This window comes from Hemibagrus wyckioides, linkage group LG02 (assembly GCF_019097595.1).
Source record: "Hemibagrus wyckioides isolate EC202008001 linkage group LG02, SWU_Hwy_1.0, whole genome shotgun sequence".
In the NCBI taxonomy this organism is placed as follows: Eukaryota; Metazoa; Chordata; class Actinopteri; order Siluriformes; family Bagridae; genus Hemibagrus; species Hemibagrus wyckioides.
Genome location: NC_080711.1, coordinates 9,075,855 through 9,310,628, shown reverse-complemented (window position 1 = coordinate 9,310,628; position 234,774 = coordinate 9,075,855). Strand labels below are relative to the sequence as shown.

The window sequence follows — 234,774 nt, the reverse complement described above, 5'->3', positions numbered from 1 at the left end:
ACATTGTAGAACGAGAGGAGCGAACGTTGTTATCTAAATTAAATTGCACCCGGATTGTTACCATCGCAATTAATTAAGCCTCATTAGGTCCAATAAGGGTGATTCTCATCATTACAACACTGGCAGTCTCAGAAAGCCTGATCATTGTCAATAAGAAAGAGATTTACGGTGTGTGGATGAAAAAAGTGATAGGCAGGAGGTAGAGTTGGGGAAATAAAGAGATAAATGGAGAAGGATAGAAACAGCAGGTGAGCAGGTGAAAGAGCATTTGGAAGTAAATGGCATGATATGGTGAGGATAATGAACCAGAAAAGGGGGGGAGGGCGGGGTACAAAAAAGAGAAAAGAAACATTAGCATTGAATGCAGTGCTATATTAGGAGAACACCTAAGGAGTCCACCTATGGCCAAAATATATGTAAGATGTTCCCATTGCTCTAATTACGTTCTCTGCTCAGAGAAGCAGACTAACTGCACATACCTTTTTATATAATTTTTAGATTAGCAGCTGCAGTATGACTATCAGGATTTAAAAGGTTTATCCTCCTAAACATTGAGATCTAACCTTCATTTATCTTACTTAGTTTACTAATTTTAACTGATCAATCTCAAACCCTACTGGAAAAAAACACTTCTCTCTGATATGAAACCATCCTTCGTACCTTGAAATGTTCCCTCAGATGTACAAACAGGACAACATTTTGGAGTAATCTGTCAGAACCTGCTGCCTGAATGATGTATAAATCTTTAGTGTTTGGTCTGTTTGCAATTCCAATTTGTTACTCTGAGGCCACAGCCACAGTGGTTAAATTGGGTGATTTCTTACAGGTCTGTGATATATGACTTGACTCAATCCACTGCATCCCAGGGGGCACATAAGGTGACACACTATGGTTGTGTCTGGTTGTTAATCCACTGATGGGTGGTTGACGAGCTTCAGCATTTTCCCCTTGGCCAACTCATTTCCAGGCTCCATGATGAGGACATGGGGTGGACTTCTGGAGCCCCCTGTGACATACAAAACACTATATGAGCAAAGGTTTATGGACCAAACTGTTGCTATAAAGTTGGAAGTTCACAATTGTATAGAATGTCTTTGCATGCCTTAGCTTTACATTTTCTCATCACTGGACCTAAGAGGGTGAAAGCTGTTCCAGCATGACAGTGGCTCTAGTACACAATGCGACATCCAAGAAGACATGGTTTATCAAGATGGGGGTGGAAAAAATTGTGTGTCCTTCACAGATCCATGACTTTTTGTTGTTATTGTGGTTGCTGTTAGTGGCATGATGATGGAGGCTGGTTTGAAATTATACGTTTCCTAAGCTAAACCTTAATAAGCTCAAACACACGTACAAATAATGTCTGTTAATGAATCTGTAAGAATAAATTGAAAATTATTTGGGTTCTCTGGGCAAAAATGAGCAATAAAAACTTCACAGCTCAAACATTTGATTGTACATACTTGTGTGATGTTAATAATATTTTGAATATATGAATAGGATTATGTTTAAAAAACTGAAAGCAGTTCCTGGTAAAAGTTTGGGAACTCCAAGCTTACAGGATCGCATTTGTTCACTAGGATTTCGATTAATTTTTTTGTCAGATCAATTTTCGGTCACACTCATGTTGCATATGCTCTCTCTCTCTCTCTCTCTCTCTCTCTCTGTCACATACACACACACACACACACCAGCTGTTAATTGCTTTGTTTACTTATTACTATGCTTTGTCTCTGGCAGATGTTTCCACAAAATGAAATGATAGACATTTTCTTTTCACATGAAGATAATGTCTTTTGCTTTCTTTCACATAGACACCTGCTCACCTGCACAACCTGGTCAGAGGAAGGAGGCTTGTGGATTTTTAGACTCACCTTGGCCACATGCATGCCACAAAGAATGGTCTGTGCTCTCCATGGGCTCTTTTGGAATTTCCAAAGGCCAGTTGCTAGGCAACAGGCGGTGTTTCTCCAACCACCAGTGGAGAGAAGAGGAAAAAGAGAGATGGGCAAAAGGGGGAGGGGGCAAGAACATGGGGAACCAAACCGTACCGGGGTGCACATGTGTTCAGACTTGCTTTTGGTTTCTTCCTCTCTTTTCTCTCTGTTTAGCTATCTGGGGTCTAAACTCAAGCTCATGTAGTTATCCATTCAGACAGTGCATTAACTTTAATCCTGAATTTAAAATATAAAAGCCCTTCATACTGGCAGGTTCACATACTGTGACCTATTGTGAAATTGGAACTGGGGCACTTTGGATAGTTCAGTAATAATGCAATGCAATGGAATGCAGTGAAATACCAGAGCTGTTCATTATTCCTCAAAATGGAATATGAATGGAATTAGGTTTCGAGTGGATCACAGACATTATCTGAAGCGTATAGTCATGCTTCCATCAGCAGACAAGAAAGCATCCGTAATTTTATTTTTTTTTGCGTCCTACATGCACTTATGCTTAAATGTCTATGTTTTTGGAGTGGCATTTGACCAGAGTAAAATAACACTGAAACATGACCTTTTTTTGTTATGAATACAGAGGTTTTACAGAATAAAGCATGAATAACGTATTGAAGTAATGTATGAAATACAGTGGTAAATATTATTTTGATATATATTATTAATATCAGCACATCATCATGTGAGTGTAGAAAATGTTTCACATTTTTACTGGATCTTATATCAGGCTAAAAATGTCTGATTTATTGATTAATTTCACTTGTTGGTTAATTCAACCATTCATTTGTTACTTTCAGGAAATGAAATGAAATTTGCTCGCTTTAACACATTTTTTCCTGTCATGATTGTTTTCAGTGAAACCCTTGCTGTGAACATGACATTGTCTTCACATTTTGCAAATTATGAAGCGTAAAACCTTACTACATGCTAATAAGTTGCTGATTGAATGCTTGCACATGCTAATGAAATGCTGCTAGTTATTTTCACAGTTTTCCTTTCACTGATCAGTGGTTTATAATCAAACAAAACCATCAGTGCTTGTCGGAATTTATGTGCTTCTGTACTCTATGGAATTCTTTTTCTCTGGCACTTTATGTAAGAGATAGCAGCAACATTCACAGCATGTGTTTAAAGAGAAACTAAGGTCAGATCGAAAGATGGAGATGGATGGGGTTCAAACTCTCACATTTTCAGTTTATACTCAAAAGCCCTAGGCTGTTAAAAGAAGTCAGATGTTTAAACATTTATTTCACTGTTTTAAAGATACTCCATCTGTTGTTAAGCCACTGAGGCTGTTTCTCAACACTAATAATGTGAAGAACGTTCTCGCTAACCTACCTTTTCAGAATGAGGTTGCGAAGTCAGACGTTGGTCTTCTGATCAGAAGCTTGTGAGTTCAGATCCCAGCATGGCCAGTCTACCTCTGCACTAGATCTTTAACCCTCCTCTGTTCAGATGTATATGCAAATGAAATAAATGCAAGTTGCTTTGAAAAAGCCTAGTATCTGATAAATGCCATAAATGTAAATGCTAGCTCGCTTGTTAACTAAACCCTCCTCCTGTTAATAGTCTATAATTCAGTAGTTGTTCCATATACCACCTTTTTCAGGGGTTGGGCCCTTAGTTCCAGTGAAAGGAACTCTTAATGCTTCATCATACCAAGACATTTTGGACAATTTCATGCTCCCAACTTTGTGGGAACAGTTTGGGGATGACCCCTTCCTGTTCCAACATGACTGTACACCAGTGCACAAAGCAAGGTCCATAAAGACATGGATGAGTGAGTTTGGTGTGGAGGAACTTGACTGGCCTGCACAGAGAGATTTAACCCAATAGAACACCTTTGGGATGAATTAGAGAGGAGACTGCGAGCCAGGCCTTCTTATCCAATATCAGTGCCTGACCTCACAAATGTGTTTCTAGAGGAATGGTCAAAAATTCCCATAAACATACTCTTAAACCTTGTGGAAAGCCTTTCCAGAAGAATTGAAGCTGTTATTGCTGCAAAGGGCGGGCCAGCTCCATATTACATTCATGTACATGTAAAGGCAGACATCACAGTTTTGACCTGGCTGAAGCATTACGAGTTCCTTTCTCTTGAACTAAGGGGCCGAGCCCAACCCCTGAAAAACAACACCTGAATTCAATGATTTGGATGGGTGTCCCAAAACTTTTGGCAATATAGTGTATCATTTGGCTAGTACCTTCATTCTTTAGTACTGGAATCAGTGGCAGATCCAGAATATGTTGGGAGTACAAGTTAGGAAAGAGTGCTAGTGTGGAATCTCAATGTGGGTCTCAATGCTAGATAATATAAAGGTGAAAATGCTATAGTCTCACCTATACATGTTCCCGCCTCAGCTCATTACAATGTTTCAGTTATAATGAACTAATATTTTGAAGTATCGACTTTTCTATTTCTGTATGAATGAGTAGAGCTCTAGCTACACTAATTCCTAATGCTGGAGGAAAAACTTAAGCAATTTACATTTTAGATGCTGGTACAATATGAAATACGTTTTGAACCTACAGCGGAAAAATCATCACTGTATAATAAAAGAAAATCCTGCGTATGTATCAATCACTAGAAGTGTACATACACTATAAATTGGCTTTTATAACATTCATAATGTTACCACTTTCTCAGGAAAGTACTGAAGATATTATAGCTGATCAATTAAGACTATTAAAGCACAATGTAAAGAAAAATACACATACACTGAATTTTGTATTATAATGTGTTTTTGTGTTATTTTTGGACTGCATTATTAAGTAACAGAGCATTTTTCTGGAAAAAAAAAAAGATAATAATAAAAGACATCATTGAGGCTGTTTGGGATTTTACTTTTGCAGGCTGAAAAGAACTGTAGCAAGTTCTCCATGAAGCCTTGAACAAGATAGAAGCCAATTTCCTTAGAACACTGCACACTGGTGTACCTCAAGGAATACATGCACACAGAGGTTACATGTGCATGCAAACATGTGCTTTAAAGTACAAAGGCAAATTGTGATATTTTATAAGTTTTATAAGTTGTGTTTCTGCTCAATATAATAAATATTTGAAAACTTATAAAGGATTACCTTCAAAACATTTGAAGCCATCTTCATTTTGCAGTATTTGTCTTATAATAAGAGAAATAATGCGACTACAGCAGATTCTCAGACTTCCCAGTGGCTTATAGCTGAGAACGCTGCCACTTTTATATGTTTCAGTAATCTAATTTGTTAAAACGAAAAAGTCTATAATACAAACCCTTGGGGGACAGTGTAGCTGACACCCATATAAACTGAGTTAAAGAATGCAATAGTGAAACAACACTAATAATAATTTTAATGACTCCCAAAACCTTTCACTGGTTATAATAAACAGATCAAATTTGAAACCCTTAGAGGGTTCCCAAGACCAGTGGCTGGATGCCAAAGCTGTAAAACCTGGCATGCTGTCAGTGTGGGAGGGATGCTATACCCTTGACACAAGATAATCACAGGCATCTGCAAGCTCATGTATGTGAAAGAAGGCATATAGAGCTTTCCTATGATGCAGCATGAACAGCAGTTTGAAGAAAAAGATGAATGGTTGTGTGTATCAGCGGAGAAGAACAACCTCATGAGTGGTGGCTGTTTAATGATAGGAAAGAGCTGGCTGGTGAGTAGGAATTGACTAAATTGGGGAGAAAATTGTGAAAAGAAAAATCTTGCATGATTGCCTGTCTGGGGGAATCCTGATTCCATTCTTTGGTTCTGTGTAGAAGCAAAGACAACAAGCTACAAAATGCTTCATACCAGAAGCTTTTAGGGACCTTGACTAAACTGAAGAACTGAAGGGACATCTTACACAAAACTTCTTCATGATTTCTTTACCGTTCTTGAAACTGTGCTGCACTGTTACACATGCCTAATGAAAAGTGCACATTTCTTCCAGGGTTGGTAGGGGGGAATCTTTTCTTTTAATTAGGCTAGACTTGAGACTTCAGATGGTTTGGCCAAGTTTTAACGCACCATTGAACAATCAAGCAGCTCTGCATTCGACATGTCCATAACAGCCCAGCAATGTGGTGTGTTACTCTCAAATACTCTCACTGAATTACTATAGATTTAGTCAACCAGGAGGATGCTATCGATTTCTATTCCGTCTCAACTTGGGCCATGTTCAGAAATAATGTTAAGCACATGTTTCTCAAAAACATTCAAACCTATCTATCCTGGTGTGGTGATGGTTGATGGTTGATGACTGTAGCTTAGGCAGGGTAAGATGACAGTGAGAGAATGGACTAGAATATAAACATATCGTATCAGGAAAGACTTTGGCTGATGGTTCATATGTTACAGACATGATGCTTTACTCTGGTAATGATTGTATGAGTTCTCGTTTTTTTCCATGTCAGGACATAAACACAAAGTCTGGCACTCTTAACGATCTCAGTCTTATTGAAGTTGACTTTGCCAGCTATGAAAGTGAATGCCGTTATTCTCTTTCTGTATTCGTTGTATATTTATCTTTTAGTGCTGGAATACAATTCCTGGTTAATGTTTTTTTTTTTTTTTACCCAAGCTACACTGTTCATTTTATATGCTTCATCCATATGAATCACTTTTGTATTGCTTTGGAGAAAAAACTATGGGACCCCATTTGGTATTAAGCTGCCAAGTACTTTTCCCCCCAAATACTCCAAATGAAATGCAGAAGCACTTTAGATAATCCTCTGAGACGCTCATTTCCATATTGCGGCTTAATGCCTGGACATGTTTGTCCTACTTCACTCAAATTAGCCTACTGCCACCTATTGGTCACTGGCATCTGGAGAATATAGACTACAAGTGTGAGGACCTTTTAAAAGAAGCACACAGCAGTTTTATTGAGGAATTTTAAAGGTGTTTTGACACTTGGTTCATTTCAGTGCTCCAAAGGGTCACTCAGATCGATGATTCACGATGCATGTGTGAGCACAACAAATGAACTCACACCCCCTAAAGTGACCCACATGTGAATTGTACTCGCACCACACTGAGAGTAGGTTTGTTTGTGATTCATTTTGTGGTCCACTTGATTTGTGCACTGTGAAAACAAAGTGGTCTCAGTCTGCCTCATATTGCTTTATAGACAAAGAACTTGAGAGTTGCGGTACATACATAGCTCCAGTTTTCTATCACTTCATGACTTTCGGTGGGGGGCATGTAGTCACACTGTAAGGTCAACAGTGTTAGATGGCAACATGACAGATAGGCTAATAGAGGCAATGTAGCACTAGCAGTTATTCCATAGAGCTTAAGCTGTAAGGCAGCAGTAATAATAGTATTGTGTGTATAGTTACTGTATAATACTATATGTATGGAGATGTGTAATATAGGTAGTGTGTGCATGTATTTTGTCTACGCTAACCACTCACATCAGCCCTTACTGCATAAAGCATGAGTGTATTTTGATGACTCAGCATTAAAAGAGCTTTTTCTGTTTAAAGACAAATCTCTTTAGCCTGCTTTGGTTTTCATCAATATTATAGCATCATGTAGGCATCCAATTTCAGTGACACTATTTAATGTTACACATATATTTGTTAAACTATTGTAAAAGAGTTGTGGTGTGAGCAACCGGTGGTCTGAGATCTCGTCAATGCAAAACATTGCAAAACAATGCAAAAAAAAAAAAAGATCTAAAAAGTGCATCAAGTCTGTAAAATAAAAAAATGCCTGAAAGATCTTTCTGTCTAAACCCATGTTAAGAAAAACAGCACAAACAAAAAAAGCATCTTTGTGAACATTTGATGAAATTGAAGACAGAAACGGTGTAATGTGAAAACATTTCTTTATTTCTCATCAACTTTAGTAATATAAAAAAACCGTTTGTTCAAAAACACCAAGACAAAAAGCACCATTGACCATCAAGCACGCGCTGGTCGATGCAATCTGCGTCCACCTGCTCAGGTGTGCGGCGCACGCGCACGTCCATATCCCGAACAATACCAAACCGGCCACCGAGGGTCGTTTCAGAACAGCCACCCTTCACTAGAACCGGAGGGCACTTCTATCATCTTCTGCCTTTCGAAATCCGACGCCAAGGCGCCAAAGGTCGGTTTCCAGGTCAAGCCGTCCGAACAAATCTGAAAGCAGAGGAGAAACTGTTCATAAGTGTTTTTTAAATACTAAAGCACACATCCATGCGGCACGCGCGCTGCTTAGTTACCAAATAAATGGTCAATTAACTGATAGGGGTTTGTTAATTTACCTGTTGCTTCACTCTTTGGCCTTTTTCTCGGCGTTCTGAAGCTTCTCGACGATTTTGCGCTCGTGGCCGGCGGGGTTGTGGCGGTTGGTGTTGCTGCTGGCCTCCTTCTTCGTCCTGCCTTTGCGGCTCGTGCACTCTAGCGGTCACAAAGAACAGCGCGTGCACATTAGACCAAGAGCAATCCTGCCACAGTTAAAGCTACATCCTAAACACAATCAACTATACTAAAAACAGGGGTTTTTTTTTAAGTATAGTCCGTTATTTATAAACCACATTTGCGTAGAGTATATTTCTGGCATAACATTAAATACGGAAAGCGTGCGATTTTTTATTACGTGGCGTTACTCGAAGGCACATTTCAAAACGCCCAGATTTATGCTACCTTCACGTGCTACTTGGATTGTTTTTGTTTTTCAATTGTAGTTAGGAAGCGTTACGTGTTTACGTGCACGGTTACATTTAGCCAGTTAAATTTACTTTATTCCGGTATATTTTAGAAGCACTTTAAAAAAAAAAAAAGGTGTTAGCTAGTTTAATATGTACTTAAATTAATGTTAGACCAGTAACTATAAAGTTATAACAGCAAAGTGCCGCGATTAAACAGTAAAGGCTATTTAACTTGCGATCATAATGATTTCCGAGCTTTACTTGTAATTACGACTTGAAGAGATGCTTCCAGAGTTGTTTAAGTATTATTCGCGGAGCTCCTATTCACTGTCATTCCCACAGCTCCTGAACGCTGCAATTTGGGTTTCTCTTTAATGTTTCTCTACTAATCTAGACACGAGTGTGTGTTTACATGAGAGAAGTGTAAGTCCAAGGAGAAAGTCGGAGAAACAACATCAACCTGGAATACAAATGATGATAATAATAATAAAAAAGTTTTTTTGTAAAAGTTTGTTCAAGTCTTGTTTAATAACTTACCCGTGTATCTGTCTGTCAGATTGTAATAATCATATTCGTCGTAGTAGCGATCCTCAAAGGTGGTGGGCTTCAGGTTCTTAACGTCGACGTGACTCATTTTGCTGAGCTAGACTTAGAAGATACCTTAGAAAAAGGAAAAATGTTACCCAAGGAAAAAGTTGAAGATCGGCAGGGATGTGTCTCTTCAGGCTCCACGCTGTGCTGTTTATGTAGGGCTTTGGATCCCAGGCTTTATATAAGAAGACGCGGCTCCTCCTCTGCTCCTGGAGTCTCAAAGTTGCATCAGGTCGGAGTTAATGTTTCATTAAAGAGCCCTTCCCCACATTCAGAAAGATACCATTATCAGATGACCTTGTTCGTTTTATTTTTTATTTTTTTTAATGGACTTTATAGTGACTTTATGAATAACATTTTAGTTACAGATCATTTAACTTCAAAAGTGTAAGAAAGGTATGAATAAGACGTTTCTGTTCCACTCAGGGATATAGAGGGTGTTTCTGTTCCCTTTTTTATTTTATTTATTTTTTTATTCTGCTTTGAGCGATTCCTCCTCAGTCCCACATTCATGGTTTTTAATGTTTGTCTCTCTTGACCACACCTGTGTGTGTTCAGCCATTTCCCACATGATCTTTCTATTGACACTGTTTTGTTTTGTTTTACCCAGCTTACCCAGTATATTCATTCTAAAGATCAATTCAAAACATATTTTTTTTATGGTTTTATGAAGTCTCAAGTTGCACATGTCCGGTCTACAACACGTCATAAAGTTCTTGTTGTGTGTGTATTCTCCCACAACACTAGATACAAAGTTTCATTATCCATGTAATAATAATTGCAGTGGTAAAGACACGCTTCAGCACCAGACTGGAGAGTGGCCCAGTATAACAGTATAAGATAACTGTACACTTCCAAAGTCCAGATTATATTCGGGTGTTGGGTGATTGTAGTGGAATAAGTGCTTTAAAGCGGTGAGTGTGGACAGAATTACAGCAATTAATGCTAAGAATGAAAAGTGATATTGAGTTATACACTGACAAGCCATAACATTATGATCACCTGCCTAATATTGTGTTGGTTCCCCTTTTCTTGTACTGTGTATTCTGACATCTTTCTATCAGAACCAGCTTTAACTTCTTCAGAAATTTGAGCAACAGTGGATCAGACCACACGGGCCAGCCTTCGCTCCCCACGTGCATCAATGAGCTTTGGCCGCCCATGACCCTGTCACCGGGTCACCACTGTTCCTTCCTTGGACCACTTTTGATAGATACTGACCACTGCAGACTGGGAACACCCCACAAGAGCTGCAGTTTTGGAGATGCTCTGATCCAGTGGTCTAGTCATCACAATTTGGCCCTTGTCAATCTCGCTCAAATCCTTATGCTTGTCCATTTTTCCTGCTTCTAACAGATCAACTTTGAGGACAAAATGTTCACTTGCTGCCTAATATATCCCACCCACTAACAGGTGCCATGATGAGGAGGGTGTTATTCACTTCACCTCTCACTGGTCATATTGTTATGCCTGATCCGAGTATATACAATATATATGTACAGTATATACAATTGGAAAGTATTTACAGTGTACACAGTATAAATAATAAGTATATATTATAATTATTTTTTTTATAATGTTATAGGATAGTATCATGTACTCAATATGCATATATTCAATATTATATGTGACAGGGTTGAAGTGTGACGGTGTCAATAGCATTACCAGGGTGTGACAGTTGCAAAAATAATGCAACAAGCTATTGTTCAAGTCAGATTAAAATTACATTTGTAAAATTATTTATAATAGTTCACCTTTTCAGCAAGATTTGTAACTGTGGTCCCTTTCAGCTGGTGCACAGGTGGAGTGGAACTGATTAAATGTGCACAGCAGCATGCAGAGAGAGTGTGTGTGTGTTTTCTTTGGGTTCTTTGATTTCCTGCCACCTCCTAAAAGCATTGCAGTATAGGTGATTTACCCCATAGATGTGAAAGAGTGTGTGAATGATTGTGTGCCTGGTACACTGGGGTCTCACCTGGGGTATGTTCCTGCCTCAAGCCCAGTGTGTGTTCCTGAGATTGGCTTTAGATCCATGAGGACCAGGAGAAAATGTTTACTAAATATGAATGAATAGTTTCCCCTCCAGCATCACTGCAAATCATTTCAAAGCTATTTGAACTTAGTGCCTCGTTTGATTGTAGTTTCTTCCTGTTTTATAGCTTCAGAAATGAGACTCATGTTGAACCAAAACCTGGGAAAGTAAAAATGAGGCTTAAAACCGCAGATACACAGCTAAGATTTCAGATCTGTTTACTGAACACAGCAGTAAATCATCTTTTCTCTTTAGATATATTCTATACCAAGGTCCAAGGATGTGTATTTAGTCTACGACTGTCTCGCTGCCTTCTACAAGACATAATTTTATATAACACCACATGACAGTGTCCTCATTGCACCTGCACTTTGCTTAATAATCTCACGTAAAGGTTTACAGTGTTCTCAAACTCTCTAACAGTGTTTGTCTTATGGCATTTCCTGGTAAGCGTGGTCTCTTCCAGGATAATAACACCTGAAACCACAGGACACAACTGAAGGGTCACTGAATGGTTTGAAGAGGACCAAAACTTGTAAATTAAGGCCAGCAGTCAACTCACTTAAATGTCTATGGAGGATTTTTTAGACAGAATTCTCCTTAAAACATCTTTTAGAATAATGGAATGTTCATTACAACGGTAGAGCTGAGAAACTTGATCTGATGGAATATATGTTGGCCATATATTGTTTTTTTCATCATCAGTCAGTATAAGCATGTTAAAAACTGACCAAAAATTAAATTGTGGTACCAGATTTTATACCTTTTCTTTACATATAATTGTCAGGGTTTTTTTGTTTTAGTATACATAACTGAATAAAACATGTTCTACTTTCCTGCGGTAACCTTGAACAAAAAAAAAAACACTATGTTTTCAAAGTTATCTCTACAGCACCGCGAGTCACTCTGCCCTACATCCAGTCCTGTGTGTTTACACGGCGCGCGTGCAGAGCATGGAAAACGTGACACATTTATATTACACATGCTTTCTGTGGTGTTTCAAAAGGCTTTCTGATTCACATTCAGTGAGTGTTCAACTGCACTGTTTTTTTTTGTTGTTTTCTATTTTTAGAGGAATGATGTGTCTTCCTGTAAATGCCCTGTGTTTTTGGTGTGACCACAGTGATGTTGAGAAATACCAAGTGAGTGAGTTTTAGTGCTGAAGTCTGGAATATTCCACAGCCCAAGCTGCACCATGTGTTTATGAGTACAGTCACAGAGTGAGTACACAGCAGACACTCCTCTGCATATTTCTGCTTCATGTCCTAAGCACAGCTCAACGTCAGAAGGACAAACTGTACAACTCCTCCTGCTGCATGCCTGCCTCGGGCTGTCCGGCTCTCATGCACACCACCACTTAGTGCTGACTCTTATACTTTTTTTTATCACATTATTTCTGTTTGCTGTTATTTCTAGATGTTCTGAAAAACATCTGGGCATGATCTTCTAGGTACAATTAAACCCAGTCCTCTGTAAAAACACCATATCATCGTGTCAATTCTTTTTGCGTTTCCTTTCTCTGACTTATTATTCTCAGCGCTTGTATTTTCTCTTTGTTTTCCTTTTGGTTTTCACATGATCAGGTTCCTGGCTGTAAGTCTAACTGATATCATGTGAGAGTGAAGGACTTGGTACAGTAAATATTTGCATTATTAGCTCAGCTAAGCAGTCCTCAGCTAGCAGCTTGTGCTCTAAAAACATCCCTGTCTCACTCTTTCTGAGTAAGTATGAGGTCAGAAACACCCTGTTTTGATTCAAGCCAGTTTAAAATTAACATTGCATTATCATGCCATCATACTTTGGACTCTCACGATGACCTATTTATTCTTGTTGATTAGATATCTATATCTCTATTGGCTTCTGGGAGTTCGGTGCTTTTTCTTCCTTATATTCAATGCTTCAATTCAGTTCAATTTTATTTGTATAGTGATTTTAACAATGAACATTGTCTTAAAGCAGCTTCACAGAACATAAGAAACAAAAACATAGTGCAAAAAGAGCTAGATAGACAAAATCATCCATAGTCAAATGTTTAAGTTCTTCAATCTGTTGCTACTTTAATGGTTGGAGTTGTTTGCATCTACATTCATAAGCAAACAGGAGATTATGTGTAAAATGAATATTAAGAATTTAGATTGAGCCTAATATAGATAGAGGCATATTAAACAATAAAACTGTCCAAGATCAAGAGATGTTCTGCATAATGCGGAGCATGTTAGAATCAGTCTCCGCCTTAATATGACTCCAGGTCTGTTGACCTTAGGTACCCTCAATTGACTTCCTCTAACAGAAAGTTAAATAGAGAAACGTAGTAATGCAGTTAAATGATCTGAGACACCTCAGAAAGTAAAGATCACTTTGATCCTTGACTTGTACAGTAGATCATGGTTCTGATAAACAAATCCTTTATAAGTTTTTGAAATGAGAAAGGCGATTACAATGATGATGAGGAGGAAGAGGATAAGAGATGGATGGAGAGGATGAAGCATAATGTGAATATATATTTATAGCTTTAATATTCAGTTCATTTGCCCTAAAATGAAAAAAAAAATTCTTTAATTGAATTGTTTAATATAGGAAACTGCATTTTATTTTTATGAAACCAATTTGAATTGATTACAAATGGTACATATTATGTATTGTTGTTTGAGTCAAATTTCTTAAAACAAGTCACATTTTTCATTTCTTCCTGTACTTTCTTAAGCTATTCCGGGGATCATTACATACATTACTTGCTCACTAAATAAATTAAACAAATTTGGACCATTATCACTAGAATTAGGGGACAATATAGCATCTGTAAATGTTTATGGACCGGTTTCGTACCTGTCTGTTGCTACAATGTCAGGAAAAATAGTATTAAACTGAACCATTGTTGCATAGGGGTGGTACCCACCTGGGTGCTTTTGTACCTTGAATATACAAGTTTCAGACAGAAATGTGGATATCCTGTATCTATAAATGTAAATATATTTGAAATATCATAATAATTACTTTTTAGAGTAAAGCATATAAGTTTATACTCTATGCAACACTAAGTAAAAGATACCTAAAAAGGTATAAATTGGTGTGAGATTAACACCCCAGAGACACGGGAAAATACAAGAAAATCTTATAATGAAAACTCACTATTTTACTTAATGGAGGAGGGTTTTCAATTGGTATGTTATAGATCTGTTTAAAAATACTATCAATTAATCATGATCTTTTAATGAAGGCGAATTTATAGATATTTTCTATTACTTTTTGGATCATTACAACGATCAAGTGTGTTATATAAATCAGTGTAATGGTGTAAGATCGCATAGTTAGGGGAATAGTTAATAGTAATACCTAACAATGTCCTCGTGTGTATTTTAATTGTGCCTTGTGGGACGCGTTTTCAAAACAAGCCCTGAACAGCTTTGTCCCTTCCAGGTTCCCGTACAAGGCCTGCTCCATTATCCAGCCAACCCGATTCAAAACCGAAAAATTAAGCATCTAAACACAGGTACAGATGTTTATATTAAATTAAACTTTTGGCGCACTGCCAAATGCATAGAAATGTTCATACTGCGTTATCAAACCAGTGATGCTAGATTTAGAAAGCTACAATTATTTATAAAACTGCGCACCCGTACGACTAATGCTAAAGCTAATGCTAGCGGTGTTGCGTCCCTTTAGTGAGGCTGCGCGTGAACGTTTATACTCGTTTAGTGACAGTGTGAAAGAGTTGTTGATGTTTTTGTCGAATGCATATTGCAGATGCTGTATCATGCGATGCGTATTTTCAGTATTCTGTACACAGTGCATGAACTTAGTTAATGCAAATCTAGAAATTAGGGCTGAAGCTCGCGCTTAAGTGAAATGAGCATTAGTGTAGAGCAATGCACTTATTTGTGTATTGTACAGTAATGCAATGAGAATGAAAGAGTGCCAGTTGTCTCACATCTACACCCAAATTGATTTACTTTACTTAGGAGTTTTTTGTGGATAACAGTTCTAATAGTATAAATGAAACTGTTTTTTTTTGCAGGCTCAATGGCTTTAGTTTCTGCAGACACCAAAATTGCTGAGCTGCTGACTGAGCTCCATCAACTAATCAAACAAACTCAGGTGAATGTTTACCTTGTGTTAAGTTCACCCCAGTTATAACACGGAGAGTCCATCATTCATCCAATATGACACAAAGCGATATGACACAATTTGATAGATACACCTGCTTATTTATGCAGTTACCCAATCAGCCAATCATGTGGCAGCAGCACAATGACTACAGCCATGCAGATACAGGTCAAGAACTTCAGTTAATGTAACATCAAACATCCGAATGAAGAAAAACATGATCTCTGTGACTATTACAGAAACTGCTGATCTGTATGGTTTTATACATTGTGCCGGTGATTTGTGCATTGTCAAGTCAAGAAGTTGTATTGTCATTTCAACCACATATAGCTGACGCAGTACTTAGTGAAGTGAAATGTTTCTCCAGGACCCTGGTGCTACATAGACAACATATAATATATAACTACAGAACAGAAACTACAACAATACAAAGCTAGGGCCAGAAAGTAGTTGTCCTAGCTACATAAAGTGCAACATGTGCAAACAGTGTAAGACAGAAGGCAGTGCAGAAATAGAAAATACAAAAAAACAATAACACAAGATCGTGCAGGACACTTAGCGCTGAAAAAAATGCGCAACAAAATAAAATGTGCAGTAGGTAACAGTTTGAAGTGTGCAAAAATGGCAGTAGCAGTAATTGAATTAGTGTGCAGATGTGCTACATGATTGGTTGATTGAATAATTGGATAAATGTACACATCTTCCTAATAAAGTGAATGAAGTGTGTATATTTACTCGTGCCATTGACTAATAAAAAGTAAAAGTTTTATTTCTCAAACTCCGTGTCACTGGAAACCCATGAAAGAAACAGTTATGACGAAAGGCAAAATAAATATGTGAAAATAAAGATGATATGAAATCCATGAATCAGAATGAATACGTATATTAGACGAAAGACAAATACATATGAGCATAATGGTGTACGCCAACCAGGCATAACATTATGACCACCTGCCTAATATTATGTTGGTCCCCATTTTGCTGCCACGCACTGTGTATTCTGACACCTTTCTATCAGAACCAGCATTAACTTCTTCAGCAATTTGAGCAACAGTAGCTCGTCTGATGGATCGGATCACTAGATACTGACCACTGCAGACCGGGAACACCCCACAAGAGCTGCAGTTATAGAGATCCAGGCATCTAGCCATCACAGTTTGGCCCTTGTCAATCTTGCTCAAATCCTTACGCTTGCCCATTTTTCCTGTTTCTAACACATCAACTTTGAGGACAAAATGTTCACTTGCTGCCTAATATATCCCACCCACTAACAGGTGCCATGATGAGGAGAGCATCAGTGTTATTCACTTTACCTGTCAGTAGTCATAATGTTATGCCTGATCGGTGTATGATGGGCAGTATACCAGACAAAATTCAAAGCACACAGGAAACATAAGCAGGGTTAACTATTTATTAAGCAGTATAACAAACACAGACCCATTTGCCCAAAAAAAACCAATTTTATAAAACCATGTTATAAAAACTTGTGCAATTGTTGTTCAGTGTATTTTTTTCCCCCTCTCTGTAATTTTCAGGAGGAGCGCTCACGCAGCGAACACAACCTACTCAATATCCAGAAGACACATGAAAGGATGCAGACAGAAAACAAAAGTGAGTCTACGTTGTCATATATTATCAGCATTTCCCATTTTATTTACTTAAGTAAACACTATTCTGTGCTAACTAGCAATACACAAGGAAATAGAACTTTTTCTCTCCCCAGCTTCCCCATACTATCGGACAAAGCTGCGTGGACTGTACACAACGGCTAAAGCAGATGCAGAAGCTGAATGCAGGTAGATATAACGTAGTACACATGCACCATTCACCAGCCAAATATGTGGAAGCACAAAACCTGTCTCTGGGTCAGTGTCAGTATTACTAATGAAATAACTAAACACTGTAGCACTATGTACAGCACTACATCTCTCTATTATTTGGATTTTACTTCATGAGACTGTAAACAGAGAGCACCATCTTGTGGTATTGAAAACACGGCTCTATTTCGCTTGTGCCTTTTTAACGTGTAACACAGTTTTCCATGTTTTCTTCTGCAGTATATTGCGCCACGCTCTTGACAAGATCGCAGAAATTAAATCACTACTGGAAGAGAGACGTATCGGTGAGTGTGTTACAGTTTAGCTGTCAATGTTTAGGTGTTTATGTACGTCATATTTATCACGACTTAGGCAAAGCAAGAACCAATAGAATTTGACGTCCTTAGTGGTGTTATTGTTATTTCTATTAGTGGGGAAAGTAGTAATTTCAGATTTTTGGTGCCTGAAGTTTCAGTATTTTTGCGACTGACACACGCTTCTTTCTCGTCTCTCAGCTGCAAGGATGGCAGGGGTGTACAACGACAGTGACCCACCCAGGAAGACCATGCGTAGAGGTGTACTAATGACCCTGTTACAGCAATCTGCAATGACGCTTCCTCTATGGATCGGCAAACCGGGTGAAAGGTAACCGCTCGTATACTTCGTTTGTCCATTCTTTGATTATCCTAACAGTGGAGTGTTTAAGTATAACTATTCTGTTGCTGTTGTCTCTCTGCTTTAGTCCACCCCCTCTGTGTGGAGCGATACCCGCGAGCAGTGACTACGTGGCTAAGCAGGGTGATAAGGTGGCAGCTCGGGTGAAGGCTGTGGATGGAGATGAACAGTGGATCCTAGCAGAAGTGGTCAGCTACAACCACTCCACCAACAAGTACCTGTCTACTACTACTACTACTACTACTACTAATAATAATAATAAAAATAATAATAATACTCCTACCACTTCAACGTCTGTAGAACCAGGATTTGCTGTGACCAGATTCTAACCACTAAGAAATGGTCAAAGCTAAGCAGAAATGTATCTGTTACTTAAATCTGGGTTCTTAATCTAACTTCATTCTTTTCTTAGGTATGAAGTGGATGATATTGATGAGGAAGGAAAGGAGTAAGTGGCATCTCTGATATTTACATGTATACCACAGTATAAATGTGCACAGTGTTTGTTCAGAAGATCAACAGCAGCTCTGACAGTAAGGGCTGTAATTCACAATCATTGCAGGAACCTAGTCACATGGACTCGTAAAGGGGATGTTCCATTTTTTTTATCTAAGACTAATACTAAACAGATTAAAAACTGATAAATGCTGTTATTTATCAGAGAACAATATGCATTAGCCAAAGGTTTTTTGAAACATCATACATATATCGTGTATGAGAACAACATATCATACAGATATGTTGTTCTTCCCCAAACTGTTCCCATACAGTTGGAAGCACACAATTGTATAGGATGTCATTGTTTGCGATAGGTTAAAGTTTTCATTTACTGGAACTCAGAAGCCCAAACTTGATCCACCATGACATTGTTTGCTGAGGGTAGAGTGGAAGAGCTTAAGTAGCTTGAGACGTTTTGGGATGAACTGAAATGCTGACTGCACCTTACTAAAGCTCTTGTGTCTGAAAGAGCACAAAGCCCCACAGCCACACCGTAATATCTAATGCAAAGCCTTCCCAGAAGAGTGGAGCTTATTATAACAGCAAAGTGGGTCCAAATGAAGGTTTTGTGAAGGTCAGGTGTCCACAACACTTTGGCCTTATAGTGTAAAAGCATGCGTCTCCATTGTCTCAGTTACCAACTCCCAGTGTCACACGCTGTGTTAAACCTCAATAAGATTTCCCTCACCAGAGTGTTTTCATGTCGGAGGACACGAGTAACATGACAACCTGCATTTTCTTTACTAATAAGCTTATAGAGAGAGAGAAATTGAGGCTGGTGAGAGAACGACTGTTTCTAGCTTCAAGAACTTGTGTGATAACGGGAACTAACATGTTTCACAGATTTTCCACAACATTAAATGTTGTTAAAATTGTTTTTTTATATATAAATTGTTGTGTAAAAAAAAAAAAAACAAGTTGTGGAAAATAATCAGCTTCAACAGTAACTCATCTTTTCATCTGGGTGCATTACACCAACCTGTCATGGATTATTCTCCTGTAATTTTCTTCACTACCATTTTATACTTTGCAGATTTATTCTTTCATTATTTATTGTTGTGTGCTCTCTCCGCTGAACATACTCTCCTCTGTTGCTCTAGGAGACACACACTAAGTCGAAGAAGAATCATCCCTCTGCCACAGTGGAAGGCTAACCCAGAGACAGACCCCGAGGCACTGTTCAGCAAAGATCAGCTGGTGCTGGCCCTTTACCCACAAACCACCTGCTTCTACAGAGCCCTGATTCATAACCCTCCACACCGGGTGAGCGCTGGAGCAACAGTCTGGGAAAAGTGGCGATACACAGCATACAAACATAGTTAGTTGCAGAGGTTATTACAGGGTGTTTTTCTGGCTTTGAGAACATATATTAGCTTCCAAAATGAAATCATTAAGGTTCCCAAAATTCCTAGAAAAGTCAAATAAAATGAAATGAAATTTTTTGAAAAATGATCAGGCTTCAGAAACGTCATGGATTATGTCATTGGCCCCATTATTCTCATTACTATTTAAAGGTTTGGGTTTAAAATAATAGAAAATGGTTTAGATCACCGTACAGGACAGGAGCCAGGAAATGAATCTGACACCCAAGCTTTAAATTGTGAAAATGTCAGTGTTGTGGCAAATTGGGGAAGAGATATTCACCTAAAAGTAAACATAAGGTCAAAAAGTATAAGTCAAATTCTAACCACCTAGTTATCATGAAAGTTAAGATAACAATATATAATAATAATTCAACATAATCATATAATGTAAAAATGTGTGAATTCTAGATGGCACAAATCACAGTGATGCTTAAAATGTTTTTACGTAGGTGCAAGTGTGTAACTGCTTGAATTACGTTTTGTCAGCATCAACATTTTCAAAGTAGCTCCATTCAGTTGCTAGAAAAATGTTGTTTTTTTCCTTGTGTTATTGAGATTAGTTCTGATTTTTGTCAACATTAAGGTTTGAAACTCGCTGTACTCTTCAGATCTTACTGTATTTCCAGTTGTGGAAATGAATGGTGATAAAATGCTGCCTGTCCCAAGCCTGTAACATCACCAGATCCTGATCCTACACCAGCAGCATTTTGTTCTTGAAACTGATTTTGGCTCAATTTACATCGAATATTATAATGCTTTATATCTTCTGACAAGAATAAAGACCAAAAAAGTGTCTGCAAATGAATCTATCAAGTAAGTCTTAATATTTTAACCTTATTGTTTAAATTGCAGCCCCAAGACGACTACTCTGTGCTGTTTGAAGACACGTCCTACGCAGATGGCTACTCGCCTCCTCTCAACGTAGCCCAAAGATATGTAGTGGCCTGTAAGGAGAACAAGAAAAAGTGAGGAAAAGGATTGCGTGGATCTGGACCTGATTAAGTGGCGTTTAATTAGGAGGACTGGCGCGGAATCAGACTCCTGATGCATAGAGTCACCAAATGGATCTGAGACCAGGACTGAAACAGCTGAATACCAGCTCTGATGAAAACGAACCTGGGATGGGCTAAATGTGCGTTTATATTTGTACATGACTCTTGGATTAATCATCGCTATGAACTGTGAATTAGCATAATTTGGGATATTTCTAGGTCATGTGTGTTTTTGTACAACATTCCTGTCAGTGAGGGGGCTAAAGAAAGCGACTGCAGTCATACAGCGTAACAAAATAAAGAAGCTTTTTCAAGATTTGTGTAGTTTCTGCTTACTGATTATTGCATGGGTGTGAGGAAAGTTTTGATTGTTCATGCATGAATGATATGAATTACATTAATTATGTATGTTATTTGGACTTTACGGTGGCTTAGTGGTTAGCACTGTTGCCTCACAGCAAGAAGGTCCTGGGTTCGGGTTCCAACAGGCAGGGGCCTTTCTGTGTGGAGTTTGCATGTTCTCCCCATGCCTGTGTGGGTTTACTCCGGTTTCTTCCCACAGTCCAAAAACATGTACAATAGGTGGATTGATAATTCTAAATTGCCTATACAAGTGAGTGTGAGTGTGTGTGGTTGTCTGTCTATACACTACCAGTCAAAAGTTTGGACACACCTTCTAATTCCATGGTCTTTCCTGATGTTTATTTCTTTCTACATTGTAAAACAATGCTGAAGGCGGCCGAAATACACAATAATGTCCTTTGAACAGTTGATATTGAGATATGTCTGCTACTGATGCTCTGTAAAGCCTTCATAACGCCTCTAATCTGAGGTGCTGTTAATTGGTGATTTCTGAGGCTGGTCACTCTAAATGAACTTCTCCTCTGCAGCAGAGGTCAGTTTTGGTCTTGCTTTACTGGGATGGTCTTCATGTGAGCCAGTTTCATCATGGTGCTTGATGGGTTTTGCAAATGCACTTGACAATACTGTTCTTGCAAGAACTATTCCAGAACTCCTGACCTTCGTGTCTTAAAATAACAACTGACTGTTTTTTGTTGTCATTACATATGGATTACTTAAGTCCATGTGTGTTATTTCAGAGTTTTGAAATCACCAGTATTGTTCTAGAATGTAGAAAATAAATCCCTAAACAAAAAACATTGAATTAAAAGGTGTGTCCAAACTTTTGACTGGTAGTGTATGTGTGGCCTTCTGATGGACTGGTGATCTGTCCAGGGTGTACCCCTGACTTTCACCCAATGTGTGCTGGGATAGGGTCCAGCAGATCCCTGTGAGCCTAATTAGGAATAAACCGGGTATAGACAATGGATGGATGTGTATTATGCATTTAAGGAAACACAAGCAAATATCAGTATGAAATATTTTTTCTTTTGGTTTCTGTAGGTGTGAAGATAAATGAGGGAACATATTTGCTTTAATGTCAGATTAATCATTTACAGTAAAATCCTGAAAGAAATGTTAATAATATCCTTAGTTATTTTAGTGGTATTTGTGGTGGGAATATATAAAGGAATATTTTAACGCCCAACTTCACTACCAGTAAATTAAGCATCGGGTCGCGCGCGCGCGCCGCTTCCGGGTCCGTTCTGAACTGCTATTGGCTGAGATTTAATTTCTCCCTTCACACCTCGGCGCGGGGAAATTAAACATGGCTGAAGCGGTAAGACATTGGGAGTACTCTTTATACAATGCAACGATTATTGTTTTTGTTATCCCTCCATGCTGTGATCGGAAGTCTTTCTGTGTTTCCTCTCCTACAGAGATCTGCATTTAGCTTGGTAGGACCATAAAAACGCCATGAGGCTAGATAACATCTAACTCAGTCTCAGAAGACAAGATGAAGCATGGCTCAGTCTCAGGCTGTTGTGTTTGAGTCCATGATACAGATGTGTTAGGCAGTACTGTTAACGCCAAGTCTTATTTTATCTTTTCCTCTTTTTCCTCTGGCCTGATCCAGGAATTTGACAGTGACAGTGATGTTGAGATTATTGGACTGAGCCCCCCAAATCCACCCTCCAAACGAAGGCGTGTCCTCGAACCTTCAGCCATCACATCAGGACCTATTTACTCCAATAAGGTAAAGTTCTAACATCAAGAAAATGTCAGTTATCCACCTCTTTTATCTTTTATTTTTTTTTACCTGCCACATTTTCTCAGCAAGGGTTTTTCTCTTTTTTCTAATCTATTTTATTCTCTTTTTTTAAATTGTTTATATTTCATACTTTTATCACACAGACAATTGAAAAGCATATCAGTATACGTCCTATTGGCCATGATTGTGTATGTAACAATAAATTAAAAAATAAAAACCATTAAAAAATTCATGTTTAATTTGATTTCCTTCTTGCCACTTCTCTTTTAGAATTCTTTCACTAAGCAGTCTACATGTTTGCCTGTTAAAGAATGTCATACTCAGCGATAGACATTATATTGATCAGACATAAAGGTTGCTGAAAATCTGATGGTCATTATCATTTGATTTCAGGTCACCCGGAGCCTTCGAATGAAGCCATCTGTCTTCAGAAAAACAAACTGCACAGGTAGCCCTTCTTTACCAGGATACAAACTCACTCTTGAAATGTGTGCTTTTTTTTTTCAACAAATAATGGTTTAGGCCTTTCAGGATGTGTCGCATAATCCCAGTGCTACATATGCCGTGTAGTGTCATGTAGATGGTGCACTTTATCTATATAATTGTGTATGGATGAAGAATCCAATTCTACTGTTTTTTGGTTGAATAGAGGTCAATGGAGAAGCATTCAGCATAAACCTGAGTGACTCTGAGGAGGAGCTAGGACCAGATAAACCTCGGTGAGTTTCACTCGTGACTTTAATATTACTTATACAAGCACAAGAATGATAGCTGAGTAAATTATTGAGTGGGTTATTTACTAAATGTGGGTAATTCATTACATTTAATATGTTTTAATGCTCTAATATAACAGGGTGAGTTTGTTTTTAATGAGAATTATTATATTTGCCTTTCCATGCTTCATGGGTTTCCTACCACAGTCCATGGACCTGAACTGAGGCTGATTGGTATCTCTAAATTGTCCAAAGTGTGTGAATGACTGTGTGTGCGCTTTTATTAATAAATAATGTATTAATAAATTTTTTAATAGAAAATAAACCTAGAATGCCCAAAGTATGGAAGTTGTAACTCATAGCAGTTGTGTGATTTTTAAAATTCATGTTTAGTTCCTGACTTTGAATTTTATAAAAAATTCAATGATTTAAAAAACGAAATGAAAAATGTATTAGTTGAAGAAGTAATTGAAAGATTTTTCATTGTTATAGAGAACACAACCAGAAACTGGATGCCCTGAGCTCGCTCCTGTGTTTAACATCAAAAACACCTGAAGATATTCTAGACGTCAGTGACATCAACTGCTATGATAGGAACAATGACATTATAATTGTTTCCTCTGAGGATAAACCGAAAAGACGCACAGCCAAACCTAAGCGCAGAAAACGTGCCCAGGAAATCTCACTGAAATTCCGCTGCCAACTGGACGTGCACAAAATTCCTGTGCTTTCGGTAAGATGGAGTGTTTTCACACAGTGATAGCAAGACAGTGTCCTGTATAATGTCTTTGTTGCTAAGGGAAAGCAGAACTATATTTGATGTTACCCCAGCAGTAAGATATAATAATCTGATTTTCATTTGCAGACAGATCCTCTGAGCAAGGCTGTAGCTCAGTTATCTGTCAAACTTAATGTCCCGCCTTCTAAAATACTGCTAATGAGGAATGATGCTGAGCTTCCTGTGCGCTCCACAATCACGCAGTTGGATCTGGGCATTGCAGACATCATAGGTGAGTGAAATGAATCTGATTAATTCATTATAGTCATTAGTCATCTATTATTATGGCTGAGAGTTTTTCCTCTACATCTTGCCTTTTGTGCCTGTGCCCAGACTGTCTCGTGATAACAGACGACAAAGAAGATGAAAGCAGCTGTGATGTCATCACTGTGCGACTGCAGGGCAAAGAAAAAGGATCTGCAAAGGAATATTCCGTACAAAAGGTCTGTGAAGTTCCAGACCTTCTTTTTATTTCTTTATTTCTTTTGTTTTTATTTTACGTGTTTGTTGTCCTACAGTGATGTACATCTGTATTGATTTTCTACTCTCTCCACCACTCAGAATGCTCCTCTGGGGTCCGTCCTGTCACAGTACACCTCAGGTCTGTCTGCCGCTGCTAAGCGCAAAGTCAGATTTCTGTTTGATGGGTTAAAGGTGACGCGCAATCAGACACCTTTACAGCTGGATATGGAGGACGGTGATGTCATTGATGTCTGGGCCTAAATTTTTAAAGCAGTGTTTCATTTGCCTTTTTTTTTTTACTTTCTGCGGTTTGAATTTGAGTTTGTGTGTAATATATATTATATATAATAATAAAAGACTTCCTGTAATCCGTTGTTGAGTTGGGTCTTCATTAAAAGTTAAACACTGTCATTGATCATTTTTTTATTGTTATCTTATTGATGACTGATTTGATTTACTGACTAGACAGTGCATGACTGAATGCTTTGTTTAAAAGTTATTCTCACTCATCAGTAAGAGAAAACATTACATATTAGGCTTAAATAATTAAAGCTTCATAATTTTTTTTTTAAATATTAAACAAAAAAATTATTGTTGTTGTTTTTATTATTATTATTATTATTGTTGTTGTTGTTGTTGTTGTTGTTGTTATCATACTGTTTGTCCAGTCCCAAGCTTATACACATCAGGGCTTCCCAAAACTTTTGCCAATATTTAAATGTTAAAAATATATTATTTAAGTGTGAAACAATTTATTGGAGATCTAGTTTATTTTAATTTTCAGAACAAATCAGGCCTCGTGTAATTGTGTCAAAATGTGTCCTGCTCTGTTTATCATGTGATTCTATTTGCTTCATTAGAGGCATGTCGTGTGGAAAAGGGGGCGGGACCTAAACAGATGTCGTCGTCTCTGGCCAATCCGAAGTGAGTGACGTAAAAAAAAAAGAGGACGTAACGAAAATTCGGAGCTAATTCAAGATGGCGGCGCCGTAGTGCTGTTTCAGAGCAACAACAACCGGGACAAACAAAGCAAAAAATATATATATGGTTATATTATCGGGTTGCTTGGGTCTTTCGCCTGCAAAATGTTAGCGTTTCGGTCAAGCTAACATTTATACGTGTAAACTAATAGAGCTGCTTGAAGAGACAGTGTGAAAGTCCCGTAAACGGATTGACTTCAAGCCGCAACTGCAGGTAAACAACTGGAGTAATGATGCTTCTTATAATCATCACTAACTAACCATCACACGGCTTTATTCATTCCGTTTACATATCACTTTTGGGATAATTAACAAGCATGTCATGTGTCTCTCTTTTGTCATACTTTCTGATCAATATAAGTAGTGTCCCTTTGCTAAGACAGTGACGGTTTGCTTCCTAGTGTAATGTGATCTGAATGCGGCTTGATGTTACACACAAGGATTTTTTCCCCCTCCCCTTCGTCATGTAGACTGTGTACACTTTAGAAATATTTCTAATATTAAGACTTTTTAAAAAATATGACATGACGTCTTTTATCTCCAGAGTGTCATCTGCCGTGCACGCGCTGCTGGACTAACCTAGTTTTTTTCCTCCTAGATGTTGGTCAATATTCAGGATATGAAGCCGTTTAGTCAGCAGAAATAAATGCACCTCTGACAAAACTGTGATTATACAGCGCAGATGTCTGCATTTCATGTGTTGTATAGGTGGCAAGTATGCTTACAAAAAAAAAAAACAGTTTAGAAATTGTGGCTGGAGTTAGTTGTACGAAACATCAGGCAAGGTTATGAGGATAAATAGGCTTGTCATGACCCTTTCTATCTCTCGACCTTATATGTATAGGGTCATGAGATATCTGGTACAGTTGCAGATAAGTCAAGAAGAAAGAGGGGCGGACATTACTGAGAGGATCTACAAGATGTTTACACAATATGTAGTGACTGTAATTGTTATAAGGGAAAACTGTTGGCATGCAATTTTATAGAGAATATTTATATCACTGGAGATACACTATATTGCCAAAAGTTTTGGGACACCCCTCCAAATCATTGAATTCGGGGGTTGGGCTTGACCCCTTAGTTCCAGTTCCTGACCTTAACCTCCATGCACATGGATATAATATGGAGTTGGCCCGTCCTTTGCGGCTATAACAGCTTCAACTCTTCTGGGAGGGATTTCGTTGAACGAGAAGGCCTGACTCGCTTTAATTCATCCCAGAGGTGTTCTATCAGGTTGAGGTCAGGACTCTGTACAGGTCAGTCAAGTTCCTCCACACCAAACTCACTCATCCATGTCTTTATAGACCTTGCTTTGTGCACTGGTGTGCGGTCATGTTGGAACAGGAAGGGGTCATCCCCAAACTGTACACCCCACGAAGTTGGTTGGGAGCATGAAATTATTCAAAATGTTTTGGTATGCTAAAGCATTGAGAGTTCCTGTCACTGGAATTAAGGGGATAAACAACACCTGAATTCAATGATTTATCGGGGTGTCCCAAAACTTTTGGTAATAGCGTATCTTTGGAACAGGAGATATAATATCATTTTTAATAATCCACTATTTGTGTTTACATTAACAAGATGACTGTTACTTTTTACTTGAAAATCTAAGGCATCTAAAGCTGACACGCTAAATGACCTGTTTGTTTGCAGTCTCTCCAAAGAGTTTGCAATCTTTCACACTCAAACATATACTTTAAAACTGGTCATAATTCTGTGCGTATTTATTGAATTATTAACAATTCATGGTTCATTATTTGTTCGGAACCCTTGCCTCATACATCACTTAACAAATACAAAATACGCTGACATGCCAGATGTTTCGTTAAATCAGCCATTCAGACATTTTTGTAATGAGAAAAGTACAGGACCATATACAGGTGCTTTCAAATAAATTAATTTGTCCTGACATTTGGGTGAATGTGGCTGCACATTCATGCACACATTTTAATGGATTTCTCTAGATTGAATAGTTTAAGAAGGTGTAAGTAGTTCAGCGTTTGTTTTAAAGTCTGCTTAAACATTTGAACTTCACCTACACAAGCTAAAGACTCTCAGGTTTCATTTCTACACTGTATGCTGAGGCATTCCTGGTGAGCACTCTCGTGTATATATATATATGTTCAGCTTCACTGAAGCATTGCGTTTCATGTGTACTTGGTTTGACTATGTGAAGCCACAGACCACCTCTCCTGTACACTTCTGCTTTCTGAAAAGGATCAGTGCACACAAGTTTAACTGTTTTTATTCATGCTTTAGTCTCTTTTTGGTGTTTCATGGGTAAATCTCTTACATTAATTCTCTCTCTCTTTCTCTCTCTATGTGTGTGTTTATGTGTGCAGCAGCGATGTCATTTGGCGAGCCGACCGCAGATACCACACCCTTCTTGTCCGATGAAGAAGGGGAGGGGACAGATATAAAGGGGGAGGGGCATTCAAATCAGCCGGAGGCAGAGAGTGTGAGTGGAGTGTCCAGTAAGAGAGCAGTGGTTACCGTTGCAGTCCTTTGCTACATCAACTTGCTGAACTATATGGACAGATTCACTGTAGCAGGTATATACCTATACAACAAAGTGCACACACATTGTACCTTTCAGCTATATTGTACAAGATGGACTTAAATCGTTTTAAAGAAAACAAAAGCAAGGCTCTAAAATATCAAACGAATCTTCTCCTTTCTGAAATACCATGTCAGGTTATTTGCTTAGTCTCCAGAATTTTATAGAAGTGAAGATGAATAGACTGGAAATTGGCAGCACTGGAATCACATGGCATTCATTTTCAGGCAGCATTCAGCATTACTGTATCTGAGCAAGAAAGTTTCCAAAGTCTATTGATGTACCACATGTGAGGCTCACGTTATCTCCCTTTCAAGTGTTGTATTGCACAGTCAATATCACTGAACCATTGAATGTCTGGTCTCAGTCAGCTAAAGCTGTAATGTGGAACAGGGAGCTCTATATAGGGTACGCAGCGGACATTAGGACCCACAATCTTCTATATTTAATCAAGAAATCACATTTCAATAAATAACCTTTGGTATTGTAATCTTTATGTACAAGTATAGCATATGTTCATTGTTCAAAGCAGTGTACAAATATAATGAATGAAATTTTAATCTAAAAATGGCCAAACCAAAAGCTTTCTAATGTATTTGTTTGTTCGTGGAAATATGAAGGAAGCTGACCAGTACATACTTTCTAATTTGCATCAAATTTCTAAATATGGTGTCCTTTCCTGTAGGTGTGCTTACTGATATTGAGAAGTTCTTCGTCATCAGTGATGGCAAATCTGGGCTGCTCCAGACTGGTGAGAGGATGATGAGGATGATGAGGATGATGATGATGATGATGATGATGCTTATTATTATCATTATTAGGGTCATGAAAGTATGTGCCATGAGTACGAAAACTAACTGTATCCCTGTTTTCTCAGTCTTTATCTGCAGCTACATGTTTCTTGCTCCTGTCTTTGGTTATCTGGGTGACAGGTACAACAGGAAGTTGATCATGTGTGGGGGCATCACCTTCTGGTCCTTAGTGACATTAGCCAGTTCCTATGTCACCAAAGATGTTAGTAGCATAATTAAACCTGTTCCTTAAAAGTAACTCATGTGTTTTTCATACATTTGCATACATTACTAAACAACGCCAGAGAATAATGTCTGAGTGTGATTAAGTGACTGAACAATTGCTGCCTGTCTTTTTGTGTGCCAGCATTTTTGGGCGTTGTTGCTGACACGGGGGTTAGTGGGGGTCGGCGAGGCCAGTTACTCCACCATCGCTCCCACCATCATTGCAGACCTCTTCATCAAGGAGAAGAGAACAGCCATGCTGTCTGTCTTTTACTTTGCTATCCCTGTGGGCAGGTGAGAAATATACTGAAGTCTTTCCTCCTGGAACTGTTTTTAAACACTGCAACAAGTGACTTAACCGTAGCTGATGAAGAGCTGTAAACAAGCCTGATGAATTACTGTGAATCGTACAAATTGTATGTGAATGTTTCAGAGTGTTCATGGTATATTGAAGAATAGCATAAAATGATCTACTTTCCTCCTCTAGAACCTATGGGAATATCCCATTCGAAACACTAGTTAAAGCCTTAAAAATCACAGACATGCTAGCACCATGAGTCAGAAATCTTTTGAGGAACTAAAGGTTTCCTCAGTTACGAGAGTTACATAGTTCATGGATGACTTCCTGTTTTTCATTTCCACTGTAAATTAGAGAACGTAACCATTATGTTGAATCAAAGACGTGATGTAAGCAGCATGACACTGGCATCATTTGAGCTTGTGGTAAGCTTGCAAAGCAAAGATGATGATGTTTGTTCACAGTTCATGTGCGTGTCTGGAAAGTCTGTAACAGTGCTATTTGAACATAAGGAATTTCTGAACATAGAGACATTTTGGAGGAAAGGATATCCATGATGTAAAATTCTCAAGACATTAAGGTTCTAAACCTATTGTCATACATTTACGAGTTAGTGCAGCCTCATCACATTTCTTCTTTTCGCGGTGACATAGTTACCAGGACCTCCCACAGAAATCTTGTAGTTAAGTTTAATTCCTTAAAAGGATGCAGAAACATCATGCTAGTTTTGAAAAAGGATCACTGTTGAGTTTACCTGCATTTACTGTCTCGATATTGTTCAGGTTCCTTGTCTGAAAAATTTTGGAGTTGAGGGTTTGGGCGGTCTTTACCATATGATATCATTCATTTATTTTCTCTCCCTCTCTCTTTGCCAGTGGCCTGGGGTATATAGTGGGATCAGTAGTGAATAAAAGTGTGGGAGACTGGCACTGGGCTCTGAGGGTAGGTCTTCTTACACATCATGTTCCATTTGCAAACTTGCAGTTTCACTCTGATGCAGTATTCACACTTGTAATGACACCCCCATGCCTGTCTCTCTCTGTCAGGTGACACCAGCGTTGGGACTTTTAGCAGTGTTCTTGCTGGTTTTTGTGGTGAAGGAGCCCAAACGTGGTGCTATAGAGGCTCGGTCCGAGCACACCCTGCACAGGACCGGCTGGCTTGCAGACATGAACGCTCTCTTCAAGAAGTCAGTAGTGTTCTGATTTTTCTTGTTATTCTGTAATCCTTGGTTCACTGTTTAGTCAATAGACTTCGCTTGACTGAGAGCAAACCTCGACATCTTCAATTGTCAATTTATTATAGCGTAGACAACCTTTGAAACTTGACAATTTAAAAAAAAATTGATGGAAAAACTTTAAAGTAGTATATAATAAAAAGCTATAGTATATCTTTTTCACGTCGTATTTTCCTCATTTGATCAATCACAAATTTATACCCACTAGCTATCTCTCTCTGTCACATGTCTGGGAACGGTAAAAAAAACACCGTCTTCCTCTGGGACATGTGAAGCTAAACTCCTTATCTATTTAAACTGCTGCTCAGGATGCATCACAGCACAGAGTAACAGAGAGCTATCTGCCCTCTTCCACATACATGAACTAACAGATCAACATACAGTAGGTAGTGTCACTGTGATTGACAGAGGAGAGCGAGAGAGTATGCCACTGCTACCACCTAGAAAGTGTCTAGGTCATGGGTGGTTGTGTCACTGATGGTATTCTCGAATGTTTTTCTCTTATATTTTAACAATACCCCATCTATTTTTTTCTGCAGTAAGAGTTTTGTTCTGTCGACGTTTGGTTTCACGGCAGTGGCATTCGTCACAGGATCGCTTGCACTTTGGGCTCCCGCCTTCCTCTACAGAGCAGCAGTCTTTACTGGAGAGAGGCAGCCATGTGTCCAGCAAGGCTGTGGCACCTCTGACAGGTTATACACACACACACATCCTGGCACCTTAATGCATGCCTCGAACACAGTGGTATCTCTGGAGCGTTTAATGGACACAACGGCCTTTTCCCATTTCTGATCATATGGCGCACAGATGTTACAGATGTTTTTAGTACATTGCAGTTTACTGTTAAGTGTCTGTTCAGCCTCATTTTCTGCAGCATAACGCTGACACACTGCTCTTACTGTTGTCATGGTGACAGTTCCAGTTTAGTGAAAACTTTTTTTTGTTTGTTTCTCTCAGGGCCACTTCTTGTATTTTGATTGAACAGAGAAAAAAAATCCTTACACACACACACACACACACTATGGCACCTGTTTATTGTGGCACAGTGTCTGATTATTCTAATACCCTGCCTCTATTCTCTTTAGTGTGGTTTTCGGCATCATCACTTGTGTGACAGGAGTGTTGGGTGTAGGGATGGGTGGCGCAGTCAGTCAGCATCTGAGGAAGAGAACGCCACGTGCTGACCCACTCGTGTGTGCTGCTGGCCTCCTCCTCGCTGCTCCCTTCCTCTATCTGTCAATCGTCTTCGCCCAGGGCAGCACCATAGCTACCTACGTGAGTATGCCTCACACTGCTACCATCTTTTTCTTCCTCATTCTCACCCTTGCTGTTCTTTCTCACGTTTCATTTCTCACACTTTACACCCATTTTACACCTTTTCTTTCATTTATGTCACTACTCTTTTTTTTTTTTTTTTTTTTTTAATGCCCTGGATTATATTTTAGTAAAGAGATTTCTATTCAAATATGCATTGGAAGACTTACACATTTATATCATCACGTTTATTTTGTCTCAATATCTTAAGCCCCTTGTTTCAGGCATATTCTTGTTTAGTTGTCATTGTACCCAGGAAATTTTTTACCCTGGGGTAGGTCAGATCTCAATTTTATTCACAATGTACGTTTACTGCTTACTACAGTGATATCACTGTAGACTGTAGTCAATAGTTTGCATCTAATTTGTTTATTTCTGACAGGTGTTGCTGGAAGTTACATTACAAATGACACTCACTGACCAGTTTATTAGAAACGCGTGTACACCAGAAAATTCATACAGTTACCTAATCAGCCAATCATGTTGCAGAGTACAATGCATAAAATCGTGCAAGAGTACAGTACATCGTGTAGCTTCTGCCCACAAATGACTATACTCGTGCACTGAGTGTGAAAATCCCCACCAAAATCTGAAACCAACCCGACTGATGCCACAGACAAATACTTTTTTTTTTGATGAGAAGCATAACCCAAAACCTTAAGTAAAGCAAAGTTTATTTATTTATTTTAAAAATATATATATATATATATATTATATAATATAAAAATTATAGTCCTGTCCATACAGAGTGTGTGTGTGTGTGTGTGTGTGTGTAGCTGTGTTATAGATTGACTCCTGCACCTTTGCCTCCTTAGATGTGGCATTGTCTTGGCATGACCTTTGTGTATATTTCTTGTTTGACTCAGGTCTTCATCTTTTTTGGTGAGATGTTCCTCTCTATGAACTGGGCCATCGTGGCTGACATCCTCCTGGTGAGCGTCCTCCTCTGCTTTCCTCTATTTATTAATAGTTTGAGACGTGCATTAAAGATTTATCACACATCTATTTCTGTCTCCCTCACCCCCAGTATGTTGTCGTCCCCACACGGCGTTCCACCGCAGAGGCTTTCCAGATCGTTTTGTCTCACCTGCTGGGAGATGCTGGGAGTCCCTACCTCATAGGAGTGGTGTGTGGCACTGTGATATCTGCAGTTTATTCCGTTGTATCGCTCAATTAATAATTCACTCGTCTCCTTTTTCCGTGTTAGGTGTCAGATTCACTGAAACGGGCGGACTCTTACATGTGGCAGTTCCGCTCTTTGCAGACCTCCCTCCTGCTCTGTTCTTTTGTGGCCGTGGTGGGCGGAGGCTTCTTCCTGGCTACAGCCCTTTTTATTGAAAAAGACAGACACCTTGCTGAGAACTATGTTCCCTCAGGTGAGTGGATTACTTGCTAGGACCACTAAAATGACCTGTGCTACTTTTGGCTTCTGTATCTATTCAGCTCATTAATCAAGTACAGACAATGAAGTCAAAAAATCTCCCCTCTCCGCTTCCTGTCAAATCAACACTAGGCTCATGCATGCAATAAGGAAAGATGTAGCTCTTTTCTAAATAAGTGTGTTATGGTACTCACAGTTTGAAAAGATGTGTGCTTGTCTGGCTTTACATGTCTTGAAGGAAGTATAGAATAGCCTTTGCTCAGCTAGATGGGAAGACTTAACTGGTGTGAATGGGAATTGTCCATGAATAAATTAGAGTGAACATTTACACTCCTGACATTTACACAATAAATATCTAAGGAAGAGATGTATATGGTACACAGGTCTTAGTAAAGATGTTGTAGTGTCATATTTACTTTGCAGAGGTAATTACACTTGCCTAAATGTTATGTAATGCCCAAGTAAAGTCCCCTCAGAAAGTAATGAAACAGCAAGGCCAAGTATTTTGTTTTTACAAATGAAGAGATCTGGGTTTGAAATCAGAAGATAAATATGAGATAATGGAACAGAATTTCCCGATACTTTTGAAGGGGGTTGCACCTAAAAAAAAAAAAAAAAAAATCCTCACAAATCACTTGATAACCGCAAATTATTAACCGTGAGTAAAGAATGAAGGGAGTTTTACGAAAACTTTCCTTAAACATTTATTATAACAGGTTATCTGTTCACTTCTTAGTACAGAGAAATGTGCTAATTCTTGTTAACCACAGATGTCTGAGGTAAAGATTATTCCTCTAATGTGCCAAGTATTACAGCGAAGTGTGAAACGTCATATCTGTTTTCTCTAGATGATGCACCGATTATTGTCCCCAAGAGAGGAAGATCCACCAAGGTGTCAGTGTCGAGTGTTTTAATTTGAGCCGACGTGGAAGAATCGAGAGAGATGTTCATCTCCCTGGAGGAAGTAGATGGATGTCCCTGATCTTAACACCACTTCTGGAGTAGTATGGGATGAATAGAGTCACTGATTGAAATTTCACCCCCTCTCTGCAGGGATTTTTAGGATAATTTATTCTGTTATGTTTATAATATTAACACCTTTATCATTTTTGGGAACATGACTAACAGTCAGGAAGTGTGACGTGGCACTTCTGGAGGACTTTGTGTATCCTGGAGTCAATGTGCTGTCCGGCATTTATCATTCCAGCACTGAGAGAAGAGCCGCGTCTCTTACCGAGGAATGCCGTGGAATTATAGGAAATGGTCTGGAAGAACACGTGATCTAGGAAGACGTTAAAAAGCACAAACTGTGTTTGACACCTCAAGCCAAAAGGAGAAGATTTTAATCTTTTGTTTGTTTTTAACTAATATAATTTCAGGTTTATTAATTAATGAAGCTGATGTACAGAGTAAAGTAAATTAACAGATGTCATTTTACTGCACTTTCTTTAATCACACTATATAATCATAATGACACGACTATGCATTGACTCGTAATGTTACGTTACCTGGACCTGGAACACGTCACACAATACTGGTCCAGATCTGGCTGATTTATTATTATTTTTTGTTGTTCAGATTCAAAGCCAAGCACCTACTTCTACCCAAATGTGTCATTTCTCCGATTCTGCTTCAACTCTAAATCTTTCCCTGATTATTAACTGAAATCGATGGTAGAAAACAGATCTTTAGGATGTGCCACTTAAATGAAAGTCATTCCTTTTTTTATTTTTATTTTTTAAGGACACTGTAGTGTTTGTACAAAGAGTTTTACTGAGTTGGAGAATTTTGGAATGACGATGGTCGGCAAAAGCGTGTTTCCTTTTTTTAAAGCATTAAATAAGCTGCAGCTCATGTGTGTTTGTGGTCTTTGTCACGGAATCTGAATGCCGTACCTCATTTAAAAAACTCCCAGCAAAACTGTTCCACTAGTGTATAAACTCTTTAACTTTGGCTCTATACATGTTACTTTCTGCTCTGTCCAAAGCAATCACCTTTCCAGCAGTGTTACTCATCCTGCCCCCCCCTCCCTCTTTCTCTCGCTCTCTCTCTCTCTCTCTCTCTCTCTGATGGGGAGCGTAATGTTGTCTTCAGTTGCTGTGGTTTCCTGTTTGTAGGTGGGAAAGACAGGTTCGGTAAATTTCTCACTACATTGCAAATTAGCCGAGCAAATGCAACATGAAAACAGTTCTCGACTACTCTGTAGCGGTGTAGTGATGATTTATGCAACTGCTTTATAGCGCGTGCGTCTTCGTGGAAGCTAAATGTCATGAGACAAAAAACGAAACTCTGAAAAGAAGCATGTTTTGGATATTTCTGTTCATTTTGTTTTCTCAAATCAACCCATTTTGTGACAGGTGGCTGTCACTGAGTTTAAGAGAAACAACATTACCTTTCACAGATCTAGTTCAATGTAAGAAACTCTCAGAAAAGTGAACTGGTTGGATAGAGGTTATGATCTCTGTGTAATAAGACATGATTATATGATAAAAGCTTGCGGCCCTTCAGTCACTAAAGATTTTCAGTATGCTGTATGCTTTATGGTTATATGACAAAGGATATCTCCGGAGTGTTAATTTTGCTCGTGTGTATTGTTCGCCGTAAACTGAAGTGTCTATACGTCTAGAAGAAGGATATGAATGTAGAAAAAGGGGAAAATAATACGACGAAGCACAAGCAAAAAAAAAAGAAGAAAAAAAAAAGAGTAGTTGTTAGGCAAAGGGGCAGAACTGAAGCCAGGCAGATGAATGAGCAAGAAACGACTCGGAGAGATCAGCTTAGAAACTGGAGGTGGAGGCTACGACGACATTCAGAAAGAGCCTATGAGGAGGGAGAGAATGAGCGAGAGACAGAGCGGGCACAGGAAAGATAAAGAAAGAAAAAGTTAAGGGATGGCCTATTTCTCTACAACACTCATCTGTGCCTGATGTGCTTGCTTTAATAGATTATGAGCTGTTTGGACTGATGAGAGAAGTGTTGAAATTCAGGTAAAACAAAACAACAGTACAAGGTGTAGATAAAAAGTAGGAGAACCGAGATGGTGAAACTCCGAGTTTGAACCGGTGTGGGTGAATTTGCTCTGGTGTGTGAAGCGTGAGATCTGGCCTCTGGCTCGGTGCAGCACCCTGACAGGCAGATCCGTTCACCTGCTGCGACAGTGTCGGTAAGTCTTTTTCACTTTTGGTCATATTGTAATCCTTGTAAAAGCACACGTTTCGCTTTGTGCACTGTTTGGGGTCAGAGAAGCAACTTTGAAGACATGGTTTTAGCCGCATAGACACCGACTTCTTTCGTTTAACATCACAGGCAGCTGTGATATCTTTGGGGTCCAAAGGTCCTTTGGTGGGCAACTGGTCTAGTAATGGTAGACCACAATATTGTCTGCTAAGGAAACCTCACTGAACAGTGTTTCCTTCTCCTTTTTGACACCTCTGAGAGTAAAATATAAGACATATAACACACAATATAACAGTACATGTGATTTCTTAACAAGCAATGATGTATTTCCTTTTTTTTATATTCTTGATTTCTATCATTTCATGAAATGAATGTTACAAAAGTGTCCACAGTGACAGTCCACAGTGTAGGAGGCATTGATTCAGATTCACCTTGGCATTTAGACGGGCTCAGGTTGGCACAAAATGGAGGTGGCCCTGGTTTTTGGGGTTTGGGTGAAAAGAGGCCCTGCAGATGTAGGTGTAACAGAGAGGCCTAGACCGAGTCAATTTCTTGTGAGATGCTCTTTTTTTTTTTTTTTTTTCATCTAACTGCAAAATACAGGAAATCCGTTTCCTGGCAATGAAAGCACTCGCATACGTACAGACACGGCAACATAGGCTGAGAGTACACACAAGTGCAATGATGCCACCAGATTAATTAGATTGTGAAAGTGTTAAAGTTTAGCTGCAATCGTTTTTTTTTTGTCTTCAGATACTTGTCACTTCATTACATGTTTTTGTTTCCATGAAGTTTCAATGTAAATCCCCCAAATCTTTTTTTTTTTTTTTTTTTTTTTTTTTTTTTTTTTAAAGTTCATCAAAAAGAAATATGAGTAATAACTAAGAAAGAAAATGTAATTAAGATGTAACTTATAAACACTAACTCAGAGAGAGAGAGAGAGAGAGAGAGAGAGAGAGAAGAAAATCGACTGGCAAGAAGCTGGCAGAAAAAAATGAATAATTTATATAATTAGATTATCAACAAGCCGGATGAAAGACAATTAATAATCATCTAGCTAATAACAAAAATAAATCTAGAATTAATAACCATCTAGATGGCAAAAGAAAAGCTAACCGTTTTAATTGGGGGGGGGGGATTTGTATAACGAATGTTGCTAGGTTGTTTTCTGATCATTTACATGAACCAAACCGGCTAGTTATCAATAATGCTTGCAATTAACACAAACTAGCCAGCCAGCTAGCTAAAAATGGTAATGTTAATATTAATAATTTAATAGTTTTAGAGCTTGGTCGTTTTCCGGCTATTTTAGTACTTTAATACCAATTTTCGAAAACATTCTAGTTACCAAGAAAAATGTTTGCGGTTAATCACTGACAAGCCATCTAGCTCATTAATAATCTAAACAAAAGACTGTGGGAATCTGAGTTAAAAAACTTAGTTAATAATTCTCACAAACTACAAACATTTTTTTAATGACACCATAAAAACGGTGACTATTTTAAAGTGCGTCAAGAAGTAAAAAGTACTTTTCACTTTTCTAATTAATAAATAAATAAATAAATAAAAAAGGGGGAAAGAAATACGCAGAACGTTTACCTGCAAACAGCACTTCCTACATGACGTTCAAAAAGCAAAACTATGATTTTCCTCCGGCCTGCAAGGAGATTATCGGTTTTGCACGCGAGCAGAAACTAAGCCTGACTCTCGCTCGTGTGAGCGTTGAACATCATCCACATAGCCGGAATACTCATTTTAAACATCTAAAACCTATACTTGTTTATTCATTTATCTTAAAGCATTCATTCAATAACTTCAGTGAAACTGAGAAGGTTTCTGTGCCTTCAGGTTGTTCCGCATGCGTATCCGTAAATTACCGCTTAGCTTGAACAAGCTGTGAACAAATTCAATTCAGTTGTATTTGTATAGCGCTGTTAACAATAGACATTGTCTCAGAGCAGCTTTACAGAACATGAGAAACAAAAAACAGTGCAAAAAGTCCTAGATGTTAGACAAAATCATCCCTAGTGATAAAAGCCGTGAGAAAATCTCTTCGCTGCAACCTAGAGAAAAGCCACCAGTGATCAGACATGCTACTTTTATAGGCAGAAGCCTGCTTTCTAAAACTGAATACAAACAGAAACACACACCAGAGCAGCTTCACAGCGAAGTGAATGTGAAATGTGGTTATAATTGAGATACCAGCACACATGCCAGTACCATGTACCTCCAATAACCATGTACCTCCGAGGGCAGGGAGTAAAAGTGTTTTTGTCTCACATCTCACAGCAGTTAAGATTGTTTAGTATTGTATAATAAAATGCTGATTAATTTTCCCAGGTATGGATTCCACTGCTCTTTTGACTGTAGTAGGTGTGGCCGTTGTCGTGCTGCTCATCTTCCTGACCGGTCTTTGCGTGAACTGCAAAGGAAGCAGCCAACCAAGTAAGATAAGAAATAAAGGATGTGCACAAATCAGATATATCACTTGAAGCATATGTATTAAATTTTTAACTCAAACCAAGCACTGTGTAATAATATTTCCCTCTCTTCTCTTGTAGTATACATAAGACAGAATCCTCGCAACAGTGAATCGTAAGAGATGATCTATTCAATCTTGTTCTGCTTCACCTTTTCCACTCTGCTTTGCTCTTACGTGTTTATGGCTTCTTCTGCGTTTCCATTTTGAGAAGGATTTAACAGGTTTAAGGATCTTACAACAGAGGCCTGTCTTCCTTTTCTTAAGACAACTAAAAGCATTAATCCAACCAAACCCCTTGTGTCTATTCATCATTCTATATAATCTTCTACTAAGATTCACCTTAAACATTTTTAAGCTTTTGTTTTTAACGATAATAATAAAGACAATGATTGAATAAATGAATGAATTTTCTTTGTGTGTACCAGGTCTCATAACACTCTCCCCTCTAACAGGAACCCAGGATTTACAGTCCTTCGCTCCTGTAAGTAAAAAAGAAAAAAAATGTATTCACATAAAAACGAGGTTCATCATAATGAGAAGATAAACTGACCAGGCTGACCAAAGGGTTAAGACAGAGACATGTGTGGCAAGAAAAAGAACCTTGAATCCTTGAATGAAACTTTCAGAAGAACATGAATTATATAGGATAGCAGATGATGAATTACATTACTACCTCATTAGTGCATCAGTACCTCTAACTTTATCTCTAATCATGTTATATCTTTCATGTTATACACACGGAGAAAGGGGTTATGTTGCAAATACATTTTGGAATTGAACATTTTTATGAGGAAGAGCTTCAACATGAACAAAGATCATGGAGGAAAATAATACTTGAACATGAACATAAACATACAGTAATATAACAAAAATATAATTCTAATAATTAGAATAAAAAAATATATATATATATATATATATATATATATATATATATATATATATATATATATATATATATATATATATATATTAAATATTAGTTTAATATTTTTTTTACATCACAATAGCATCATTTTAGCAGGGGTATGTAGACTTTTTTCCTTTTTTCCATTCTAAACCTGTATACACATGTTATTGAGCTATTGAACATTAACAATATGATTTATTTAGGCAGAATCTTTTTGAATTAGCCAGTCCCTATTATCTTGATTTCTGGGTTTCACAATGATTGTGTAATATATGTTATTACTTAGCTTGTTAGCAGCCTTAGATACAGGTTTATACACAGTATTCGATTAACATCAGCTCCTTAGTGCTTAGTTTTATTTACATGGTTACAAGAGAAGCAAAATTAGCAACAGTTCTGTGCTCATGGCTGTCTAGCTAAGATAGTTAAAAAGAAATGTATCCTTTGTTAACTTGATGTTTTTTGGGGTAGTGTGCAACCATTCCTATGTTAACAGTCAACACTGCATTTCTAACTTACTAACAAGAGGTTTTTGATGATTGATAAGAGCCAGTGATTTCCTGCATTTCATCTCTTAGATGTAGACCCTCCTAATTTCAATGTCGCACCAGCTCAGCATTCTCAACACCAGCTCGCGTGAGTCTGCAGATCATCTGTGAACACACATTCCCGCTTGTAAATCATGCACACAAGCCTCACGCTGTCTCTGCTTTTCAGTTCACCGTCGATGCCCGATACGAGACGGATCTCTGCCTGTCCATCCTCTGATGGTGAGACAATTGATTCCTGTCCATTACACACTGGAAATATTGACGTTATAGGTTTAAAAGTTAAAATGGAATGCAAATGAAACTGTTATGAGTTTCATTTGTTTGGATCTCAGTCAGCCATTTCTTTTTCTTGAATAAGGTGGAAGCCAGAGTGACTACATCAACCAGAATGGTGAGGGGGAAAATAATGACTTATCGCTCATGTCTAATAAGGTTTGAACAAGAGATTGTGTGTGTGTGTGTGTGTGTGTGTGTGGGTCGAATGTACTGATCATATGTTGTGTCTCTAGTGGACAACGATGCCGTAAGCTATGAGCAGCCTCCTGAAAAGGTCGTGGACTATCCAGACTATCTGTAAGAAGCATGTTTATTTCTTGCATGCATGATTTAACGGTTTAGTCCAGAGATGGCTTGAACATTTCAAGTTCAAGACCAAACTTAGGATCATGGAATTTGAAAGCAAAGTCCTCCCGTATATCAAATTCTGACTGAATAGATAAATAAATACATGCATATCTTCCACATGACTGGATTTCTTCCACACTCCTCCACTTTCTGCTCGTTTTAGGGACGTGTTACCAGATGACCACAACATGTCTCAGCAGAATCTGGCCTCCTCATTGAATTCAGGTTAGTTTTCTTCGTTTTCCAATTATTAAGGCTTCAAACTAATATTTAAATCATAGCATGTTTTGGAAGAGAAAATTGATACAAGAAAAAACCATCAAAGTTTTATACCAGAATGAGAAAGATCTGTTCCTTTACATCATAAATACTGATGCTGATAAATGTGTATTGTTCCTTTTAAAGAAAGAAAGAAAGAAAGAAAGAAAGAAAGAAAGAAAGAAAGAAAGAAAGAAAGAAAGAAAGAAAGAAAGAAAGAAAGAAAAGACAATGTGTTAGGTTTATCAGATATTCCTTTATAACAAAATTGGTTGAATTAAAATTGAAAAGTTTGTGTGTCCGTTCTGAATGTGACAGAAATATTTTTATACCGCATCTTTGCTGACTTTTCAGATCCAATCAGAAGAGTTCATTCATTTTCAATAACATCAGTTCTGACGACAATAGAGAGCCCCCACCGTTCTTTGATAATACAGATCTCAGTCCTGTTCCACAATTTCCCGATAAAAAGAAATCAAGACAAAAAAAAAAAACGATGAGGAGTAAATCTGAAAGACCTGAATTTTGTTCAGGTCTTTAAGATTTGGTTTCGAAAATGTGTGTTAAGAGATACAAGGGAATGTGTGCTGAGAAAAATGAGTATGTGTATTAATTCACACATCGATTAATAAAAAAGATAATGTGTGCTGAGAAAGATAAGAGTATGTGCTGTGAGAGATGAGAATGTGTGTTCTTGGTTCGAACAGTTTGTTTTCGTGGACTAGATGATATCTTTCGGTTCTTTTCAAACGATTATCCTGTTTTTATAGTTTTGGATTGCTGTCATAACTCCAGCATGCACCAAGCTGTCATTTTTGGAGATTTTTATATCCATGTGATATCTATAAGTCATGGGAAGGTCTTGTAAACTTTTGCACTTTCATTTTTTTTTTAAATAACAGAAATATTGCATACATTTCACTTGTGCACATGTTTTCTGATCACACAGTAAAAGGTGTGAAGATGCATGTGATAACGTGAAAAAGAAAAAAAAAGAAAAAAAGGTTACCCCCAATGCTCCATGTGTGTGAAAGAGATTGTGAAATATAAGGCTTTAAGCACATAAGGAAATATAACGAATGAGCTTTTCTGAAGAAATGAATGCAGTTCTCTGTACTGTGGTGAACTCTAAAGGTCCTTGTGGTTTCTTTGCTGATTTTCTAGGGCAGAGTTACCAGAACATTGAAAATGACAACGATGATGATTCAGGTAGGATATCTGCTGGAGCTGAAACCGGCCCGAACCCGGTGACTCATCACACCCTGCACCCTGCAACACGAACCTCATCTAATCTGTTCACATGATTGTGTTCGCAGATAGTCAGCATTATATAAATGTCAACGAGGACAGAGTGCCTGCAGCTGATACTCCCAGTAAGTTTGAGGATGTCTGCTTCACACTATCCTTTCTTTACATACCTGACGTCCTGGATCTGTGCTCTGGATCTGGGTTAGGGTGCTGTCTAATACTCTTTCTCCCTTCAGCATCACAAGCCAATAAAAGCTGTCTTTGAGCATACATATGAATAAGTACATTGAACTAATCCTCCCATTCTATTAATTTCTCTTCAAAAACTCACATAAACCAATCTCCATGGTAACTATCTAGACCAAGGACATTAATGTTGACAAGATCTCCTTGAATTATCCTGGAAACATCAAACCAATCCACTGGAAATTTCCGCACAAGATTTATTAACCCCACTAAAACATTATTATACATGTTTGCCACCTGCTCGAAATTTTTGGCAAGCTCTTGGCACGTATTTACATTTTTTTTCTTCTGAGAATGTCCTGCACTCTTTCCCTGTGTGTCCCAGCTTGCTCAGGAAATATCATTCTTGTTAAGTTTTTGACTCTTCTCGGCTTTGTTTGACAATTTATTATAACTAAATAATTCTAATATCAGAGGTGAACTGATTATATAATAAAGTAAATGGAAAAATGAGCATGTGCGTTTCCTTCCAGTTGGATCATTTGGGAGCTGCAGCAGTGACGGCCAGGGCAGCTCTGACTACGTCAATGCTCCTAAACACAGTAAGTTTCAGATTCTTCGATGACACTTCCTGTCATTATTGAGCGTTAGTCCGTTTTGAGGCTCTACAATGCGCTTTCGTAGCACATGCTCTGAAATACAGACTCATTTTTACTCCATCTCTCTCTTCTTTCCTTCTTTAGTTAACTTCCACTTGGGCTGATTAAACACACCAAGACTTGATTCACCATCAGATTCTACAGGAGGATTTTATACCATAAAAGAGGGGGCAGTGGTTGCTCAATGGTTCAAGCTCCAGCACCGCCAATCTGCCATTGTTACTCCCTTTCACCCCCTCTGCTCCTGGGGCACTGTAACACCAACCCTGTGCTCTTTCCCCAATATCCTAACAAGCTGGGCTATGCGAAGAACAGAATTTCACTTTGCTGTAATATTGTAACAAATAAGGCGGGGTTTTTTGTTGTTGTTTTTGCATCTAGACAAATATTTCAGTGTGGACAAAATGCTGAACAGATGGACAGAACAATGATTCTGTCAAAAAATATTAAGGAATAAAAATTAGACATTAGATTTCACTGTACTTTTTTTGATGTCCTGTTGGACAGGATTTGCTGACAGTTCCTGAGAATATTATCTTTTACTCGTTTATTTTCCGACTTAATACATGACAGTTTGTTTTTATTTTTATTAGAATTGCGATGAAATCAGTTGTTTTGGGGTTGTTTTTTTTTTTTTGGCTGTCGTATGTAACTTTGTTGCCTGATAACTGAAATAAATTATGCACCAAATACGTTCCACGTGCTGATGGCAAGACAAAGGCAAAATGTTTAACGCAGTAGTTTCCACCCCTGATCCTAGACCTGTACCGCCAGCATCACGGTGTGTTGGGAGAAACACTGGGAAAACAAAAATCCAGGGAAAGTGGCTGAGGTGTGCTCACACAGGGCTTGATGTGAATTCAGCATTATTTTTCTATCTGTTTATTTGAGATGATCAAGTCGATTGTTTTGTTTGTTGGGGTCTGGAGAGCTATCATTCACAGGGAAACCAAACATTACAGCATACTGATGCTGCTTAAATGATATCTGGATAGAGACGTCTCTCTTGCACCCCCTGTTTGGAAAGTGTCATATCACACGTGCTGAGTACATTCAAATGGCAATGATTTTAAATATGGTCTTGCTTTCTAAAGCTAAGGAATTATGGACACTTTAAGAGAATATTGCATATTATTGAAATTAAAAGTGTTTTTCAGCTTTTCTCTATTTTTCTGATAGACCTATTTGTAATAATGAATTACAAACACATGCCAATTTCCAACCACAGGACTGACACATGCAGGTGCGTCACCACATCTCAAACCACGGTTCCAATAGCACCACAGCTTAACACACCCTATAACCTTTTTCACATAGATCTGATGCACCACATTGACTTTCATCTATACTTGGTGTCTAAATTTTACCTTGCTTGTTTTTTTCATTAAAAAACCAACAAATTTTTTACATAAAAATGCTTGGGGAAAAAAAAGAAAGACATTAAAGCCAACACCACTGTTTAGAGTTTGAAATTTTGTTTATTTTTTGTTTTATTTTATTTTTTTTTTTCCTTTTTTTAGTCATTTTTATTATTTATTTAATCAGGGGTTGAGGAGGAAGGGAGAAATCTTGCTATTTTTTTTTTTTTTTTATAAAACATCTCATTCTCTCATCTCATTTGTTTCATTCCATCATGCTCACTTGGTCATTCTCACTCATTCACTCATTCCCTCTGTTTTTAGGCACGCATTGTGTGCCCATCCTTTCTGCTTAAACAAAAAAAGGAAAGTCCTTCCAATGGTTAAGAATAAAAACAAAAAGTCTGTTTCTGGAGCAAAGGGAAAGAAGTTTGTTTGTGTGTGTGTGTGTGTGTGTGTGTGTGCGTGCGTGTCTGAGTGTTTGTGACTGGGTGTTTGTGTTAGTGTGGTCCAGAATCAGCAAGAGGAACTCTCACTCCAATCATCAGGGGCAGGTGAAGCATGAATTCTGACTCAGTTTCCAGGAGGGTGGAAGGGCAGCTGTTGGGGAGGGTGGGGCTGCACCTGCACAGCTGGAAAAAAACAAACAAAATAAACTTCCTATCAACAAGGTTTCGTACCTTTATAAATTATGTGCCTTTATTAACAAAGCATGTACTAGACCACTTTTCCAATAAACTACAACAGAGAAATGAAATGATGCTGTATTGTTCTATTTGTAGAACAAATGACTTGACTGTCTGCATTTACACTATTGGAAACAGATTTAGATTATGCCCCAGTGTTGAAGCTTCACCTGGAGGGTGCCCGATGTAGGTGTAGTGCTGATGAGTTCCTTGTTGGGGTGGTGGGGGTGCATGTGTGGGGTGCTGGGGGCCAGGCCCGGAACCGGGACCCTGCTGCGGGGGAGGAGGAGCAGCATGAAGCAGCATCATCGGAGGATGCCCATGACCCCCAGAGTGATGAGGACCCGAGAGTGCTCCTTGGACATGAGCCTGAGAGAAAGCACAAAACATACAGAACATTACTTAGAGAGTCACAGTAACAACAGACTTTCTCTAGATGAGAAAAGTATTACAATGAGTTTCAACTGCTTTGCTCTGACTTGTTTCACATAATCATAAACATGACTGTAAAAAACAAAAAAAAACAAAAAAACAAAAAAAAAAACACTATGAAGTGGAGGCTACTACTTCTAAGACCTCTGACAGAGAGTGCAAAGCCTCTATCCTTAAGACTTCCTCTATAACACAACAAGCAGTATTTTGTATTTTGGGTCTGGTGAGGAAACGACATGTGAGAACAGAAACAAACTTGCTTCATGGAGATTCTCACAATATAAACTGCAAATATAAACAGACAAATGCAGTGCTCAAAAAAAATAAGGGAACACACAATCATCACAGTAGAACACTCGGGCAACTTGGTGTCTGTCCAATTAGGAAGCAGACGAGATTTGTATTTTTGGTGCAAAGGAAACTGACAGCATGTGCACTGGAGAGGCAACAACAAGACAAAGCCCCTAAAAAAAATGGTTTTGCAGATGGTGGCCACAGACAATTGCTCTCTTATTATCCTTCCTAACTGATTTGTCTTGTGTAACCCAATCAGGCTACACAGGTAGTCCAGCTCCTCCAGGATGGGGTGTCTCCCATCACAATTTCAAGAGCATGGAAGATCATCTCGAGAATCTAGCTCCTCATTACATGGGGAAGCTGCACAGCGCTGAGGAACGGCAACAACCTAGCAGCAGGAGCGGTATCTGCATGTAACACGTTGGGGGCACGAAGAGGAAGTTTTTCAATTCAATTTCAATTCTTTACTTTGATTTTCAGCATGATTTAAGTGTGATTTAAGTCCCTTAATTTTTTAGCAGTGTAGCACGTCGTTCTTTAATAAATTGTTACTCTTGGCAAACTGCTGTTAGTATAAGAGAAAGAACACAACTATGGTAATGGCATCACGCCTTCCTGTCATGTTTTTTTCCTTACATATTGCACACATTCTCTGAGCAGCTGAACCAACATGCGCAGCATCTAAACGAGCTGCAAGCCCCAGCTACCCTTTTATAGATACAGTGCTGGTGCTTTTGGAAATAATAATGAAATTAAGAAATTCCAGTTTGAGAGCCTTAAACATTTTCCAACTTGCTTTGTTTAGGATTCTTCTATTTCTAAATGCTGTTTTTTTACTGTTGAAATCTGTTAGCAGTTTCATACCATTTTATCTACTTCACCATCTCTGAGAAGTCATTAATTTCTGTTTGAACCTGATGCCTTATGTCCTAAAGCTAAAACTGAAGATATGCTAACATTAAAGTCATAAGAGACTCTTAATGTGACCCATCTCAATAAATATATTGCTTCCTAATATACTTAAATTAGACCCAATGATTTGATATATTTAGGACACAAATGTAACGGGTGTTTAATAGGAAAACAATAATAAACATGAAAATGTAAAATAGTAGAATTGTTAGTATTGATTAAAATTTTTTCAGGCAAAACTGATGCTTAAATCATGCAATATTTATTTCCCCAATTTTAACATTAACTTTCAGTGATGCTGTGCCAAAGCTGCTGACACCACTAATACTTGGTTCCAGGTAGCATTTCGGTCCTGGAACCAATCCAATCTTATTTTTCTGCTTAAACAGTGAAATCATGCAAAATGACCCCGGCCCACTGTTAACACTTTTCCAGTTCCAAATGCTTGAGATAGAGTGTAAGCATGCAGTACCTGTGTGAGCTGGCCAATGGACGAGTAGGGGTGGGGTAGGGGCTGGTGTCCTGTCAGGCTGTAGCCCGGGAGAGGGTATGAGGCCTGGGGAGAGCTGTGGCCTGGAGGCAGGTTAGGGGGAGTGGGAGCAGACAGGGGGGCTGAATGATACAAAGTCTGTGGCTGTGGACCTGATTGACCAGACTAGAGAGAGAGAGAGAGAGACAGGGGTGGGATTAATATAAAAACAGTATTCAGACCAATTTAATAACCTCAATTTAAGTCTTTATTAATAACAACCCCATTTGTGTAAGATGCTGTGCTAAGTGGTGGGTTAATACCTGTCCTGGGCTGGGAGCAGGGTGTTGAGGGGGCGGCTGGCTGCCGGTGGGAGTGGTGGAGGGCTGCGGAGGATGCATGGAGCCTGAGTGATGAGAGAATGACTGGGGGGCTGGAAACAAAATATCAAGATATTTTGTCAGCAATTTTACAAATCCAGTTAATCCACAAATCAGTGCATTCAAAGCTCAAGCAAAATAGCATATTTTAGCATTCATTCCACAGAATGTAAAGCTTTTGGATGGATGTACAAAAAGCAGGTTGTATCAGTCATGGGCATTTTCCTATACGTTTTAAAACATGAAATGCATAACTAGTGGAAATTGATATTTTGATAGATTAAATGAAATGGATGTTTTTACCATAGCCATCCATTTGGGGTGATCTGTTATGTAAATGTGTTGCACAAATGTTGCACAAGCTGATCAATGCACAAATGTGAGGGATATTATTATACTGTTCATTGTATACAGCTGTGCATATATGTGTTTGATACTGATATTTCAGTACATACACACAGACATTGTGCAGAGATTTCGACAGTGTTCTGTACACTCCGTTATGCAAGGTGCATCGCATTTGTATGAGACGTACCGTACATGCCCTGCTGGGCTCCTGGGGGTCCCTCAGTCTGGCCGGGGTACTGAGGACCAGGAGGTCCAAGAGTCTGAGGGTGTCCCCCTGAACTCAACATACGGGCTCCACCTTGTAGCATGGAATATACCGGCTAACAAAGACAAGATATAGAGATGTTTTATTAGTTTGAAGGTTCGGGACAATTTTATTCCATATGACAGTATGTGCAACATCAATAACGTACTAGTCATGCTGTGTGTGAGAGTTATCTAGACATGTTGATAAATTTTAAACTGTTGGTATACCTGTCCAGCATAGTGTGGCATGGCAGGGATGACCTGGCCATACTGCAGGTAAGACTGAGCATAAGGAGAAGCTACAAGTGGAGGACCTGCTGCTGATGCTGCTGCCTGGAGCATAGGAGGCGCAGAGGAGTTGTGGTCTGGACGAGGGGCAACCACTGATCCTGTTCGAGAAAAGGAGGCACCATTAGCATGGGCTTCTTGTGTGCATATGCAAGTAGATCTGAACATTTGGTTTGTATCCATAGTACTGGCCACTACAATCAGTTTGTTTGTACAATCAGTGTATGTGGAATTAACGTAGTCAAGATGTTTACTGACACCATTTTCAAAATGCCCTTACACTTATTAAATGGGTAAGCAGTATAAAGGAAAAGAAAATCAGTTTACAGAAAAATCTGTTGAAGACAAGACAATCTGTATAGACTGGGTGGTAAATTGTTATAACAGAAAAATACCTTTAGCTCTGGGGTACTTCCCCTGGCTCACTGTAGACACGGCATACTGGTACATTTGAGGTGCCTAGCAAAGACGCAGCAAAACAAAGCATTACTTCCAAAGTCTAGGGTTACCTGATAACGATTTGCGCTGTAATTACAAAAAACAAGGATAGAACAGCGTGTGTGTGTACCTGCACAGAGTGGCCCTGTAAGGGTACTGCTGAGATATAGCTCAGGTACTGAGGGCTGTAGATGGTTCCTTGTCCTGCAGGAGGCTGGAGCACCACTGAGGGGCTTGGAGGCGTGGGCCGTGTGGTTGTGGGGGCCGCAGAAGGCTTCACCTGAACACCAAACACAACATAAGCTGGTGTGTACTCTACAGCATGTATATTACATACACTCTACAGCATGAAACACTGCCTGAGGGCATGTGTGTGTGTGGGGAGGAAAGGAAGCTGAAGGCCAGAGCACTCACCATAGTGAGAGGTGCCTTGGCAGGATTGAACTCTTTGGCATTGGGATTTAGTGTAGACTTCTTCACTTGACTGTATGGGAGAAAGAATTAGTTAAATTAGTTTTTACTACTATAATGAGCATTGCTGGAGATAAGACACTTATAAGAAAGAAACGTCACAAGGCTTCATCCACACATCTGCTTAGTGCAAACAAAACAGCTGTTAAAGCAGCTGGTAATTTCATGTTTTAGAATCAAGCTTTCATGCCATAATTACCAAATCCACCCACATTTGATGGTGGCTGTTAAACAGGGTTAGGAGTTTGACAACAGACACATGAGCAGTGCTGGAAATATAAAACGCGTTATTTCACAACCTCTACACTCTGTACTCACTCAGCTACACCCTCCACTCTGTCCGCGGCCTCCGGTCTGCCGTCCTCCCTGCCTGGTGTCCTCGCAGGCTGGGGTGGAACCACTGTTTGTCCGTCTGTACCAGAGGACTGGGAAACACCACCAGGTGTGGCAGAGGGTGTGACTGTGGGTGTGGCAGATGGAGGGGTGGCTGCAGTTGGACATTCAGCACTTGTTTCTTTGCCTGCTTCATCTGACGGATGCTCCTGTGTTGGTGTTGCAGGCGATACCGTTTTAGGCTCTGCGGAGGGGGTTGAGTCTGTCTGTGTGCTTTGGGTAGGGCTTGGCTGAGCAGGATCACCAGGTGTGGCTGAAGTGCTAGGGTTGGATGGCGAGGAGCTAGAGTGAAGCTGAGACGGAGAGACAAGCAAAGTGTTATGATTTTTTTAAACCATCCTTCAGTGCTCAAGAAATCACCAAAAAGACTTACAATGACAAAGTAAACAGACTCATTATATTATACTCACTCTGAACTCTTTCCCAAACTTGCGAAGTTCCTCTATCTGTGACCTTTGCTGAAGTGAGGCAGCTGGAAAACACAGATCATTCAGTTAGTTAAAAAAAACAAACAAAAAAAAAAACATTTGCATGCTGTAACATAGATAATAATAATAATAATAATAATAAAAAAAATACCTTTACTGCCCTTGCCTTCCTGAGGACTGGCAGGGCTCTCTGTCCTCTCCTTGGATAAGATCTCATTCACTGACACAAAAAGTTGAACAAAAAGAAAAAATGAAAATAAATGAACGGAACACAGAAACGGAGAGACAACTTGACATACAATCAGGAAAAATTACTTTTTGCTATGAATTATTATAATGACATAACATTATGGAGGATTAATGTTGCTCACCATCTACAGGGAAGATTGGGGTGGCGGTAGAGGACTTTGGGCTGTCCAGGTAGGTAGAGGCAGTCAGAGGGGAATCCTGGTTGGGTGCATCAGGTTTGGGGGAATGTGAGACTGGACAATGAAAGAGAAAGAAGGTAAAAGGGAGAGGTTAATAATGAAGATTACTTTGTTAGCACACACACTGCTTATCACTAAACATTACTTCGTTTAAAAGTGCAACAGAGGGGCTCACCTGTAGGTGAAGAATGAGAGTTGGACGTGCGCAAGGTTCTGGGTTGTGCAGGCCTTTGAGATTTGGGAGATGTTCTAGAGGACACTATATTACAAACGAAAAACAAAAAGGCATATTGTAAGAATAATAATAACAACAACAGGTATTATAATAGTCACAATATAACCATAGACACCTTACCTCCATTAACAGGTCGTGCAGACTCAGAGAGAGACTGAGGGTGTGAAAGAGAATGAGGAAGCATGTGTGGGGCAGGATTGGCATGGCCCACTTCTAAGGGCCGAGGCTGAGCAGGTGGGCTGCACTGTGCTTGGTGCGGGGAATATCCACCTCTAATTGACAATGGACTGTTCCTATCAGAAGGCGGTGTGGGTTGACCACTGCCAGAGGGGAGAGGTGGTCTGGGGGACGAACTTGAGGGGGCAGGTCTGTTTGTTCGATTAGGAAGAGAGGAAGAGGGTCCTCCTCTTTCTCTATCACTTCTGGATGCACCAATTTCTCGTTCTCTTGCTCTTTGGGGTAAGGGAATGTATTTGCCCTCCCTAAGAAAAATCAACAATGAAGAAAGAAAAAGGTATGTATACACACACAGAGAACATGATGCACATCCATATGGAAGCTGAGCAATATGGCATACTGACCGGCTCCCAGAGCTGGAGAAGCCCGGACTATCTCTACCCCTCTCTCGCTCGCCTCCATCCCGCACCACAGCGCTGTACTTATCCTCTTCAGTCCTCCCTTCATCGTTTTCCAGTGCCACTCTGTGGCGGTACTGTGCGCTGGCCTCAATCTCACTGGCCAGTCTAGCTGCTCGCGCCTCTCGCTGCCGGAAACCCTCAGAGCTACCACGCTCTAGGGGAACCCTAAAAGAGAGACAGAAAGACACAGAGAGAGCGAGAGATCAATCTTTCAGGTACAAAGATTTTTTTGTGGGGAAATGACTTTAGACATTACCTGCCTCTTTGATTCTTGTCTGGCTTAAAATACAATGTCAGCAGACACATTCTACATTCCCATACTTTCAACATTCAAAATCCAATCCAACAATCGAAACGATCTGTCTATTAAGCTTAATCTGTGTTTGAAAGCTCAGACTATGAGATAAGACAGGGAAACAAAACAAACATCGTCTTTCGGCTGTGCATGTTAGCGAAACTCACGTGTACATTGAGAGGCTTGAGTCATAGGTGGACTTCACCCCATATGTTTCTTCATTGAAGCGGAACATCTCACTGGCATCCCAACCATTAGACTATGGAAAAAAGAGGAAGAAGACAATGAAAGTAAAAAACATGCACGTAAACCTAAATCGGAAATTCTTTTCACATGCTCTGAAATGTCAATCTAGATGGCTCTATATACTATACAACCAAAGTTCCTTCATTGACAGAAGCATAGCCTGTTATTGTATGGATGGCTGTGCTTTTCTTTAAGGGTGTGGGTGATATTTCAGTATGTACGTTGTGTTTCAACTCACTGCGTCTGTATCTAGATCGTAGTTCTCTCCATTGCTGTCTCCACCATCCCACCTCTGCAGCACCTTCTCTCTGTGATCACCGTTTACTCTGGATGAGCTGATTGCCGAGTCTGTAAAGGTGTCTAGAAACACACAAACAGGAGTATAATCAAGCTATATCAGACCAGGTTGGATCAATATTACATATTACTTGCAACACTCCAGAGGCACGCTCACACACACACACCTCGTGTAGCATAGTTGAGGTCAACATCTCTGCAGGTCATGGTGATCAAGTCACTTGGGCTAAAGATCATTGTGTCTGTGATCTCCTCTCTCCTGGGGTGTACAGACGTACCACCTCCACAGCCATCCCCGTCCTCAGTCCTCAGTTTATGCACGGCGTCCACCGCCAGCTCACACTGCGAAAAATCAATTCAATTATTTGTAAATCAATAATAATAAAGAACATAGAGCTTAAAAGTAAATATAGGTTCTTATCAGAACACCTTGTCTAGGGTTATAATGTATTATAACGCAGTATTAATGGATTTTTTTTTTTTTTTTAACTTTTACAATCCCATGTTTTTCTGCTGAACTTTTTCTAGGGCCTAAAGAAAAAGTTGTTGTTTTTTTTTTTTTGGCCATTTATTTTTACTTTTTTTGACACACCTACACCCTATCATGTATTCCTATGCAATGAGTGTGTATAGTATAAAAATTTATATGAAGAGTGGATCTAGATATGACAGACTCTTCTTATAATGACTGTATTGTTCTTTATTGATTATTTCATTTAATTGGTTATTACAGCAAACGTCCACTGGTAGGTGTGTTTAATGCACAGAAGCATCTTACTTACTCTTGAACTTAGTGTCTTAAAGATTCCCTCATAAACACTGCCATTCTTCACCCGCACATCACACCTAGAGCCCTGGGAAGAGAAGAATTAGAGAAAATGAATTTTATAAAAGTAAAAGACAAATGAAGAGAATAAATTCGAATTCAAAAAGAGCAGAAATCGATATGTTTTAACAGACAAATAGAGGACACCAAAACAAAAACTGATGAGCTTCACTCAGGTGAAGCCTGAATACTCAAACTAGTTTCTGTGATGCAAACAGCAAGAAACTCACCACTACAGCTGTGAGGAAATGGAGCATCCGGGAGTTATTGTAGACTCCCTCAAACACCTGAAAGAAAAAGAAACATGAAACTTTCTGTTTTCTAAATAAAGAAGGACATGCCTAACACAATCTTAAAAAAATACTGACATTGCAGTACACCTCTTACACAAATGTGATTTTTATACACAAATGTAATGGCAATTAAACAGAATGGAGACAAGTGTGAAAATAAGATGGTTGTCAATTGTTAGGGACACCAAATCGACTGAAACTAAAATGTGCATCCTGGTACGGCAAGGTTAAAATTAGAATATCATAATAAAAAGCCGGCACACTATCTGTAATCGTATGCCGATAATATTGTGTGAAAGAGGAAGACGCGTACAAGCAAAACACTGGGCAAGTGACGTAACTGGTATGATAAGAATGAGAGAAAATTGGAGGTTTACGTACAGGAGGAGACTGTGAGGGAGGCTTTACAGAGTTTCTGTTCCTGAAAATAAAAAGATATTCATATGGTCAGGACAAAATTGTGCGATGGGCTTTCAAATAGCAGAACTGCACTAAACAGACAGAAAATATGCACCGTGGGACAGAAAATATAAAACACAAGGATTCAGTTGCCTACTTGCGTAAGGTGACAAAATATTAGGTAACAAAATGGGACCATCACCAATTGGTTAGTAAGGATTTTGTGCATTTATTAACAAAGACATAGGTACCTATATGTGTGTCCTCGTCTAAAGCGTTATAATAACATTTTAAAAAGTTTATTTCTCATTTTAATGTTGTTATTATTCTTCATATTCGGACTGGTTTGCTGAATGTGTACATTCATATTGTTCTTATTCGGACCTTCAGCTCCAAAACATGGCCACGATGGTACTGTGTAATGAGAGCGTTAACAAACCACCAGCTACAGCTTTAAAATCCTATTATATCCTGACATTTATTCACACTGCATAAACGACGACGATAACTAGACACCGGGCGAGTAATATTTATCAGCCTAACATTAGCGGAAACCAATGCGTCAGCTAACAGGCTAGCTTTAGCCAGGATGCGCAAACAACATCGTGACAATAAAGGATAAACAAAACGCCGCAGCGATCACACGAAGATTTTCAACACCTACTGCGGCCATGACGTCTAAAAAAAACCCCCATATATATTAATACGTTTTTGTCACGTGCATTCCAGGTTTCCGGTCAGTCGGTCGGTCCGTCTAAAATTGCTGGAATGGAGAAGCCAAACACTGTTCACTATCATATGGGTTACAAAAACAACAACAAAACACTACCGAGCTCTCGTTGGTGTCTGCCCCAAAACAGTTATTGGTCAGTAATAGCGTCGATCAGTGAGTTTCCCTATTCTATTGGTGCAAACGTCCTATAAAGGCGGGTGTTGACGATTCCGATAGGGATTAATTAATTGGTCGGACTGAATGTCGATCATGGCTTCTCGTCTGTAATTGGCCAGTAGGTCTGCTAGTTCTGTAAGATATTGTCCAATTGGTCTTTTCTGAACCGTACATCATTAAGTCGTCATGTACACGCCCCCTTTAACCGGTAGGCCTCATGATGAAATACCAATCCTCGGCTTTTCTCTGAAGAGTAAGCCGGATTCAGGTTACCTTCCAGGGGTTTGTCTGGTAGTGTTACTCCCAGGAACTGTCGGTGACATGCCGGCCGATCCCGAAGGTCCGTTAGACGTTTTGCGGCCACTTGGTCCAGACTGTTGCTGAAAAGATATTATTTTAATTGTATTTTATGCATAAGGATTGTCCACACGTGATATTTCGCTTTTGCGATGTCCATGCTGGATGACCGGCGACTGGAAACTAGCTACAACATGCTAGCTACCCAATTAGCTAACCTAGCCAGTTTGGTAGCCGACACAATGCAGTTGAATCGACCTTTGTGTAAATGTTATGTCTAGAAAAATGCAGTTAGAATCAGGTGGGGACTAAATACTCACATTCTGGCGGCGGAAAGACATCGCTAGCCGCTAATTAGGCTGGTCAGCTAACGTTGTGGCGCGTCTCAGTATTCTCTGGCGTATGCTAGCAACCTTGATAGCTAGCTAGCTAAATCTCGGAATACGCGTCAGAAATATCCTGCACCCGTCGATAGCTTCCTTTCCAAGTGCCCAGAATCTTCTTCTGTCTTTATTCTGAAAACATGTCATGAGCACTATTAAGAAAAATGTCAAACAGTATTTCTTAATTTTGTTTAAAAAAGCCGGTACCACGTCTTAAGATTTGCCTTAAACATAATGGCAACCCGCTTTCAGCAAATCTCTTTTGATTGGTCCAAACTGGATTAATGACGCAATGACGCACTACGTGCTCTGTACAGGGAGCTTGTGGACGCGAGCCATGTTTGCGTGGTGCATCTGAACCTCCCCGAAATCTCAATGTAACTTTCCACAAGGTTATTTTTTTAAAAAAGGAAGAAATATTATGCATGCTTTGATTAAAGCTGATAAACTCCCCTGCGGGTTAAAATAGAGGAACCGCTGTCTTAGTGTAAAGAAATGCCCCAGTGTAGCAAAACACTGACAAGCCTGGTTATATTGATTAAATGTTAAAATAGGACATGAGCCTCACTGACCTTATCACTGCCATGATTTTTAAACACAGTTTGTTTACATTGCGGTTTCATTACACATTCATCCAGTTCGGTATCATAATCTGACCCCAATCTGCACCCTTAGAAATATGGGGAAATGTTTCAGATGGGTTATTATTAATATTTTAGAGGCAATTTCTTTAGACTAGCCATGTCAATAAGGCATCAAGTGTCATCTTTATGATCTTTAAAAATTCTCGATCTACCAGATCATTTCCACTCCATGCAACATGATCCCACCACATAGCATTTAGTATAGTTTCATCTTTTCACAGCTTCAGTGGAGCTCCCCAAGGGGTCAGTTCTTAGTCTACTTTGGGCTTATTTGTATACTAACACCACTGGGCTCTAATAAGATCACTACACTGGTGACACAACTTCTCTCTTTCTCTTATCGCCCACTCGTACAAGTTACTGCACTGTAACTTTTCTAACATCTCTTCCTGGATGAAGACCCTCCATCTAAGTTAAAACTCCCTTTACACCGGACATCTCAAACACAATCAAACAAGAATGGCGTGGCTGTGAAGGTCACAGTAACCAAAAGAACCTATCCTGATTACAGAAATAGGTCAATCTCTCCTGCACTCTATAGTCAACCCTTCATGTGCTATACACCCTCTTTACATTTTTGAATGCTCTTGCTCATAATCTCCTGAAGTTCTTGCATGACTCTCTTACTAAGGCCACTCTACTTTCTTCCTGTTGTACGAAAAAATCCATCTATTTTCTGCACAGGGTCGTGGGGAACATGAGGCCTGTCCCACGGGACTCAGGACACGAAGAGGGGGGACACCCTGGATGGGTTGCTAACTCAGGGTACAACTGCAAGAGCAGGTGCAAACAAAAATATACTAACTGTGGGTTCCCAGTGACTGGGATTAGTTAAACTTTCTGCAGGTCTGATTGAGATTGTTCAAATTTTATTTGAAAGTGGGTGAGAGTAAGATTAAAACTGTCTCACAAACACTTCCACTCTACATGTTTACCTAAAGTAAAGCTGTACTGAAATGAAAATAAGGGTTAAGATGATACTGTTAGCTCTATGAGTCTTTACAGTAGAGTATTAGAACTGTATTCATATTCAGAACTTGCCAATGATGATATTTCTACTGTAATTGTGGTATAATTTTATGGTTTTTTTTCAAGACAAACCTCCTTTTCCCTAAAGCCATGGGTTCTCTAATGATGGAAAAACAATTACTGCCACATCAGTTAGACCAGGGCTTCTCGAACCTTTTTGCAACCAGGGACCACCTCGGTAGTAATTACTTTCATTAAAACTTGACAGAATATTCAGTCCAATTTCTAGCTTTATTACTGGTTTATAGTTATAGGGTTTTGAGGCTTACAGCCATTCAAATTAAAGGATCAGTCAAACTGGCTAAGAACCATAAGAACTCGATATAAATCTAAGATATTTGGGGTGTAATTAAAAAAATAAAAGCAACACAGACTCCACTTCGAGAACCACTGACACTAGACGAAAACTGTTCCGCCTACACCAGAGAGAAAATAACAATACCTTTCATTTAACACGTGGAAAGAAAAGCAACAGACCACTTCTTTAGGCAAGAAATGTTCAGACGAGTTACAACGTAAATAGGCTTATGTCAGGTTTATAGGAAAGCCATGATTCATCACACCAAAGCTGATGAAATAACTGATGACTTAAATCAGGTAACTGAAGCAGGGAACCAGTTGAAATCTATAATGCATAATTGTGATATCCTATGATTCAAAATGCCAGTGTCAAATACTCTCCTTGTAAACGAATAACCAATCTGTCAAATAGTTCTTATGATATTCTAAAGGCTTTTTATGTAAAAAGCCCAGTAGTTTATCAGACTAGTGACATTACAAACATACAACAATATGCTTGCTTAAGCTGCACTGGCCCTTTTCATATGGATTTTCACTGCAGTTACACACAGACACACAACTCCAAAATGTTTCAGTATATTTATATCACCATTGTCATGTATTATTATTATTTATTATTTATTATTATTATTATTATTATTATTATTAAATTCAATGTAGTACCTGAAACTAATTACACAGAGTGGACAACACAGTCCACCTCAACACACGGTCCCAGCACAGAGAGAGAGAGAGAGAGAGAGAGAGAGAGAGAAAAGGCACAAATAGAAGTTCAAAAGTCAAGGAAAGGGAAAAGAGAATAAAACAATCAGTGTAAGAGCAATATACAGTTTAAAAAAAAAAGAAGGTCACTACATAGAGACGTGATGTGGTTAAAAGGAGTAAAATGCGCTTGGAGATAAAGCCAAAGATGACTGGCACAGAATGAATGATGACAAAACAACATGGGAAGGCACAGGGAGTTAAGTGCCATTTGTCCTGGTCTTTTTTTTTTTTGTTTTCCTTTAAAAGAAAATAAACTTTCTTGAAATATGAGGAAACTGTAACAAGGCAAAGGAGAAACTAGTGTGGGACAGGCTGAGGGAGATCACAAGCTATACAAAAAAAGGCACAAAAATGTGAAACTCAGTCTGGAGAACAATATTATGCATACACAGAATATACGACATACAACAGAGGCATTTTTAAAACAACATAAAAAATAAAATTAATACTATTATTTAGACAATTATTACTATCGATTATCACGGTCTTCCTCATCATCATATTCAATAAGAAACTAATTCTTGTGTAAATGAGCAACATTCTCCCTCCTCTGGACTCTTGAAATAAACAAAACTAAAACAGTGTGCAGAGGTGTGTGTGTGTGTGTGTGTGTGTGTATATATAAGAATGCTGAGACTGAGCAGAGAGATGATAGACTGAGGGGAGATCTTAAAAGACATATAGCAAAGATGAATCAAATGCAGCTACTGGATATAGACAAAGAATGAGAAATATATAGAGAGAAAGAGAGAGACTGTCTCCTGACATAAGAGGCAGGTTCAGGATTTGTGAACCAAATCACCTTTCACATGTGTGCTTTGACTTTTAGCCAGCAGCCAATCATTTCATTGTATAAAATACATCATTTACACAATGGAAATTGACATGCACACAAATCCCAGTCGACTCGGATAGTGTTTGAATGAATTTGTCTTCAGTCTTTTACGCAAATCTATCAAACCAAGATCATATTAAATGACTCAAAAACAGCTATCAAAGTGAGTTTCTGGTAAGAACATCAGCATGTTGCAGATGTCAAACTGATTTGGTTGCTTCCAGCCCTGTGCACATTTCAGCAAAGCAGTGGATGAGACATCAGGGCTCAAGCATCTCACTGCAAGACTGCTGATCTGGGAGCAGCCAATTTAAATTCATTTAATTATTAAGGATTCCAAGGTCTCAGATCAGCAGTCATACCCATACAGCCCGAGGGCACTGAGGTAACGATGTCCGTGGAGATGTTTTATATCTTGTCTGACTCGCAGATGAGTTTGGGTTATTTTGGCAAGCAGCAGTCTTGTGTGAAGTCTAGCACTGAAATAAACTGCAATAATCATGGTTCTTCGGTGACGGCTGATCCAACGATAAAACAACAAACACGAAAGGAAAACAAAGCAAATGTACCGGGAAAATATGACAGAGTGCTGCTGTGTACATAATCTGAAACATCTGTGTATAAATGATAGCACCACGTGGTGGTCGAGTACCATCCAGTGTGATTGCACAAAGCTGAAGGACCGTACCGTCCTATGCAACAGAACAAGAGACATTTAATACTGAAATACAATGAAAAATAAATGTAGTGTAACATTAACAAATGTTTCCTCAGCCAATCTTCACTTAGTGTACTGTTACTTAGTGTTTTATGTTGTATATTTACTGAACAGTGTGTGTGCATGTGTGTGGGGGTGTGTGTGTGTGTGTGTATCTCCCTCCATATCTCTCTCATTCTTTGAAAGCTTTTTTTTTTTTTTTTTTTTAATAGTGTTAGTAACGCTTCCCCCAACCCCTTGAGTTCTTCCTATGAAGTGAAAAATACTGATTGTGACTGGCTCTCCTCCTCTGCTCCTCAGAAGAAGGAGTACTGGTTGTCGATGGCTCTGGCCCGGCCTCCCTCTCTCTCTTCGGCCTCTGTTCCTTCTAGCTGTCTTAGAGGTGTGTCCCTTTCGCGCTCTTCACATTCCTCAGGCCCGCTGGCCACTGCTCCTCCTACGGCCTCCACATCGGTTACACGCTCCTGCGGTGGTGTGGGTGGTGGAGGGCGCCCTGGTGGGAGGGGGGGAGGCGGGGGCTGAGGGGGGCTACGGGGTCTGCTGGTCAAGTCTGGAACAAGGACAGTGAGGCCAAGAGAAAAAGACAGAAAGAGGTAGAAAGGAAGTAGGCAAAACAGGAAAGAAAGTCGAAAGGGAAAAATCAGGTAAATACAAAACGTGGTAAGTTCCACAGAGTGAGAACAAAGTGAAAGAAGAAGAAAGGGGTGAAAAGGGGAAAAAAGAGAAGACGAAAGGCGAGAGAGAGAGAACAAGAGAAAGAAATGGCAAAGTATGTGAGAGATCCAGGAAGCAAACACATGCATGTGTCCCAGTAATGGAATCAGTCAACACACAGTACACAGACTTCCTATACCCTGTCTCCACAGTGTCTGTAAATAGGGATGAATGCAACCTACCTTATAAAGCTGTATCAAGACATAACTCATTCTACACAATAGAATAGTATTTGAAGAAGGTGTGGAGAAAGAGCTTGTTGTCTGTCAAATGTGTGATGTGAGATCAATTACTAAATGGAAAGCTGAACTGCTGATGTGATAATCACAAGCTATAGTGAGCAATGTTCCATGTGACGACAAATCTACAATGGATCTATGCAACTGAAATTCAAACGTGAATGGAAAGTTAGGCAGACAAAATGTGCATCTGAGGTGAACGGATGACCTGCTGCTCCACTCCCAACCATCTCTATCACCTTCACCTTTCATATGCTACAGGTTTTGTGGTGTTATGTTTAGTCTTCTCCTCGCCATATAACATTTTAATTGAGTAGCTGATTAAATTGCTATCTCTGTTGTCCACATATTTAGAGATTTCCAGGCTTCAAATGGCCGGAGTTTCCCCTTTCGCTGCCTTGTAACCTTTCAGTGTCTACCCTTTATGTCAGATACTGTCTTCATCATGTCATAGTTTTCTTACATTCTCTCTGTCTTGCTCTCTCTCTATTAAATCTGGTCTCACTTACACACAGTCAGAGATGGGGGTTGATGGAGAGTCAGGGTGGCGCGTGGTGATGACATCACAGACTGTGGGCCGGCTGCCTGCCCTGTCCCGGCCTGCGAAGATGACCCAACGACAAACAACAACAAAGACAGCCAATCAGAGCTTTGGTACGCACTAGCAGGAGGGAGGCCTGAGGAATAGGGGTGGGACAGAGGTTTGGGCAAAAGGCAGATGTGCACATACAGAGAAAGATGGATGATATAGGAGAATAAATAAAAGGAGGGATAGATGGGACTGAAGAGAAAGTGAATGCTAGATTCAACATGTGGAAAAGCATCAGAAAAGCACTCTCTTTCATGAGTTTGACACTACGTTGCCCATCAAACATGTTGAAGAGGGCTAAAAGTCACTATTCACTCATGGAAATAGATTTCTTTTCTGCAATTAAACGCTCTCAAGCAGCTTCGTCACGGCCAGAATCCGCAAGTTTTCTCTGTCACTTTAGACAGTTTAGACAGAATGTACTCTTTACTACGCTCTTGTTGGCACTAAATTCTAAAGGTGTTATTTTCTGGTTTTAGTATTACATTACGGATAGTATAAAAAGAATATTATAACAGTATATTCTAAAGTAACTTGTACGCATATTATAGCTTCTGCAGTAACCTCTTTTATCCTGGACAAGGTCACAGTGTTATGGAGCCTATCCCAGGAGTTAAGTGGGAAAGGAACCGGGATTGGACATCAGACACCAGAGTACTCAGTGAAAACTTACTTAGACACATGGAGAATTCTTGTAAATCTACACAGACTGTATCCCAAACACAGGTTGGATCCACAGACCCTGGAGCTGTGAGGCAGCCACACTACCAGCTATGTGATTATGCCAAGCCATGTATTTTAAATTTTTTTATGAAAGGTTTTATGTTCTTAAAATCAATAAAGTGGCACAACAGTTTTCATACTAGCTAGGCCTTAGTATAGTTATGATGGAAGATATTTTCATACAGGTGTAGCACAGAAAAAGAGCTTGAGACTGAAGCAAAAGAATGAATGAAGCAAAAAGGTTGAAAAGTTAGAGGAGAGCAGACAATAGGTACAATCATAAGATAGATAGGTTGAGGATGAAAGTGTTGATGTGGGTTTAGAGTGGTAAGGGTACTGCAGGAAAGGGACAAGTAAACATATCAGGCCATGCACACTAAGCAAATACAAATACAAAACCAGAAAAATGTCAAAAGCGAAGTCATGCACAGCCAGCAAATGGCAAACTTCACTCACGCATGCTATGCTGCCAACGGGAGATGGCTAGATATGTGAATAAAATTCTATTTTAGCACTACTACAATGTCACAAAGCTCATGCGGCGGCCTGCAGAAGTGTATTCACATTATCATACAGGCCTATGCATACCATGAAAAATGCAATCTGGAATTTTTGGGTACACTGAATGTTTTTCAAACCCTATTAACATAACCCAAATGCTACTCCAGTCTGACATCACAGTCAAGCCTTCCTCCATTCCTCCAGTTTTTAGCCTTGGCCCTGGGTGTCAATACCTGGTTGCCGGGCAGCCGTGGCACCGACAAAGCTGATGAGGGTGACGTCCGAAGCACCCCCAGACTCCAGGGGAATGGGGTGCACCCGGAAGTGCTCCAGCATATCAAAAATAGACTGGAACCAGAGATGCTGCACACGACACTGGCCATCCTCGTTCAGAGAAAGGCGCAGGTGCTGTACAGAGAGGCAAGAAAGAGAAATATAACATCACAATGAGAGAAAGAGAAAAATAAATAAAGATATGAGAAAATAAATAAATAAAGAGATGAGAAATGTAGAAATGTGAAAATAATAAGAGAGTAGTATCTCATTCAGACTATTACCAAAAAAAGGTGGAAGAGAATGAACTGTGAACTCACCTTCGCTTTGCCCTGGAAGTTGAAGGTGAGTACATACTCCCCACGCCGTGTCTCACTCTGGCGCACAAGGAAGACGCCATGACTTGCCATGCCGCCTGCCAGCACTAGCTGGGCCGCCTTGAGCCGTGACAAGGTACCGTGGAACCACTGACACTCACTTAATGGGTGTTCAACTGGCTCTGCTGCTGAGCCCTCCGAGAACAGGAAGGACCCTGAGAAAAGGCAAAGAAACACTGAGGACTTCTGTGGTATGAAAAAAGCGTATGGCAGAGGCTGTATGAATGTAAGATTTACAGACTTCACAATGGACAGCTGTCTGATCGTCTGTTTGTTAGCCTGTTACATGTAACGTCTGTAAGGCATACCTGTGGCATCAGGCGTCTCTGGGAATGGCATGCCAAGACTAGCTCCGCCTCCGCCAAGCAGCCGACCATCGGGTTCATCTAGTGGGGCGCGGGGTGGCAACTCGGGAGGAAGTTGCTCAAGCAGTGGAGAACCACCCACCCCACCATAACAAACTGTACATTCAAAACACACATAATATTTAACTGTCCTTATGTAATATAAAGCTGTGAAGCAGCTGTACTTCAGTAATACTCATTGTGAATTCACATCATTTATGTCGGAATTTGTCTTTGCATTTGTACTCAATCATATATAACATATGAAGATTAATCAGATATTTAAAAAAAATAAATAATAATAATAATAATAAGACTATTATATTACAACAACTGAAATGTACAAACTGTACATAGTTGGTCCCAACCATGATACTAAATACTTTTACAGTGATGTCTTCACAACTAAACTGTGGCTAATATCGTTTCAGCTGACGACTTCTCACTACATGCAAAACACTGACCTTGAGACAGACGGTCACTGAATTCTGGTGTGCTGCTGAGGTCTGTCTGTGCTCCACCACACACTCCCTCGATATCCTCTTGCTCACTAAGGTCAAAAGCCAAAGAGTACGTGATTCTACAAGCACACTAAGTATCAGATTACAGTGGTTATTAGATTATTCAAGTAGCCATGTATCAGCATACTATATCTTATACTGTATGAAAACAGTACAATTAAATCAGTATAAAACAGCTCATATATACAATTAAAACGACAATTTTCCCCAACATCCATTTATGCTCAAATGTAACATAAGAAGAAAAAAAAAGAAGCTTGGTTCCATCCCTGGATTAGAACAGAGAAGACATGGAGGAGGGCAACATCATATGAGCTTACCAATAAAAACATCCTCAACAATGCATCCTCAACAAACTTTAAATACTGCATTAAATTTTTGCATTATTTAGTACAAACCCACTCACCTCTCTAATAATCAATTCCTGATATAGTTGATCATTAAATCAACAATATCGACAGCATAACTGAATGTATCTTACCTGAGACAGATGCTGTTTCTAATGTCACTCAGCCAAGCTCTCATCTGTACAGCATCTCTGGTCTCAATGACGTATTGGACCTGTCCTTCCAACTGAGAGAACAACAAAGACGAAGACAATGAGACAGAAAACAAGAGATCGATGAGAAAGCATATATTAATTGCAAAAGTTTGTAAAAGAATCATCCTGTTAAAATCGTGATAGAGAAACCTCTGTTGAGGGGCACCTGAAATGAGAATGAGACTGAAGCAGTAACTGAAAGAGCTGTGAAGACAAACCTGCAGAAGAAAAGTGTTTTCTTTGTCTGGCACTTCAAGAGCTGTGGTGCTCCTGACGTCTAAGATGCAGCAGCATGGGATAGTCAGTCTGGGCTTTGAGGCCTGAAGAGGAAAGCAGAAAAAAATGTTTTTCTGTCTTTCATATTTATATAATTTCATTGCAACACCAAACAAATATGCTTTCGGCAACAGGGTGACACCAAGATGATTTTAATCCAAAGTACAACAGATTTAATCCAAAAGTACATTTTAATCCAAAGTACACAGTTTCTAGAGTTGTCAAGGTTTTGTGAAATACAACGCAATGCATAAAAGTGACCTAAATAATTGTCTTCTTATAGACTATGTGTATGATATCTTTTCTATTTACCTTGGGAGGGATGTAAAACTCTAAGAAGTACTCCTCTCCTCTCTCGCCTCCTTCCTTGTCTCGCTCCTTAAGAACCAGTCGACACTTGTGCCAGCGAGTGCCCCGTCCAGCTATTGCCCCCACTGTGACTGGAGGAGGCATTCCACCTGTTTGCTCTGCACTGGAGCCAGAGACCGCATTGTTATTGTCCATGCCATGATGGAGCAACCCGAAAGAGAAGCCTGGAAAGCCATGGGAGCCAGTAAATTCATCTGCCGAGGAGCAGACGTTCACTCCTCCCTCTCGTACAAGTCTACCTGTCTTCCTAGAAGGTAGGACAGAGGGTAACAAGGCTGACGTGGGTCCCACGGGTGCTTGCAGGGTTGGTGGTGGAGAGCGGGACAAACGCAGCTTCTCCAGCCTGTGGGTCCACTTCTCTTTCTCGCCTTCTCCATTACTCCTCCTCCGATCACGAGCTTCAGAGAGGGAGAGAGAGGTGGCGCTGCTGGAGGATGACGGCGGCAGGGATGAGGACGATGAGTGAGGGAGTGAAAGGGGCAGGGAAAGTGAGACAGGAAGCGAGGTTGGAGCACCTTGAGCATTCCTCTTGGCATCCTGCAGGCCCATAGTGTAGCTGTAACTTGAGGGCAATGGCGTGGCATTAGCCGAGCCACAACTTTGAGGCGAATCACTAGAGGAGCTCCGCCAGTGCAGGATACCTCTCACACTGCCCCGCACACTGCGGCCCACATTGCGTAGGGAGAAGCGTTTCTTTAGCTTGTTTTTCGAGTGACCACCTGCACCTGGGATGTTGCCCTTTGACCCAGAGTTTAGCGGTCCACCGGAAGCAGGGCTTAGTGGTGTTAGGCTGCTGTCAGGTCTGTCTGTGAAAGTATTGCCCTCTGCCTCGCAGTCTTTCCCCACTAGCTCATCTGACTCTGCCTCCTCTCCTGTCACTGGCCCCACCCAACTGTCCTCCTCTTCTTCCAGGTCTCCATTACCAGGCAAGTGGCCAGGATACTTTTTAACCGTCAATGCCCTATCTTCCCTTCGACCGTTGTTCCCACCCATTGAAGATGAACAAGACGAAGAAGAGGAAGGTGGCAAAATTTGCGCATGAGCATACGAGTCCTGGAAAACATTGGGATTCTGAAATCTGTCTGCACCTCTAGTGTCCAATTCCTGCTGAGCTGAAAGTGGCTTGGGTGGAGCTCTGACGTGTGTAGGCAAGCAGGTTGAAACAGCGTCAGGTGGCAGAAGTGGTGGAGATGTCGGCTCTTCCTCCAGTGACGTGCCATCAGACTGAGTGACCCAAATCCCTGTACCCTCCCTCACTGCACCGCTTCCCTCGAGTTCGCTCTCGAAATGCCGAACAAATCGGTCAGTGAAGCGGCGGCAGAAAGCAGCAGCAGAATCGTGGGAATAATGTGGATTCTCCATGAGAAAGGCCCTGAAGTGACGGGCAAAATCACCAGCAGCTACCCGGGCATGAAGCTCACAGAACTCGGTCCAGCTAAGGCAGGGAGAAGGTGAGGGAGTCGGTGTGTCAGACAGAGAAGACAGTGGCTGGCCAGAAGCCGGAGGGGGCAAAGGTGGGGGACGCACAGAAAGGGGGAGCAATGAGGGAGATGGAGGAGAAGGTGAGGGAGATGGGGATGGAGGAAGAGGAGATGAGTTTGCTGCAGCCCGTGGGCTAGGCGGGGGTAATAAGGAGCCGTTCATAACTAACTATAGGAGTGACTGATTTAATGTGATTTGCAGACTAATCACTAAAGCCTTCTGATCGAGGATCAAGCGATTGTCACAAGCTGATGGGGTCAAGAGAAGGCACGCTCTGTTCATGGGGTAAAGCTTTACACAGGACTTGGAAAAGTAATGGACAAAAAAAGGAGTGATGACAGTCTCCCCCCATTTAAAAAACAAGCAGGCTTCTTTAGAAATGGTTGCACACTCTGCATAAAGACGTGTGTGCTAACTTAAATATATATGTAAGAATCTGCATACTGATTAACTTTAGAATACATCAGAAGGATTATGGAGAGCTAGTGTTGAGTGAGGAGCAGAGCTGAGAAGGTCTTGTTTTTCTTCAGGGCTCTACAAGAAAGGATCCTTGGCCTGCAAAAAAAATAAATAAAAAATACTGTAAAAGCGTCAGTGAATGCACAAAAGCTTGGCAAATGAAACATGCTGATAAGTAGGTCTCTGCTTTACGGGGGTCACTGTTGCAACATTTAGTAGAATTTCTTACACTAAAAGTAAACTTTATGGCTAACAGCTGACCAAGTGTGCACAAGACAACATAGAAGAAATGAACAGTTGCACATATATTGGAAAAATAATTGATGCACAAGTTGAGACAAAATTTTATACAAATAGTGCAGATTATATACACTTTGTGGCCAAAAGTTTGTGGACAACTGACCATAAAATTAATAAATACTCATTCCAGATTTAGTCCCCCTTTTTGCTGTTATAATAACTTCCACTCCTCTGGGAAGGCTTTCCGCTAGATTTTTTTTTAAATGGTTGTAGGGATTTCTGCTCATTCTGACATAAGAGTATTAGTGAGGTCAGGCACTCTTTTCTATGGTCCAGTTCATCTTAAAGGTGTTCAACTAGTCACACTGACAAACCAGATCTTCATGGTGCTTGCTTTGTGCACGGAAGGCACTGTCATGCTGGAGCAGGTAAGCTCCAATAAAGGGAAAAGTTACAACAAACATACAAAGATATTCTACACAACTGTGTGCTTCCAACTTTGCATCAACAGTATTATAGTACAGAGGAATACTGTATTACAGGTTGTGATATTGTGGTACACGTCTGAGAGGTGGTCCTTGAAAAACGTACGTCTCAGAGGGTCAGAACCTGTTGACACCTGTAAAAGGTGTTGTCCACTTGTCCTAGATGTTAATACCAGCTTTGAATAAGGTCATGGTGCTTGACATTTGAAACTAATGTTTATATAAAGCCTCCCATCCTACAACCTCGCAAGATTAATCATGATTTAATGAATCTTCACTGATTTATTCCGACAAACTGTTTTCATCGAAGAAAGGGTGTTTGGCAGATGATAATGCAAAAGCAACAACTACAAATCATACTTAATCATACAAAATACTTATTAATCTCTGGAGCAATGGCTTATTTAGCAATAGCTGCCTAGTCCTGTGTGATGTAACTTGATTGCTATAATTTGTGTTCTCACAGCCTGGTTATTATGAAAGGTGCAGTTATAACTGTTACACACACTGCTTTACAATTTCTTGCTTTTTCTCACTGTAGGTAAATGAAAACGAGCGTGCTCTTGCTGAAACAATGATAGCATTTCACGCCACTAGTTGCTACCAAAACATGATAATCAAATAGAAACCCGGCGTGGACTCACCATTTTCGGGTCAGGGTGTAACTGGAGACCGGCGCTGTGCTTATGCGAGCTAGATATGGAGGAAAACAACAATTAACCTCACACACTAAGGCCTCGCTGCCATAACAATATACAGCTGTCATGTATGAACCTACAGCTAACGTTGGAGTGACAAAGACACATTAGAGTATTAAAAGCATTGTAGCTATCAGGCTAGCGTAATAACGGGCTAATGCTGTCAATATGCTGAACAAGCTAGCCTGGAACTTTTGCTAATAAAAGCCACTTGTCCAGCTAGCCACCTTTACTTGCGTTATAGCTATAGAAAACGTCCTACCTTGTTGTTCGGCGGACAAAAAAAAATAAATAAATATAGCGAAGCGGAAAATTTTAACCGAGGCTTTCTTGAAGTAGCTTTAGCTAGCTAGCTAACTAACCTACGTAAATGGCTATGTTGCAGATTTAGCTAGCTAGCTAACTAGCTCGGCGGCTACATAGCTAGCTAGTTGTTTAGACAAGAAGCCAGTGGTGTTGCCTTCAGTATTAGTCCTCATTCCACTTTGACTAGCCACCGCATCTAACGTTAGGCATCAATAAATAGTTAACGTGCTAATAATGAATCATATAGCAGCTATAACACGTGTATTTTTGCTCTCTTGATGTGTTATAAGCATATGATTATTTCTCTGCCTCCTGTCCCAGTCAGTCTCTCGCGATACAGTGGGAAAGAGTGTGAGGGGCTCAGGGAAAGTGAAGGGGGATTAGGATGGAGAATAATGCACTGACCGTGAAGCTCTTCACAGGGCACAAAATATTCCTGAAATATTCTTCTTATATAGTGAGACGGTTCATTTTCACTTTAATTAATCAAGCTACATTTTAGTTTGCATATTTCAAGTGAATTCACAGATAATTCAGAGAAACAGAAAATATAACACCTTCATGGAGCTTGCCTTCTACAAATCATATTCCACTGTATATTAAAATTGTACATTTTACTAATTAGGGTTCATTGCAACCCACTGTTTTTGTTTTATTTGCCTGTTTTTTATTTATTTATTATTTTTTATTATTATTATTTATTTATTTTTAAACATTTTAGTTTAACCAGACAATTAAAATGTTTATGTCTATTTCATATAAATATATGTTCTGTATTATTATTTTTTCCTGGCACAGATATGGCAATATGTCTGTAGTTCCAATGGATCAAGTGATTGTATAAACATCTAATAAAAATACAAATGGAAAAAAGTACTAAATATACTTATGTGTATTCATTTGCAGCTCAATATATTGTTTATTGCATTTGAAAGATTATATATATATATATATATATATATATATATATATATATATATATATATATATATATAAGTAATCCAAGAAGTTGATCTAAGATCAAATTACAAAGCTAGATATAATTTGTTCTAAAATCACTCTTACCATGAATTAATTTAAAGCAAAAAAGGTTTCTTAAGTGTCCTGTGCATTTTTATGGGTTCTGACCCATTTAACTTGGAACCTTTTTTGAAGACTAGAAAGTGATTTAAGAGTTAACTTTTTTTTGTGCATAATGCAAGCATGACAATGAATTTTGATTTTTCTCATAGTGTTGTTTAAAACAGTTCCTTTAAAAAAAAGATAACAAATAAGTATTAATGCATGTCATATGCACTAAAGAATATATATAAATAACTTGCATAAGCCATGTTCTGATAAAGCCAGCTTTCTGGTATTCTTTCCTCTGGTATTGTTGTTGTTGTTGTTGTTTACCTTTTGCTAAATATGGTCCATTCGGACATTAAAATTCTGGTTTGGATTTTTGAATAATTTCTTATTTTATGTTGTCTGTATCAAGTCCAAAAGTGAACAGACCACAAAGCAACTGATACACAAACTTAAGAAAAACAACATGCAAGTATAGTTGAAAAACTAGTAAGGACACTAGGTAGAATGTGCACCCCAAATCACACCTTACATACATCTTACTTAGGCGTTATTATGCATTAAGTAAAATAACATGCAAGCATTGCAATGAAATTACTTAGAAACTATTAGATTGAGAGTATGTTTTCTTTGAAACAAGTAATGACTGATAAGCAGAGTGTTTTTACATACCACAACAATTCTTTATCTTCACAAACTCTCAAAAATATCCAGAAGTTATTACATCCAATGTTGCAAGTGTCAGGTTCAGCAAACCTGAGTGTTTGGACTTTTTAGCCCTGAGAAATCCCCCAACCACTGTTATACTTCCTGTAAAGGTAAAGTGCATGCAGATGTATCTGTTTCTCTGTACCCATGGAAATTTCACATAGTAATGTCATTGTCATTTGCTGTTTATTTTATTCACATCAGAGAAGTAAGGAATTTGGGCACCTACTTGCCAAAGACCATGAACAAACAATCATTAGACTTTTGTCTCTGGTAAAAACAAACATTTATCTTTGTCTTTATCTTAGAACAAAGTAATTTACCAAGCACTGATATAGCATGAATGAAGAGAAACAGAATAAGTCGTACATATCAAACATACACATACAATAAAGTATGTATAAAGTACACACACAAACAGACACACCAATAATCACAAGCAATGTCACAGTAATATCATTGTTCATAAATGTGCAGTGATACCGTGTATTAAGGCATTAACAATAGTCAGAAATAATCGGAATGCTGCTATGCTTAAATCCATTAAATCTATTAAAGTAAATCTAATATTTGTGAGATAGATGAGATTTTACAGGCATTTCTCCCAGTCGAAACCTTTACTGTGATTTATCAACAATTAGTATATATTTATATTTTTTAATCAGACCACTAAACTTAACATATTTTGTGATTCCTGGAGGGAGTTCAATCCATTTGTACAAGCTTCTATGATCCTATTTATGCTAGCATTAATGTTACTTGAGTATTCATAATATATAGGACTTTATAAATGATTCCTGGAGACATGGTGTTAAAAATGTGAATGGTTAAAAAACAAATACTTTAAAAAATACTCTTTAAAAATTAATAATTGTTGCAGAATTGAATCTATATCCCAGTCTGACGAAAATCCTGCCTTGAGTTTTATATATGTAGACTATATAATGGAATATATTGTTACCACTTATATCTGAGATGTATTTGCCAGTAACTGAGAAAAGGTCACATCCAGTGGTGTGCCCTTACCCTGAATGGCTATTGTTTGATTTGGACTGGTGGGAAATGTCAGGAAACAGTCAATCAGTCCAACACAAAGCGATGAGTCTTCCATGACCTCAGAGATGGGGGTAAAAAGGATCAGGAGTACAAAAGTGACATTGTGTTAGAAGTTTTATATATATATATAAAATTAATGTGGAGCGATGTTGCCTCAATCTTTCTTTTCTGTCTGGATGTGTTCACAAATGTGTGGCAGGCTAGTGCATCAGGTTGTGTTGCCACCTCACAGCTCCACAGTCTACAGTTTGATCCTGAGCTCAGGTTACTGTCTGTGTGGAGTTTCACTCCAAGTCCACATGGGCTCTCCAGTTTCATTCCATCTCCCGAAAACATGCTTGTAGGTGGCTTTGCTATGTAAAAAATGTCCTCTAGGTGTGAATGAGCATGTGAGTGTGTGTGCACTGGCATCCCATGAAGGGTATGCTTCCACCAGTATAAAGAGTTTAATGAAGATGATTGGCGACTGAATGATTGAATTAATGAATGAATGAATGAATGAATGAATGAATGAGTGAGTGAGCGAGGGGGTGAGTGAATGAGTGAGTGAATGTTCAGGTTTGGAGAAAACTTTGGGTTACATTCCAAAGTGTCAGCTGCAAACTAACACAAATAACATCACAGCAGGCCAGTTATTTAAAGGTCAAAGTTTGTCAGCTGTCAAATCTCTCCAGAAAATTTGACCACACTCTAAACAATGCACAAAAGACAAAAGAGCAAATGATTTGCTAGCCACTATTTATTATTGGAGTGATACACTGACCTTCCAGCTAGACCAACTCTTTTGCTCCAGGCCTAAAAACTTGTAACAAATAGGATACAGGAGTGCTCAAGACGACTTTAGGTTCCTGGAGAACTTGAATGAGAACTTGGATGAATGACAAGCCAGATGTAAAATTAATACACAGGCCACAGAAAGTAGGGTTTCTAATAACTTCAATGAATAAACAAAAATGCTCAATCAGAAATGCTTTATTAAAAAGCAGCAGTTCAGAAATCTTTTAATAAGATAACATGTTTATAAAAAAAGGTTTGAAAACTTGATCAATCCAAGTATAAACTTAAATAAATATTCACTGTGTCCTTTATAAGCAAGACCCTCTTCATTGTTCTTGTATGCGAAGAGGAAAATTGCTGGCCACATATTCTGTGAGGACCCGCCTTACAGCTTCACCAGCATTATTCAATTCTGTATAAGACTGTGTCGGCGGCTGTGGCACAGCTCTCTCCAAAACAGCAGCCTCTTCCATCCAGGCTTGACCAAAAGATTCCTCTTCCCTCTCACAGAAATTATGCAGTGCACAGCAAGTTATTGTCACATATGGTGAAAAGGTGTAATGGAAGTCACTTCTGTTCAGAAGAACCTGCCACCTTGCTTTCAACCTTCCAAAAGCAATGTCCATTGCTGCTCTTGCATCGCTAAGGTATATGTTAAAGGACTTTTGCTGAGGGGTTAGAGTAGGACTGGGGGTATATGCCTTCATGAGCCATTCCAGCAGTGGGTAGGCTGTGCCACCAAGAACGATGAAGTTGACAAGCGTTCCACCGATATCGCAAGTGTGCTGCAAGGTAGACAAGAAACATAACAGATAATAACTCAGTGATGCTGTTTTTGATTAGAGCAGTTTCACGCTATTAACACCAGTGGTTTGTCCCTCAGAAATTAGATTTTCTTCTCCAGGTAAGTAATTATAAGAATTATGTTTAATAACATTGGGGTGGCATGGTGTCTTAGGGTTTCGCACATACACCTCACACCTCCCGGGTTGGGCATTCGTGTGTGTGTGGTGTCTGCGAGTTCTCTCTGTGTCATTGAGGTTTTCTCCTGATAATGGTTTCCCCCCAAGTCCAAAGACATCCATTGTAGGCTGATTGACATTTCTAAATTGTCTGTAGTGTGTGAATGGGTGTGCTATTGTGCCCTGTGACAGACATGGGGTACTCTGCCTTGTACCATAATTCTCCAGATAGACTTCAGGCTCCAGGCTCCTTGTAACCCAGTAAGATAAGCAATGTAGGGAAAAGATGGATAGATGGATGGAATTACATTATGTTTTTCAACTGCCAGTGTGTAACCACACGGTGCAGTTAATGATGCAAACCCAGAACTATCAGCACTGCTCAAGATCTAGTGTCCATTTCCCCATGTCATAACAAAAAAGATATTGAGCTTATTTTATGCTAAAATCTGTAGACATGAGATAACAGCAAGAAACTGTGCCAATACTTTGATCTTAGTGAAACCTGGGAGAGGAATAAATGCAATTTGTCAGACATCTAATGGGCTTGTGGTGCACTGCACAGTTTGAAAAACCATTATGTCCTACCCTGTGTAGTGAGCAAAGAGAAAACAGAGATCCATTTGGGATTCATCTAAACTTGAGGGTGCCAAAATTTTGGATGATTATGGCTAGCATGAAAAATACAAAAATCAAGGTTAATATCAGCAACCATTTAACTGAAAGCAAACCATTTAACTGTATGACAAAATCGATATTAAAAAAAAAAAACACAACCCAACAAAAAAGGGAAGGAAAATCTTTCTACTAATATTCAATATAGCTGTGCCACACATTTTGTTTAAATAATCAGTTTTCTGTATTATTACAAGCTCCTCCCATATGGCCCTGTGTGGTGCTTGTTGTACCTGGTCTAACTTGGCACTGGAAACAGTGACACAATGTGGGATTACAGATTTGTTACCATGCTCTATAGTGTCTGTTTAGTATGTTGAGTGGGAGAACACATTTGACTGTAGTGCCCTGTGTACCTTAGGGAGAAGGTGAGCCATGTTGAACAGATGGGATTGCTTAAACACTGTGGCATCATGAGCACCTCCGGGAACTTTACAGCTCGCACTCCAGAAGCTACTGAGACATAAAAATAGAGAACACTTACTATAGCCTGCTTTTATATGCACACACTGAAATAAAAATACAAAGTCATACTTTTCTGTGATGTTAGTGGTTTATCTTTTGCAACATTAGTATGTATCCCCACACCTTTAAAGATCATTTAAAGTATGAAAAAACTAATTGAAGGTACATAACCGGCACTTTCAAAGGTAAACAGTATATACCAAAGGTACAAAAGCTGGACCCATGATTGTACCACTCTAGCTACCCATAGTACCACTGTGGCTGACATTATTGCTATTGATGTTATAGATATATATAGCTATACTGAGAGAGAGAGAGAGAGAGAGAGAGAGAGAGAGAGAGAGAGAGAGTGTGTTTTTTAAAAAAAAAATTATTTATTGATATGTTGCTGTGGGAATTTACTTGATTTTGCTGTACAGCACTTTAGCCAACACTTTTCCTTATATGTGCTATATAAATAAAAGTGACCAAACTTGACAAAAATATACATACACTCACCAGCCACTTTAATAGGAGGCCCTAAACATTCATGCATTATATATTCATCACAATGCCTACAACCATATTGATACAGTTCAGGAGCTTTATTTAATGTTCACCTCAGATATTAGAATGGGGAAAATGTGATCTCAGTGACTTTGACCTTGGCATGGTTGTCAGTGCCAGAGGGGCTGATATGAGTATTTCAGAATTCCCGGTATTTCATGTACTTTCAATACTCTCGATACACAGATTTACTGATTTGAGCTGTCAGGAAGGTTAAAACTCAACCACAGTTAACATCTGTGCTGAACAGAAAAACAACTCAGGACATACATGTCAAACATCAGGCTATAGCATCAGAAGACCACATTGGGTTTCACTCCTGTCAGCCAAGGACCAGAATCTGAGGCTAGAGTGGGCACTGCTGTGGATCGGATAAACATCACCTGGTCTTTTGAAGCTGAAGCTTTTGATGTGTATCTGGATGAATTTATGCTTTGCACTACTGTCACATGACTGGCTGAATGGAGAACTGTATGAAAGAGAAGGGGTACAGGGGTCTTTTTCCAGCGGAGCGTGTATATGCTTTGTATACGCTGTGTGTGTGTGTGGGTGTGTGTTCAAGTGGTCATCAGCAGAATCAGGAAAGTCTTTTGCATATTTGCTTAGGCAAATATTACCAATAACGGTCATCAACGACGCCTTGCAGCACATAGGATGTCCAGTCTTTACGGTTGATAAAGTTCATGTAGCAATCACTGGGCGCCAGAACCGGGATGTGGGTTACATCAACACATCCAATAACCTGAGGAATACAGAAGTTGCTCTCAAAGCGCTTAGCGATGGCTCGGGCTTCCTGCAGGCTCGGGACCCTGATGAAGTGTCGTATCGCTTGGTTCACCACACCTTTACAGAACATGTAAACAAATTTCATCACCGTGGTCTTATGGACGCCAAAGCGATACGCGATCGACCTGTACTCCCTGCAGCCGCCGAGCTTGTACAGCGCAATCGCCACGCGCATTTCTAAAGGCACCGCGGGGCCCACGGTCATCTCACCGGGGCGCATGACATCTTTCATCAGGTCACACAGCTTCACAAACGATCTGCGACACATCCTGAAATGCTCTCTCCATTCTGCGTCCGAGAACTCCTGCAGCACCACTCGTTCCCACCAGTCCCGACTCCGCACGCGCATCCAGCACGAGCGGCTGCTGGTCGGTAAAGGAGGAAGACGCACACTGGGCCCAAGAGCGACCGCGCGCTCCAGAAACGCTCGTCTCCGCCTTTGTAATAAAACAGTGACAGCTTGCAGAAGGGCAGTATTATATGAAATCTGCAGTAATAAAAACTGCAAGATAAACACTGACCAAAATATAGCCTCCATGTTTTTTTAAAAAACAGCGGTAGACAGATTTTTTATTACGTCACGTCCATCATCCACGGTGAGTTTGCTTCCGGGTTGGAATACGTCATGTATTTACAAAGAAATCCGATTATTGAGAACTCATGTAAACCGCAGTCTATAGTGCTCGGTTTAGGGAGCTCTCTTCTTTTATAGTAAGGTCTTAAGATAGCTTGAACACAGGATTAACTGCTACAAACGTCCTGGTTAAAGTGCACTTTCACACCTATTAGTCTGTTTGCCTAAAGTCTAAATTTAAAGGGCATAATTGCTACTTTTGGTTTGTTTGCTTTTCAGCTTATTTTGTTTTGACAGCATACATGAATAAAACCAGAAAACCGACTAAGAAACACTGACTGAAGGGCACATCATTATGATATTATGATCACAGCTGGAGCTCAAGACATTGCTAGATAATTACATAACTAGTTGAATTTTAATTATGAATCCGTTTCGTATTCATTAATTCATTTCAATTTCACAATTTTTGTTTGTCAGTCCAAATATGAAACATACAGTCTGCATACATACAGCTCAGTTTTATGGCTTTGATCACCAAACAAACAGAATTCATGCATGGTTCAGATTTATATCACTTTCTTATTCGATTATTATTAGTTAAAGCTCTGGGTCGTTGACCGGAAGATTAGGGTTCAAGCCCCAGCACCGCCAAGCAGCGAATGTTGGGCCCTTGAGCACGGCCCCCAACCCACCCTGCTCCAGGGGTGCTGCCTCATGGCTGACCCTGCGCTCTGACCCCAACCCCCAAGGATGGGATATGCAAAGAAAGAATTTTACTGTGCAGTGATGTATATGTGACAAATAAAGGCTACTAACTTAACTTTCTGCCTCACCTGCCTAAATAAACCAGGGTTCAACTGAAATAGACTAAATTCTTTCATAAAATACCTATAGTAAATATCACCCACAAGTTCCCAGGAATGTCAGGACACACACATATCCCATGGATCAGGAAATACAAGACATTGTAAAGTCTTTGTAAACCATTGTAAAGTCAAAATATAGTCACCTCTAATTAAGGTTGAATTTGTGCACCATAATGTTTTGTATTCGACTTGCACTAACATGCTGTTTATAAGTGTACAATTGCAGACTGTAGCTCATCTGTTCAACCCCATCCATCACTGGAAAGAAACCACCACAATACCACCACACCAAACATGAACCTCTCTTAGAACAATTTTGGGCCACTTAAATCCTGTGAAAGGAAATTTATGTGCCAAGCATACAAAGACATACACTATATTGCCAAAAGTTTTGGGACACCCCTCCAAATTTTTGATTTCAGGTGTTGTTTTTCAGGGGTTGGGCTTGGCCCATTTTAGTTCCAGTAAAACAAACTCTTATTGCTTCAGCATACCAAGACATTTTGGACAATTTCATGCCCATACTTTGTGGGAACAGTTTGGGGATGACCCCTCCCTGTTCCAACATGACTGCGCACCAGTGCACAAAGCAAGGTCCATAAAGACATGGATGAGTGAGTTTGGTGTGGAAATTTTGGCAACATAGTTTACATGCAATGCTATATATACAACATTCTATGCAATTATGTGCTTCCAATTTTGTGGCAGAACTTTGTGTTCCTCCTACGAATGGATGCGATAATCCACAATGTTATTTATTTATTTACTTATCCCCCCTAGCTAAGCCTCTGGCACCCTACTCAAAAACCATGGCAAGCTCTCACACACACACACACACACACTGATGGTGCTGTTAATGGTTTCTTTATGGAACCTTCAGCTGGGTAGATGGAGGCTGAGAGATTGCTGCGATTGTGGCTGTTAGTTACCGAGACATGTGTATATTATCATACTGACTAATGCAGCACCAGTACTTTATATACACGACTCTTTTTAGCCCCCCTGACCCTGTAAGCCCCGCCCACTTTCCTGATGACACAAGCCAACGCGAGACTGTCCAATTTCCGCCGACCGAGAGCTTCTTGTTGGATGTACGGTTCTGTGCGGCTTCGGCATGGTACTCGTCAAAGAATAGTGAGTGACTCTCGTTTTCCATTTTACAGAAATATGAACTGTATATCTTCGATAAATAAGCAGGCGCCGTTTTCTCTTTTATTCCAAGCTCCTGGTTACATAAGAATGAATGCGAGTCGGTGATTGGGGGTGTGGGGAGGAAGGGGGGCCAATTATTTGTCCTGCGCTAGCATTAGCATTGGGATGAGAGATTTAGCCTGCTGGCTAAACCTGGCTAAAACAACGTTAGTAAAATTCATCCGTTAGATATATTCTGCTGACGCAGTTTTATCAAACCGCGACAAACACAAGATCCGGTTTACAGATGATCCCATTTACACCGCGCTCCTATTGGAGTAACGGAAATAAATAAGGTTAGGTAGCTTAACCAGCTAACGGGGCGGAAAAGCGGCTTCACACCGGGTACTGGAGCAAGGCGTTGGAGTGGCCGGGATAATTTATAATGTACCCGTATTCTGGGAAATAGCGCAGCTTGTCTTGGGATTGGCCAATAGTTTATACCCGCAGTCAGTCAGCTCATAAAATCATTTTGTAAATTTCGGATTGGCTGCGAAGATAAAAATATGAACCAATCCCGACACAGGAGGCGGGACTGATCTGAATGCGGGTGGGAAAACAAGCAATGGTCAATGTTTAGCTAGCCGAAGTCTTAACAAATGATCTGTTTATTTCTGTTTATCTCCTTTTCAGTCAAGTGGTGTTGCCATGCTCAGTAGAAGAGGTAAGTTAAAATTCACAATCACTGCACCGATTTAGACCTTTATATCAGACCATTTTGGCTGCATTCAGATAGATAGATAGCTCTGTGATGTCTTCAATTTACAGTGTTTACTCCAGTATCTGATGTACTGTGTAACACCTCTGACTCAACACATCTTCTAAATAACAACCTAACCATGGAATGATGAATTTAACATGGGTGCAATAGGATGGAAAACACTGATTCATTACATCGAGTCAAGATTGTGAAACCGTGTTCTTTTGGCCCCTCAAAGGCAGCCTCTCTTATCTGTGTTCTTGTGCACTTCATATTTAAAATAGTCGTGTGGTTGCGGTTCCTTGACATTATTTGCTTGTGTAATCCCCATCAGTACCAGGTTGGCCAGCTGTACTCGGTTGCAGAGGCCAGTAAGAACAACACAGGAGGAGGTGAGGGGATTGAAGTCCTCCGAAATGAACCGTACGAGAAAGAAGGGGAGAAGGGCCAATACACCCACAAAATCTACCACATACACAGGTACGTACAACTCTCTTCAGCATCCCTGAGGAAAATTTGTACACTCTTGTAGTATTAGAGTAGGCTTAAGAGGAAACTTTTCTCATGTTAATGTGGTTGAATTAAATACTTCATACCTTCTGCAAGTGGGGTCTGAAACAGATGTTTACATACAGTCCACTAGACAAAATAATCAAAAGTTTACATACACATTAATCTTAATCCTGTGTGCTGTTACCTGGATGATCAGCAGCTGTGGTGGTGTTGTTATGATGATTGTTCCTGAGTCACTTGTTTGTCCCGAGCATGTAAACTGTCCAGTGTTCTTCAGTCCTACACATTTCTGTATTTTTCCAGTGTCTTCTGCATATTTGACTCCTTTCCAACAGAGGCTATATGATTTTGAGTTCCATCTTTTCACACTGAGGATGACTGATGGACTCGTACACAACTATTACCGAAGCTCACTGATGCTCAATAAGGCAACACTTCAGATTTAGAGCCAGGCGGGTGTAAAATTTTGAACCAGATGATTGGTTCAAATTATTATTTTGCCTTCTGGGAAACACATACACTATATTGCCAAATGTTTTGGGACGTCTGCCTTTACATGCACATGAATTTAATATGGAGTTGGCCCGCACTTTGTAGCTATAACAGCTACAACTCTTCTGGGAAGGCTTTCCACAAAGTTTTGGAGTGTGTTTATGGGAATGTTTGACCATTCCTCTAGATGCGCGTTAGTGAGGTCAGGCCCTGATGTTGGACGAGAAGGCCTGGCTCACAGTCTCCGCTCTAATTCATCCCAAATATGTTCTATCAGATTGAGGTCAGGTCTCTGAAGTTCCTCCACACCAAACTCACTCATCCATGTCTTTATGGACCTTGCTTCGTGCACTGGTGTGCAGCCATGTTGGAACAGGAAGGGGGTTATCTCCAAACTGTTCCCACAAAGTTGGGAGCATGAAATTGTCCAAAATGTCTTGGTATGCTGAAGCATTAAGAGTTCCTTTCACTGGAACTAATGGGCCGAGCCCAACCCCTGAAAAACAACACCTGAATTCAATGATATGGAGGGGTGTCCCAAAACTTTTGGCAATATAGTATATCTTATGTTGCTTCTGAAGGGCAGTACTACATGGAAAAAAAACAAAATCAGATGAACAAGATGATAACAATTTCCATCAATCATCCTGTTCAAAAGTTTACACCCCCCTGCCTCTGTAACAAGGTGTGGCCTTCTTGAGAATCAGTGAATGTCCTCAGTGTGAAAAGACTGATCTAAACATCATATTAGCTGTTTGTTGGAAAGTCAGAATCAGTTTGTTGGAGGCAAAAGCAAAGAATTTGCAGGACCTGGAGGATTTTTCTGAAGAACAGTGGAAGGAATCGAGCATTAGTAAACTTTAGAACTGGTTCATTTGTGTGAATTCAGTTATTTGTCTTGTGGACTGTATGCAAATATCTGATATGTGGAACTAAATACAAAACAAAAAGCGACCTTTTATTATCCCTCATTTATTTATTTATTTATTTATTTATTTATTTATTTATAAATAAATAAATATATATATATATATATATATATATATACATTCGGCAGATTGCTTGACAGTAGCTCATTTTTTAGCTACATTTTATTTGCATGTCCTCAGATTTACTGTATAAATAAAAAAGTGCTGGTTTTAGAACCGAATAGAGGAATGGCTGCATCATTGTTTTCACGTCTGTGCTTCATTCTGAAATGAATTTTCTTTTTGTTTTGATAATTCACTCCCCCGGAACACGCTTAAGTAAACATCTTCAGCAAGCAGCAGTGCATCTCAGCCTCAATGTCATCCTGCCTCGTAGCCATGTCTTTGGGATAACTAGGAACTTTATTCAGGCAACAAGTATTGCTAACATTAGCAAACAATACTGATATTGACTTGCCCTCAACATAATGATAACACCCTGGGATTGTTTACCTGCCCCGAAAAGACTTTAGACTTCTGTGCTCTTAATGTATTGGCGTGATTTCCTGAATAGGGGAGCGTTTGTATATAAGATTAAAATGTTTATGTGGAGTCAGAGGTTTGGGTGGTGAGTACAGCACAAGGCTCACAATCTTTTTGTCTGATTTGTTAAAGTACTGATTATTCTTTTCTGAAGTAAGGTGAGTCATATTCACTTCTAGTTATATTTGTGTTCACTTCTTGTAATGTTATTAATAGTACTAATAATAATAATATGTTTCCTGAACATGGTGACTGCAGCTGAACAATAACATAACCTAAAACGCTAGGATTTTTGTGACGGAACTCCTAGTTAGTGGCCTGTTGAACTGGTTGATTGAGTTCAATACAGGCGCAAAACAATTGGGTTCATGAATCTAACATTAAAATGTTTCTCGCTGCAAAAGGTCTGAGAACTTTCTGACTTCCTTAGACCTGGGATTACCAATGATTGTGAAGGTTTGTGCACCCCACAAGGATTTCTAGAATTGTAACCAAATAGGTTAGATAACGTATGTTAAGATATTATCAATGCACATAAAACCGAATGTGATTAATGTTCTTTGGATGGTCACAGTTTGCCTCCAGCTCTTTTACACATCCCCTGTGTAGCTTTTGGATCCACTCAGTAATTCCTCTCTAAATCTTTTCGACATCTGTTCGAACTCTGCCAGGTTGCTTGGCCAATCTTTGTGCATTCTTCTTCACATTTTGGTTTGAACTGTCACATATCTCACACCTCCTTTTACACATCAGGCCAGCAGATTGATGTGGTCATGACAAAACCGTCACTTGTGTTAATAATCTTTTAACTTAACGTTATTTTTTTTTTTAGGATTGTCTTAATACCCGGTACACAAATTGAAAATGATTTTTCTTTGAATGTACCTGAAGAGGTAAACGGTTCTTCCTTGTTTTGCAGCAAGGTGCCCACCTTTATTCAGATGGTTGCCCCAGAAGGAGCACTGGTGTTTCACGAGAAAGCCTGGAACGCCTATCCTTACTGCCGTACCAGTCAGTATTTTACAAATCTTGTTAAATATTAGATGTGATGATAGATCATGTAGTGGTTCCATACCTGTGTGTATTGAACACATTCATATTTTTAATGCTGCAGAATTGAACCCTGTTCCACAGGGAGATATTTGGTTAGATACAGTAAAAGTAAAAGGCACATGTGAATCATTTGTAGTATTTATATTGCATTGTAGCTTAATATTTTCTTCATCTCTGATTATTTGTTCTCTTAACTTTTTCACTAAAGGACTTTGTGTCCTAAATACTAAGCACTATGTACTCTTCTGTCTAAAATTTTAGAAGGGTAGTGTTATCTGTAAAGCATCAGTGCCTCATAGCCCCGCCCCTCGTTTTTACAATGTAAATAAAGCTGTTCCACACTTTCAACTTTTTCAGTTGAATAAGTGCGTCAGTGTAAACACTAGTGTATTAGCTTGCAATTTGGATTTGGGTCACACCCTAAATATAAAATCTTTCAGTTTTTTATTTACTGTTTTTAACAGTGTGTTCAACAAACACACACACTATAATGGAAAACAAGGAAAGGTCAAACGACCTGTTTAAAGTGGCTGACTTTAAAAGTATTTCCAGTCAGTATTATTTAGGTGCTGATATTATCTGCGTGTTCTTGAAGAAGCTAGATATGATGATTTATCACAAAATGTCAAAAATGTGTCATGTTAAACATCCACATTTACAGGTCTTGCTTTAATATATTGATTCACATTGCTCAGAAGAAATAGACCCAGATATACAGTAAATTGAGTCTATAATAACCTGCAAGTAATTGTATTTCTTCTTTCATTCCTTCTCATCTCCCTCTGCTGGATTACCACTTCTGCAGTCGTTACAGTGAGTCGCTTATTTATTTTAACATTTTGTATTATATGACTTATAAACCATCATGGCTTGTTTGTGATGACTTTTGCCCTTTTTTCTGCCCCCAGAATGAGTACATGAAAGATGACTTTTTCATTAAGATTGAGACCTGGCACAAACCTGACTTGGGAACAACTGATAATGTAAGCTTTGAGATTCAGTGAATGTGTAGAGCTGACTACAGATGATGATTTTCAGTTTACATAAGAATCCTCCGCTCTCTGTTTCCTCTCTAGCCTCATGGCCTTCCCTCTGAAGAGTGGGAGGAGACTGAAGTAGTGCCCATTGATATTGCCGATCGCTCTCAGGTGGACGATGCGGTAAGTCAGAAGTTATCAAAGAGCTTTTTTTGTTGCCAGCTGGGATAAAACCCATATTTCGTCTGTATTTCAGTTTCCTGGGGACCTGTAACTGACTTCCTGTGCTGAATTTGGTTACTAAGAGTGGGGATTTATGGGTGAAACCAGAAATAGTGCAGACTATTGATTAGACAATAATCACTGATTTGTCACTTAAGTCAGTCAATAACCATTGTTAAAAAAACAAAAAACATTAAATGAATTTCTAACATTTTCCATTGCACCTCAGTCTTCAGGATTAGTGTAGTGACCCTGCCAAAGTTTTTATCTCTCTCTTCAAATGTCCTATAAACAATGGCTTTAGGAAGCAATATCACAGTTTAATCATTGACATTCAATTCAATATCATACCACAGTTAAATGTTTCCCTATTAATTCATTAACCCACATAAATTCTAAACAAATCACCTACACACCTAATCACAGGCAGGAAATTCCAGCATCTGCCATTTTTCCTCAAGTCCATCAGCAAGTTTGGCTGAATTAAAATAGATTCATGTTTGTTGTATTTTAAAATGTTTAGCATAGCTCTCTATTCCCAATATAATTTAACAATCTATCGTTAATGTAAAGTTAATACTTTTGAGCACTATTGGCATTGCCAGTCTAATTTTACGTCCAAATATGCAGTTATATAGCAACATTAAAAATGAATCAAAGCATGTTTTTAAATGTGGCTTCACTTGGGACAGTTTCCAACTTTACTGCAGGCCAGCAAACTCACTCTGACTCTTGCCAAGTAGTTTGTCCTCTGAGCTGGACAAGTGACAGCTCTTCACATATTGTAATGTAAATCAAGCCCATATGCCGTTCTGTGCCGAACAAGATCCTTTGGCGAATTTAAAATAGTACTTGTCTAATTGTGTAAGTAAATGATTAGTAATCACTAGTGACATAATCACATCCTCCAGAGAATTACTTCTGCTTTCACATGTGAATGTTAATAGAATGGAAACAGGCACAGGGGCTCGATCAGCATGAGGTTATGGATTTGGTTAACCGTACAATGCAGGTATTGGAATACACATTTAACTGTCTGAGACGTCAGTATTCAATTACTTTTTCGGTAATCATTATGCCGAAGGAAGTCAGAAATAGCCCTGCCACAGGCTGAAATATTGTGCTGACATTCAGAAAAGCTTTTGTTGTATTTTTGGATATTTTTATTCCCTCTGTATAACATGTTAAGTCTGTCAAAGACAAATATAATACGCTTTCCCCTTCTCCTAATTATTAACTGAATTTCCTTTCAATAAAAGGATCATCTCAATAATAAATTTAAGCAGATGGCACATACTTAAACCAGAGTGTTCCCTTCTGGTCTATGTGAAGCTCTACCGCCTCTCTCTGTTAAAACAAGTTAAAACCATCCAAGCCTCTGTAATTATCCATGAAAAATGTGTTTATTGGTTCATTTAAATGTGTCTATCAGGACTACAAGCCAGATGAGGATCCTGCTCTGTTTCATTCTGAGAAGACTGGCAGGGGACCACTGGGACCAGGCTGGAAGGTACACAAAAACATACTCATGTGTGCACACACATGCTCTTACATCAACACACACAGTGTTTCCCAAATGAGTGAAATGCTTTTCTTATTTTTATTTATTTATTTGTTTGTTTGTTTGTTTGTAGAAAGAGCTTCATAACAGTAACTGTCCCTATATGACTGCATATAAGTTGGTGACTGTGCATTTTCGCTGGTGGGGTCTGCAGGGCCGTGTGGAGAACTTCATTCACAAGGTAATAAACCTTTCCGTTTGTCTTTGGCCCAGTGAGAAGTTACATTATTCACTTTCCGTAGGACTTTTGATTTCTAAATATTTATTATTTTGTCATTTCTCAATCTAGAATTATGTCTTGTGTGTAAAGCTATTTAAAGTGTATTAGATGTATGATGTAATAACACGCGTAATAAAATCTACCCTGATCTTGCTCTACCTTGCTGTCTGTCTCCGAGCAGCAGGAGAAGAGGCTCTTTACTAATTTTCACCGGCAGCTGTTCTGCTGGCTGGACCGCTGGGTGGACTTGACCATGGATGACATCCGCAGGATGGAGGAGGAGACACAGCGAGAACTGGACCAGGTGAAACATGGCCCCACGTCCCTTTTTATTTCACTACAATAACAGTAAATACTATACATGTATGCAATTTGTAAAGCTGCACTCATAAGAACGATTTGATATCAGTCAAGAGCGTGCCTCTTGCCATCAGCAATAGCAAGTAAAAATCATGCTCCTCGTCTGTAGTCGTTGCCTTTCCTCAGCCAGTAGGAGACATGGCAAGGCTTTGGTGATTCACACTGATGTTTTGTTAAAACTCTTTAAGGCAGCTTACAGTGAGCCTCAACCTGGCACACTTACTGGTGTATACAAATCTCTTGGGCTATAACAAATACTGACCTAAAATTGTCCAAATTGTGTGTCAATATATATATATGTGTGTGTGTGTATATGTCTTCTTTACAGATGCGTAACCAGGGATCGGTGCGAGGAATGAAGGCAGGTGATGACTAGAGTAAGAACGAGCAAGGAACGGAAAGAAACCCAGGGCTACTTTTAATTTTACCTCCTTCAGTCCTCACATGGCCGATCACAATGTGCCACTTCACTAAGCCCTTTTGAACAGGAAACTGTCATCTTTTACCCAGGAAGTGTCCGTTATCTTGTGCGAGAGAGTGTGTGCGCGTGCGTGCGCGCACGTGTGTGTGTAAAATACGTGCGTGTGCATTTGTGCCGGTGCGGTTTGCCTTACATGACCTCATCATTTGCTGCCAAATTCTTTTGGATTTTACTTTAAATGTGTTAAATAATGTCAGCATTTCTTTTTATAATTAAGTATTATAACTGTTCTACGGTTTTTGGCTTATTTTGCAACCATCAGCTTTGTACTGAGCGTGCCAGTGGGGTCCTAAGGGCCAATCAAGTTTTACAACAACGGTTTTGGGGGGTGCATTTCACTAAACTTGTATTTCAAACCTGAATAAACAACTAAGTAATTTACTTCTTATTACGATTACATTTGCGTCTGTCTGTGCCATTTCCAATGAGAAATTAATGTACACTACGAGAAAAGGGCATGTGTAATAAACCGATACACAAGTCATTGAAACAAAATGTATGCATAATGCTTGTTTTCCTCATATGAAACTCATAGCACGATGGACAGAGCTTCTGTTAGGTTTTCTCCTTTTTTCTGTTGGATTCCTCTCTGCACTGAAGGCTTGATTCAGAGCGTCCTCGTTGCTGGGTGAGAGGAGCTGTTTGTAGACGAGACTCTTTTTAACCTCAAGAAGCTTTCCCACTTTTGACTGACATGTGGCATGCCAAGCCTCGCCACTTGGCTGAGGCAAATCCCATCTTTTGGAACTGATTTACAATAATGTAACAAGAAAATAAAAACCAACATCATTGACCGTCATTCATCGGCTCTCTGTCTTTAGACTTATCTCTGGTCTTTTTGAACTGTACAAAAAGGTGACAAATTAAAGGAAAAATCTTGCTTTGTTATGCTATAGCTCTGTTATGTTGTTTTGTAGACATGGTCTGGGTTGACTTTTCTGTTTAGAATTATTCTATCTGGTCGATTTCTTTTTATCTGGAAACATCTTATCCTTAAAATGAGGTAAATCGTACCCTATGGCTTCACAGTTCCCAGGTAAAAGTGAGATTTTCCTTCACCCTCCACAAATGTTACCTTTAATTTGTCACCTATAATCATGTGGCAACAGTGCAGTGCAAGAAATCCTACAAAAACAGGTCAAGAGTTACAGTTAATGTCACAACAGTGTTCCTGGGTTTTGACAGAGAATTGGGCAAAAAGTCATGCAGATACAAGTCAAAAGCTTCAGGTCAAGTTCTCAGAAATCATAATGAATCTGTGTGACTTTGACTGTGGCATGGTTGTTGGTACAAGATGCTGGTTTGAGTATTTCAGAAACTCCTGGCTTTTCACATGCAACAATCTCAAGTTTGCACAGAATGGTGTGAAAAACAAGAAAACAGGGCCAGCTCTGTGGGTGGAAACATCTTGCTGATCAGAGGCTGACAGGAAGTCTGTAGTAACTCAAATAAACACTTTTTAACATTGAAAATCCTTTCAATTCAAGATCATCTGGTCTAGTCTTTTTCTAGTCTTCACCTGTCCTGTTTGGGTGAGTCTGTACCCATGATAGCCTCAGATTCCTGTTCTTGGCTAAACGGAGAGGAACCTGACGTGATCTATTGTGGTTGTAACCCATCTAACTCCAGGTGTGATATTCTGAGAGACTTTTCTGCTCACCATGATTATAAAGAGTGGCTATACGAGTTTCTCTCACCAGCAAGGTTTCATCCTGCTGACCGTCACCTCACAGGATGTTTTTTGTTCTATTGTTTTGCTCTATTCTGTGTAAGATTGTTGTGTATATGAAAATCCTACAAGATTAACAGTTTCTGAAATACTTAAACCATCCTGTCTGGCACCAACAACATGCCATGGTTAAAATGGCAGAGATGATAATGATCCTTTTTGATGATTGATGTGAACATATTTTGGAGCACTTGACCTGTATCTGTGTGATTTTATGCATTGTGCTGCTTCCACATGAAGAGCTGCATAACTTAAAAGGTGTAAAGGTGTGTTTCTATTAAACGTGGTGAGTGTTTGTAATATTGCTATTATTATTTTATTATTATTGTGTGTTGTGCCATAATTTAACAAAAACATATAAGACACAAAATATTCCTGGAGCTGGTAGGTTAAAGATTAGACTTATTAAGAGCAATATGCCACTAGACTACTATTGACATTGTATGTTTTGATGCATTTTTTAACAAAAGATTGTTAAATATGGTAATTTGAGAATCCTTTTCAGGATAGGACAAAGTATTAGAAATAATCTGTTTAACGCTTTGCTTTAATCGTTAAATGATCCCTTTTTCTCCCTTAAGGCACATTTCACAAAAACAAGGTCGAGACACTTGCCATCAGTACCTGCTGTCATCATATGAGGATCAGCAGATTTGGGGAAATATCAACAGGGATTTTGTGCTCATTATGTTGCCTGAATAAACAAGAGTAAAGTTTGGCTTGCTTTAGATGGCATGCACAGAGCTGGCCTGTGGCAGATGTTTATAATCCAGCCCAATATTCTGGCATGTGTCTGTCGGGTCTCGTGTCCTCCGAATGGACCAGCTGCCTGTGCTGCAGGGTGTGTGTGGTCAGCGTACAGTATGGGCTGTTAGTCTCCAGCTTAGTTTCTTTGTAGGTTTAATTCACCTCTATATGTCACACTTCTCTGAATAATTCACATTACATATTTTACACACAGTCTTTATAGAATATCATTAAGAGAAAGCTAACAAATGTTAAGTAAGGAGCAAAACATGTATGTTATACAAAAAATAATCAGAAATGGGATGGTGTAATGTCCCTTGGTGTGGAGCAGAGTTATGTTTACCACATCGCAGTTGATTTGATGATAACTGAATGTACCTAGGCCTTTTTTTTATTCATCTTGTATGACAGACATATGCAAACAATTTATTTTATTATTATTTAAAAACGGGCAGGTCATCTGTTTTTATGTTTACAGATGTGGTGGTGTGGAACATCTGTAAAACAAGTTAGTTGCTGTTATTATATGTACATGTCTTAAGTTATAGCAGCTATAAACAGTCATTCCCTCATGAGGCACTTTCTTCTCTCTTAAAGTTTATAAGGTTTATAAACTGGTCAGGTTACAGAACAAGAAGAAGTCACAAAGTCCTTTATCCTAAAGTGGAGGAAAAGACTCCTTCAATAAATGTTAAATTAACATTAAAAGAAGTTTCTTTACAATCCCTTTCAATTAGTTATTGTTCACAGAGACTATTAGAATGAGTGCATTAATATAGATACCTATATTTTAACTTGCAGTTAAAACTAGATGTTAAAGATAATTCCCCAACACCTTATGTAGAATCAGATTAAAAATGTCAGCATGTGCTGTGGTATAATGTAACGTAGTGACAAGGGAAGGGAAGGGAAGGTACTTTATATATTTTATTCAGTACATACACAACAAAATTTAGATTGCCAAATCTTAGACAGCAATAAGGACCCCTCAAACATTAAAAGAAATTTAAATTAGGAATAAAAATGCAGAGGACGGTGTAAAATATATACAATATTGCACATATGTAATGCCATGATTATTGAAATGTATATATTGCACGTGGTATAAAAACTATTATAGGAACCTGTTGTAATCTTCTGTTGTTGTATCTCATCCACCTCAAGGTTTTGATGTGTTGTGTGTTCTGAAATGCTTTTCTGCTCACCATGGGTGTAAGAGTGCTTATTTATTTATTTAAGTTACTATAGACTCCCTGTCTGATCATTCTGCTCTGATCTCTCTCATTAACAAGGTGTTTCGGGTGTTGTTTTTTTGCTCCATTATGTGTAATATCTAGATGTGTGAAAATCCTATGAGTTCAAAGAGCTTCTGAAATACTCAAACCAGCCCATCTGGCACCAACAACCATGCACCAGTTAAAGTATATACTGTATGTATGTATTATACATTGATATTGTAACATTCAGGAGACACTGTCTGAAGCTAGGGATCAAACCCGGTTCTCAGGGGTAGTCCTGATCACCCGCGTGCAGAGAATCAGACCCACATGCAGGATGAAATAAAAGCAGGGTAAATTAATTAAATAAAATTAGGGTAAATGGGGAGCAGGTGACATGAAACTGGAAAGCATAACAATAGGAAGGGCGTGGCACAACACACGTGGGGAATACAGAAACAAAAAGCAGGCTATGGTGAAACGCCTGCCAGCACCCCCTCTGTTGGTCTGGCAAGGAACTGTCCCAGTAGCTGCTGACCGAAATATATAGATTATAACCATTAGACACATATTGCACATTTTCTAAACACTGGCATTTGGCAGACACCCTTATCCAGAGCAACTTACATTTTATAAAATCTCATTTTATACAACTGAGGGTTAAGGGCCTTGCTCAGGAGTGGCAGCTTGGTGGACCTGTGGACACAAACCTTCCAATCAACACTCCAACATTTTACCACTAAGCTACTACAGCCTAAACTTGACAAAAGTGAACTTTTATCGACTATAATGTATATTCACAATACTATAGAAACTGAACCTGGACCGATAAAAGGGCAATTAAGCTTCCATTTGTCACAAATCCTCCTTTAACAGATCATCAAACTCCCACATTATGTTTCCTAGGAAATTGTGACCAGGAACAGTTATGCCATCATAGCTGCCAATAAACATGATGCATCCTGCTCACATGCACTCAGCCTGGATTGCATGAACCACATATTAAGGTGAATTACTGGGAATTAATATGGATTTGGAGGAAGGAATCCTATACATCAATGCCAATTTTTAGGGGATTAAAAGAAGGAATTAAATAAAAGTTGGCATCATCTATCACCCTGTGTATTTTCTGTTCCCAACGTGCATAAATATACTAATGAATAAATGTATATATTTTTGTAAATGTGCTTATTTCTGTGTCATTCATATTGCTTTTGTTGTTTTTAATTTTGTTTGTATTTTTTTGTACAATGTTGGTTTTATTAAATCTCCAGACCTCCAGCTGCATTATATTTATGCAAACTGCTTTATAAATGATTCTTTCCTTTATGCATGTCTATTTGTTGTCTGAAAGAGCTGAGGTCATCATAACCTTATCATGCAAAAATCAATATTTCGCAAAGGGCATCTAAGTCATTGTATCTAAACCTTGAATTGAAAAGAGCATCCACATTCATAATCCTGAAAAGATGAACAAGATTTAAAACTACAAGTGTCTCTGACATTGTTAGACATTACTGAAATAGGCTCAGGGCTGTTATTCTCTCTGAGGGGGGTGCCAATATATTTAAAACCAGCATTTTGTTGAAAAACATACACTGTTGAGAAAACTTTAAAAAAATGTTAAAGTTAAAATTTGCAATATATGATTCTGTATATGATATAGTCAATATATGATTCTCTATATGATTCTGTCCTGTTTGATTTTGTGTGTACTTGACATACATATATTTTCACATATTTCCATGGGTGCTAATAATTCTGGAGCAGACTGTACACTGGGCAGAGGAAATACCCAGACCCAATTCTTTAGCATTAGGACCAAGTAATACATGTTCATCATGTGTGCACGACATATATGTTCATACATGTCAGTTAATCCACTCTGATCCACACACCTATGCCACATGCATCATCATAAAAGTGTACAATGATGGTAATTTGTTGTTGATAAACTGGATAAACTACTGTCTGTATATGAGTGAGAGGGGCCTTAACCTCAGTGACAGATGTGATCATTAGCAAAGCATCTGAGCTGCTTACTCGGCTCACTAATACATCTGGAGCTGGTGGGAGAGAGGACAGGGATATATTTGATTAATTCTAGGAAGTCTAGGTTTTCAATCAGATTTCATTTCCCTAAATTAGTATTATTCATTTCCTTCCAGCTAACTGACCCTACATTAGCACTCACAAGCAATAAAGTGACAGTGATTTATTTTTTATGTACGTGTGTGTCATGGGGCTATGAATTTCAAAGGCAAGCAATGAAGTGATAGCATGATGAGACTTTTGACCTGAGATTTCTCTCAGTTCTTTGCAAGTTAGTTATGGTGTCGTAAAAAGCGATAAAACCAAATGAGAGTGGGACTGATGATGGGTGAGGAGGTCAACTGTGCAGTCAGTGTTCCAGTTCATCCTAAAGATGTTCAGTGGGAAAGAGGTCAGGGCTCTGTGCAGTCCACTTGTTTTCTTCCATGGCAACTTGTCTTCATGGAGCTCGCTTTGTTCTCTCATGCTGGAACAGATTTGGACTCTTTAGTTCCAGTAAAGAGAAAATTGTAAGGCTACAGAATATAAATACATATAATCTATCTATCTATCTATCTATCTATCTATCTATCTATCTATCTATCTATCTATCTATCTATCTATCTATCTATCTATCTATCTATCTATCTATCTATCTATCTATCTATCTATCTATCTATCTATCTATCTATCTATCTATCACATTCTTAGTCATACCACTGACCTTAACAACTGTCCCTGTGGCTTCACATGCTTTCTGAAACAGAACGGGATTTGTTCAAATTACGGGTTTATCCTAATTCGTACAAATACTTCAAGGGTGCACAGCTGTCAGCTACCAATTTAGGTTTATCTACTACAGAAGTAATTCATTCAGTGGAAGGGAGTGGGTGCTTAATCGCTCTGAATGCAGGATGAATCCTCTAACTTAATATAGAATGTTGTACTGTGTTAGGAGATATTACATTGTAAAAAATGTTTATGAATATGAAAAAAAAAACCAGGCATGCATCTGTAATGCAGAGATTTAAAAACACCCGCAGCAGCAGGTCACGCGCACACACACACACTCACACACACACACACACACACACACACACACACACACACACACACACAGAGAGAGAGAGAGAGAGAGAGAAAGCAAGATAGATCCTCACCCACACACACACAGAGCAAGATAGACCCCCCCCACCCACACAGAGAGAGAGAGAGAGAGAGACCCCCACACACAAGCACACACACACAGAGAAAGAGAGAGAGAGAGACACCCACACACAAGCACATAAACACACAGATAGAGAGAGAGAGAGATCCCCCCCCACCCACACACACAGAGAGAGAGAGAGAGAGACCCCCACACACAAGCACACACACACACACACAGAGGGGGACAAATAAAAATGTTTAAAGTCTTTAAATAGAAATGCTTCTTTACAACAGCCATATATTACATAGAATATAGAGATATAAAATCATAGTAGTGTTAAAAATCTCACTTATATAACCTCATTCAGGTGTGCAGTGTTAGAAAAGAGTGCAAAGCAGAAGCCAGTCTGTTTTATACAGCGACTTAATAAAGATAAACAATATTGAGTCCTTGGCTGTATTTGTCTTTATTTTAAACTCTGCAGTTGAATCCATATAAGCTACATGTATATAAAACACATACAAAAGTGTAGAAATCCATGCAATTGTACATGATTTGACATCATCAAGTCGAGGTTTACATAAATCAGCCTTCTTATATGTACATTTCTTTTCCAGATGTACAGGATTTTCATGAATAACAAATGTCTGGTAGAAACTCTCACAGGAATGATTTATGAATGAATCCGGTCGTATCCCAGCTTGATAAATGAGGCACAAGATGAGTAATGCTGCGTGTCTGTTGTTGGTGGTTGTGTTGCTTTTCTTTGTCTGTTCCGTTTAACCTCTTCAAATCCTCTTCACTTTCTTCTGTTTTTAATCTCGTGACATCATTCTGACAAATTCTGAGAGGACAGAGAATGATGTTACGTGTCATTTAGACAATAGAGGATTTTTATGGAAAGATATATGCAGATATCTGTCTATCTGTCTTTTTGTAGAAAAGCAAAATGCCTTTTAAATTATTTGGTTCCTCTTTTAGGAACTCACACATGCACACACACACACACACGCGCACACACACGCACACAACGAACTGATTAGAGACTGTAGCATCGTCAGGCGTTCACATACAATGTGTCTTTGACTATAACAACAAATCTTGAACATTCGCTATTCACATCTGCTCTGCTCTTTCCGAAAAGAGTTTTCAATCATACATATTTCTTAAAAGGCTCGTCCAAGCTTCCTATCAGCATAACGTGTTTAAATAATTAATAATTTATCTATAAACAGAAAGCCATGGCTCTTTACTGACAGTTTACATCATGTGACCTGCTGCTGTTGTGCTGTAGCCTCAGCCTTTGAGCCTTAACTGCAAAAATGTTTGTTTCACTTCCTACAACCGATCAGGAGGATATGTACATCTCATTCCCCATGGTCATGTGACACATCCTGTGTTTTTGTTCAATTAGAGCTGGCTAAAGTGTTCTGTCTTGATTGGATTCAACTGCATATGTGTTTAGAAATAAAATGCTTTCAGTACATTTTCATAGAGAGAATTTTCTTCTAAATCTACAAATCTTTTAAATTTTGTAAATTGTGAATTGAAACCGGGGGGAGCATGGTGGCTTAGTGGTTAGCACTGTTGCCTCACAGCAAGAAGGTCCAGGTTCGAGCAGGCAGGGACCTTTCTGTGTGTTCTCCCTGTGCCTGCGTGGGTACTCATCTGGTTTCCTCTTACAGTCCAAAAACATGTTCATTAGGTTGATTAGTAATTCTAAATTGCCTATAGGAGTAAGTGTGTGTGGTTGTCTGTCTATATGTAGCCCTGTGATGGATTGGTGACCTGTCCAGGGTGTACCCCTGCCCTTCACCCAGTGTGTGCTGGGATAGGCTCCAGCAGATCCCTGTGACTAATTAGGAATAAACCGGGGATGAATGGAAACTGTATTTTATTATGTGTGTAATTTTGTCTCCAGCTCCTCTGAAGCTGACAATGATAAAACAGTTACTAATGAATATATCCATTATTATTCAAATTATTAATAATGTGTTACGCAAATCTGCTCCTATGAGGGGACTCTGTACAGCCTTGTTACAAATGTTTTCATAAATGAGGTAACAGTGTCAGCTTGTCTTGACCTGTTTCTTTAATAATATACAATGACCTCATGACCAATGATTAGTATGAAGATACTAATGTTTGAAATGAAATGCAAGCCATTTCCTCAACTGTTTCAATTTTAGTTAGTGTAAGATTTTCATTCTCTGGTTATTTTATATAGTCATTACTGTCCATTACTGTGTGTGTGTGTGTGTGTGTGGGTGAGAGAGAGACAGAGAGGGAAACTCTTACCTTCAAAGTCCACTGTTCCATCTCCATTATTGTCAGCCTCTCTCACCACAGCCTCAATCTCTTTCCTGTTAGTGTGTTCCCCAAGCAGCTTCTTCATAGCATGCCTCAGCTCATCAATAGTGATGGCGCCATCACCGTCCATGTCAAACTACACACACACACACACACACACACACACAATAAAACATGAAGTGGGAAAGACACACTGTTAGCATGTTTTCTCAAAAGCTTTTTAAATCCCGAAAATGAAAGCGTGAGATGAAAGAGTGCTGAATATTCAGGATAGAATCCGGACGTAATGGCCTCTCACCTCTCTGAATGCTTCCTTTAACTCCTTCAGGCCAATCATTCCAGCCGTCTCTGCTAAGAGCTTAGGAGCCATGAGTTCCACAAAATCCTCAAAGTCAACATGGCCTCCAACTAGCACCAGATAAAGAGAGCAAGATTTTTGTATACGCAAAAGTACTGGACAGTGTAATAAAAAGGATAAACATTAGAATCAACATAACTTCAGGTATGCATCAATTCATGTAAAGGTAAACGATGTCAAGGTATATGAAAGCGAAGTACGCATATAGAAACACAAACACAGACAATGGAGGTTTCTGTGTTTCTTACGGTTCATGTTGATGTTCTGACTGAGTTCGATCAGCTCCATCTCAGTGGGCATGTATCCCATGGTCCGCATCAGGTTGCCCAAATCTTTACAGCTGATGAGCCCATCCTTATCCTTATCAAACTCGCTAAAGGCCAGTCGCAACTCTGAAACCCACACAAATACACACAGTTAAAAAAAATTACTTAACCTAATTTTTTCAACCTAATGTCTATCCATCAGATCTGTAGATTATGTAGAATTATCATAAATACAGATCTGGACATGTTTCACCTGTACCGAGAAGAGAAGAGAAATTGATGAAATTCACCTATGCCTCAGTCTAGGGCTAGTTTGAGATTTCCATCAATAAATGTTAAGGCATTCTTACAGAAGTATAGAAACATAGAATATAAATCAATAGCTTACTATTTATCTCTAACATTTATCTCTAATGAGCAAGCCTGAGGTGACGGTGGCAAGGAAAAACTCTCTGAGATGGTATGAGGAAGAAACCTGGAGAGGAACCAGGCTCAGAAGGGAAACTCATCCTCATTTGGGTGACACTGGATGTTAAGTAATGTAAATGTAAATAATGTCATTTCTACAACACTTTATAGGCGTGTGGAATTGTGCAACCAAGAGCTCCCGAAGAACTAACAGGTCAGTGTAATTTCCAAGTTCCTCAACAAAACAATGTGTACTTATGGGTAATGTGTATGTCTAATGCGTAGTAAATAATAATGTGTTACCAACATAGTTTTAGCAGTCTGAAGCAATTATACCAAACCTTAAGTAAGATAAACACTCAGCATCCACTTTCAGATATCTAATCAGCCAACTATGTAGCAGCAGTAAATACAGGTCAAGAGCTACAGGTATTCTTCACATCAAACATCAACATGATGAAATGTTGTGATCTCTGTAGAAGACCACATAAAATTTCACTCCTGTCTGGCAAGAACAGGAATCTGAGGGCACAGACTCACGCAAACTGGACCCTCGAAGGTTAGCAATAATCTTCCCAGTTCCTCTAACCTCTCTTATCATATTTTATCTTTGACTAATTGGATAACTGCATATGCACGTGCAGGTGTACAGGTTTTTCATAAAGTGGATGGTGAGAATATGAATCACAGTCATGCATTGTGTATGTTTATTGACAGTCTGGCCAATAAACCAGGTTGGGATTCCATTATAAGTGAATTGAGAGTGCCAACAATATATTACTGTGGATGAAGTGGATAGAGATCGCAAGAAAGAACAAAAAAAAATGCAGGAGTAAGAGAAATGAGCTACCTTCTATCTCTTCATCTGCAAGTTTTCGCTCCTGTAAAACAATTCACAGTCATCATTTAATGTGCTGAGTTTCTATACATAAATCAGGTCAAAACTAAATAATGATAATTCAGAGAATTACAGAAAGGCAGTTATGTTTATTGGATATTAAAAGAGCAGTCTGGAGGAATAGACACACACACACACACACAACCAGTTTGACATTTAACCATGATTACATAGAGAAAAACAGAGAGATGTGAATGTGTTTAAAGTCTTACAATGTTCCTCCCTCTCAGAAAGATGCAAGCTGGGCCCAGACACACACTCTCAGACACGTCCCGGCCCCCAGACAGCGAGTGTGTGAACATGTATGCCTGTGTTTCCATGTGGATACTGTTGCAGTCTTCAGTAGGGTTCTAAATAAAAACTGGCCAGCAACCTTATACACAAAGAAACAACAAATCACTTAATAAAATATGAAATAATGAAATCTAAATGCAAACAACGCCACAAGTTGTTAATTTTTTACAAATGAAGCTTTCTCTCGTTTACATAAACACTGCTCAAAGTGTAGAGAGCTTGTGCCATGCCATGAATTCATGGCACCCAAAAATAAAATGTCTAATATGTCAAGTTAAAAAAAAAAAAATGCTAGAAAAATGTGTACAGATTTATATGATTTAGTGATATTAGCTAAATTGAAGAAATATTAGATAAAATAAGTAAAATAAACAACAGAATTTTGCAAAATAGTTGTCAAATATGGAATTTATTATTTTATAAACCACTCACCTGACTCTTCACAACCTGCTTATATACCAGTGAAGAATTCTCCCACTTATTGGCTTTGAAGAATTTGGTCAAACAGCAAAAGTTCGGACGTTCATCTATGTGTGTCCTCTAGCAATGAATGATCAAAGAGATAAAGAGAGAAAGAGAAAAAGAGTGGAAGAGACCGGGTGAGAGAAAGAGAGAGAGAGAGAGAGAGAGAGAGAGAGAGAGAGAGCAAAAGAATGTGATTGGACAATAGAAGAGACAGATGGGGCAGGATTCTGTGACAGTGATGGATTTTGACTGCTGTAGGCCAGACTATGATACAGTGTGTCAGTTCTAAGATGGCACAAATGGGAATTCTTCTAGATGGCCCCCTCGCAAGAAGCTGTTTTTTTCAGAGAAACCCACACTGCAATTTGCTAAGCATCAATGAAACTGTGTATTGCCATCAGATGAGAGCAAACAGGAACTTACTGGCGATTCACACCATCAGAAGGTGTGTTGAAAAAAGTGACAAAAAAACTCCATACACACTGTAAAATATGGAAGTAGATCACTGGTGTTTTTGTGCCATTGAGGCTGTTTTTTGTGACTGATGACACTAGGAAGGTTTGGTTTCAGATACAAAGAGATTTAGACTTGTCAGGATTTGAATCCTGTTTAAAAGCTACAGTCTGAATCGCAGAAGTTTGCATGCATAATGGTAAACATGAACAAGTGAAGAAGTTTGAAATGTTCTCTGTGAAAGTTTGATCAGGATGGTCTACAAGGGTTTATGAGGCATCACAGAAAGATGCCCAGTGCTAGTGGAGGCTTTGGCAGATATTTAGTATGTGCACTAATGATTTTGAAACAAGTAAAATAAATTGCACTTTAAAAAATATTACTCAATGAATTAAAGCTCATTATATTTCATTGCATAATATTACACACTGCGTAATGTGTAATTTGTAATTTTTTTGCTCATTTTCAAGCATGACTGCATAATTCTGGACCCAAATTCAAAGAAACATATTTACAGTATATATAGTTTATATTATGTAATTGTTTATAGGCCTACAGGCTTTAGGGATTGTTTTTTTTTTTTTTTCTTGTATAAGAGTTCCCAGTAATCATTTAATACCGGTCAAATGCAAGCGCAGATGTGACATCGCAATTACTACATCCTGACCACATTACTGCCAAATGTTCAGTGAGTATGAGCCAACTGATAAATCTCACAGACTAAATGCAAAACTCTGTCCAATACTGTTTACAAGCATTGCCAAATTTCATAAGGATCCTCGAAGAAACATTTTATCCCTCAAGCCTTACATTTAAAAAAAAAAAAAAAAAAAAATTGAAGAAGAGTTTTAAGACAGATCAATGTTGCACCTGACTATCGGTTGATTTAATGTTGGCATCCAGTAACGATAATCTGATGATCTAATGTACATTAATCTGAGGTCTGATCGTCTAATGTGTCAGCTAATCTAATGATCATATCCAACAAGATTTATGTGAAAATCCATCCAAGTGGTGCCTGTGTGCTGCACTTGCAAATGTTAAGTAGAGTTTGATCAGTTCAAGCGCAGCCGGGTCCAGTAAAAACAAAAGTTCCTTCTTTTAATGTTATAAATTTAAATACTAGAATGGACCATAGGAAAGTTTTACATCAGATCGAATCTTTGGCATGTGAAAGTGTATAAATGGGTCAGTGCAAATGAGTCAGTGAATGCATTATTGAACGTAAAAAGAGGTAAATAGGGCAGAGAAGTACAAAGCACATCAATGAGGCGTGTGCGTGTGTGTGTGTGTGTGTGTGTGTGTGTGTGATACCCTACCGAGAGGTAAGGCCAAAGCCATACTGAGCCAGATTAGCTGGGTTGATTACACTAGTAGATAAAGAGGATTAACCGATTCACAAATGTATCGTAAATTGAATTATTTAAAATTTATTAAGATTAATAATCTTTCCGTGACCTGATTCAAGCTTCAGCCACAATGAGTTATATTACACTCATACAGTCTTAGAGGTAGATACATGGTATTGTTTTTCTCCCCTCTAAACATGTCTAAATATATCTCTCCACTCCAGAATTGACATTTCTGAGGAGTAGCAGGTTTGTGAAATATCCTTTCAAGGGAGATTACATTCACCAGCTTCGTTGGCATTTCTAAGAAATTTCCAAGAAATCGTCCCAGCTTAGCCCATGTCAGCCAAAATTGCTAGTGTTTACAGTGAAGATTATGATCATTGATGATTATTACATAAAAATCCTCTCAGAAATCCTGTTGCGTTGCCACGTGGCAGCCGGCTAGCTGGTGTTCGCAATAAATATTATGAGCATTTGAACAATTCTTTCAGAAATCCTGTTAAATTAGCACACGGTAGTCAGCTAGCTAGCATTAACATCAAATATTATGGATATTTTAAAATGTCCTGTCAGGTTAATGCTTTAGTTAGTAGATAGGGATCGGATATAAGGTTATGTGCATTATAAATAAGACATTTTAGCTAGCTAGCATTAGAGGAAAAAGTAGGACACTTTTTTGAATATGACTTAAAAAAAAAAAGTTAACCATCTTCTTGACAGTTATTTACATTCTCTTCATACATTTATGAATAAAGTGGAAATTAGTTCTTGCTAACTGGCTAACAAAATATATACAAAATACCTGACTTCTTGAGCATTTAAAGGGACCGAAAAGCTAATTTCACATTCTGGCAGCTGGCAAAATACCTGCTCCATGGATAAGAACAGATGTGGACCATCAGCATCCAAACTAGGTTTAGGGTTACTCTGGACAAGAAGGTATTTCTAGTTGTCTTAGCATAGTGTGGATGATATTTTTTGGAGAAAACACTGAATGATCCTAACAACAGTGAAGGTTAACTAACTTTAGATTCACTGACAGCCAGAAAAAGTGTAAATGTCACCTATGCCACATACATGAGTAGTTCTATTCACCTGACAAAAAAACTAATTGTGTGGTTAATTATGCTAAGATATCATTTGTAGCATTGCACATATCATTTCGCTTTGACAAAAAATCTTTATTTGAAGAATACACCTTTAGTGGATTACATGTTTGCTCTGCAAGGGAGATGGGTCCGATGCATCACACTGGCTGTACAGTCAAGCTTCACAACACATGCATGCAGTCGGATCAAATACTTTTTTCTTTCTTGCTGTGTGCTTCACAGAATGTGTCTGAAAATAAAATTCATCACGAAAATAAAAATCCATATGATAAAACAAGGTCTTCAGTACAGACATAAGTATAATGTACATACAGTACTGACAGAATAGCTTGAATCACAGTATATATCAGAAAAAAGGTCACGATCAAGTTAACAAATCAGGCACAAAATGATACAACAGGAGATCGGAGTTATCAAGACAGGCACAAAGCAAAAAGAGATATGAAGATATTGAAAATTGGAGCTTGTCTAATGTTCACAGTTTTTTGTGAGAGCGTTAGATACAGAGCTCTAGAGAGAGGCTTAGTCGGAGAGAAATGTGTGCTTGGTCTTAGAGGGAAGACAAACTTTTGTTTTTCAGTACATTTCGGGGGCGAATACAATGCAGTTACATACAGTCAACGTATTACATAATGGTAAGATACGTCAGATTTGTCTCCATATTTCTTTTTGGTAGTTTTAGAGAAGAGATCAGCTGAAACTGAATGAGATGACGTTAGGCTCCATCTCTGCATATTTCGTGTGTAACTGGTGAACTCAGAGATATGTAGCTGATTACTGTTCAGGACTGAAGATGAAGTCCAGAGCCTGTCTTTCTGCTGCGGCAACATTCGGGTGCCACAGATCCACACTAAAAATGATCCTTGGACCATCTTCAGCGCCACCTAGTGGACAGAGTAGAAAGGAAACGTTGTTCAACAGATCTGATAATGTCCTTGTCTATCCATTTTCATGACTTACCCTGACATTTTACTGAGGTTGAATTAATTCAGGACTTCGATGGCTTTTAATTTGGTCATCATTTCAACTCTTACCATTATGCGAGATAGTGTGCAGGAAAGAGTCGTCCACCAGGAGGCAGTGTCCCTCAGACCAGCACTGCGGCTCACCCCCTACCACCAGTTCACACTGTGCAGGAGTCTGGAGACCTAAGAGAAGACGTGGGATTTGTTAATAAACAAAAAACAACAATAATAAAATTAAAAAATAAAATAAAAATGGTTGATATGATATGACGTTTTCTGTGAGATGTCTATTTTAGAAATAACCTCTAATGTCAGAGATGTTCCTGCGACGTTTTCCTAAATGGGCAAGTTGTCCATTCTTGGAAACATAACATTCATCTCATTTATCTTTAATGTTGCAGACATAATTTTTAATGGATAAACATATAAAAACAAAGGATATGGCATATGAAGAATAAAACTTTTTGGGTCATGCAAGTATAGGAAGGTCCTCTGCTTTGTCGAGAAAATATCAGAAGCTTTAATCAGAAGCTACAGAGATTTCTTGTAATTCTGTATTACAGATTCAAAAGCTGTCATGTATTTTTCTACTTGAGATTCTAATAAGGATTGCCCATTTCTTTTATGATTAATGCATTAACAGTTGTGTAGGGAAATTGGCCCTACATAAGAGTTAGCATTTACCCAGATGGCACCGGAGGCGTGTGTTGGTGGGCCCGTAGGTTCCCCCCAGTGAGGCCCCAGGGCCTAAAAGCCAGAATCCTGCTGAGCCAAGTGAGTTACTGCTGATGAAAGTTCTGAGGGAGAGGAGCGTACGGTACGTACATGGACACGCACGACAATTACTTGCCACACACACTCCAGCGTTGTAGAGTGGGAACAGTGCCTGACCCTGAGAAATCAAACATAAACATGATTTACAAATACATGAACAAAGAAGTGTTTTCACTAAGCATGAGTGAAGCTTTTTTTATGAATTTACATGTATGATGAGGCAGGACAGGAAACCTCTCAGTGGTGCAGTGCAGATATTGATTTGAGATAGTGAGTAGGTAAGTGAAAGTGAGTGAGTGAGAGTGGACAGGAGAGAGATTATGAGTGAGAGAGAGAGCTAGTGATGCTACGTAATTAAATATTCAATACATATTTAGTAGATCTCAGTGTTGCTACAAAATCACATTTTCAGCATCTTAGACCTGGAACAAATCCAAAATGAATTTTGTTTGGAAAGTTGTACTAAAGATTACAGTTTATTTTAAAGACTGTTATTCAATTAGTTAAGTATTTCTTATATGTTTATTGTATTGTTCTGATCCTTCAAACTGGCATGGCAGCCGGAAGAAGACTTTATTATACCTTATATTATTACATTACCTTAGGTCCTTGGTATGTCCACCCCAGCTTTGTGTCAATGCCTCTCTGGTAGACAGCCTGGAATTCAGCAAGAATTATGGGATAACTGGCCTCCAGGATTTCTATATCATGGCGATGAGCATCCCGAGGGAAGAAAGGGATGCTGGGAACATCGGGAAGGTAGAAGAGATGGGGCTTCTGAATGGAAGAGCGATCATTCATCCTAGTCTAAAAAGAAAAAGATGAAGGCATTAAGTCAAACAGAGTGAGAAGGTACCATTCCGAGTGGTGTCATGTATCAGAAGAAAGAAGAAAGATCTGGACTCCAGTTCTGGAGGAGAAAAGTTTGGTAAAGTTCTGCACCAGATGTAACTTCTGCACCAGATGTAACTGACTTATTTATACACCACTTAGGTTTACTATCCTGGTCTGTGTTGGTATTTTCAGAAAAGTTTCTATTAATCTAAAATTATACACTTGCTGTACAGCCAATGTTTACAGATGCACTTTGGTGTCTATGGTCAAATCATCCATCCATCCATTTTCTATACCCGTTTTATTCCTAATTAGGGTCATGGGGATCTGCTGGAGCCTATCCCAGCCCACCCTGGACAGGTCGCCGGTCCATCACAGGGCCACACAGACAGACAACCACACACACTCACACTCACTCCTATGGGCAATTTAGAATTACCAATCACTAATAAAAGCAAGTTAGCTATTTCTTTTCATTAAATTTCCCAAAATATTCCAAGTAGAACCTCTTTTGCAAGCTAGAGCAGTTATCCACCTGAAGAACCCATGCAGTTTTTAAAGGAAAAATAATTCTTACCATAAGTTAGTGAAACTCCACCACAATAAATAGTAGGTGGCATCAACATTACTTCTCATACATCCACTTTTAGATAATGACTTGAAACAACATTTACGTCCAACATTTATTTCGGGAATCTACAATAAGTTTTTTTTATTAAATTCCGATGCATGAAGGTGACTTGAGTTAACAGAAGAACTCTCTGTAGTGTTGCTGCCTTCTAGGACGTGACTTTGGCACTTTACTATTATGGAATCCCTAAAGATTCAGTCCTTAAAGTTTCCTAAAACATGTCTGCTGTTATTAATAGAGCATGAAATTATGTAAATTAAACCATGAAGTAAACCAAGAGTTTTCTCCTTTTAACTGTAGGAACTGCTGCTATTGATTTGGGTTTTCTACCATTCTTAAGCATGACCCAAACCCAGATCTCAAACTCCTTTACTTCTAAATGTGTCTGACCTGGATGCGCAAGCCCTTGTGGATGCGGCCCATGCCAGCCCAACTGTAACGCTTGGCATACTCCTGCAGTGCTGTGTATAACTTCCTGCTTCCTGCTGCTGCCTGAGCAGGAAATGGTGCATGGCTCAACACCGGCATCAGGTAACTCTTTGCTTCTTCTTCTTCCTCGCTCCCCACAGCAATTGCAGGGGAAGGTTTGGGGGTGGAATGACCAGCGTCGACTGGAGAGCAGCTGGAGGAGCGAGATATCGCAGAGTGAGCCGAACCAGATGAGCAGGACGGAGGGTCGGCACCCACACGGTAGCAATACCAGAGAAAGAGCAGCAGCAGAGTCCACAGAAGGCCACTCAGGGGAGGCCCACCCAATTCCACACAGGGAGGCAGAGGGAGCAGGTCCAGGGACCACGGCATCCTGCCAACAGGCTAGGAGAAAAAGTGGTGGAGAACAGATGATTAGAGTGAGAAAAGGACATACACAGGGCACAAGAGTTACAGAGAGAAAAGAAAAAGAGAAAAACTGAGCAGATTCGGAGAGGAAGTAGATGGCAAATTAAAACAGGGTGGGTGATTTAAAGTGGATAAAGACAGGGTAAAAGAAAGGGAGCAATTTGGATAGCAAATGAAAGAACCTTGATTTCTTCTTCATGTGTCTATTATGGAAAGGATCCAGTCATGGATTTCCTTTACATACAAACATGCTACGGTTCCTTAGGGCTTTGCTCACTTAGTACAAATCACTGTTTGGATCAGGCATGGTACTGTAGGCTAGCAGTAAAGCAACACTTGTGGAGTGATATTTGTTAACAGATTGTTAATCAGGCAAGAAAGAAAAAAAAACACTGTACACGCAGGCTCACACTTCCGCATTAGTCTAATTAAAAAGCAGACATGACTTCGTCTTGTGCTTGATCTCCTTGAGCTGTTGCATAATCATGGTTCCTGCAAACGCCTGCGTGTTTGTGTTCACGTTGCTCACACGGGAGTGACTCCACAACCAGGCAAAGCATCCCAGCTCTTAGTACGAAGCTACCTCAAGCTCAATTACGTCCATTCCATCGACGAGCGCATCGAGCTCTACTAGTGTTTTGAATTGGTGTATGTGTTTGGCGCACGCCATGGTGGATTACGGCGTGTTGACTTACCGCGTCCCGGCTGCTCACTCGGTATGTCTTTGCCCCCTCGCTCTTTCCGCCTCCCCCCTTCCGTGTTTTCCCCGCCTGTGTGTGTGCTGCTGCTGCTGCTGCTGCAGCCGCCGAGCGTACACCGGGGCTGTGTTCCGCATTAAAATGACTCCGAAAATCTCCGACGTATGCAGCCCCCCTCCTCCTTATACGGGAAAACCCGAAGGAGCCCTTAAACTCACATGAACCGGGACTAACTCACGCAGTGTAATGAAATCCCAGCAACATTCCCGTGCACTTTTACGGAGTGCACTTCTGCGTGCTCAAGGCGCCTTAAAAAAAATTAGAGAAGAAGCTGCGGGCGCATTTTCAAAACGACGGATTTCAGCACTTCATCCCTGGAAAGGGGCTGGTGATTAACCGCAATATCGCTGTTCCGCCACCGGGTGGCGCGATTTATTACAGGAGCAGTAGATACACATCGTCGCATCAAACAACACGGGACGCTTATGGCCGTTCCACCCACCTAAGCGCTGAGCCCTTGGACTTGGGACATTAAACACCGAAAAAAAAACGACAAGGCGAGAGAACCCGATATTTTAATTCGTTATTTAAAGGTGTTGGCATCCCCGGCGAGCCTGCAGCCCGTTTGATGCTAAGGGCGCCGGGAGCGAGCCGATTATCTAAAACGCGCAGAGACTCTTCTGGTATTTTTTTTTTGGTGAGACGGAGAGACAGAGGAGTGCAGACGAAATAGTCGCAGGAGGAGATAAATAAAATAGAAGCGATTTTCCACCAAGACTTAATAAATAAAAGAAAAACGACGTGTAGAAGGTGAGTAGACTCGGCTGTTTTCTGGTCGTCTCTGTAGACTGCCTTGAATGCATTAGAGTCTAGGTATTTGCTCTTGACAGCAACCCGCATAACGATGCATGTTATAGCTTAGAGCAAGCACATAACACATTTTTTTTTATTATAACAGTTTCTCCGGATAGGCCTTATTTTACATAAACCAAGCACGCGCTTAGGTGCTGATGCGCTCAGGTTCGGTGCGTCTAGCGCGGCAAAGGAGATGTTTGCAGAAAACATGAAGGCCGGGAGGAGGATGTGTTTTAAACGCATGTGAGGGTGCAGATAAGGAGAAGAGGGAGAAGTGGGAAGCCTCATAAATGAAGACAGAGGGATGCGAGGTTTATGCCCGCAGTGTCAGCAACGTCTCTCTCTCTCTGTCTCTCTCTCTCTCTCTCTCATATATATTCTACCAAACCGAACACGCGCGTCACACACCACCGTCAGCCATTTATTTATTTATTTATTTATTTATTTATTTATTTATTTATTTATATAGGTGCAAGTAGTTCCCTTCTGAGCCTTCGTTTTTATGTAAGGCCCCGCGCCATACCCTAATCCCTCACGGCAGATTGCAAGAAGCAGAGGGTCGTTATTACGAGTCCTAACGACTGATAGCGAATCGCAGCAAGGAGGTGACATCATTGATGCCAGGATAAGGAAAGGTGGAGGCCGTATGTCATCTGTCCCATATGTCCTCACCGAGACCCGCGCCGCGCAATGTGTTGCCAGATTAGGCTGGTTATCATTTTCTTTGAATAACAGATCATGGTTTTTTCCCCCTCACACACATATTTGTACACTCCTTTAACTGAAACGGAAACCGTATAGCCTGTATATTAAAGGCTGCAAAAATGATTGTTCATTTTTATAGCTTGAATGATGTTGCACTGATTTGGCAAAAACAGACCCGTAGTTTGATCAGGTTTCTTGTAAATCTGGCCTGCTTTAAACATCATTTGGGCCAAGCTCTTTGCACATATAGTACTTTAGTAATCTGGACGAGGGATTTAACGGATTATCAACAGTGTATAAAAAAAACAACTCGGCCAATTAGTCTACTTAGACCACAGTTAACAGGCTACAGAAAACATTGCAGATACAAAAACACTGGCCTGGTATGTGCTGAGTTTCTGGAATGTTTGGGATTAAACAGATTTTTCAAATAAATGTGTAGAATATTCAAAGTGGATTATATCTAGAAATTTGTGTTAAATTAGATATCTGCATTGCTTTCATTAAAATATTTTATTGTGGGACTTATGGATTTGTTTTAGTAATTTTCATTCTTATATTCAGTACATACAGTATCTCTGACTGATCTGATTGGCCACTGGGAAAAGGGGGGCTATTGGGAACGCCTTCTTTTTGACGTTGCACTGGGTGATAAAGTAATTTTACATATTAAATGTTAATTATATTCAAAAAGAGTATCATATGGCATACATTTAATTGTTAAGACACATCGTCCAAGATATGTAGTTTCATGGTTTTCAAGTTCTAAGTATTTTTTTTTATTTCTTTGCTTATTACTGATGCAAATGTACAGACCTTACTATCTATAGTTAGGTTATTGTTATATATTTTTGTATCCAGCCATTGCATCGTATTGTCCATTAAAGACTGGGCCATATTTTTAGGAAGCTAAGAATAGGTAATTGATAAACCAGACAATATTCACCAAAAGACATCCGTCTGGGTTATGTTTTGTGATAAAATGTGGCATTGCATTCCTGGCAGATATTTAATCTTGTATTTTTTCTGTTTTTTTTTCTTTCTTTTAGCTTGCTTTCTCTCGTACTTCACCATGGTGTCCACAGTTCTTGCTGTGACACTGTGTGTCACACTCATGCACATTCGTGTGACTACCGGTAAGGATATACATATTTTGAATATCCTTGTGTATATGTGTTGTGCACACAAATTAGAAATGGAAGTGTCTTAGATGTGTTTAGTGAATAAATTTTACATTCTGCCAAAAAAAAAGGCATGTTGGATCAGTCACATGCTTTTCAGCACAGTGATGATGTATTGTTTGCTCACTTAGGTGCAGCCTTTCTCACCCCTGATTCTGAGGCTCCTCCCACTATGACTTCTGATCCCCGCCCCCTGGGTGAGTTGCTCCATGCTGCGCTGATGAGTAAGAAGTATCTTGCCCAGTCCTCTGGCAACATAGGTGAGACTCCAGCTAATTAAAGACTTGGAAATTGGCCCAAACAAGACAAACTAGTGATGAAGTAATTAGTTATATTAGTTTTTTTGAATGTTTTGTATTATGCTGCAGTAAAATAATGTATTTTACAATATATACTTCATTGCCCCCATAGATTTTTGTTTACAGGGAACACACAGTCCTTTTACTGATAGTAAAATGCTAAATATTGATCATATTATAGAGTATGACAAATAGGGACAATAACACAAGATTCTCTATTATATTATATAAGCAAATAACTCAATACCTATTTTTTTTTGTTTCAGCTTATAAAGTTACATTTGCATATTCAATACAGCTCACAATTTCATTTGCATTTTAAAATTGATTTATTTGTCAGCTGTGTTGTTCCACTTTAATAAATGTCCAGTACATGCAGAATACAAATCAAGCATAGAACTGAGAATTTGAAGGCATTTTGCACAAATACCAAACAGGAGCATTTTGGCAGTTGTGGCACTTTGGCAGTCCGTCACTAACACAACCACTGAAGTATCACTGGTCACTTTCCAAGTATTGTGTATTGTGTGTGTGTTTTTTGTACATATCTTGCTTTTCTTGAACACTCAGGCACAACCACTAACCCGACCCAGGCTGTTCCGTCTGTTGAACCTGCATCTACAGTAATGTCACCAGGTGTTCTCACTACTGCCATGACCTCTTCAACTGCCCCCAAGTTTGGCCAATCAGGAGGGAAGGGCGGTGTAACATCACCACCGTCAGAGGAGGAGACCACAACGACTCTGATCACCACCACAACAATAACAACTGTTCACACACCAGGTATTTGTTATAAAGGATTATGGAAATAACTACAGATATATCTTATTTATTTACTTTTCTATCTATCTATCTATCTATCTATCTATCTATCTATCTATCTATCTATCTATCTATCTATCTATCTATCTATCTATCTATCTATCTATCTATCTGTCTGTCTGTCTGTCTGTCTGTCTGTCTGTCTGTCTGTCTGTCTGTCTGTCTGTTTAAATTGTCATGGCATTAGTAAATCTGAGGATAAAAAAATTATTATTAAAAATTATTATTTTCCACTAAAGTTTTTTACTGACTGCTTTTACACTGCAGGTGAAAATGATACAACAGGTGTAGAAATTATTTGAGGTTTTTATTTTAATTTTTTTTTTTGAGGGGGAAATATTGAAAATCTCTGCATTTTTGCAAAACTGCAAGACCTGCCTATCAGTCAGATTCTGGGGCAACTGCCAAAAAGCAGGAAGGAAAAGCATAGCTGCCTTTAAAATGCCGTCCTTATAATTTGCTAACAGTAGCAAAAAGTAGGAAAAATATGGTAAGCATCAACTCTGCTGATGGTAATTTAAGTGCGTTCAGCCTTTCTAGATCCCCTGAAACTTTCATCCCAAATCTGACTGTGTCCTATATCTGAGAAGTCTATCACTCCCATACAATTCATACAGACTTAAAAAATCATATCTAACTCATCATGAATTCAGTTATGGTAGTGTTGTGGATATGTTGACCAAATACTTTGATTAGGGACTTAAGAGCAGCTATGATTTTAGTGTTATCATTTGGGCAATAAATTTGCACCAAGAAATAAAATATTTATGCTCCAAATGCCACTTTGTCTTCTATAAAATTTGGTATATATAACCTTTTGCTCTTTCCACACTTTGCCAATCAGTGTCTAAAATGCCTGGATGCACAACTGACACTGTTACAATTTTTCCTTCCTTCCTTCCTTCCTTCCTTCCTTCCTTCCTTCCTTCCTTCCTTCCTTCCTTCCTTCCTTCCTTCCTTCCTTCCTTCCTTCCTTCCTTCCTTCCTTCCTTCCTTCCTTCCTTCCTTCCTTCCTTCCTTCCTTCCTTCCTTTCCTTTCCTTTCCTTTCCTTTCCTTTCTACTTCTCTCTGCAGTGCAGTGTAATGCTAGCCTGACAGGCATGGAGGGGATAGTGGAGTCTCCAGACCAGCTCTCCTCATCAATTCCGTTTTCTCCATTGGAATGCACCTATAGCATCACTGTATATCCTGGATATGGGGTAGAAATACAGGTATAATCCTGTTACCATAGCTACCTCTGATTAGATATTTGCTGCATGGCCGCTGCTCTAATGGCTGATGACAATGCTTTGGCCTTTACAAAGGTGATATCAGAATAATTAATAATCTTCATAAGATGTTGGTTAATATTGTCTTCACTGGTGTCTTAGGTGAAGAAGGTGAACTTGTCTAAGGAGGAGACTCTGACCATTCTGGGACTGGATGGATCAGTATCTGAACTTCTAGCCAATGAGACAATGATCACTGAAGGTCAGGTGATACGCAGTACAACAAACCAGGTGCAGATTCACTACCGAAGCCTGAAGCAAACCAACCATGGCATTTTTACCCTTCACTACCAAGGTAGCTTGTTTTTTTAAAGAGGACTACATTTCGGATTATTCACAAGGTTAATGACTGGTGTTTGACTGCTTTATGTTTTGCTTATTTATTTATGTTCAGCATTCCTCCTCTCCTGCCCATTCCCTCTCTCTCCTGAGGGGGGCGGAGTCACTGTGACTGACATTCACCCAGGAGGTCAGGCTCACTTCCATTGTGACCCCAGCTTTCAGGTCAGAGGTCATGAAGTCGCCACCTGTCTGAACTCCACCCGACCCCACTGGAGCACTCCTGTGCCTCAGTGTATGGGTGAGGACCCTTTACTTTTTTTTTCTTGAAAGGTGGTGTTAGTGAATTTTAAGACACTTTTAAAATTTTTGGTAAAGTTTTTTTCTCCAAACAGGAAAAAGAGGCATCTCTACTTGTTAGTTATGTGGCCTGTGAATACAAACGCCCCCCCTTGCACTAGCATTTAGGCTTCCCTGTGTCTTGGGGGCATGGCTTTGAACAATGCAATTAGCTGAGGAACTATATGTACAATACATATCCATAAATATCAAAACCATTAGCTAAAGTTAAATTTTGCTAGAATCACCGAATGTACTTTAAAATCTCTCCATCTTATGCTGTTCTTTTCACACTAAACCTAGTCAAACAGGCATATTTGTGTCTTTGTGTGTGTGTTATGTAAAGCTGTGTCATGTGGAGGATGGATCAGAAATGCTACAGTGGGTCGGATCCTCTCTCCCACCGTTCCCTCCAGCAGTAACCTCAGCAGTAGTAACTTGAGCTGCCATTGGCTGCTTGAGGCCAAGGAGGGCCACCGTCTGCACCTTCATTTTGAAAGGATGGCTTTGGATGAAGACAATGATAAGTAAGTCATAAATATGCTACTGCAGTATGGTAATGAGGCTGTTTGTTAGGTACACTGTGGAAGTACATTTTGTTCCACAGGGTACAAACAATGTACCTTCCCTTAACATTAAGCGTGTCCCTTAAAATGAGAGGAATAAGAATAGACTACACTGACTTTACCAAGCAATAAAAAGCATGGTAGATGGTATTTGAGGGTATTTATCATCCCCTGAAAAGTGAACCTTAGTATTTTTTTTCTGTAGCTATACTACATCAAGAAACCTCACTGGCATCATATAAATGGACTGTTACACCATAACAAGCAAACAGAAAAACTACAATTAGAGAATAGAACAGATCAATAAAACAACAAGGGTAACTAGGGATATATTCCCAGGCTGTATAAGCTCCAGATCCACCAGAATAAAGTGGTTACTAGAGATGAATGAATGACTGCAACGAACATAAATTTATAACCATTTGAAAGGGTTGCCTATATTATATATGTTCCATGAAATATATTCATACATATTTATTACAAAGGCAAAATTCCCTATTAGTCTTAAGCATTGTTGCCAGCTTTTGGTCTGTTAAATGGGTTTGAAATGCACATGTAGATCAATATGCTAAAGCTAAGATGGAATTTTCCTTATGTACTGTAAAATGTACTTAGCCTTAGAAGCATACTCTATACTATTAGCATTTATCATAACACAAGTTAAAATACAAGACAATCTTAGTAATTTGATTAAATAAATGGATCAGGAAGCAACATAGTTTTACTAGGATTTCTGAAATCTCTAGCCTAGTAAATACTACAATATACTACAGCCTAGTAAATACTACAATGTACTACATAGCAATGGTTATGAAATTTAAGGCTTGTGTGGGAAATATTCTGCTATGGCATTTGTTTTTTTGCTGGTTTTGCCATGGAGACCTGGCAGCCTTGTTGTTATCAGAAATGCAACATTATTTGCACATTCTGTCGCTTTAGAAAATGTATGTATAATTATCCTGATCATTTTATCTTGATTTCTTTCCTCTTTAGCACTCGTGTGTATAAACTCTTGAAACACTGTCACAGTAACACCTTCCTGATCTGTACCTGTCGATGTACCGGTTTGTCTTTCAGACTGATTGTCCGCAGTGGGAATAATTCCAACACTCCCCTTCTTTTCGACTCGGATCTAGACGATGTTCCGGAGCGTGGGATAGTGAGCGAAGGATCATCTCTGTATCTGGAGCTAACAGCTGACTCTTCCTCCATCCCTCTGCTGATGGCACTTCGCTATGAGGGTGAGAAATGGAGACTGAGAGAGAGAGAGCGAAAGAGAGAGAAAGAGAGCGAGACCATGTCATGAGAAATTTATAAAAAGAACTGTCATCCTCACCTCTCATAAACACTTTTCATGTTTCTCTAAAGCACCATGAACAGATTCTTCTTAGTTTAATGATCCGAAACTCACTCCGAAAGGTGTTTAGTTATATGCATTCGGCAATTTTGTATTCTGTGTTTGATCTTTCTGTCTATTGCTCTTGCAACTCTGCAGCTTTTGATGGCGAACACTGTTATGAACCCTATGTTCCTCACGGGAATTTTAGCAGCAGTGACATCACCTTCCCTATTGGTACTACTGTAACCTTCTCTTGCTCTCCTGGATTTGTCATGGAGCAAGGGTCAGGGGTCATGGAGTGTGTCGACCCCAGTGACCCCCACTGGAATGAGAGTGAGCCTGTGTGCAAAGGTATAACCTCAGAACACAAACACAATTTATTTGCAGAGTTTTCATCTCAAAGATGAACTGATGATTGACAGAGCAGACAACACGCTCTGTTTCAATGAAATTATAAAAGAAAGGAAATAAAAATAATAAAGTTGTTGTTCAGATTCTGTTCTAGGTGGTCTTCAGCATGTTGCTAGAGCATTGCTATGGAATTTCGGGTGGTTGTTAGGGTTGTTCCAGGGATCGTTGGGGGTGTGGCTAATGTGTCGTTATGGTATTCTAGGCAGTTACTATATTGTTGCTATGTTATCCTAGGCTGTTGCTAGAGTGATAGTAAGGGACGAAAGAACGAGTAAAACAAAGAAAGTGCGAACGGACACACATTATTAAAAAAAGTAAGGAATGAAAGAAAGATAAAAGAAAGAGTGAAAGCAAGAAAACAGGACAGGACAGAGGTCTTTATACAGCAACATTAGTATGTGTATATTACATAATTACACACACTTTTCTAAAGCACAATCTGATGTCTATGATATTAATAGTATCCCTGTTACACTATTTTTTTTAATCCATTGCACATCCTGTACCCTTTCTGCTTTTCATACTTTCACACATCTCTGTATTCCATATTCAGCTCTATGCGGCGGGGAGCTGACAGATGCGACGGGAACCGTGCTGTCTCCCGATTGGCCACAGAGCTATTCCAAGGGGCAGGACTGTGTGTGGCAGATTCATGTCAGCGAGGACAAGCGTATTGAGCTGGATGTGCAGATGTGAGTGTGTGTATGTATGTGCATGTGTACATGTAGTTCACGCAGTCCACATTTATTCCAGTGCAACCACTGATCTAACTGGATCCTCTTTCTCCCCCAAAGTTTGAATATTCGTCATAATGACATTCTCACCATATTTGATGGGCATGATCTGATGTCCCATGTGATTGGTCAGTATTTGGGGTCACGGGAAAGGTTCCGGGTCGTGTCTGGTGGCTCAGAGGTTACTATTCAGTTTCAGAGTGACCCTGATGATTCCAGCTTCATTCTGAGCCAAGGCTTCCTGATTCACTACAGAGGTCAAATTACTTAACATCCATCATACCATGCTTTATTACTTTTTTTTTCATTTGATTGTATGTTGATTTGGGTGTCACTTTATTTGATCTTCTCCAGAGGTGGAACCTAATGACACATGCCCCACTTTGCCACCGATTGAATTTGGCTGGAGTAGCTCTTCCCATGTCTCACTTGTGAGGGGCAGTGTAATAACCTATCAGTGCCAACCTGGCTATGACATTGTGGGTTCTGACATCATCACCTGCCAGTGGGATCTGTCCTGGAGCAACAGCCCACCTACCTGTGTGAAAAGTAAGTCAAATGACTCAAATGATTGTTCTATTCATCTATGAGGCATGGTTTAAAACCAGTTACTGCTACTGAGAAAAAATGAGCTTTGACATGATTTTTCCCGCATTTAAACTGGCAGAATGGAAAAGCCTTAGTTTCATTCCTGCTGAAATTCAGGCCTCATATTTACTGATTAACGCTTATGTATTAGCTTATTACATTACATACATACACTTGCAGAATTTAATTGTGTAATGTATAATTAAATACTTGTATACTTACATACTTCTGTAGATGCATACTAGCATGCTTGGGTCCGTCCTTACTCGTATATTTGAATGCTTTCATACTAGCAATTATTTACATTATAGAATGCAAATCATACTTGCATTCTTATATATTTTCTCATTAGTATGCATACATACATTCTTGAATACTGGCATACTTAACATATTTAGTTAAGTTTTATTTGTATAGCACATTGTCACAAAGCATCTTTACAAAACCCATTACCCTTATAATACTAAATGCATACCAGCATGCCGTGTATTATTATGACCTAATATAATATCAGTATATACACACTATATGGGCAAAGGTTTTTGAACAACATTTGTGTGTTTTGCTGTTATAATAACCTCCAGTCTTTTGGGAAGACTTTCTACTAGAATGTGGAGCGTGGCTGTGGGGATTAGTGAGGTCGTGCACTGATGTAAGGTGAGGAGGCTTGAGGTGCAGTTAGTGTTCCAGTTCATCCCAGAGATGTTCAGTGGGGTTGAGGTGCAGACCACCTGAGACTACAAACCTGGCAAATCATTTTTACATGGACCTTTTTTGTGCACACATGGGGTGTCTTACTGGAACATTTTTGGGCCAGTGAGTTTCAGTGAAGTAAAATGGCAAAGCTACAGCATACAAATATGTTCTATATAATTGTATGCTTCTGACTTTTGTTTGACAGTTTGGGGAAGAATTGAATATGGGATGGGTGTGCTGATCAGGTGTCATCTTGAGATGGCAAGGGACTGAACAGCACCTGAGGGGGTCTTGGTGTAGAGAAAGGTTTTTCTTCTTACTATAAAGGAAATAAGGAATAAATAATGAAGGATAAAACATTTGGATGACAGCACAAACTTGCCTGCATTGTTAGATGGTATGATCTCCAGGGGGAATCACAAGATCTTGATGAGTAGGATATACAACAGTTCAGTCTCTCTGGGATTTCATCTCTGGTGATGAGCTACTATCCATGACTGCCAGACATGCTGAAATCCAAGCAGATACACGAGTGTCTGAGATAGGAAAGGAAAGGATGAATTGAGCATCAAAAGCATGAAACTGGTAGGTAAAACCAAGTGATGATATTATGTAAAGAGTTAGTATAGAGAAAGAATAGAAAAAGACCCAGCACTGAACCTTGAGGGACACCAGTGGAGAATCTGCATGGATTTATTGGGTTGTTTGTTTTGCTGCCTATTTAGCATAACTGCTTGTTTCTTCTGGGTTTGTTCAATCTGTAGTCCAGCAGTGTCCTGACCCAGGGGAGGTGGTGAATGGAGCACGTTCAGTGCACCCGGAATTAGGCTTTGCAGTGGGAACAGTTGTGCGCTTTACCTGTAATCAAGGTTACCAACTGGAGGGCCCTAGTCAGATCTCCTGCCATGGCAGAGACACTGGCATGCCAAAATGGAGTGACCGTAGCCCCAAATGTGTTTGTAAGTTTTGGATTTTTATGTGTTTTGAAAGTGTTTCATTTATTTTCATGTGTATAATCCTCATTGTCCATGTGTATGAAACTGCCAAAGTCTTCTTTATATGACTTGTCATAAGTCATTATAAACATTCACGTTAGACAATATAATATTTCTCCTTCATATATTTCTCATCTCTTCCTCACACAGTGAAGTATGATCCATGCCCAAATCCTGGTGTACCAGACAACGGTTACCAAACTCTGTATAAACATAGCTACCAAGCAGGGGAGACTCTGCGCTTTTTCTGCTATGAAGGCTATGAGCTGATTGGAGAGGTCATCATCAACTGTGTCCCAGGACACCCCTCTCAGTGGAACAGCCCACCCCCTTTCTGCAAAGGTAGAAGGAAAAGCACCAACACACAAAAAAGGGGTTGCATTCTGATTAAATAAACTATGATATGCTCAGTGTTTATATTCTCGACAGTGGCCTATGAGGAGCTGTTGGAAGATCACAAACTGGAAGGTAATATGCTTGCACCACATTTACTGCAACATTCACTATTAAATATTTAATAATGTGTAGCAGTTACTCCTGAGCCTCACTCATAACCGAACCTTATTCTACTGGCTGGTGTGTAAAATCCTGGGGGCTTGACAACTCTTTGAATATAGATATGAGTAATGCAAATTCTCAGTATAAAGTATTGTTAGTTGAAAATGTTAAAATAAAGATAAGAAAAGGGTTAATACGTTTTTCTATATACTCAAGGCAAGTCAAGTGGGTTTTTATTGGCATTTCTCTGTATGTTTGTATACATGGAGCACCATGGTGCAACACCTAACAGTCTGAAAGACCACATAAAGTGGGCAGAACTTGGGCTGTAAACTTTTTACAGTGTAATTGTACTTGTTATTCTTTTATAATGTCACATTGCAATGGTCAGATGATGCTTGCATTCTAGCAAATTTATATACTTTTCATCTAACTGTATGTATATTCCTTACACCCCTGCACACTACCATACTTGAATACTTGCACACTAGCATATATACATATATACCAAGCATATTCAAATTCTAATAAACCCACATACTAGATCATTTAGGTACACTATGTATACTAGCACACCTACAAACTTCTGACACTACTGATAAATCTTGAGCTGCTCTCACATCATGTGATTAAAGTTAGATATAAGTCTACAAAATAAAGATCAACTCATATCTATGTGCTGAAGCTATTTATAACTGTAGTTATGAACGCTGGCAGAGCAAGGATAATATAGAATAGTGTGGCGTTATATTTTTCACTGTCCATTCACTGTCCTCTTGCTTCTGTTCAGTCTCTCAGTCATTAGAGGCTTCCCACCAAATGTTGAGTGAGAACATTGCATTGGCCATCATCCTGCCAATCATCCTGGTCATCCTTTTGATTGCTGGAATATACATGTACTACACTAAGTAAGTTGGAAAAGTTTTTTGGTTTTTTTTGTAAATACTGAATAGTTATACTTCTTTTAGGTCAGTAATGCTGATTCAGTGATTTAATTCATGCTTTAAATAGGTACATTAAAAAATGTATAATGTTATAAGCACAAAAGAAAGTTAGTTTAATAGCTAGCTTACCTCATATTAGTACACGTTTTTGAAAAAAGTATACTTTATACGGTATAAAGCATTTAACAGACATTCAAGAGTTTTGTGTTCATGTGGTAAATGACCAAGTTACTACTGCATGTTTGCTGACAGGCTGCGAAAATGTCTGTGTTCATCTCCCATGTCAGACAAATTGCCTCTTTCTGTTAAAGTAGGTGTTTCTTGGCTGCATTTATTGATGAAATAGAGCAACGCTAGCTGTTCTGGCTTGTAAGACTAACCTCAGCTTCAGTTCTGGTCTCCTGAGACTGGCATCAATTTTGTGTAGAATTTAAATGAAACTACGAATTTGTCGAAAACTATTTGTGTGGGGAAATCCCAATCATTATGTAACAGAGATAGAGATAGAGAGTACTTTATTAATCCCCAAGGGAAAATCAGGCCATTATCTCTCTTTTAGTCTTTAACTGCACCCAATTAGCATTCTTCAAATGAATTCTCTCTCTCTCTCTCTCTCTCTCTCTCTCTCTATCTATCTCTCAGTGTTTGTAGGTTGCAGTGGAAGCCACTATTTTGGAAGTCCCTGTCACATACCCACTCCTACAGTCCCATCACGGTGGAGTCTGACTTTAATAACCCACTGTATGAAGCAGGGGTAAGACACTTCCATCACATTCAATCCAATCCAGTCAACAGAAGCACTGCAGACAAAATTCAATGAACATAATTGAGTGGACATTACACAAATGCTTACTGCAGAGAATGAGATTACTTGCTCGACCGATGTTATCTGACAGGAAAAAAAAAATGCATTCATGGTGCAGAGCACTGCCTTGTGATTAGAGCATGTAATTCAGTATGAGGAACCAAATCCTGTGATTTATTTTGGATTTTAGATTAGAATTTTAGATTAATTGTACATAGAATTAATTTTTCTAAAAATTAAACTGTCTTCAGTATATCTCATTGTATATATCTCAGTGTTCCATAGATTTAATTATTGCCATATGCAAATGAATGCATAGCTACAAATAGCTCAACCATGCTAGATATAATGAATGGCAACCAAGTGGATATCTATTAGAAACAGAAACAGCCTTTATTTGTCACATATACATTACAGCACAGTGAAATTCTTTCTTCACATATCCCATCCTTGGAGGTTGGGGTCAGAGCGCAGGGTCAGCCATGATACGGCACCCCTGGAGCAGAGAGGGTTAAGGGCCTTGCTCAAGGGCCCAACAGTGGCAACTTGGCGGGGCTGGGGTTTGAACCCCTGATCTTCCGGTCAACGACCCAGAACCTTAACCACTTGAGCCAAGGATGAATTAACCAACTAACCAATTTTAGCAGATAGCTAGTCATATCTAGTGCACAACTACACATGTTTAGCTGACGGGTATGATACATAAGACAAGACAAATAATAAGAAATAATATGGCCCATTTTAAGGTCTGTCTTTCTGACATATCTAGAGAAACGTATTCTAGACTTTAAACCACTAGAATTACTTAAAAAGCGGGGAGTTTATAAAAACAAAACAAAACGCAAAAGGTGCGTTATGCAAGCCGCAAGCACATCTTGCTTCAAAATTTGTTTCACAATTTCTGTTTAATGTTGTTCTGTAAATTGTTCTGTTAATGTAAATTCTGTTTCTCTGTAGGACACGAGGGAGTATGAGGTGTCTATCTGAAGCAGCATACACGAGAGAAATTAAGGACGGAAAGAATATGAATGGATGATATAATGTCTGTCTCTCACTTGCAGTCCTTTAACAAATATACCTTTCCTTTCTTTTTCACTCTATTTTCAGTATCTCTCTTGCTCGTTGCTGACTCATGTAACAGTGTGCGTGCGTTGGTGTCTGTGTGTGTGTGTGTGTGTGTGTGTGTGTGGAGAGAGAAGAGACTGTTAAAGAGTTAAAAAGGTTAAGGATGAGCTAATGAGCTAATTCTCCCTATCAGATATGTTTTCTAATATTTAGGTTGGTGCCTTAGGGACTTAAAAGAGATCAAGGTAGTGTCAGTGAGAGTGAGGATGAGGCTACGGGTGAGTCAGCAACTTGGGGGGGAGGGTGAAGAAAGAGAGAGAGAGAGAGAGAGAGAGAGAGAGTGAACTTTTTCACATGGGGACTGAATCATATAAAAGACAGGAGCACACACAAACACACATAACAACATAAACAAATACATGATGCCACTATACTCATTCCCCTCTGTACACACACATACACACACACAAGAAACACAATATATTGAATGTAAATATTTTGATTGAATATTATGTATACAAAACCAATGTATACGGAACTGATCCAGTGCCAAAATAATGACATCCCATAATGTGACGTCAAAACCATGTTTCACAGGTTGCCATAGTATTTCCTACATTTATAATGTAATAATGACCAATAATGCCAGCGTTTCATAATGTTCTTTGCTGTTTCTTAAAAATCTCTTTCTGCTTAATGTTGAATGACTGTGGGATTAAAAGGGTGGAATGTCTTTCATGCTTAGGGCACGCAACGATTGTATATTTTATTGCTTCAGCTTAGGATCCATTCAAACAATTATCCTTACTATCATTGTTTATCAGAGTTGATGTTGTTGCATATGCACTATGTTGAAAATATGAAGAAGAAAAAAAAAATCAGCTGCTTGCTGTGATGCAGTATCAAACTGAACTGCTTTTTATAATGTTATTTTTCAATTGAATCATGGTTTGTTGTTACTATTAAGCGGTGAGTTTTTGTCTCTTCCACTGTGCCATACTTGGAGTCTAGCTGTGGACTCTGTTGCATTGAAGTATTACTAATATTCAATTGTTCATATTATTTATTAATCAACATAATATATTGTCATGAAGGCATAATTTATTTGCTAAGATTTAAGAATAAATAAAGGTCTGTTGGATGGTGAAGGTTTGCCTTATTTTTTGGTCATCAAAAGTTCATGAAGCGCCATGGTCCTATGCGTAACATATACTGTTTGTATGAAGTGTGTGCTGAGGTAAATGAAAGACTTACACTACCACTCAAAAGTTTGGGATCACTCAGAAATTGTATTGTTTTCCAAGGAAACACACATGAAATTAGTCTGAATAAAAAATGTAGCAAAACAACAGGACATGCTGACATGTCAGAGTTAGAAATAATGATTTTGATGGAAATGATGAATGTTTTCTTCAAACTTTGCCTTCATCAAAAAAAAAAAACACCTTTTGTAGCAATTACAGCCTGGGCATTCTATCTGCCAATTTTTCAAGATAATCTGATGAGATTTCACCCCATGCTTCCTGGAGCATATCCAACAAGATAGATTGGTTTGATGGAGTCTTCCTCTATAGCTGAAATCAAGCTGAAATATGCAAGTGATCCCAAACTTTTGAGGGGTAGTGTATATAATAATCAGTTACTTAGATGGAAAGATGGAAAGCAGGCAAACCACTGCTTATTCTATAGCACTGGAAATACTGGAATTTTATCTTGTCCATATAATCATATTTATTCTAGATGTTCTCCCTGTTTTTGGCAGGATTTCTTTTTACCAGGTTCTCCAGTATTCTCTAACTACTAACTACACACCAGTAGGTGGATTGTGTAAGATAAATTGCCCCTAGGTGTGTAAATGTACTGTACGTGTGCATTGTGCTCTGGGTGGACGGTCCCTTTCTCATCTAGGATGTTTTCCCGCATCACACCCAGTGTCTCTGGGAAATTATCGCAATCTGACCAGGATAAATCTGTTACTGAAAATGAGTAACTGAGTAAGCATTTATGTATGCTTGCTCACTTGATAGTACTTTGTAAGATAGATAGATAGATAGATAGATAGATAGATAGATAGATAGATAGATAGATAGATAGATAGATAGATAGATAGATAGATAGATAGATACTTAAAGTTGCAGCAAATCATAAGCGTAGGCTATTTTACTTATTGCAAATAAATTATATGTATTAAATGCTGATTAAATACTGTTTAAAACAGATAGATAGATAGATAGATAGATAGATAGATAGATAGATAGATAGATAGATAGATAGATAGATAGATAGATAGATAGATAGATACTTAAATTTGCAGCAAATCATAAGGTTAGGCTATTTTACTTATTGCAAATAAAGTATATGCATTAAATGCTGATTAAAATTCACAATAAAATATGTTATTTCAGATCTAAGCTTTCAGAACAAAAACAAAACAGTGACCTATTTAAATCCGCTGTCGTGATTGGTTGAAATCAGGCACCCCCTAGCGTGCACGTGCAAAGACACTGGCTACACCCAAACCGCATAGCTGCCTACTAAAAAGTGTTTCTAACAAGTACGCAAACACGGGTTTAGATACCTAATCATAGCTACTTCTTTCACCTACTACTTAGTACGGTAGTATGATGCGTTGCACGTAGGCAGTGCGCATGACAAATGGTTAAAGGCGGGACTAGGCCGTGTGACGGACGTGTGTCTTGACCAATCGGCGGGGGAGTTTTCTGCACCACGGAAAGTACTCAAGAGGAAGCGAGTAGTGGATGAGCGCTGACGGAAAACACAAATAAAAAATAAACCCGTTTCATATATGTATTATTATTAATGTAAACTCTCTAGGGTTTGTGCTTCAGGGAGTTTATTCAGACACACAGCTCGGTAAGCAATTAGTTCTGCCATGACCTCCATCAATAGTGCACATTATTCGCCTCAGACTGAAAGTAAGCTAACATGCTAACTAGGCTTTAGGACTAGCTTAATTAATGTTATCGTTATCGTTATTTCTCATGTTTATCAGTGGTGTACGTTTTCAGAACTGAATTATTCCAGCTAGCTGTAACGTAACGTTGCTTTGGTTCGTCCTGGGATTAGCTAGCGAGTTGGTTAGAGAGCTCTGTCACTAGTTTCGCCGTCTGTACCGTCTGACCTAATTCCCTTTGAGAGAGGGTAGACGTGTTAAATGATCAAATAAGGTCTGGGGAATAGCTAGCTAACTTAGAGTCCTAACTGCAGAGCGGTTCTGTGTGATACAGCACGGGCTGCTGGGGTTTTTATATCTCTTTCTGCTTACTAAGAATAGCACCAGAATGAGTCAGGCGATGTGAATCCTTATTGCGTTTTGTCCTGGGCGGTGACTCCTTTTGTGCGTCTTATTTATGATGATGATTGTTAACTTTATTGCCTGCCTTACAAAGTTCAGGTGTTGTTTTCAGCTGTAGTTTACCTGGTGCTGTTTGGTACGTCACTCTTTCTGATCATATATATATATATATATATATATATATATATATATATATATATATATATATATATAATTTAACCCGTAGGCAGTACATTAGAAGGCTTGGACTGCTTTTTCCTGATGTCTGCTGAAGCTTCTGCTGGGAATGTGGTACCGGAGCCTAGCTGTGCCCCTCCGTCCCCCAGCCATGGTGTAGAGAAGAAGGCAGGACCAGGTCTGGCTGGTAGTAAGTACGTGAAGCTGAACGTTGGTGGATCCCTGCATTACACCACAGTTCAGACCCTCAGCAAAGAGGACAGCCTACTCAGGAGGATATGTGATGGGAGTGTGGAGGCCACCATCGATTCAGAAGGTGAGACCGGGTGTGTTAATGTGTATGAGTTTATCATTGTGACAGGGCTTTACTTAAAAAGTCAACACACGCGAGCTGGGGATGGGTGTCCTCCGGGTTATCCAGTCCAAAGACATGCATGGTAAGCTGGTCGACATCTTTTAATTGTTCATAGTGTGTGTGCGGTTCTGCCGTGCGATATTCTGGCAGCCTTTCCAGGGTGTACCCTGCTTTGTGCCCCAGGTTTCTAAAATAGAAATAGCATGATTTACAAATAAGGTTGTGAGAGAAACTTCCAGTCTCCTATTTAGTTTCATTCATATAGGTTACAAATGAATCTCAGAGACAGATCTTGTGTGATATTATTCTCATGTTGGGTTCAAACTTGAAGAAAGGTGTGTTTTGTGTATCGTTCTTCTGGATTTTCCAGATTAGTCAATAATTTTTAATGTAAGGGTTTGAATTGAGACTATGACTATAATCATGACAACAGTGGACAATTGTAAGAGACAGAGGTTGTCGATGTGTTTAACATTACTCCACATGAAATAGCTAAACATTTTACACTTTGTCTTGGAAATCTGTTGGAAAGGGATGTTTGGTTTCTGACATGCCATACCATAAAGTCTTCCAGATGTAGAAATTTCATGTCTATTTGGGGTTCTTTGCTCGAATGGTTTTTTGAACCCCTGTGTTAAAGGTTAATTTTCTTTCGTTTTGCCAATAATTGCAGCACTAACTTTTATAACACTTGTTAAAAATTTTTTTGTGTGAATCTCTGTGGATTTATAACTTTGATTTGTGTTCACACTGTATAACATGAATAGGGCATCTGATTGAAAAAAGCTAGACGCCTCTGAGGCTTATTATTATAATTAACATATTTATTTCACTGTGTAGTGGTTATTGCTCAGGGTGTCCTCTCTGTCTCCAGGCTGGGTGGTGTTAGACAGATGTGGACGCCATTTCTCCCTGGTGCTAAACTTCCTACGGGATGGCACCGTGCCACTTCCTGAGAGCCAGAGGGAGCTGGAGGAGGTACTGAAGGAAGCGCAGTATTACAGACTGCAGGGTCTCATCCAGCACTGCCTTTCTACACTGCAGGTCAGCCTTCCTATCCGTGCATACACCAGTGCCACATGGATTACAACTAATACAGGCAACCTGAGCAAAATTATTAAATGTACCACATGGTGTGATCAGAATGTGCAGTCTATGAATTTAGTTGTGTTCACTGAACATTTGGATTGTGTGACTCACATCTGTGTTTACAGTATGCAATCTAGACAGACAGACAACTTACCATAACATCAATATTTAGCCTTCCCCAAACTGTTGCCACACAGTTGTCCAGAATGTCTTCACTTAAACAAATGGACCCAAAGTTGTTTCAGCATGACTGTGCATAATATGAGGTTCATGAAGACATGGTTGGAGTGAATGAACTCACTCATGGCCTGCACAGAGCCCTGACCCCATCCCCACTGAACACTTTTGGGATGAACTGGAAGGCAAACTACCCATCATCAAAAACACGACCTCACTAATGCTCTTGTGGCTGAGAATGATCTCAAATCCCCACAGCCGTGCTCTAAAATCTAGTGAAAATCTTTCCTAGAACAATTGAGCTTATTATAACAGCAACCACGTGTTAATTCCCATGGTTCTGGAATGGGCAAATGGCAGGTGTCCACTTACTTTTGTCCTTATTGTGCACATGCAATATAATTTAAGATAATCTTAATTGTCTTCTTTATGATGTCTGAGCCTGCTGTAGTTCTGTAATTGCTCTGAATACTGTTCCACCTCAACTATTTAAATGTTGGTGTTTTCAGTGGGTGGGGAATGTGGCAGAATAATTAAGGTGAACTTAATGGGAACTTGATGTTCAAATTGTTTCTAACACTACAATCAGCATTTCTGAAGAAAATAGATTAAGTTATTATGCATAATTGTTTTCACGTGTCTCATAGCAATTCTCGTGTATACAGATATTAGGATGTCTCTCTCAAGATGTATAAACATTTTTTTCATCCTGTAGAAACGCAGTGAGGTCTATGAGGGAGGCTGTCGCATCCCCATGATCACTTCTGCTAAGGAGGAACAGAAGATGATCGCCACCTGCAAGAAAGTGAGAGAAGTTGTTTTAAATTCTTTACATACAATCATCCAGATACTTGTGTAAGTATCATAAAGTAATGTAAATCTGCTTCTATTCATTTCTATAAATTGTTTTTAATCTGTTTCAGCCTGTGGTGAAATTGCAGAATAACAGGGGGAACAATAAATATTCCTATACCAGGTACTGTTTGCATGTGTACACTTTTGCAGCATTGTCATGCAGTGCATAAATGCTATTAAATGTTTACATTCCTGAGTGAAAAGTGAATACAGAAAAGTGTTCTCCCTGTCAATGGGAAATTCAAATCCTGATGATGCCACAGTCACGTGTGTCTAGTAGTCAAGAGAGCAGGAAGGAATCGAGATCAGAATCAGCCATGCACTCAGGATGGTAGGGATGGCATACATCGATCTTGATGGCACTAGCCAATCACTTGAGCTCTTGCATGTGGAAGAGGGTAGATAGCACTTACCTCTAAATGTTTTACTCTGCCCTAATGTGCAGATTGAGCATCAGTTCTAAAAGCTGCAAAGTCAGGGGTCTTGGAGGAAGCCAATAAATAAATGGAAAGAATCGACATAAATATATAATAAATATTTAATTTATTAAATTCACACTGTATATGTGACTCTTCATTGACCAGTGGGAGGTGGAAGGTACCTGGATCACACTGCTTGTGGTTTTACACAAGTGATATCATGGGAATGAAGATACTATGGTTTTAGATATGAATTTGCTTGCCTGTAGTGACCAACATAAACCAGTGGCTTGGTCTTGTACCTTGCAGTGTAAATCGGAAAAAGCAGACATCGAAAAACAAACAGAGCAAAATAGTAAACTCATTAACCCGATGAACTCAATGACCTGTACCAGCGTCAAGGCTAATTCACATGCCAATTTGGTACCAATCCTAAAGCCAAAATCCTAGGGACTTACCCACCATTCACTACGTTTTACGTAACAGCTTGGACAAGTGGTATAATGCCTTCATGATTGAATATTAGGATCAGGAATATAAGACATTAACATGACTGAATTCTCTCATGCTGTATGCTTGTTTCTGTTGCATAACATTTCGAAAAACCTCCATTACTCCTTCAGTAACTCGGATGACAACTTGCTGAAGAACATTGAGCTGTTCGATAAACTGGGGCTGCGCTTTAATGGTAGAGTGCTTTTCATTAAAGACGTGCTCGGAGACGAAATCTGCTGCTGGTCCTTCTATGGAGAAGGACGCAAGATCGCCGAGGTTTGCTGTACCTCCATCGTTTATGCCACTGAGAAGAAACAGACCAAAGTAAGCAAAGACCATGCATACATTGGTAAATGTTGTTTGCATATTTTTCTTGGTTTTAGCTTTTTCTCACTTTTTTTACTTTCTGTTATTTGCATTTTTTCCTCATAGGTTGAGTTTCCAGAAGCTCGCATCTTCGAAGAAACCTTAAACATACTAATCTACGAGAATGGCCGGGGCTCTGGTCAGGGAGGCGTGGGTTTATTGGACTCAGGTGGTGTCTCTTCTCCAGGTGTTGGTCAGTCAGAAGAAGATGGGGCTGGTGTGGGGGGTGGAGACAGACGTGTGAGGAGGATCCATGTACGGAGACATATTATGCATGATGAGAGAGGGCACGGGCAGCAGACTGTGTACAAAGACTGAAAGCAAGGATGGGGAGAAATGATAAATTCGAGAAGTACGACAAGCCTAATTGTACTATAACAGAAAAATTGTGAATAATTCATATGCAGGGATTTAGGTACATGGATGGATGAAAGGGGGGTGGGGATGGGTTGAGTAGTGATGGGAATCGATCTTGGGTACAGTAACACTGCACTAAGAAATAATCTCAAGAGCCACAGTGTGGTTTCTTTTTTTTGTAAGGATGAATGTACATCATTCTGATTTTTTTTGCCTTGTTTTTATTTATTATTCTGTTAATTTATTGTCCAGAGTTTTCAATTTTTTTAAGAATATATGTGAAATATGTTTGTGCGTGTGTGCAGATTGTGAATGCGTAATGGTGAACTGTGATGTTTTTCTATGCGGATGTGTGTGTGTTGGGTGACGTACTCGTATCCCAAAAGAACAGTTCAGATGATCCTTATATAAACACTCCAGTGTTTCTCAACCTTGTACTCATCAACTGTATCTGTAGCTTATGTGTGATTTCGACAAACAAATTTTCCTAGTGTTTTCCTGTCTTGAGTAAAGGGTGGAAACTTGTACACTCAAAGCACACCTATAGTATAATGACAGCAATAGGGCAGATGCTGATTCCTTTCAGGAAGAAACAACACATGCACAAAACTACAACCCTTCTAATGACAAATAAGAGACAGAGCTGAGCCTTGTTGGTTTTATACAACTTTTCGTCACTTTCCTACAAGATCTGCCCAGTACGATCTAAACAATTATGCTGGTAACCCATATCCAGAACCTCTTCCCTGTTGTAAGTTCTATGGAGGAATATATATATATATATAATTGCTAAGAACTTATTTTACAATACTCCCATTAAGTGAGTATCTATAAACAAATTTTCCATTCTTTTTTTCTGTACAGGGAAACGTGCCAAAAGATTTTTGTCATACTCGCACATATGCTACAGATATGCTTGATAGACTAGTTTAAAACTAGTTTAGAAATCTGCTATGTTTCAGTGTACATGTTATCTGTTTAAAACTTTCAAAAGCCCTATAAGAGAGTTGCTAAGCATTCCCAAAAATGTGTGTGAATATGGAAACACCTGACCATTTCATAGGAAGTCATAGGAAACTGACAGAATGTTTTGCTGATTTGGCCATAGCAGGTTTTCTGTTACCAGAGAATCATCTAACGAACTGACAAACCTGGGCAGAAGAAAAAAATTGATAACTTTTATAGATCACTTTACAAATCTGCCAAACATTGTTGCATATCTGCTGCAAAATAAATAAATAAATAAAATAAAAATAAAAAAATCCATATTTCTTTTAGCAGTTTGTAATCCTCTGAGGTCTATTTTTTTTTATTATATCCAAACAAATGATACTTTTGTTTTATGTGACAGTAATCTCAAACATTTTGTTTTTCCACCTGAAAAGAAAACCTGCCATGGAGTCATTCTAACGTGAAGTGACGCACTATGTAGAAACACGTTCATGCAGACAGAGCTGTAGGTAACTGGCAGTTCAATTATATGACCATTTACTAATGATAATAACAACATGGATATAATGACCAATTGCTAACCTGTCAGAATGCTGTAAATAGGATATGAAGAGCTGTTGCACTAGATCACTCATCTCTTAAGTGTCTCATGGGAATTGTTCTCATGACCAGTGAAACAACAATGTAATTCTTACACTCTCTCTCTCTCTCTCTCTCTCTCTCTCTCTTTTTAAAAAATAAATACATTAAGAAATACATATTAATATTCACAGTATTATCAGAAATTTCTAACGCTTATGAGACCTTACTTTTTTTTTTTTTGGTAGCATGTTATACTCTCTATAAATAATGATGGTTGTTATTTTATCGAGACATCCATTAATAAAGGATTTTTATATGTTAATCATTGTAAGCCTCATTAAATATTTCATGAATGTGTTTCAAATAAAATGACTTATAATGATACCGGTGTTGAAAGAAAAAATATGGCAGGCTTGTAGGAATAGTTTACTTTGAAACAAATCAAATGTGCCTATCGTGAAAATGTGTGATGTGTTTAGTGATTCTGGTGCTACTTTGTTCATTTGCACATGCTTACATCACAGGGGACACATTGCTGGAAGAGGTACAATGGCAGTTAATAGACTTAATTAATAAAAAAATAAAAAATCTGGACAAAAAGTCTAAAGCATCATTCTCTTTAAGCAGACATGATGCAGGTCCCACTGGCACCCATTCCAGCAGGCACTTGATCTGCATTGTGGGTAATATAGGAAACTTGAGCAAAGTGAATATAGACCAACTTAATGAATCGTCTATAGTGGAATTTCGTTTCAGTATTGAGTTTTAAATGACATTACAAGGTTTAAAGAGTGTAATTAATCAATATGTAATTAAAATGGGTATATTCCAGTATTTAGTGAGCTGACCAGTGGCAGAGAAGGTCAAGTATTGACCGTAATTGGACCATATGAACAAACTGTTCATACAGTTTGTGTGTATATATTAACGTCACTAATTGACCCCGCCCCCTGCACGATTTGAGACGTCATTTGTGTCGGGGACGCGCATTTGATGCCTAAAGAGCGCTTAGGGACGGACAAACGCCGTCACCGTAGTATTTAAAAATTCTACATTGTGTAGCATCATTTCTTAACGTAGTCACGTTAAAAAAGGAGTCAAAAAAGGGGTCACTATGGTGCCGTATAAACAGAATCAAAGGGATTTCGAATCGCCGGAACTCGAGGACGTGATGACGCAAGGCAGCGTGCGCGCGACCGGCGGAGAGGGCGCCAAACCTGGAAGCGTGCGACGTCTGTGCGTGGTTTTTTTTTCTTTTTCTGTTTTTTCTCTACAGAAAAGTGACCTCTCAAATTGACCATGGTGTCAGAGGCGGCGGCAATTCGCAAGTTCGTCACACGAGAGCTGAAGAGGTGCTCGGACCTCAGGTAAGCACACTTTTATGCAATAGATTCCTCTCGGTGTTTACATACAAATGACGCAGGTAGTGCTGTGGGAACGTCGCGAGCTCGTGTTCGTGTTCAGCACGTGCAAAACTTGTTGCATGCTAGCACAGGAAAGTTTGGAGTATACATACTAATGCATCTCACGTGCTGTTGTGTTTCTAAATCCTGAACTGCAATCTGATTACGTGTAGTACTTTGACACTTGGCATCCTACGGAAGAAGTATCTGGAGCATGTGGGCAGGGACTCACTTCCTGCAGAAGACAGACAGTTGCTCAAGCAAATCGTAGAAGAGGAACTTTTAAGAATGCAGGTATGGATCAGTCCAGTTTGGTTTTGTTTGTTTTTTTGAGTGATATCCCTTTTCTCAGCTTGTTTAAGTCAGAATCATGTACCTCTTGCACATTTACAGGGCAGCAGCAGCAGCAGTGATGATGAACCTTTAATAAAGAGCATGGCTCCACCACAAAAGCAAAATAAACGCAAAAGGGAAGAGGAAGATGTGGAAGAGGCAGAAAACGATGATGATGTATCTAGAAAGAAGAAATCACGTTTTGCCTCAGATCCCCCAGGTGACCATACCGTATCATCTGTTTATCTGAGTTGTGTTTTAAGCCTCCCTCTCTGGCCCTGACTACACCTGATATTAAGGTGCATCTCAAATGATCGTTAGTGTAAGGACAAGTGTTATCAGGATTGTTTGTAATTGTTGTCGGAAAGGAGTTCTGTTCACTCTTACCACATGCAGAAAGGATGTTAAGGTGTCTGATGCATCCCGTGCAACTGTCCAGTAAAGCAGTGGTCCCCAACCACCGGGCCGTGGACTGGTACGGGCCGCTTATCAATTGGTACCAAGCCGCAAGAAACAATAAATATTATATATATATATATATATATATATATATATATATATATATATATATATATATATATATATATATACACTATATTGCCAAAAGTATTCGCTCACCTGCCTTGACTCACATATGAACTTAAGTGACATCCCATTCCTAATCCATAGGGTTCAATATGACATCGGTCCATCCTTTGCAGCTATAACAGCTTCAACTCTTCTGGGAAGGCTGTCCACAAGGTTTAGGAGTGTGTTTATGGGAATTTTTGACCATTCTTCCAGAAGCGCATTTGTGAGGTCACACACTGATGTTGGACGAGAAGGTCTGGCTCTCAGTCTCCGCTCTAATTCATCACATAGGTGTTCTATCGGGTTGAGGTCAGGACTCTGTGCAGGCCAGTCAAGTTCATCCACACCAGACTCTGTCATCCATGTCTTTATGGACCTTGCTTTGTGCACTGGTGCACAGTCATGTTGGAAGAGGAAGGGGCCAGCTCCAAACTGTTCCCACAAAGTTGGGAGCATGGAATTGTCCAAAATGTCTTGGTATGCTGAAGCATTCAGAGTTCCTTTCACTGGAACTAAGGGGCCAAGCCCAGCTCCTGAAAAACAACCCCACACCATAATCCCCCCTCCACCAAACTTTACACTTGGCACAATGCAGTCAGACAAGTACCGTTCTCCTGGCAACCGCCAAAACCCAGACTCGTCCATCAGATTGCCAGATGGAGAAGTGCGATTCGTCACTCCAGAGAACACGTCTCCACTGCTCTAGAGTCCAGTGGCGGCGTGCTTTACACCACTGCATCTGACGCTTTGCATTGCACTTGGTGATGTATGGCTTGGATGCAGCTGCTCGGCCATGGAAACCCATTTCATGAAGCTCTCTGCGCACTGTTCTTGAGCTAATCTGAAGGCCACATGAAGTTTGGAGGTCTGTAGCGATTGACTCTGCAGAAAGTTGGCGACCTCTTCGCACTATGCGCCTCAGCATCCGCTGACCCCGCTCCGTCAGTTTACGTGGCCTACCACTTCGTGGCTGAGTTGCTGTCGTTCCCAAACACTTCCACGTTCTTATAATACAGCTGACAGTTGACTGTGGAATATTTAGGAGTGAGGAAATTTCACGACTGGATTTGTTGCACAGGTGGCATCCTATCACAGTTCCACGCTGGAATACACTGAGCTCCTGAGAGCGACCCATTCTTTCACAAATGTTTGTAAAAACAGTCTGCATGCCTAGGTGCTTGATTTTATACACCTGTGGCCATGGAAGTGATTGGAACACCTGATTCTGATTATTTGGATGGGTGAGCGAATACTTTTGGCAATATAGTGTATGTGTATATGTATGTATATATGTATGTATGTATATATATATATAATGTGTGTATATTAGTGCGTGTGTGTGTGTATGTATGTATGTTTATTTATATATATAAAACTTGAACTTATATGTATTTATTTTTAAAAATTGCCGCCCGCAACTCACTCCCACATTTGACGCAGTCCATGCATCAGTAACCCAAGTAACGCAAAGTAATCAGTAACGCAAGCTAACCCACATTAAAATGACCCAAAAACGAATGTCACTAGAGATCTCCCCCACCCGGGCCATCGAAAAATTGTCCTGGACCAAACCGGTCCATGGTACAAAAAAGGTTGGGGAACCCTGCAGTAAATAACTCGCTCGCCACCAGTGTTACCAAGTTTGCACTGAATTTAATTAGACAGAGGAGTCTGCTTTATATGCAGGTTTTTTTTAATTGAAATCTCTAAGCCTATGTTCAGGAGATTTACCAATCTAGAAATCATTTTCAAGGTTTTGATGGCTGTATGAGAGGACTGTTTTATAACTGTAAAAGGAAAAGTGATCAGTGGTTATTGTTAGTACTTACTAGCAGAATAGTACGTAATTCTGCTGTTTGAGACCCAGTGCTGATTTGTTTAGTGGACACAGGGTCATGGAGGGTCTGTGCTACAGTAGCGTGTCATTATGAAAATAACTAAAATAAGACTTTTAAGACTTATCTGAATGTTACTTTTCTTAGTAAAAAAAATATATTAGCTCACAAAATCCATCTTACAGTAATTTGTAAAGTGAATGAACCAAAAAAAAAAGGAGATTGTGAATTTTTAACTCAATATCGAAAAGAAGTTGCCTCCACTCGGGTTGCAAACCCCTAATGTTTTGGATCTCTTGCACTAAATGCTACTGGACTGGAACCAGATTACAGGGTTAGGATGGCTAATAAAAAAGAATGATCCTTATTTACATATTTAAGTATGATGAGGTTGTTTGCCTCAAAACACCCAGAGAACCTTGTTAGTAAACATGCCATGAGAAAGCTGGCTGCTTCTGACAGGAAGTCATATCTAGTTTTGTGATAGGATGTTCAACAGGACAATGACCCAAACATGTTCATATCCCCAAAAATAGTTAATTGACCTCAGAATGCTTGTGACATGTCCGTCCAGTTCACACGAGACACAAGAATGTGAGGTGAACAATCTGTCTTCACTGACCAATTGTTTTGAGATCATTTTGCGAGAGGGATTTTAATGAGCTGTAAATGGAGCAAGTATCTGAGAACAGCTTGTTAAAAAAGACAAACCAGCATTACATCTCAACTATGAATCTTTAGATGTTTGTGTGTAATGTTTCCATCACCATTTGTTTCAGATTCCCCAGACTCTGGAATAGAGAAAGTGGCAAATGAGGAACAGCTTAAAGAAGATGCTGATGGAACTGATAAGGACATGGAGGAAGAGAGTAAAGAAGAACAGACTGCAAAAGTTCCAAGGAAGAAAACGACCGTAAGGCATAATGTGAAAAGGAATAGGAAGGAAGACATAAGTTCAGGAAGTGATGAAGAGGAGGAGGAGGAGGAGGAGGAGAAGAATAAGGCAAAAAAGAAGGGGAAGGTTTTAAATGGTGAGGAAGAGGATCACATCACCTCCAGCAGTTCAGATGAAGACAAAGAAAATCAACAAGCAAAAGCCAGAGGTGGAAAGAAAAAGCAGTGCATGAGTTCTGACAGCGTGGAGGAGGTGAGCGATGAAGAGATGAAAAATGAAGACAAAGAAAATCAAAAGAAAGCAAAAGCTCGAGGTGGAAGGAAAAAGCAAGGTGCGAGTTCGGACAGCGTAGAGGAGGTGAGCGGCGAAGAGGTGAAAACCAAAGGTAAGAAAAAGGCTGTTGGAAAACAGATCAAAGCAGGTGCTCAGAAGAAAAGAAAAGGAAAAGAAGACAAAAAAGAGTCAACAGAGAGTGAAACTGTGAGAAAAGTGCAGAAGGAAGTCTTCGGGAGTAGCTCCGAAAGCGAAGAAGACGTGGCAAGGAAAACTGAAAAGAAAGAAACGAGCGAAAGCAGTGATGATGAGAGTGATAAAGAAACTGACACAAAGAAAGATGTTGTTGATAAAATGTCCTCGGATGAAGAAGAGAAAGAAACAGGTACGTGTGCTGCCGTTCTACTTTAAAGCTGTTCTTGGTGTTATTTCTATGTCCTCTCACATTTATCATCTTCTTCCTCAGTGAAAGTAAAGGATAAAGATCGGGTAGAGGCAGAGGATTCAGACTCCTCCTCTTCTTCCTTGCCCTCTCTGGAGGAGGATGAAGAAGCGGGGGGGATGAAACTGAAACAGGAAGAAAAGACGAAAAAAAAGAGTGTGCCGAAGAAGAGTAGTGAAATGAGTGAGAGCAAGGCCAAAGGAGGAAAGGTGAATAACGTTGCTGCTGTTTTCTCCACAAATTGTGTTTACTTCTGATTACCAGACTATATCTGTACCATCAAATTTCAGTTAGAATCATACGTTATGGGATGCTTAGGGGTTAGCATGTTTGCAACACACCTCTGGGATTGTGGGAACAATTCCCACCTCTGCCCTGTCTGTGCTGAATTTGTGTGCGCCTTGGTGGTTTCTTCATGATAGTCAGATTTTTTTTTTCCCGCCAGTTAGGCTGAATGGCATCTCTCAGTTGTCCTTATTGTGTGAGTAGGTGAATGAGCATCTGAGATTTTGACCTGTGATGCGTTGGCACCATGTCCAGTGTGTCCCCTACCTTGTGCCCCCTATGATAGGCTCCAGCTTCCTTGCGACCCTGTGTAAGGAAAGTGGTGGTGACCTTTAAGAGCATTACTTAAAATTTCAACCAGACCCATTATTGGTTTCAGTTCTGATTTCCCACTTTCCAACCAATAATTTTTGACATAACTGACACTATCCATATAATTCTGAAGCAGGTTTGGATCATTCATCATAAAAAAATATATAATAATTGTCAGTCAGGTAATTAAAAGGGATTCAGATTACTTGAGTCTCGAATTGAAGAATGGATGCCAGAAAGAAAAGAGGCCTAGAAAAGCCCATACACTATATACTCAATGAATTTCATACAATGAAATGTGCTGGTTTCATGAGATTAAATTATACGGTGGTTTAATGTGGGCTGATTCCCCATGTATTATTTACCAGCATTTGCCCAATATTTAAATTTACTAATGCACAACAGTTCACTGTTACAAAAGGGCTGATTCAACTATGTTCAAGTGTTATGAATGTGAATATGTCGCTTCCCTAAAAACGATCACATATTAGAGTAATATAAACCTCTCACTTAAATTACAGCCTGCTCTTCTGTCTGAGTCATGCTGTTATACTGTAAAAGCAATGGAGACACCAACAGTGCTGTGGGACAAAGAATATGTCAAATGTCTTTCTGAGATCTTTAGGTTTCTGATCAGGTATCTATTCTATTCAACATGCTGACTGTTGTATGGTTTGACCTACAGGACGATGAGAACAAAGCCGTGTCCAGACTTAAGCGCTACATCGCCACCTGTGGTGTACGCCGGAACTATAAGAAGCTGTTCGAGGGCTGCCGCTCAGTGAAGGCCAAAGTTGCTGTGCTGAAGAAAGAACTGGAAGAGCTGGGGGTGGAGGGTCCGTGAAGATTAACTGGTTATACTTAGTATATTTATCTTTTGTGTGTGAAGTGTAAAGAGTATGTTTAACATTATTAGTTGTCTTTGATTGTCCCCTTTAGGTCAGCCTTCCATTGAGAAGTGTAAAAAAGCCAGAATGAAGAGGGAGGAAGCTCAGGAGCTGGCAGAACTGGATGTCAGCAATATAATCTCTGCTCAGGGTACGTCACTGATGTACTGACTTTTTTTTAACTTAATAAACTTAGGGTTGGTAAAATTATATTGTTGAGAAGGAATGTCACACTAATAGTATTCATGGCTCAAGAATGTAGTAGATGACTAAACAGCCCATAATATTATGTAATATGGAAGAATTTACGGAGATTGCGAATAGATGAACCTGTGCCAGAAAGCTGCAGTGAGGAAAAAGGAGCTTCTCATGATACGATCCCATCTGTGGAACGCGGCGGTGTGGCCGTGTATAGCTGTCATGCGACTGCAAACGGCAACAACATGATGAATTATACATGAGCTATAAATTATACAGCACTGAGATCTCTGCCTCATCAAAGTCTGAACACTGGCATGTCTAAACCCTGGCAGCTCACAAACAGGAAAGATATCCAGCACTGGTTGATGCATACGGGATGAAAATTTGCAACCAAACACAGGACGCTTCTATTTAAACTAAATTTCATCTGCTCAGTAACATATGCTTTTCTGCAACTATAACACGGTTATGATCGTTAGAGTTTTTATACCGAACAGATGTCGGATGCACTACAAAACAAGAAATCATTAAGTTCCAGTACAAGTTCCCGTCTTTGTATTTCAGGTCGTCCTAAACGCCGAACTGCAGCACCATGGACGGATTTTCAGAGAAGCTCACCTCCTCCATCAGCCTTCAAGCGTGTGGTGAACTCTGACTCGGACAGTGAAGAGGCCAGTGTGGACAGAGGGCGCAAGAGAGCAACAGACTGGAGCAACCTGCGGGGGATCATCAGCGACGACGCAGACAGCAACTAGCCAGCTTTTTACATTAGAAACAAAGTGTTTATAATGCATTCTGTTCAACTGCTTCAGACTAAATTTCCATGTTTGTTACTTATGTTTTGTTACCATGAATATTTATCAGTGCACTACTTTTATATATTAATGTTACTTTATGCAATTTATTGAAATAAAGAATTGTCATTTCTACTTTTCATCCTTTTTTGTTTATTTTGCTATTGCGGTACATACACCGATCAGGTGTAACATTATGAGCAGTGACGGGTGAAGTGAATAACACTGATGATCTCCTCATTATGGCACCTGTTAGTGGGTGGGATATATTAGGCAGCAAGTGAACATTTTGTCCTCAAAGTTGATGTTAGAAGCGGGAAAAATGGACAAGTTTAAGGATTTGCGTGAGTTTGACAAGGACCAAATTGTGATGGCTAGACCACTGGATCAGAGCATCTCCAAAACTGCAGCTCTTGTGGGGTGTTCCCGGTCTGCAGTGGTCAATATCTGTTAAAAAGTGGTCCAAGGAAGGAACGGTGGTGAACCCGGAGACAGGATCATGGTGCAGCCAAGGCTCATTGATGCACGTGGGGAGCGAAGGCTGGTTCGTGTGATCCGATCCAACAGACGAGCTACTGTTGCTCAAATTGCTGAAGAAGTTAATGCTGGTTCTGATAGAAAAGTGTCAGAATACACAGTGCATGACGGGTCAGGGCTGTTTTGGCAGCAAAAGGGGGAGCAATAGAATATTAGGCAGGTGGTCATAATGTTATGCCTGGGCAGTGTATATACTCTATATTCTAAAATACAATAGTGAAAGTTAAAAGAAATCATACTTTGTCAAAGGTTAAGCTGATCCAATGATATGAAAACTGTGTCATTGGCACATCCTGTTTGATATTATTGGATTTTTTTTTAGTTGTGGCACACTAGAGGACAGATGTGTCTTTTATTCTTGTCTTCTGTAAATGAATATGTAGATGTTCTGTCTGGTTGAGATTCCTAGCAATATGCAACACACCAAAACTCATTTAGCATAAGAAAAGTGAATGACAGTAATTGTGGCAAGATTTTTTTTTTTTTTAATTAACCTTCTTATAAAACTTTATGCTGGAGGAATGAGCAAGTAGATAGTTCTTTGGTGTTCCAGTAATTCCACAATTTCATCTTTTATTATGAGATATCATGTGATTGCTGTCAATGAGTAAACCAATGATATATTTTAAATGATTTTGGAGATATTTTATTTGGTGAAATCATGTTACTTATATTGGATGTGCAATTCAGCAGTCATTAGCTTCAAGCTCACTTGGTATCACAGTGTACATTAATTGGGAGTGGTGTAGAATTAGGTCAAATGAACAAAAATGTAGAAGAATGACAAATCTTTGAAAAGCCCTTTCTGGCTTTTTTTGTTCCATTTTCGTATCACTAGAAGATAGAGAAGGAGCAGAGGTAGAGGATGATGGAGAAAGAAAGGAACAGACAAAAGAGGTTTGGGGACCCACGATTGCCATTGGAGACTGCAATAAATCCAGGTTGTTTGGTTGTGATGAAGCTCTTAATCCAGTCTTGGTACTGAGACACTCTGGTGTACACTCCAGGGTAATTAGGTAAAGCACAGCCATAGCCAAAGCTCACAATCCCAGCTTGAACCCAGGTTTCGTTATGCTTGAACACCATTGGACCTCCAGAATCACCCTGCAAAGAACAACAAACTATTAGCTACAGGTCTGTTTATCTACCACATAACCTGTACTGTGACCAGATATAATATGATGGTGTTGGTTTCTTGCCTGGCATGAGTCCTTGCCCCCCTCAGTGAGGCCAGCACACATCATATTGAATGTGATGACATCTTGTCCGTAAGATTGGGCACAGTCACTGTTACTGACAATTGGTACCTGCACCTCTTGCAGGGTCTTGGGGGATGGCAGATCCACTGTGAAGATCCATGATGAACTTTAACCAACATGCTTTGACAAATCAAGTTTAAACATGAAAAAAGAAAGTAATTAAGCATGCAGTGCATAGATTGTGGTTTAGCACTTACCATTAGATTTAATGTCACCCCATCCTGTAACCCAGACATTAGTTTTTTGGGGAAATTCACTCTTGATTGCTGCCAGGCATGCCGGCCTGATATAGCTTGTAAAAGTCACTGGAGATGTGAGCTGGAGTAGTGCAATGTCATTGTCATTAGTTTTAGAGTTATACCTTGGATGACTGTACATTCTTTGAACTTTTCTTTGCTGCTTATTCAGGTTAGGCCCTTCCAGATTTTCCAACCCTAGAACGACTGTGAAATCCAGGAAAAAAGGGCTGAAAATCAAAGTAGAGGCTGAGTCAGACTGAATCTCAATAATAATTAATTAGCTGCTATACTGGCTGCCATGTAATGCATCATACTTTATCTAACCAACAGTCATACAACATATTTCCATTAAACTATAGGACAATTTAGATTAATTGTTGCAGATGTTTAAATGTGAATGCCCACATCATTATTGCTAGTGTGCGTCTTTATTTAGATAATAGTAATATGAATAAAAAGCTGAGGCCTTGAATGATCGTTAAAAGCACATCCACAATATGGCTAAATAAATATTTTAGTAAGGGTCGTGTGTCTGTGTGTGTGTATTCTATTACTTGTGTGTAGTCTATACAATCAAGGATATGATTATATGAGTTTTTGCCTCCACACCTCTGGAAACAGTGAGCAGCTGATAAGACCCAGAGCTCATTGATCAGGCTGCCTCCACAGAAATGCCTGCCTGAGCTCTGAATGCTGGCCTGCCAAGGCCAGGCACCGGCAACAGCATCTGTACCACCCACAATCTTGGTGTTCAAGGGAGCCTGACCACACACTGGTAGAAAACAGAAATAATCAATGAACAAAGCAATAAACTATTCTTTTAAATGCATACCACTGTGTCGGATATGGTGCCGGATAATTAACCTGACATGTACCTGTATATAGGCACATATACAGCTAAATACAATTATGGAAAATCTTTTTCACTATGGTAAACAGTGATAAATAGCAAAAAAAAAATAATGGCATCATTATTTCCTACATAAACTAAGTATGTTTGTGTTGATTAAAGCATGTTAATCCAAAACTTACCATCTAGTTGGGAAAATGAGCCTAATGGGAAAGGAAGAGAGAGCAGAGTTAAATACAATGCTCTGTCCAGCATTACAAAAGAGTTTAACTTTCTAATTACATTTAAGTGAAAGTGCTACAGCGGAAATTAATTTATTTTAGAAATGACATAATTTAGTATGCTAGGTTTGTGTGTAGTGATCCTGGGAAAAATAGGACAATTAGATAATAGTCTACTGTATCTTTTTCTCAATGCAGTAGCCTATAAATTCTGTCTCAGAAACTCAGAAAACATATGTTTCTGAGAGCTATAAGTTCCTCCATCTTCTATTTCTGTGTCGGTTTTGGATCATTTCAGTTGCAACCTTGGACCCTTAATGTTAATCTATCTATCTATTTATTTATTTTGGTAATGCAGTACTACATACTCTAATTTTTACAGTACAATTAGTACAATAGTGAAATTAGAATAAAAGCATCTGTGATGCCGTTGCCACATCCTGTTTGATATTATTGGAATTTTATTGGAACTAGTTTTTTTCAGTTGTGATGTATATGTAGATGTTATGTCTGGTTGAGAGTCCAAGCAATATGCAACACACCAAAACTCATTTAGCATAAGAAAAGTGAATGACAGTAATTGTGGCAAAAAGTTTTTTTTCTCTCTCTCTCTCTCTCTCTCTCTCTCTCTGATCAAAACAATAATTGCTGTTTAGATACAATTCATAACTACGTATCCTAATACTATTCTTGAGACATCTGAGAATACATCATTTTGTATAAGAGAGCATAATTGGATATATGATCATTTGAATGTTCATCATAACCAGCACCTACCTGAAGCATTAAGAAGCAGAGCACATACAACAGCCACAACCTTCCACAAATAAATCTCCATGGTCTTGTGTCTCTTCTGACTTCAGGTAGTCTTCCCTGTCTTGAGGTCCTGTGCCTCCAAATCTAAGATGTTTCTTTCTTGTACTCCAACCATATAGTTTATCTCCCTCACCTGCGTCACCTGCTTACACACCCTTCTGAGAGGTTTGCCACATTGGTCTAGACCACATAGGAGTGCATTCATTCATTTATTTATTTATTTATTTATTTATTAGATTACATTCAAATTTATTGCCACTTTGCAGAGTACAAGTACAAAGAAACAAATTTCAACATCTAACCAGATACAACTAAGCAGTTAAGGGTTAAGAGTCATGTTTAAGGACCCAGATTAGCAGTCCTAGGAGTCAAACACATAACCTACTGATCAGTACAATTTATCCACAATTTATCCACTTAACCATGTTTTTAGACACTGGCAGAACAAACTAAACCCCTCACAGACACTACCACAAGCTCAGGAAAGCACCACCATACAACTGATTAATATGTAGGGCTGTAGGTCACATAACATAGCTCTTTGGTTTTTCTTTATATTTCTGAATATTAAACAGTCTGAAATGGGCTGAATTTTGTGGAACACCCACTCCTTAAAGGTCTTAAAGGATCTCCAAAACAGTAAACAGTCCTTTTCACTGTAGAATGGTCAAAGATCTGGAACTAGAATTAGAAAAAAAACATTTACATATAGAAATATGATGTGTTTTTGTCACCAAAAGTTATTTTTATACATTTTTTTAATAGAAGTTGGTGAGGATTAGACAATACACCCTGATAAATAAAAACATACAATTGAAGAAGGACGTTATTTTATTTCCCCAAAGACTGTAACACTTTAGCAATGTAAATCATCAAGGTAACAGCCCTTGTGTCAGGTTAACGAGTATGGTCAAGGAACAGTCTTGTAAAACCTCTCTCTGTGTGTTGTGTGACTTGGCTCCACTGGTTCCAATATCTGTTATAATAAGTACAAAATAAATCAGTGTGAGAAAAGGAGCTCATATAGTGTTTATGTCGAATATTCAGTGTTTACAGCTTATCCTTTATGAATAGAAGACTGCTGATATACTTTTATACTTCTACCTTGTAAATGTATTGAACCTTGACCACATTCTAAGAAGGATTAGATATTATTAACCTTGGCCCATCCCAAGCATTTTCAGAATCAAATCCTTGACTTCCTCAACAGAGGTCTGGATCTGAATTTCTGTAATACTAAATGGTGACAAGGCATGGTTTGAAACGTGTAATACAAAAATGTTGATTTGCTTTTGTACAAACAACAAAACAAAACAAAACTTTGTCATCATGAACATGAAGCCGTTTTCCTTTTAACCAACTTCTCACTTCTGAAGTGGTAATTTGTGAGTAACAGATTCACATGCTTTCATTACATTCATTCACATGCTTTTCTTACATATTTCTTTTTTTTTTTTTTCTGGTTTTCTAACACAAAGTAGATATCTTGCTGATGATAATGTGATTTTGGTCAAAAACACTATTTTAAAGGTGTAAAAATGTACAGGACATTCATAGAATGGTTGCTGATGTAAATAAATAAATATGAACAAATCGGCAAGTTTTTAAAAATGACCAAAACTTGTCAATCAGTACTGAAGAGACTGAAACTGTATTCTCCTATGCTATATTGAAAGTTTTGGACTCCTCTCATCTCAGAAGCACAAAAATAATGCCTGAGGTTCTTAGTCGTAACTGACACAAATACACTGACCAGGCATAACATTATGATCACCTGCCACCTGAGTTGGTCCCACTTTTGCTGCCAAAACAGCCCTGACCCATCATGCACTGTGTATTCTGACACCTTTCTATCAGAACCAGCATTAACTTCTTCAGCAATTTTAGCAACAGTAAATTGTCTGTTGGATCGGATCACACGGGCCAGCCTTCGCTCCCTAGGTGTATCAATGATCCTTGGCCGCCCATGACCCTTTCGCCAGATCATCACTGTTCCTTCCTTTTTTTGATAGATACTGACCACTGCAGACCGGGAACACCCCACAAGGGCTGCAGTTTTGGAGATGCTCTGATCCAGTCGTCTAGCCATCACAGTTTGGCCCTTGTCAAACTTCTTTTCCCGCTTCTAACACATCAACTTTGAGGACAAAATGTTCACTTGCTGCCTAATATATCCCACCCACTAACAGGTGCCATGATGAGGAGATACTCAGTGTCAGTGATCATAATGTTACGCCTGATCAGTGTACATTACATTTATGGCACCTGGCAGACGCTCTTATCCAGAGAAATGTACAAAAGTGCATTGAAGTCTTTATCAGTGAATACATTAACACAGGTTCAATAGGTCACAGACTTACTATACTTATACATATACTATACTTTACTATACTAACGCATACTATCAGCCTAAAAACTGTGTTGGTAGATTTTCTTTTAACTTAACATACAACATACAACAATACATAAAACAAACAGGGAAAATAAGTGCTAGTTTAAGTGTTCCAGGCAGAGGTAGGTCTTCATCCATCATTTGAAGACAGTCAGTGACTCAGATGTATGGACATGTTCAAGTTCATTCCACCACACAGAGAAGAGTCTAGATGTATACCTACCTCTTAGCCCTGAGATATGGTGGGACCAGTCAAGGTAAGAGGTCATTCACATGCAACTTCCCTATTGGGAAACTTAAATTTATGATAATTCTGATAGCATGTGAGGGCGTATTAGTCACGTTTTCTGATACAGAAACATAGGTGATAAGAGATAATGTTAGTTGCATCATTTTGCTTATAAATCATTTCGATTATGAGTGGAAAATAACTTGAGTAATCGTAGTTGGTTGTTATGTTTGTATGTTATGTTGGAGGTTTTTATACTTTACTTAAGAGTTAATGAAATTGAATACCTCAGTACAATGTTTAATGCATGTGAGAACTTACTGTATATAAAATAAAGAATCTCAATTAAATGAAATTTCATTGTGTTTATTTAGCATTTTCAACAGTTGACATTGTCACAAAGCAGCTCTCACAGCAATTTGATTTACATTTCGATCCATAATGAACTATTCAGAAGTGAATGCTTGTTATGAGGTAGTAACCTTGAGACAAAAAAATACACCAAAGTGAGCCTATCATCCTCTGGGTGATACAAGTGGGATTAGGAGTAGTTACTTTTCCATAACGGTACACTATAAAGCCAAAAGTACTATGTGTGATGACAGCATCTTTAGTACAATCATTTTTTATGTGATTAGAGTTTTTAATCTTTAAATCTGAAGTTATCCACTGAATAATGGATACAGCTTGGGTATATGTTTTAGTGAGTGTAATCTAGGCTATCTAACTGAGATCACCTACAGCATTATTTATGTTATCTATATGGTACCATCACAGCAATCTTCAGGCTGTCCATATTGGGCCTCCCTCAGATCATGCAACTCATTCTCAGAAGAAAGCTCAACCTAAAAAGTCACAGAGCCTCCAGAAGATGGCATCAGTGGAACAGAGTTTGACGATCAGTTTGCTGTCACTATTACACACCAGACAACCTATTTAAAGCATCGAAATACTGCCGGCCAGCCCGCTGCAAAGAGTTGGAGTCATGCCATCAGAAAGTTGAATTTAAGTTGATCTAAAATCTGTTTCATCAAATCACTGCTATTACACCATGTGTAAGTAGTGTGATGAATAACGCATGGAATAAAAAAGGTTTTATGTTGAGACTAAAACAAAAGCGTCCTTTTTCCCCCTAAAAATATTAAACATTTCTTGTCTTTATTTATTGACATTTTAAAGTTTGCTTTAAAAATAAAATGATGGGAGTCTTGCAATCTGGAGCCAGTTTAGTTTTATTAGTTATATCAATACTCAGTGTAAATTAGTTATATCAGTACACAGGATTAGAAATCAAAATGAGCAACCTACTGTAAACAACACACAACTGAAGGTCTGATACACTTTATAAAACATTTAGGGCTGCCAACACTGTAAATCTACAAAGTTTTAAAGATGTCATCTATAGTCATTGCTCCAAATGAGCCCCAAAATGATAGTGGGCTACACTGTAAAAAAAATCCATATATTTTACGGTAAAATACTGGCAGCTGTGGTTGCCAGAATTTTACCGTAAATTGTACAGTGACACTGTTCACCACTTTACGGTATGCTTTATTAGCAACCGTAAATTTCACAGTTGAGAACTGTTTGACAATGTAAACCTGTTTACAGTAAACTACTGTAAAATAAATACTGTAATCCTATTTACAGTCTCAAAAACCAACCATAAATTACAGTATTTTATTGTAAAGTTCAAATTTACAGTAAGTTACTGGCAGCTGTGGTTGCCAGAATTTTACCGTAAAAAACACAGTACAACACAATGCATTACAGTTGGTTTGCCTAGATTTTACCATCAACAACTTATGATTAATTACTAAATGAATAAGGTCCATTGTAAATCAAGGCACAAAAATATTGAAGAAAACGTACATATTCCGTGTTAAAAACAGTTTTAATTGATCAAATACCTTGTCCAATACTCTCAAATTAGTAATGAAATCTTGAAAAAACAGCACATATGATTGGATAATCCATGGTGAAATAAACAAACATTATGTATCAGGGCTTGTCCTGGTTGAACAAGAGGAATAAGTCACTAGTCCAGACTTGTGTGAAGACATGGGATAGACTTGGACATGATGTTCGAGAAACTGGAAGTTACAGCATGTACTGTCACTAGTTCAGCTTGAGGACCTGCATGCTGTCCACCGTGGGCTGATCTGATCCTCTCTGCAGCCAGAAAACATACACAAAGCACATGTTAGATTGATGCAGTGTTTAAGCATGATGCCTACAGAGAGATAAACAGCCTTCTAGTTGTCCAATAAGTGGTTCACAAATATGTTCAACTTTGCTCCAATGAATTATACATTACCGAAGGCAATATTTATTGATTAAATAATTTATAGTTTTGCAGGTTATTTATTTATTTTTTTAAAACTGATGGTCTCAAGGAGAAAAGTTCTCATTTCAGAAACATTTCATACAAGTCATCATAAGCATTTATTTTATGTCTGTTGACATGAAGTCTAAACACAGTTGCCTCCACTGAAGCAATCAATAATCAAAGTTTACTACAACACTGACCAGTAACTAGTCAAATGTACAACCACTTACCGATATTTATCCTGGACAAGACCAGCGTCTGATCAAAAGGGATGATTTGTAGAACAGGAAAGATGCTGGCAGATGACAGCAAGAAATATATTGCCTTAACTGAAAGTAAAATCATCTCAAGCATCTCGATGTAGGTTGTAAACTACAATCAAATGGCTATATTAAATAAATAAATGGCTAATCAAGTGCCTCACCTGGTAGAACTTGCACCACATACTGTACTGTTCTTCAGGCAGTCAAGATTCAGTTCCAGCTCAGGCCCTTTGCTGCAAATCATCCCATCTCTCTCCACTGTGTTTTTACTGCCACTGGCCAAAAAAACAAAAATGCCAACAAAAAACAAAAATCACAATCTTTAAAATACAAAAAAAAAAAAAAAAAAAAATGGTTTGCTTCTTGTATAAAGAGTTTAGAATCTCACCATGTTCCTGGTCATCACAGCGGGCAGCACGTTGTTTCCTCCAAGTATATAACCGCTCAGGAGTTTAAATGCATACATGAAATGTTGCAGAAGTGAAATACTTCAACTTCTTTTTATTTTAATAATTTTTTTGGAAAAAAACAAAACCATGTTCCGTTCATGTGTGTTGGTCCGTAAAATTTTGAAAAGCATGTGACTTGAGGCTGAGCTCCGATTGGCTTGTTTTAAATTGTCCTTGAACCCTCCCAGTGTCGTTAGCGAATCAATGTTGTTTTTATATATTTGGCCTCATGTGATTGGAGCATTCTCAACGAGTCTCATTAGCACTCAGCAGATTGCCACTTAACAGCCGCCACTGATTATGATTCTTCTCCATTCACCGGGTGGGAAACAACCTCAGCTAGCACTTTAAAAGATAACAGAGCATTTCAACTAACATTTCCTTAAATGAACTCAGGCTTTAATGGGCATTAACCGATAGATATCTACAAGATATGTTTGTAACCATCTCCAAAGCACTTAAATCAACAATGTGGTTCATTTCTGTGAAGCCTTCACTGAAGTACAAGTTGTAGCAACAAAAATAAACCTGGGCAATATCAGACCCAAATAAACACAACATAAACACAAAACAACCACAAACACCCAAACAATTACAGCCTATAATCATTTTAATTGGATATAGCACATTAATTATCAGATTCAACCCATATTTAAACATATTTTAATTTGAAATCAACCTAATTTAACAAACACATTCCATATTTTTAACATCTTGTTTCTGTAGAAATGAAGGTATATTTTTGCTGAATGGTGAAAGGATTATATCGTAAATTTAAATAAACATATCAGCAAAATCTGTAATTTAGACAGAGTAATACCTTTGATTTTAGGGTAATTACTTGTTTATGAAGTTACAGCATTTTACCGTTAATTTTACCAAAATTTTCTATTTTCACAGTAACAATGTGTATTTTTTACATATTAGGACAGTAAAAATGAAAGTACCTACTGTTTCTTTATTTACGGTAATTTGATGTATGTACTACTGTGATATACTATTTTTGACTTTACAGTCTTTTACCATTGCTATTTCACAGTATTTTACTGTAATTTCCACGTACATTTTTTACAGTGTAGCGTGCAATTAGGCAAACCTGATGGAATTAAACTGGTGCTGCTGGGTAGATTCATATACAGCTATTTATATATAGCAGAGGTAGAGGGGAATACCAGTACTAACTAGAGACAATGACCTTGGTTGTTTTACACAGAAAACTTTAAATTATGAATTCATATTACAGTGAAAGATGCTTCCATGAGATTACATGGATCGTTCCAGACGCATGGCTGAGAAAAGTAACATCAGGGGACAAAGAGAGAATCAGAATGGAGCAACACTCTGGGGATTATACGGCTAGCAATTATCTAGCAATCATTCTTACTGCAGTTTAGACAAAGCGTTCATGATGTATTCTGATCTGCTCAGTAAATTGTCCCTTAATCATTTTGTATGAGCATGTGTGCTTTATTTGGATTCCATACCTAGAAGTTAGAGATGGAGAAGAGGAAGGGGATGATGGAGAAATAAAAAAAAAAAACAGACAGAAGAAGATGGGGGAAACATGACAGCTGAATAAGAATGTCACAAATCCAAGTTGACCATTGCTGATTGTCCTATAAATCCAGTCTTGGTAACGAGACACTCTGGTGTACACACCAGGGTAATTAGGTAAAGCACAGCCAAAACTCACGATCCCAAACTGAGTCCAGGATTTATTCAGTCTGACCACCATTGGACCCCCAGAGTCACCCTGCATGAACACATGACACATGACACTGTACTATATCCCAAATTAACATTTCAGGTTTGATTCTCAGGATTTAAAGATGATTTTTCAAGATTTTTGAATATCATGTACACAGTTATATACAATGTACAAATTGCAGTGAAATTATAGCTGAGCCACTCCTCCTCAAACTGTACATATAAATAGACAAAATTTCAGATACTATATTAAAAACAGAATGAATAGAAATAATAAGGCATATGAAGTAATAATATATGATGTCCATATTTCCTGCCTTGTATGAGTCTTTTCCTCCCTCAGTAAAGCCAGCACATATCATCTTGTCTGTGATACGAAGAGGTGCATATATGTCTGCACAGTCACTATTATTGACAACCGGCATCTGCACCTCCTGCAGTTTTTGAGCGAGCTGATCATCTGAGAAGACAATAAAATTTTACAAACATATTTTTACAAAAAGTCCCTTTGTTCTGCCCATCTATACCTGTATTAAAAACACAGGATGACCTAATCAGACTGATACAAGCTGTCAAGTTATTTTACACTTGTCCTGTTGACCAGCTTGGCCTGTTTCTGTAGCTTGTAGCTGGCCAGAACAAGCTGGACTTTAAAGCAGGAAAAAATATTCCATAGTGTGGCATAATACATTATCATCCATAATACATCCATTCCTAGATACACAATGATTTCTGTTGTGTTGATTTGAGTATCGCTGTAAGAGAGATTGAAATGTTAGCTGCCTGGCATGTCACTATCTATCAATTATCTCATTATGACTTATACAGACAATAAACAGTAATAAAATTTGACAAAACATTATGGGGAACCTTTTGTGTTGTATATGGCAAAAGTATTGTATATCATAGGCAAACCCCTGCATTATTATTAAATGTTTATTCTTTCTCAAGCATTACTTCACATTTACCTTCTGAAACAGTGAGCAGCCGATAAGACCCAGTTCTCATTGATCAGGCTGCCGCCACAAATAAAGTTTTTAATTTGAAGTCTGACCTGCCAAGGCCAGGACCCATGAACCGCATCTTCACCACCCACAATCCTGTTGTTGAGGGGAGCCTGACCACACACTGATAGAAAAGGTCACAGGAGCACACAGACCCATCTTATATATTATATCTAATAATTAGAATTTAAGACATCTACATTAAAACATCTACTTTTAAATTATAAAAGATACAGAATACAAAATACAGTAAATTCAATTTAAATATACATTCAGGCCACTGATATTAGCAGTCATTTCCTCAGTCATGCGTGTATGTGTGTGTGTGTGTGTGTGCGCTGCTTGATCAAGAGCTTACCATCAGGCTGGGAGAGAGAGCCTAAAAAAGAGAATGAGACAAGGGGCTCAATGCTGCATTAAACAAAGTCAAAAAATAGAAAACATCTTGATAAACCTGATTTAGAGTGGAGTTTATTAATTGAGTAGTTTCAATTCATCCTAAACCATGTCTACATGAAGCTTGCTTTGTTTGCTTTGGGTTCATAGACACATAGACATACAGTTGTGTGCTTTTAGGTTTTTGTGTCAGCAGTTTAGGCGAGGCCTACATGTGGGTGTGATAGTCAGGTAACTACATGACCTTTGCCATACAGTGTATAGTGACGGTTTGTGTAAAGAAAATGTTTAATCTCACTGACATAAAAAATAAATAAAGTAAATAAACCTGATTAATTTGTGTTATGTTTACAGTTAATAATTTACAACACAAATAATTGTTATTCGACTGAAGGTGATAAATTACATTTTTAATCCAAACTGCATATGAAAGTACTTGAGAGAATATGCAGGTTTACAGTAAACAACACATATATAAAAAGAAACACATCAGTTGGCCATGGTTGTAACGGAGCATACTGAACCAGAACACCAGAGGGAGCCATCGCCCGAGTACTGAACTGACTTCCGGTACTCGGGTATTTAAACAGCACGCTGCCCTTTGTTCACTGCGAAGTATCATGATCTCTGCATTGCATACTGAGCGTTACTCCATTGATTGCCTTGATTATTCCGTGTATGATCCTTGCCTGTTCCTGGTTGACCTAGAGTTTCGGTTTTGTGTTTCGGTTTTGTTTCTATAGTGTTTGTTTACCGGTTTTGACCCTTTTTGCCTGCCACTCTGATTTTCGATTCTTGCCTGCCGTTTTGGATAATAAAGATCTGCATATGGATTCAGCTACACCTGTTTCGAGTGCGTCCTTACAATGGTTAGTTATCATAATTTATACATTCAGCTCCAGGACAAATAGAGAACAGTAAAAAAGTGCTTTCTTTTTGGTCTTAGTGTTCAAAAAGCACTTTAATGCAATCATAAAAAAGTTTTATTTTACAGTTTTATGTTTACTGGTGTCCATGGCTATACCTGACATGTAACAGCTTCAAGATAGCTAAAGCTAAATAATAATAAACAACATAAAAATACCATTCTCCTGTGTGTAGCAGTCTTTCTCTTTAGATTCTCATCACAATTACGTGAATATGTAATTCATCATAATGCATCATTATAATTTGTATACATTTTAATCACTGTTCCTTAAAAAAAAATCCAATTAATCTGTAGTGTCTTGCTTTAAATTTAATATATAATAGACACCATGTAATATTAATCAGAACCAGGACTTCCTTTACACCTACCTGTAGCATTAGGCACTAGAACTTTCCACAAATTAAACTCCATGATCTTGAGTCTCCTCTGGTTTCAGGTAGTTTTCTGTCTCCTGTTGTCCTGTGTCTCTAAATGTTTTAGAAATGTTTTAGTTCTTTTATTCCAGACACATAAAAACTGTGACCTCCTCTATCTGTGTAACCTGATAACACACCCTTCCTTGTTCAAATTCAAATTCAAATTTTATTTGTCACATACAAAATCATACACAGTACGACATGCAGTGAAATGCTTATTATGACTGTCCTACATTTGAAGAAGAGTATAAAGTATAAAGTAAAGTGTGTGGACAAGAAAAGTATAGGGATATAGGTAAATAGGTAATAAAAATGTAAATGGAAAAATAGGAAGAATAAATAAATAAATTATACATATATATATATATAAACATCTAGGTGTGCAATGGCGTCCTCAGTAGATCGGTTGGGACGGTACGCGAACTGTAGCGGGTCCAAGGTGGCAGGTAGGGAAGAAGTGATGAAGTCTCTGATTCTCTTCGAAGCACTTCATCACTACTGAGGTAAGGGCCACTGGGCGGTAGTCGTTCAGGCAGGCGGGCTGGGGTTTCTTGGGGACCAGAACAATGGTGGACCGTTTGAAGCATGTCGGGATTATAGACCGATCCAGGGAGAGGTTGAAGATCTCGGTGAACACAGGAGCAAGCTGGTCAGCACAGGCCTTCAGAACCCGACCCGTGATGCCATCTGGTCCTGCTGCCTTCCTGGTGTTCACTCTCCTGAATGCCTTTCTCACATCGTGCTCTGAGATGATGAACGCGCTGTCCTCTCTGGCATGCTCCACGTGTGTGCTGCCTATAGCGCTGTTAGCGCTGCTAACGCCATTAGTGCTGTGAGCTGCAGCTTTGAAGCCCGTAGCATATTTTCCAGCCTCCTTACTCTTTCCGTGTTTGAGGTTTTCTAATTGTCTAACTTTAGTAATATCATCTCTATGATATTACATTAGTAGCAATTGTTTGGAACATTTGAATCTCCATCACACCAGCTGGCAAATTTGGCCTGTTTTACCCATCCTTTATTTAATTAGTTTTTTATATTTACAAAATATATTTATAAATGCTTATGTGTGCTTAGAAATTTTATATTCATAAACAGCTTTAAGTTGCTAACAGTAAGCTATGGGACACCTTATATACGTTACACACATTGAACACAAATAAATACTGTAATCATTATTGTATAGAAATTAAAGACTTTTTCTCAAGCATATCACACTATACTATACCTTTCCCAACAGTGAGCGCTTGTTAAGACCTAATTCTGATTGAACAGGCTGTCACCACAGAGGCTGACTGCTGACCAAATGATGACATGCCAAGGCCAGGAGCCAAAAGCAGCATCTTCAACACCCACAATTTTGTTGTTCAGTGCAGCCTGTCTATATTCTGATAGAAAAGAAGGAAGTCACAAAAGCAAACATCCTCAAAACTAACTAAAGTTTTATTGTATTTAAAAAAACAGCCACTATTACATTGGTTTAAAATGTGTAATACAAATAGTTAAATTGCTTTTGTACAAAATCAAAACCCTCTTTGTCATTATAAACATGGAGACATATATATATATATGCTTTTGTAGTACTTTTATTTTTAACCATAACACAAACTACAAGATACATATCTTGCTTACGGCAATGCGATTTTGGTCAAAAATTTTGAAGGTGTAAAAATGTACAGTACGTTCATAAAATGGTTGTTGATGTAAATATATGAATATGAACAAATCGGAAAATGCTAATTATTGCATTGTGAAAAATCAGCATTGACGAGACTAAAGATATACTCTCCTTCACTATTTTGAAAGATTCCTCTGATCTCTGAAACTCAAGTAACAAAATAATGCCTGAAATTCTTGGTCGTAATTATGAAACCACCAAAGCAGACAAAAAGGGAGAAGACTTACACCATGCCTTTGAGCAAAGGGCATATCCCAGGTGCATTCTCTCCTGCTCTGCCGACTCGTGGGGCAGAGGGCAGAAGGCCTGAAGAAAGACTGGACAACCATTTCCAAGGTCAGAAACTAATCAGAGACTGACTCCACTGGGTCAAAGGGGGCTAAGAGAAGCCCCTGCCAGGACCACTGAGAGGTCCCAGGGGGGTAGACACAGTCTGCAGGAAAGTCTTAGCTGCCTGGCACCCCACAAAAAGTGAGAGACCATTGAACAGGCACATGACTCACAGCAATGGCTGCCATGCATACCTCAATTTAGAGGGTGATAGGCCTTCAAAGAGTCATGTCTTCAGGAACAGCACAGTACTAACAGGGCAGTGAACTATATCTTGATGATGCCAATTACACCAGAGATGAAAGTTCAACATCGGTCGGGACACCAGAGTCTAGGAGCTGGTCCCTCTCAGGGGCCAGACCAAGAGGTTCCAAATCTCAGGGCAGGGGTTTAGAATCACCCTCTGTGCCTGACAGAGGAGGTTCCTCCTGAAGGAAATCACCCAAGGAGCACCATCCAGAAGGGAAATTAGGTCACAAGCCAGACTCAGGTGGGCCAATGGGCAGCCACCAGTAACGGGTGGACTCAGTCATAGTACACCCTGGCTAGGACCCCCATGAGCAGAGCTATCAAGGAAAGCGTACAGATGGAGCCTCAGTTACATTTGCCTCATAGCATCTGGCCCCCAAAGGGGCTGGTGAAAAGAGAAAGCCATAGGGGACAGTGGTTCAACTCTTCAGAGGTAAACAAAGCCACTTCCACCTGGCACCTCCACCTTCCACATTCCACCACCTATGGGTGGAGATGCCATTCCCTGGGCCTCAGCCCCTGCCTCAGCAGGAAGCCTGCTTCCTGATCATGCACTTTGGAGTGTAAATTGCTATCAGCAAAAGTAATCTGGTCTATACCTAGAGCCAGATCTGGTGCACCAACCTGAGCAAAGGGCACAAACTCAGACCACTCTAATGACTGATGAAGGGGACCACTAAAAGTAGCCCCTGAGTTTTGGGAGGAAGTGCTTCAGCACTAGAAACACAGCCCCTATCTTCAGGCAGTCTGTGTGCCATGCGAGACAGGAGCTTTCCAAAATGCCATGGGCAGGACATCTATCTAAGACTAATCACCAACCCGAGAAGGGGAAGTCTGTCAAAAGAGTCTTGTGATGATGACACCCCTGAGAGTGGGATACAAGGTGAGAAACCGGGGTCTGTGTTCTCTGAGAGGGAGAAAGGACACACTTCCCTGGGTTGAGCCTAAGGCCTAAGGACCTCATGTGGGCAAGCACGGCATGCCCAGCTGCCATGTCCCTCAACTGAGCCAGATGAGCCAGATATCTGGATAACTGAGTACATGGATGCACTGGGTATGCCCCCATTCTTTTTGAGAACCAAGAAATGCCAGCTGTAAGGCCAGAGGCTCGATCTGGTAGGGGAATAGGCTTTCTCAGATGCGAAAGAAGTTCCTCCTGGAGAAATGATGTTTGGTCTGTGCCAACAACAGTGGGCAGCACACCTTGAAAGAAGGAGGATGTGAGGGGAACTGGATTCTGTAGCCTTTTCCCACAGTATCCAGAACCCACTGTGACACACCTAGCAGAAGCTTCCATGCTGCCAGGTCTGAGAGAGGTGTCACCTTGTCTGGTGCCTTGAAACAATGAGCTGGCAGGGGCTATCCATGGAGGCAACACATTAGGAGCAGGAATTATGGGGGGACATGTTTGACCCACAAAGCACCGGAGGCGGCAAGTTAGGCAGCAGTGGAGATGCCCATAAAGGGACATCCCTAAAAACCCTAACCCTCAGGCATTATGATTCCTTTCTCCCCTGATGCAGGGGGCTTGAGCTGCAATGTTAGCCTACTTTACCTGCCACAGCAGGCGCGGGGTGGGGCTCTTGGCTACTGGTTGATAGCCCTAGCTCCTCACTGCGGCAAGGGAAGAACAGACCTTTTTCATCCTTTTCTTATATCTCCATCAGATTGCCCCACAGTGGCAACCAATAAAACAGCCATTGTGTGTAGCACCACACTGGCTTGATCTGCAGCCATGTAGGCTTTCCCTATAAGCGCCACTGTGTCCTGACAGGGCTTCAATGAGAGCACAGACTTTCTTCATGCGCTATAGGGCAGAGATTGCTGCAAGCATCTCTTCAACCCTAGACTTCGCCACATACCCATGTGCATCTAGGCCCACAATGGCTGAATAACAGTGGCCTAATAAAGATTGTTCCACATCCTCAACACCTCAGTGTGGAGGTCTGGGGAAAAAAATGTGAGACGCCTGCATGAAGGTGGAAGACGGCATGAAGGTAGGTAGCATCATCAAGCTCAGAGCGGACAACAATAACCTTTCTTCAAGCCAATCTAAACTATGCTTAGCAGGAGCATATGTAATCACCTCCAGGATCTTTTCAAACACCACTGAATGCGATGCAGTTAGACTGCTCACATGACCTAGCTGAGCCGATAAATTTGCCCACTGCAAAGAGTTAGACTCTTGCCATAAGACAGTTGAATTTAAATTGATCTAAAATCTGTTTGAATGTTATCCAGAGCGTTGTACAAAAGTGCTCTGAAGTCTCTATCAATGAATACATTAACACTGGTTCAATAGGGTTGCATCAGGAAGGGCATCTGGCGTAAAACCTGTGCCAAATTGAAACATGCTGACAAAATGATTTAGCGAGCCCAAACTGGGAGCAGCCGAAAGAACAAGAAGAACAACAACTAAAGTGTTAATGAAATTGAATACCTCAGTACGATGTTTTATGCATGTAAGAACTTACTGTATATAATAGGATATTGCTTCAGGCAAGAAAATCTGACTGCAACTTTGAGCAAACACTGGTGTGAATTTGAGTAGTACTGTTCAGCCTTCAACTACACTATATGGACAAAAGTTTGTGGACACCTGATCATCACAATCATATGTGCTTTTGATCATCCAATGTCACTCACTGTTCCAATTCATCCTAAACTATGTCTTCATGAAACTTGCTTTGTGTGGTTTGGGTTCCTAGACAGATAGACATACAGTTCTGTGCATTTAGGTTTGCGTCAGCAGTTTAGGCAAGGCCCATATTCAGGTAAATATATATATAGCATAAGTGGCAATGGTTATGTTAATAAACCAAATTAAACAAATCTCAAAGTTATGTTTATAGTTATCATCTACTACAACACTCCCTAACGTATTAACATGTAAAATAATTAAAATAATTATTAGAGTGAAGGTGATAAATTACATTATTAACGCAAACTGCATAAGAGCCTACTTGAAAGAATATGCAGTAAGTAAAAAATATATAGAAAGAAGTTCTTATATATAGAAATATATATATAGAAACACATCAGTTGGCCATTGGTATGATCAGTAATCAATGAACTGAACTGAATTGAATTCAATTCAATTTTCCTGTGTGTAGCAGTCTTTTACTTCAGAGTCTCTTCACAGTTAAGTGAATATTTTAAAAATAAATGATTCTTATTTCTTATTAAAAAATGATAAGAAATGTGTCTTTGAGATGTCGCCTCTTATAAACTGGATAAATTGTTATATTTATTATTTAAAAAAATCCAATTAATCTGTAGTGTCTTGCTTTAAATATAATCCACTATAGACACAAGGATTTCCTTTACACCTATCTGTAGCATTAAGCACTAGAGTTCAAACAACACATCCAACTTTCCACAAATTAATCTCCATGATCTTGAGTCTATATATATATATATGTATACTGTGACCTCCTCTACCTGTGTAACCTGATAACACACCCTCCTAGAACTAGTTACTCACAATTTTAGCTTATATAACTACTAGATGAATGCAAAACTGACATGATATCAAGAAACAAGGCATTGCAAGGTGTGCTTTCTTAGAACTGGCATTCACTTTCGCTTTTATCTTTTTCAATGCATAACTGTATGTGTTAGGAAGCACAGATAATATGTATCCACATTATATTAAGCTGTTTTTTTTCTCCACATTTTTGTGTAGCAGAATATAAAACAGGACAAAACAGTAACATCTGAGTTAGAGTGCAAGAAAATGAGCACTAAAGATTAAACATATCATATCAAATGTCTACAGGCTCACAAACTTCAGCCAAAGAAGAGTGTAAGTGTGTCATTTGGGTGCAGAATAAGTAAAGAAATGTCTTAGTATTTTAATTAAAGTGTACAGCAAATACAACAGCCACAAATCCCCATGAATAAATCTCCATGATCTTGTGTCATCTCTGAATTCAGGTAGTCTTTCCTCTTTTGATGTCCTGTGACTCTCAGTGTAGATAGTGTAATGTGTATTATGTGGTGCTACATCTATAAAAGCAAAACTTTAAAATTCCACAATGAGAAGGAACATTTATAAAGTTTTTGTTTATGATGGAATAATCAGAGAAAATATTAAACAATTACGGCTTTCGTGTAAGGATGGCTAGGAAAAAGCCGTAAACTTTCGAAAAGCATGTGACTTGAGGCTGAGCTCTGATTGGCTTGTTTCATATTGTCCTTGGGGCGCAGCACACTGTGCCCCGAACCATCCCGCTTTTGTTGTTAGCGAATCAATATTGTGTTTAGATATTTGGCCTCATGTGATTGGACCATTCTCAGCAAGTCTCATCACCACTCAGCAGACTGTCAGTTAACGGAGAGGTACTGATTAATGTGGAAGCAAGCACAATATCTCGAGATGAAAGAAAATTTGGTTATATCTTTGCAAAAATAGCCTTTCACAAGGCGTTCAGATGAAAATAAATAAATAAATGAGCTTGGGCCAGATCGACCCAATTTGCAAATTCAGCAGCAGTCCAGTGATGGTGGTCGAGCTTACACTCGGTACTTTTCCAGCACTTCTTACTGAATGCATTGGCCATGCTGCCAATGGAAAAGACTGGTGACTGAGATGACTGACTTTAATCAGAAGGTCTTTGACAAACTGGCAAGCCAGAAAGAAAGGAGACCTTCATTACTTGATTACTGATGATAAACCTACACTGAAGTCAAATTCACTGATTCATTCTTTGTTACATACATGGGTACAATTATTGGCTCAGTCATTATACTCAATACACATTGTTCATTTTTTCAGTAAAAACACTACATATATGCCTCCTGGTGGTCCAGCGGCAGTAAAACAGGCGGTAAAACGTCCCAATTCAAGTCAGTTGATCTAACATACATATATATATATATATATATATATATATATATATATATATATATATATATATATATATATATATATATATATATATAAAATCTTGTCGACAGAACCATCATCTTTTTATATATAAAGAAGACACTGTAATTCCTCAATTTCGGTTTGTTGCTGCATCTCCCATTTCCCAAACTACGGGCAAGACAGAAAATGCATGCTGCGTTAATCGCACATTAATAAAATTAGTTAAAATGAATTTGCGTTAACGCATTAACATACAAGCCCTAATATATATAAGGTAATGTTAGATTACTTGCTGGCTAACATCACTAGTAGGTGGACAGGGAAAGAAGGAAGGGGATAATGGTGAAAGAAAGGAACAGACAGAAGTTGAGGGAGCCATGATTTCCATTTGAGAATGCAACAAATTCTGTTTGATTGTTGCCGGTGTTGACATTAATCCAGTTTTCATATTGAGACACTCTGGTGTAGCCACTGGGTATAAGTGGGGAAGCACATCCACTTGAAGCGGTAAAGCTCACAATTCCACCCTGAATCCAAGTTCCATTAAAATTGACCACCAGTGGACCTCCAGAATCACCCTGCAGGGACAAAAAACTGTTATTTACATATATGCTCTTTTACCACATGGCACTCTATCAAAAATTAATGTGATGATTTCCTACCATGCATATGTCTTGTCCCCCCACAGGAGAGATAGCACACATTGTATTGTCTGTGATAATTAAACCTGTATATATTTTCTGACAGTCACTGTTCTTGACAATCTGCAACTTCACCTCCTGCAGCTTTTCAGGCAACTGCAGATCTGTGGAAACCCATTATAAACTTTTACCCACATTTTTCATCAATGAAAACTGCTGATAATCCAGCTTGGTCTGACCAGCTCCCAACAATGAAAACACAGGCTAAGCTAATCTAACTGGTGAGCCATATTTGCCAGCCAGTAGAATATTATTCAGCCTCCTTACTCTTTCAGTGTTTGAGGTTTTCTAATTGCCAAACTTCTGTTATTTTCTAAATGCTATCTATGATATTACATTAGTAACAGTTGTTTGGAAATAAATACACTATGTTGCCAAAGGTTTTGGGACACCCCTCCAAATCATTGAATTCAGATGTTGTTTTTCAGGGGTTGGACTTGTCCCCTTAGTTCCAGTGAAAGGATCTCTTAATGCTTCAGCATACCAAGACATTTTGGACAATTACATGCTCCCAACTTTGTGGGAACAGTTTTGGGATGAACCCCTTCCTGTTTCAACACGATTGTACACCAGTGCACAAAGCAAGGTCCATAAAGACATGGATGAACGAGTTTGGTGTGGAGGAACTTGACTGACCTGCACAGAGTCCTGACCTCAACATTATAGAACACCTTTGGGATGAATTAGAGCGGAGACTGCAAGCCAGGCCTTCTCATCGATCATCAGTGCCTAACTTCTGGAGGAATGGTCAAAAACTCCCATAAACACACTCCTAAAACTTGTGGAAAAGCAGATGTTCCAGTTTTGGCTTGGCTCACAGTCTCCACTCACATTCATCACAAAGGCTAGTCATGTTCCTCCACACCAAACTCACTCATCCATGTCTTTATGGACCTTGCTTTGTACACTGGTGTGCAGTCATGTTGGGAAAAAGTTAGGAGTCTGAAACTCTCCAAAAAGTCTTGGTATGCTGAAACATTAAGAGTTCCTTGCACTGAAATTAAGGGGCCAAGCCCAACCCCTGAATAACAACACCTGAATTCAATGATTTGGAGGGGTGTCCCAAAACATTTGGCAGTATAGTGTATTCTCCAAATCATTGAAACAAATAAATTTAGCATGTGGTCCACTAGGTGTCCCGAACTTACTAGTATTGCTGATTCTACCCCATCCTGTGGCCCAGACACCAGTACGACTTGGAAAAGAACTGGTGCTAGCAGCGAGGCACACCGGACTGAAATAATCATTAAACACTACTGAAGAGGAAAGCTGGGCTAGTGCAATATCATTGTGCAAGGTCTTATTGCTATAGCCTTCATGGACGATTAATTTATTTACATTTATTGCCTGCATTATAGTTCCATTTTCAAGTCGTCGATAGACTGTGATTTGACGTGCAGCAAAGCTGAAAATAAGAAAGAAAGTGATATTGAGTAATTTGTCACCATCCATACTTTATTTTCTTAGTTTTTATCTTTACAAAATATATTTATTTATGCCTAAGTGTGTTTAGAAATTTTATATTTATAAATAGCTTTAAGAAGCTTACAGTAAACTTATACATTGCACACATTGAACATTGAAATAATTACATCATTATTGTATAGGTATTATAGACTCAAGCATATTGCACCATACCATACCCTTCCAAACAGTGAGCAGCTGTTAAGACCCAGTTCTGATTGATCAGGCTGCCACCACAGAGGCTGATTGATGACCGAACGATGACCTGCCAAGGCCAGGAGCCAAGAGCAGCATCTTCACCACCCACAATCTTGTTGTTCAGTGGAGCCTGACCACATACTGATAGAAAAGAAGGAAGTCACAAAAGCAAACATTCTCAAACTAACTAGAATTTTGTTGTACTTAAGAAAAACAGCCACTATTACATTACATACTAGTCACCAGGCTAGAGAGACTACACTGTAAAAACAAGAACTACTCTGTAAATATACAAAAAAAAAGATGTGTACAGAAATATGTGAAAAATAACATCAAGTGTGTCTGAATATAACAAAATATGATATACAAAAATTCACTTACACCATGATTATTCACAAGTGAATAATAATAATAATAATAATAGATTATCAGCAGTATCCACAAACACAGGTAATAGATAAAATAGGAATGAATATAACAAAAATACTAAAATACCCAAATTAGGGTACAAAAATATAACAAAAAATATATCAAATAACAAAATATAACATATTACAAAATATAGCAGAATATAACAATATAAGAAAATATAGTAGAAAAATATAATAAATACAGAGAGATAATAATAATAATAATAATAATAATAATAATAATAATAATAATAATAATAATAATATTAATAATAATAATAATAATAATAATAATAATAATAATAATAATTTTGCTGTATAGTCTAGTCTACAGAGTCTTCTATAAAACACAAGTATTGATGTGAATATGGTTGGTTGTGTGTGTTTGTGTGTGTGTGTGTGTGTATCTATCTATCTATCTATCTATCTATCTATCTATCTATCTATCTATCTATCTATCTATCTATCTATCTATCTATCTATCTATCTATCTATCTATCTATCTTAATGTACCCAGTTTTAAACCCAGCAAACCTGTTACACTTCGCCTGTGTTGCTTAGCAACCAAAACTGTTTTCAATGTTTACAGTTACATTGCATGGTGAACGAATTGTTTACTGTGAATATAATCAATAATGAAATCAAATAATTTATTAAACACTGGATTTTACCATATTGCCACGATTTTATAAAGGCAATAAGTCACATAGTTCATTCTTCTTTACACTAGTGCAGTACATAGCACAACAATGACACTGAATTAAATCACTATTTAATCACACAAACATTAGTTAGAAAGTTAACACTGAGCTGGACCTTGTCTTCATATGGACCCCACATTATTGTGTGTGTGTGTGTGTGTGTGTGTAAGAGCTTACCTCTGCTCTGGGACTGTGAGCCTAAAAAAGAGAGAGGGACACAACACTCAAAGCTCTATTAAACAATACTAAGAAATAAATTTGTATCGATTTCCTGTAACTTTTCCAGATTATAATTAGAGAAAAATCCTGCGAGACTTGTAATTAAACAGGTTTGGGCACTCTTAAGAACGAGGATGTGGACACTATTTTCAATCTTCTGTCATGTAGAACAAGTTTGGGTTTATACAAAGATCCTCTACATTTGTATGCTTCCAGCATGGGTGTAATAGCCAGGTGACCACATACTTATGGTCTTATAGTGTACAAAGACAGTTTGTTTAAAGCAAATGGTTCAATGTCACTGACATAATAAAAAAAAATGAAGAAAGATAGCAAATAAACCACATTTCAAATTTGTGTCTTTGTCACAGAATAAAATAATATTTTTAGAGTGAATGTCATAAATTACATTTTCAATGAAATTGCTTAGTCTTCAAGTTTATATCAAAAACTAAATATACAAAGAGGTTAAGAGAGAACACGCAGGTTTACAGTAAAAAACAAATATACCGAGCGAAACACTTTAGTTGGCCAACAGCTCCAGGGCAAAGAAAAGTAAAGAAGTGCGTTCATGTTAGGTCTCAGTGTTTAAAAAGGACTTTACTTCAACCATAAGGTTTCCACTTTGTCTTGGCAGGTAAAGACAAAACACTACAGGTTAAAAATGATCATTTTAGTCACATTTTCAGTTTTTCAGATTTTTGGAGAAATTTAATTTATAACACTACACAGAATTTAACAGTGTAAAGAATCACTTCACAGTGAGTTTGTTTTTGGTTGTGTTTAAAGTATGCAAATGTATGTATATTTCATTCGATGATGTCACATTATAAATTGTATAAAGTGTAATACATATTCTTTAAAAAAAATCTTATTAATCTGTAGTGCCTTGCTTTAAATATAATATATAATAAACACCATGTAATATTCACCATTCCTTTGCACCTACCAGTAGCATTAAGCAGTACGGCGCATACAACACATGCAACTTTCCACAAATTAATCCCCATGCTCTTGTGTCTCCTCTGGTTTCAGGTAGTCTTCTGGCTCCTCTTGTTCTGTGTCTCTAAATGTCTTAGATTTTTTCTTCTTTACCCCTTACCTACCTGTGTAACCTGCTAACACACCCTTCCACACTGAAATAGAACACACTGAAGGGTTTCCTTTACCCACCCCTTTAACTCAATTTCTCTTCCTTGAGATCAGCAAGCAATATACCAAACAAACAACAAAGTAGATATCTTTCAAGGAAGGAGTACTTTCTTAGAACTGGATTCACTGATTCATGGTAAATGTTTGTAGTAAAAACCTTTGTAACTCTAGATGTCTACAATTCAGATTTGTCATAATTTTTTTTCCACATTTGTTGTATGTTCCATATATGGTTATATGATTATGGTTATAAATATGGTTAAGTGCACTACTTCGTTTAATTTCTATGTTTAATTATATTTAATAGAGTTATATTTATAATTAATTATGTTTAATTATATATATACACTATATTGCCAAAAGTATTCGCTCACCCATCCAAATAATCAGAATCAGGTGTTCCAATCACTTCCATGGCCACAGGTGTATAAAATCAAGCACCTAGGCATGCAGACTGTTTTTACAAACATTTGTGAAAGAATGGGTCGCTCTCAGGAGCTCAGTGAATTCCAGCGTGGAACTGTGATAGGATGCCACCTGTGCAACAAATCCAGTCGTGAAATTTCCTCACTCCTAAATATTCCACAGTCAACTGTCAGCTGTATTATAAGAACGTGGAAGTGTTTGGGAACGACAGCAACTCAGCCACGAAGTGGTAGGCCACGTAAACTGACGGAGCGGGGTCAGCGGATGCTGAGGCGCATAGTGCGAAGAGGTCGCCAACTTTCTGCAGAGTCAATCGCTACAGACCTCCAAACTTCATGTGGCCTTCAGATTAGCTCAAGAACAGTGCGCAGAGAGCTTCATGGAATGGGTTTCCACGGCCGAGCAGCTGCATCCAAGCCATACATCACCAAGTGCAATGCAAAGCGCCAGATGCAGTGGTGTAAAGCACGCCGCCACTGGACTCTAGAGCAGTGGAGACACGTTCTCTGGAGTGACGAATCGCGCTTCTCCATCTGGCAATCTGATGGACGAGTCTGGGTTTGGCAGTTGCCAGGAGAACGGTACTTGTCTGACTGCATTGTGCCAAGTGTAAAGTTTGGTGGAGGGGGGATTATGGTGTGGGGTTGTTTTTCAGGAGCTGGGATTGGCCCCTTAGTTCCAGTGAAAGGAACTCTGAATGCTTACATTCTTGTTTGCACATACCTTCCAACAAAGTCATAGACTCATGTATGGCACCATATACCTCTGTCAATCAGCCATCTCTACCTGATATGTTCTCTCTGGGTTTGTGGAAGTTTTTGAATGACAAGAAATCTTGGACTTCTGAGGTTCTCTGCAGGTTTGCATCTTGGAATGCTTTAAGGTTAGTTTATTGGTGTCCCTTAAGCACAAGTTTGTCACAAATGATTTATAAAATTGGCAAATATAACCCATAGTCACCCCAGAGTTGTCCAGGAGAGAGGTTTCAGACTGAGTGAAGGAGGTGAGCACATCCAACCCTGTCTCCATTTGCAAACAGAACAGTAACAACAATTTCATACAGCCACCAGCAGGTGGCGCCAGTGGAGCAGAGTTTCCCGCTTACCATACCCTGCAGTGCACCAAGCTACCTCTGAGCCTCTAGCGCTGCTCAACAGGTGTACAATCGCTTAGGGAACAAGGAAAGTACATATCAAGTTTCTTCTCTGTTTTTGGCACCTATAGGTGATGGAATGAATCCCTAGATGTCCAGACAGCTGAGTCTCTCTGACTGAGGCTGTCTTCAAACAATGTCTAAAGACCTACCTCTTCCTTCTTAAACTTAACTTCTTAAATTACTACGTGTTGTCTGTGTGCTTTTGTTGATATATTCTCTCCCTAATTGAGTTATTAGACTGACGGTATTCTTAGTCCGTATCCTTGTGAACCAGAATAATGATGTATTCATTGATAGACACCTATAATTGCTCCTGAAAGTTTCTTCTCAAGAAACTGGCATTTAGGATATCTCCTAAATGCCAGAAATGGAAATGGAAATGGAAATGATCAGATTTGCATACTTGCTGTTACACTCACACAATACAAACTCCAAATTCCCCAAGCAATTTACAAGAAGATACTGCAACACATGGAGTATAGCTACTAGGGACTGCAGAAAACTGCTGTTCAATGTGAAACTGTGAGACAGTGAAAATGTGCTGTTCACACATACTTTACTGAGACAATTCTTTATTGACAGTTCTTCATTTAAAATTGGTCCGATTGATTCCTCTAAATTTTCAGGGGAAGAAATACCCTACAGGCTGCAATTTTACCTACCAACTACCTTCAATAACTAGTTTCTACTAGACATTACTTCATGTCACACAATGTGTATTGTTTACTTAGCCACTCCTCTATAAATACACCTCTACTACACAATGAATAATGTGTTATTTGAGCTTAGTGTTTATTCTGCAGGTAAAGATGACAATAGTCTAGTAGATAAATCAAATTAAATATATGTATTGCAGTTAGACACGCCCCGTGTAGACTTTGACAATCTGATTTTTATCTTTATCCTATGATACTACATTTCTATTCCTATGGAAGCTGCTTTATCCATGTGACTCCACCCATCCACAGAGCATGAGCATCACTGTGATTTGAATGTTCTGGCTAGACTGAATGTAAATTATGTAAATCATATGCCAAGGGCATAAGATCTGTACACAGCTGACAAGCCCTTTTGGAGATATCTTTAGGAAGCTACCTAAACCACCACCATCAAACACGAGTTGAGGGAATATCTTTCAAGAAAAAAATTGTGTTAATCCTATTATTACAGTTACAGAGAAATATAGAATCTTAGCCAATGTACAATAAAGTTAATAATTCACTAAAAAGCTTTATGTTGCTATTAATTTGCCACCTGTATTTTCACTCTCTGACTAAAGGTTTTTGGACATCATCATACCCATATGTGTGTCTTTGCCAAACTGTTAACACAAAATTGTCTAGAATGTCTTGACTTGTCTAGCCACAGTAGAATCTGAATGGTCTGCACAGAGCCTTGACCTCAACTCCACTTAACTCTTTTGGGATGAACTGGAAGACTGAACAAGTGCACCTTCTTGTTCTTGTGCACAGAGTTCCCAGAAGAGGGGAAGAAAGAGCAAAGGGTAACTAAATCTAGACTGGGATGTTCATAAACACATCTGAGAATCAGATGTCCACAAACCATTGACCATATATATATATATATATATATATATATATATATATATATATATATATATTGTAGACATATACATATATCTTTTTATTGAAAGACACTTTAAGTATTAATTGAGCTAGAAATATACACATACAATGTAATATCTCACTATATTATGAACAAAAGTTAATTACATTATGAAAGTTTTTTTAAATAATGACATTTTCATTTCAGAGCAGAAGATTAGAGAAACAAGGAGGATCTTAGCAAGGATACAGACGAGCTGAATGGCTTTTTCGCTCAAGACTGTAGACAAAGTGATCTTTGTCATTATTAAACATGCAGATTAACTGCATCTTGAAGTAAGAGCAACTGATAAATATAAGACGTTAATTAAATACAGTAATATTAGTTCATTCCTTTTATATATGCATATGTGTTTAATTTGACTGACATCACTGGAAGTTGCAGAGGGAGTAGATGATGGTCAATAAAAGGATCAGACAGAAGAGATTGGGGGAGCAACAAGTGCTGTTTGCTGTAACAAATCCAGGATTGTTGCTGCTGATCCTGCTGTTAATCCAGTCTTGGTACTGAGATACTCTGGTGTACACACCGGGGAAACCGGGTAAAGCACAGCCATAGCCAAAGCTCACAATCCCACCCTGAATCCAGACTCCATTGTTCGTGACCACCAGTGGACCTCCAGAATCACCCTGCATGGACAGCAAGCTGTTAGCTACATATCTACTTGTTCTATTTTCTTTGACATATGTTGAGTTTCTTACCTGGCATGAGTCTTTTCCTCCCTGAACTAAGCCGGCACACATCATATTGTTGGTGATAGAACCAGATCCATATGCTATCGAACAGATACTGTTACTGACAATCGGCACCCGCACCTCCTGCAGGGTTTGAGGGGACGGCAGATCCACTGTGAAGATCCGGCATGAACTTTAACCAGCATGCTTTTCATGTAAATGTATAGTTTATAAATTAGAAAAATCTAGTTTGGTCTGATCAGCTACAACTCACCAAAACACAGAACAAGCTGCTCAAACTAGGTAGTTTTTAAGTTATTTGTCAGTATCCTCATTATTTGAATAAATTAACCAATAAATATTTGAGATTTTTTTTAATCAAATTGAATTAAACTACTTAAACATGCAATCCACTGTGTGTGGTCATATTTACCTTCAGAAGCAATAGTACCAAATCCTGTGACCCAGACATTAGTACCACCAGGAAAAACACTGCTGCTTTCTGCAAGGCACACCGGCATGACATAATTGTTGAAAGTCACTGCAGAAGAGAGCTGGACCAGGGCAATGTCATTGTTTTTGGTTTTATCATCATACTTTTGGTGGATGACAACAGTACTAGCGCTTCTTTGCTGCTTATTAGGGTTAGTCCCCTCCAGACTTCCCATTCCTAAATAGATAGTGATGTCAGATGCTCCAAAGCTGAAAAAATTAGAAAGGAGATATTGAGACTGATATTATGATGTAATTTGTCACTCCCAATCCCAAATCTCCATATATTTCATATTTACAATTAGCACTTATAATCTACGTTACAGTAAACTATGAGATATGTGTTGTACACTATGAAAATGCAAATACCTACATTATTGTTCTGTAGTAATGTTAGACTTTGGCAAGCACAGCTCTGTATATACCTTTGGAAACAGTGAGCAGCTGATAAGACCCAGTTCTGATTGATCAGGCTGCCTCCACAGAAATGATAGCCTCTTGCCTGAATGCTGACCTGCCAAGGCCAGGACCCAGGAGAGGCATCTTGACCACCCACAATCTTGTTGTTCAGTGGAGGCTTACCACACACTGGGAGACAAGAGGAAGGTCACAGAAACACACATCCTTATTCTAATTTTAAGAATAACAACCATTATTATATTACACAGCAGACACTAGATTGTAAAGTGAAAGACATTTTATTTTGAGAATTTTTCAAACCACTGATATTAGTGGTCATCATCTGTTTTTAAGCATCATTTTGGGTTACTCCTGATCTGTGGAAAATCACCTAGACATTTACAGTAAAAGGGTTGCCAGGTAGTTAATATTACAATTATTCTGGCAGTTACACCATACATTTATTGTAGTTCTTTTAGTTCATTTGCTGTCTTAAATAAGCATAAATAAATAAAACTAAGCATAAATAAATTTAAATGTGTACAGAATTCTATGGACATTGCCTAGCACTGTCTTTTACCTCTAGATTAAATGTTGCTATTTATGTAATAATTACTGTTATTCTATGCCTTATAACAGCATTTGCTCCTTTGCTGCTCTCACTGAATATTTAACTAAAAATGTGTTTTAGATGTTTTACAGTTTTATTTTAGAATTACAGGAATGTTACTGTAGCTATATTGTATAGTATTCACAGAAATACAGGTGAGATACAGCATCATACCGGTTTGAACACTGCTGAAATTTTTTGTTGTGGATATCTGTCCTTGTCTAAGAGGATTACTTTTCAATTTAAGTTTTATTCACAACAGCAAGATCTTGCCCTCCCTGTTTTGCGTCTCTGCTTGTATAGCAACAGCATCATGGGTTTTGTTTTTGTTTTCAGTTCTCTTTGATATACTCTCCACCCCATCTTATTATTGGCTTACGTCATTATTTTCACCGGTTTCTAGTTTGTATTCACCCTTTGTGTGTGTGTGTGTGTGTGTGTATTGTATACGTGTGTGTGTTTAATGTTTTTTGAACTTTGTTTTCCTAAACTGGATCAAATTCTCAGTTTGATCTGCATGTACCATTTGAAATTTAGTGTTTGCACTGGTTTACTTTTATATTCGATTACACCACAGTATTGAACATTAAGAGACATTATAGTTAATGTTTTGTTTACATTTCTTAGATTTTTTATATATATATATATATATATATATATTTTGTTTATTCTCATAGTTTTCATAGGTTCTTTATATTTATGCTCCCTTGCTTTACATTACTACACACTAATACACTAAGGCAAATTACCCAAAGTTTAGTGCAGGAATTGGGATCCGTGGGTTTTGAAATGAAGTTTATGGATTTTTCACAGCAACCTCACCAGACGTAGCTTCTCTACACTTAGGGAAAATCACATACTATACATTTCATGTGTGATTATATGAGGAATCACGTGTTGTGTCCTGATATTGAATTGAAGTGAAGTCAAGTAAACGTTTTTAACAACATTTGGACTACTCATGTGAATGATCTCCCCTGCATGTTAAAAAAAATTGTTTCAGACGTGTAAAACAAACCGTGTGAAAAGTCTGATAAGTAAAAATGAATTATCTATGTAGAAAAAATGTGAAAAAAAAACACATGCCCTACATTAAATTAACTAAAAAAAATAAGAGTAAATAATTTTTTTTAAAAATGCGGATAAAATCTTAATGTGAATCAAACAAGGAAAAAAATGCATAATACACTATATTGCCAAAAGTATTCGCTCACCTGCCTTGACTCGCATATGAACTTAAGTGACATCCCATTCCTAATCCATAGGGTTCAATATGACATCGGTCCACCCTTTGCAGCTATAACAGCTTCAACTCTTCTGGGAAGGCTGTCCACAAGGTTTAGGAGTGTGTTTATGGGAATTTTTGACCATTCTTCCAGAAGCGCATTTGTGAGGTCACACACTGATGTTGGACGAGAAGGCCTGGCTCTCAGTCTCCGCTCTAATTCATCCCAAAGGTGTTCTATCGGGTTGAGGTCAGGACTCTGTGCAGGCCAGTCAAGTTCATCCACACCAGACTCTGTCATCCATGTCTTTATGGACCTTGCTTTGGTCACTGGTGCACAGTCATGTTGGAAGAGGAAGGGGCCAGCTCCAAACTGTTCCCACAAAGTTGGGAGCATGGAATTGTCCAAAATGTCTTGGTATGCTGAAGCATTCAGAGTTCCTTTCACTGGAACTAAGGGGCCAAGCCCAGCTCCTGAAAAACAACCCCACACCATAATCCCCCCTCCACCAAACTTTACACTTGGCACAATGCAGTCAGACAAGTACCGTTCTCCTGGCAACCGCCAAACCCAGACTCGTCCATCAGATTGCCAGATGGAGAAGCGCCATTTGTCACTCCAGAGAACGCATCTCCACTGCTCTAGAGTCCAGTGGCGGCGTGCTTTACACCACTGCATCCGACGCTTTGCATTGCACTTGGTGATGTATGGCTTGGATGCAGCTGCTCGGCCATGGAAACCCATTCCATGAAGCTCTCTGCGCACTGTTCTTGAGCTAATCCGAAGGCCACATGAAGTTTGCAGGTCTGTAGCGATTGACTCTGCAGAAAGTTGGCGACCTCTTCGCACTATGCGCCTCAGCATCCGCTGACCCCGCTCCGTCAGTTTACGTGGCCTACCACTTCGTGGCTGAGTTGCTGTCGTTCCCAAACACTTCCACGTTCTTATAATACAGCTGACAGTTGACTGTGGAATATTTAGGAGAGAGGAAATTTCACGACTGGATTTGTTGCACAGGTGGCATCCTATCACAGTTCCACGCTGGAACTCACTGAGCTCCTGAGAGCGACCCATTCTTTCACAAATGTTTGTAAAAACAGTCTGCATGCCTAGGTGCTTGATTTTATACACCTGTGGCCATGGAAGTGATTGGAACACCTGATTCTGATTATTTGGATGGGTGAGCGAATACTTTTGGCAATATAGTATATGTGTAATAACTCAGCTGATCACTACAGTTTTATATACTGTATATGGTTGGCATGTATGGTAACTCCTCTTTGTTTGCCACAATAATGTAACTTCTGGGACCCCCGCCCTATGCGGGGCTCGACCCCAGACGCCCGTGGTGCGTGTGCGCACGCCAGCACACGGTGTAATGAGACCCATGCGCAGGATTCAGCGAAGCACTGCTTTTATTACATTTAAGACGCGATACAGGGGAAACAAACGTAACACAAGACATGGCGTGGTTAACTAAACTAACCAAAACCTAGACCTTAGCTTGGACATGGAACCTAGCAAACAAAACCCCAACAGAAACCACGGTACAGATAACAATCATGGACAAGGACACGAACACAAGGATCCCTATTCATAGGGGTAGACATTAGGGCTAATGGGATACAGGTGACAATCAGGATAGGAATAGGAAGGGCATAACAAAAGACACACAAAGAAGCAGGCTTCCAAGGTTCACCTGCCAGCGCCCTCTCTGGGCCTGGCAGGGAACTGTCCAGCTGTTCCTGACATAACCCCCTCCTCTAAGGCGCAGCTCCCGAAGCGCCCAACCTCCGCCTAGGGGACGCCTCAGGAGTAGGCGGAAGATGTAGTTCATAGAGGGGAGATGCAAGGCCTGATGTAGTTCATAAATGCAGTCTACGGCGATGCCCCAGGTCCCAGGGGTAAGTTGACATCCGGCCCTAGAAAGAAATGGGAGGGAAGCGTCTTCCACCCGTGGTGCCGAGCGACGTCCTCCACGGAAACTCCATCGCGGAGCGGCATCCCCGGCTGACAAGGTGGTGGAAGCCCGCCTCCAGTGGGACCGATAAAAAGGGGGTGTCCCCCATGGCCTGAAGTCGAGTGACATCCTCCTTGTAAATTCCCTGGGGGAGCGACGTCCTCGACCATAACGAAGATGGGGACACCTCCCTGGGGAAATGGGGAAAAGGATCCGCCGGATGCCATCCACCGGTTGTCCAGGGCTCTAGCCAGCAGACTGCAAATCCTTACCAAAGACAGGAACTAGCTGGGAATCCCGCTGGGTCTCAGAGAAGGTCCATGATTCTGTAACGTCTGGGACCCCCGCCCTATGCGGGGCTCGACCCCAGATGCCCGTGGTGCGTGTGTGCGCACGCCAGCACACGGTGTAATGAGACCCATGCGCAGGATTCAGCGAAGCACTGCTTTTATTACATTTAAGACGCGACATAGGGAAACAAACGTAACACAAGACATGGCGTGGTTAACTAAACTAACCAAAACCTAGACCTTAGCTTGGACATGGAACCTAGCAAACAAAACCCCAACAGAAACCACGGTACAGATAACAATCATGGACAAGGACACGAACACAAGGATCCCTATTTATAGGGGTAGACATTAGGGCTAATGGGATACAGGTGACACAATCAGGATAGGAACAATAGGAAGGGCGTAACAAAAGACACAAAGAAGCAGGCTTCCAAGGTTCACCTGCCAGCGCCCTCTCTGGGCCTGGCAGGGAACTGTCCAGCTGTTCCTGACAAATAGAGTACAGTCCCTTTTTTAACTGTGCACACATGAATCACACTCAGAGTAACTTCTTTAACAATAATAGACTGAAAAGATGAATATGATCTTGGACTTTCATTCATCAAAGACAGAGTTCAAATTAAAGTTTATGTTTACCTAGACACCACCATGAACCTGTTCACAAAACCGGTAAATCATGAGATGCAAGCAAACAATGTGGGGGTGTGTGCAGGTTGAACTCACCATCCAGCTGGGAGAGTGAGCCTTAGGGAAAAGAAAAAGCACAGTGTCAGAGAGTTTTGACATTGCATTTTCATCATTTTTGCTTACCATATACGTCATAAGGAGGAAATATCATGCAGATTAGAATAGAAAATCATGAGAAACCTTTATAGTGAGAATGATTATTGATTAAACAGGTCTCTTTTTACAAATGAGGTTGTAACTACTTCAGCCCAGACAATAAAATATCTGACTACGATTTTGAACAAAGCATCACATAAATCTTTCAGACATGGTTTATGGAAGTAAATAAACCAGTATGAATTATATCATAGGACAGCTTGTGTAAAGAATATAGTGCAAATTCACTGACAAAAAAAAAAAAAAAATTGTAGATTTACAAAATGAAACTACATTATCGTTTGCGACAGTTGTGTAAGACAAATTATTTTAATTACAGTAAATTACAATTTACAATGGGCCAGGTGAGCCAACATGTTTTATAATGTGCATAGCCTAAAAGCTCCAAGGCATATAGACTACAGATGAGTAAATAAGTGCTTTCATTCTGTCCTTAGTGCTCCCCCCCCCGCCAGTGTTCAGAAACAAAGGTCTGTGAGTCTAGATGACGTGCATTCATGAAAATGTACGTTTATTCCTTTACCCATTTAAAGGAGGATATAATATGTTTTTAAACAAATATCAAAAGACTGGATTTATTAGACTACCTTTATTAAGCATGCAGATTTATTTAAAAGCAACCTCATTTGTATAAATAAATATACGTTTTGGTTTCTTTACAAAAAAAAACAAAAACAAATTACTTGTACATCTCAGCAATAAATAGCAATCGTGATATCTATTAGAAGTTTTGCCTTAAATATAATATATTTAGAATATCATACATTAAATGCCATACTCATCAGAATCAGCTCTTCCTTAACACCTACCTGTAGCATTAAGGAGTACAGCACATACAACATAGACAACTTTCCACAAATAAATATCCATCATCTCGTGTCTCCTACGGTGTCAAGTAAACATCTGTCTCTGGATGGCCTGTGTACGTACATTTGCTTATTTTACTCACATGTAAAGTGTAACCTCCCCACCTACGTCATCTGTTAACACTTCCTCGAAAAAGGTTACTTCCCACATTGATCTAGAACTAGTTCCCTCAGCAACTTGTAATTACTAGGTGAAGGCATGAAAGCTACTTAAAAATAGTATTTCAAACAAACAATGAAATTGGGGTGTTGGCCTTCCACAGTAGTTTAAGGTTTAGCCTACTCTAGTTACTGTGTGTGGGTGTGTGTGTGTGTGTCTTGTCTATTGTTGATAGATTCACCATAAGATGTGTAAATAAGTTTATTTACTGTTGGAACATGTGGTCTCTGCCTGGGCAGTGGAACTGATTTGGTTGAGCTGTCCATTTGGAAAACACTTGTTCCACTCATTCTCCCACGCTTAGGATAATTACAGCTTTCTTTGTAAAACAACCGTTTAGGCTATGGCAATGGTACTCTCATAATGGTGGATGTGCTGTACATACTTCGGTACCTGATGCCGCCACAGACCTTTGTCACTAGCCTGTGCCATTAATGTTTCCTCTGTACAGCCCAATTCATTAAATCTTACTGCATTCCATATAAAGCCTCATTCTCAATTGGTGCTCAGAGAGGGATAAGATGAGACTTGATTTCGCAAAGCTTCTGAATCTGGCTTTCTGGAATGCTGGGAAGTAAAATACAGATCAGAATAAAATTTTCATTTTCGTTGTTAGAAAAAGAAGGCGTATCACTGTATTTTTGAAGTGAACTTCAGCAGTGAATATATCTAAGACACGTTAACAATGAAAATTATAGTAACGTTGTAGCAACACATTAGCAAAGATTTCTGTAGTGCTTCTCTGCATTCCAAGCAAAATACCGTTAATTAATATAATTGCATATACAATAACAGACAAATTATAATAACTACCTTTCTGTACACACTGATAAACCCGGCAGTGATGTAATATATCTCTGTAAATACTCTCTGTACATTCGTTTGTATAGTCTGCACATAGATATGTATATTCATATAGGTATATAGGTGTGTGTGTATCCCTGCATATCCATCCAGCTGTAAAGTTATTCATATTTATTCATATGTATATTTCATACTCTTGCATACACTGTAAATTCATCTATATATAATTTCTGTATATTTCTTATTCTGCACATTCATATATATCTGTAAATTTACAGTTATTCTGTACATTAATTTATATATTCTATGCACAATATCCATCCTTGCTCACTTTATACTGTATATTCATATATATATTTGTAAATCCAATTTATGTATAGCTTTTATTTATATATATCTGTATATATGTTCATATTGCACTGCTAACTTGCACTTCTGGTTAGATGCTAACTGCATTTTGTTGCCTTGTAACTATGTGCAATGACAATAAAGTTGAATCTAATCTAATCTAATCTAATCTTGTGTGTAGACAAGCCAAAAATAAGTTAATGTATGACACTATACACTGATATTCATCTGAAATGTTCTCTTTGAGTTCTTGCTTGGTTTGCATCGGTTCCTGAATGACAGTAATCCTGGAGGTCTACGTACTACTGCAAATGGGCACAATGAGAAACACTCTGATGTTTGTCTTCATGGAATGCTTTAAGGTCAGTTAATTGGTGTGGTTTAAGCACCAGTTTGACACAACTGGTTTACAAAAGTGGGTAATATAAGCAGAAACCCCAGGTTAAACTACAGTCACCCCAGTCCCCAGTCCAGGAGAGAGCGCTCAGGCTGAGTGAAGGAGGTTTCAGCTGAACACTTCCCATCATTTCTCCATTTTCAAACAGACCTCCACAATTTCATACATACACCAGTAGATGGCGCCAGTGGAGCAGAGCTTACATGCCGCACTGCAAGACTCTTCTCTCTTCTGCCACTCAGGTGATGGAATGAACTTCCACTAGATCACAGAAAAGCTGAGTCACTGCTGAGTCTAAAGTCCTTCTACTTCCTTAAGTTCTTAAATTAGCACTTAAACATGTGTGCTTTTCCTGATTTATATTATTAGTTTTAAATTGATGGTAATTCTTAGTCTGTGTCCTTGGGAACCAGTTTCAGAATGTATTAATTGGTAGAGACTCCATGGCACTCCTGTAATTTGGTCTGCCAAATGTCATAAATGTAAATGTAAATGATCAGATTTACATACTCGCTGTCACTGTTACATTCAGACAACACAATTGGAATATACACCGATCAGGCATAACATTATAAGCACTGACAGGTGAAGTGACTAACACCGATTATCTCCTCATCATGGCACCTGTTAGTGGGTGGGATATATTAGGCAGTGGGTGAACATGGTAACATGGCAAAAATGGTTCAAGAATGGTTTGATGAGCACAACAACGAGTTTGAGGGGTTGACTCGGCCTCCAAATTCCCCAGATCTCAATCCAATCGAGCATCTGTCGGATGTGCTGGACAGGCAAGTCTGATCCACAGAGGCCCCACCTCACAACTTACAGGACTTAAAGGATCTGCTGCTAACATCTTGGTGCCAGATAACACAGCACACCTTCAGGGATCTAGTGGAGTCCATGGCGCAACAGGTCAGGGCTGTTTTGGCAGCAAAACGGGGACCAACACAATATTAGGCAGGTGGTCATAATGGTATGCCTGATCGGTGTAGCAGCTATTACACTACGGACTGCAGAAAACTGAACTGCTTTACTTTAAGATCCTGTAAAAAACTGTAGTGCAGTTCATAAGCATTACTTCACTGAATGAATATGATTTCTTCAAATCATCAGAAGCAGAAATAACCTTTAGTCTTGTGTAGTGTTTATTTTTCCACTCCCCTTTAAGTACACCATTAAATAATTATCTACAATTATCCATAATTAACAGCAAGCATCTAAAGGATGTGAGGTATTTCTGCTGGTTTTGACATTGGCTATAAATAGATTTCTAAAATGAAATTACTGTCTGGACTAACGATTGTTAACAATAATAGTATAATATAATAGTAACTGTATTGCAATTTGAGAGTAAATAGTGTATATTTAGTGTATATCCCATTAATACAGTTCTAGAGTAATATAGAATATTTGCCAAGGTACATTAAAGCTTTTCTCATGGCTCATAGTGGCCCAATGATTTACTAAGAGGTGTTATGTTGTATTTACTTGCCACCTGTATTTACATTCAGAAAGCATATCTAAGGTCAGATGTCCTCAAACATTTAGCCATTCACTATATATATTGTTGGATTAAATATAGTATGTTTAATTGAAACACACTAATTATAAATTGAGCTAAAAAAAATAAATGTAAATAATAAATAAATTGTGCAATTATTACTTTTTTGCATGCTAATAATATTTTTTATGTATAATGTGATAAATCACATACTGTACAATGTAATACCTCACTACATAAATGATAGGAAAATGATAACTCACTGATTTATGGATTAGCTTCCTCTATTACATGTCATTCAGAAAGATTTTAACTACAGTAAACTTGTGGTGAATTCTGTTTTGGTCAGTGAAGAAGGCAACATAGATGGGTAAGAGCTAAGTATGGATCTTCTGTAAGACATTTACAAAATACAGTAATATTAGTTCATTCCTTTCATATGTGCATATGTGTTTAATTTGACTGACATCACTGGAAGTTGCAGAGGGAGTAGATGATGGAGAAAAAAAGGATCAGACAGAAGAGATTGGGGGAGCAACAAGTGCTGTTTGCTGTAACAAATCCAGGATTGTTGCTGCTGATCCTGCTGTTAATCCAGTCTTGGTACTGAGATACTCTGGTGTACACACCAGGGAAATTGGGTAAAGCACAGCCTTTGCCAAAGCTCACAATCCCAGCCTGAATCCAGACTCCATTGTTCTTGACCACGAGTGGACCTCCAGAATCACCCTGCATGGACAACAAGCTGTTAGCTACATATCTGCTAGTTCTATTTTCTTTGACACTGTACTGTGAGCAGAAATATTATGACACATGAGTTTTTTTTTACCTGGCATGAGTCTTTTCCTCCTTGAGCTAAGCCGGCACACATCATATTGTCTGTGAGATATGTATATGATTGTGCACAGACACTGTTACTGATAATCGGCACCTGCACCTCCTGCAGGGTTTGAGGGAACGGCAGAGCCACTGTGAAGATCCGGGATGAACTTTAGTTTGGTCTGATCAGCTACCACCCACCCTAAACTTGTATACCTTTCTATATATATATATATATATATATATATATATATACATATCTTTTCCTAAGTTATTTTATTATTCTGTATCTGTAAATAAATGTTTTAAGTGAGATAATTGTATAAATATATAATCTGAAATAAATGGGATTGTTTAGTTGTTATATTTTATAAACTTTTTTATAGTGCTTTTATAGTCTAGCTAAGCTAGAAAAGGTTTGTTTCTTTACTTTATTTTTTCAAATCAAACCAATAAATTGAATTATTAAACTACTTAAACACGCAATCCACTGTGTGTGGTCATATTTACCTCCAACACCAACATAACCAAATCCTGTGACCCAGGCATTAGTACCACCAGGAAAAACACTGCTGCTTTCTGCAAGGCACACCGGCATGACATAATCGTTGACAGTCACTGCAGAAGAGAGCTGGACCAGGGCAATGTCATTGTTTTTGGTTTTATCATCATACCCTTGGTGGTTGATAATAGTACTAACGCTTCTTTGCTGCTTATTAGGGTTAGTCCCCTCCAGACTTCCCATTCCTAAGTAGATCGTGATTTGAGGTGCTGTATAGCTGAAAAAGGAAGAAAGGAGATATTGAGACTGATATTATGATGTAATTTTTCACTCCCTATCCCAAATATATTTTATATTTACAATTAGCAGTTATAATCTACTTATAGTAAACTATGAGATATGTGTTGTACACTAGGAAAATGCAAATACCTACATTATTATTCTGTAGTAATGTTAGACTTTTGTTAACACAGCTCTGTATATACCTTTGGAAACAGTGAGCAGCTGATAAGACCCAGTTCTGATTGATCAGGCTGCCTCCACAGAAATGAAAACCGTCTTTCTGAATGCTGACCTGCCAAGGCCAGGACCCAGGAGAGGCATCTTGACCACCCACAATCTTGTTGTTCAGTGGAGGCTTACCACACACTGGGAGACAAGAGGAAGGTCACAGAAACACACATCCTTATTCTAATTTTAAGAATAACAACCATTAATAATACAAAAAAAGGAAAGCCATTTTATTTATACATTTACATATAATATTTTATTCATATTTAAAATACTTTTAGTCTTCCCTTTTTAAGCATCCTCTTTGGTTAATACTTATCTTTCACAGTAGCTACAGAAAACAATTTTAGAGGAAAAGTTGCAGAAAACTGACCATGTATGAATTTGTGGTGTGTGTGTGTTAGCACTCTTCTGCAAATTCTGTCTAATTAACTTTAAGCATTATGCTGAGTTGAAGTTTGGGTTTACTTGTTGATGTTATATTACTGCAAACATGTTAGTTGACAAAAAGTTAAATCTCGTATTGTTTTAAAAATGATGATTCAAGAACTTACCATCCGTCTGGGCGAGTGAGCCTAAAGGAAAAGGAAGAGAGAAACACAATGATCAGAGCTATATCAACAAGATCAGAGAGTTTATCAACTGTATATTTCTAAATACATAAATATAATTATGCACCATAGGGATAAATATTATTATTATTTTTATTTATTTTTTTATTTTTTTGTAAAATCCAGAATCACAAGCAAGAATCACACAGAAACACAAGGATGTTATTGCTCCAGACATGACAATGAAATCTCTGACAATGATTTTGAACATGTATTTTTGTAAAACTTATACAACAAAAACATACCATTAGTAATTGTTTATAGTGGTGAATAAATCAGAATCATTCATTTCTGCCTATAGGACAGTTTGTGTAAAGAGTATAATGCAACGTCACTGACATAATAATAAAAGTATAGTCAATTTAAAAAAACAAACAAAATTCAATGTTATTTTTTGCAGTTGATCTTTTGCCACAGTTTCTAATCCCTTTGTCCATGAGAAAAATAAATAACCATTTTATTTGGGTGGATTTAACAAATTACAATTACATGTAAACATTTATACTTTGATTTTGGTGTATTTATTAAAAATGAATTATACACGGGGGTTTAGAAAGTGACTATATTGGTAGGAGAGTGTTGGACATGGAGCTGCCAGGCAGGAGACAAAGAGGAAGGCCAAAGAGGAGGTACATGGATATAATAAATGAGGATATGAAGCTAGTGGGGGCAAGTGTTGAGGATGCAGAAGATAGGGATAGGTCGGAGAGAGATGATTCGCTGTGGCGACCCCTGAAGGGAAAAGCCCAAAGAAGAAGAAGAAGAAGATACACAGGGGGTTAGAGAGAAAATGCAGGCATGCCAAGAAAAATACATCAAATAAAGATACACTGTGTATCTCAACAGAACAAAAGCAAACAAAACAAAACAAAAAATGCCTTCATTTTGTTTGCGGTGCTTCCAGAAAACACCTACATTTGGTTTTCTACCTCGTTTTGGCAGATTAAAGCAAGAGACTACTGGTACAACTAATAATTCTTTATTATTAGCAGTAGTAGTAGTGGTAGGGGTAGTAATAGTATATACATGTGGCATAATGTTTTCAGTGTTTTTTCTGAGATCATTAAGACATCTCAGGAATGGTGGTTTGAATGCTTGAAGGATGATTGTAATAAGCAGATGAACTGATTAGGCTCGCTAGGACATCAGTGCAAAACAAGATGTTTGAAATGTTTGAAAGTTTTTGTTTCTTACTATCTGAAGTATATTACATAAGTTATAGTATAGCCAATTACAAGATTACAATTAACCGAATATAAGATACTCTAACCTATCTCTAGACATTGCTTTACTTACTGTAGTTCAATGGTCATAAGGACTGATAGGAAGTTTGTTAAGAGTGGAAGCAGTTTAAACAATGTTGTATTTTTAAAATATCATTCAAAATCATTTTTTCTCTATTTAGAAGCAAATCAAAGAGATTTCCAAGTAACTGCTCTTTAAAAGTATGTATCATGTGTTCAATATCATCAAAACACTAGCTTTTTGGGTTTTATTAAGTATGCAAACTCATTATTGTTCTGAGTGATAACTCAGAAATAAATGTTAACAACTAACTAGCAAGATATACATAAAAAGAATTACATATAAATGACCCTGTTCACCTGTAGCGTCTTGCCATAATTGTAATACATGATTACTGTAATATGTGATTGAAAGTAGCATTCATCAGCACCTGTACTACACAACCTTTTCACCTACTTGTAGAATTAAGGAGTACAGCACTCACAACGCACACAATGTTCCACAAATTAAACCCCATGCTCTTGCGTCTGCTCTGGTTTCAGGTAGTCTTCTGTGTCTTGATGTCATGTCTTGTTATATGCAAACAATGTCTTGTTATATGCAAAGCCCATGAAAACTGTAACCTCCCATAAATTTTCCAGCTGTTTTTCACTTCATAATTTGTCACCTCATGGGAGGTAATTTCCCACACTGATAGAGAACTAGTTCCCCCACTCCACATATTTATCTTGTAATTACAAGGTGAAACTAAAACTGACTGGGTTTTGCAAAAAAAAAAAAAAACCCCTCATACCATCCACACAGTCATACAATAAATTACAAAGCTGGGAGTGTCAAGTGTCAGGTGACTACTTTCACTGCTTTGTGAAAATGTCTGTCTGTAAATTAAAAGAATTTAATAACTTAATTTTAATTCAACTGAAATTAACTGGTGAGACGGGCAGCTGATTTAACAGGTTGTTAGTACATTAATGTTCCATTAATATGGAATATATAAACTTCCATTAATGTTTTCTAAATCTAAATCTCATGATTTAAGCATGCTTGTGCAGAGTTAATACATACATGTACTTACTTCCTTCTTGTTCCATGTTTTTGTTGCTTGGTAAATTTTGCAACGTGTATTTTTGGACTCATGTCTCGTCTCTGCTCATGTCTGGTCACTGATTGCTTCCAACATGTGTTTAGTCCTTGAAGTTATCAAACCTGTTTTTGTATGATTACCTTTTACCATTTTTTTCTTTTCACTTAACGTCTGGAATCTTGTATCAACCACAGCCTGTTTTTGACCTTGCCTTTGCCAAACATTTTGTCTGTGTTGAACTTTGAATAAACACTCACTTGCATCCACAAGACACAGGTTTACTGTCATAACAACTTCCTCTTTGCCATTTAGCTGCAAGCTAGGCGTCAAGCTATGCAAAGCCAAAGGCAAGAGGAAAGGCACACTGACAGGCTGATTAAATACCGAACAATTCAGATCACATCATTTATCTGGTAGCCAGTGTTTGAAAAGATCACATGCGAGCAGCAGCAGTTGTCTACCGAGGGACTATTTAATAGAGTACACAACTCTTTAATACGGATGAGTGCAGTGGCAGCCAGAGATGCTTGATCATCAACCTCTGGTGCAGCGAACATCCAAACACAAACCAGCTCTAGCAGAGGGTGACTGACTTTTCAGAAATGCAACCAGGAAATACATTGACACAACACCCTATTCAGCTATTCTTGCAACACCTTTTTATATCCTCTGTGATCGAAAATGTAAGCGAACATGGACAAATGAGCTTCATTTCACCACATTTGCATTAAAGATCTATTAAATATACACATTTTATGTACAGGTTACATTTAAGGTTACATGTAAAAACTCATAGTACACTTGATAATATCTAAAATGTTCAGTATTTAGAAAGTGCATTACCAGTCTTCCAACAATTCTTTGACCTTTAAGTAAACAAGCAAATACAAATTCCAATTTTCGTGGTTATAATGTATATATATATATATGGCTCACAGTCCTTCAATAATTTACTAATACCCTTTTTTTTTCTTTTTAATTTAACATATATACATATGGATTTTTATATAGTTTTGCAACATAGGATGGTGGTGCAACAGAGCATGAGATAAAGGAGCAATGGTCTGTGGATGATGCAGAGAGCAACTATTCTTTATATATATATATCTTCTTCTTCTTCTTTTGGCTTTCTTCTTTTGTCGCCACAGCGAATCGTCTCTCTCCACCTATCCCTATCTTCTGCATCCTCAACACTTGCACCCACTAGCTTCATATCCTCATTTATTAAATCCTTATACCTCCTCTTTGGCCTTCCTCTTTGCCTCCTGCCTGGCAGCTCCATGTCCAACATTCTCCTACCAATATACTCCCTCTCCCTCCTCTGAACATGTCCAAACCATCTTAATCTGGCCTCCCTAACTTTGTCCCCCAAACGTCCAGCATGAGCCGTCCCTCTGATGTACTTGTTCCTAATCCTGTCCAACCGTGTCACTCCCAAAAAGAACCTCAACATCTTCAGCTCTGCTACCTCCAGCTCTGACTCCTATCTCTTCCTCAGTGACACTGCCTCTAAACCATACAGCATGGCCGGTCTCACCACTGTCTTGTACACCTTCCCCTTGGTTCTCACTGATATTTTTCTATCACACAGAACTCCCGACACCTTTCTCCACCCATTCCAACCTGCCTGCACTCGCTTCTTTACCTCTTTCCCACTCTCTCCATTACTCTGGACTGTCGACCCCAAGTACTTAAACTCCTGTACCTTCTTCACCTCTTCACCCTGTAATCTTACTGTTCCACTTCCCTCCCTGTCATTCACACACATGTACTCAGTCTTACTACGACTGACTTTCATTCCTCTTCTCTCCAGTGCAAACCTCCACCTCTCCAGGTTTTCCTCCACCTGCTCCCTGCTCTCACTACAGATCACAATGTCATCTGCAAACATCATTGTCCAAGGAGTCTCCAGTCTGACCTCCTCTGACAACTGGTCCATCACCATAGCAAACAGGAAGGGGCTCAGAGCCGATCCCTGATGCAGTCCCACCTCCACTTTGAACTCCTCTTTCTGCCCTACAGCACACCTCACCACTGTCCTGCTCCTCTCATACATGTCCTGCACCACTCTGACATACTTCTCTGCTACTCCTGACTTCCTCATACAATACCACAGCTCTTCTCTTGGCACGCTGTCATATGCTTTCTCCAAGTCTACAAACACACAGTGCAACTCTCTCTGACCATCCCTATACTTCTCCATCAACATTCTCAGAGCAAAAATTGCATCTGTTGTGCTCTTTCTGGGCATGAAGCCATACTGCTGCTCACAAATTTCCACTACCTTCCTTAACCTAGCTTCCACTACTCTTTCCCATAGCTTCATTGTATGGCTCATCAACTTTATCACCCTATAGTTGCTGCAACTCTGCACGTCACCCTTATTCTTAAAGATCGTCACCCTTATTCTTAAAGATCGGCACTAATACACTTCTTCTCCATTCCTCAGGCATCTTCTCACTCTCTAAAACCCTGTTAAACAGACTAGTTAAAAATTCCACTGCCGCCTCTCCTAGACACTTCCAGACCTCCACCGGGATGTCATCAGGACCAACTGCCTTTCCACTTTTCATTCTCTTCAAAGCCTTCCTGACTTCATCCTTTCTAATCTTATCTACTTCCTGTTCCACAGAGTTCACCCCTTCTACTCTTTGTTCCCTCTCATTTTCCTCATTCATTAGCTCTTCAAAGTACTCCTTCCATCTCCTCTGTACACTCTCCTCACTTGTGAGCACCTTTCCATCTCTATCCTTAATAACTCTAACTTGCTGCACATCCTTCCCATCTCGATCCCTCTGCCTAGCTAACCTGTACAAGTCCTTCTCTCCTTCTCTAGTGTCTAACCTAGTGTACAACTCGTCATACGCCTTCTGTTTGGCCTTAGACACCTCCCTTTTCACTCTGCGCTGTAACTCCTTGTATTCCTGTCTATTCTCTACAGTCCTGTCCATGTCCCACTTCTTCTTGGCTAACCTCTTCCTCTAAATATTCCTCTAAATAACACCTGTTAATAACTTATCCCAACAGCTGGAATCCTAAAAAACGTCTCACTCCATCAGAGGTGGCTGCAGAGTGACTGACAAATGTAGGTGCAACACCAGGACAAGAACCCAAATGCAAGCCAGTTGAGATGACAACATGGCAGTTACCAAGCCTCCCAATTTACCTTTAAGACTCCTGAGTAATCAAGACCCAACTTAATCAAATAAAATTTAATGCCTACATTTCTAGATCAAAACCACAGATTTCACAGATTTTTACTAAAAGTGAATCAGCACTGAAAACAACTATTGTTGTATAATATAATATTTAAATAAATGACAAATCATACGATCTGTCTCACTTTATCTGCAGTAAAGAATGTTTTATAGCACTGCTTCAGACAGAAAAGAGTGTCCAGGGAGATGGTTGGACGTCTCCACCAAGCACGTCCCACAAGCCACTGTTGAAGACTGTGGTCACAAGGGCCACAATAAATATGGCAAACAAGAAGTGTTACATAGAACGACCAGAAAAGTTTGCTAGTGGTTTGGAGTTTCCAGATCAGATTCTAATCATTCTGATAAAACATCCTGATATTGTCAGATGTGGAGATTGAGCCCAGGTCTCCAGAGTGGCAGGCTAACACCATTTCTCTAAGCTAGGAGGTTGGATAGACTCAACTGCAGAGCAACACGAGTAGAGTTCAACAAAATGTATTCCAACAGCAACAAAAAACCTACACCAGAATCAAAAATCACAGAAGGTCAAGCAAAAAAAAAAGAAGAAGCAAAATCACTATAAAAGGAAAATTCACTAAGAACAGTTTCTTTGTGCCCAAGTCATAATCCATAAATCAATGTCAAGAGACATGGATACTTTAATAAAAAATATAAATCTTTATTACATAAATAAATAATGCTTAATTATCCAACTGACATGACCGGGCCTCCAACCCGGACGTCCGTGGTGGTGCATGCGCCTGCACGCCATGGAGTAAGACCCAAATGCGGGATAAAATGAAGCACTGCTTTATTAACATGAACACAAGACATGGGGTAGACTAACTGAACACTAGACATGACGTGGCAAGGAATTAAAACAAAACCTAGAGCTAAAAAACCTTAACATAATGTATGGCAAAAACCAGAACATAACAAAACCACAGAACAGATTAACAATGACAGGAAATCAAGGATCCCTATTTATAGGGCTAGACATTAAGGTAAATGGAGAACAGGTGATACAACAGGCAGGAGAACAATAGGAAAGGCACAACACAAAATACACATGAAGAAGCAGGCTTCCAAGATTCACCTCTTCCAAGATTCACTCACTTCCCTCTCCAGGCCTGGCAGGGAACTGTCCAGCTGTTCCTGACACCAATAGAGTAAAGTAAGCATAAAAAAAAGAATTTAAGGTAGAGAGAAAGGAAGGGAAAAAACCAATAAGCAACCCGCTACAGCTACTTAATGCAACTTGATCGAAACGCACCATCAAACAGAGCTGGGGCTTACCAATAAAGAGGCAGGGCTGCAATAATGCCCATAGGGCTAAGTTATAACACATGCACCAAATCGCTCACACACACTCCAGTGAAATGCACTACAACGCCACACCACACTTCGTGAAAAGAGAGGCACTGAAGCTTTAGCAAAACAGAAGCAAAACAGAAGCAAAACAGCAGTGTTGAAGCAGCAAGCCAGGCTGTAAACTGTGCAAAGTAGAAGGGCAAAGGAAATGCATGCTTATAGGCTGATTAAATACCTAAAATACAAACAAACATTACAACAAATCTACGGCACATACCTTTATGGCGGCCATCGAGACAATAGGTTTCACCTACCAAACAATACTGACCACATCATCTATTTGTCAGCCAATCTTTTAACAGATCACTAAATGGAAAAGTCAAATCATACTCCAAATAACCCGATCGCTACATTAAAACACAAATAAATGGAGAAGAAGAAACCCACATACCTTGTAGATGGCAGCAGTTGTCTACGGAGGTACACTTTAATAGAGTACGCAGCTTTTTAGTACAGACAAGTGAAATGGCAGCCAAAGATATTCTGTTCTTTACCTTACTAGAAGTCTGATCTGCATAGATCTGCATCCTGTTGTAGACCTGATACAGGCATACTGGTACACCTCAGAAGAAAGAAGTCATCATGAGGATGGAGAATTTTACAGAAATTCTAATGCAAAACCTCAAGACATCAGCCAGGAAGCAGCTAGGTTATTGAGCAGGAGAATACTCCTGGGAATACATTGAAAGTAACAAAATGGCTTAAGGACAACAAAGTGAAAGTGCTGGAGTTGTCAAAAAGTGCATCTGAGATTGGAGGCCCACTAAACTGACAGGAGGAATGAGCAAAAACAAGCGACTGTACATGTGAATGTAAATAAAAGATACTGTACAAAGCATATAAAAAGTTTTAACCCAATGAAAATATAGTAAAAATAAAAGCTTTAATAAATCTGTTTGTAGACTATTACTTTAAAATGACCCCTTGTCTTAATCGTGTGGATCTTTGAATATCTTTAGCCTATGTATGTAAAACTTTGTCCTCAACTGTATATGTTTGTTTGTTTGTTTCTTTGATATGCTATTTTTCCTTCAGCTGCTAAATGAAAGAGGTAATCTTTTTTGAGGTAATGTCAGATGACGTAGTTTAGGGAGGTTACACTTTACACTGTACTTTGAATAAAGAAGGAAGAAATGTACAATCACAGGACATCAAGAGACAGATAATTACCAGAGAAGACATGAAATAATGGATATTTATTTGTTGAAAGTTGTGTGTGTTGTATGCACTGTACTCCTTAATGCTACAGGTATGTAATCTATCATATTTTCAATTTTAGGCAAACTACAGGTAAATTGGGTAATTTTTAATTGATATCACAATTACTAGTTAATTGCTGAGACTGACATGTCTTTTTGTATTGGGACAAAAAATGTACATTTATTCATACATTTATACATGAAGTATAAAGAACAATTGTTATAGACCTGCTTGTTGGGAAATAATTTAATAAGTTTAATCAAGAACAAACATTAACTGTTTTATGCCATTTTTTAGTATAAAAACTTAAATCCAACCGTAGATTTATATCATTTAATATCCTCATAAATTGACATTGACAGATTTCACGAATGCATGTCATCAAGACACAAAGAAAAAATTTTAAAGCACTAGAAGGATGAAGGCATTGTCTTAGCTGAAGTAATTACAACCTCATTCATAAGAAAACTAAAACCTGTTCAATTAATAATCAGTGTCATTAATATAGGTTTCTCTTGATTTATAATCTGCATGTTAGCTACGAAGATGCAGTGGCAAATCTCTCTGATATTGTGCTTGTCTCTTCCATTTCCATTAGGCTCACTCACCCAGCTGAATGGTAAGTGCTGATTCAAACTAAATACACACCCAACCACACACACACACACCCAACCACACACACACACACAGTTTGTTAATAGTATGTGAAAAACAGTTTCTGGTTTTTCCAGTTTGTGAACAGTATTCCTGGTATTAAGGTGGAAGTTCATATAATGAATGAAAGATCCTATATTTGCAGTATTTTATAAGTATTGTACATACACAGCAAATTCACTAGAGTAAGTGTTTAAAAAGTTTTTTAGTGTTTACAGGAATCCTACTGAGTTAATTAAACACTCATGCCAGTGTTAGTGTTATAGCTCCATGTCAGTGATCATCCTTTTAGTCTGCTGGTGATAGAGATTGTGATTCATGTATGCAGCATTAAAAAAAGGCTGTACACTATATACACAACAAAAAGGAAGTACCTCTTTATCCCAGCTCGCAGTGATGAACTGAGTTATTTCATGCCAGTTATTTAAAATATTATTCAAGTCATTTCATTTCTTTTCTGTGTATTTTCACATTGAGATTTGTTTCAAATGATTCATTTATTTTCACCTATCTTCAAAAATAGGACACATTTTCCCCTCATTTCTTTTTCTTTTTTTCTTTTTTGAAAGATAAAAAGTTGAAAAGATACATAAATTATTTATTTATTTAATTATTACATTAAAACTAAGATATAGACTGGTGGTAACGCTAATCTAGTCAGTGTTAGCCTAAATAGCTATCGTCTGCCAGCTAGCTAGCTTATATTTTCAAGAGATAACCCATGTACATAACTTAGTTTCTTCTTGTTTTTTTGGTGGTACAGTTACAATAAGGATGTGTGTATCTATAACCTTCTTCTTGTCTCCCAGTGTGTAGTCAGGATCCAGTGGAAACCAAGATTGTGGGTGGTGAAGATGCCTCTCCTGGGTCCTGGCCTTGGCAGGTCAGCATTCAGGTGAGAGGCAGTCATCACTGTGGAGGCAGCCTGATCACTGAGAAATGGGTCTTATCAGCTGCTCACTGTTTCCAAAGGTATATACAGAGCTGTGCTACAAAAGTCTAAAATAACCACACAATAACAACATAGGTATATATGGAGATTTGGGATGGGAAGTAACAAATAACATCATAGTATCAGTCTTAATATCTCCTTTCTTTCTTTCAATTTCAGATTTGCAGCATCTGACATCACTGTCTATTTAGGAATGGGAAGTATGGAGGGGACTAACCCTAATAAGCAGGAAAGAAGTGCTAGTAACATTATCATCCACGAAGAATATAATAATGCCACCAAAGACAACGACATTGCCCTGGTCCAGCTCTCTTCTGCAGTGACTTTGACCAGTTATGTCATGATGGTGTGCCTTGCAAAACGCAACAGTGTTTTTCCTGGTGGTACTAATGCCTGGGTCACAGGATGGGGTAATATTGCTTCTGAAGGTAAATATGACCACACCCAGTGGATTTTACATTTAAGTAGTTATTTCAGTAATTAATTCAATATATCAATTTGAATTGAAAAAAGTGAAGAAATACACCAGTCTATGCTCTGGAATACAAAATATTCCTACCCCCAAAATTCAAGTCAACCTGGTAGACCACCAAAAAATCTTAAACATTTATTGGTTAATTTAATGAAGAAACAAGGATACTGAAAAATAACTTATTAGCTGGCAAAGATGGCATACCAGTCTGTGTTTTGGTTAGTGTTAGCTGATCAGACTAAATTAGATTTTTCAACAAAGTAGATTGTACATTTACATAAAAAGCATATTGGTTAAAGTTCATCCCGGATCTTCACAGTGGCTCTGCCGCCCCCTCGAATCCTGCAGAAGGTGCAGGTGCCGATTGTCAGTAACAATGACTGTGCAAAAGCATATGGATCAGGTTCCATCACAGACAGTATGATGTGTGCCGGCTTAGTTGAGGGAGGAAAAGACTCATGCCAGGTAAGAAACTCAACATGTATTATAATATTTCTGCTCACAGTACAGTGTCATAGAAAATAGAACAAGCAGATATGTAGCTAACAGCTTGTTGTCCATGCAGGGTGATTCTGGAGGTCCACTGGTGGTCAAAGACAATGGAGTCTGGGTTCAGGCTGGGATTGTGAGCTTTGGCAAAGGCTGTGCTGAACCTAAATATCCCGGTGTGTACACCAGAGTGTCTCAGTACCAAGACTGGATTAACAGCAGGATCAGCAGCAACAAACCTGGATTTGAAACATTTTATGAACAACCTCATTCCTACTACTTAATTATGTTCGTTTGCCCGTTCTTGCTCATTTACATTGTAAAAAAGTACCTTCTAAAAAATGGCAGCTGGTGTGACAAAAATAAATCTACTGTGTAAATCTATTATGAAATATAAAAGTGTAAATAGCACAATTGCAAGTTTGTTGTCTTTTTTTTCCATTGGAATTTCCAATGTTGTGGTATGCTTCTTTAACTTAAATGTTACATACACTATGCCACTGTGTGTGTGTGTTTGTGTGTTCATCCATATGAGCTCATACGAGAGCTTATTGTAAGCAGGCAGAGGAGGACTGATGATCTGATTCAGGTGTCACATGATGGAAGAGAAAAGAGCAGAAATGCAGTTTGGTGATCTCTGATCTAGGAGAAGACACAATGCACTTTCATCTAATTCCTAAAATAGAGAAATGTAGCCTGTGGACATCATGTTAAAGGTATCCAAGGAAAGCATTCACAGACGTTCAGCTCGTAAGCTCGTTGTTGGATTTGTCTGTATTTCAGTAATGAAGTCAGGATGATTAAAGGCAGAATTAGAGTACAAACTTTTTTTAAAAAGGCCTCTACATTACATTTCTTCACTTTTATTAAAGAGAACATACAGCATTGCCACCAGGGAAACTTTACTAAATGATATGCTAGCTAAATTGTTCTTGTAATTCTATGTCCCGTTTAATTCATTCTGTTGATTGTAATGTTGACAATACTAAACAATTCACAGTATCATGAACCTAAGCAGTGTTTCTGCCACTACTGTTTACTTCACATTCATTTAACATCATTTCACTTCAGTACAAAAAGGTCATTATTTGTGTTTGAAGATGGCGTCATGTACAAATCCACTGTTAAATATTAGGTTCTAGTATATAACACAGAGATGGAGTTAAACACCGTATTGCCATAGGGGACAGGAGGCTCTATATGAGATTAATTTAATTTTTTATCATTTTGACTATGAACGTTTTTTTTACTAGATTTTAGTTTTAATCAAAATAAAGTGCTAATTCCACAGTCAGCAGAAAACAAGTCTTTCTTTTCTAGGAGGAAAGAGTCTCAGATTGTTTCTAGAGTTACATTTCAACCCTAACATTCATCAGAAACATTCAGAAAAACTGGGAATGATCACAATGACACCTCAAATATGAGCTAATACTTTTTTATTAGGATTTAATTAAAAATGCAATATAATATATATAATAAATAGAACTACAATAAAAGATGTAAAGCTATGATAAAAGGTTATTAATAAAAAGTATAATGAACAGTTAAGTCTATTAAAAATACAACAAAATCTTAAATGTCTAATAAACAGTATAGTATAGTAAAATCTTATATATCATATATCATATTTGTTTATATATACACATTTGTTTATTCATTTCTTCCTTTCTTTATGTAAGTGAGGGTGAGAGTCTTCAACAGATCCACCTACACTCAGATCCTTCACTCAGATCCACCAGATGTAAACCACTGATGGCTGAGGATTTCTTCAAACGTGGGCCGACATTCAGGTTCCGGGTCCAGACACCAATTGATCAGATTGTGGCAACCTGAGTGTGCAGTGATGAGATATAGATAGATTAGTAGTAGACAGATTAATTCAGTGAATTAAAGTGTGGTACCGTGATAGGTTGCCACCTGTGCAATAAGTCCATCCGTAAAATTTCCTCACTACTAAATATTCCACTGCCAACTTGCAATTGGGAACAACGGCAACTCAGTCCACGAAATGGTAATCCACGTAAAATCACAGATCGGAGGCACAGAGTGCGCAGAAGTCGCCAACTTTCTAGAGAGTCAATAGCTACAGACCTCCAAACGTCATGTGGCCTTCAGAGTAGCATCCTTTTGGCCATAATGTGTATATACAAATAGTGCTCACTTTGCTCATCTCCATTTGTTGCAAGTCTATTCGTTTTACTGTACTGTATTAATTTTCCAAACACTATAAGAGCTTAAGCCTAGTTCATGCTACAGGATTTTAAGCCTTATAATACAGCTGACAGTTGACTGTGGAATATTTAGGAGCGAGGAAATTTCACGACTGGATTTGTTGCACAGGTGGCATCCTATCACAGTTCCACGCTGGAATTCACTGAGCTCCTGAGAGCGACCCATTCTTTCACAAATGTTTGTAAAAACAGTCTGCATGCCTAGGTGCTTGATTTTATACACCTGTGGCCATGGAAGTGATTGGAACACCCGATTCTGATTATTTGGATGGGTGAGCGAATACTTTTGGCAATATAGTGTATCTGGCATGTTAAATATCTGGGACGGTCGGCCGACTCGACATCACGTGGTGTCAACTGTAGCTACGACCTCCAGCCAATGAGAGAGCAAGTCAACAGGTTGAGCGTTGTTGTCAGATCGTGTGGTGTGCGACCCCCTCTTGTGGATCATTTACGAAGCGTCACGTAATGTGAACACCACAAGGACAAAAAGATATACAGTGAAGTCATGTAGTCTGAACAGCAAAGAGATCTGCCGACGGTTAAAGTCTTGTAGTGTGAACTAGCCTTTATCTGTAGTTATCACTTGAAGTTTTGAAGTGTGCCTTCAATTTGATGAAAACTTTTGTAGCCATCAGCTATCTTAGATTGCACTACCTTGTCCTGTACGGGTGGGGCATTGACTTAGAACGATGTCAGTGGTGTATTCTGTACCTGGTAGTCCTTGATGAACTCCTCTGTCTCTTCATCAAAGTAGAAAATGAGGCCTCTGATCACATCTTCTCTTCGGCCAAAGAGCAGGAAGAGGAGGAGGAAATTCCTCCTCGATCTGAAAGAGAGATAGAGAGAGAGAGACAGATTTAAAACTTTGCCACAAACACCTTATATTGGAGAACACAATTTCAAATGTTCAACATACCTGGGAAAGCTCAAATGAAGTCAATCACAGGTGGTTTCTTGAGGATTACGTCATTTCGACACAGAGAGAAGGTTTTTGTCATCTTCTTGGAGAGATAAAACAAAGTACAATGGGCTTTTTAACATAGAAACATGAATCAGCTAACATGTACTCTTACCATAGCCACATTCAAGTTGGTGAAATGAATTATTTAACATCCACTTTTAACCTTTTTAGCTTTTGAACATCTTTAACTAGAACATTACTATGAATTTCTACATTTTTATACAGTAATTGTGTCTTGTTCACCAGAATAGGCTTTTAACCAGGAAATAACAGGATTTAAATCAAAACCAATTCTTTTTCAATCTCAACATCACTTATTTGTGCAAATCCAAGGCTTAGTAATGGCGCAGACCAAGCTAGCGATTAGCATTAGCTGCTAGCGCTAACGCGTTTAGCACATAAAACATGCCATTTATTCATTTGCAATGGTACAAAAAGCAAAGGAACATTAGAAATCATTCTCACAAACTCCCGACTGGTTTTTATGAAAAGTATCTAGACAACAATATCAAGTATGGTGTCATTTCATCTTACCATATAAGCCACAGCTACAAGCTACGAGCTAAAAGTCAACATGCTACACACTCACCAGGCTTTCGGCTAGAAAAGTAGCCCAATATTTCATACGGCTTACAAAAAGTTGTAGTTAAATAATTTTAATTCAAAACCAATTCTTTTTCAATCTCAACATCACTGATTTGTGCCAATCCAAGACTTAGTAATGGCACAGACCAGGCTAACGATTAGCATTAGCTGCTAGCGCTAACGTGATTAGCACATAAAACATGCCGTTTGCAATGGTACAAAAAGGCACCGAAACCTTAAATAAGAAGGTGAGGGGGCGGCCACAATTTAATGGAAAGGTTAACAAAAAAGAAACAGCTCATAGAGATCTTAGAAGATGCTAAGCTATTAGCGCAGCCATCACCCGCTGATAGGCTAGGGTGCCTTACGCAATCCCTCTGCGGATTGGACAATTCAACTGTCACTCAACTCGTCTAAAAAAAACAGGAAGGCAGAACGAAGCTTGTCCATAAATAACAACGTCACTGACCAAGTCCTGGCAAGTCGTAAACACTAAATATGCGCTTGGCGTCAGCATTAAGGACCGGATTCCAATAGTTCAGTGGGTATAAATCAATAAATCCAGGAATAATCTTAGCTTTACTGCCGAGCCACAGGCCCTAGGTCAAAGCTGGTCTCTGAGCAGTCATAAAACCTCGAGCAGCGTAACGTGAGAAACTTACCCCTAGCCTGTGGGTGCGAGTAAAATTGCTTTAAACTCGCTGACATCAAGAAAAATCAGTAGGTGCACATAACAATTCTCCAGACTAGCTACAGAAAGGCGCACACGGCTCGTTTCAAAGCAAAAACTCCAGAAGTCGATGGATACTGCTACTCATTACACAGGAGACGATAAGAAACCGTTTGCTTGGACAATGGGAATCTCCATGCATGTAAGCTCACACTGTCAATGACGGCTAAAGTGTACAGAGAAAGCTGAGAAGAGCGCAATCAACAAGCCCTTGTACTGAAAGAGCCGTAGGTGCAGTGGGACACGCCCACAATCGAATACTCCGTAAGGCACCAGTGCAGAACAAGACACAAATCCGTTCAAAAATGCCTTTTCAGATCCGGTAATTTAGAAAATATTGACATACTAGTCCTCGCCATGTCTAGTAGTCTGTGTATAAATGTTTAAAGGACGAAAAAACTGTATATATATATATATATATATATATATATATATATATTTATTTATTTATTTTTAAAAACCTACCGTGATCGAATTGTCGATCTCTTCTCCGTAGTATAAATAGCGTTCGTCATTGTATTGTATTTTCGTGCTTGTGTAAAGTAGTGCCAAGTATCACCTGATCTCTCAAGAAATGGACTAGTGCCAGACTCTACCAAGCACCCATACCATGCGAATAGCTCGGCATGGGGGGTTAACACCGCGGATTTTTTTTTTTACACATTATCTTAATCTCTTTCTCCGTATCATTTATTGTAATGTTACAGGTGTCCATACTAATCAATTCAATCCAAGAGCTTTATTGTCATATGTATTAATACAATAAAAAATTCTTACTTTGTGGTGATAAAGTGTCCGTGTAAATTCTAGTGTTTAATTGTCCATGATTATCCGTTATGAGTGCGTGATGGTTCAGCAGGTAAAGAGGCGATATAAACTGTTGTGGAGTCTGGATGTTCTGGCCGCAGTGCTCTGGTACCGCTTGCTGGACTTCATTAAGGTGAGGAAATTGTGGATGGGTCCTTCAAGATGTTGCAAGTCCATTTGCAGATCCTTTTACTGTAGATGTCATGCAGTGAGGGGAGATCTGTCCCTGGGATTTTCCTGGCCAGCTTGATCACCCTCTGTAATGCCTTTCTGTCGTGTGTTGTGCTCTTGCCAAATTTATAGTCAGATTCATAGCATCTGAAATGGATTTAGTAAGGAATATAATTCTGTAAATCAGAGACTCAGTATCATGAACCTAAGCAGTGTTTCTGCCACTACTGTTTACTTCACATTCATTCCATCATCATTTCACTTCAGTACAGAAAGGTCAGTATTTGTGTTTGAAGATGGCATCATGTACAAATCCACTGTTAAATATTAGGTTCTAGTATATAACACAGAGATGGAGTTAAACACCGTATTGCCATAGGGGACAGGAGGCTCTATATGAGACTGATTTAATTTTCATCATTTTGACTGTTTTTTTTAAATAGATTTTAGTTTTAATCTAAATAAAGTGCTAATTCCACAGTCAGTAGAAAACAAGTCTTTCTTTTCTAGGAGGAAAAAGTCTCAGATTGTTTCTAGAGTTACATTTCAACCCTAACATTCATCAGAAACATTCAGAAAAACTGGGAATGATCACAATGGCACCTCAAATATGAGCTAATACTTTTTTATTAGGATTTAATTAAAAAATACAGTATAACAAATATAATAAATAGAACTACAATAAAAGATGTAAAGCTATGATAAATGGTTATTAATAAAAAGTGTAATGAACAGATAAATCTATCAAAAATACAACAAAATCTTAAATGTCCAATAAATAGTATAGTAAAATCTTAAACCTATAATAAAGATAAATGTCTTAACAAGTAATCTATATAATAAAAAAATAAAACAAAAGATGGAGACGCTTATCGGAGCTGCAGATGTTGATGCCGTCCGTTGGTCAGAGAGCACTAACAGATGTTGATGTTAGAGGCCAGCGATGTTGTGTACAGCTGCTCAGGGAGAGAAGAAAAACAAGACAGGTTTAAATCTGCAGAAAATAAAAGACAGTAATAAGTATTTACTTACCTGTGGAGATCTTGAGCAAGTGGAGAGAGAAAGAAAGGGAAAGAAAAGAGATGTGTTTAAAGTATGACCAGGACATTTATTACTTTATTTAAATTTGGGCGGTTGCTTAATCTTATAAAGATTAAATTTGGAGAGCAAAAGCAGTTCTACAAATGAATGGGCAACTGTTTAATCTTAGTTTTATATTCTAATGACCACTGAATATCCAACAATAGATTTCCTAAAATGTCCTGATCACTCTTTAAGTTGGCTGAGATAGAGAGGTGTGTGTGTGTGTGTGTGAGGAGTGTCGCTCAGACTCCCTCCATGGCCTTCAGCATCTCCTGGACATGCTCCTTTACGAGGCGTAACACCACGGTGGACATCCAAATGGCTAAATAAGAAAAAAATGGAACATTTATTCAACAATAAATTTGTTTCTATATACATTTATATATACATTTGTTTATTCATTTCTTCCTTTCTTTATGTAAGTGAGGGTGAGAGTCTTCAACAGATCCACCTACACTCAGATCCTTCACTCAGATCCACCAGATGTAAACCACTGATGGCTGAGGATTTCTTCAAACGTGGGCCGACATTCAGGTTCCGGGTCCAGACACCAATTGATCAGATTGTGGCAACCTGAGTGTGCAGTGATGAGATATTATAGATAGTGCTTTGACATTTCAGATATATATAAATATTATTAAAAAATCAATTAATCTTGTAATGCCAGTTTTACATCTTCAGCTGTTCTAAATGGTGATGCTTCTACATTTTCTCACCTTCAGACAGGCCGGGAGCAAAGTCCATCTTCCTGTAAACAATCTCATCCTCATTACAGAAGGGCAAGTGTCCACAGACAAGGTGGAACAGGAGAACTCCCAGACCCCACATGGTGGCAGGATAACCCAAATACTCTCCATCACACACCCACTCAGGTGGAGAGAAACACCAAGTGCCTGAGCAAAAAAGAGAGAAGGAGCACCATCAGCACTGATGCAAAAAAAACCCCCATCAATGCAGTCTCTTAGATTCTGTCTCGTACCAATTATACACTTACCTTCATATTCTGTATAGGGTGTGTCAGAGAGCAAATCTCCACAGCCGAAGTCAATTAGCTTGACTTCCAGTGTGTCAGGGTTGATTAGAAGGTTCTCCGCCTTGATGTCACGATGAAGAACACCGGTGTTACAGCAGTGGTGAGCGGCTTTAACCACCTGGCTCATGATTTTTTGAGCCAGTGCTTCTGACAGTCGGCCGTCGTGATGGTCAATGAACTGCTGGACGTCCATGCAGGGGCTGGGTCGCTCCAGGACCAAGATGAAGCAGTCGGACATCTCAAACCATTGGAGCATCTCCAGCACGTTCTTACAATGAAGTGGCTTGGAAACCATTTTCATCAGTGCCACCTCTACAGGAAGGCTCTGTGTCTCTCCAGGCTGAAATACGGACAGATACAGTTAGCCCTGGATTGGTAAACTGGATCAGAGATGATACAATACGAAGGTTTGAACTGGTAATGATTCAGATATCTATCATGGATGATAGGGAATACAATCTAAATGTGAACTCTAATTTGAAGGTAAATTGTTCAGGATTATTTTAGTAGGACTGAGTAAATGGACACATCATTTGATCTATCAGGTGGTTATTATTTGGATCCTGTCTTCTCTGCAGAATCACAGAAGTAGAAGTTTACTTACAATGGTGATGAATCTATCGTCTGGAGTTTTCCCCACATATTTGAGTGCAACCTGTTCAGATATAAAACACATGAACATTCTTATTGTAAAACATGAACAGAGCATATACAGTTCATAATTTGTACACAGTTATGATCAGAAATAAAATGAAACTATTTCATTGGGGAATAAGTCTTCAGACTTGCTTAGCCTCATACTCCCATTTTGGGAAAAATTAGACCAATTTTCAGCATTTGGTGAAGATTAAACATTAAAATAAATCATAGTGGTATCAGTTACATTGTTCAGTTACTAAACAGTTCCCTGCAAAAACTATGATTTTTCATTCTGCTGTTCTGACATAGCATTTTCCTTGCCCCAAATAATCAGGCAAGTGATAGTGCTTAACCCTGTAATTGTACCTCAGGGACATTAATAATTTTTAATGCTTTATTCCTGCATTTTGTTACTAAGTGTAAATGAACAGTAGATGTCGTGTGCAGTCATGTCACCTGCTTGCCATCAGCATTACGGACTCCTGCACAGACTGTCCCGAAGCCTCCTTCACCCAGCAGCTCTCCCGGAGTGTACAGTGACTCAAACACCGCTGTTAAACAGACAGACAATCATTCATATCAAGCTGAAATAAGAAAATCCACAGTACATTTTTACCAAGTCATACATTCACTAGCAACACATTACAGCAACATTTTTGGAAATGGTGGATTCTAACATACCCCATGGTGTAATGATGCTCTCCAGAAGAGGACACTGAGGAGCAGGTGTCTCAGTATTTGCTGGGTTCTGTACATAAAATGTTTTGTACATAATTAATTCACGTCATTAATATGATTTATTATCATACTGGATATGCCTAATATTTGACTGCATGTAATGCAAGCACATCTTCAGAAATGAATTAAATATAAACAGCCTTCACAAACAGAAATGTTACAGTACAAAGGCTTGGATTAGTAATGATTTAGTTGTCTATTAGGAATTATTCTTTATTATGTTAACAGAAACAATTCAACTGACACATAATTCTACACATAACTTCTGTGCAAAATCTCAGAAGTGAAGGAAGTTGTGACATTAATACAGTGCACACACACACACACCTGTTAGAAATGAAGAGCTAATATATTTTAAATAGTTGTATATAGTATTTTACCTGTACTACTTTTTACTGACACATACCTCGGTGACTACTGTAACTTCACGAATAAAAAAGCGATACAAGCTGATTAAATGGTTCATATCATGGGATATGAGTTCATAGAGTTCACTGCATGTGAGAGTTAAATGTAAATTACTGTAAACTAACTCAAACATTCTGAGTGGCTACAAGCGTCGTCTTTAAAAGAAATTCTCAAGAGGAGGATTATCCAGCGAGAATTACTTCATTTTTGGATTTACAAGCATGGACAGTGACAAGGCCAAACAAAAACAAAAAGGTCGGGAAACATTTCACTGAAAAATGTCTGAAATATAAAATTACCAGAATGACAGCTGACTTCTGAGGGTCAGGGCTGGTGCTCCGGAGCTGGATATTTATCTCAGTGACCTGAATGAAGCACAAAGATTAAAATTTGCTGTTTCAATCAAAAGCATCTAAAGAATACACTAAAAATAACAGAAATATAAAATTACCAGGGCATCAGCTGAGATCTGAGGGTCATGTTCAGTGCAAAGGAGCTGGACGCTTGGATCAGTGACCTTAACACACACACACCAGTTAAAAATGAAAAACTAATGTATTTGATATTGTAGTATATAATATATTAAGCCTAGTCCTTTTTTCCTGACACATACCTCGGTGGTCTCGGCTTCCTCCACATCATCAACAACAGATCCTGTAAAACATTTGACACATTTAACCACATCAGTATGTCACGGAGATGACAAATTTCATCAGTGGAAACTGACATTCATGTAGGAAAGAAAATATTTCAAGAAGACACTCTCTCATCCCCTTCATGTCTTTAATCAGAGTGTTATATTAGTGATCAGTAAGGAGAAACGAGTCTTATTGAAGAAGAAGGGAAATAAAAAGGCGAGTTGGTGAGGGACTGACTCTTTACAGCTGCTACAATCATGCGCTAACAGGAACTCACTCATTACCACAACATTCACTCTAACTATTAACACATCAGAAGAAACAATGCCGAGACCAAGAAGAGAAATAAAACACTTCAATTCGAGAATAATAATAATAATAATAATAATAATAATAATAATCCCGGTGCTAACAGTAATTCCGCTTCATGTCAGGCTTCGTGACTCCGCCCTGTTCTTGATTATTTTCCTAGAACTTCAAGACTATTAAGTCTACAATTCATGATGTTGTTCCTCGAAATGTTTTAATCCACACAATGATCACTTTTATACTTTAAAATGCTTTTGATATGAGCCAATTAGCATCGTCGGCTAATGTTAGCTCAGTCACGCGCCTTAGCTTTCGGCTAGCTCTGTTAGCTAAACTACACAGGAGATTTGATCCTGTTTATCCTCTGTACCGATTAAAGTCATTCATTTTCCACACACACTCTCTTTGTAAGTTCTAAAGCGATTAGAAACACACAGACTAAGTAAAAATTGAGCTTTTCTCACCGTGAGCAGCTTGAACTTCAGCAGCTTGAAGATCGCTTCTCCTCTTCATCCAGCGATACGCGCAGTATCCCGCGGAGGTGAGCGCGAGCATCCCGGCGGCGCAGGCCAGGCCCCGGCCTGTCCATCTACCTAGAAAGGGAAGATACTTACCTAAATTTATCATTTCTCTCCAAGAAAATCTGCTGTTTTATCTTCAAAATATCTCAGGTAATCCGCAGTGTCGCTGTGTCAATTGTTTTCGTTTGAAATCTTTTAAAAGCCTTCTAGATGACGCAAGCACGCGCTCTGGACTTTTAAATGACAACAACAAGGCGCGGGACTTTCAAAAAACAACAACATGGCGCTGTATGTTTTTAATATTTTATTTAAGCACTAATTAAGGTTATAATGCATGATGAATGTGTTTCAAGAAAATCTGATAATAAATGGTTCATAAATACACTTTCCTGTCATAACACTTGTATGTCATATTCACTTATATCAGGAGGCAGTAGTGGGCGCTGCTGTGATTTGTATACAGACACGTCAATTCCTCCGCCATGTTGGAAAGGTCGACGTTCTGTTGGAAACCAGCGGAGGTTTTATATGCAGTATATGGTCGACCCTCATGAAATCATGCTGTAACTTGCTGTTTTCAGCCAATTTTTACATAATCTGCTAGAAAGTTTTAAGGCTATTCCCCTTTTAACAACGTGGTCTTAATGAAAGCAGGACTGACCTGATTAGTCATTTTAGCTGTGAAACTTCCCAGAGTTAGAGATATTTTATTGCATACAGTTGGACACAGTTGGATTTAAAATTAGCACACAGCTCTAGAAACTAAACCTAAATAAGCTAAATAAAGTCCTATGGGAGAAAACTGATCAATTATGCAATTTTAGAGGACATCCAATGATTTAATCAAATCTTATACATATAGAGAATCACTTTAAAATGACCAGGTTAAGGGCATTATTTTTCCTTAATCCAAAGAATTTGTATCATTTATGAATGAAGGATTTTGATTTGCCTATGTACATGGTGTAATTGAAGAACAGATGCTTGAAGAATATCTGAAGTGATCACGTTGCTCCTAAGCACATAGGCATGTGTGAGAGGTTTCATATACAACGTGGACCAGGAAACTGAATTGAAGCCCTGATCACGTGATCATGTTGTCTTGTGCACTAAGAGCTACGGAGCATTGTTATGGAACAAAAGTGTTGAGACTATATACACATGCAAACACACAGCCACACACACTTCTCTATACACTATTTAAGATTTTTATCAATGTATTGAGACTTATTACATATAGAGTAAGTTTCATAATATAGGATAAAAATATATAAAACTATATGTTATAATGTAAATAAAAAAAGAAAAGGACAAACAAAAGAAATAACTGAATCTTTGATCATTTACCTTTATTAAGTGTAAGATGAAAAAGTAAAGCATTTGCAAATGGTTTGCATCTAGTTTGCATAAAAGAGAGGAAGCAAATTTAATATCCTGCCAATCCCACTGACCTGTCCTTCATTGTGTCCCTTAATCTCTCTGCTCCTACATAGCTGGCTTTGGGAATGTAGGCTTCATACCATAACCTTTCACATTTTCAGCTACAGTAATCATGTAAGTCCAAAAGCCTTGAGCAGCAGCAGAGAAAAAGACACAAGAGGGAACTGAAAATCTGACTCAAATCTTATGAAACATTATGGGATGTGGTAGCAGTGGGCAGGGGCTGAAAGCCAGCAGATTAGGAGATGACACAGCTACTAGAGCTTCTAGTGAGCTTCTCGGGCTTGCCGTTTTGAGCCTGGACAACAGCAGCCACCACCTGGAAAGTCGCAAAGAAGAAAAGTTACACTGTGCAAACAAATCACGTTCGTATTAAAATTAACAAAAGAAAAAGAAAAACAGAATGTGAGCCTGGATTAGATTCTAACAAATAGTGAAGGACTTATCCAAGAATGAATCTCAATGCACAGAAAATATGAAAAATCTGGAGTCACACTTACATCCTCCTCATACGGAAATCCTCCCGACTCTAATTTGGAGAACACGAGATGGCCATCGATCTCAATCTCAAAGCATGCTGGACAGAATGAAAGACAGAAATAAAGACAGCTGTAATTAGATTCAGAACCATTACATAAATAAAGAAGCAGTGGTTCTCTTATGGAAATGCTCTCTCTGTAGCACAAAGCAGTTATATTTTAGTGTTAAATTGAAGCAGTGTACATGAATCAGCACCTGATCTCACTAATACCCCATAGCTACTCTCCAAAATCTAGTAGAAAGCGTTTGCAGAAGAGTGGATGTTATTATAACAGGAAAGGGGACTGAATCTGTAACGGCATGTTCAAAAAGCACATATCCTGTTATCATTTCTTTCTTATATAATTTCATGAAGAAACTTTGGCTATACAGTGTTATTAGTGTGTGTTCCTGATCAAAATGATAATAACTATTACCCAACATACCAGCTGATGCAGTAACAGAGCTGCTAAAATCATCAAGAAAAATGATCCAACCACACCTGTAACGTCCTGTTCAACTGGTTGCAATCAAGCAAGCGCTTTCATAGCCTGATGGCTAAAATGGAGAGGCACAGGAGGAGCTTCTTCCCTCAGGCCTTTAGCCGTGACTGTCCTAATTTTGGCACTTTCCTGTACGTCTACCTTACACACACTATTGTACACAATCTTTCTTTCTTTCTTTCTTTTCTTCTTTTTTTACCTTCTCTTATTTTTTTTAATACACAGTCTTAGGCCAAGTTTTCATTTCACTGTTAGTTGTACACTGGATGTAATTGTGAGCTGTATGTGACAAAAAAAATCTTTCATTTATGACCAGCTATTGATTTGATTGTTATTTAAGCTATTATAAAGATGAAGGAATTATAAAGAGAAGGTGTATAAGAGATCGGAGTGGCTTACATTTCCTACCTACAGTTCCGTTCACCACTGCGTCTGGAACTTTGGCTGTGATTGCGCGCTTCAGGCTCATGAAGCGGCGGTCGTAGCCTCAGCTTCCGCTGCCGGACACACACACACACACACACACACACACAACACAGACACGCGCGCGCGCACACACACACACAATATATCAGACAGATATTAAAAAGTAATTCCTTTTCACTTCCAGAGTTTAAACGCCGAGTTTCATCCTTACTTTTTCATATCGTTGATATATGCAGCTTTTCTAATAAAAACAAGCGAATCTGAATAAGAAATAAGAGATTAAGCAGCATAATCTTACCAGTATTCGACTCTTACTGTCACCACCATGTTTGTTCCTCTTTACGCTCACTCAGCTCTCAGCTCTTCTTGATGTAATGACAGTGCAGTGTAAGTCACACAGATGAATCATGACTCGCTCGCACGCACATATGTACACAGGCGCGCACGCGCTCACATCGTAGTGGTGGGATAATTTTCCTGACTAGGATCTTTGAATCTCGTTCAGCAAAATGAATCTACTTACGCAAACGTTGATCACATTTAAAAATAAGAAAAAACTATAAATCAACCAAAACAAGACTGACAGGAACAAGAACAGAACTTTATTATTATTATTATTATTATTATTTATTGCACATGTCGTTTGATAATTTTATGATAATTCGTAAATATTATGCAACATTACATTAGTGTTATTGACTGTAAGATACTGAGTCAGGAAGACTCAGCGATCATTTCACTTTACGGTAAAGACTGGATAGCCCAAGCCGATGAGGCTCTCACGTGACGATGGAACGACTCTGGGGATGATCTAAACATGTTTCCCGTACAGAACCTATAGGAGGTAATACAAAATGAGCGAATCACTCTCTGAGACGACTCGTTGTTCCCGTGTTATATTAAGGATTCATTAAAAATGAATGAATCACTTTCTGAGGCGACTAATCTAGCCATGGGGGTCACAGTCCAGTGACTTCTGTGCTGGTCCCAAGCCCGGATAAATAGAGAGGGTTGGGTCAGGAAGGGCATCTGGCGTAAAACATTGCCAAATTTAAACATGCGAATCGTCAGTACTCTAAATTTCATACCGGATCGGTCAAGGCCCGGGTTAACAACGACCGCCATCAGTGCCGTTGACCTACAGGGCGCTGGTGGAAATTGGGCCACTGTTGGTCGAAGAAGTAGAGGAGGAAGGAGAGTGCGTAGACAGAGAGAGAAGAGGAAAGGTAAGAGTGTAGGACTGAGAATAGGAACTCTGAATGTTGGTGCTGTGACAGGGAAAGGTAGAGAGCTGGCTGATATGATGGAGAGAAGGAAGGTGGATATACTGTGTGTACAGGAGACCAGGTGGAAGGGTAGCAAGGCTCGTAGTATAGGAGCAGGATTCAAGCTGTTTTATTATGGTGTGGATAGTAAGAGAAATGGGGTAGGTGTGGTCCTGAAGGAGGAGTTTGTGAGGAATGTTCTGGAGGTGATGAGAGTGTCAGACAGGGTGATGAGTCTGAAGTTAGAGATTGAAGGGGTGATGTTGAATGTTGTTAGTGGTTATGCCCCACAGGTAGGTTGTGAGTTAGAGGAGAAAGAGAGATTCTGGAGTGAATTAGATGAGGTGATAGAGAATACTCCAACAGGTGAGAGAGTGGTGATAGGAGCAGATTTTAATGGACATGTTGGTGAGGGGAACACAGGTGATGAGGAGGTGATGGGCAAGTTTGGAGTTAAGGAAAGAAACCTTGAAGGACAGATGGTAGTGGACTTTGCTAAGAGGATGGACATGGCTGTGGTTAACACTTATTTTCAGAAGAGGGAGGAGCATAGAGTGACTTACAAGAGTGGAGGTAGGAGCACACAGGTAGACTACATCCTATGTAGAAGAGGCAATCTGAAAGAGATTAGTGACTGTAAAGTAGTAGTGGGAGAGAATGTAGCCAGACAGCATAGGATGGTGGTGTGTAGGATAAATTTGATGGTCTGTAAGCAGAGGTCAAAGATAGAGTTGGAGAAGAAAACCAAGTGGTGGAAGCTGAAAAAGGAGGAATGTTGTGAGGAATTTAGACAGACGTTGAGGCAGGCTCTGGGTGGCCAGGTAGTGCTGCCAGATGACTGGAAAAGTACAGCAGAAGTGATCAGGGAGACAGGAAGAAAGGTGCTGGGTGTGCCATCTGGAAGGAGGAAAGAAGATAAGGAGACTTGGTGGTGGAATGAGGAAGTTCAGGATAGTATTCAGAGGAAGAGGTTAGCCAAGAAGAAGTGGGACATGGACAGGACTGTAGAGAATAGACAGGAATACAAGGAGTTACAGCGCAGAGTGAAGAGGGAGGTGTCTAAGGCCAAACAGAAGGCGTATGACGAGTTGTACACTAGGTTAGACACTAGAGAAGGAGAGAAGGACTTGTACAGGTTAGCTAGGCAGAGGGATCGAGATGGGAAGGATGTGCGGCAAGTTAGAGTTATTAAGGATAGAGATGGAAAGGTGCTCACAAGTGAGGAGAGTGTACAGAGGAGATGGAAGGAGTACTTTGAAGAGCTGATGAATGAGGAAAATGAGAGGGAACAAAGAGTAGAAGGGGTGAACTCTGTGGAACAGGAAGTAGATAAGATTAGAAAGGATGAAGTCAGGAAGGCTTTGAAGAGGATGAAAAGTGGAAAGGCAGTTGGTCCTGATGACATCCCGGTGGAGGTCTGGAAGTGTCTAGGAGAGGCGGCAGTGGAATTTTTAACTAGTCTGTTTAACAGGGTTTTAGAGAGTGAGAAGATGCCTGAGGAATGGAGAAGAAGTGTATTAGTGCCGATCTTTAAGAATAAGGGTGACGTGCAGAGTTGCAGCAACTATAGGGTGATAAAGTTGATGAGCCATACAATGAAGCTATGGGAAAGAGTAGTGAAAGTTAGGTTAAGGAAGGTAGTGGAAATTTGTGAGCAGCAGTATGGCTTCATGCCCAGAAAGAGCACAACAGATGCAATTTTTGCTCTGAGAATGTTGATGGAGAAGTATAGGGATGGTCAGAGAGAGTTGCACTGTGTGTTTGTAGACTTGGAGAAAGCATATGACAGCGTGCCAAGAGAAGAGCTGTGGTACTGTATGAGGAAGTCAGGAGTAGCAGAGAAGTATGTCAGAGTGGTGCAGGACATGTATGAGAGGAGCAGGACAGTGGTGAGGTGTGCTGTAGGGCAGAAAGAGGAGTTCAAAGTGGAGGTGGGACTGCATCAGGGATCGGCTCTGAGCCCCTTCCTGTTTGCTATGGTGATGGACCAGTTGTCAGAGGAGGTCAGACTGGAGACTCCTTGGACAATGATGTTTGCAGATGACATTGGGATCTGTAGTGAGAGCAGGGAGCAGGTGGAGGAAAACCTGGAGAGGTGGAGGTTTGCACTGGAGAGAAGAGGAATGAAAGTCAGTCGTAGTAAGACTGAGTACATGTGTGTGAATGACAGGGAGGGAAGTGGAACAGTAAGATTACAGGGTGAAGAGGTGAAGAAGGTACAGGAGTTTAAGTACTTGGGGTCAACAGTCCAGAGTAATGGAGAGAGTGGGAAAGAGGTAAAGAAGCGAGTGCAGGCAGGTTGGAATGGGTGGAGAAAGGTATCGGGAGTTCTGTATGATAGAAAAATTTCAGCGAGAATCAAGGGGAAGGTGTACAAGACAGTGATGAGACCGGCCATGGTGTATGGTTTAGAGGCAGTGTCACTGAGACAGAGACAGGAGTCAGAGCTGGAGGTAGCAGAGCTGAAGATGTTGAGGTTCTCTTTGGGAGTGACACGGTTGGACAGGATTAGGAACAAGTACATCAGAGGGACGGCTCATGCTGGACGTTTGGGGGACAAAGTTAGAGAGGCCAGGTTAAGATGGTTTGGACATGTCCAGAGGAGGGAGAGTGAGTATATTGGTAGGAGATAGTTGGACATGGAGCTGCCAGGCAGGAGGAAAAGAGGAAGGCCAAAGAGGAGGTATAAGGATTTAATAAATGAGGATATGAAGCTAGTTCACCCCTATGCTAAAATGAGATGTTGTTAAATGAGGAGTTTGTAATGTATAAAAGCCTCGCAGTAGCTAAATAAGGAATTGGACACTTGGTCCATTCTTTTATTGGAAACTATCCAGTGGTGGAGTAGTGTGATATAATCCAGTTGAAGTTTATTTGATCAATAACATAACATCCTTAAGTGTTTTAAGTCTTTAAGTCTTTCTCTTACACAATAGCAATTTGTCACCTATTTTTGAAAATAGCTATTTTTTGAACACCTATTGTTGAAAAAGCCATTTCAACATCTTAACCAGTTCCTGAAAAGGATTAGCAATGCTACTTTGTACGATTTGTTAAGTTCTACATGCTTAATTCTACTTCTAATAAGCAGCTATAAGCAATGTATTTAATGTTCACGAATCATATATTATCATCTATAATTAAATAGATATAATTGAAGAATCAAGGCAGCAAAAATAAGGTTCAAGTCTGAATTTAGTACAGTAACATGTCTGGCGTAAATTTCTGAGCTATGAAATGGGGGAAAAAAAACATGGGATCAATTTTGGCAGTGATGTAAATGAACAGGAGCGCTCCATAATTGTTTGATTTCCACTTGCTTGTTTTGTTTGTTGATGGTGTAAAAGTGAATATTCAATGTGGTGTACCAAGTTTTACCTGTTGAACAATAAAGTCAAAAAGTACAGTAACATGTTAAAGACTTCCGAGTCTCCTTTAACTGAGACTTCACTACAAAGCCAAGTGTAAATTTCAGAAGAATATTCAGGTAAATTACAAAACAAAACAAAACAAAACAAACCCCTGAATCAAATGTTACATATAAATAGTTAGACTTTTTTCCCCCACATATAAATGCCTGTATTTCTTTAATGCAAACTTAAATGCCATCTCTTCATCTCCGCTCCAGATTTGACAGTGATTGGACTGAGAGCTTCATAGTGCAACCTTTAGTTTTTAGCTACACCAATCATTAACGTCTAAAAACACTTCGTTTGAAGCAGAAGTGAAAGGAGACATCCGAGGAGCCGTTACACAGTCATGATGGTTTCACTCATAGGCTTGTTGTTTCTGAGGTAAACAAAAGCTTGCAGTTAGAGTATGACGCAAGGTGGCCGTCTCTTGGTGATCTTCTCCACTGGTTTGCCATCATGGGCTTTCTGAATGGCCTCCATGACCTTGAGAGGATGAAGAGAGGGCAAGAAAAAGAATGATGGCATGAGATCAACCATGAAGGATAGGATTCTAGGATCTGATTGGTCAAGGTTTATATTAATGTGCTTATTATTATTGTGTCTATAGTAACAACTCACACAGGCATTTGCATTAGTATTAATAGTATTTTTAAAAGGAGTGTCTATTATTATTATTATTTGATCAATAACATAACATCCTTAAGTGTTTTAAGTCTTTAAGTCTTTCTCTTACACAATAGCAATTTGTCACCTATTCTTTGACTCCTAGTCTGTTTTGTCACTGAGAAACCAGAAATTCTTCTGCTCCAAAGAAAAAAAATGAAACCAAGACAAATCATGTCAAACTTTTTACACCCTCAATAATCTCACTTTTTCAAAGATATCAGTCTGGAGAGGGCTATAAAAAAATTTCTAATACATTTGATCAAACTGTGTGAACATCATCAACAAAGAGAAAACAGAGCACCACAGTGACATCACCTACACCTCTGTCTTTTCTGACTATTGCAATATGTTTGTAATAGTCATGTTATCATACACTATATTGCCAAAAGTATTCACTCACCTGCCTTGACTCGCATATGAATTTAAGTGACATCCCATTCAAAATCCATAGGGTTCAATATGACGTCGGTCCATCCTTTGCAGCTATAACAGCTTCAACTCTTCTGGGAAGGCTGTCCACAAGGTTTAGGAGTGTGTTTATGGGAATTTTTGACCATTCTTCCAGAAGCGCATTTGTGAGGTCACACACTGATGTTGGACGAGAAGGCCTGGCTCTCAGTCTCCGCTCTAATTCATCCCAAAGGTGTTCTATCGGGTTGAGGTCAGGACTCTGTGCAGGCCAGTCAAGTTCATCCACACCAGACTCTGTCATCCATGTCTTTATGGACCTTGCTTTGTGCACTGGTGCACAGTCATGTTGGAAGAGGAAGGGGCCAGCTCCAAACTGTTCCCACAAAGTTGGGAGCATGGAATTGTCCAAAATGTCTTGGTATGCTGAAGCATTCAGAGTTCCTTTCACTGGAACTAAGGGGCTAAGCCCAGCTCCTGAAAAACAACCCCACACCATAATCCCCCCTCCACCAAACTTTACACTTGGCACAATGCAGTCAGACAAGTACCGTTCTCCTGGCAACCGCCAAACCCAGACTCGTCCATCAGATTGCCAGATGGAGAAGCGCGATTCGTCACTCCAGAGAACGCGTCTCCACTGCTCTAGAGTCCAGTGGCGGCGTGCTTTACACCACTGCATCCGACGCTTTGCATTGCACTTGGTGATGTATGGCTTGGATGCAGCTGCTCGGCCATGGAAACCCATTCCATGAAGCTCTCTGCGCACTGTTCTTGAGCTAATCCGAAGGCCACATGAAGTTTGGAGGTCTGTAGCGATTGACTCTGCAAGTTGGTGACCTCTTCACACTATGCGCCTCAGCATCCGCTGACCCCGCTCCGTCAGTTTACGTGGCCTGCCACTTCGTGGCTGAGTTGCTGTCGTTCCCAAACACTTCCACGTTCTTATAATACAGCTGACAGTTGACTGTGAATATTTAGGAGCGAGAAAATTTCACGACTGGATTTGTTGCACAGGTGGCATCCTATCACAGTTCCACGCTGGAATTCACTGAGCTCCTGAGAGCGACCCATTCTTTCACAAATGTTTGTAAAAACAGTCTGCATGCCTAGGTGCTTGATTTTATACACCTGTGGCCATGGAAGTGATTGGAACACCTGATTCTGATTATTTGGATGGGTGAGCGAATACTTTTGGCAATATAGTGTATGTCAATAGTCAAACATATGATAGCCATATGTTTTTAATATGCTCTTTGTTTTGACCTTTTATAACAAGAACAGTTATAGAATTAACAACAGATATACAGCCACTTAATGTGCGAGAGTTAGAGCTTGTGTACTTGGAGATATCATGATAGGCTGGTTATTTCTAGGCAGCTTGACTTCCCATATTCGTTCAAGACAACAGCAGTATTTGCCTCCATACACTAAAGTGAAGTCGCCTTTATTACACTTTGTTCTGACACAACTCTGCTTTCTTCATCTCAGGATTCCTCAGGTTGGGAAAGAGGAAGGATTGTGACAAGTTCTCACTGCAAATGGGGTTTACCAATAATACTTTAACAATAGTCTAAAGCTGGAAACGGGAACATGGAGTGAAATATGTTTACCAAAATATATATACAAAGCTAACCAAGCTTCTAGACACCACTGGTAATTACTTTCAACTTAAATTCTCATATAAGCATAGTCTTGAACTAGTAAACAGTAATTGGAGAAGTGCCACTAATATACAATTTTGACATCTACAACCTATTTACTTGATACTTGTTTGCTAGTGCAAGTGCAGGCCAGGTCTACAACTAAATGACATGAAGAATGATTGCAAAAGACATCCAGAGAACCCAAGACAACCTGGGCTGAAGATTTGGACATTTTTGTCAACCCAGCCAGGCTCTACACTAAATATTCTTGAGTCAATAGTTCAACAGTGAAGGATATGGGAGTTTATAAGGAAGCTCCACTAGGAGCTAGGAAGCTCCAGTTGTGGTCTTTCGCTGAAAGTTAAGCTATTTCGCAACTCCACTTAATCACCTTGTGGTTTGTCATGTAAGGATAAAACTCTATAACCACTTTCAACAAATTTTTATTCAAGCATGGAGCATGTTAACAGAGAATTTTGACATTAAAAAAATTAAGAGTCATGATGGGGAGAGATGATCTGGGCTAGAGTTTAAGGCGATAAAAGATAAGACGTGTTTATGCTGCTTCGTACTTTAACCTTATTTGCTCTCTGATATTGTGGTTGTGCAATCAGACAACAATAATGACTCAATGTCAAATGCAAAAGTAGATGTTCAACACAAGAGCAGACAACCATTTACGGTTTTGTTTGACAAAGCTGTTATAATAATTTCTCAACATTAAGGTTACACAACTTACAGACAAAACGTGTAAGGAGAATGGACAAGAACAACATTCACGACTTCTCTATCCCTGATAAAGTCCTAACTGTAACTTTTCAACTATTATGAAGGTAAAGGGCAGATTTAAACAAATAGCTGCAATTTTTTTGTTTGACCAGGAAATAGTCTTACAAAATAATCAAGGAAACATTACGAAAAAGCCATTTCAACATCTTAACCAGTTCCTGAAAAGGATTAGCAATGCTACTTTGTACGATTTGTTAAGTTCTACATGCTTAATTCTACTTCTAATAAGCAGCTATAAGCAATGTATTTAATGTTCACGAATCATATATTATCATCTATAATTAAATAGATATAATTGAAGAATCAAGGCAGCAAAAATAAGGTTCAAGTCTGAATTTAGTACAGTAACATGTCTGGCGTAAATTTCTGAGCTATGAAATGGGGGAAAAAAAACATGGGATCAATTTTGGCAGTGATGTAAATGAACAGGAGCGCTCCATAATTGTTTGATTTCCACTTGCTTGTTTTGTTTGTTGATGGTGTAAAAGTGAATATTCAATGTGGTGTACCAAGTTTTACCTGTTGAACAATAAAGTCAAAAAGTACAGTAACATGTTAAAGACTTCCGAGTCTCCTTTAACTGAGACTTCACTACAAAGCCAAGTGTAAATTTCAGAAGAATATTCAGGTAAATTACAAAACAAAACAAAACAAAACAAACCCCTGAATCAAATGTTACATATAAATAGTTAGACTTTTTTCCCCCACATATAAATGCCTATATTTCTTTAATGCAAAGTTAAATGCCATCTCTTCATCTCTGCTCCAGATTTGACAGTGATTGGACTGAGAGCTTCATAGTGCAACCTTTAGTTTTTAGCTACACCAATCATTAACGTCCAAAAACACTTCATTTGAAGCAGAAGTGAAAGGAGACATCCAAGGAGCCGTTACACAGTCATGATGGTTTCACTCATAGGCTTGTTGTTTCTGAGGTAAACAAAAGCTTGCAGTTAGAGTATGACGCAAGGTGGCCGGCTCTTGGTGATCTTCTCCACTGGTTTGCCATCATGGGCTTTCTGAATGGCCTCCATGACCTTGAGAGGATGAAGAGAGGGCAAGAAAAAGAATGATGGCATGAGATCAACCATGAAGGATAGGATTCTAGGATCTGATTGGTCAAGGTTTATATTAATGTGCTTATTATTATTGTGTCTATAGTAACAACTCACACAGGCATTTGCATTAGTATTAATAGTATTTTTAAAAGGAGTGTCTAGTGACAGCACTTGTAACAGTAAGAGGTGAAGCTATGAATTTTCCAAATAGGGAGCGTCTTCACAAAGAGGCCTTTGTGGGGAAAACGACAAAATGCTTGCGTTTTTTTGTAACTAAAACAGGTTAAAGAGAGAGAGAGAGAGAGAGAGAGAGAGAGAGAGAGAGAAACTTTTGAGGGAATGACATTAGTATCTGTAATTGGATCAAATTACATGTTCTTTAATTAAAAAAAAAGTATTGTAATGTAAAAGGAAAAAAAATACTTCAAGATGTGTGGTTTTTTGGAAAATAATAATCAATTTTATTATTTTCTTATAACAGCACAGAAAAAACTGCTTGCTTGTAGCTGCAATTAAAATCAGTCTGTCTGTTGCAAGTAATGGTTTATTTATATTTGTTGTAATTGTTTTCCCCCTATCGCTTCAGTCATGTACTGCATTCTACCCAAAGACAGAAGCAGTCTTAAATTTAACTTCTTGTTGGTTAAGTAAACATGTTGACTATAAAACTCCATGCTGAATAAACTGTCTCAATCACTGTTTTGCATAGTAATGTAAATCTCTATGAAGTAAATAAACTGTGTGATATATTTTAACAAGTGACAGTAGATACTCACGTCGTCTTCGTATGGAAAACCGCTGGTTTCTAGCTTTGAGAAAACTAGCTGTCCGTTGATCTCGATCTCAAAGCTCCCTGAGAAGTTGAAAAAGTTGTTTCAGCCAAAATGTCTGCGAAACATTCTGTTCTTTAACAGTAACATTCTTTTCACCTTGTCTGCCGACGAAGCCAGACACCTCCGCCTCAGGAAACTCAGCGACGACGACTCGCTTGAGCTCCTGATAGCGGGGCTCGTAGCCTCATCCGCCACTGGAGAAAGGCAAAGGACGAGAAAATCATTACATATTAATGTACATCTATAAGGAAAACAGAATAATAAGGAAAGGAAAAAGGTCTACTGGATATCTTGGCTAGTTTATCTGTCATAATAAAGGCAGTTTAAATTTTACTTTCTTTAACATTGTTGCTCATGCATTCTCCACAACAGTTTCGATGAAGTTTTGTTTTCTCTAAAAAAAAGAAGAACCCTTTACATATTTACAAAGCAGTTCACAGAACATTGGAAACAGGTTCCTTGTACCAACACCAGGACTTGACCAGGTCACATGACCAAAGTATGTACATGCAATATCTGTGCTAAGGGTTTAACTAAAAACTTCCCAAAAGGTCATTTCTCTGACAAGCCCTATTAAACACTGTATTTTATTACTCTGCGCTTTATTTCTTTCTCACTGGTATAGAAAGACTGTCAATTGTTTCATACCCTGTGTACAATAGCTACCAACCCAGGAGGGTGCATTCTATTATGTGCTTCCTCTGAGACAAGGAAGGCAGCCAACCACACAGTTTTGAACTGTTGCTGTAGTTATTGTTACATGCATGACTCGGCATAACAGCACTATCAACCTCCTTCCCACAGGAGATGGCATAATATTCACCCAGGATCAATTTAACCTGTGGTCATGTTTACAGGAAGTTGTATAGAAGTTAGAAGATGCTGGCATGGAAAGAGACAGTATGGAAAATAACTGACGTGAACAGTTGTTACTGGATTAAAGTCACAGAGATTCTCTAATAATAATTACATTACCCAACCTGCACTATTTAAAATGAATCCAGTCTGAAAAGGGCTAGAGCTGAATAGTCGCTAGTCTCTGTACTATGTAGGTGTTTCTATTTGTGGTTGCCAGAGTAATACTAGCATTCCACTTCAAATCAATTTTCTTTCAGCTAAAATGAAACGTTCTGCAGGAAGGGCATTTGTATATAAAATTCACCTGTGTGTGTATGCATATACCCCGATCAGGCATAACATTATGACTACCTGCCTAATATTGTGTTGGACCCCCTTCTCCTGCCAAAACAGCCCTGACCCGTCATGCACTGTGTATTCTGACACCTTTCTACCAGAACCAGTATTAACATCTTCAGCGATTTGAGCAACAGTAGCTCGTCTGTTGGATCGGATCACACGGGCCAGCCTTTGCTTCCTACTTGCATCCGTCTCCGGTTCGCCACTGTTCCTTCCTTGGACCACTTTTGATAGATACTGACCACCGCAGACCGGGAACTCCCCACAAGAGCTGCAGTTTTGGAGATGCTCTGATCCAGTCGTCTAGCCATCACAGTCTGGCCCTTCATCAAACTCGCTCAAATCCTTACACTTGCCCATTTTTCCTGCTTCTAACACATCAACTTTGAGGACAAAATGTTCACTTGCTGCCTAATATATCCCACCCACTAACAGGTGCCATGATGAGATAATCAGTGTTATTCACTGCTCATAATGTTATGCCTGGTATGCGCATAAATATTTTTCAATTGTCACGGTCACACGTCACCGGAAGTTCATGTCACCTTTCATTCAAAATCAGTGATCTCCGGTCCGGTTGCTTTGTTGCTGCACGTGCTTAAACGTAGCATTAGGTGCACAAAGAACACAGGGTTAAAAATCACAAGAATGCTGCTGTACCTGACACAATCATATCAGAGTATCATATCATAATTATATCATAACACACACTTCAATCATTACCCGGTCAGTGTTACTGCAGTGCTGAGAAGTTATTCATTCATATATATTATTAAAGGGTTCACAAATAAAACCTCTCTTTCTTGTTCTCCGTTTCTTTCTCACAAATAGAAATGTAAACAGAAGCGGTCAAACCGGAACATAGACAGCAGAGATATAAATCAAATATTAGGCTATTTTTATAAATAACTCGATGGTAACACGGGCTTTACATGCCGTCGCCTTTTCTCATAATTTGCAAACCACTCTGAACATTTATATCGACATTGTATCTTTCCTAATAAATAATAAACACTAAGACAGAAGGGTGTGACGCTGCAATATTATAACAAACCTGAGCAGCTAGAACCACAACACTGGACACTGAGCTAGCAACGAGAATTTCAGTGCATTTCAGTTTCATTTATTGAGCTGTTATACGTGTATTACTATCATTTTTTGCAACAAACCCAGCTCCCTAACAATATATTTTGTTATTATAAGTTAATAACGCTTGCTTTACCCTATCTAGCTACTGCCATGCTAACAAACACAAAGGGTTAGCTGACTAGCACCCTAATTTTTAATGGAACTGATTAACATCCAACGACAATAAACACCTTATTTTATTTACTAGGAAAACAATTATTACAACACAAAATCTTACCAATATTCCACTTTGATTGTTACCCCCATCGCGACACCTCGACGACTGCTATCAGATTCACTCCCTGTCTTATAAAGTGAACACGGCAAACACGGCAAATTTTCACTCCATGGAAGGCGGAATGTCAAATCACTCGTAGGAGCGTAATAGTGCACTAACGGTCGCGCTAAAAGCAATTATTTCAATACCCTATATAGTGCACTAATTTAGGGAGTAGTGTGCTATTTGAAACGCAAGCACAGTGACAGAGGAAAGAGCATCTAGCGCCTCCTGTGGAGTTGGAGAATTAAGGAAAACAACATTTGCTGTGTACTTCCTCATTTTTAGTTAACACTTTCATGCATGTAGTTATATTTAATGTATTTAATGATTTGTTTTAAATTTTCTAACAAATAATAATCATTATTAATTAATAATTAATAATTATTAATTTCCATTTCTGACCCTTACCCTGAATATGAGTACCACTGAGTCTTTTCCTGATGGAGACCCCTAAGAGCAAATCAGTACATTTTTCACCTCCTATATATTCACCGGTTTGTTTTTCTCGTCATTTCATATCATTACAAAAGCTCTATCATTTGCCAAGCCTATTGGCATATTTTGGCTGAAATATGAAGGTGCTTAAAATTCAAGGAAACATCAATTTGATTACTATCCCCAGAATCTGGTTATTCGGTAATGCTGATAGTCTGCATGACCAAAACACTGACTTTGATCTCATCTGACCACAGCATGTGATAACAATTATATTCAAGCTTAACATGAGAATACTCCACACAGCATTATTAGTATTTATTTTATAAACTTCTCGATTCAGTTCTCCATGGCATTTCCAGGCGAACTGAATGATGTTTGATAGATACATTGTAAAAAAAAAAAAAAAAAGAAAAAGAAAAAAGTATAAAACATAATAATATACTGATTATAATATACATAATAATAGGCTACTTAAATTAAATAATAAAAATATTATTTTAAGTATTTTTTTTTAAGTATTTAAAAAATGCACATATTATTTATTAATTTATTTCCTCTTTTTTATCATCTTCTTCTTCAATTTTAATTGTTTTTTTCATTTCATTTCTTTTCATTTCAATGGCTATTAAACAGTAAACACATGATATATTTAGAGTCTAGGAAAGATAAATCACTGTCATTTAGCTTGTCTATATGGTTGTGTATATTCCTGCAATTTTTATATATTCCTTACTGTGTAATAATGATAAAAAAAAAAAATACGATTATTATACACATTTATGCCCTTGTTTAGAGCCACATGATGGCAGCAGCCAACCACTAAAGTCTGTCGAGTTGATGGTTCGATATCACCAAACAAACCCGGCTCTGCCTTTCAGTCAGCACTCTAATATGTCCTCAAAGGTCCTCAAGGCTTTAGAAAGTAAAGTATATTACTTTGCTTCCTATTAACTAGGTCATTGTTTACTTTAGCCCAGTGAAATTAACCTGCATTACGAATATATCTGGTATCTAGCCTAATCATCTGCATCAGCAGTGGAATACTGGTCTAATTAAAAACATGTACTGCAAAGCTGAGCAGTTTTTGGTGTGCAGGATAAATGAAGACTGTGGGAATTGCCTGATTAAGACCTAGCTTTAATCTTACTGTAACTCAAGATCACGTTTTCTGGAAAAGACAGAGCAGAGGATGGCGCCTTATTATATAGCCTAAGCTGATAGCCTTCAGGATACAGTTTAATGTGGTTTTTTTATATTACCAGTCTACTGACCACACAGTAAACGAACTATAAGCAAACGGCACCGTTTAGCCTCCAGGCATTCGTTCACTTAGCTTTTAGGATTGTTGTACCTTCAAGTGTACTTTCAAGTTTAAACCCTTTTTCCGTCCTGTATTAAGATAACAATGTGCTGACTTGGGACTGAACTTTTTTTTGATCACATGACTTTTTGATCTGTTCTGGAAATAATTTATATTGATAATGCCATATATTAATGCCATGGATTCAAACTGATGTGAATATTAACAAACCTACAGCATTAACATAAACGTCTTGTAATTTCTAACAGGTGCACTTGAGCTTTTTTGTTTAATAGTATGATTGCCAGAAAGGTGTATGCCAGGACACCAGTGATTTATAGAAGATTTATATAGGAAATATGATGAAGCTCTGTGATTACAGACTATAGTTGTTGTTTTTTTAAAGACCTAAGCAAGCCAGAGAGCTTGTTTTGAATTTGTCTCTTGGAAATCACAATCGTATCTTGATGTCAGTCTAAAAGTGAAGGCATATATGCAACCAAAACGTGTTTAAACCAGATTTAAATCATAAATCCCTCAAACCATTTTCCTGACAAATTTTAGCCAGATGCTATACAAGTGTAAACAGATCCATCTCTCCTAACCACATTCGACAACTAAACTCCCTCCCAAAACATATTACATCATCATATACATGCACCTTGATCTACAAAGTTGCCATATTTTGCAAATGCTGTGATGCAACAACCAAACAGGTTGTCCAAGCAAGGAACAAAACAGGAAGTTGCTTGTTATAGGTTTAAGGTGTTAATTTTCTTATTGACAGCAATTCAATCTGACTGAAATACACCACCCTGCCGTGTCCTATAACAACATACCCTACTGTGCTTTATTCCTTACACAAACCCTCTGATAGTGCTGGAAGTGAAGGAGAATCTGTGCACTGCTGTTGATAAGATAAAACAGAAATTGTTAAGAATTGGGAATGTTTGATAAGCATCAGGGGGCATGGTGGCTTAGTGGTTAGCATGTTTGCCTTCCACGTTCAGATCTTTTCCTGCCTTAGCCCTGTGTGTGTGTGTGGAGTTTGCATGTTTTCCTTGTACTTTAGGGGTTTCCTCCACAAATTTAGCTCTCCTCACCCAGGCAAAGGCATGCACTAATGGTGCATAGTCTGTGTGAAGATCATGTAGCGATTGTGCCCTGTGGTGGGTTGACACCCTGTCCAGGGTGTCCCCCGCCTTGTACCCTCAAGTCCGCTTGGATAAGCTCCAGGTTCCCCCTCAAACCTGTGTATAAGTGCTACCGAAAATGGATGGACGGAGGATAAGCTGTACTGTAAGTGTTGACTCATCAGTAACTACATTTTATTTCTTCTTCTTCTTCTTCTTGTTTTCTTTCTTTAATTTTTTTTCATTTTCATCCTAGTGGGCTTGTTGTTAGACTCACAAGAATAAGAAGCAAGGCCGCTCTTATGAACTTTGTTTTTTGGAGGTTAGATTAGCCTCATATCGACTGTTATGGTGTTTTAATCCTGGATTCACATGTTCTGTCTGGTGCTCAGTGATTTACCCAGTCCCATATTGTTTTTGATTATGAGCCAGGTGTGTTAAAGGGAGAAACAGAAGATGGTGATTCAGAATTCTTGACATATGACATGATAATGGCTTCTTACTCATTGCTGGATTGACAGCTTACTGCTGGACTCTTGGCAGATGTGAGGCAGATGTGAGAAAGTTAATCGTTTGAAGCAGAGTGCCAGAAAGAAAGAAAGAAAATTTAAACAAGTTGCTAAACAGGCAAAAAGATGGTTTAGTCATAGAAATGATGACCTCAGCATAACAATTCAGAGTTGAGTTTGTTCCAGCTCAAATAGAAAGAACAAGTCTAAAGAAGTTAGTGTTGGTGTAATTTAATGTTTCTTACAGTTGATATCTAAATTCCCGGTATGCTGATGCAATAAAAAGTAATAAAAATAATCCTGTAAAGAGAGCACTACCTTTCGTTACACAACAATAGCTGTCACAATTAACTATAACAAAGTTGAAAATTGTGGAGAAGGGCACGGAACAACCCTTGTTTCAAGATGTTCCTCTGTGTGTATTTTCTACCAGCATTCCCAAATCCTCAAACCCCGAAGGCATACATCCAACGAATTTAAACCCTGATATCCCTGCAGTGCAGCAGCACTAAACTTTATGCTTTTCACTTTACGCCGTCACTAGGACAAAGGCTCTAACGTCCTAATGGAGCAGCAGACACACTATAAGCACTACACCTCTGAAACTCCATTAGCTGCTGACTCGTTTATATACACTCAAATCCTTAGTACATTTGGGAAGTCATCACCCTGCCCAGAGTCTGATCCCTGACTTGATTAGACCACCACTTTGTCCATGGGTAAAAAAAAAAAAAAGAAAGAAACCAAATGACCTGACTTGTTTTCTTTACTTCCTTACACTAATTAAGTAATTTAAGTACAAAGAATGTGTATATTTATTTAAGTGTGTGTATGAAGCAAAGAGAGATTTGTGCATTTCTGATTGATTCAGTTCCATCTAAGAGTGTTAATGGTTTCAAGTAACAATACTGCACCACTGAGAAAGTCACAATTTAGTACTCCTTACTGCAGGCCTCCTGGTAAATATACAGTATGCACTGGTGCTGTTTTCATATCTTGATTATACATATATACAATCCTATAGAACAATGTCTTTTTGTGAATGTCTGCCGTTGCATCTATCTGTGGTAGCCCCTTTCTGTTCAAGTGCCCTCCCTAACCTCCCTCCTTTGCTCGCTCTCCTCCTCCCTCCCCCTTACTTATTTGTCAGAGTAATCATACTCCATCTTGCACCATGCTGTCTCACTGCTCCTCACACTTTGGTCCGCCTTGCTCATTAGAATAAGTCTGCAGCTTGGCAGGAAGCATTGGAGAAATATATCTTTCCCTCTCTTACTCTCTCTCTCTCTGGTGGGCAAGATGATTCCTACCCACATCCATCTCCATTAGTGTAATAGTGTATAGCAGCTCAGACAACTCAACCCCCCCACCACCATACCTCCCCTCCCCTTACCCCTTCTCTCTGGATCACATTTCCCTCACTGCTATTTTTCCAGGTGGAGAGAGAGAGAGAGAGAGTGGATGAGAGAGAAGGTAGGGGGTATGCTGAAGGATAGAGAGAGACAGAGAGATTACTTAGGCCCAGCTGAAAAAGAATCATCCATCCTTAGCTTCCTGTCCACTCTGCAGTGTCACGTCCCTCATGGGAGACTCGGCTCTCGGTCTAGCTCCGATTTACAGTCTGAATGTGTGGGTGTGTTTAGTCTGCATGTGCGTGCACATGTTTCCATCTAAATGTCTCTAAACCTGGAGCGCAGACAGACCCCCTGCAGCTGCATGCATTCTCTTCGACACTTTCCTACCACCACCAGGCCTCCAATGTAATGCACAATCACATGCATCATCACTTCTTCCCATCCAAACGGTCAGTAGCCACACAACAACCTAGCTACCATTCATACGAAACTAATCGGCAGCCACATTACCCCAGCTGAGATTAAAGGGGCTCTGTTTTTGGTCTGATTTTACCGCCTTTTCTCAAACCCAAGGACGATCGCTAAGCCCCTAACCCAGGAAGTGACAGGTCAGACTGGAGCCCCAAAGGTAAAGGTCAGGAAACAATTATGGGCAGTAATAGCGTGCCGTGTGGAAGGTTCTAGATCGGCTTTGAGGTTTGGCATCTGTTCATAGCAGGTTTCAAGGGCAGATTATTGCTGAAGCTTGCTTGAATCCTGCTAACCTGTTCTGGGCCAGCAGCATTGAACTCTGCTGGAAGATCTGGAGAGGTGAAAATACTTGGTATGATGCTTTAAAAGTACTGGTAGGTTAATAATAGCAGTAAGGGTTGCAGAGTATAATGGTTTCATATTTCATAAGATGGTAATGAGGTTATTTAATTCAGCTTGTTCAGTTCAGCTGGGTTGGATATTCATTGTATAGCTCTGCAGTGAATGGAAGTGTCTCAGATTTCTCACTAGAGTGGCAGAAGGATTCAAGAACCCATTCACCTGTGTTCTGTGACGTCTTTAAATACTCCACACAAAGTTGATAAAAGCCAGCCAAGATCATTTTAACCCCATTTTTGCACAATTTAATGAACTCTTTCCTTCTCACAAGACAGCTACTAGTTTTGGAGGGTGAGGGCAAGCATGTGCTTCATCAGAGACACACGAAGCTAGTTATCACAGCAGCTACTCATGCTTCATCACAAGGAAGCTAAACACACTCAAGAGAATGTGCAAATGGCCCTTGACTGGCTAATATTACTCTGACAAGTCTGTATTTCACCCACCCACAGAGCATGGCCTTCTGATTAACTCACACCAAGCTAAAGTTATTCTCACCCAAAACTGAGACTGAAACGGATATCAGAACCGTGTTTTTTGCAAATCGCAGATTGATTCCTCTTCTCCATGATCACCTTCATTTTGACCCTATTTGTTATATGTGAATAAGATATGTAGTGCACATGGAGTGGAAAAAAAATAAATAAAGCTCACTGCAATGGTTGATGAGAAAGGAGACAAACCCCATACAGCCACGAAGCCAAGGTCACGGCCAGCTGGAGACCGAAGGGTGTTTGGAGTTAAACTTCATATTAGGGCTGAATTCCAGAAGCAGAGTCAATATGTGTATAGCATAGCAATTAGAAGCTAAGCCTCAGTACAGTTTATATTTTCCCATAAACTCTGTCCTGGGTTCAGAGCCTTCAAAAAACCTTAAAATATTTGTCTTACAATTTCAAAGTGCCCAAATTTTGAAGCAATGTCTGGATGCTTAATTTGCACATCGCAAATGAACTCTAGAGCCTGCATTGCCAAATATTCTCCAGATGGAGTGGGGTGTGAAGGGAGGATTTTAGGTCTGAACCCCCTTAAAAACATGTATTACAGTTGCAATTGCTTATTTTTTGGTTGGATAACATCAAAAACGTACACTGCAGATGATTATGTATTCATCTTATTACATTGTTTTGTGCAGGAATTACGTGATGTTCATGATGTTCATGTTTAAGGTCAGTCAAGTTACAATTACATGTTACATACAAGTGCTCCTGACTCTTTCTGCTCTCCAGGACCTGCCAGAACTGTCCAATTTCTGGTTGGAGTTCTTATCATTTGGAACCCACAAATGCTGCTGAAGATGGCGCCACATAGACAGATTATAGATATATGAAATTACAGTGATAGTACCACTTAGAAACCATGAAGATGGCTTTGGACTGCCATTGATGTGAACATTTTTACTGTAATGGCTGAGGATTACAATTGTTATGATACTGTAGCTTTAGGACTTAAATTGCCACAAACAGTTTTGCACTCAACTCTTTATCAGTGAACAACTGTAAGATTCTTGGTTACTTTTTGACCATTTAATACGCAGTTCTAGAAGAAAAATGATTCATAATCACATTATCTGGTGTCTTTCAGATGAGGATGGGCTCCCTTTTGAGTCGTCCAAGATTTGTTCCTCATATCATCCCAGGGAGTTTTTCCTTTGCCACCATCGCCTCTGGTTTGCTCATTAGGGATAAACTTTTCATATCTTAATTTTATATATTTCTGTGAAACTGCTTTGTGCCACTATTATAAGCACCATACATATAAAATCAAGGTCACAGCTGACAGAATGAAATGATTTATTGTCTCACATAAAAATAGCAATTCATTTCTGTTAAATTGTTAATTGTATAGTTTATGGAAATAAAAAACCCAAATCATATCAACAACTAGTAAGAAATTGTTAACAAATATATGCTTGTACTTATGAATGACCAAGAATGTCTTTGAATTTAGCATTTTAAATATGACCCATACATAATACCAGGCATTTTGTACTTTGGGACATTGAATTGGTTATAAGGGAAGAATTACAGTTATAATGTACAACTAAAACTGCATTTTGCTCATGGTATTCGTGTTCTACACTTTTTATCAAATAGCGTAGCTTTGTGATTCTGTAAAGGTTAACCATCGGAATATTTCTTTAGCTACCTTTTAGATAAGATTATCTAAAAGATTATTGTGATTTTGATCACAGTCGAACTGAGCTAAAGCTAGGATTTACAGCACATTGACCTCCAGCAGAGCATGCGGATGGCACAACTGTGTTTCCTGACGGTTGAACAAGCTTTGATCATGATCAACAAGGCACTGAATGTTTCTAACCTCTAAACAGTGGCAAAATTTGAGACTAGCTTTCATCACAATAGCATATACAGTATGCATTTGTTACTTTTCAGTCTAATGCTTTGTTTCTGGTTCATAGTGTCCATTTCTAAAGTTAGTCATGAGAATTGATCAGTCAAATCTTAATTATGGAAATGGCCAAGCTCTTTCTAAGTAAGTAGCATTACAAAGAGCAGGGTGTATCAGATAATCAGATACTATCTGTTATATCCTTTTAGCAGCAGCTGTGGAAGTGATGGTGAAGCAGAGCACTTTTGGATCACGCAGATAGAGAGGACGAGAGGAACAGCGGGACGACGATGAGGAAGAATAGAGGAGTGGGTGGTATCAGGTTCAGCAGGATGGAGGGATGGAGTGATGGGTTGGCAGGGAGGAAGGAAAAAGGAGAAAAGGAAATGGAGGCGATCAGATTTGCATTGTCAGCAAGGATAACCAAGGATCATCTGTGCTCCTGTCATGGTATGGGCTGCCCATGTTTTATTTATTTTTTTTTTATTAAATATTTTTGTCATTTGATCAAGATATGTTTGTGTGAGAGAAACCCTGATGAAATAATAACAGAACAAAATTCTTTAGCCATCTGACTGGTTGAAGTTTTTTATTCCTCCATTTTTATTGGAGGAATAAAATTTTTTATAGGAATATTTTATAGGAATTTTATTCCTCCATTAAATAATGAAGAAGAAGAATATATGAAATATGAAATGAAAGTGAAAGTGCAAAGTATAGATAAGGTTATGCTCAAATTCCCTTCATTTTCTATACACAGGGTGACAGGGAACCTGGAGTTTATCCCAGAACATGGACGACACACTGGACATCACCACAGGGCACAATTATTACAAATACTCACACACTACACACAATTTAGTGCCAAACAGCATACGATGCATGTCTATGGACTTGGGGAAGAAACTGGTGTACCTGAAGGAAACCCCTAAAACAAAGGGAGAACATACAAACCACACACATACACACATACACACACACACACACAAACAGGGTGGAGGTGGGAATGTAACCCCTAACAAAAATAGCTAGATAGTTTTGTCATGCTAACAAGCTTTTAAAATTTTACACAGCAATATTATCTTTTCCCATCTGACCAAATTCAACCATGGTTTGTTTAATTGTAGATAATAAATTTGCTTTACAGAAGTTTTCTATTTTTTCTTCTACTTTATAGGAAACTAGACAATGTCTGAGGAACGGTAGTTCTAATTGTAATGAAATGAAGCGAAGAATTATATCATTATGTCTGCAATTTCATGACCATTTCCTGAAGCTCATGGACAGATGGTATGATCGTAAGTCGTTTTGCAGTGGGGTGGGGTGAAATCTGAGCAATTTGTTCTAATAGACTGTATTTCAGCTACTGTGAAGTGAAAAACAGGGTGTTTGTGAAGATACAAACCATGCAAGTGGGAAAATATGAGAAAGAAAAGGAGAGAATGTGAATTATGAGAGAGAGAGAGAGAGAGAGAGAGAGAAACTTCAGAAGGAATGACATTAGTAGAGAAAGGTAGATGAGAAGCATGTATAAGCCTAACCTTTACATCTGCCACTTCTCTACCCGACCTTCCACAAGATCTGAACTTTCACCTTTCAGGTCACCGACATGAAATATTTTACAATCATATAGCTAAAGTGGACACCATAGACAACACAGCACACAGATCTTTCAGCTATTACTCAACCTGTGCAAAGTAATTGAAGCGGTTTGATGTTTGAACAACTGCTATCGCAGCCCAGTTATTGGTTATTATATCCATTCTGTTAATGCATTTATTCCACAGCCATTAGTGTTAATATAGATTTTATAACTGACCGAGTCGATTGTAACACCTCCGGCATATGGTCTTAGTTATAACTAAGATTAGTACTAAACTAATTTAAAGGACACCTCAAAGATATAAGCATGTACAATTTTAAGAATTTTCATGACTATAATAAAAATAAAATATTTATTTTTAGAACAGAATTCTCAGTTGTAAGTACATTAAAAAGAGTACAATCATTGATGAGGTAAAGTTTTTCTCTATTTTCAACATTTTCTATATTTATGGAAAGAGTGCTTTCCAATGCCTTGTAAAAAACAATTTTCCGACATGGGAAGGTCTTTAGGACAGAGGACGTTGGACTTTCTGGTTTCTCAGTAAGATCACGAGACACAGCGACTGTGTACAGCCGCTATAGCATAAGCAACAACAGGAACTATATTGTTGTGTAGACACAAAATAAACAGTTATGCTGCATTGTTCTTTACAAAACGCTAATGTTGGGAATGTATAAAAAAGATAACAGGATAATAGTTTATCACTTAACACACGGTAACACACCACCTTGCCACTGATTATTTTCCTGTAACAGCAGACCCTGTCATGGTTTATTCCTAACTATCGACGTATAGAATAGAAAGAACTGATAATAATACTTTACTTTATTTGATTCAATGTAAAGTTTAATTATTTGGGAGAATCTGGTCTGCAAAGCATGTCTGTGTTGGTCTATGTCCCCCCCCATGTTCTATTTTTACTCTGCTACAGCTGAAGGCATGCAGAACAAGTGCTCAGTGAATATCAGTAATCGTAGCCTTAAACAGTTCAGGCTGCGAGTGCTCTTTACAGACAGACGTGTGCGTTTGATGTGGCTTTCCTCTGTCCTGCATACAAATTTTTGATTTACTCCAGTTAAAAGCATACTATGCTGATGACAGGAGAAATGGGCAAATTATGGAGTATTTGGTTGTCATATTTATACAAACCACATTCATCTTCAAGGGTTAAACTACAGATAAATGAGACGGAACATGCTGAAAATGAATAATTATTGCACAGGTTGTAGATCATGTAAAGCTGTGATTAGATTCAGATGTATTCCGGCTACACTGAGAGCGTGCGTCTAGCGCTGACAAAATGCCAAGTGCTGATTTAGGATCAGCCCTTCATATCCTAGTGGATATTTTTCATTAGACAGGAGCGGATTCTACATAAGCACTCTTAAGCTGCCTAAACAGTACAACTTTTCATATTCTTGTGACATTTTTTCATAATGATTGTGCAGTTATTAATTTAGCCAGCAGGTAGCATTTTAGCTGTGTTCAGAATGAGGAAATATCTAAAAAGACAAGCTGTTTGGATCCAAGTAGGTTTCTAGTGAGCTACCTAGCTTCCCGACTGTACCGTAAATAATAAACACAAAAATCCAGCTTCCTGACTGATGACTGACTGAACCATCTTATTTAAAATAAAAGTGAACCTGATGCAAAGTTTTGTTTGGTTATTTTATCAGGACAGAATGTTTAATTCAGCACATCACTTGGTGTAATTTTGGATAATCAGCTATCATTTTCTGCTTATGTTACTAATCTGAACGAAGCATATATTATTCAGGTCAGTTGAGTCTTTTCTCTTAATCTCACCACTCAGGTGCTTGTTCTGTCATCTTCACATTGAACTGCTGGAGCTTGCACCTGGAGGGACTTCCCATGCATGCAACCAGAACCCTGCAACTGATCCAAAATGCTGTGGTTTTTAATCTTCTTATAAAGCCAAAAACAGACCGGTTCCCACCTACACAAAGGCACTTAAACACAATTTGCACCACATTTTCCTCAAGCTACAAGCACAACAAGCTTGCAAAACATGCAACCAGTTAAATAATCTGCCTTCAAAAGAAGCCGAAGTCCTACCTGTTCAGTAAGAACTTAATCCATTTATCTGTCCATCCATCCAGTGACTGTCTATAGTAATCTAGCGTTAGGGAAAAAAATTAAGCCTGTCTTTGTAGTAATGGGCCTGAGGATGGAACCTTGGACGAGACACACACCAACATATGCATTCACACACTTATTTGCACCTATGGGGAATTTATCATAGCCAAACCACCTAAATGCATGTTTTGGGAAGCGGGAGGAAACCAGAAAACCTGAAGGATGGATGTGAAACTGTGCACAGACTTTCTAAGCAGAGCTCAAATTTGGTAGGAGGTCCAATTAATGAAACAAGTAAATCTATATATAATATAAAAAGAAATGTTGACTTGCACTACATATTTTTGCACCTTTCATACTAACTCCTCTCAAACAGATTTTTAAATCAACAAATGTCTAGGTTTTGTTATTCTCTAGCATTTCTGAAAGTCATTCTGGATAAGGACATCTGCGAAATCCTGCACATTCAAATGTAATGCAAATTCCATTCAAAGGAAATTAACTGTGTTTGCAAACTTTTGCTGACTGAGCCTTCTTAATGGGGGATTTTTTAAGCATGTGGAAATCTTGCAAATCCTATTAGGCACAAATAAATTAAAAAGCCCATAAACTGCATATGGCTTTGTTGTTATTCTCCCTTTCATTACTGCACCATATGACTTAAAAACAGTTGTTTTGATTTTAGCAAACTGGAGACATTAAGTGATCAAAGAAAGAAAAAGACGCACAGAAATGGTGAGAGTCAGACACAAAAGAGGAAGAGGACAAGAGCGAGAGAGAGAGAGAAAGAGAGAGAGAGAGAGAGAGAGAGGTGTATGATGGTGTTCTGTTCCATCTGTAAGGAATACTGGAGACTAGGCCATATAAACCGTCCTGGTAGGATCACGACTTCCTGCATTCTTCCTTTGTTCTTTTCTATCCCTTTTTCTTAACCTCTAGTTCTTCTTGGTTAAACTCTTGACAGGTATACAGTGACTCAGGCATTCTGCAAGAGGTAGGAAATGACAGGATGATAGACAGTGAGTATAAACTGAGCCAGTAACACATGCACTTCAAATACAAATTCACTCTCCCCTACGGCTTCCCTGGATTACACACGCAAACACACACACACACACACACACACACACACACACAAACACAGTGTGTCATCTGCCCTTTCAGTAACCAAGTACAGGTGATGCTCTGAACCTTTTACAAAGAAATCCTTAAATACCATTCGATGGGGTTAAGAGGTTATAGTGAAACAGTGAAATATCAAAGACTAAGAAAGAATATATTTTTCTATATTTTTATACTCTTTATACTATATACACATATGGAGTTTATCACACACCCCACTTACATTTATATGGCATGTCCACACAGACTCCTCATGACCTGGACGTTCTGCTCCTGCAGACTTGAATTGGCTGCTTGTATATCATGGTTCCTCTGAGGTGCAGTGCATGCTGGGATGTCCGCTGAAGTCTGCTACACTGCAGACGTTCATGGGCATAACAAATCAATGTCATTTCACCAGCACTTAGCTTAAAGCTTTAGATTTTTTTAGACGGCATATATTCTAATATAATAAAATACAGATGCATATGAGGCCTAGAAGGATCTGGTACTGTTTTAACAGAATTATTTCGAGTCAGTTACTGATTAAAACTTGTGTCATGGAATAAAATGCACACTAATACTAAAGAATTACTCTACACATTCTGTTCATGGTCTGTTGCTTATAGTCTAATTGAGTCCAGACCCTGTTTTTCAACAGTTTTTGTACTGATGTTGTTTCATCCCTGTCCAAAATTTTTATTTTCGAAATCACTGTTGAATTTATGGGGAATGAGAGAATAACTGCATATGTGACACCATGAACATTTGACTGGAGGACAGTAAAAGGTCAATTTAAAACCCACACACTTTTCTCAGCATGTCTACTTTGGCACCATCTGGCCCTACGGTGGTCTTAAACCCAAACTGCTAATTTGATACACTTGCTGAAATAAAATGTAAAAACTGCTGTCAGAACGAAAAACCTTACACTTTCTAAAAGAGGGTGACATTTTCATGGCATGAGTCAGATGTTCGGTAAGACGGTCGTGTTCTGGGTGACCAGGAGATGTAGAATGACATTGTTTTTGTGCTGAGCTTTTCTAAAGCAGGTAAGTGGATACGGTAGAGATGAGAGATCCTATAGTTACACTGCTGATTCAGCTTGTAGGCTCTCTAAACCACCAAGTATCCATGTCAGTACTTAAAAGAGCTCAGGTTTAATAGATTAGCCCTATACAGCCTATTCAGGGCACGGGGTCTTGACATATGCAATCCACTGTGGAGTTGTGGACCTCCTACTGGACCTCTAGTTCATCGTTCCTGCCGTGAGGCTCAAGAACTAAACACCTGTAGCCCCATATGGCAAAAGGGATCAGGTTTTATTAGCTAAGAGACCACTACATTATATTCAAACATGGATATGACATTTTCCCCTTATTTTAAAGTGCAGGTAAACTATGTAACTATATAAATGGAACCTATCATCATAAACCCACTGCCTGTCAAAAGATGGCTTTTTTTTGAAGTTCAGAATGTTTGAATTTCAATGACCCCCAGCTCATATCAAAGCTGCGCTGAGATTTGAAGAGGAAAGAGGCACCACTGGGAGGAATGGAATACCCTGAACACTCACCCAACCTTAACCCAATCAAATTAGATTGAAAGGTTTAAGAGTGAAGTCTAACCTGCTCTACAACCCACTGGGAGTTCCTGCAATATGGATACACCAGAGCATCTCAGAGGGGCACCTGGAAAATCTCATTGTTTTTATGAAGAAAATGTGTGCAGCATATATAGCTGTAGTTATATACCCACTTGTTGGCCAATTGGCCAATTCCCATCAGGTAGGTGGTCCTTACCTACTGCCAACAGTCACCAACGTGCAAGTTCAGCCTGTGAAAAACATAAAATCACAGCATCTTTTCAAACTGCTGCTCATGAAACATGACATTACAGCTGGATGGACTTTGAGATGTTAACTGCCCTCTTCATAGGTTAAGACCCAAACTGTTCCTGGTGTTCCACCAGGGGTGAAATCTCCTGCTTTGCACCCAGTGGTTCCAGGATACGCTTTGGTTGCTCCCAGGACTGCAAATATTATGTAAATGTAGATGTAATCTAAACAGACTCACCAGATGGGATCAGTGAATAGACTCTACAGGATTTATAACTAAATAAAGAATTTACATAGAACATTTACTGGACTCCCAAAATGACAAACCAAAAAACCCTTTAATAATTTTTTCAAAGAGTGTACTCCATTTTCTATGATAAAATAAAACACTGCCGTTGACTGTAGACATCCGTTGGAGGCCAGTCTACTCAGTTATACTGGCTCATTAAAACTTTTTGATGTGGCCTCAAAAATATGAACTATTTTTAATCCTGTTTAATTTTGCCACAATAGTCATTCTTTTCTATGGGTTTTAAAACTCCCAAATGTTTTCCCTAATTCTGGACATGGCAATGATTTACAGCAGCTTTTTGTTTCCTGGGTTTACACTGAAAAGTGTTCATGATACAGTAGGGTCCAAAACTTTTTCAGTTAAAATTTTAAATAAACAGAAAGCTTTTGAATTTTCCATCCATCCATCCATCCATCCATCTTCTGAATGGTATATCCTGTGAAGGGTCTAAGGGAGCCTGAAGCATATCCCAGGGGAATTGTGGCACAAGACAGGGGACACTCTGGCCACCATTCACACACAGACACACACACACACACACACACACACACACTATGGACAACTAAGAGATACCAATCAGCCAACAACACATATCTTTGGACTTGGACAGCAATCTTATCACTCCTGTTAAATGATGTGTTCAGATGACACTCCAATGGATTTGATATAAAATGAATTATCAGGTTTTACAAACTAGTGGAGTCCACACTGTCTCGTTATAGCAAAAGTGGGACCTACCAAATAGTAAGAAATTCGGAAAATTCATGTAAATATATAAAGTCAGTTTACTGCTGACAATGTAATTGAATTAAATGATCCAATTGTTACATTTTCTAAATTACATTCTAAAAAATAAAGCAAAATTCAGTATAAGCATTTTCGATAGCTGGCTCAGACGTGGCTTTCTCACTGTGCTTGTTCAGAACTCTCTAAATTAGCTGTATGCACAATAGTATATATTTAAGGTTTGGAGGTTTATGGGTTATTTAATACCAAGTAGAGGGGGTGATGAGCCACCAAAGCTGCAGGATTTGGATTTTTTGACAGCTCTACAAATCAATTAAGAAGAGCTTTGAAGGTGCTACAGGATCATGAAGTGCAGAAACAAGCTATTGCTTCTAATTACACATTCCCCCTGTCAAATTCTGCTTTATACTCAAAGACTATAATTGGTCCATTTGCATGAGATGACAGACTGACCCTGGGTTTTGTGCTATGACGGGCCACACATCCACATTTAATGGCTAATTTTCTTCACTGATATAAAACAATACATCTCTTCATGCAATAATTGGAAATTCACCAGCTTCCAGTTTGCTCAATATGCTTGAGCTGCTGTAATGTTTGACAGGATGTAGTATGTCATCGAGGTACTGTTTATTTTTGTTTTGACAAATACCGTAGCTTCAGACGTATTGCGAGTCCCGGGTAATATTACACCTTAGAGGGCGCAAAAAAACATCAGGAATTCCTTTCGTGTTTCTCATCACAAATGAGAAAGCAGTATGGAACTTGTGTCTTGTTGTTAAATACTCAGTGTTGTTAGGAAACATGGTAAATAAGAGCTGGAGAGCAGGTGTGCCACCTAGATTAGGATCAGTGTCAGACAGAGGTCAGCATATTTGCTATGACCCACCACACACATACACACACACACTATGTTAGCTACCTGTATACGTTTTATTTTATTCTCAAACATAACATCAGAATATAAACACACTTACCTTTTTATAGGGACTTGCAGAGAATCTTCAGTATTCTTTTTGGTAGGACTTTCTATATTTACCCCACTTTGCCATGATGATAATGATGATAAAAACACTTACAGCTTTAATAACCCACCAATCAGGATTGAAGTCTGACTGGATAGGACTCCTGAACCTTATTGGCTAAACTGAACCATATTATAAAAACATCAACATTACATTTTATACTTATTCGTTTGAATGGAAAATTAAAAAAATATCATGTTTATAGTCAAAAACAAAAACCCGCCAGTTGCATCAAAACCATCCCAAATTTTATCAACCTGCCCAATGCTTTTTTTTTTCCCAGTCAGACATGACCAAAAGGAGCCCAATTGGGTGGGAACCTGTCCAATCTGGCAACACTGGTGTCATGGTCAGGTTTATATAGCCATATTTAAGACATTTGTTTTATTGTATTGTACTATTCAGTAATATCATTTA

At 38.9% G+C, this 234,774-nt stretch overlaps 22 protein-coding genes across 34 annotated transcripts; 9 read left to right on the top strand and 13 right to left on the bottom strand.

Moving 5' to 3' along the window:
* Positions 1 to 7,741: 7,741 nt before the first annotated feature.
* nupr1b (nuclear protein 1b) lies at positions 7,742 to 9,318 on the bottom strand. The gene is made up of 3 exons (XM_058377146.1): positions 9,103 to 9,318; positions 8,179 to 8,314; positions 7,742 to 8,053 (listed from the first exon to the last, which is right to left on the bottom strand). Exons 1-2 carry the CDS (start codon positions 9,197 to 9,199, stop codon positions 8,187 to 8,189), a joined length of 225 nt encoding a protein of 74 aa, XP_058233129.1. The 5' UTR covers positions 9,200 to 9,318; the 3' UTR covers positions 7,742 to 8,053; positions 8,179 to 8,186.
* A 5,253-nt stretch (positions 9,319 to 14,571) lies between these two features.
* Positions 14,572 to 20,952, top strand: sgf29 (SAGA complex associated factor 29). Of its 2 annotated transcripts, none has more exons than XM_058404653.1 (10): positions 14,572 to 14,678; positions 15,204 to 15,283; positions 16,828 to 16,903; positions 16,998 to 17,088; positions 17,350 to 17,414; positions 17,625 to 17,754; positions 17,852 to 17,998; positions 18,197 to 18,232; positions 19,383 to 19,545; positions 20,499 to 20,952. In XM_058404653.1, the coding sequence occupies exons 2-10, from the start codon at positions 15,209 to 15,211 to the stop codon at positions 20,613 to 20,615; spliced, it is 900 nt and encodes a 299-aa protein (XP_058260636.1). In that variant the 5' UTR covers positions 14,572 to 14,678; positions 15,204 to 15,208; the 3' UTR covers positions 20,616 to 20,952. The 2 variants fall into 2 exon arrangements, with proteins under 2 accessions (XP_058260636.1, XP_058260646.1); XM_058404663.1 differs by having other exon boundaries at positions 14,574 to 14,678; positions 17,016 to 17,088.
* A 1,337-nt stretch (positions 20,953 to 22,289) lies between these two features.
* Positions 22,290 to 25,025, top strand: nfatc2ip (nuclear factor of activated T cells 2 interacting protein). Of its 2 annotated transcripts, none has more exons than XM_058418831.1 (8): positions 22,290 to 22,319; positions 22,617 to 22,736; positions 23,145 to 23,199; positions 23,401 to 23,470; positions 23,957 to 24,197; positions 24,330 to 24,474; positions 24,576 to 24,685; positions 24,804 to 25,025. In XM_058418831.1, the coding sequence occupies exons 1-8, from the start codon at positions 22,308 to 22,310 to the stop codon at positions 24,963 to 24,965; spliced, it is 915 nt and encodes a 304-aa protein (XP_058274814.1). In that variant the 5' UTR covers positions 22,290 to 22,307; the 3' UTR covers positions 24,966 to 25,025. The 2 variants fall into 2 exon arrangements, with proteins under 2 accessions (XP_058274814.1, XP_058274807.1); XM_058418824.1 differs by having other exon boundaries at positions 22,313 to 22,437.
* Positions 25,026 to 25,649: 624 nt separating this feature from the next.
* Positions 25,650 to 35,341, top strand: spns1 (SPNS lysolipid transporter 1, lysophospholipid). 2 transcript variants are annotated; one of them, XM_058373923.1, is made up of 13 exons: positions 25,650 to 25,898; positions 28,030 to 28,236; positions 28,927 to 28,992; positions 29,119 to 29,255; positions 29,400 to 29,551; positions 30,431 to 30,497; positions 30,602 to 30,744; positions 31,332 to 31,484; positions 31,878 to 32,067; positions 32,973 to 33,038; positions 33,134 to 33,232; positions 33,314 to 33,482; positions 34,336 to 35,341. In XM_058373923.1, exons 2-13 carry the CDS (start codon positions 28,032 to 28,034, stop codon positions 34,404 to 34,406), a joined length of 1,518 nt encoding a protein of 505 aa, XP_058229906.1. In that variant the 5' UTR covers positions 25,650 to 25,898; positions 28,030 to 28,031; the 3' UTR covers positions 34,407 to 35,341. The 2 variants fall into 2 exon arrangements, with proteins under 2 accessions (XP_058229906.1, XP_058229897.1); XM_058373914.1 differs by having other exon boundaries at positions 28,027 to 28,236.
* A 931-nt stretch (positions 35,342 to 36,272) lies between these two features.
* Positions 36,273 to 44,264, top strand: lat (linker for activation of T cells). 2 transcript variants are annotated; one of them, XM_058373935.1, is made up of 13 exons: positions 36,273 to 36,650; positions 39,005 to 39,109; positions 39,226 to 39,259; positions 39,572 to 39,627; positions 40,635 to 40,692; positions 40,774 to 40,826; positions 40,966 to 40,998; positions 41,117 to 41,180; positions 41,395 to 41,456; positions 42,654 to 42,698; positions 42,806 to 42,862; positions 43,457 to 43,525; positions 43,667 to 44,264. In XM_058373935.1, the coding sequence occupies exons 2-13, from the start codon at positions 39,007 to 39,009 to the stop codon at positions 43,684 to 43,686; spliced, it is 654 nt and encodes a 217-aa protein (XP_058229918.1). In that variant the 5' UTR covers positions 36,273 to 36,650; positions 39,005 to 39,006; the 3' UTR covers positions 43,687 to 44,264. The 2 variants fall into 2 exon arrangements, with proteins under 2 accessions (XP_058229918.1, XP_058229927.1); XM_058373944.1 differs by having other exon boundaries at positions 36,275 to 36,650; positions 39,599 to 39,627.
* A 1,116-nt stretch (positions 44,265 to 45,380) lies between these two features.
* On the bottom strand, positions 45,381 to 56,222 carry atxn2l (ataxin 2-like). Of its 6 annotated transcripts, none has more exons than XM_058373845.1 (24): positions 55,892 to 56,222; positions 55,548 to 55,648; positions 54,368 to 54,407; positions 53,924 to 53,980; positions 53,650 to 53,721; positions 53,035 to 53,209; positions 52,809 to 52,930; positions 52,492 to 52,583; positions 51,973 to 52,194; positions 51,512 to 51,873; positions 51,332 to 51,415; positions 51,100 to 51,210; positions 50,880 to 50,948; positions 50,711 to 50,772; positions 50,226 to 50,593; positions 49,851 to 49,920; positions 49,567 to 49,716; positions 49,394 to 49,457; positions 48,939 to 49,099; positions 48,652 to 48,784; positions 48,060 to 48,169; positions 47,740 to 47,922; positions 45,797 to 45,995; positions 45,381 to 45,572 (listed from the first exon to the last, which is right to left on the bottom strand). In XM_058373845.1, exons 1-24 carry the CDS (start codon positions 55,910 to 55,912, stop codon positions 45,514 to 45,516), a joined length of 3,087 nt encoding a protein of 1,028 aa, XP_058229828.1. In that variant the 5' UTR covers positions 55,913 to 56,222; the 3' UTR covers positions 45,381 to 45,513. The 6 variants fall into 6 exon arrangements, with proteins under 6 accessions (XP_058229828.1, XP_058229820.1, XP_058229837.1 ...); XM_058373837.1 differs by having other exon boundaries at positions 55,548 to 55,654; positions 55,892 to 56,221; XM_058373854.1 differs by lacking the exons at positions 55,548 to 55,648; positions 55,892 to 56,222 and adding an exon at positions 55,093 to 55,503.
* A 1,617-nt stretch (positions 56,223 to 57,839) lies between these two features.
* On the bottom strand, positions 57,840 to 69,751 carry sh2b1 (SH2B adaptor protein 1). Of its 2 annotated transcripts, XM_058373901.1 has the most exons (11): positions 69,339 to 69,751; positions 69,023 to 69,071; positions 65,656 to 67,749; positions 65,286 to 65,387; positions 65,008 to 65,099; positions 64,470 to 64,555; positions 63,970 to 64,122; positions 63,605 to 63,816; positions 63,245 to 63,419; positions 61,708 to 61,798; positions 60,622 to 60,795 (listed from the first exon to the last, which is right to left on the bottom strand). In XM_058373901.1, the coding sequence occupies exons 3-11, from the start codon at positions 67,354 to 67,356 to the stop codon at positions 60,774 to 60,776; spliced, it is 2,634 nt and encodes an 877-aa protein (XP_058229884.1). In that variant the 5' UTR covers positions 67,357 to 67,749; positions 69,023 to 69,071; positions 69,339 to 69,751; the 3' UTR covers positions 60,622 to 60,773. The 2 variants fall into 2 exon arrangements, with proteins under 2 accessions (XP_058229874.1, XP_058229884.1); XM_058373891.1 differs by lacking the exon at positions 61,708 to 61,798 and having other exon boundaries at positions 57,840 to 60,795.
* A 3,297-nt stretch (positions 69,752 to 73,048) lies between these two features.
* Positions 73,049 to 77,076, bottom strand: LOC131342322 (uncharacterized). Of its 2 annotated transcripts, none has more exons than XM_058373076.1 (3): positions 76,257 to 77,076; positions 74,985 to 75,084; positions 73,049 to 73,776 (listed from the first exon to the last, which is right to left on the bottom strand). In XM_058373076.1, exons 1-3 carry the CDS (start codon positions 76,961 to 76,963, stop codon positions 73,318 to 73,320), a joined length of 1,266 nt encoding a protein of 421 aa, XP_058229059.1. In that variant the 5' UTR covers positions 76,964 to 77,076; the 3' UTR covers positions 73,049 to 73,317. The 2 variants fall into 2 exon arrangements, with proteins under 2 accessions (XP_058229059.1, XP_058229067.1); XM_058373084.1 differs by having other exon boundaries at positions 74,985 to 75,081; positions 76,257 to 77,075.
* Positions 77,077 to 78,867: 1,791 nt separating this feature from the next.
* On the top strand, positions 78,868 to 87,888 carry pitpnbl (phosphatidylinositol transfer protein, beta, like). Its single transcript, XM_058373098.1, has 11 exons — positions 78,868 to 79,002; positions 79,693 to 79,723; positions 80,094 to 80,239; positions 83,135 to 83,226; positions 84,074 to 84,081; positions 84,177 to 84,251; positions 84,345 to 84,428; positions 85,900 to 85,977; positions 86,102 to 86,209; positions 86,430 to 86,552; positions 86,937 to 87,888. Exons 1-11 carry the CDS (start codon positions 78,983 to 78,985, stop codon positions 86,982 to 86,984), a joined length of 813 nt encoding a protein of 270 aa, XP_058229081.1. The 5' UTR covers positions 78,868 to 78,982; the 3' UTR covers positions 86,985 to 87,888.
* A 6,654-nt stretch (positions 87,889 to 94,542) lies between these two features.
* On the bottom strand, positions 94,543 to 98,569 carry cabp5b (calcium binding protein 5b). The gene is made up of 6 exons (XM_058374228.1): positions 98,416 to 98,569; positions 98,156 to 98,186; positions 96,880 to 97,023; positions 96,572 to 96,681; positions 96,262 to 96,409; positions 94,543 to 94,807 (listed from the first exon to the last, which is right to left on the bottom strand). The coding sequence occupies exons 1-6, from the start codon at positions 98,521 to 98,523 to the stop codon at positions 94,779 to 94,781; spliced, it is 570 nt and encodes a 189-aa protein (XP_058230211.1). The 5' UTR covers positions 98,524 to 98,569; the 3' UTR covers positions 94,543 to 94,778.
* Positions 98,570 to 101,927: 3,358 nt separating this feature from the next.
* On the bottom strand, positions 101,928 to 106,910 carry asphd1 (aspartate beta-hydroxylase domain containing 1). The gene is made up of 6 exons (XM_058377034.1): positions 106,613 to 106,910; positions 105,471 to 105,893; positions 104,216 to 104,422; positions 103,526 to 103,733; positions 102,911 to 103,024; positions 101,928 to 102,760 (listed from the first exon to the last, which is right to left on the bottom strand). Exons 2-6 carry the CDS (start codon positions 105,879 to 105,881, stop codon positions 102,651 to 102,653), a joined length of 1,050 nt encoding a protein of 349 aa, XP_058233017.1. The 5' UTR covers positions 105,882 to 105,893; positions 106,613 to 106,910; the 3' UTR covers positions 101,928 to 102,650.
* A 171-nt stretch (positions 106,911 to 107,081) lies between these two features.
* On the top strand, positions 107,082 to 122,152 carry sez6l2 (seizure related 6 homolog (mouse)-like 2). 2 transcript variants are annotated; one of them, XM_058377021.1, is made up of 19 exons: positions 107,082 to 107,425; positions 109,225 to 109,311; positions 109,488 to 109,553; positions 110,226 to 110,438; positions 111,552 to 111,688; positions 111,848 to 112,040; positions 112,140 to 112,325; positions 112,710 to 112,890; positions 114,007 to 114,170; positions 114,425 to 114,619; positions 115,233 to 115,371; positions 115,474 to 115,670; positions 115,768 to 115,962; positions 117,462 to 117,656; positions 117,843 to 118,034; positions 118,122 to 118,160; positions 118,981 to 119,098; positions 119,777 to 119,888; positions 120,897 to 122,152. In XM_058377021.1, exons 2-19 carry the CDS (start codon positions 109,248 to 109,250, stop codon positions 120,924 to 120,926), a joined length of 2,616 nt encoding a protein of 871 aa, XP_058233004.1. In that variant the 5' UTR covers positions 107,082 to 107,425; positions 109,225 to 109,247; the 3' UTR covers positions 120,927 to 122,152. The 2 variants fall into 2 exon arrangements, with proteins under 2 accessions (XP_058233004.1, XP_058232994.1); XM_058377011.1 differs by having other exon boundaries at positions 109,488 to 109,616.
* A 1,558-nt stretch (positions 122,153 to 123,710) lies between these two features.
* Positions 123,711 to 130,432, top strand: kctd13 (potassium channel tetramerization domain containing 13). The gene is made up of 7 exons (XM_058374839.1): positions 123,711 to 123,878; positions 124,547 to 124,813; positions 125,727 to 125,896; positions 126,834 to 126,923; positions 127,042 to 127,094; positions 128,016 to 128,211; positions 128,320 to 130,432. Exons 2-7 carry the CDS (start codon positions 124,582 to 124,584, stop codon positions 128,569 to 128,571), a joined length of 993 nt encoding a protein of 330 aa, XP_058230822.1. The 5' UTR covers positions 123,711 to 123,878; positions 124,547 to 124,581; the 3' UTR covers positions 128,572 to 130,432.
* An 891-nt stretch (positions 130,433 to 131,323) lies between these two features.
* On the top strand, positions 131,324 to 138,490 carry hirip3 (HIRA interacting protein 3). Its single transcript, XM_058412245.1, has 8 exons — positions 131,324 to 131,510; positions 131,720 to 131,840; positions 131,940 to 132,099; positions 135,064 to 135,837; positions 135,919 to 136,103; positions 137,177 to 137,327; positions 137,431 to 137,529; positions 138,144 to 138,490. The coding sequence occupies exons 1-8, from the start codon at positions 131,443 to 131,445 to the stop codon at positions 138,332 to 138,334; spliced, it is 1,749 nt and encodes a 582-aa protein (XP_058268228.1). The 5' UTR covers positions 131,324 to 131,442; the 3' UTR covers positions 138,335 to 138,490.
* A 941-nt stretch (positions 138,491 to 139,431) lies between these two features.
* On the bottom strand, positions 139,432 to 142,394 carry LOC131367182 (tryptase-like). The gene is made up of 6 exons (XM_058412454.1): positions 142,257 to 142,394; positions 141,441 to 141,461; positions 141,018 to 141,180; positions 140,367 to 140,635; positions 140,110 to 140,255; positions 139,432 to 140,014 (listed from the first exon to the last, which is right to left on the bottom strand). The coding sequence occupies exons 1-6, from the start codon at positions 142,315 to 142,317 to the stop codon at positions 139,745 to 139,747; spliced, it is 930 nt and encodes a 309-aa protein (XP_058268437.1). The 5' UTR covers positions 142,318 to 142,394; the 3' UTR covers positions 139,432 to 139,744.
* A 6,626-nt stretch (positions 142,395 to 149,020) lies between these two features.
* LOC131370065 (serine protease 30-like) lies at positions 149,021 to 152,403 on the bottom strand. Its single transcript, XM_058417106.1, has 6 exons — positions 152,361 to 152,403; positions 151,027 to 151,047; positions 150,633 to 150,792; positions 150,251 to 150,312; positions 149,982 to 150,124; positions 149,021 to 149,710 (listed from the first exon to the last, which is right to left on the bottom strand). Exons 1-6 carry the CDS (start codon positions 152,401 to 152,403, stop codon positions 149,348 to 149,350), a joined length of 792 nt encoding a protein of 263 aa, XP_058273089.1. The 3' UTR covers positions 149,021 to 149,347.
* Positions 152,404 to 158,492: 6,089 nt separating this feature from the next.
* On the bottom strand, positions 158,493 to 164,329 carry LOC131367196 (chymotrypsinogen A-like). The gene is made up of 6 exons (XM_058412477.1): positions 164,175 to 164,329; positions 163,184 to 163,204; positions 161,877 to 162,036; positions 161,382 to 161,638; positions 160,195 to 160,337; positions 158,493 to 160,110 (listed from the first exon to the last, which is right to left on the bottom strand). Exons 1-6 carry the CDS (start codon positions 164,233 to 164,235, stop codon positions 159,838 to 159,840), a joined length of 915 nt encoding a protein of 304 aa, XP_058268460.1. The 5' UTR covers positions 164,236 to 164,329; the 3' UTR covers positions 158,493 to 159,837.
* A 2,185-nt stretch (positions 164,330 to 166,514) lies between these two features.
* Positions 166,515 to 182,452, bottom strand: LOC131370041 (transmembrane protease serine 9-like). Its single transcript, XM_058417075.1, has 11 exons — positions 182,302 to 182,452; positions 180,544 to 180,564; positions 179,965 to 180,127; positions 179,488 to 179,756; positions 178,988 to 179,127; positions 178,629 to 178,887; positions 173,963 to 173,983; positions 169,177 to 169,339; positions 168,693 to 168,961; positions 168,287 to 168,432; positions 166,515 to 168,214 (listed from the first exon to the last, which is right to left on the bottom strand). The coding sequence occupies exons 1-11, from the start codon at positions 182,360 to 182,362 to the stop codon at positions 167,954 to 167,956; spliced, it is 1,773 nt and encodes a 590-aa protein (XP_058273058.1). The 5' UTR covers positions 182,363 to 182,452; the 3' UTR covers positions 166,515 to 167,953.
* A 6,163-nt stretch (positions 182,453 to 188,615) lies between these two features.
* On the top strand, positions 188,616 to 191,663 carry LOC131367174 (serine protease 33-like). The gene is made up of 6 exons (XM_058412441.1): positions 188,616 to 188,749; positions 189,299 to 189,319; positions 190,164 to 190,326; positions 190,466 to 190,734; positions 191,098 to 191,243; positions 191,344 to 191,663. The coding sequence occupies exons 1-6, from the start codon at positions 188,689 to 188,691 to the stop codon at positions 191,644 to 191,646; spliced, it is 963 nt and encodes a 320-aa protein (XP_058268424.1). The 5' UTR covers positions 188,616 to 188,688; the 3' UTR covers positions 191,647 to 191,663.
* Positions 191,664 to 197,469: 5,806 nt separating this feature from the next.
* Positions 197,470 to 202,608, bottom strand: LOC131370035 (serine/threonine-protein kinase pim-1-like). The gene is made up of 12 exons (XM_058417067.1): positions 202,590 to 202,608; positions 202,068 to 202,196; positions 201,270 to 201,310; positions 201,108 to 201,173; positions 200,956 to 201,021; positions 200,192 to 200,258; positions 199,967 to 200,061; positions 199,476 to 199,526; positions 198,833 to 199,211; positions 198,555 to 198,731; positions 198,294 to 198,411; positions 197,470 to 198,160 (listed from the first exon to the last, which is right to left on the bottom strand). Exons 1-11 carry the CDS (start codon positions 202,606 to 202,608, stop codon positions 198,305 to 198,307), a joined length of 1,197 nt encoding a protein of 398 aa, XP_058273050.1. The 3' UTR covers positions 197,470 to 198,160; positions 198,294 to 198,304.
* An 840-nt stretch (positions 202,609 to 203,448) lies between these two features.
* On the bottom strand, positions 203,449 to 205,471 carry LOC131367263 (migration and invasion enhancer 1-like). Its single transcript, XM_058412589.1, has 4 exons — positions 205,311 to 205,471; positions 204,986 to 205,083; positions 204,065 to 204,141; positions 203,449 to 203,883 (listed from the first exon to the last, which is right to left on the bottom strand). The coding sequence occupies exons 2-4, from the start codon at positions 205,053 to 205,055 to the stop codon at positions 203,803 to 203,805; spliced, it is 228 nt and encodes a 75-aa protein (XP_058268572.1). The 5' UTR covers positions 205,056 to 205,083; positions 205,311 to 205,471; the 3' UTR covers positions 203,449 to 203,802.
* A 7,366-nt stretch (positions 205,472 to 212,837) lies between these two features.
* On the bottom strand, positions 212,838 to 217,813 carry selenow2a (selenoprotein W, 2a). The gene is made up of 4 exons (XM_058412566.1): positions 217,654 to 217,813; positions 215,187 to 215,284; positions 215,034 to 215,110; positions 212,838 to 214,236 (listed from the first exon to the last, which is right to left on the bottom strand). Exons 1-4 carry the CDS (start codon positions 217,680 to 217,682, stop codon positions 214,153 to 214,155), a joined length of 288 nt encoding a protein of 95 aa, XP_058268549.1. The 5' UTR covers positions 217,683 to 217,813; the 3' UTR covers positions 212,838 to 214,152.
* Positions 217,814 to 234,774: the final 16,961 nt, after the last annotated feature.

Coding starts and splice junctions, on each gene's coding strand:
- LOC131367182 (XM_058412454.1), bottom strand. CDS start 142,317: ATGGAGATTTATTTGTGGAAGGTTGTGGCTGTTGTATGTGCTCTGCTT. Junction 141,462..142,256: donor TCTGCTTCTTAATGCTTCAG/GTAGGTGCTGGT, acceptor CTTTCCCATTAG/GCTCATTTTCCCAACTAGAT. Junction 140,636..141,017: donor GCTGCTCACTGTTTCCAGAG/GTGTGGAGGCAA, acceptor TTTGATTTTCAG/CCCTTTTTTCCTGGATTTCA.
- nupr1b (XM_058377146.1), bottom strand. CDS start 9,199: ATGAGTCACGTCGACGTTAAGAACCTGAAGCCCACCACCTTTGAGGAT. Junction 8,315..9,102: donor TCTGACAGACAGATACACGG/GTAAGTTATTAA, acceptor TGTGACCGCTAG/AGTGCACGAGCCGCAAAGGC.
- hirip3 (XM_058412245.1), top strand. CDS start 131,443: ATGGTGTCAGAGGCGGCGGCAATTCGCAAGTTCGTCACACGAGAGCTG. Junction 131,511..131,719: donor AAGAGGTGCTCGGACCTCAG/GTAAGCACACTT, acceptor GATTACGTGTAG/TACTTTGACACTTGGCATCC. Junction 136,104..137,176: donor GCAAGGCCAAAGGAGGAAAG/GTGAATAACGTT, acceptor TTTGACCTACAG/GACGATGAGAACAAAGCCGT.
- LOC131370035 (XM_058417067.1), bottom strand. Junction 201,311..202,067: donor TGAAGTTCAAGCTGCTCACG/GTGAGAAAAGCT, acceptor AATGTTTTACAG/GATCTGTTGTTGATGATGTG. Junction 199,527..199,966: donor GTAATGCTGATGGCAAGCAG/GTGACATGACTG, acceptor ATATCTGAACAG/GTTGCACTCAAATATGTGGG.
- cabp5b (XM_058374228.1), bottom strand. CDS start 98,523: ATGGAAACACAGGCATACATGTTCACACACTCGCTGTCTGGGGGCCGG. Junction 98,187..98,415: donor TTCTGAGAGGGAGGAACATT/GTAAGACTTTAA, acceptor ATTGTTTTACAG/GAGCGAAAACTTGCAGATGA. Junction 96,410..96,571: donor TAAAGGAAGCATTCAGAGAG/GTGAGAGGCCAT, acceptor GTGTGTGTGTAG/TTTGACATGGACGGTGATGG.
- LOC131370065 (XM_058417106.1), bottom strand. CDS start 152,403: ATGGAGTTTAATTTGTGGAAAGTTCTAGTGCCTAATGCTACAG. Junction 151,048..152,360: donor TCTAGTGCCTAATGCTACAG/GTAGGTGTAAAG, acceptor TCTCTTTTTTAG/GCTCTCTCTCCCAGCCTGAT. Junction 150,125..150,250: donor AGCTGGTCAACAGGACAAGT/GTAAAATAACTT, acceptor TTGTCTTCTCAG/ATGATCAGCTCGCTCAAAAA.
- spns1 (XM_058373923.1), top strand. CDS start 28,032: ATGTCATTTGGCGAGCCGACCGCAGATACCACACCCTTCTTGTCCGAT. Junction 32,068..32,972: donor GCAGCACCATAGCTACCTAC/GTGAGTATGCCT, acceptor TGTTTGACTCAG/GTCTTCATCTTTTTTGGTGA. Junction 33,039..33,133: donor TCGTGGCTGACATCCTCCTG/GTGAGCGTCCTC, acceptor CCTCACCCCCAG/TATGTTGTCGTCCCCACACG.
- LOC131370041 (XM_058417075.1), bottom strand. CDS start 182,362: ATGGGGTTTAATTTGTGGAACATTGTGTGCGTTGTGAGTGCTGTACTC. Junction 173,984..178,628: donor CTCCCTCTGCAACTTCCAGT/GATGTCAGTCAA, acceptor CTTTTCCCTAAG/GCTCACTCTCCCAGCTGGAT. Junction 168,962..169,176: donor GCTGCTCACTGTTTCCAAAG/GTATATACAGAG, acceptor TAATTTTTTCAG/CTTTGGAGCATCTGACATCA.
- sez6l2 (XM_058377011.1), top strand. CDS start 109,248: ATGGTGTCCACAGTTCTTGCTGTGACACTGTGTGTCACACTCATGCAC. Junction 111,689..111,847: donor GATATGGGGTAGAAATACAG/GTATAATCCTGT, acceptor CTGGTGTCTTAG/GTGAAGAAGGTGAACTTGTC. Junction 119,889..120,896: donor ACCCACTGTATGAAGCAGGG/GTAAGACACTTC, acceptor GTTTCTCTGTAG/GACACGAGGGAGTATGAGGT.
- LOC131367196 (XM_058412477.1), bottom strand. CDS start 164,235: ATGGGGATTAATTTGTGGAAAGTTGCATGTGTTGTATGCGCCGTACTG. Junction 161,639..161,876: donor GCTGCTCACTGTTTGGAAGG/GTATGGTATGGT, acceptor TCTTATTTTCAG/CTTTGCTGCACGTCAAATCA. Junction 160,111..160,194: donor GGGGACAAGACATATGCATG/GTAGGAAATCAT, acceptor TTGTCCCTGCAG/GGTGATTCTGGAGGTCCACT.
- atxn2l (XM_058373837.1), bottom strand. CDS start 55,912: ATGTCTTTCCGCCGCCAGAAT. Junction 51,416..51,511: donor TGCACGACCTGTTAATGGAG/GTAAGGTGTCTA, acceptor TTTGTAATATAG/TGTCCTCTAGAACATCTCCC. Junction 49,458..49,566: donor TACAGGGCCACTCTGTGCAG/GTACACACACAC, acceptor CGTCTTTGCTAG/GCACCTCAAATGTACCAGTA.
- LOC131342322 (XM_058373076.1), bottom strand. CDS start 76,963: ATGGAGGCTATATTTTGGTCAGTGTTTATCTTGCAGTTTTTATTACTG. Junction 75,085..76,256: donor GTCGTTGATGACCGTTATTG/GTAATATTTGCC, acceptor TTTATGTCTCAG/TAGCTTCTGGAGTGCGAGCT. Junction 73,777..74,984: donor TGGCTCACCTTCTCCCTAAG/GTACACAGGGCA, acceptor TCTACCTTGCAG/CACACTTGCGATATCGGTGG.
- lat (XM_058373935.1), top strand. CDS start 39,007: ATGGATTCCACTGCTCTTTTGACTGTAGTAGGTGTGGCCGTTGTCGTG. Junction 40,999..41,116: donor TGACTACATCAACCAGAATG/GTGAGGGGGAAA, acceptor TTGTGTCTCTAG/TGGACAACGATGCCGTAAGC. Junction 42,699..42,805: donor TGACAACGATGATGATTCAG/GTAGGATATCTG, acceptor TTGTGTTCGCAG/ATAGTCAGCATTATATAAAT.
- LOC131367174 (XM_058412441.1), top strand. CDS start 188,689: ATGGATATTTATTTGTTGAAAGTTGTGTGTGTTGTATGCACTGTACTC. Junction 190,735..191,097: donor GGGTAATATTGCTTCTGAAG/GTAAATATGACC, acceptor GGATCTTCACAG/TGGCTCTGCCGCCCCCTCGA. Junction 191,244..191,343: donor GAGGAAAAGACTCATGCCAG/GTAAGAAACTCA, acceptor TTGTCCATGCAG/GGTGATTCTGGAGGTCCACT.
- sh2b1 (XM_058373891.1), bottom strand. CDS start 67,356: ATGAACGGCTCCTTATTACCCCCGCCTAGCCCACGGGCTGCAGCAAAC. Junction 64,123..64,469: donor CAGTGACCGTCTGTCTCAAG/GTCAGTGTTTTG, acceptor TTGAATGTACAG/TTTGTTATGGTGGGGTGGGT. Junction 63,817..63,969: donor AGAGACGCCTGATGCCACAG/GTATGCCTTACA, acceptor GCCTTTTCTCAG/GGTCCTTCCTGTTCTCGGAG.
- nfatc2ip (XM_058418824.1), top strand. CDS start 22,348: ATGCAACGATTATTGTTTTTGTTATCCCTCCATGCTGTGATCGGAAGT. Junction 24,198..24,329: donor ACAAAATTCCTGTGCTTTCG/GTAAGATGGAGT, acceptor TTTCATTTGCAG/ACAGATCCTCTGAGCAAGGC. Junction 24,475..24,575: donor GGGCATTGCAGACATCATAG/GTGAGTGAAATG, acceptor GCCTGTGCCCAG/ACTGTCTCGTGATAACAGAC.
- kctd13 (XM_058374839.1), top strand. CDS start 124,582: ATGTCTGCTGAAGCTTCTGCTGGGAATGTGGTACCGGAGCCTAGCTGT. Junction 125,897..126,833: donor ACTGCCTTTCTACACTGCAG/GTCAGCCTTCCT, acceptor TTCATCCTGTAG/AAACGCAGTGAGGTCTATGA. Junction 128,212..128,319: donor CTGAGAAGAAACAGACCAAA/GTAAGCAAAGAC, acceptor TTTTCCTCATAG/GTTGAGTTTCCAGAAGCTCG.
- sgf29 (XM_058404653.1), top strand. CDS start 15,209: ATGGCTTTAGTTTCTGCAGACACCAAAATTGCTGAGCTGCTGACTGAG. Junction 15,284..16,827: donor AACTAATCAAACAAACTCAG/GTGAATGTTTAC, acceptor TGTAATTTTCAG/GAGGAGCGCTCACGCAGCGA. Junction 16,904..16,997: donor GATGCAGACAGAAAACAAAA/GTGAGTCTACGT, acceptor ACAAGGAAATAG/AACTTTTTCTCTCCCCAGCT.
- LOC131367263 (XM_058412589.1), bottom strand. CDS start 205,055: ATGAGCCTGAAGCGCGCAATCACAGCCAAAGTTCCAGACGCAGTGGTG. Junction 204,142..204,985: donor CGGAACTGTAGGTAGGAAAT/GTAAGCCACTCC, acceptor CATTCTGTCCAG/CATGCTTTGAGATTGAGATC. Junction 203,884..204,064: donor GATTTCCGTATGAGGAGGAT/GTAAGTGTGACT, acceptor GCGACTTTCCAG/GTGGTGGCTGCTGTTGTCCA.
- pitpnbl (XM_058373098.1), top strand. CDS start 78,983: ATGGTACTCGTCAAAGAATA. Junction 84,252..84,344: donor ACTTGGGAACAACTGATAAT/GTAAGCTTTGAG, acceptor TTTCCTCTCTAG/CCTCATGGCCTTCCCTCTGA. Junction 86,553..86,936: donor CACAGCGAGAACTGGACCAG/GTGAAACATGGC, acceptor TCTTCTTTACAG/ATGCGTAACCAGGGATCGGT.
- asphd1 (XM_058377034.1), bottom strand. CDS start 105,881: ATGCCGTGGTCCCTGGACCTGCTCCCTCTGCCTCCCTGTGTGGAATTG. Junction 104,423..105,470: donor ACAAGGGCTTGCGCATCCAG/GTCAGACACATT, acceptor TTTTCTTTTTAG/ACTAGGATGAATGATCGCTC. Junction 103,025..103,525: donor ACGCCTCCGGTGCCATCTGG/GTAAATGCTAAC, acceptor GTCTTCTCTTAG/GTCTCCAGACTCCTGCACAG.